The 288,358-nt window shown below is 46.1% G+C and overlaps 1 protein-coding gene, 1 non-coding gene and 1 pseudogene across 2 annotated transcripts; 1 reads left to right on the top strand and 2 right to left on the bottom strand.

The window, feature by feature from the left end:
* Nucleotides 1–21,150: 21,150 nt before the first annotated feature.
* Nucleotides 21,151–21,257, bottom strand: LOC144684111 (U6 spliceosomal RNA). The gene has a single exon (XR_013577395.1). It is a non-coding gene; the product is annotated as a U6 spliceosomal RNA (small nuclear RNA).
* A 49,752-nt stretch (nucleotides 21,258–71,009) lies between these two features.
* LOC144683695 (sodium- and chloride-dependent neutral and basic amino acid transporter B(0+)-like) lies at nucleotides 71,010–196,461 on the top strand. Its single transcript, XM_078546971.1, has 14 exons — nucleotides 71,010–71,081; nucleotides 71,333–71,486; nucleotides 72,274–72,405; nucleotides 105,933–106,100; nucleotides 114,413–114,551; nucleotides 115,331–115,463; nucleotides 150,355–150,495; nucleotides 152,811–153,039; nucleotides 156,102–156,227; nucleotides 159,559–159,677; nucleotides 186,013–186,112; nucleotides 186,926–187,035; nucleotides 187,141–187,311; nucleotides 196,170–196,461. Exons 1-14 carry the CDS (start codon nucleotides 71,010–71,012, stop codon nucleotides 196,305–196,307), a joined length of 1,932 nt encoding a protein of 643 aa, XP_078403097.1. The 3' UTR covers nucleotides 196,308–196,461.
* A 10,210-nt stretch (nucleotides 196,462–206,671) lies between these two features.
* LOC144683197 (sodium- and chloride-dependent neutral and basic amino acid transporter B(0+)-like) lies at nucleotides 206,672–283,028 on the bottom strand (annotated as a pseudogene).
* Nucleotides 283,029–288,358: the final 5,330 nt, after the last annotated feature.

Here is a 288,358-nt window from a genome sequence, read left to right as displayed (position 1 = left end):
ATTGGCAATACTTCCAACTGCATAAAGTACTGACCTGATCCTTCTGTTTCTTTTTGTGCAAACCTGAAACTGTTTGATATCTGGAAAATCTCTTCCTCCAATTGTCCCAATGTTGAGCTGATTGCAAGCCTTCAGGAAGTCTGACAATAAGAGCATCATAGCAAGTAAATTGTAATGTATGTTATGCTACATGGAGCTGTGTTTAAGGTGCAAAGTCCTCTTAAGGTCATTAAACCTACAATATTTTCAGCACAATTCAGATGTTCTACATGAGTTCTGGAGATATTCTAGTAGGTAGTACCATGTCACTTAATCCCAAACAGAAACCAACCTATTTTGGAACTCTAAGTGATTTGACTTTTTTATTCTTTCAGGGGTATGGGTGTTGCAGGCTAGGCCATCATTTGTTGCCTGTCCCTAATTGCCTTTGAAAAGGTGGTGGTGAGCCACCTTCTTGAACATCTGCAGTCCATCTGGCGTAGGTACATGCACAGTGCTGTTAGGGAATTGTAGGACTTTGACACAGCAACAGTGAAGGAGCAGCGGTATCGGGTGGGATTTTCTAGCCCCCCCCTGCCACCAGGCCCCATCCGCCACGAAAGTCGGTGGACTTTATAGTCTGGCTGGTGTGTGGCTTGGAGAGTAGCTTGCACTATTATTTACTATTGCACTTCAAAATGTACATGTATGAGCTATCATTGAATGTTAAACAACAGATGAATTGATTAGGGAGTTGGGTTTTGGAAGGTAGATCTAATAGATGGAAGATGAAGGATGACACTATGATATCAAGCTTGCAACATCCTTTATTTCAGTATTTATTAGATGTGCAGTAAATACATTATCTACAAACAGCTTTACAGAAAACCTTCCACTGACTAGTTACACATCAGGAATGAGAAATGAATACATTGATACATGAAAACTTTGTTACCATTATTGATTTTTTAAATGTTTTTGTGAATTTCATGAACATTAAAGTAAATAATTTATATGATGTTGTTATTAGCAATTTTATCTGAATGCCATTTTTGAAAAGGTTTTTCATACATACATAATGCTTTATCACATTTCTCAGAAACATCTCTCATACAGTTAAACAATAAGGCTGCTTTTGAGTTGTTTCTTGGCATATTGGTAATTTTACATTTCCCTGCAAATAAGTACAATGTTCCCTGCCAAGGATCTGTTCATCTATCATTTGAATTGTCAAATTAAGTGGTGGGTGGGGGGGTTAATAAAGAAAAATAATAAATATGGACCCCAATCCAGGCAGAAATCAGAAAAGAATGAAGCTGAACTTCACTTGGAGCCATACAAAGTGAACAAAAACATATATTGGCCTGCAATGGGAAAAGAAAACTTTATTAACATTCTGTAAACTTCAAGAACATATGAATATATTTGTATATTATTTATGGTTTTAACAGATGTGTCCCAGGCAAAAAATTGGAAGGGAAAAAGGAACAATTCAGCACATCTTGTTCAATAAGTATAAATGAAGTGTGGAAAATATCATCCCTCAGCTCTAATTTACTAGCAATGGAAAACCCTCACACTTTGTATTGATGTTTCCACTTTATCTTGTCTCTTCTGGTTTTAGAAAAGCTTTGGTTTTCAGACTGTTTATCCCATTTCTCCTCTGAGGCCCTTGTGCAACTGGGTAGCTTGGCACCTAGCTTGCTTCCTTATGGTTGTACTTATACGAGTTGTTGTGTAATTATATAGCGTTGGCAATAGCCTAGAATTGTGGCTTGAATTCTGGAAGTCTTATTCTGGTTCTTGTTATAAATCCATCTGGATTGGACATTTTTCCACAGTGCCTTTATCCACTTTAGGAAGATTGGAGACTCAGTGGGACAGCTGCATTGTAGTGAACAAATTGTCAGGTCTTTGTTATTATGAGGTTATGATGCAAGGAGTTTTAGAAAGCAGGAACGACTCTCTTTCATAACTTTACTGATTCATATTTAAGGTACTTTTAGTGGTACAGTGCCATGCTACAAATCGCCTCCCTTAATTTGGTTCCCAAAGGACTGTCTTTCACTAATGATACCTTTCTCAATGCTTCAGTGATCCCTTCGTTTTCACACCAAATGAATTTTATTTTGAAAAAATATCAAAGAACATTGATGTATGTTGTCCTGGAGTCTGAACCCAGCACATTCCTGACAATACGCTTGCAAAAGCCAGAGTCTCTGGAAGAGGTGGTTTGCAAGACTAATGTGCCTTGAGAGGTGAGGTATTTCTGCCCTCTGGGGGAATGCCAAAGGGTTGTTGATAGCTGTTTTCCGTCAGGAATCTCCCAGGCAATCTGCACTTGATCCCGATACCATAGTAATTGAGCCAGAGCAATGCTCCAACAGCCCCTGTCAGGCTAGATGGAGGACCATTGGTGATGCGTGACTTGTAGAATGCAATGATTACCGGGACTGACCATCTCATTCACTGCACTACATGTGTAGGTACCCCTATCTTGGATATTAAACGGTATGAATGGAAAGAGTGCCATTGGCCATTAATGAGGTCTGTTCAGAAGTCTGAGAGCTATTAAATATGACCCCATTAGGTAAGCTTCATAAGACCTGTGGTTTGGGCAATCCCTGTATCAGGCAATGCAGAAATGGATTGTCTTCATGCAGACTGCTCACTAATCCTGAAGAGGAAGACTGGATCTTAGGTTTGGCACCTTCAACCAGTGTAGAGATTTTTTCAGCATATCCAGCAACATTCTTCATCATGCATCTATACCTTGCAGTCTCAGAGAATGTACGGTTAAATACATACAACGTTCCATTGGGCTTATGGTAAAATTTGGACAGTTTCTTTTCAAAGTGCAGGTGTGTACCACTGGGATGTATCCAGGTTATTTCTGGGGTTGGAATTCCCTGCACAGAGCAACGCAGACCAGTACTGGTTCCTGGTTTAATAACACTCGTCTCATTCTGTGGAGGTGGAAAGATTAGTTTAACTGGAATATTAATTACTTCCAACTAGAACGTGAGCCTCATTTCTCATACATCATTGTGTGCAGTGCATATCAGTGTCCCAGAATCAGGTTTTCTTAATGCTCGCAACTCTAAGGTCCCATTGAGATGCACAATAATCTTTCTCCCATAGCATGGGGCTCGTGATGCCAAACCATAGGGTGTAATCCATGTGACTGTTGGTTCAGGAATGCCATCAGCCTTGCAGGAAATAAATTTCTCCTGGAAGGAGAGGATGGAATCTTTTAGCATTGAATCCTCTCGGCATCTATTGATCTGAGGTGCTTTAGAAACTATTTCCAATTTGATTTTCCTCATATTATCCTCACGTCTGTCGTGCATAACTATAATGCAAATATAGTTACCACTGTCCCATTGCGTTACTCTCTTTATGATAAGTCATATACCTCTCGTATGGAACTTTTCTGCTTGATTCTTTGAGGCCCAATGATCACCTCAACGTTTACATCCTTTCAACGTCCACTTTGTCAAGGCCATTCAGGATCTTGTATACTTCAATCAAATCACCCATCACTCTGCTAAACTCCAGAGGAAACAAGCCCAGTCTGTCCAACCTTCCCTCATAAGACAATCCACTCATTCCAGGTAATAATCTAGTAAACCTCCTTTGAACCACCTCCAATACATTTATCCTTCCTTAAATAAGGAGACCAAAACTGCACACAGTATTCGAGGTGCAGTCTCACAAATGCCCTGTATAACTGAAGCATAACATCCTTACTTTTGCGTTCAATCTTTCTCATAATAAAGGAGAGCATTCCATTCACCTTTTTAATTACTTGCTGGGAGGCTGGCAGGCTGCTGGGAGAATAATTTTCTCCTGATCAGCTTGGAGGAGAATTCAGTGGAAGGTTGGAAATGGTTTCCTAACCTGCCCTTTCAGCAGAAGTCAATGCATTCCAGGAAAAGTTAAGCAAAAAAATTAACACTTTCATTTACAAAGCATCTTAGATTTGTAATATATCTCAAAGCAATTTGCAGTTTGTGTTGCATTTGTGACTGCAAGCAAAGCAGCCATTGCATACAACAGGAGTGAAATGAATTAATAATTAACCTTTTTCTGGTGGTAATTGTGGTATATGGGTCTGGTACATATAGAGTTAATGTGAGACTGAGTATAGTACCAAGGAGTTGGTATGGTGTTGGCCAGAGCTGCATGCAGACCTAAGCATGGAAGCAGTTCCTACCTTGTGCCCTTTACTGTATATTTGCAAATAGTTCTAGTATTTAATAAAGACTTACAGATAATCTATTTCAGACTACAAACACTTCATTAAAACCTGCTGAGATGTAACCAACACCTCACAACATTAATGGCCAGGGAAAATATTGGCCACAACATGGGAACTCCTTTGTACAGTGATATCCATCTGAACCACCTAAACATACAGATGGAGTTCCTGTCATTTGCCTCATTCACAAGATGATACCGCTCACAATGTACTATTCCCTCAGTACTGCTCTTTAGCAAGATATAAACCCATAACCTTCTGCTCTAGAGATGAGAGTGACAATAAGCAGTCAGAGAAAAAGGAGAGAAAATAACTTTTAAATATAGATCATAATTTAAAAACCTGTAGCAGTCAGTAATTATTTGTTGTGTTTGCAGCATTACCTGGATTGAATTTAATTCACTGAATGCTCCACCAGCTATTCTCTGAATAACATTACTATGAAGCATCAGAATTTGCAGTGTGTAAAGTCCTGGGAATGCCTGGTGAGGGATAGTGTGTATGTCATTATACCTGCAAGAGAGACAGACATGTTAGCTGTACTCAGTACAAAGGCAAATGAGAGCATATGCAATGTCTGCAGCTCATTTCAGCATCATTCCAGCACTGGTAGAGAGGGGCCCTGTTTGTTTCGTCATCATTTTGTCTCGACAATATGAGATGCTATCTGCGCTCAAAGACATAGAGCAGAAGTTTATGTTCCGCGGGTGGGTGTGTGCCCGACCCGAATGGGTGTAAAACCATGTGAGATGACGTCAGGCGAGTGTCCCGACGTCATTGCGCATTCGCGTGATACTTAGCTTGGCGGGCGCATGCGGCAGTTGGAAGACCGGTCGCTGACAATTAAGCTCATTAATAGCGCAATTGTAAGTGACTTTTCATGGCCCGTCCAACCTTACGGTCGGCGGATGGGCCAATCGGCCAGGCGGCCTTTACATTTTGATGAAACCTCATCCGAGGGTGGAATGAAATCTCCGTTAGGAAATAAAATAAAAAGAAATATCTGGGGACAGCATTTTTATGAGCTATGTTTTCAGGTGCTCGATTGGACATTTTTTGCAGCATTTTTGTGCTTTTTTTTTATTATTTGGAGGTCTGCAGCTCCCTGAGGCATCTGTCTGCCTTCAGGGAGCTCAGAGCAAGCATTCACTGGCACTCACTGTGATGTTGGCAACCGCCCTCTTCCCACTACACCAGCAGTGCTGAGCCTTTCTCAGGGAGCATGAAATAGCAGTTGGGGGATCGTTTCCCATCTGCTCCTGGGCCATTGGTATTCGCAATCCACTACTTTAATCACCTCTTCAAAACATTCAATCAGGTTCAACATACAAAACCCTGCTCTTTATAAATCCATGCTGACTCTCTCTAATCAGCTGAAAATGTTCAATCACTCTATCCTTAATTATAGACTATAGTAATTCTCTGTCAACAGATGTCTATAATTCTCTGGTTTCCCTCTCTCACTTTTGCCAAACAGCGGAGTGATATGCACAATTTTTTAATCTAAATGATTCGTTCCTGAATTGGGAGAACACTGGAAGATTATAGTTAGGACATTTGCATGTTCTCACCTACTTCCTTTACAACTCTGCAACAAGAAACATTAGTCCTGGAGATTTATCACTCTTTAGTGTCAGTAATTTCTTCATTTCATTTAATTTTCTTATGTTAATTTTAATGAGACTCCATCCCTGTTACAATATTAGTTTCTTTGGGATGTCCAGCATGTTATCCTTTTCCTCTACTGTAAATACTGACGCAAACTAATTATTGAACATGTCCACCATTTACTTATTTTTATTGACAATATCACCATTTTCAGTTTTCCAGAGTCTCAAACGGCCACTAACCAATCTCTTTTTCCTAATATAATTATCAAACTATATTGTGAAGGCTTTGATATACCTTGCAAGTTTCTTTTCATACTCCTTTTTTGTAGCTATTACTTTTTTTTGTAGCTATTCTTGCTCTTTACTGTTCATTATATCATTCCCATTCGTCAAGATTTGTGTTTTTTCACATTTTTGTATGCTTTTTTCTTCTCCTGATGGGCAATTCCCTCAGTGCCATTCTCCCTCCTTCTCCCTGTAACCCTGCACATTCTTCATTTTCGGATAATGGTCTAATTCTCTTTTGAATGCTTTGACTGAACCTGCCTCTACCGCACCCTCGGGGAGTAAAATTTTTAGCTCGGCAGGCGAGTGCGAGCCCAACCTGACCGAGCGTAAAATGACGCGTGATGACTCGGGCGTGTGTCCTGACGTCATCGTGTACCCGTGCGATGCTTCAGTCAGTGGGCGCACGCAGGAGTCGGGTGTGCACCCGGCGGCAATTAAAAGGCCTATTAAGGCCATTGAAAAATTAATTAAAAGACATTTTTCGCTGCCCACCCAACCTTACGGTTAAAAGTGTGTTCTAAACATTACAAAATCAGAATCCAATGCTTGTTCCTTTTCAAGGACTTTATTACTCATGGAATGCTTTCCTGCAGAGAAGGTTTGATGCGGGATCAATGTGTCTTTAAGGCAAAATTTGATGAATATTTCAAATAGAAGAAAATACGAGGCTATGGAGAGAGCACATGGGAGTGTGGCTAAACTCAAATTGTTCTATTAAAGTGCTAACATTGAACACTGAATGAATGTGCTGTACATATCTAAAGTTTCATGGTATCACTCTTATTCCCAATCCAACTGAAGAAAATTAAGAGGTGCTACTTTATGACATAACTGCAAGGAGGATTCTTCTCTATGCCTTTTCAAAGTACTTGCCTGTTTACTTTTCAATGGTCTCCTTTGACTTCCAAGCATCTTAGATAGTGGGATAATCCTAGCTGCCAGTAATGGTCCTGGAGTGCAGTGCAAAAAGATGAAAACATTTGTCATAAATATTCATGAGCACCTGAGTGCTAGCAGAAGAAAAATAATGGGGAAATAGATTAGAAGTGGCCTGCAAACTATTGAACAAATTGCTTGCTAAACTTTCTTCCATGTACAACCAGCATCTAGAAACACTGTGGCCTGCTCAGGTTATACAAGTGGCATTTAGAAGTGTCATGTGATAAAACCAGGGAATGGCGACAGCATCTTCCAAACCACTGATCATTAGGACCACCGGAACAAGGGCAGCAGACACAGTGGAACACCACGACTGCAAGTTCTCCTCCATGCCACACACCATCCTGACTTGGAAATATATCACCATTCCTGCTGGGTCAATATCCTGGAACTTCCTTCCTAACAGCACTGTGGGTGTACATACACCACATGGACTGCAGCAGTTCAAAAAGGTGTCCACCACCAGCACCAATATTTAGGTTGGCATGGTTTTCAGTATGCTCTGTTTGGTTGGGTAAGTTCGAATAAATTTTTAAAAATGCCCCTTTGGTGTTTTAGAGAAAAAATACCGACAGTATAAAATATTCACTAGAGTTGGTCCTGTTAGTGCAGATTGATACGCATTTGTCATCAGAACAATCAGTAATGGAGTCCATCCAGCTCCACATACTCATTTTGAGGTCATTATTCAGATCTTGTTTTAATATGGCATTTCTACAATAATAAAACAAACTCAAATTGAAGTGTAGCTTAAATATGTTAATGGCACAATGTGGTGGTAATAGGATGCAGCCTCAATGTGCTGAGGTTTTGTTGTAACATATTGCTCTGTGATTCGGCTGCCTTAGCACTACAGCTGCAGCATTGGTGTAGAGTGGTTTTCCCTCTCACTGCTGTGGTTTGTGTAAATGCACTTTGAATCTTGCACTCAAACCAAACATGACAGCAGGATGAAGAGGGCATATTGCTCATCATCATACTTGATGAATATTTCCAAATTCAGCTTTGGTGCGAAGTGGTTCTGACCTTGTACTAACAGCAAATTTGTGACGTGTGAATTCACTAAAAATACTTCAGTCATTTCAATGTCTAAAGTCAAAGAGTTAATTCTGAGAAATGGCTAACTTAACCTCATCCTGTGAACAATTAAAAAACTTTGTGCAGGGATATTAAGTGCACCATTTCACTGTGGGGACATTTTCCCAGAAACAGCACAGAAACAGGCAGATGGTGTATGTGCATGGTGACGTAATTAATACATTGTTATGACACAGCAGTTGTTAAAGGCTGAGTTATTTAAAATCCCAAAGGGAAAATTTAAACAACTATCATAACCTATATTATCAATTGGTATGTTTGAGATGCAACTCTGAATTCACGAATGAACCCACGAAGTCCCCAGAGGTTTTTTATATCAAACTAAATGAAACATTTAATAATTTGCAACAAATTAAACACCTATACATGGCTACAAATTACTACTATCATAACTTTTTAACAAATTCCCAAATTAATTTCCACTAAGGCAACAATAACCAATAGACTTAAACAGACACCAGGCAAAGTACGAGTTCAAAATGAGGTTCCTTTCAATTTGGTGCCTTTGCAGATAGTTGTAGGCTTACAGGCTTAGATCTTACAGGCCTCTGACTTGCACTCACAAAGCTCCTTTCTGTTATACCCAGACTTTCCCTTTGAATGTAAATTTTCATTGTATCACCAGGCCCTTTGAACCCCTTTCATAGTACCAATTTTATTAGTAATATAAACATTGCTTGGTGTCTCCTAGCTAGGTGCAAGATTTCACTCCCACTCTTGAATGCTCTACCTACTGTTTACATCTCAAAACTACTATACATCAGAGCACTAAGACTAGCTGGCTTTAATCCAATTAACATACACACAGACTAAACCTCTATTAAAAAATAATTTACAATAACATTATATACATTAATATCTTTTCCTGACATGCACGCATAGAGGGTACTGGCAGGCTGGGTGCAGCGGAGTGATGTAGTTAGATTTCTGCGCATGCATGGACCAGTGCACATGCGTTGATGGGTATGGGTGGACTTTTGGATAGCCATCTTGCATTGTCAAGAGACACAGTGAAGTGTAAAATACTCACGCCTGAAACAAAGGCAGGAGCAGCTGTGCTGACTGTGGATAGACTTTCAGTCTCCAGGTTTTTGGGCAGATAAGAGAAAGAGAGGCCTCATAGAGAGACAAAGGACTGCAGCTAGTGTGGTCAGCAGAGAGGAAAGTGTGTCCCTTCTGTGAGATACCAAGCAGAAATACAGGAGGAAAGACAATCTCTGGTAAAAGAGATGCATCCTGTGGCAATCTAAGGAGTCCAGAAGATTCATCCTGGCGTAGCCTGGTGGCGGGGGAAAGAATCGCTGGAGTGGGCCTTACTGCTGGTATTCCATTAGGGACTTCTCAGAAAACTGAAAGAAGTACCTTTTGATGGTTGCTTGACATTATGGGTGGAATTGACCCAGATTTGCACTAAGTGCGGTAGCGGGTAGGAAAAAGAATGTCTTACCCGGCGGCTGCAATGGCAGATTTTCATGCCATATCATCCCAATCCCTCCTTATTAATCATGCAATCCTGGGAAACATGCACTTTTGCTAGTGCGCCATCTCCGATTCGCCCACCAAGCCATCACCTTGCCACTTCCTTACAGCGGGCGCCATATTTAAAGTCAGCCATGTTCACACCTCTCAGTGCTCCCAGCCCAGGACTGCTGCACAGAAGACATGGCTCAAAAAGTGCAGCCTCCCCCCACCACCGATTCAGTTACGTGTACTTGGAACATCTTTTGGAGATCGTGGAGGCCCTCTGTGATGTCCTCTACCCCAGCTCTGGAAGAAGGCCAGAAAGCAAGGTGACAATTCCAGAATGGGAGGTGGTGGCAGTGGTGGTCAGCGCCGATGCCCTGCAAAAGAGGACAGTCACCCAGTGCCGAAAGGGGATGAATGGTCTCCATTCCTCCAGGGCAAGTCACTTTCCTCATCCCTCTCAACTCAAAAACCCATCATGCACCCACAGGGATCTCACAGCTTGGGACGATGGGGGAGCAGCAGCTGGACACTCCTGGGTCATGCACTCAGGAATCTCAGAGGTTGTTCTTTCCCTCTGAGTCCCCTTTACCTGTGAGCCCCTCAACCTCATCCTCTGTCACTGCAGAGGGAGCAGCTGGACCACAGGAGGACAGCCAAAGCAAATCGGGGTCCTCAAGGCCTCGGCTCTCTAAAGAACACATGCTGAAGTCATCAGAGGCAACAGGGCCAACCATTGCACAGGCTGTCTCCACCCCTGCTGCGGATGTCAGGGCAGCACCTAGAAGTGTTAGACCTAGAAAAGTTAAGAAGTTTTGATCACAATTGGTTGCACGAATTAATACATTTTGTCACTTTATAATCTGAAAATATATTCTCTTTCACTGAGTAATATGTAATGAGGCCTTTCAGCTTTACTGACGGGCTTTGCGGGTCCTCCCCACCCCTCGCCACCATCAGCAGCTCAGCTGCGCTCAGCCAGACCACATGTGATTCTGAAGGGAGGTGTGTGTGTGGCCTTTTGGAGCCTCGTGCATCACTTTCCTATGCACGTGGATTCTTCCTTCATCGCACTCATCTTAATATCCTGAGCATTTTCAATGCTGCCTGCTGGGTTTCTCTTTCAGTCGTCTACCTGAGCTGATCTGCATCTCCGCCCACCCACCAATCATACTCCCATGCAGCACCTTGTTCCTGCCCAACATGAATCTTCTTTCACTTTCAGTTTTAGAAGCGTGGTCTGTGTAACATTTGTCTTCAGCTCCCCCGTCCTTGTTCCTCCTCCAGTCAACCATGTCTTTCCCCACACTGTCGACCCCCCTGGCATCACCTTCTGCCTCTCCACTGTCACCTACCAGCCAGAACTCTTTTCTTTTGGAGATGTCCAGATAACCGTGCACACTTCCTATCTCCCTGAAAATCACCCCCCCCACCCCCGCCATCCACATTAACCTCCCCGACCTCCTCCCTCGAATTCCCAGGGTCCGTGTCTGCTTTTGAATTCCTACCATCCACCCTCACCGTCCCACCCTACTGGCTCACTCTGGCCTCTCTCATTCTCACCATCCCCTCATATCACGCCCACCCTCATTTCGCTCCATAGGAGGCAGTTATCAACTCCACAGACCGCTCCCTTGCACGTTCGCCTAGACATCCACCCCTACTCCTTCCTCCTCATGGACTCGTTCATCCACCTTGACTCTTTCCTCCTTCTTCCTTCCCTGAACTCCTTCCTCCCCTGGACTCCTTCCTCCATCCTTACTCCTTCCCCCCATCTTACTCCTTCCTCCGCCCTCACTCCTTCCCCCCTCCTTACTTCTTCTTCCCCATGGACTCCTATCCCCCTCCAGAGTCCTTTCCCCCTCCTTACTCCTTCCTCCCCACGGACTTCTTCTTCCCCCTGCACTCCTTGCCCCCTTGGAACTCCTTCCTCCCCCCAAATTCCTGCCCTCCTCGGAACTCCTTCCTCCCCTGAAGTATTGCCCCCTTCGAACTCCTTCCTCCACCTGAAGTCCTTCCTGGCTCCAAATTCCTCCCCCCGTCTGAACTCCTTCCCTTACACCCCCCAGTTTCCATATTTTCCCCATTACACCCTCCTCCCCCGTACTCCCTACCAACCTCACCCCCCCCGACACATTCATTCTCTCTCCTAAACCCATCCCCCAGACACACCTTCCTCCCCCTGTCAAACCTTCACCTTCCTCTCTACTCCCTCGATGATCATCCATAGCAGACCATGGTCAAGACACTGAAGCCCTGAAGCAGACCCTCAACAGTGACCTTCTGCCTTCTGTGAGCTACTTCGTGGCGGAGCCATGTTCATGAGAATGCACCCGACATGCGCTGAACATTCCTCCAGGGTTCCTTTGCTGTCAGGTTCCAGCATTTTCTGCTCCTCAGATGTCTGGGATGTGAGCAAGGCACTGGTGATAAGCTTCGACTTCTGCACATCACACTTGTCAAGACGTGTTTTGCACTGGTGTGTTTTCCCACTGATGCGGGCAATAGATTTGACGTGGGGGGGATGATTTTGGTGAGCTGGACTTATAATGATATGCAGATGTGTTACAATGAAGTTCCCGATGTGTGGCGGTGGGAAATGCGGCCTGCCATTGAAGGGCAGAGCGGACGATTGCAAGCTGGCTTCACGATGTTGTGAAACCGACTTTTGGCCTTCCCGCCATATTGTCTGCTCATGGCCGCAATGATGCCAGGTGTCAGCGGGCACGGAATATTCCACCATATGATTCGATGAGAAGCGAACCCCTTGGAAGCTGGAAGTGAAGTTCTTGTAAAAACTGCAATTCTGCGGGTACTGGGCAGTGAAATTTATATGTGGCGTGGGGGTTTCAGTCATGTTAAAATGTTAACGTGAGGATAGCTTTTCTGTAGTTCAGAATATTAGCTGCTTATTAAATAATGTTTAGTCGATTTTGCTTTTAGTTTTGTGTCACAGTATAAGTCTTAAAACTTGAAATCTTGTCATGTGATGCCTTCAGTTTTCACTAGGGATGAAAATATCTTTTTAAAATTTATCGGTCTCCACTGGGATCCTAACATTTTGGAGGAATATTCCTACAGAAACAAACCCAGTCAAAGTTTGCAGGACAGTGGAACTATATGGATAGCTCTTTCAAAGAGCAAGCACAGACATGATGAGCCAAAAGGTCTCCTTCTGTGCTATATCATTCTAAGATTATTTGCATGAAATTAATGAGTGGGAAATTAAAGATTATGATGACAACATCCAAGTTCCCACACCACTGTTTACTAATAATATAATTCAATATTACTAGGCTCAGTAATATATCCTTACATCAATGTCTCCAAAAATCCCACTGTTACCATGTTATAATTCCCATTAGTATTTATAACCCTGAAGTACTGGATCTGAGAACCTGATGCCTGAAAATTATCTGCAAAGCCTCTCCAGGAAGCTTTATGCTTACCAAATATCAATTGGAAATACTGACACTGATTATGAATATTCCTCAGAACTTAATAAAAAGAACTACAAACTGATTTTTAAAATATTTTCGAAATTCCTCTGTGATCACAGTCAATGTGTGAACAGTGATGTGGATTCTTGGTCTCAGATGATCTTTTGACAACCACTTTCATACTCACTGTCTCAAGCTCCTATTCCCCCATCATTCATGTGTGTAAAAAACAGGAGAAAGCTGGAAATATACAGAAGGCCCATCGACATTTTGTGGATTAAAATGTTGGGTTCAGACTCTCTATTCTACACCAATTCTAATGAAGTGCCTTCACTCATTATTTCACTTTTTCACTGCATATAGGCTGACAGACCTGCATTTTGAGCTTCTATTTCAGATCTAGAGCATGCAGTTGTCATCATAATCTTTAATTTACCTATTCAGTTTGTGCTTTAAGTTATTTGATAAATCCTGGCCTTAAAACAAGCTCAGTTCAGAAATATACTCTGCGTTCTTTAAGTCAGGAGCCTTGCCGATTGACTGCATATATTGCAAATACGAGTTTGCACAGTAATTCTTTCAAATAATGGTTGGAGAGTTGTGGTCAGCATGTGTGCAAATTTCAAATATGTGTTGTTAGGGGGTAAGACTCACTGCCAATACAATATTGGAAAAAGTTCCTGACATTTAAGAAGTTTTAAAACAACTTTTAACAAAACAACTTTAAAACAACAATTTGTCGGATTAAAGATTGGACTCGTGCCTACAGGTGGTGCCTTTGTTCACTTTTACCTGCAGGTATTAACTGGACAGCGAACACTGCATTTAAAATAAATGAACATTCTCATATGCCTGAAGATTCTGGAAACTCACGCCTGGGAACCTATTATTTCAGATATAACCCACCCAAACTGCTCGGATGGCATCCAATCTGTAACCCAGACCAGTGTGAGGAACTCCATAAACATACACAAATTGCCTTATTGAATTCTAGCTTGCAATTTACTCTTGGGTAATCAATTATTCTACATACAAACTATCCAAACCCCTTCACTACTACCCATTCTATTACTCAATGTTTCCTATCCATTCTGCTAAACATAAATCATTTGCCACACTCAATTAGATCCCAGTCCACACTCCCGCTAATTATTCTTTTCATAAATCATCTGAACGTTTTGAATCAATTGTAACCTATCCCCAATAATCTATATAAAATCATCCATCCTCCTGGATTCCAGCCTTGCAATTGGCCTCAGGGTAAATATTATTTTATGGACTGAATGCTGATTAGATATTTCAGAGAGTTAATCCTCTTGTTAAGAATTTCTCACCCTGATTTCTAATTGTATTCATGAGCTCTACTCTCGTTACACACAGACACATATTTTACAGTGTAAATGCATAAGGTGAAAAATAACAATGTTATTAAGTGTGTAATTATACAGTTTGGACAGATATTTAGCAGTAATATTATTAATGTATCTTAAATAATTTGAAATGACAATATGATTATTGTCTAAAAATTACTTTTTGTGATGTTAATGTAAAAGATTCCTTCATCTGTTTTTACTGGAGGCTTTCTGACCAGCTAAAGGTAAAGTTAATGTTAAAATAATAGATAAAGGATTGTTGTATGAATATGTGAAACATCGGGACACCAACAATGCAAACAGTAACTTCAAGGCTTGTGTATCTTTATACAATGATGATTCTGCTGCTGTTCCCTTACCTGAAGGTGTTGAGGCTGAAATCGTGCAACTATTGTGCTGGTCATCAATTCACTGAGAGACTAATGCCAGTCTTTAGAAACGTTTCTGCACCTTTAAATATCTTCAACCCATTCTTCGTGTATCAATACTTTAACCTGTTCAAATCTTGCAAACTGGCAAAATAGATTAATTCTATTTTTTTTACATGCTTTACCATGGAATAATGAATAATTCACAAAGGTTGAAATGATGGAGCTCTTTTCTCCCTCCTATTTCTTCAAAGGAATCACCTAGAATTTGGCCTTTGGCTGCTGTTCAAGCAGATTTTTATCCTGAACAGTCAAACCGTTGGATTGCTTGCTTTCATTGTACAAATTCTTGTTAGCTGACAAGGAGCTGTTAGTCATGACTCAGCCTCCCCTGCCCCTCTGGCTCCAATTCGAAGCCCCGAGTTTGAGCTGTATTTGCCAGGAGAGGGCACAGGCAGCCTATAAAGACAAACACTTCGGGGAACTTCTTCAATGATGGAAATGCAATATCTTGACAGCTTTGCCTGAGAGGAAGAAATATGATTTTTTGTATTTTGATGTGAGTTACGTAAATAAAACTATGAGCCAGAATGGGCAAGAAGATTAGACATCAACAATTTTATATGCAAGTTGAAATTCTTTAGGAGCTGATCCAAACATAATGGTCTTGATTATGTGTCATACAGCACTAACTCCCAGGGCCTGGATTTTCACCAAGTTGGGTTGACTTGGAGCCCTTTAAAAATGGTAGGTCGGTCCAATTCTCAGTCCTTTCGTGGGCTGTCTACTTATCAGGAGTGCCTTTAAAGGATGCGGGCTGCTTCCTGTCACAAGCCCGGAGTAGTCACTCCTGACCTGGCCAGCTCCATTGCTCCCCATGCCAAGCTCTGGCGTTTCCATGCCCATTGACTCACCGTACACTTTCTAGAACCAATGAACACTGCAGCGTAAAGTGGGAAGTGTTTAAAAGAGCTTGAAAAAATGTTATTGAAATATCACTTTCCCTTATTCTTGAAAAATAGTCTGTACTATCTAATAAAAGTATCAATCACCCAGGCCCTTTGAAGGTTCAAAAATCATAAACCAAAAAGACTTGAAACCAGGTGAAACATTGAACAAGCATTGTGAAATTGACAACAGAGATCAGACAGCCTGAGCTGTCAATCAAACAATGTTTCCTCTGGGGAGCAGGTTTTCTCTCATTCTACTAGATGCCTGGGGTTGGGCAGGAAACTCAAGAAGGAGAAGAAGAATGTAACCAAGTAAGGGCAGTCTGAAATCTGGACAAGTGAAGGAGAGGCATCACAAGACGATGGTGTGATTAACCATGTTATAGGCTGCAGAGAGCTGAAGAAGAACAAGGAGCAATGATACACCTTGTCACTGCCACAGAAAAGGCCATTCATGATTTTGGATAGGGCCATCATCAGCATCATAGGAGTGGAAACCTGATTGATGGATTCAAACAAGGAATTGCAGGAGAGATGGACACAAGTTTGAGAGGTAACCATGTTTTTAAGGATCTTAGAGAAGAAAGGGAGCATGGTGTTTTGTTTTGAAGATTGAGGTTGATGGTAATGGTTTTTAAATGAACTGGGGCTGTGCATGAGAAGAGGTGTTCATGTCAGTTAACATAGGGTACAGGAAAAGAAGTTGAACAATCTGGTGTTTATTGGAAATGATGTTGAAGGAGAAGGAGGTAGCCTTCAGGGATGAGATGAGATAAACTACTTACAAAATAAGATACAAATTGGAGTATGCTATTATTAGGTTAATGCACAGGGTGGAGTACGCCATATACATAACATTGACTACACTTCAAAAATAATTTATTGCCTGTGAAACATTTTGGGATGAATATGAGGTCTTATAGCGCAGTGGGGAGAGTCCCTACCTCTGAGCCAGAAGTTCCAGGTTTGAAACCCACCCCAGGACTTAATTGCCATGGAAGATCTGTTCATAACCTGGCCAAACAAGTTGATTATCAACCTGTAAATCCTTCCAATATGCCTATGGCAGGCGGTAAGAGCGGGAGAGTTTCCTGGTCAGCCAGAACTGTGTGGTAACTGCACTGAAACAGCCTCCCCACATTAAAAGATTGCATGTGCAAGCTCTTGCCATGGGCTGTGCTCAGTGGCAATCATCCTCCTTGTTTTGAAGGACTGCTAGAGAGGGGGATTTTGGGATGACTTTAGGTGTCAATAAATGCAAGTTGTCTTCTTAGGTCTCATTGAAACCCTTGTGGATCTTATCTAAAAGTTCTGGTATGGTAAAATTTGAGCTAACTCCTCCATTTGTGTTCTTGCAACTTGAAGTCTCCTAGAGTAATACAAGTAATATTGAGCTAAGGAAGAAGAAGCAGCAGTGAATGTCCCACACCTGCTTGGACTCTTATTGCTGCAGCCTGTTCCCCTCAATTGGAGGAACATGGTACTTAGTAAGAGCATTAGAAGTTCCCTGCCAGTGAATGAAAGGAGGAGATAAAAAAATGATCTGGTTTATAAACTGCACGGTTCATAACTTCAAAGTTATTTCAATTTTTGTTATCACAAGTGATGGCAAGTCTTATACCTTCAGTTATGCCTTTTTAAAATGATAAAGCTTTCAAGATTAGTCTAGCCAAAGAATCATACACTGCTGAGAGTGTGGGCCATCTACGACCTTGTTTATCTTGCATATGCATGAAGTAGGACAGCGATTTAACACATTACAGGCCATAGTTTCATGTTTTCAGTTACCTGTTCAGTGAATTCTTCATCTCAGCCAGACTGTTGGAGAGAGGGGTTGATATAGTCCTTTCACGGGAAGGTGAGCAGGTTGTAATGAAATCAAACACATTGCATAGTCTTCTACTCAAACATATGCCAACAATAGTACTGAAGACTTATGCTCCAGAACTTGCCGCGCCCCTAGCTAAGCTGTTTCATTATAGCTAAAACACAGGCACCAACCCGGCTATGTAGAAAATTGTCCTGTATTCAAAGACCAGGACAAATCTAACCCAGCCAATTACCGCACCATCAATCTACTCTCGATCATCAGTGAAGTGATGTAAGGGGTCATCAACAGTGCTATCAAGCGGCATTTCCTTATCAATAACCTGCTCACTGACTCTCAGTTTGGGTTCTGCAAGAATCACTGAGCTCCTGACATCATTACAGCCTTGGTTCAAACATGGATGAAAGAGCTGAACTCCAGAGGTGAGTTGAGAGTGACTGCCCTTGACATCAAGGCAGCATTTGACTGAGTGTGGCATCAAGGAGCCCCTAGCAATGGGAATCAGGGGGAAAACTCTCTGCTGGTTGGAGTCATACCTAGCACAAAGCAAGATGGTTGTGGTTGTTGGAGGTCAATCATCTCAGTTCCAGGATATCACTGCAGGAGTTCCTCAGGGTAGTGTCCTCAGCCCAACCATCTTCAGCTGCTTCATCAATGACCTCCCTTCCATCATAACTTCAGAAGTGGGGATGTTCACTGATGCTTGCACAATGTTCAGCACCTTTTGTGAGTCCTCAGATACTGAAGTGGTCCATGCCCAAACGCAGCCAGACCTGGACAATATCCAGGTTTGGGCTGACAAGGGGCAAGTAACATTTGTGCCGCACAAGTGCCGGCAATGACCATCTCCAACAAGGGAGGATCCAACCATCGCCCCTTGACAATCAATGGAATTACCATTGCTGAATCCCCCACTATCAACATCCTTGGGGTTACCATTGACCAGAACCTGAACTGGATTAGCTATATAAATACTGTGGCGACAAGTGCAGGTTAGAGGCTAGGGCTCCTGCCATGAGTAACTCACCTCCTGACTCCCCAAAGCCTGTCCTCTATCTACAAGGAGTATGATGGAATACTGTCCACTTGCCTGGATGAGTGCAGCTCCAACAACCCTCAAGAAGCTCGACATCATCCAGGACAAAGCAATGGCTTGATTTGCACCCCATCCACAAACATTCACACCCTTCACCACCGATGTACAGTGGCAGCAGTGTGTACCATCTACAAAATTCACTGCAGGAACTTAACAAGCCTCCTTAGACAGCACCTTCCAAATCCACGACACGACCACCTAGAAGGACAAGGGCAGTAGGCATGTGGGAACACCACCACTTGGAAATTCCCCTCCAAGTCACTCAGCAGCCTGACTTGGAAAAATATCACTGTTACTTCACTGTCACTGGGTGAAGACCCTGGAACTCCCTTCCTAACATCACTTTGGGTGTACCTACACCATCTGGACTGCAGCTCACCACCAGCTTCTCAAGGGCAATTAGGGATGGACAAAAAAATCCTGGCCTTGCAATTGATGCCCACATCCCATGACTGAATAAAAGAATATTCTCTCCCAGGCCTAAGGAAGTGAAATCCCTTAACCTTTCAAACATTCCTTATTCATACAATCTGTAGTTTTTGAAAACTAAAGTTTGGTGCCATCTAATCACTAATTTCTGATTTACTTCATCTTTACTTTTGTTTTTTTCAACCTTGACCTTGGCCCTTTACTTTTACTTTTGAGACCGGCTTGTAGTGAACCAGACGTTTGATGAAAGGTCGTTGACCTGCAATATTAACTCTGTTTCTCTACCCACAGATGCTGCCAGACCTTTTGAGTATTTCCAGCATCTTATGTTTTTATAGCAGAAATACGCAGGCTTGTGTCAGATATTTCTTCCTGCATTCCAGAGTTTGACTTGTAATCACAGAATCACAGAATCACAGTGCGTAAGAGGCCCTTTGGCCCATCGAGTCTGCACTGACACGTGAGAAACACCTGACCTACCTACCTAATCACATTTACCAGCACTTGGCCCATAGCCTTGAATGTTACGATGTGCCAAGTGCTTATCCAGCTACTTTTTAAAGGATGTGAGGCAACCCGCCTCCACCACCCTCCCAGGCAGTGCATTCCAGACTGTCACCACCCTCTGGGTAAAAAAGTTTTTCTCACATCCCCACTAAACCTCCTGCCCCTCACCTAGAACTTATGTTCCCTCGTGACTGAGCCTTCAACTAAGGGGAACAGCTGCTCCCTATCCACCCTGTCCATGCCCCTCATAATCTTGTACACCTCGATCAGGTCGCCCCTCAGTCTTCTCTGCTCTAACAAAAACAGCCCAAGTCTATCCAACCTCTCTTCATAACTTAAATGTTTCATCCTAGGCAACATCCTGGTGAATCTCCTCTGCACCCAGTGCAATCACATCCTTCCTATAATATGGCGACCAGAACTGCACACAGTACTCCAGCTGTGGCCTCACCAAGGTTCTATACAACTCCAACATGATCTCCCTACTTTTGTAATCTATGCCTCGATTCATAAAGGCAAGTGTCCCATATGCCTTTTTCACCACCCCACTAACATGCCCCTCCGCCTTCAGAGATCTATAGACACACATGCCAAGGTCCCTTTGTTCCTCAGAACTTCCTAGTGCCATGCCGTTCATTGAATACTCCTCCCAAAGTGTATCACCTCACAGTTTTCAGGGTTAAATTCCATCTGCCACTTATCTGCCCATTTGACCATCCCGTCTATATCTTCCTGTAGCCCAAGACACTCAACCTCACTGTTAACCACCCGGCCAATCTTTGTGTCATCCGCAAACTTACTGATCCTACCTCCCACATAGTCATCTATGTCGTTTATATGTCATAATGGGCAGCTTTAATCATTGAGCTTCAAGTTCAAATCCCTGTAATAAGGAAGTTTTGGGTTAGTGCAGTCATGTCCTTCTCAGCTTCATCTCCAGATAACTAGGGTTGCAATGTTTCACTAAATACAGACTGCAGTAGTATTGATTAGGGAAGTGATAAAGTCACAGAAATGGATTCCTGAAGATGAATTGTGCTATGCACATGATCAGTTTGTTGGGACATGTTATAAACTGTAGAGTAAAACAGCCAGTTTGGCAAAGTATTCCCCCATGGCCCAATTAAACTTTCAATCAGTAGTTCGATTTACACAAGATAAGAATACTTAACAGAAATATGAAATAATCTCTGTGCGAAACTTGGAAGAGCTTGATTATCCTGTGTGAATGCTATGTATTAAAAGCAATGAAAGATAGGGAATGTTTTATGTTTGGATCAAGAATTTTATAAAATAGGGTGATTTGAAATTCTGTACAAGAAGAGTGAATGAGATGTGCTTGGTTAAAGCCAGTAAGCTTATGAGTAGAAATAAAAACAGAAACTGCTGGAGATACTTAGCAGATCAAGCTGTGGAGAGAGTAAAACAAAGTTAACGGGCTCAATTAAATGAGGTGCTGGGTTATCCGCCCCCCTGTCCAAAAAATCAGTGGGGGAGCTCACTGAAATGTTTTGAAAGTCTGAAATATGGAACGCTTCACGAATTTGCATGTCATCCTTGCGTAGGGGCCATGCTAATCTTCTCTGTATCGTTCCAAATTTAGTATATGTGCTGCCGAAGCGAGCACGGAGCTCACTGAGGGGAACACTGGCTGCCCTGCAGCCGATTGGTCATTAATAGGCTGGGGGAGGGATTTCCACCTTTCTGGGTCAGGAAGTCCTGCCTCAGAAGCTAGCAGCTCTCCAGCAGTTTGGGATAGAGGCATGCAGCGCTTTATCAGGATTTGGCTCAGTGTTTGAGGGTCTTGCCGTGTGTCAAGCAGCAGATACCGGTGAGGAGGGGGAATGAGGGGTTTAGGAGGGCTGGAGTTGTGGAGTGACTTGCCAGGGAAGGCCAGTGTTGTGGACAATATATAAGGGGGCTTGGGGCAATTGGTTGTGTTTCTGGAGAAGAATTAGATTGAGGGCTCTCATGAGACGATAACGGAGGTGAAAATGCACACAGGACTTCAGTTTAATATTTCATCTAAAGGGCAGCACTGCTGACAACGGAACATTTCTATCTTTTATGATCAAAACTTGAAATAGGGATTGAAGACATGGCTATTTGTTCTGGAGCAAAGAGTATTACAAATGATCCAAGATTGCTCACCTTTAACTGTATATCCTGTTCCTCTATTCCAAAAATAACCTTTCTTAGAACACTTCCTGCAGTAATAGCTCCAAAACTGCTTCTCGAATAGAATGGTTCTAATGCATGCACTTTTTGCAGACATTTCTCTGCTTATTCAGTTAACAGGATATTACTAAGGGTAGCCAGAAGCCCTACAAAAGCTGGCCATTCTGGATAAAAAGCTCCATGTCAATGTCTTCCATAATTTAGAAAATCTTGATTAAGTAATTAAAGGAAATCATTCAAATTCCCTTAGACTTTCCTTATAACTTAAATTCCTGACATCTAGAATTGCTTTTATTGATATATTCCTATTCCGTCTAAGAAGGATGTCATTTGCTACGCACTGGGAGTGCTGTGTTATTCTAATGAACTCACCAGACCTTATAACAGATGGAGAGCACTCTGTGCTGTAGATGGAGCAATACACAACACACGAGGAGCAGTAGAATTTAGCAGCTATGAAGTGAATATATGTGGTTGTAGCTGGTGGTAAATTAAACTAGATGCTTCACACTGACCAGGTGCAATAGCTCGAATTTTTACAAAAGACAGCAGAATCCTGAGCATTATTGAACCTAGAGGTAATACCAGATCCATAGGAGGACAAAAAAGAAATATGAAGCCTTCTGTGTCAGTGAGAGCCATATAAATTCCATTGGAGAAGGATCAGAAGATTAAAAGCATCTAGAGAATGTGATTGATTTGCATGATGTTCTGTGCAAAGCAAATATAAGACAGAGGGGTGAAGAACCAAAGAGTGAGAACGAGAGTTAGGGCTGAGCTGGGGAGGATCTAAAAAATTACTTGAATTACTGGGCCAGTCAGAGGTCAATATTGGGTGTGGTGAAAGTTGATCAGTGTATATTGTAGATGTTATGGATTCTGGGAATGGTAGGTCAGGGTGAGGCGGCTATTGGTCGAATTGTATGTTGGATGAGTGAATGGCAGACTGATTGAGGGGCGAGAATCTATTGTACTCTTTTATGAATAATTGGGATTATATTTTTCAACCTGAGGCATGCATTGCAGTAAAGTGGTTTTGTTCAATTTAATAGTATAAGAGGCGGTTAAAACATTAAAATGTTTGACCAGGGCTGTCTATTAATATTGCAGGCTTTTGTATGAACCTCTACTTGTGGGGATGCAATTTGCCTACATCTGGGTACATGTGTGAGGGGAATGTTTTTATCCAACCCCAACAATGAACTTCTTCAAACTTCTGTTTGCATAATGGGATGTTCATTGAGATATATTGCAAAGCGTGACATACAGTTGCCTGCAGGAGCCTTTCAACTTGATGTGCTACAATAAAATATTGAAGCATGGACATGGAATCCTTTAACTAAGCTTCCAGCTGCCAGTTTATAAAGCACTGCAACTGAAATAGAACAAGTTTAAACAAGAAAATAGAAACACTCTACTCTGGGAAATCTGGAATCTCCAGACTCAAATTTCTCTCATGATTGAGGAGATAATGAGAGAGGGAGTGATTGCTGAACTACTTTAAGCTGCCCCTATATACCTTCTATTGGACAACTCTGGAATAGTACTGGCTTTATCTCTCACAATCAATCATGGGGCAGGATTTTCGCCCGACATGCCTGAACATGAAATAGCGCGTGGCGACGTTGGGTGACGTCCCGATGTCATCGCACACTCATGCAATATTTTGGTTGGCGGGTGCGTGCCCGCTGACAATTCAGAGGCAAATTAAGGCCATTAATCAATTAATTAACATGTATTTTTCGCTGCCTGTCCAACCTTATGGTTGGCGGGCAGGCGAATCGGCCAGGCGGCCTTTTGGATTTTTGAGGAAACCTCATCCATGGGTGGGATGAGGATTCCGTAATTAAGCTAAAAAGAACAAAATGTTTTGGGCAGAATTTTTCAAATATACATGTTAAGATGAGTGAATCCGCGGTGTGGATATTTTTTCTGGGATTTTAAAAACTTTATCCATTGCTCTGCCTTCAGGGAGCTGTAATTGTGCACTCCCCCACACCTGCGCTGACTTTGGCACTCGCCCTCCTCCTGCCCCTTCCTGCTTCTCAGTGTGCCTTTCATGCTGCCTGGGTGTTAATTGGCCAGCCGGCATGAAATTGTGGTTGGAGGCCGATCGCGGGCGGCAGGCTGATTCCCGGCCACTCCCTGCCCCTCCTGCGGCGCCTGCCCGACAACACGAAAATCCTGCCTACGGAATTTAGCAATATTTTGCAATTTGTGCCATATTTTGATGCAGGTTTGTTCTACACTCTTGAGTTATTTTAAATTCCCCCAGATTGCTCGTATTCCGTCTAGAAGACAGTGATTCTTTGGACATTGAAGCTGTGGTATGTAAACCTGTTTGTCCCTTTTTATGAATGTGACAAGGCAATGACAGGTTATAAGGCTATTTGACTATATGACAAACAATCATTGAGTCCAGTCATCTCTTTGCTCAAATGAGAACAAACAGCAGAATGACCAATTTTACCCATTGCTTTGGTTTGGCCAGGCCAAATAGAGCCTGGCAGAGCAAAACAGAGCCAAACAGAGCCAGACAGGGCCAAACAGTGCATGGCAGAGCCAAACAGCTTGGTAGAGCCAAACAGAGCCAAGCGTAGCCTGGCAGACCCAAACAGAGCCTAGTGGAGCCAGGCAGAGGTAAACAGAGCCAAACAGAGTCTGCCAGAAGCAAACAGAGCCAGGCAGAGCCAAACAGAGCCAGGCAGAGCCAAACAGGGTCTGGCAGAGCCAAACAGAACCTGGCAGAGCCAAATAGATACTGGCAGAGCCAAACAAAGCCTGGCAGTGCCTGGCAGAGCCAAGCAGAGCCAAACAGAGGGAAACACAGTCAGTCAGAGACAAGCAGAGCCAAACAGAGCATACCAGAGCCAAACACAGAGAAGCAGAGCGAAACAGAGCCAACCAGAGCCTGGCAGAGCCATATAGAGACTGTCAGAGCCAAACAGTACCAAACAGTGCCTGGCAGAGCCAGATAGATACTGGCAGAGTCAAACAGAGCCGGGCAGTGCCTGGCAGAGCCAAGCAGAGCCAAATAGAGGGAAACAGAGCCATTCAGAAACAAGCTGAGGCAAACAGAGCCTACCAGAGCCAAACAGAGCCAAGCAGAGTGAAACAGAGCCAAACAGAGCCTGGCAGAGCCAGACAGAGCCTGGGATAGCCTGGCAGAGACAAACAGATACTGCCAGAGCCAATCACAGCCCTGCAGTGCCAAAGAGAACCAAGAAGAGGCAAACAGAGCCTGGCAGAGCCTAATCGAGCCTAACTGAGCCAAACAGAGCCTGGCAGAGCCAAACAGAGAAGCAGAGCGAAACAGAACCAAACAGAGCCTGGCAGAGCCTGGCAGAGCCAAACAAAGCCATATAGAGACTGTCAGAGACAAACAGTGCCAAACAGAGCCTGACAGATCCATAAAGAGCCAAACATAACCTGGCAGAGCCAAACAGAACTTGGCATAGCCAAACAGAGCCTGGCAGAGTCAAACAGAGCCGGGCTGAGCCAAAGAGAGCCAGACCGAGCCTGGCAGAGCCAAACAGAGCCTGGTAGAACCAAATAGATATTGGCAAAGTCAAACAGAGCCTGGCAGTGCCTGGCAGAGCCAATCAGAGCCAAACAGAGGGAAACAGAGCGAGTCAGAAACAAGCTGAGCCAAACAGAGCCAAGCAGAGTAAATGAGAGCCAAACAGAGCCTGGCAGAGCCAAACAGATACTGGCAGAGCCAATCACAGCCCTGCAGAGCCAAAGAGAGGCATAAAGAGGCAAACGGAGCCTGGCAGAGCCTAACCGAGCGTAACTGAGCCAAAGCGAGCCTGGCAGAGCCAAAGAGAGGCTGGCAGAGCCAAACAGAGCCAAAAAGAGCCTGGCAGTGCCGAACAGAGCCAGGCAGAGCAAAACAGAGCCTGGCAGAGCCTGGAAGAGCCAAATGGAGCCGAAAAGAGCCAAACAGAGTCAAACAGAGCCTGGCAGAGCCTAACAGAGCCAAACAAAGCCTGGCAGAGAGAAACAGAGCCTGGCAGAGCCAAACAAGCCGAACGGAGCCAAGAGGGAAACAGAGCCAAACAGAGCCAGGCAGAGCCAAAGAGAGCCGGGCAGAGCCAAAGTGACATGGGCAGAGCCAAAGAGAACCAAACATAGCCTGGCAGAGCCAAACATAGCAAATCAGAGCCTGGCAGAGTCAAACAGAGCCTGGCAGAGCCAAGTAAATACTGGCAGAGCAAAGCAGAGCAAAACAGAGGGAAAGAGAACCAGTCTGAGACAAGCAGAGGGAAGGAGAGCCAGACAGAGCCAAACAGAGCTAAACAGAGTATGGCAGAGCCAAACAGACTGTGGCAGAGGAAAACAGAGCCAGGCAAAGTGAAACAGAGCCTTGCAGAGCCAAACCCAGAGTCTGGCAGAGACAAACTGAGCCAGGCAGAGCCAAACAGGGTCTGGCAGAGCCAAACAGAGTCTGGCAGAGTGAGACAGAGCATGGCAGAGCCAAACAGAGCCAGACTGGGACTGGGAGAGCTAAACAGAGTATGGCAGAGGCAGACAGAGCATGGCAGAGCCAAACAGAGCTGGCAGAGCCAAACACAGCTGGCAGAGCCAAACAGAGCCAAAGAGTGCCTGGCAGAGCCAAACAGAGCCTGGCAGAGACAAGTAGATACTGGAAGAGTCAAACAGAGCCTGGTAGAGCCAAGCATAGCCAAACAGAGGGTAACAGAACCAGTCAGAGACAAGCAGAGCCAAATAGAGCCTATTGGAGCCTAACAGAGCCACGCAGAGTGAAACAGAGCCAAACAGAGCCTGGCAGAGCCAAACAGAGCCTGGCAGAGCCGAAAATAGCCCGGCAGAGCCAAGCATAGCCTGGCAGAGGTAAACAGCGCCTGCCAGAGACAAAAAGAGCCTGGCAGAGCCAAACAAAGCCTGGCAGTGCCTGGTAGAGCCAATCAGAGCCAAACAGAGGGAAACAGACTCAGTCAGAGGCAAGCAGAGCCAAACAGAGCCTACCAGAGCCAAACAGAGAGAAGCAGAGCGAAACAGAGCCAGACAGAGCCTGGCAGAGACAAGTAGATATTGGAAGAGTCAAACAGAGCCTGGCAGAGCCAAGTATAGCCAAACAGAGGGACACAGAACCAGTCAGAGACAAGCAGAACCAAACAGAGCCTAGCGGAGCCTAACAGAGCCACGCAGAGTGAAACAGCACCAAACAGAGCCTGGCAGAGCCAAACAGAGCCAAACAGAGCATGGCAGAGCCAAAAATAGCCCGGCAGAGCCAAGCATAGCCTGGCAGAGGCCAACAGTGCCTGCCAGAGACAAAAAGAGCCTGGCAGAGCCAAACAAAGCTTGGCAGTGCCTGGTAGAGCCAATCAGAGCCAAACAGTGGGAAACAGACTCAGTCAGAGACAAGCAGAGCCAAACAGAGCCTACCAGAGCCAAACAGAGAGAAGCAGAGCCAAACAGAGCCAGACAGAGCCTGGCAGAGCCTGGCAGATCCAAATAGACACTGGCAGAGCCACAAAAGCCTGGCAGTGCCTGGCAGAGCCACGCAGAGCCAAACAGAGGGAAACACAGTCAGTCAGAGACAAGCAGAGCCAAACAGAGCATACCAGAGCCAAACAGAGAGAAGCAGAGCGAAACAGAGCCAGACAGAGCCTGGCAGAGCCAGGCAGAGTCAAACAGAGCCATTTAGAGACTGTCAGAGCCAAACAGTGCCAAACAGAGCCTGGCAGAGCCATACAGAGCCAAATGTAACCTGGCAGAGCCAAACAGAACCTGGCAGAGCCAAACAGAGCCTGGCAGAGCCAAACAGAGCCGGGTAGAGCCAAAGAGAGCCAAACCAAGCCTGGCAGGGCCAAACAGAATCTGGCAGATCCAAGTAGATCTTGGCAGAGTCAAACAGAACCTGGCAGTGGCTGGCAGAGCTAAGCAGAGCCAAACAGAGGGAAAGAGAGCCAGTCAGAAAAAAGCTGAGCCAAATAGAGCCTACCAGAGCCAAACAGAGCCAAGCAGAATGAAACAGAGCCAAACAGAGCCTGGCAGAGCCAGACAGAGCCTGGCAGTGAGAAACAGAGCCAGGCAGAGCTAAACAAGTCTAATGGAGTCAAGAGGGAAACAGAGACAAACAGAGCCAGGCAGAGCGGAAGAAAGTGTGGAAGAGCCAGGCAGAGCCAAACAGATCCTGGCAGAGCCAAAGAGAGCCAGAAAGAGCCAAACAGAGCCTGGCAGAGCCAAGGAAGTACTGGCAGAGCAAAGCAGAGCCAAACAGAGGGAAACAAAACCAGTCAGAGACAAGCAGAGTGAAACAGAGGGAAGGAGAGCCAGACAGAGCCAAACAGAGCTAAACAGAGCATGGCAGAGCCAAACAGAGTCTGGCAGAGGCAAACAGAGCCAGGCAAAGCGAAACAGAGCCATGCAGAGCCAGACCCAGAGTCTGGCAGAGACAAACTGAGCCAGGCAGAGCCAAACAGGGTCTGGCAGAGTGAGACAGAGCATGGCAGAGCCAAACAGAGATGGCAGATCCAAACAGAGCCAGACTGGGACTGGGAGAGCTAAACAGAGCCTGGCAGAGCCAAGCATAGCCTGACAGAGCCAAACAGAGCCTGGCAGAGACAAGTAGATGCTGGAAGAGTCAAACAGAGCCTGGCAGAGCCAAGCATAGCCAAACAGAGGGACACAGAACCAGTCAGAGACAAGCAGAGCCAAACAGAGCCTACCGGAGCCTAACAGAGGCACGCAGTGTGAAACAGAGCCAAACAGAGCCTGGCAGAGCCTGGCAGAGCCTGGCAGAGCCAGACAGAGCCAAACAGAGCCTGGCAGAGCCGACAATAGCCCGGCAGAGCCAAGCATAGTCTGGCAGAGGCAAACAGCGCCTGCCGGAGACAAAAAGAGCCTGGCAGAGCCAAACAAAGCCTGGCAATGCCTGGTAGAGCCAATCAGAGCCAAACAGGGGGAAACAGACTCAGTCACAGACAAGCAGAGCCAAACACAGAGAAGCAGAGCGAAACAGAGGCAGACAGAGCCTGGGAGAGCCTGGCAGAGCCAAACAGTGCCTGGCAGAGCCAAATAGATACTGGCAGAGACAAACAAAGCCTGGCAGTGCCTGGCAGAGCCAAGCAGAGCCAAACAGAGGGAAACAGAGTCAGTCAGAGACAAGCAGAGCCAAACAGAGCATACCAGAGAAAAACAGAGAGAAGCAGAGCGAAACAGAGCCAGACAGAGCCTGGCAGAGCCAAATAGATACTGGCAGGGTCAAACAGAGCCTGACAGTGCCTGGCAGAGCCTAGCAGAGCCAAGTAGAGGGAAACAGAGCCAGACAGAAACAAGCTGACCCAAACAGAGCCTAACAGAGCCAAACAGAGCCAAGCAGCATGAAACAGAGCCAAACAGAGCCTGGCAGAGTCAAGCAGAGCCTGGAATAGCCTGGCAGAGACAAACAGCTACTGGCAGAGCCAATCACAGCCCTGCAGAGCCAAAGAGAGCCAAAAAGAGGCAAACAGAGCCTGGCAGAGCCTAACCGAGCCTAACTGAGCCAAACAGAGCCTGGCAGAGCTAAAGACCCAAACAAGACAAATGGAGCCAAACAGAGCCTGGCAGAACCAAATATAGCCAAAAAGAGCCTGGCAGTGCTGAACAGTGCCAAACAGAGCCTGGCAGAAATAAACAGAGCCAGGCAAAGGCAAACAGAGCCATGCAGAGCTAAACCCAGAGTCTGGCAGAGACAAAATGAGCCAGGCAGAGCCAAACAGAATCTGGCAGAGTGAGGCAGAGCATGGCAGAGCTAAACAGAGACTGGCAGAGCCAAACAGAGCCAGACTGGGACTGGGAGAGCTAAACAGACTATGGCAGAGGCAAACTGAGCATGGCAGAGCCAAACAGAGCTGGCAGAGCCAAAGAGAGCCAAACAGAGCCTGGCAGAGCCAAACAGAGCCTGGCAGAGAAATTTAGATTCTGGAGAGTCAAACAAAGCCTGGCAGAGCCAAGCATGGCCAAACAGAGGGACACGGTACCAGTCAGAGATAAGCAGAGCCAAACAGAGCCAAGTAGAGTGGAACAGAGCAAAACAGAGCCTGGCAGAGCCAAACAGAGCCTGGCAGAGGCAAACAGTGCCTGCCAGAGACAAAAAGAGCCTGGCAGAGCCACATAGATACTGGTAGAGCCAAACAAAGCCTGGCAGTGCCTGGTAGAGTCAATTAGAGCCAAACAGAGTCAGTCAGAGACAGGCAGAGATAAGTAGATACTGGAAGTGTCAAACAGATCCTGGCAGAGCCAAGCATAGCCAAACAGAGGGACACAGACCAGTCAGAGACAAGCAGAGCCAAACAGAGCCTACCAGAGCCAAGTAGAGTGAAACAGAGCCAAACAGAGCCTGGCAGAGCCAAAAATAGCATGGCAGAGCCAAACATAGCCTGGCAGAGCCTGGCAGAGCCAAGCAGAGCCAGAGGGAAACAGAGTCAGTCAGAGACAAGCAGAGCCAAACAGAGACTACCAGAGCCAAACAGAGAGAAGCAGAGCCAGACAGTGCCTGGCAGAGCCATACAGAGCCAAATATAACCTGGCAGAGCCAAATAGAACCTTGCAGAGCCAAACAGAGCCTGGCAGAGCCAATCACAGCCCTGCAGAGCCAAAGAGAGCCAAAAAGAGGCAAACAGAGCCTGGCAGAGCCTAATCGAGCCTAACTGAGCCAAACAGAGCCTGGCAGAGCCAAACAGAGAGAAGCAGAGTGAAACAGAGCCAAACAGAGCCTGGCAGAGCCAGGCAGAGCCAACCAAAGCCATATAGAGACTGTCAGAGACACACAGTGCCAAACAGAGCCTGACAGATCCATAAAGAGCCAAACATAACCTGGCAGAGCCAAACAGAACCTGGCATAGCCAAACAGAGCCTGGCAGAGCCAAACAGAGCAGGACTGAGCCAAAGAGAGCCAGACCGAGCCTGGCAGAGCCAAACAGAGCCTGGCAGAGCCAAATAGATATTGGCACAGTCAAACAGAGCCTGGCAGTGCCTGGCAGAGCCAATCAGAGCCAAACAGAGGGAAACAGAGCGAGTCAGAAACAAGCTGAGCCAAAGAGAGCCTACCAGAGCCAAACAGAGCCAAGCAGAGTGAAAGAGAGCCAAACGGAGCCTGGCAGAGCCAAACAGAGCCTGGAATAGCCTGGCATAGAGAAACAAATATTGGCAGAGCCAATCACAGCCCTGCAGAGCCAAAGAGAGCCATAAAGAGGCAAACAGAGCCTGGCAGAGCCTAACCGAGCCTCACTGAGCCAAAAACAGGCTGGCAGAGCCAAAGAGAGGCTGGCAGACCCAAACAAGACAAATGGAGCCAAACAGAGCCTGGCAGAGCCAGACAGAGCCAAAAAGAGCCTGGCAGTGCCGAACAGTGCCAAACAGAGCCTGGCAGAGCAAAACAGAGCCTCGCAGAGCTTGGAAGAGCCAAATGGAGCCAAAAAGAGTCTGGCAGAGCCTAACAGAGCCAAACAAAGCCTGGCAGAGAGAAACAGAGCCTGGCAGAGCCAAACAAGCCAAACGGAGCCAAGAGGGAAACAGAGCCAAACAGAGCCAGGCAGAGCCAAAGAGAGCCGGGCAGAGCCAAAGAGAGCTGAGCAGAGCCAAAGAGAACCAAACAGAGCCTGGCAGAGCCAAACATAGCAAATCAGAGCCTGGCAGAGACAAACAGAGCCTGGCAGAGCCAAACAGAGCCTGGCAGAGCCAGGGAAATACTGGCAGAGCAAAGCAGAGCCAAACAGAGGGAAACAGAACCAGTCAGAGACAAGCAGAGCAAAACAGAGGGAAGGAGAGCCAGACAGAGCCAAACAGAGCTAAACAGAGCATGGCAGAGCCAGACAGAGTCTGGCAGAGGCAAACAGAGCCAGGCAAAGTGAAACAGCCATGCAGAGCCAAACCCAGAGTCTGCAGAGACAAACTGAGCCAGGCAGAGCCAAACAAGGTCTGGCAGAGCCCAGCAGAGTCTGGCAGAGTAAGACAGAGCATGGCAGAGCCAAACAGAGCCAGACTGGGACTGGGAGAGCTAAACAGAGTATGGCAGAGGCAAACAGAGCATGGCAGAGCCAAACAGAGCTGGCAGAGCCAAACAGAGCCAAACAGAGCCTGGCAGAGCCAAACAGAGCCTGGCAGAGACAAGTAGATATTGGAAGAGTCAAACAGAGCCTGGCAGAGCCAAGCATAGCCAAACAGAGGGACACAGAACCAGTCAGAAACAAGCAGAACCAAACAGAGCCTACCGGAGCCGAACAGAGCCACGCAGAGTGAAACAGCGCCAAACAGAGCCTCGCAGAGCCAAACAGAGCATGGCAGAGCCATAAATAGCCCGGCGGAGCCAAATATAGCCTGGCAGAGGCAGACATTGCCTGCCAGAGACAAAAAGAGCCTGGCAGAGCCAAACAAAGCCTGGCACTGCCTGGCACAGCCAATCAGAGCCAAACAGAGGGAGACAGAGTCAGTGAGAGACAAGCAGAGCCAAACAGAGCCTACCAGAGCCAAACAGAGAGAAGCAGAGCCAAACAGAGCCAGATAGAGCCTGGCAGAGCCAAACAGAGCCTGGCAGAGCCAAATAGATACTGGCAGAGCCAAAGAAAGCCTGGCAGTGCCTGGCAGAGCCAAGCAGAGCCAAACAGAGGGAGACAGAGTCAGTCAGAGACAAGCATAGCCAAACAGAGCATACCAGAGCCAAACAGAGAGAAGCAGAGCAAAACAGAGCCAGACAGAGCCTGGCAGAGAAAAATAGATACTGGCAGAGCCAGAAAAGCCTGGCAGTGCCTGGCAGAGCCACACAGAGCCAAACAGAGGGAAACACAGTCAGTCAGATACAAGCAGAGCCAAACAGTGCATACCAGAGCCAAACAGAGAGAAGCAGAGCCAAACGGAGCCTGGCAGAGCCTGCCAGAGCCAAATATAACCTGGCAGAGCCAAACAGAACCTGGCAGAGCCAAACAGAGCCTGGCAGATCCAAATAGATCCTGGCAGAGTCAAACAGAACCTGGCAGTGTCTGGCAGAGTTAAGCAGAGCCAAACAGAGGGAAAGAGAGCCAGTCAGAAACAAGCTGAGCCAAATAGAGCCTACCAGAGCCAAACAGAGCCAAGCAGAGTGAAACAGAGCTAAACAGAGCCTGGCAGAGCCTGGCAGAGCCACACAGAGCCTGGGATAGCCTGGCAGAGACAAACAGATACTGGCAGAGCCAATCACAGCCCTGCAGAGCCAAAGAGAGCCAAAAAGAAGCAAAAAGAGCCTGGCTGAGCCTAACCGAGCCGGGCAGGGCCAAAGACAGCCAAAAAGAGGCAAACAGAGCCTGGCAGAGCCTAACCGAGCCTAACTGAGCCAAACAGAGCCTGGCAGAGCCAAAAAGAGCCTGGCAGCGCTGGACAGTGCCAACCAGAGCCTGGCAGAGACAAACAGAGCATGGTGGAGCAAAACACAACCTGGCAGAGCCAAATGGAGCCATAAAGAGCCAAACAGAGCCTGGCAGAGCCTAACAGAGCCAAACAAAGCCTGGCAGAGAGAAACAGAGCCTGGCAGAGCCAAACAAGCCAAACGGAGCCAAGGGGAAACAGAGTCAAAGAGAGCCAAGCAGAGCGGAAGAAAGTGTGGAAGAGGCAGGCAGAGCCAAATAGATCGTGGCAGCGCCAAAGAGAGCTGGGCAGAGCCAAAGAGAGCCTGGCAGAGCCAAGTAAATTTTGGCAGAGCACAGCAGAGCCAAACAGAGGGAAACAGAACCAGTCAGAGACAAGCAGAGCGAAACAGAGGGAAAGAGAGCCAAACAGAGCCAAAAAGAGCCTGGCAGCGCCGAACAGTGCAAAACAGAGCCTGGCAGAGACACACAGAGCATGGCAGAGCAAAACAGAGATGACAGAGCCTGGAAGAGCCAAATGGAGCCAAAAAGAGCTAAACAGAGTGAAACAGAGCCTGGCAGAGCCTAACAGAGCCAAACAAAGCCTGGCAGAGAGAAACAGAGCCTGGCAGAGCCAAACAAGCCAAACAGAGCCAAGGGGAAACAGAGCCAAACAGAGCCTGGCAGAGCCTGGCAGAGCCAAACAGAGCCTGGCAGAATCAGAAATAGCCCGGCAGAGGCAAACAGTGCCTGCCAGAGACAAACAGAGCCAAGCAGGGTGAAACAGAGCCAAACAGATCCTGGCAGAGCCAAACAGAGCCTGGAATAGCCTGGCAGAGACAAACAGATACTGGCAGAGCCAATCACAGCCCTGCAGAGCCAAAGAGAGCCAAAAAGAGGCAAAAAGAGCCTGGCTGAGCCTAACCGAGCCTGGCAGAGCCAAAGAGAGACAAACAAAGTCTAGCAGAGCCAAACAGAGCCTCACAGAGTATGGCAGAGTCAAACCGAGTCTGGCAGAGGCAACAGAGCCAGGCAAAGCCAAACAGTGCCAAACAGAGCCTGGCAGAGCCATACAGAGCGAAATATAACCTAGCAGAGCCAAGCAGAACCTGGCAGAGCCAAACAGAGCCTGGCAGAGCCAAACAGAGCCGGGTAGAGCCAAATAGATACTGGCAGAGTCAAGCAGAGCCTGGCAGTGTCTGGAAGAGCTAAGCAGAGCCAAACAGAGGGAAACGGAGCCAGTCAGAAACAAGCTGAGCCAAACAGAGCCTACCAGAGCCAAACAGAGCCTGGTATAGCCTGGCAGAGACAAACAGATACTGGCAGAGCCAATCACAGCCCTGCAGAGCCAAAGAGAGGCAAGAAGAGGCAAAAAGAGCCTGGCTGAGTCTAACCGAGCCGGGCAGAGCCAAAGAGAGCCAAACAGAGCCTACCAGAGCCAAGCAGAGTGAAACAGTGCAAAAAAGAGCCTGGCAGAGCCAAACAGAGCCTGGAATAGCCTGGCAGAGACAAACAGATACTGGCAGAGCCAATCACAGCCCTGCAGAGCCAAAGAGAGCCAAAAAGAGGCAAAAAGAGACTGGCAGAGCCAAACAGAGCCGGGCAGAGCCTGGAAGAGCCAAACGGAGCCATAAAGAGCCAAACAGAATCAAACAGAGCCTGGCAGAGCCTAACAGAGCCAAACAAAGCCTGGCAGAGAGAGACAGAGCCTGGCAGAGCCAAACAAGCCAAACAGAGCCAAGGGGGACACAGAGCCAAACAGAGCCAGGCAGAGCGGAAGAAAGTGTGGAAGAGCCAGGCAAAGCCAAACAGATCCTGTCAGAGCCAAAGAGAGCCGGCCAGAGCCAAAGGGAGCCAAACAGAGCCTGGCAGGGCCAAACAGAGCAAAACAGAGCCTGGCAGAGCCAAACAGAGCCTGGCAGAGTCAAGTAAATACTGGAAGAGCAACGCAGCGCCAAACAGAGGGAAACAGAACCAGTCAGAGACAAGCAGAACGAAATAGAGGGAAGGTGAGCCAGACAGAGCCAAACAGAGCTAAACAGAGCACAGCAGAGCCAAACAGAGTCTGGCAGAGGCAAACAGAGCCAGGCAAAGCGAAACAGCAATGCATAGCCAAACCCAGAGTCTGACAGAGACAAACCGAGCCAGGCAGAGCCAAACAGGGTCTGGCAGAGCCAAAAAGAGTCTGGCAGAGTAAGACAGAGCATGGCAGAGCCGAACAGAGACTGGCAGAGCCAAACAGAGCCTGGAATAGCCTGGCAGAGACAAACAGATACAGGCAGAGCCAAACAGAGCCTGGAATAGCCTGGCAGAGACAAACAGATACAGGCAGAGCCAATCACAGCCCTGCAGAGCCAAAGAGAGCCAAAAAGAGGCAAAAAGAGCCTGGCTGAGCCTAACCAAGCCTGGCAGAGGCAAAGAGAGCCAAACAGAGCCTAGCAGAGCCAAACAGAGCCTCACAGAGTATGGCAGAGTCAAACCGAGTCTGGCAGAGGCAACAGAGCCAGGCAAAGCCAAAAAGTGCCAAACAGAGCCTGGCAGAGCCATACAGAGCGAAATATAACCTGGCAGAGCCAAACAGAACCTGGCAGAGCCAAACAGAGCCTGGCAGAGCCAAACAGAGCCGGGTAGAGCCAAATAGATACTGGCTGAGTCAAGCAGAGCCTGGCAGTGTCTGGAAGAGCTAAGCAGAGCCAAACAGAGGGAAATGGAGCCAGTCAGAAACAAGCTGAGCCAAACAGAGCCTACCAGAGCCAAACAGAGCCTGGAATAGCCTGGCAGAGACAAACAGATACTGGCAGAGCCAAAGAGAGGCAAAAAGAGCCTGGCTGAGCCTAACTGAGCCGGGCAGAGCCAAAGAGAGCCAAACAGAGCCTACCAGAGCCAAACAGAGCCAAGCAGAGTGAAACAGTGCCAAAAAGAGCCTGGCAGAGCCAAACAGAGCCTGGAATAGCCTGGCAGAGACAATCAGATACTGGCAGAGCCAATCACAGCCCTGCAGAGCCAAAGAGAGCCAAAAAGAGGCAAACAGAGCCTGGCAGAGCCAAACAGAGCCATAAAGAGCCTGGCAGTGCCGAATAGTGCCGAACAGAGCCTGTCAGAGCAAAACAGAGCCTAGCAGAGCCTGGAAGAGCCAAGCGGAGCCATAAAGAGCCAAACAGAGCCTGGCAGAGCCTAACAGAGCCAAACAAAGCCTGGCAGAGAGAGACAGAGCCTGGCAGAGCCAAACAAGCCAAACAGAGCCAAGGGGGAAACAGAGCCAAACAGAGCCAGGCAGAGTGGAAGAAAGTGTGGAAGAGCCAGGCAGAGCCAAACAGATCCTGGCAGAGCCAAAGAGAGCCGGCCAGAGCCAAAGGGAGCCAAACAGAGCCTGGCAGAGCCAAGCAGAGCAAAACAGAGCCTGGCAGAGCCAAGTAAATACTGGAAGAGCAACGCAGCGCCAAACAGAGGGAAACAGAACCAGTCAGAGACAAGCAGAACGAAACAGGGAAGGAGAGCCAGACAGAGCCAAACAGAGCTAAACAGAGCATGGCAGAGCCAAACAGAGTCTGGCAGATGCAAACAGAGCCAGGCAAAGCGAAACAGCCATGCAGAGCCAAACCCAGAGTCTGACAGAGACAAACTGAGCCAGGCAGAGCCAAACAGGGTCTGGCAGAGCCAAACAGAGTCTGGCAGAGTAAGACAGAGCATGGCAGAGCCAAACAGAGCCAGACTGGGACTGGGAGAGCTAAACAGAGTATGGCAGAGGCAAACAGAGCATGGCAGAGCCAAACAGAGCTGGCAGAGCCAAACAGAGCCTGGCAGTACCACACAGAGCCTGGCAGAGACAAGTAGATACTGGAAGAGTCAAACAGAGCCTGGCAGAGCCAAGCATAGCCAAACAGAGGGACACAGAACCAGTCAGAGACAAGCAGAGCCACAGAGAGCCTACCGGAGACTAACAGAGCCAAGCAGAGTGAAACAGAGCCAAACAGAGCCTGGCAGAGCCTGGCAGAGCCGAACAGAGCCAAACAGAGTCTGGCAGAGTCAAAAATAGCCCGGCAGAGGCGAACAGCACCTGCCAGAGACAAACAGAGCCAAGCAGGGTGAAACAGAGCCAAACAGATCCTGGCAGAGCCAAACAGAGCCTGGAATAGCCTGGCAGAGACAAACAGATACTGGCAGAGCCAATCACAGCCCTGCAGAGCCAAAGAGAGCCAAAAAGAGGCAAAAAGAGCCTGGCTGAGCCTAACCGAGCCTGGCAGAGCCAAAGAGAGCCAAACAGAGCCTAGCAGAGCCAAACAGAGCCTCACAGAGTATGGCAGAGTCAAACCGAGTCTGGCAGAAGCAACAGAGCCAGGCAAAGCCAAACAGTGCCAAACAGAGCCTGGCAAAGCCATACAGAGCCAAATATAACCTGGCAGAGCCAAACAGATCCTGGCAGAGCCAAACAGAGCCGGGTAGAGCCAAATAGATACTGGCAGAGTCAAGCAGAGCCTGGCAGTGTCTGGCAGAGCTAAGCAGAGCCGAACAGAGGGAAACAGAGCCAGTCAGAAACAAGCTGAGCCAAACAGAGCCTACCAGAGCTAAACAGAGCCTGGAATAGCCTGGCAGAGACAAACAGATACTGGCAGAGCCAATCACAGCCCTGCAGAGCCAAAGAGAGCCAAAAAGAGGCAAACAGAGACTGGCAGAGCCTAATTGAGCCTAACTGAGCCAAACAGCGCCTCGCAGAGCCAAACAGAGCCTGGCAGAGCCAAGCAGAGCCTGGCATAGCCTGGAAGAGCCAAACGGAGCCATAAAGAGCCAAACAGAGCTTGGCAGAGCCTAACAGAGCCAAACAAAGCCTGGCAGAGAGAAACAAAGCCTGGCAGAGCCAAACAAGCCAAACAGAGCCAAGGGGGAAACAGAGCCAAACAGAGCCAGGCAAAGCGGAAGAAAGTGTGGAAGAGCCAGGCAGAGCCAAACAGATCCTGGCAGAGCCATAGAGAGTCGGACAGAGCCAAAGGGAGCCAAACAGAGCCTGGCAGAGCCAAACAGAGCAAAACAGAGCCTGGCAGAGCCAAACAGAGCCTGGCAGAGCCAAGTAAATACTGACAGAGCAAAGCAGAGCCAAACAGAGGGAATCAGAACCAGTCAGAGACAAGCAGATCGAAACAGAGGGAAGGTGAGCCAGACAGAGCCAAACAGAGCTAAACAGAGTATGGCAGAACCAAACAGCTTCTGGCAGAGGCAAACGAGCATGGCAAAGTGAAACAGAGCCATGCAGAGCCAAACCCAGAGTCTGACAGAGACAAACCGAGCCAGGCAGAGCCAAACAGGGTCTGGCAGAGCCAAACAGAGTCTGGCAGAGTAAGACAGAGCATGGCAGAGCCAAACAGAGACTGGCAGAGCCAAACACAGCCAGACTGGGACTGAGAGAGCTAAACAGAGCATGACAGAGCCAAACAGAGCTGGCAGAGCCAAACAGAGCCAAAAAGAGGCTGGCAGAGCCACACAGAGCCTGGCAGAATCAAGTAGATACTGGAAGAGTCAAACAGAGCCTGGCAGAGCCAAGCATAGCCAAACGGAGGGACACAGAACCAGTCAGAGACAAGCAGAGCCACACAGTGCCTACCGGAGCCTAACAGAGCCAGGCAGAGTGAAACAGAGCCAAACAGAGCCTGGCAGAGTCAAAAATAGCCCGGCAGAGGCAAACAGCGCCTGCCAGAGACAAAAAGAGCCTGGCAGAGCCAAACAAAGCCTGGCACTGCCTGGCAGAGCCAATCAGAGCCAAATAGAGGGAGACAGAGTCAGTCAGAGCCTGGCAGAGCCAAACAGAGCCTACCAGAGCCAAACAGAGAGAAGCAGAGCGAAACAGAGCCAGACAGAGCCAAACAGAGCCTGGCAGAGCCAAATAGATACTGGCAGAGCCAAAGAAAGCCTGGCAGTACCTGGCAAAACCAATCAGAGCCAAACAGAGGGAGACAGAGTCAGTCAGATACAAGCACAGCCAAACAGAGCCTACCAGAGCCAATCAGATAGAAGCAGAGCCAAATAGAGCCAGACAGAGCCTGGCAGAGCCAAACAGAGCCAGACAGGGCCAAACAGTGCATGGCAGAGCCAAACAGCTTGGTAGAGCCAAACAGAGCCAAGCGTAGCCTGGCAGACCCAAACAGAGCCTAGTGGAGCCAGGCAGAGGTAAACAGAGCCAAACAGAGTCTGCCAGAAGCAAACAGAGCCAGGCAGAGCCAAACAGAGCCAGGCAGAGCCAAACAGGGTCTGGCAGAGCCAAACAGAACCTGGCAGAGCCAAATAGATACCGGCAGAGCCAAACAAAGCCTTGCAGTGCCTGACAGAGCCACGCAGAGCCAAACAGAGGGAAACACAGTCAGTCAGAGACAAGCAGAGAAAAACAGAGCATACCAGTGTCAAACAGAGAGAAGCAGAGCGAAACAGAGCCAAACAGAGCCTGACAGAGCCAGGCAGAGCCACACAGAGCCATTTAGAGACTGTCAGAGCCAAACAGTGCCAAACAGACCCTGGCAGAGCCATACATAGCCAAATATAACCTGGCAGAGCCAAACAGACACTGGCAGAGCCAAACAGAGCCTGGCAGAGCCAAACAGAGCCGGGTAGAGCCAAATAGATACTGGCAGAGTCAAGCAGAGCCTGGCAGTGTCTGGCAGCTTTAAGCAGAGCCAAACAGAGGGAAGCGGAGCCAGTCAGAAACAAGCTGAGCCAAACAGAGCCTACCAGAGCCAAACAGAGCCAGGCAGAGTGAAACAGAGCCAAATAGAGCCTGGCAGAGCCAAACAGAGCCTGGAATAGCCTGGCAGAGACAAACAGATACTCGCAGAGCCAATCACAGCCCTGCAGAGCCAAAGAGAGACATAAAGAGGCAAACAGAGCCTGGCTGAGACTAACTGAGCCGTGCAGAGCCAAAGAGAGCCAAACAGAGCCGAGCAGAGCCGAACAGAGCCAAACAGAGTATGGCAGAGTCAAACCTAATCTGGCAGAGGCAACAGAGCCAGGCAAAGCCAAATAGAGCCATTCAGAGCCAAACCCAGTGTCTGGCAGAGACAAACTGAGCCAGGCAGAGCCAAACAGAGTCTGGCAGAGTGAGAAAGAGCATGGCAGAGCCAAACATAGACTGGCAGGGCCAAACAGAGCCAGACTGGTTGTCGCGGAAAAACGGAGTGAACACTCAGAACCCGGAGGTTTGTCTCAGAAGTCTTTATTAAAGTCGTGATATCACGGAGAGCCTAGTCGTGTACAACGGAGCGAACCAGTCTCTGCCTAACACCTCTTTACACACATAGATATAGCAAAAGGTTCGTGACAGAAACTTGGGCAATTACAATAGTTTCAAATGGTTTCAAAAGATAGCGATCAGTGTTAATGGTTTAACGATTAGACAGGACAATGTCAATGGTTTAGCAAATAGACAGTGATAATTGGTTACATATCCTGGGCAATGCACACACACAATAGTTTTTTTCCCCTAGATTTTGCCACCGTATCTGACATCCGGAGCCCCTTAGTCTGGGAAGGTAGCACTGGCCCTTTGATTTGCTAATTTATGTGCTGGCTGCGTGACTGTTTGGGGACAGTCTACAGTAAATTACATTATACATGTATTTTAAGTTTATTTCTCTCACAAATATAGGTGTATTTTATTTATTTCACAATTGTACGTGTCTTTTATTTCATTCACAATTATACGTGTATTTTATTTCATTCACAATTACACACGTATTTTATTCCTCCACAGCCAGTCTCTCTTTTGCTCCGTTGGGCTCTGCTGAGCTCTGTTTGGTTCTGTTTGGCTCTGCTTGTCTCTGCCAGTCTCTGTTTGGCTGTGCCAGGCTCTGTTTGGCTCTGTTTGGTCTGTTTGGCTCTGCCAGGGTCTTCCAGGATTTTGTTGGCTTGGCGAGGCTCTGTTTGGCTCTGTCAGGCTCTGTTTGGCTCTGCTTGGCTCTGCCAGGCTCTGTTTGGCCCGGTTTGGCATTGTTTGGTTGTGCCAGGCACTGTTTGGATTGGCCTGGCTCTGCTTGGCTCTCCTTAGCTCTGGCATGCTGTGTTTGGCTCTGACAGGTTCTTTTTGGCTCTAACAGACTCTCCTTGTTTCTACCAGGCTTTGTTTTGCGCTGTTTGGCTCTGTTTGGCACTGCTTGGCTCTGTTTGGCTGTTTGACTCTGATTGGCTCTTTTGGCTCTGCTTGGCTCTGCCAGTCTCTGTTTGGCTGTGCCAGGCCCTCTTTGGCTCTGTTTGGTTCTGTGTGGCTCTGCCAGGGTCTTCCAGGATTTTGTTGGCTCGGCGAGGCTCTGTTTGGCTCTGTCAGGCTCTGTTTGGCTCTGCTTGGCTCTGCCAGGCTCTGTTTGGCCCGGTTTGGCATTGTTTGGTTGTGCCAGGCACTGTTTGGATTGGCCTGGCTCTGCTTGGCTCTCCTTAGCTCTGGCATGCTGTGTTTGGCTCTGACAGGCTCTTTTTGGCTCTAACAGACTCTCCTTGTTTCTACCAGGCTTTGTTTTGCGCTGTTTGGCTCTGTTTGGCACTGCTTGGCTCTGTTTGGCTCTGTTTGACTCTGATTGGCTCTTTTGGCTCTGCTTGGCTCTGCCAGTCTCTGTTTGGCTGTGCCAGGCCCTCTTTGGCTCTGTTTGATTCTGTGTGGCTCTGCCAGGCTTTTGTTGCCTCTGCGTGGCTCTGTTAGGCTCTTGAAGGCTCTGTTTGGCTCTGCTTGGCACTGGCAGGCTTTATTTGGCCCTCTTTGGCTTTGTTTGGCTCTGCCAGGCTCTGCCATGCTCTGTTTCGCTCAGCCAGGCTCTGTTTGGCTGTGCCAGGCTCTGTTTGGATCGGCAAGGCTATTATTGGCTCTCCTTAGATCTATCATGCTCTGTTTGACTCTGACAGGGTCCGTTTGGCTCTGTTTGGATCTGTTTAGTTCTGTTTGGCTCAGTTTGGTTCTGCGAGTCTCTGTTTGGTTCTGTTTGGCTCTTTTTGGCTCTATTTGGCACTGCCTGTATCTGTTTGGTTCGGCTAGGCTCTGTTTGGCTCTGTTTCCATTGGTTTGTTTCTGTTTGGCTCTGTTTGGCTCTGCGAGTCTCTGTTTCACGCTGTGTAGATCGGTTTGGCTCTTCCAGGCTCTGTTTGGCTCTGTTCGGCTCGGCCAGGCTCTTTTTGGAACTAACAGGCTCTCTTTGTTTCTGCCAGGCTCTGTTTTGCTCCGTTGGACTCTGCTTGATTCTGTTTGGCACTGTGTGGTTCTGAGTGCCTCTGTCTGGCTCTGCTTGGCACTGCCAGCCTCTGTTTGGCTGTTTCAGGCTCTGTTTGGCTCTGTTTGATCTGTTTGGCTCTGTCAGGCTCTGCCAGGCTTTCGTTGGCTCTATCACACAGAATCACAATGACAGAATCACAGTGCAGAAGAGGCCCTTCGGCCCATCGAGTCTGCACCGACTGTCAGGCTCTGTGTGGCTCTGCCAGGCTCTGTTTGGCCCTGTTTGGCTTTGTTTGGCTCTGCCAGGTTCTGTTTGGCTCGGCCAGGCTCTGTTTGTCTGTGGCAGGCTCTGTTAGGCTCAGCCAGCCTCTGTTTTGCTCTCCTTAGCTTGGTCATGCACTGTTTGGCTCTGCCAGGCTCTTTTTGGCTCTAGCAGGCTCTGTTGTTTTCTGCCAGGCTCTGCTCAGCTCCATTTGCCTCTGTTTGTCCCTGCCAGGCTCTGCTTTGCTCTGGTTTATCTGTTTGGCTCTGTTTAGCTCTGCCATGCTCTGTTTGGCACTGTTTGGCTCTGTTTGGATCTGTTTGGCTCTGTTTGGCTTGGTTTGGCTCTGCGAGGCTCTGTTTGCCTCTGTCTGGCACTGTTTGAATCTGTTTGTTTGACTCTGCCAGGCTCTGTTTGGCACTGTTTGTCTCTGTCTATACTAGGCCCTGTGTGGCTCTCTTTTGATCGGTTTGGTTCAGTTTGCCACTGCGAGGCTCTGTTTGGCTCTGTTTGACGCTGTTTCGATCTGTTTGGCTCTTCCAGGCTTTGTTTGGCTTCTGTTTGTCTCTCTTTGGATCTGTTTGGCTCTGTTTGTCTCAGTTTGGTTCTGCGAGGCTCTGTTTGGCTCTAGCAGGCTCTGTTTGTTTCTGCCAGGCTCTGTTTGTTTCTGCCAGTCTCTGTTTGGCTTTGCCAGGCTCTGTTTGACCTGTTTGTTTTGTTTGTCTTGTTTGGTTCTGCCAGACTCTGTTTGGCTCTGCCAGGCTCTGCTGGCTGAGTTTGGATCTGTTTGGCTCTGGCAGGCTCTGTTTGGCTCTGTTTGTATCTGTTTGGCTCTGGCAGGCTATGTTTGGCTCTCTAGCCTCTGTTTGGCTCTGCCAGGCTCTGATTGGCTATGCCAGGGTGTGTTAGGCTCTGTTTTGCTCTGTCAGGCTTGGTTTGGTTCTGTCAGTCTCTGCTTGGCTCTGTTTGGCATTGTTTGGATCTGTTTGACTCTGGCAGGCTCTGTTTGGTTCTGCTTGCCTCTCTTTGGTTCTGCCAGGCTCTATTTGGCTTGAACAGGCTCTATTTGTTTCTGCCAGTCTCTCTTTTGCTCCGTTGGGCTCTGCTGAGCTCTGTTTGGCTCTGATTGGTTCTGTTTGGCTCTGCTTGTCTCTGCCAGTCTCTGTTTGGCTGTGCCAGGCTCTTTTTGGCTCTAGCAGGCTCTGTTGGATTCTGCCAGGCTCTGCTCAGCTCCATTTGCCTCTGTTTGTCCCTGCCAGGCTCTGTTTTGCTCTGGTTTATCTGTTTGGCTCTGTTTAGCTCTGCCATGCTCTGTTTGGCACTGTTTGACTCTGTTTGGATCTGTTTGGCTCTGTTTGGCTTGGTTTGGCTCTGCGAGGCTCTGTTTGCCTCTGTCTGGCAGTGTTTGAATCTGTTTGTTTGGCTCTGCCAGGCTTTGTTTGGCACTGTTTGTCTCTGTCTACACTAGGCCCTGTGTGGCTCTCTTTTGATTGGTTTGGTTCAGTTTGCCTCTGTGAGGCTCTGTTTGGCTCTGTTTGACGCTGTTTCGACCTGTTTGGCTCTTCCAGGCTTTGTTTGGCTTCTGTTTGTCTCTCTTTGGATCTGTTTGGCTCTGTTTGTCTCAGTTTGGTTCTGCGAGGCTCTGTTTGGCTCTATCAGGCTCTGTTTGTTTCTGCCAGGCTCTGTTTTGCTCTGGTTTATCTGTCTTTCTCTGTTTGGCTCTGCCAGGCTCTGTTTGGCTCTGCCAGGCTCTGCTGGCTGTGTTTGGATCTGTTTGGCTCTGCCAGGCTCTGTTTGGCTGTGTTTGGATCTGCTTGTCTCTGGTAGGCTCTGTTAGGCTCTCTAGCCTCTGTTTCACTCTGCCGGGCTCTGATTGGTTATGCCAGGGTCTGTTAGGCTCTGTTTTGCTCTGTCAGGCTTTGTTTGGTTCTGTCAGGCTCTGCTTGGCTCTGTTTGGCATTGTTTGGACCTGTTTGGCTCTGCCAGGCTCTGTTTGGCTTGAACAGGCTCTATTTGTTTCTGCCAGTCTCTCATTTGCTCCGTTGGGCTCTGCTGAGCTCTGTTTGGCTCTGATTGGTTCTGTTTGGCTCTGCTTGTCTCTGCCAGTCTCTGTTTGGCTGTGCCAGGCTCTTCTTGGCTCTAGCAGGCTCTGTTGGTTTCTGCCAGGCTCTGCTCAGCTCCATTTGCCTCTATGTGTCCCTGCCAGGCTCTGTTTTGCTCTGGTTTACCTGTTTGGCTCTGTTTAGCTCTGCCATGCTCTGTTTGGTGCTGTTTGGCTCTGTTTGGATCTGTTTGACTCTGTTTGGCTTGGTTTGGCTCTGCGAGGCTCTGTTTGCCTCTGTTTGGCACTGTTTGAATCTGTTTGTTTGGCTCTGCCAGGCTCTGTTTGGCACTGATTGTATCTGTTTGTCTATACTAGGCCCTGTGTGGCTCTCTTTTGATTGGTTTGGTTCTGCTTTGTTCAGTTTGTCTCTTTGAGGCTCTGTTTGGCTCTGTTTGACGCTGTTTCGATCTGTTTGGCTCTTCCAGGCTCTGTTTGGCTTCTGTTTGGCTCTCTTTGGATCTGTTTGGCTCTGTTTGTCTCAGTTTGGTTCTGCGAGGCTCTGTTTGGCTCTAGCAGGCTCTGTTTGTTTCTGCCAGGCTCTGTTTTGCTCTGGTTTATCTGTCTTTCTCTGTTTGGCTCTGCCAGTCTCTGTTTGTCTTTGCCAGGCTCTGTTTGACCCGTTTGATTTGTTTGTCTTGTTTGGTTCTGCCAGACTCTGTTTGGCTCTGTCAGGCTCTGCTGGCTGTGTTTGGATCTGTTTGGCTCTGCCAGGCTCTGTTTGGCTCTGTTTGTATCTGTTTGGCTCTGGCAGGCTCTGTTTGGCTCTGGCAGGCTCTGTTTGGCTCTCTAGCCTCTGTTTTGCTCTGCCAGACTCTGCCAGGCTCTTGCTTGCTCTGCGAGGCTCTGTTTGGCTCTGTCACACAGAATCACAATCACAGAATCACAGTGCAGAAGAGGCCCTTCGGCCCATCGAGTCTCTACCGACTATCAGGCTCTGTTTGGCTCTGCCAGGCTCTGTTTGGCCCTGTTTGGCTTTGTTTGACTCTGCCAGGCTCTGTTTGGCTTGGCCAGGCTCTGGCTGTCTGTGGCAAGTTCTGTTAGGCTCAGCCAGCCTCTGTTTCGCTCTGCTTAGCTTGGTCATGCACTGTTTGGCTCTGACAGGCTCCGTTTGGTGCTGTTTGGCTCTGTTTGGATCTGTTTGCCAGGGTTTGGTTCTGCAAGGCTCTTTTTGGCTCTAGCAGGCTCTGTTTGCTTCTGCCAGGCTCTGCTCAGCTCTATTTGCCTCTGTTTGTCCCTGCCGGGCTCTGATTTGCTCTGGTTTATCTGTTTGGCTCTGCACGTCTGTGTTTGGCTCTGGCAGGCTCTGTTTGGCTTCTTTGGCCCTGTTTGTTTTTGTTTGGTTCTGCCAGCCTCTGTTTGGCTCTCTTTGGATCTGTTTGGCTCTGTTTGTCTCAGTTTGGTTCTGCGAGGCACTGTTTGGCTCTAGCAGGCTCTGTTTGTTTCTGCCAGTCTCGGTTTTGCTCTGGTTTATCTATCTTTCTCTGTTAGGCTCTGCCAGTCTCTGTCTGGCTTTGCCAGGCTCTGTTGGCTGTTTTTGGATCTGTTTGCCTCTGCCAGGCTCTGTTTGGCTCTGTTTGTATCTGTTTGGCTCTGGCAGGCTCTGTTTGGCTCTGTTTGTATCTGTTTGGCTCTGGCAGGCTCTGTTTGGCTCTCTAGCCTCTGTTTCGCTCTGCCAGGCTCTGATTGGCTATGCCAGGGTCTGTTAGGCTCTGTTTTGCTCTGTCAGGCTTTGTTTGGTTCTGTCAGGCTCTGTTTGTTCTGTTTGTCTTGTTTGGTTCTGCCAGGCTCTGTTTGGCTCTGCCAGGCTCTGCTGGCTGTGTTTGGATCTGTTTGGCTCTGCCAAGCTCTGTTTGGCTCTGTTTATATATGTTTGGCTCTGGCAGGCTCTGTTTGGCTCTCTAGCCTCTGTTTCGCTCTGCCAGGCTCTGCTTGGCTATGCCAGGGTCTGTAAGGCTTTGTTTTGCTCTGTCAAGCTTTGTTTGGGCTGTCAGGCTCTGCTTGGCTCTGTTTGGCATTGTTTGGACCTCTTTGGCTCTGCCAGGCTCTGTTTGGTTCTGCTTACCTCTCTTTGGTTCTGCCGGGCTCTATTTGGCTTGAACAGGTTCTATTTGTTTCTGCCAGTCTCTCTTTTGCTCCGTTGGGCTCTGCTGAGCTCTGTTTTGCTCTGTTTGGCTCTGATTGGTTCTGTTTGGCTCTGCTTGTCTCTGCCAGTTTCTGTTTGGCTGTCCCAGGCTCTTCTTGGCTCTCGTAGGCTCTGTTGGTTTCTGTCAGGCTCTGCTCAGCTCCATTTGCCTCTGTTTGTCCCTGCCAGGCTCTGTTTTGCTCTGGTTTATCTGTTTGGCTCTGTTTAGCTCTGCCATGCTCTGTTTGGCGCTGTTTGACTCTGTTTGGATCTGTTTGACTTTTTTTGACTTGGTTTGGCTCTGCGAGGCTCTGTTTGCCTCTGTTTGGCACTGTTTGAATCTGTTTGTTTGGCTCTGCCAGGCTCTGTTTGGCACTGTTTGTCTCTGTCTATACTAGGCCCTCTTTTGATCGGTTTGGTTTTGTTTGGTTCAGTTTGTCTCTGCGAGGCTCTGTTTGGCTCTGTTTGACGCTGTTTCGATCTGTCTGGCTCTTCCAGGCTCTGTTTGGCTTCTGTTTGTCTCTCTTTGGATCTGTTTGGCTCTGTTTGTCTCAGTTTGGTTCTGCGAGGCTCTGTTTGGCTCTAGCAGGCTCTGTTTGTTTCTGCCAGGCTCTGTTTTGCTCTGGCTTATCTGTCTTTCTCTGTTTGGCTCTGCCAGTCTCTGTTTGTCTTTGCCAGGCTCTGTTTGGCCCTGTTTGGCTTTGTTTGGCTCTGCTAGGCTCTGTTTGGCTCGGCCAGGCTCTGATTGTCTGTGGCAAGCTCTGTTAGGCTCAGCCAGCCTCTGTTTCGCTCTCCTTAGCTTGGTCATGCACTGTTTAGCTCTGACAGGCTCCGTTTGGCGCTGTTTGGCTCTGTTTGGATCTGTTTGCCAGGGTTTGGTTCTGCAAGGCTCTTTTTGGCTCTAGCAGGCTCTGTTTGCTTCTGCCAGGCTCTGCTCAGCTCTATTTGCCTCTGTTTGTCCCTGCCGGGCTCTGATTTGCTCTGGTTTATCTGTTTGGCTCTGCATGTTTGTGTTTGGCTCTGGCAGGCTCTGTTTGGCTTCTTTGGCCCTGTTTGTTTTTGTTTGGTTCTGCCAGCCTCTGTTTGGCTCTCTTTGGATCTGTTTGGCTCTGTTTGTCTCAGTTTGGTTCTGCGAGGCACTGTTTGGCTCTAGCAGGCTCTGTTTGTTTCTGCCAGTCTCTGTTTTGCTCTGGTTTATCTGTCTTTCTCTGTTTGGCTTTGCCAGGCTCTATTTGGTTTTGCCAGGCTCTGTTTGACCCGTTTGTTTTGTTTGTCTTGTTTGGTTCTGCCAGGCTCTGTTTGGCTCTGCCAGGCTCTGCTGGCTGTGTTTGGATCTGTTTGCCTCTGCCAGGCTCTGTTTGGCTCTGTTTGTATCTGTTTGACTCTGGCAGGCTCTGTTTGGCTCTGTTTGTATCTGTTTGGCTCTGGCAGGCTCTGTTTGGCTCTCTAGCCTCTGTTTCGCTCTGCCAGGCTCTGATTGACTATGCCAGGGTCTGTTAGGCTCTGTTTTGCTCTGTCAGGCTTTGTTTGGTTCTGTCAGGCTCTTTTTGTTCTGTTTGTCTTGTTTGGTTCTGCCAGGCTCTGTTTGGCTCTGCCAGGCTCTGCTGGCTGTGTTTGGATCTGTTTGGCTCTGCCAGACTCTGTCTGGCTCTGTTTATATATGTTTGGCTCTGCCAGGCTCTGTTTGGCTCTGTTTATATCTGTTTTGTTCTGCTTGCCTCTCTTTGGTTCTGCCGGGCTCTATTTGGCTTGAACAGGCTCTATTTGTTTCTGCCAGTCTCTCTTTTGCTACGTTGGGCTCTGCTGAGCTCTGTTTGGCTCTGTTTGGCTCTGATTGGTTCTGTTTGGCTTTGCTTGTCTCTGCCAGTCTCTGTTTGGCTGTCCCAGGCTCTTCTTGGCTCTCGCAGGCTCTGTTGGTTTCTGCCAGGCTCTGCTCAGCTCCATTTGCCTCTTTTTATCCCTGCCAGGCTCTGTTTTGCTCTGGTTTATCTGTTTGGCTCTGTTTAGCTCTGCCATGCTCTGTTTGGCGCTGTTTGACTCTGTTTGGATCTGTTTGACTCTTTTTGGCTTGGTTTGGCTCTGCGAGGCTCTGTTTGCCTCTGTTTGACGCTGTTTCGATCTGTTTGGCTCTTCCAGGCTCTGTTTGGCTTCTGTTTGTCTCTCTTTGGATCTGTTTGGCTCTGTTTGTCTCAGTTTGGTTCTGCGAGGCTCTGTTTGGCTCTATCAGGCTCTGTTTGTTTCTGCCAGGCTCTGTTTTGCTCTGGTTTATCTGTCTTTCTCTGTTTGGCTCTGCCAGTCTCCGTTTCACTTTGCCAGGCTCTGTTTGACCTGTTTGTTCTGTTTGTCTTGTTTGGTTCTGCCAGGCTCTGTTTGGCTCTGCCAGGCTCTGTTTGGCTGTGCTAGTCTCTGTGTGGCTCTGCCAGGCTTTTGTTGCCTCTGTGTGGCTCTGTCACGCTTTTTAAGGCTCTGTTTGGCTCTGCTTGGCACTGGCAGGCTTTATTTGGCCCTCTTTGGCTTTGTTTGGTTCTGCCAGGCTCCGCCATACTCTGTTTCGCTCAGCCAGGCTCTGTTTAACTGTGCCAGGCTCTGTTTGGATCGGCAAGGCTCTTTTTGGCTCTCCTTAGATCTATCATGCTCTGTTTGGCTCTGACAGGCTGTGTTTGGCTCTATTTGGTTCTGTTTGGATTTGTTTGGTTCTGTTTGGCTCAGTTTGGCACTGCGAGTCTCTCTTTGGTCCTGTTTGGCTCCTTTTGGCTCTATTTGGCACTGCTTGTATCTGTTTGGTTCTACAAGGATCTGTTTGGCTCTGTTTCCATTGGTTTGTTTCTGTTTGGCTCAGTTTGGCTTTGTTTGGCTCTGCGAGTCTCTGTTTGGCGCTGTGTAGATCTGTTTGGCTCTTCCAGGCTCGGTTTGGCTCTGTTTGGCTCTGTTCGGCTCGGCCAGGCTCTTTTTGGAACTAACAGGCTCTCTTTGTTTCTGCCAGGCTCTGTTTTGCTCCGTTGGGCTCTGCTTGGCTTTGTTTGGCTCTGAGTGCCTCTGTCTGGCTCTGCTTGGCACTGCCAGCCTCTGTTTGGCTGTTTCAGGCTCTGTTCAGCTCTGTTTGATCTGTTTGGCTCTGCCAGGCTCTGCCAGGCTTTCGTTGGCTCTGCGAGGCTCTGTTTGGCTCTGCCAGGCTCTGTTTGGCTTTGTTTGGCTCGGCCAGGCTCTGTTTCGCTCTCCTTAGCTTGGTCATGCACTGTTTGGCTCTGACAGGCTCCATTTGGCTCTGTTTGGCTCAGTTTGGTTCTGCGAGCCTCTTTTTGGCTCTAGCAGGCTCTGTTTGCTTCTGCCAGGCTCTGCTCGGCTCTATTTGCCTCTGTTTGTCCCTGCCAGGCTCTGTTTTGCTCTGGTTTATCTGGTTAGCTCTGCCAGTCTGTGTTTGGCTCTGGCAGGCTCTGTTTGGCTTCTTTGGCCCTGTTTGTTTTTGTTTGGTTCTGCCAGCCTCTGTTTGGCTCTGCCAGGTTCTGCAGGCTGTGTTTGGATCTATTTGGCTCTGCCAAGCTCTGTTTGGCTCTGGCAGGATCTGTTTGGCTCTGCCAGGATCTGTCTGTCTGTGGCAGGCTCTGTTAGGCTCAGCCAGCCTCAGTTTCGCTCTCCTTAGCTTGGTCATGCACTGTTTGGTTCTGACAGGCTCGGTTTGGCGCTGTTTGGCTCTGTTTGGATCTGTTTGGCTCTGTTTGGCTCAGTTTGGTTCTGCGAGCCTCTTTTTGGCTCTAGCAGGCTTTGTTTGCTTCTGCCAGGCTCTGCTCGGCTCTATTTGCCTCTGTTTGTCCCTGCCAGGCTCTGTTTTGCTCTGGTTTATCTGGTTGGCTCTGCCAGTCTGTGTTTGGCTCTGGTAGGCTCTGTTTGGCTTCTTTGGCCCTGTTTGGATCTGTTTGGCTCTGCCAAGCTCTGTTTGGCTCTGCCAGGATCTGTTTGGCTCTGCCAGGATCTGTTTGGCTCTGCCAGGATCTGTCTGTCTGTGGCAGGCTCTGTTAGGCTCAGCCAGCCTCAGTTTCGCTCTCATTAGCTTGGTCATGCACTGTTTGGCTGTGACAGGCTCCATTTGTTTCTGCCAGGCTCTGTTTTGCTCTGGTTTATCTGTCTTTCTCTGTTTGGCTGTGCCAGTCTCTGTTTGGCTTTGCCAGGCTTTGTTTGACCCATTTGTTTTGTTTGTCTTGTTTGGTTCTGCCAGGCTCTGTTTGGCTCTGCCAGGCTCTGCTGGCTGTGTTTGGATCTGTTTGGCTCTGCCAGGCTCTGTTTGGCTCTGTTTGTATCTGTTTGGCTCTGGCAGGCTCTGTTTGGCTCTCTAGCCTCTGTTTCGCTCTGCCAGGCTCTGCTTGGCTATGCCAGGTCTGTTAGGCTTTATTTTGCTCTGTCAGGCTTTGTTTGGTTCTGTTAGGCTCTGCTTGGCTCTGTTTGGCATTGTTTGGACCTTTTTGGCTCTGTCAGGCTTTGTTTGGTTCTGTCAGACTCTGCTTGGCTCTGCCAGTCTCTGTTTGGCTGTGCCAGGCTCTGTTTGGCTCTGTTTGGTCTGTTTGGCTCTGCCAGGCTCTGTTTGGTTCTGCTTTCCTCTCTTTGGTTCTTCCAGGCTCTATTTGGCTTGAACAGGCGCTATTTGTTTCTGCCAGTCTCTCTTTTGCTCCGTTGGGCTCTGCTGAGCTCTGTTTGGCTCTGTTTGGCTCTGATTGGTTCTGTTTGGCTCTGCTTGTCTCTGCCAGTCTCTGTTTGGTTGTGCCAGGCTCTGTTTGGCTCTGTTTGGTCTGTTTGGCTCTGCCAGGGTCTTCCAGGATTTTGTTAGCTCGGCGACGCTCTGTTTGGCTCTGTCAGGCTCTGTTTGGCTCTGCTTGGCTCTCCCAGGCTCTGTTTGGCCTGGTTTGGCATTGTTTGGTTGTGCCAGGCACTGTTTGGATCGGGCTGGCTCTGCTTGGCTCTCCTTAGCTCTGGCATGCTGTGTTCGGCTCTGACAGGCTCTTTTTGGCTCTAACAGACTGGCTCTGCTTGGCACTGGCAGGCTTTATTTGGCCCTCTTTGGCTTTGTTTGGCTCTGCCAGCCTCTGTTTGGCTCTGCCAGTCTCTGCTGGCTCTGTTTGGATCTGTTTGGCTCTGTTTGGCTCAGTTTGGTTATGTGAGGCTCTGTTTGGCTCTTTTTGGCTCTGTTTGGCTCTGCCAGGCTCTTTTTGGCTCTGTTGGTTTCTGCCCGGCTCTGCACAGCTCCACTTGCCTTTGTTTGTCCCTGCCAGGCTCTGTTTTGCTCTGGTTTATCTGTTTGGCTCTGTTTAGCTCTGCCATGCTTTGTTTGGCTCTGTTTGGATCTGTTTGACTCTGTTTGGCTTGGTTTGGCTCTGCGAGGCTCTGTTTACCTCTGTTTGGCACTGTTTGAATCTGTTTGTTTGGCTCTGCCAGGCTCTGTTTGGCACTGTTTGTATCTGTTTGTCTATACTAGGTCCTGTGTGGCTCTCTTTTGATCGGTTTGGTTCTGTTTGGTTCAGTTTGCCTCTGCGAGGCTCTGTTTGGCTTTGTTTGACGTTGTTTCGATCTGTTTGGCTCTTCCAGGCTCTGTTTGGCTTCTGTTTGTCTCTCTTTGGGTCTGTTTGGCTCTGTTTGTCTCAGTTTGGTTCTGCGAGGCTCTGTTTGGCTCTATCAGGCTCTGTTTGTTTCTGCCAGGCTCTGTTTTGCTCTGGTTTATCTGTCTTTCTCTGTTTGGCTCTCCCAGTCTCTGTTTGGCTTTGCCAGGCTCTGTTTGTCCTGTTTGTTCTGTTTGCCTTGTTTGGTTCTGCCAGGCTCTGTTTGGCTCTGCCAGGCTCTGCTGGCTGTGTTTGGATCTGTTTGGCTCTGCCAGGCTCTGTTTGGCTCTGTTTGTATCTGTTTGGCTCTGGTAGGCTCTGTTAGGCTCTCTAGCCTCTGTTTCGCTCTGCCAGGCTCTGATTGGCTATGCCAGGGTCTGTTAGGCTCTGTTTTGCTCTGTCAGGCTTTGTTTGGTTCTGTCAGGCTCTGCTTGGCTCTGTTTGGCATTGTTTGGACCTGTTTGGCTCTGCCAGGCTCTGTTTGGCTTGAACAGGCTCAATTTGTTGCTGCCAGTCTCTCTTTTGCTCCGTTGGGCTCTGCTGAGTTCTGTTTGGCTCTATTTGGCTCTGATTGATTCTGTTCGTCTCTGATTGTCTCTGCCAGTCTCTGTTTGGCTGTGCCAGGCTCTTCTTGGCTCTAGCAGGCTCTGTTGGTTTCTGTCAGGCTCTGCTCAGCTCCATTTGCCTCTATGTGTCCCTGCCAGGCTCTGTTTTGCTCTGGTTTATGTGTTTGGCTCTGTTCAGCTCTGCCATTCTCTGTTTGGCGCTGTTTGGCTCTGTTTGGATCTCTTTGACTCTGTTTGGCTTGGTTTGGCTCTGCGAGGCTCTGTTTGCCTCTGTTTGGCACTGTTTGAATCTGTTTGTTTGGTTCTGCCAGGCTCTGTTTGGCACTGTTTGTCTCTGTCTATACTAGGCCCTGAGTGGCTCTCTTTTGATCGGTTTGGTTCTGTTTGGTTCAGTTTGTCTCTGCGAGGCTCTCTTTGGCATTGTTTGACGCTGTTTCGATCTGTCTGGCTCTTCCAGGCTCTGTTTGGCTTCTGTTTGTCTCTCTTTGGATCTGTTTGGCTCTGTTTGTCTCAGTTTGGTTCTGCGAGGCTCTGTTTGGCTCTAGCAGGCTCTGTTTGTTTCTGCCAGGCTCTGTTTTGCTCTGGTTTATCTGTCTTTCTCTGTTTGGCTCTGCCCGTCTCTGTTTGTCTTTGCCAGGCTCTGTTTGTCCTGTTTGTTCTGTTTGCCTTGTTTGGTTCTGCCAGGCTCTGTTTGGCTCTGCCAGGCTCTGCTGGCTGTGTTTGGCTCTGTTTGTATCTGTTTCTCTCTGCCAGGCTCTGATTGGCTATGCCAGGGTCTGTTAGGCTCTGTTTTGTTCTGTCAGGCTTTGTTTGGTTCTGTCAGGCTCTGCTTGGCTCTGTTTGGCATTGTTTGGCTCTGTTTGCTTCTGCTTGCCTCTCTCTGGTTTTGCCAGGCTCTATTTGGCTTGAACGGGCTCTATTTGTTTCTGCCAATCTCTCTGTTGCTACGTTGGGCTCTGCTGAGCTCTGTTTGTCTCTGTTTGGCTCCGTTTGGCTCTGATTGGTTCTGTTCGTCTCTGCTTGTCTCTGCCAGTGTCTGTTTGGCTGTGCCAGGCTCTGTTTGTCTCTGTTTGGCTCTGTTTGGCTCTGATTGGTTCTGTTCGTCTCTGCTTGTCTCTGCCAGTGTCTGTTTGGCTCTGCCAGGCTCTATTTGGCTTGAACCGGCTCTATTTGTTTCTGCCAGTCTCTCATTTGCTCTGTTGGGCTCTGCTGAGCTCTGTTTGGCTCTGTTTGGTTCTGTTTGGCTCTGCTTGTCTCTGCCAGTCTCTGTTTGGCTGTGCCAGGCTCTGTTTGGCTCTGTTTGGTCTGTTTGGCTCTGCCAGGCTCTTCCAGGATTTTGTTGGCTTGTTGAGGCTCTGCTTGGCTCTGTGAGGCTTTGTTTCACTCTGCTTGGCTCTGCAGGGCTCTGTTTGGCCCAGTTTGGCATTGTTTGGTTGTGCCAGGCACTGTTTGGATTGGCCTGGCTCTTCTTGGCTCTCCTTAGCTCTGGCATGCTGTGTTTGTCTCTGCCAGTCTCTGTTTGGCTGTGCCAGGCTCTGTTTGACTGGGTTTGTTCTTTTTGGCTCTGCCAGTCTTTCGTTGGCTGTTTAGCTCTGCCAGGATCTGTTTGGCTCGGCCAGGCTCTGTTTGTCTATGGCAGGCTCTGTTAGGCTTAGCCATCCTCTGTTTCACTCTCCTTAGCTTGGTCATGCACTGTTTGGCTCTGAGAGACTCTGTTTGGCTCTGTTTGGCTCTTTTTGGCTCTGTTTGTCTGTGCCAGGCCCTTTTTGGCTCTAGCAGGCTCTGTTGGCCTCTGCCAGACTCTGCTCGGCTCCGTTTGCCTCTGTTTGTCCGTACCAGGCTCTGTTTTGCTCTGGTTTATCTGTTTGGCTCTGTTTGGCTCTGCCAGTCACTGTTTGGTTCTGCCAGGCTCTGTTTGGCTTCTTTGGCTCTGTTTGTTTTTGTTTGGATCTCTTTGGCTCTGTTTGTCTCAGCTTGGTTCTGCGAGGCTCTGTTTGGCCCTTTTTGTCTCTGTTTGGCTCTGCCAGGATCTTTTTGGCTCTAGCAGGTTGTGTTTGTTTCTGCCAGGCTCTGCTCGGCTCTGTTTGCCTCTGTTTGGCCCTGCCAGGCTCTGTTTTGCTCTGGTTTATCTGTTTGGATCTGGTTGGCTCTGCCATTCTCTGTATGGATCTTCCAGGCTCTGTTTAGCTCTAGTAAACTCTGTTTGGCTTCGTTTGGCTCTGCCAGGCTCCTTTTGGCTTGGCCAGGCTCTGTTTGTCTGTGGCAGGCTCTGTTAGGCCCAGCCAGCCTCTGTTTCGCTCTCCTTAGCTTGGTCATGCACTGTTTGGCTCTGACAGGCCCTGTTTAGCTCTGTACGGCTCTGTGTGGATCTGTTTGTCTCTGTTTTGCTCAGTTTGGTTCTGCGAGGCTCTGTTTGGCTCATTTTGGCTCCATTTGTCTGTGCCAGGCTCTTTCTGGCTCTAGCAGGCTCTGTTGGTTTCTGCCAGACTCTGCTCGGCTCCGTTTGCCTCTGTTTGTCCCTACCAAGCTCTATTTTGCTCTGGTTTATCTGTTTGGCTCTGTTTGGCTCCGCCAGTCACTGTTTGGCTCTGTCAGGCTCTGTTTGGCTTCTTTGGCTCTGTTTGTTTTTGTTAGGTTCTGCCAGGCTCTGTTTGGCTCGGCCAGGCTCTGCTGGCTGTGTTTGGATCTGTTTGGCACTGTTTGGCTCTGCCAGGCTCTGTTTGGCTCTCCAGCCTATGTTTCACTCTGCCAGGCTCTGATTGGCTCTGTCAGTGTCTGTTAGGCTCTGTTTTGCTCTGTCAGGCTTTGTTTGGTTCTGTTTTGTTCTGTTAGGCTCTCTTTGGCTCTGCCAAGCTCTGTTTGGCTCTGTTTGTCTCTACAAGGCTCTGTTTGGCTCTGTTTGGCACTGTTTGAATCTCTTTGGCTCTGCGATGCTCTGTTTGGCTCTGCCAGGCTCTGTTTGGCTCAGCCAGGCCGTCTTTGGCTCTAACAGGCTTTGTTTGTTTCTGCAAGGCCTGTGTTTTGCTCCGTTGGGCTCTGTTTAACTCTGTTCAGCTATGATTGGCTCTGTTTGGCTCTGCTTGTCCCTGCCAGTCTCTGTTTCGCTGTGCCAGGCTCTTTTCGGCTGTGTTTGTTCTTTTTGGCTCTGCCAGTCTTTCGTTGGTTCTGTAAGGCTCTGTTTGTCTCTGCCAGGCTCTGTTTGGCTTGTTTGGCTCTGTTTCATTCTGCTTGGCTCTGCCCGGCCCTGTTTGGCTCTGCCGGGCTCTGCTGGCAGTGTTTGGATCTGTTTGGCTCTGCCAGTCTCTGTTTGGCTTGTTTGGCATTTTTTTATTCTGCTTGGCTCTGCCAGGCTCTGTTTGGCTCTAGCAGGCTCTGTTTGTTTTTGTTTGGTTCTGCCAGGCTCTGTTTGACAATGCCAGGCTCTGCTGGCTGTGTTTGGATCTGTATGGCTCTGTTTCACTCTGCCAGGCTCTGATTGGCTATAAAAACAAAAAACTACTGCGGATCTGGAAATTCAAAACAAAAACAGAATTACCTGGAAAAACTCAGCAGGTCTGGCAACATCGGCGGAGAAGAAAAGAGTTGACGTTTCGAGTCCTCATGACCCTTCAGCAGAACTGAGTATAGTTAGGAGAGGGGTGAAATATAAGCTGGTTTAAGGTGGGGGGTGGGGGGGAAGAGAAGTTGAGGGGGGGGTGGTGGTTGTAGGGACAAGCAAGCGGTGATAGGAGCAGATAATCAAAAGATGTCACAGGCAAAAGGAACAAAGAGGTGTTGAAGGTGGTGATATTATCTAAGAAAAGTGCTAATTAAGAATGGATGGCAGGACACTCAAGGTACAGCTCTAGTGGGGGTGGGGTGGAAAGACTGACAAGGTATTAGTTGTAGATTTAAAAATAATGGAAATAGGTGGGAAAAGAAAAATCTATATAAATTATTGAAAAAAACAAAAGGGAGGGGCAAGAAACGGGGTGGGGATGGGGGGAGGGAGTTTAAGATCTAAAGTTGTTGAATTCAATATTCAGCCTGGAAGGCTGTAAAGTGCCTAGTTGGAAGATGAGGTGCTGTTCCTCCCTGTCGCTTGCCATTTTAATACGCCACCCTGGTCTCTTGCCCACATGTCTGTCCTTGGCTTGCTGCATTGTTCCAGTGAAGCCCAACGCAAACTGGAGGAACAGCACCTCATCTTCCGACTAGGCACTTTACAGCCTTCCGGGCTGAATATTGAATTCAACAACTTTAGATCTTAAACTCCCTCCCCCCATCCCCACCCCGTTTCTTCCCCCACCCTTTTGTTTTTTTCAATAATTTATATAGATTTTTCTTTTCCCACCTATTTCCATTATTTTTAAATCTAAAACTAATACCTTGTCAGTCTTTCCACCCCACCCCCACTAGAGCTGTACCTTGAGTGTCCTGCCATCCATTCTTACTTAGCACATTTTCTTAGATAATATCACCACCTTCAACACCTCTTTGATCCTTTTGTCTTTGACACCTTTTGATTATCTGCTCCTATCACTGCTTGCTTGTCCCTACAACCACCGCCCCCTCTCAACTTCTCTCCCCCCACCACCCCACCTTAAACCAGCTTATATTTCACCCCTCTCCTAACTATACTCAGTCTGCTGAAGGGTCATGAGGACTGGAAACGTCAACTCTGATTGGCTATGTCAGGGCCTGTTAGGCTCTGTTTTGCTGTGTCAGGCTTTGTTTGGTTCTGTTTTGTTCTGTTAGGCTCTGTTTGGATCTGTTTGACTCTGCTTGGCTCAGTTTGCCTCTGTGAGGCTCTGTTTGGCTCTGTTTGGCACTTTTTGAATCTGTTTGGCTCTGCCAGGCTCTGTTTGGCTCAGCCGGGCTGTTTTTGGCTCTAACAGTCTTTGTTTGTTTCTGCCAGGCCTCTGTTTTGCTCCGTTGGGCTCTGATTAACTCTGTTTGGCTCTGATAGGCTCTGTTTGGCTCTGCTTGTCTCTGCCAGTTCGGCCCTGTGCCAGGCTCAGTTCGGCCCTGTTTCATCTGTTTGGCTCTGCCAGGCTCTGCCGGGCTTTCGTTGGCTCTCCGAGGCCCTGTTTGGCTCTGTCACACAGAATCACGATCACAGAATCACATTGCAGAAGAGGCCCTTCGGCCCATCAAGGCTGCACCGACAGTCAGGCTCTGTTTGGCCCTGTTTGGCTTTGTTTGGCTCTGCCAGGCTCTGTTTGGCTCAGACAGGTTCTGTTGGCTGTGTTTGGATCTGTTTGGCTTTGTTTGGCTCTGCGAGGCTCTGATTGGCTATGTCAGGTCTGTTAGGCTCTGTTTTGTTCTGTCAGGCTTTGTTTGGTTCTGTTTTGTTCTGTTAGGCTCTGTTTGGCTCTGCCAAGCTATGTTTGGCTCTGTTTGGCTCTGTTTGGATCTGTTTGATTCTGTTTGGCTCAGTTTGGCTCTGCGAATCTCTGTTTGGCTCTGTTTGGCACTGTTTGAATCTGTTTGGCTCTGCCAGGCTCTGTGTGGCTGAGCCAGGCTGTTTTTGGCTCTAACAGGCTTAGTTTGTTTCTGCCAGGCCTCTGTTTTGCTCCTTTGGGCTCTGTTTGGCTGTGTTTAACTCTGTTTGGCTCTGATTGGCTCTGATGAGCTATGCTTGTCTCTGCCAGTCTCTGCTTGGCTGTACCAGGATCTGCTTCGGCTCTGTAAGACTCTGTTTGGCTCTGCCAGGTTCTGTTTGGCTTGTTTCGCTGTGTTGCATTGTGTTTAGCTCTGCCAGGCTCTGTTTGGCGCTGCCGGGCTCTGTTTGCCCCTATTTGTATCTGTTCGGCTCAGTTTGGCTCTGCGAGGCTCTGTTTGGCTTTTTTTGGCTCTGTTTGTCTGTGCCAGGCTCTTCTTGGCTCTAGCAGGCTCTGTTGGCTTCTGCCAGACTCTGCTCGGCTCCGTTTGCCTCTGTTTGTCCCTGCCAGGCTCTATTTGCTCTGGTTTATCTGTTTGGCTCTGCCAGTCACTGTTTGGCTCTGCCAGGCTCTGTTTGGCTTCTTTGGCTCTGTTTGTTTTTGTTTGGTTCTGCCAGGCTCTGTTTGGCTCTGTCAGGCTCGGCTGGCTGTGTTTGGATCTGTTTGGATCTGTTTAGCTCTGTTTGGCTCTGCTAGGCTCTGTTTGGCTCTCCAGCCTCTGTTTCGCTCTGCCAGGCTCTGATTGGCTATGTCAGGGTCTGTTAGGCTCTGTTTTGCTCTGTCAGGCTTTGTTTGGTTCTGTTTTGTTCTGTTAGGCTCTGCCGAGCTCTGTTTGGCTCTGTTTGGATCTGTTTGACTCTGTTTGGCTCAGTTTGTCTCTGTTTGGCTCTGTTTGGCACTGTTTGAATCTATTTGGCTCTGCCAGGCTCTGTTTGGCTCAGCCAGGCTGTTTTCAGCTCTAACAGTCTTTGTTTGTTTCTGCCAGGCTTCTGTTTTGCTCCTTTGGGCTCTGTTTGGCTCTGTTTAACTCTGTTTGGCTCTGAGTGGCTCTGATTTGCTCTGCTTGTCTCTGCCAGACTCTGTTTGGCTGTGCCAGGCTCTATTCGTCTCTGTTTGTTCTGCTTGTCCCTGCCAGGCTCTGTTTGGCTTGTTTGGCTCTGTTTCATTCTGTTTGGCTCTGCCAGGCTCTGTTTGGCTCTGCTGGGCTCTGCTGGCTGTGTTTGGATCTGTTTGGCTCTGCCAGGCTCTGTTTGGCCCTGTTTGGATCTGTTTTGCTCTGCCAAGCTCTGTTTGGCTTTGCCAGGCTCTGTTTGCCCCTGTTTGGATCTGTTTGGCTCTTTTTGGCTCAGTTTGGCTCTGCTGGTTCTGTTTGGCACTGCTTGGATCTTTTGGGCTCTGCGAGGCTCTGTTTGGCTCTTTTTAGCTCAGCCAGGCTCTATTTGGCTCTAACAGGAACTGTTTGTTTCTGCCAGGCTCTGTTTTGCTTCGTTGGGCTCTGTTTGGCTCTGATTGGCTCTGTTTGTCTCTGCTTGGCTCTGCCAGTCTCCGTTTGGCTGTGTCAGGCTCTGTTTGTTCTGTTTGGATCTGCCAGGCTTTTGTTGGTCCTGTAAGGCTCTGTTTGGCTCTGCCAGGCTCTGTTTGGCTTGTTTGGCTCTGTTTCATTTTGTTTGACTCTGTGAGGCTCTGTTTGGCTCTGCCGGGCTCTGTTTGGTTGTGCCAGGCTCTGTTCGGCCCTGTTTCATCTCTTTGGCTCTGCCAGGCTCTGTCGGGCTTTCACTGGCTCTGCAAGGCTCTGTTTGGCTCAGTTTGGTTCTGCGAGGCTCTGTTTGGCTCTTTTTGTCTTTGTTTGGCTCTGCCAGGATCTTTTTGGCTCTAGCAGGTTCTGTTTGTTTCTGCCAGTCTCTGCTCTGATCCGTTTCCCTCTGTTTGGCCCCGCCAGGCTCTGTTTGGCTCTAGCAGGCTCTGTTTGTTTTTGTTTGGCTCTGCTAGGCTCTGCTTGGCTCTGTTTGGATCTGTTTGGCTCTGTTTGGATCTGCCAGACTTTTGTTGGCTCTAACAGGCTTTGTTTGATTCTGCCAGGCCTCTGTTTTGCTCCGTTGGCCTCTGTTTCTCTCTGTTTAACTCTGTTTGGCTCTGATTGACTCTGTTTGGTTGTGCCAGTCTCTGTTTGGCTGTGTTTGTTCTGTTTGGCTCTGCCAGGCTTTCCTTGGCTCTGTAAGGCTCTGTTTGGCTCTGTCATGCTCTGTTTGGCTTGTTTGGCTCTGTTTCATTCTGCTTGGCTCTGCCAGGCTCTGTTTGGCTCTGACGGGCCCTGCTGGCTGAGTTTGGATCTGTTTGCCTCTGCCAGGCTCTGTTTACCCCTGTTTGGATCTGTCTGGCTCTGTTTGGCTCAGTTTGGGTCTGAGAGGCTCTGTTTGGCTCTGTTTGGTTCTGCTTGGCACTGTTTAGATCTGTTGCGCTCTGCCAGGCTCTGTTTGGCTCTTTTTGGCTCAGGCAGGCTCTTTTTGGCACTAACAGGCACTGTTTGTTTCTGCCAGGCTCTGTTTTGCTTCGTTGGGCTCTGTTTGTCTCTGCTTGGCTCTGCCAGACTCTGTTTGGCTGTGCCAGGCTCTGTTTGTTCTGTTTGGTTCTGCCAGGCTTTTGTTGGCTCTGTAAGGCCCTTTTTGGATCTGCCAGGCTCTGTTTGGCTTGTTTGGCTCTGTTTCTTTCTGGTTGGCTCTGCCAGGCTCTGTTTGGCTCTCCCGGGCTCTGTTTGGCTGTGCCAGGCTTTGTCCGGCCCTGTTTCATCTGTTTGGCTCAGCAAGGCTCTGCCGGGCTTTTGTTGGCTCTGAGAGGCTCTGTTTGGCTCTGTCACACAGAATCACAATCACAGAATCACAGTGCAGAAGAGGCCCTTCGGCCCATCGAGGCTGCTCTGTTTGTCTCTGTTTGGATCTGTTTGGCTATGTTTGGCTCAGTTTGATTCTGCGAGGCTCTGTTTGGCTCTTTTTGGCTCTGTTTGGCTCTGCCAGGCTATTTTTGGCTCTAGCAGGCTATGTTTGTTTCTGCCAGGCTCTGCTCGGCTCCGTTTGCCTCTGTTTGTCCCTGCCAGGCTCTGTTTTGCTCTGGTTTATCTGTTTGGCTCCGCCAGTAAGGTTGGAAGGGTAGCATAAATTTGAACTTAATGACTTTTTAATGGCCTTAATATACCTTTTAATTGTTTGTGGGTGCGCTACTGACTCCGGCGGGCCCTGCCGTATGAAATATCGCGGGACTACGTGATGATGTTGGGACGCTTGCCCGACATCATCACGCATCATTTTACGCTTGGCCGGGTCAGGTGCATGCCTGCCCATCGAGCTCATATTCTGCCCTATGTTTTTGTACAAAAGGCAATCATTGACAAGACCTTCAATTAAGCCGAAGAATGTACAATCCTCTTCACATTTGCCAAAACTTATTGCTGAGTGTTTCCCAATGGTGGCAGCATAAGACTAATTTTTCTTCCTCCTCACCTCTGAGCACATATGTCATTGTCCCTGAAGAACCACACATGTGGGCAAGTTCAGTTCATTGCCATAGCTCCAATATTACCCCAGCAGTGGGATATACCTTGGAAGAGTCTTACATCCAAAGTGTTAAGTAAGTAATGGTGGATGACTTCCAAGCCTTCTGCCTGGTGGTCAGAAATAATAGCTAGATTTGGATCTGGCAAACAATTTAGGGATCTAGAACTGTTTGGAAGTGGGAGGAGAGTGCTAAGAGCCTTTTCTTTGATTATAGAATCATAGAACAGAAGGAAACTATTTGGCTCATCATACCTGTGCCCTATGAATCCCTGAAAATTGAATGCAACTCTGTATACTTCCCTCATTTTTGTTGTGTTTGTTGTGCTCTGTTGACTATTTTTGAATGTATTTCAAATTGGTAGTCATCTGAAAAATTAATCTTTAACTTAGGTCAAATGCCTGTTCCAAAATAACTTACACCAACAAAACTATGAACTAAGTGAAGAATGTTCAGTGATTCCCTTCTCTGGAGATCAAATGGCGTTGCATTCATTTTTCAGGTGTAACATGGGTGCCTAACCATCCAATATGGCATGTGTTCAGTATGATCTGAAGGTGTGCCACCCTTCAGAGTTGTTCAGGCTGCTCCATAGGCATCCAGGATGCACATCCAAGCTATTAAATTGGCTGAATGAGACACTTAAATAAGGGTCCTATGCATGCAGCAAAAAAAGTGGTTGGAGGAGGTGTATGAAGAGCAGACATGATATTAATCAGAAGCTCATCAAAAGTGCTCTGCCTGAACGCTTCTTCCGATCCCAATACATCAACACTCCCACAATCATTTTCACCACCATCCTTACTACCACCATTCAATGGCCTTCCTGGCATCTATAGCATTCTATCTCCATACCCCAGCCCTCGTGCACCTGTGAGTCACGAGGTGACAATCTGCCCTCTAGCCTAGCCTCCAATGTACTCATGATGCCCGTCTCTGAACTAAAGCTTGTGTGGGTCAGATCGAACATTGTGCATCTTCAGAAAGGCTGTATTCTTCCAGGGTTGCCAATCATCACGTTCATAACTCTAGCCCTGCCTGTGATGGTCAGCATACTTCGATGGGCAAGAGGATATGCAGGCAAGCACAGTCTCTTCTGATGGCAGCCTCCTGTTTGTCGGTGTTAGAGAGCTCCTTTTGCAAGTAAGGAAAGAGTGTTAGTGACACCCTTATGAGGTGTTAGTGAATGACCCTGTCATGGTAGAGTAACTCATTTATGTTGTGTAAGATGTGGGGAAGCGTGGGTCGCAATAATGGTGAGGGAGAGAAGAAGGAGGTGGAGTAAAGTATTGTACGTTGATTGAGGCAGGGTGAAAGGAATGGGGGTGGGAATATTTTGGCTAGTTAGGCTAGATATGATGGACATGTGAGCAGAGAGCAAGAAGACAGTATTCTTATTGTGACAACTCAGGTGAGGCCACTGAATTTCTTTGTTTCAGCTTTGCTGCTCTCCTGAGAGCTATGCTTCTCTGTAGCATCTTAGCATTTGTGGCAAAGGTGTTGCCTGGAAGATTTTGTCCCTGCCCAGTGAGGGACATGATGGGCTAGGAAGACTCTGTGGACCTTTAAAAATGGCAGCATGACTCAGATTCAGAAGTCCCAACTCCATTTCTGACAGATCATATTTTTGCCCTTAGGAGAAAGGAAGTGGCATGACCCACAGACGGGAAAGCTAATCGCAGCAGGGACATGTGAACTCAGCGTTGAGTTCAAACAGACCCCGGGCTGAATTTTCTGGCTGACGTGCAGTTGGCGGAGCCCACACGTCAGCGTTTAAAATGTCACGCGCTGACGTCGCGCAAGCGTCCCAACGTCAGCGCGCGGCATCGCGATATTTAGCTGGGCGGGCGCGCTATGAAGTGCGACGCGCGCCCGCCATTAGTTAAAGGCCTTGTTAAGGCCCTTAACTCGGCAATTGAAGCCGATTTTGAGGAGCCCGTGCAATCTTCGGCTCGGCGCACGGGCCCAACAGGCAGGCGGGTAAGTGATTATTTTAACAAACCTCGTCCACTGGCGGGATATGTGGGCTCAGGGGGGGTGAAGTATTTAATGCAGAAAGTGTTTTAAACTTACCTGTGTGATTGTTAACAGTTCAGATCGATTTCCAACAGCTTTCTCTGTACTTTGAAGCTTCAGCTCAGCAGTCTGCAGTCAGGAATCTTTATCGGGCCTGCAGCTTTCCGGAGGCCTCCATTTAGCCTGGGTATGGGTTCTGACATCTCCACTGGAGGCAGCTCCTCTGAGGAGGAAAGGAGGGATAGAATAAGGAGGAGGCCAGGAGTAGACCGTCAGCCTCCAGGGGAGCCACCTTTGGGAGACCAGGCACAGGCACAAGGGGAACAGGGCCAAGAGGTTTTCCAAGGTGGAAGGGGCCACAGAAGACGCCACCATCCTGCTGCCAGGGTATACAGGCAGCGAAGCAGCTACCTCAATATGACTGAGATGCAGTGCCAAAGGAGGCTCCATCTGTCAAGGGAAACAGTCAACTATATCTGTCAGATGATTGGCGCTGAGATCTCCCCTAACTGTGTGGGTGGACACCCCATGCCAGCGGCTCTCAAGGTCACAGTTGCCCTCAACTTCTATGCCTCTGGCTCCTTCCAGGGCTCGGTGGGTGATCTTTGTGGTGTCTCCCAATCAGCTGTACACAATTGTGTCAAGCAGGTTACAGACGCTCTGTTCAGACGGGCATTGACCTTCATCCACTTCCGCTGCGACCAAGCAAGTTAGGCACAGCAAGCCAGAGACTTCGCGGCGATTGCTGGCTTCCCCCGCGTCCAGGGTGCTATAGACTGCACACATGTGGCCATCAAGGTGCCAGCAGGTGAGCCCGGTGCCTTCGTCAACAGGAAGGGCTTCCACTCCATGAACGTGCAGATAGTGTGTGATCACAGGATGCTGATTCTGCAAGTTTGTGCAAGGTACCCAGGCAGCTCCCACGATGCCTACATCCTCAGACACTCCCAGGTACCGGCGCTCTTCAGTGCTCTGGCTCAGCTGGATGGGTGGCTGTTGGGTGACAAGGGCTATCCCCTGCGAAGGTGGCTCATGATGCCTCTCCGCCATCCAAGAGCAGAAGCTGAGGAGCGTTACAATAGGAGCCACGGCACCACAAGGGCTGTGGTGGAGAGAGTCATCAGTCTTCTCAAGATGCGCTTCTGTTGCCTGGACCACTCAGGGGGCGCACTCCAGCACCTCCAGATCGCATCTCTCTGATGGTGATAGCATGCTGCGCTCTGCACAATCTTGCGCTGGAAAGGGGGGGATGCAGTTGACGATGAAGACCTTGACGCAGTGGATGAGGCTGCACATCATGAATCCAGCAGTGGCTCAGAGGATGAGGAAGCACAGGGCGATGACGAGGGGCAGCACGCCGACCCGCATTTACACCAAGGAGGCAGGGACATCTGGGACACTTTAATCCAACGAACCTTCAGCTAGCTCCACACACATGGATCAGCAGGACAAGCATTGCCTGGCGCTTCCACACATGGCATTTAGGTGCCACATCTTCCACCTCATCAGCTGCAACTAAGGGCTTAGTACAGAAACATCAATGTCCACTCAAACACTCATGAGATGTCTGTGAAACATACAAATGCAGCACAAAGGAAACATCCTCAGCCATGGTCAGAAAAGTGGACTTTATTCCGTCTAAAATAAACCACAAACGTCGCTCAGACGTACATAATTATATTTTCCCTATTCTAAGGCCAACACAAAATCACCAGTGACATACCCGTGGAGTGCCTAACGTGCCTTATGCTTACGTTTGCGGGTGCTACATCTAGGTGCTGCCCCGTCGCTCGGAGTGGCTTGTGAGACAGCCTGCTGACTCTGCTGTCCTGTTGGTGTCGATGACCTTGGTGGGTGTCCTCTGGCCCGTGGAGCCTGTGATGGCCCCGCCTGGGGTGGAGTGTCCAGTTCCAGAACTGGCACCTCCCCAGTTGTCGCAGCCTCAAAGGATGCAAAGGTCACTGGAAAGGGGCAGAGGAGCTGCTGCCCTCATCCGGAGCGCCCTGAGAGGAGCTCGCAGCGACGACAGGCAGCTGCTGTGCCGACATGAGGTCACATTGGACCTTCCTGCTCACCGCAGATGGATGGGCACCGAGTGGCGACACTTGGTGCCCAGAATATCTCCCCCATTGCGAATGACCACCTGTGGCCATTAGCACTGTGAGGGCTTGCAGGTCAGAGCGTAGCCCAATCAGAAGATTCTCAATTCGATTGAAGCCCCTCTCCATGAGAGTCGCCAATCTCTCAATGGAGGAAGCCTGAAGCTCTGTCCTGAGGTTCATGCCTTCAATGACACCCTGCCTGGATTCCTCCACCACAGAGACCAACTGAAGCACACCCTCATGCAACCCTGCCAGATGCTCCCGCGCATCCTGCTGCTTGTCCTGCAGCTGCTGCATTGGTGACATCTCCAGAGGCACATCATCACTGCCGGACTCAGCATGTGCCTGGTCCCCTGCAGTCCTCCAGCTGCTGGCGCCATCGGCACTCTCTGTCCGTGTCATTTCCTCCAGCGATTGTGAAGTGCACTCTCCACTGTGCCCCGGGACACTAGCTGACGTTATATTCCTCACCGAGGTGTTTGTCGCTGTGCTGGTGCCTGGCTGGCTGAAATGATGAGCTGCAAGTTGCAAGTGTTGGCCCTCAGGTGTAGAGGGGGGGGCTCCGGACGTGTTGGGGGCGGCCATGCGGTGGTGATGCTGAAATTAACAACAAGGACAGTGCATCAGTTAGCGTTCAGTCAGTAACACCTTTCATTCCTTTCCCCCCCAGCCTCATAAGTCGCTCACCCTTCAAGCACCTAAGGAGATGAACATTGGTGGGGTGGTAAATAGTCAAGAGGAGGCCCAAACATTACACACGCATACAGACAGGCTGGTCAGATGGCCTAAGGAATGCCACATGGAATGTTATGTGGATAAGTGTGCGGTTAAGCACTTGGCCAATACCAGCAAGGTATGGGAATACATGAGTAATGGTAGGACCGTGGAAAGTCACGATGATTACAGGGACCTTGCTGGGCAGACCCGTTAAGGTAGCAGAACAGGAACATAAGATGTTTAACAAGGTCGAAGCCAGACGTGCCTTCATTAGCTGAGGAATAGAATGTAGGGAAAGGGAGGTCATGTTGCAAGTGCAGAAAATGCTGTCGAGGCCACATCTACACTTCTGCGTCCAGTTGTGACCTGCACTTCATGGGAGGGATGGCATTGGAGTAGGGAGAGTGCAGAGGTTCCTGACCTGGATGCATGCTGGCCTGGAGAGTTGGAGTGATGAGGAAACATTGCAAACACTTGCGACATTTGCCGTGGAGCACAGGAGATTGACAAGTCACATTATTGACATTCATAGCGTTATGAGGGGCATAGAACGGGTGGACAGAAGGCAACATCTCCCTTTGGCGCAGGGATGACTAACGTGGTGGCATTTATTTAAGTTGAGTGCCATGAGGTTGACAGGTGAGGTGCTGAGCACCTTTTGGACAGAGTAATATGGGACGCACTGGCTGAAAGGGTGGTGAAGGTACAAACCCTTCTAAGATGCAAAACATCTTTGAACGTGCAGCAGCGATGCCATGGCATGTTAGGCCATGGGGATAGTGGACACAAATGGGATAAGATGACTTAGGAATGTGCTGGAGACCTCAAGGGCCGAGGGACCTTTGTGTATGACCCACACGTCTGACTGTATCAGTCTGTGAATGAGCAGTGTTACAGCATTAACGATTGCAGCAAACATCAGTGCTTTGGTTGGTGGGGAGACAGAGTGGATGGGATTGTGGACCTCAAATACCTGGCCGCTGCACCCCAGCCTCGCCGACACCTGCCGCCCTGGCCGCCTGCCTCCTCCCCAGCTCCATGGCCTGCTCCTCCTAGGTGGTTACGTACTGTAGCACGGCGTGCCCACCTCTAGTCTGCAGCCGCTCCCTCAAATTGCTCTCTGTTTTTGCCTGCAGAACATAGGAGAGCATTTATTGGGGCTGATCGCTCATGTACTCTGCACGCGCACGCTGCACCTCAACCACAGTGGCCCATCTGAGGCCCCCAGCGGCTCCTGTCCACACTACTGGTGATCAGTCCCCAGAAGATAGTACGGCTGCTCCCAACCCCCTTCCCCAACGGAGACCTTGGACACATTTGGCGTCCATCACTTTGAATAACACATGGGTCTTAGCGCCCATGGCAAGGAGGCGCAACTAGGTGTGGCGCCGAGACCGGCAGATGGCTCTTGGCCACGACACCTTGAGGCTCCCCTTCCACCATCTCATCACCATCAATATGACATGTGTTGGAGTTCTGAGTATGTGTCTAGCTGCCTCTCCTGCAGGTTGCCCCCAGACTACTCAAATGCGACAAACACCAACATATGCTGCAGGGAGAACCCACCTTCTCCTCAACCACTAAGGCTGATGTAAGCATGGTCACTATCTGTTTGCCCACCCAGCGTGCACCAAATGCCCAATGCAGTAACGACACTAAGACGTTTGGGGGGTGGGGGGGTGGTGGGGGGCCTCAAAGGCTAAGGCTCCCTGCTGGGTCAAATGGCCAAGGCGACATGGTACTCACCTATCCAGAGCGCAGCAATTCATTGAAGCAGGCATCTGAGACCCAAGGGGCACAGTGGCCCTCCGCTGGCCTATCCTGCAGCCTGCTCCCCTCCTCCTCCTCTGCCCTCAAACCACCATGTCCTTCCCTATGAGTGGCCATGATGAACTGCCTCAAGGAGGCTGCCTGGCCACTCCTTATACAGACTGCCAGTTCCCCATTGGAACCAGCGGTCTGAACACGCCCACCGCCGATTCAATTTTCCCATTGTACACAGGAGTCACAAACCCACTGGGCGGGCCTTAATTGGCCCGCCCGTGCAAAATGGCGACGTGGCCCGTTTTGGCGGTGGCGATCGGCTGCCCACCCGCCCGTCAAGGGCAAAGTTCAGCCCTATATTCCCACTTCAGAGCCTATTAGTGTGTTTGAAGGCAGCCAACCAATCTATCACACAGGCCCAAGGACAACTGAGTAAGCAAACTCTGCATTTCAGAATCTATTAGTGTTTGTGAAGGCAGCAAAAAGCCCATGTGTCTATCAATGCTTTTGAACAGCCAAACAGATGGCTGGGCTGATAGGCAAAGAATGAATGAAAGCAAAGAGAAGGTTTAAATAATTAGTTCTGAATCCCGCAATGGCCTAACCTTACAATATTGCACAATAGCACTTTGTGCAATGGATAATCTATTCCAATACATCTGAAGAGTTTTTCTGCTGTTACAATTCTGTTCTTCCATTTGACAGCTTGCCAGTTGTCAGATATAATGACCTAGCAACCAGATTATTTAGTGGTTACAGCAAAGTCCCGCCATTCATGGTGGGTTACGTTCCTGTGAAATCTCGCAAATGGCAAAATCATGAATGGGGAACGTGCTTTTGAATGGGACTGAATTAGTTGGGTTCCAGCCACATGAGGGCAGCATTGGTTTGGGCAGTGACTCTCCAGCAAAATTGTGGTCCAGTACCTGTATAGGACAGATGGGGGAGCCTCTCCGCAATGCATCGGTGAAGGTTTCAAATTGAACAAAGCCGTTGTTGCAGCTCTGGACCCAGCAATTTGTACATTTCTGGGTTAATCCCTTCATTCGAGCTCCAGTTCAGCTGAAACCATTCCAGTCTTTGCTCCAATATGGCTGCCGCCTTCCTGGAGAAAGAAGTCGGAGGGAGGAGAAACAGTGGATAAGTAAACATTGCTCACACGATGGGCATTGCTGTGTACAAAGTACGAAGCGTAGGCAAGTGAAAACGCGAATGAGGAAGTTGCAAATGGCCGGACTTTACTGTACTTACATTTTCCAATCACAGCCCTGTCATCAATCACTTTAGAAAACATGGATATAACTCAGGCTATAACATTCCCTGATGAACTTTAAAGGAGGCAACACCATTTACACTTACCTTTTATACTGTTCCAATCCATGGCTCACGCCTTCACTCTGCAGGTGTGGTTTAGGTTCAGGTTGTGGCCACCTCCGTTAGAGCTCCAGAAGTTTTTAAAAGCCTGCTTCTATAATGGTGCCTGCAACTTCTAAAGAGGAGGGTTTTGGATTCATGACTCAGCCTTTCCCATGTCAGTAAAAATGGCTGGAGATGGAAATGGAGTGGGGGCTTCTAAATCAGCAGTTCAGTGGTCATGTTTCCCCAAACCCAATTCCTTTTTGTTCCTTTTAGGGACCGCAAAATCCTAGCCATGGTCTCTGTCTAACTACATTGTAAAATATTGTAAGGGTAGGCCAGTGTGGGATTCAGAAAGACAAAGGCAGTAGATAGATGGGAACACCATCATCTGGAAGTTCTCCCCCAAGCCACTCAACATCCTGACTTGGAAATATATCGCCGTTCCTTCACTGTCGCTGGGCTAAAATCCTGAAACTCCCTCCCTAACAGCACTGTGGGTGTACCTACACCACATGGACTGCAGCTGTTCAAAAAGGCAGCTCACCATCACCTTCTCAAGGGCAACTAGGGATCGGCAATAAATGGTGGCCTAGCCAGGGACGCCCACATTCTGCAAATGACTTAAAAAAACTTCAGCAAAACTAAATGCTTCAAATTTCAAACTGTAAAATGAGCAAGGGCAGCAGTGGACTGCCGTTTATGTTTCTGGCATTCTGGCATGACAGGCTGCTTCATTTTAAGTAAACACATTCAGATTTCTTCTTTATCTGAACTACTTACTGGTTCAGGTTCACTTGGTGCTGCCCCATTGAGAACTACCACTGCACCCAAACCTGTAGATGCAGAATAAGTGCACTTTGATCCTGAATATTCTGAAAATTATGCAATTGGAATGTGGGAATTAAATAATTAACAGCAGAAATACTGAAGAACCTTAAATAATACCAGACCTTGAGAAAACAGAGTTACACCCCTTTTAAACAGGACTGTGGTGGAGTCATTCCCTGGTGAGAAGCTGAATCATCCTTAACCAGAGTCCTGGAGCCAGGAAAGTCGAGGACTTTTGGATAAAAGTGTCCTCCTTAAGATTTACATACAGCCCCCGAGCATGTGAAAGCACCCTTCATTGTCCAAAAATGAACCAGAGAGAATTGGCTTTATCTGACTTTTCACAGAATGATCATCAAACATACCCTCCAGACTACACGGTGAGTATTTTATCAAAGCCTGACAGTAAACTCATGTAAAACTCTGAGAGGTGCTGATGATTTGCAGGTTTTGGTTGTTGTGAATTGCAGAGTCTCTCTGTGCAGTCCAGGGTATTGCCAAGTTACCAACCGATCGCTGTTAAATGGAGAACAACAGTGTTTCTGTAGTGGGTGAAAACTGTACTTTTTGTTTGAGTTCTAGTCTGAGAAAGTCTAATTCTGGAGTTGGCCATTTCCTCTCTCTCCCCCAGGCTGTCACCAATGAACATGTGGGTGAGAGCGACGAGAATGTGGAGCGAGGCAACTGGTCCTCGAAGACTGAGTACTTGCTCTCAATGATTGGTTATGCAGTGGGTTTCGGCAATGTCTGGAGATTCCCTTACCTGGCTTACAGAAATGGAGGAGGTACTGTAGACAAATCTGAATTTGAATGATGAATTCAATCCCACAACTTTAAACTATTTATACAATTTTGTCTTGGGAAATGGGTGATGTGTCAACATGACGGTTTAGAATCATAAGTAAGAGTGAGATACATCAAATAGAAGCATAAAAAGCAAAAATGAATGGTTGATTTATTCATTTTGAATTTATTTTAAAGTGTTATTGTTTAAAATTCATGAATCGTCCACATCAGGTATGTTTACTGCACAATATCTGAAATCCTCAGTTTTTGGTCAGGCCCTGGGATCAGCTTTGTAAATCTGTTCATATCAGGTGCTCTTCACAACCCCACAAAACTGGATCGATGGAAACCAAGAACAAACATGTAAAAATGTCACAAAATGATTGCATAAAGAGACAGAAAATATTTTGTTTCAGTTGGAGAGTGAATTTTACAAAATGGGAATTTCTCTGCTATTTCATTAATTTACTGAATATCGAAAACTGCACCTAACATCTCCAAAATATTAAAGTACAATCAAATCATAAAATCTTATTGGAATCATGACATGGCCAATGCAATAGGAAAGAATTAAGACAAATTAATTTTCTATATAGGGATAATTGGAAGGAAAGATATTGCTGCACACATAATAGATCTATAGATAGGGAGGGAGGAAGGAAGGAAGGAAATGCTTTCATGGAGGTTTCAGGGGTATTTTAACCCGAACCCTTTGATAGAAACAAGGAAGTTCAGCTTGAACTTGTGATTTTACCCTCCGTTAAACTCCTGTACTATATTTTCCAGGTGCATTTCTTATTCCCTACACACTCATGCTGGCACTCGCTGGAATTCCGATGTTTTTCTTGGAATGTTCCTTTGGTCAGTTTGCCAGCCTTGGACCTGTTGCAGTGTGGAAAGCCGTGCCAATGTTACAAGGTTACTATTTATTTAGCAACACAGTCCAGCTACAACTTAAATGAGTAAAAGTGTATTAAAATATTGCTGAAATTTTCCTTACCACATAGTGAACTTTGTGGAGTGTAGTGTTTGCACTCTGGTCTGTTGCATAATTTATAAAACCAGATACAGAAAGTGAAGAGACTGGGTGAGATTATTTGGCCCCTCCTGCCAGTGGGATCTTGTGGTCCCGCCAAAGTCACTGGAGATTTGAATGGCCCACAGCAGCTTCCTTGCTGCGGTGGGGCTGGAATATCCCGGCCAGTGAATGAAATGTTTTCTTTTCCTCATTCTAAATTTAATTAGATATCAGACCCAATACCCGGGACAAGTCTTTTTCTCCTATTCAGTCATTAACACTAATATTGATTATAAGTTACGATTTGCCACTCTCCTGTTTCATGCTGGTAGCTGAGCCCCACCAGGCTTTTTAAACTGCAGAATGCATTACGCATCCTGTTTGGAGAAATAAAAGTTCTACCATAGTAAAAATTTTCTTTATAACGCTTTCAAAGTATAGCAAGTTCTTGACTTCATAAACATCTTAACAAATAGCTTATTGCTAACCATGCAGATAATATTTTTATCATATTCCACAATTATACATATTGTATTTAAAAAATTATAAGATTTGAACCAATAACAAAGACAAATAAATGTGACAGTTAGGATTCAGAGACCAGTTGCTTGCATTCTCCGAGTTCCACTTTTGCTGCTGGTTGATGCACTTTCTTTTTAGTCTTCTTACAAGATCCTCCTTTTCAATTGCAGAGTCTTTATGGTTCTTTCTTGTTCTTTGAGATGGTTGTACTTCAGTTTTGTGGTCAGGCTGCGTATATATTTTCTCCAGCTTTTTCCTGAACTCCTGACTTTCCTGTTAACATTTCTGTGCTTGTTGCCTGCACTATTCCTCATATTGGTGGTCTTCATGTCTAATGTTTTCCTTTTCAGAAATCAGGCTGTATATGGTTTCTCTTTGATGTGTAAAGTTATTCAGCTTAAGCTAAAAATGGTCCCATTCTTGTTTGAGCTGATGTTCAGACAATTCAAATTTCCTAAACCACTTCCGTTTCAGTTTTATGTTCCCTCGTGTTGCTTTTCAGATTATTTTAATGCATTCTCAGACAATTTCAGCTGGATATCATCATTTAGCACTGCTCGTCCACTTTGTGGCTACTCTCAAAAACTTCTACATAGTACGATCTGGACACAGGCACAGCATTTGTGTGGGGTACACATGTCTTGCAATTTATTTGGTCTGGTTAATCTTGTCAAGAACATGATTCTGGCAGTTCATATGGGCTCTGGGTTCTGGCTGCAATGAACTGGAGCCCATGGAGAAATTCCCACTCTGGATTCAGCAATCTCCATTGGTCTTTAGAGCCGGACACCAGGCCATCATAAGGACGTTCTTTGTTGCTGGCCTCAGTGCTGTAATTTTCAAGAACAGACTCTGAACTTATGTTCAAGCTCTAGCCCCCAGTTCCTATTTCCTTCCACATCTGCATGCTTTCCTTAAATGTCCAAATCTTTATCCAGACTTGCACCTGGAACTGGCCAATCTCACTCAAATTCAGTAACAATATCAACTGTAATTCCTTCTTCATGAGCTGACCATTCATTTTGCTTCTCCAGCAGACACAGTTTTAATTCTGCCTCCTTTTCAAAAACACAGAACACAGGAGATAGGAGGGGGAGTGGACCATATGGTCAGTCAAACTTGCTCCGTCATTCAATATGACGATGACTGACTTTGGACTGCAACTCACTTTCTCTGCTGCTCCTAAGGTACCAAAAAAATATCAATCCCAGCCTTAAATATATTGACGGAGCATCTACAACCCTCTGGGGCAGAGAATTTCAAAGATTCACAAGTCTTTAGGTAAAGGACTTTCTCCTCATCTCAGTCCTAAATGATCATCTCCTTTCCCTTAAATTTCACCCCCCATGAATTCTAGATTCTCCAACCAGGGAAAGCAACCTCTCAGTGTGTTAAACCCCGTATGTTTCACGGAGATCACCTCTCATTTTCTAAACTCTAGAGAATATAGGCCCAATTTACTCATCCCCTCATCCCAAGGACCAATCTAGTGAACCTTTGCAGTACCTCTTCCATTGCATGTATTTCCATCCTAAAATAGAGACCAAAGCTGCACATGGTATTGCAGCTGTGGTATCACCAAAGCCCTGTATAAATGTAGCAAGACTTCTTTATTCCTGTACTCAAATCCACTTGCAATAAAGGCCAACATGCTATTTGCCTTCCTAATTGCTTGCTGTACTTGCATGCTAACTTCCTGTGTTCCTTATATGAGTGCACTCAAGTTCTTCCAAACATCAACATTTACAAGTTTCACACCTTTAAAAAAATTCTGTTTTTCTATTGTTACAACCAAATTGAATGATTTTGCACTTCCCCACATTACACTTCCTCTGCCATTTTGTTGCCCACTCACTTAACCTGTTTATATCTCTTTCCACACTCTCCCCCCGTCGTTTTTAAATGAAGTATCCATACTCTCCCCCTCATTTTTAAATGAAGTCTCCACACTCTCCCTGCTCTTTCTGGTTACCATTACCCATTTTTCACTATTGCCTTGTCCTTGTCTCTTACCTTCTTTGCCCTTTGCCAATTTGCTTGTGGCTCAGGTAGTAATCCAGTGATTATTATTTTTGTGGTTCTGCTTTTTAATTTAGCCCCATAGCTGCTCAGATTTCCTCAGCAGAACCTCTTCCTTAGTCCGACCATATCACTGGTACCCCCGTGCATCATGACAACTGAATCCTTCTCCTCCCACTCCAGGTTCCTCCAGCCCTGAGGAGATGTCCTTAACGCTGGCACTGGGCAGGCAATTCAGTCTTCAGGACCCACTCTCTCAGCTACAGAGAACAGTATTCATCCCTGTAACTGTACTGTCCCCTACTACAACTACATTACTTTGTACTCCCCCCAACTTGAATGGCTCCCTGCACCATGGTGCTCTGGTCAGTTTGTTCTTCCACTCTGAAGTCCCTGCTCTCATGCACACAAGCTGTAAGAACCTCGAACCTGCTGGACAATTGAAGTGACTGAGGCTCCTCCTTTGCTACCTTCTGCGTCCTCATATCTGCCTCACTCACAGTCACACCAAACTGTCCCTGACCATGGACCAAATCGCAAGTTTATTTTCTAAGGGTCATGGCTGTCTCCTGGAACAAAGTGTACATGTAACTTTCACACTCTGATGCATTGTGGTGTCCAAAGCTCAGACTCCAGCTCATCAAGTCTGAGCCAAAGTTCCTAGAACTGTAGACACTTCCTGCAGATGCTTTTGATGTGGATCAACTGATGTGCACCAGAACCCACATGCTACAGCTGCAACACATCTCCAGCCCTGCCATTTTATTGTGCTTTAGTTAACTAATTAGGTTCCAAATTCAGAAATATCCCTCAGCTATTATCAGTAGTTATATTAAATAGTTTAGCCAGTTAAGCTGTAAATTTAATGCAATATTTATATCTCCACAGTGCTGGTTTAAACTACTGCCCACCTATTCAGAGGGAAGAAATCTTAAAACTCATCAACCAATCATCCAACTGCTCATCTAATTAATGCCTGTTAACACTCAACAGCTATTGGAGGCTGAACAAAATGGTATAAAAAGCAACAAACTCCCAACCTGTCTGCACCAAATTCCCAAGTTAGCACTCATTCCTTGTCACACTCAGGCCTCATTGTCTCTACTCTGTGCTCACACTCTTTGTTGTCACAAAACCTCTTCGCTTCTTTATAGGGCTGGGGTGACCCACCCTAATGTTGCAACTTGTTTAAATTCTAGGTCAGAGTCAGACTGTTAATCTAAATTATAGCTTGAGGAAAACTCACCAGCGATATTGGTGAAGAAGCTGGGGTGAAATGATAATGTCACTGGACTAGTGATTCATAGTCCCAGTCCAATGCTTTGGGGATAAGTGTTCAAATTTCACCACAGCAGCTGGGGGAATGTAAATTCAATTAATAACTATGGAATTAAAAGCTAGTCTTAGTCATTGTGACCATGAAATCATAGTCGATCGTCATCAAAGCACATGAACATGTGGTTCATTAATATCCTTTAGGGAAGACGATCTGCTGTCCTTACCTGGTCTGGCCCACATGTAACTCCAGACCCACAGCAATACGGTTGATTCTTAACTGCTCTCTGAAATGGCCTAGCAAGCCACTCAATTGTATCAAACTGCGACAAAGTCTAAAAGGAACAAAACTGGATGAATCACCCAGCATTGACCTAGGCACCGGAAAGGACAATGGCAAACAGAGCCCTGCAAAGTCCTCCTTACTAACACCTGGGGGGCTTGTGCCAAAATTGGGAGAGCCATCGCACGGTCTAGTCAAGCAACATTCTGACATATTTGTACTCACTTGGCGGAATTTTCAATTCCCAGTGGCATTGGGCATTGTGACCGGCATTAGCGGACAATATGGCAGGAAGGCCAAAATCGGTTTCACGACGTCGTGAAACCAGTTTGCAATTGTCCACTCTGCCTATCAATGGCAGGCCACGCTTCCAGCAGCTGCATGTCGGGAACTTCATTGTAACACATGTGCACATCATTATAAGCCCAGCTCACTGGAATCATACCCCCCGGAATGGATCATCCGGACACTTCAGCGTGATTGCACAATTGTGTTTCACAACTGTACATAAGCAACGTGCACCTGGTGGGCTGCACTTCACTCGGGACTTCAAGGTTTGTTTGCCTACCTTGCTTTGCGCAGCACTCGCAGTCATCAGCGCCAAGCTTCACAGGCAGCACCACATCACTTTTAGGGGGCCTCAGGGGCAGGTCTCTACCTACCAGATCAGCTATAAGGTGGGAGCGGTTTTTCAATGGCTGCAGGGCTAGGGCTTGTTTGGGGAAGGGGGAGAAGCAGCCTCAGGTAAGGGAAGAGGCTGCAGGGTGAGGGCTGTATTGGGGATGGGCAGGGTTGGGGGGGGGGGGTATTCTAGGTTGTGTGTGGGGACACCTGTTGATCTATGTAAGTGGCCTCAACAGGGTGAGGGCTGAGGAGGCAGTCTCCAGAGGAGATGAGGCCACGTGGAGATCTGAGGGTGTGTGAGAGAGTCAGTGGTGATGTCCCTTGATCTGGCAGTGAGTGAGATGCCAGTGAATGTGTGGTGGCCTTGTGAGGGTGTGAGTTTAGAGTGATGAGATGGTTGCCTTACCCTGGCAGCACCAACGAGGTCATTCATCCTCTATCTGCACTGGATAGCGAACCTCTTCTGTGCAGCGTTGGCATTGACCACCTCTGCCACAGCCTCCCATACAGGAGTGGTGATGCTGATGGGCCTCCCATGGCCAGAGCAGGGATAAAGGACATAACAGCAGGCTCCAACAGTGTCCTGAAGTCGTCCCAGGGATGCGTCACTGAATCAGGAGGCTGCAGTCTTCTTGTCTTTTGGGGCCATGTCTTCTGTTCAGCAGTCCTGGGCTGAGAGCACTGAGAGGTGTGCACGTGGATGCACTTTAAATGTGCAATTGTACTCAAAGACAATCTGTAACCTCATGGCCCAGCACATGCCTGACTCTACCATTACAACCAAGCTGGGGGTCAACCCTGGTTCAATGAAGAGTGCAGGAGGGCATGCCAGGAGCAGTACCAGGTATACATAAAAATGAGCTGTCAACCTGGTGAAGCTACGACACGTGACTACTTTAATGCCAAACAGAGAAAGCAGTGTGTGAGAGACAGAGCTAAGCGATCCCACAACCAATGGATCAGATCTAAGCTCTGCAGTCCTGCAAGTCATGAATAATGTTGGAAAATTAAACAACTAATAGCAGGTGGAGGACCCACAAATGTCCCCATCCTCAATAATGGAGGAGCCCAATAACATCTGCGCAAAAGACAAGGATGAAGTATTTGCAACCATTTTCAGCCAGAAGTGCAGAGAAGATGACCCATCTCGGCCTCTTCCTGATGTCCCTAGTGTCACAGATGCCAATTTTTAGCCAATTCAATTCACTGCACATGATGTAAAGAAATGGCTGGAGTCACTCAATATGGGCTATGGGCCCTGACAACATTTCAGCAATTGTACTGAAGACTTGTGCTCCAGAAATAGCCACGCCCCTAGCCAAGCTGTTCAAATACAGCTACAAACTATTTTCTACTCAGCAATGTGGAAAATTGCCCAGGTATGTTCTGTCCACAAAAAGCAGGACAAATTCAACCCAGCCAATAACCTTCCCATCAATCCACTCTTGCTTATCAGCAAAGCGATAGAAGGTGTCATTGACACTCTATCAAGCAGCACTTACTCAGCAATAATCTGCTCACTGATGCTCAGTTTGGCTTCCGCCAGGCTCACTCAGCTCCTGACCTCATTACAACCTTGGTGCAAATATGGACAAAACAGCTGAGCTGGAGAGGTGAGGTGGGAGTGACTGCCCTGGACAGCAAAGCAGCATTTGACCGAGTGTGGCATCAAGGAGCCCGAGCAAAACTGGAGTCAATGGGAATCAGGAGGAAAACTCTCCATTGGCTGGAGTCAGATCTGGCACAAAGGGAGATAGTTGTGGCTGTTGGTGGTAAATCATCTCTGTTCCAGAACATCACTACAGGAGATCCTTAGGGTAGTATTCTAGGCTCAACCATCTTCAGCTGCTTCATCAATGACCTTGCTTCCTTCATAATGTCAGAGGTAGGGATGTTCACTGATGATTGCACAGTGGTCAGCACTATTCACAGCTCCTCAGATACTGAAGCAGTCCCTGTCCATAATCCATATGCAGCAAGACCCGGGCAACATTCAGGCTTGGGCTGACAAATGGTAAGTAACATTTGCACCACACAAATGCCAGGCAATGACCATCTCCAACAAGAGAGAATCTAACCATCCTTCCTTGACATTACCATTGCTGAATCCCCCACTATCAGCATCCTGGGGGCTTACCATTGACCAGAAACTGAACTTCACTAGCCGTATAAATACTATAGCTACAAGAGCAGGTCAGAGGCTGGGAATTCTGCACTGAATACCTCATGTCCTGACTCCCCAAAGCCTGTCCACCATCTACAAGACACAAGTAAAGGATGTAATGGAATACTCCCCACTTGGCTGTATGAGGGCAGCTCCAAAAACACTCAAGAAACTTGACACCATCCAGGACAAAGCAGCGCTCTTGATTGGCACCCCATCCACTACCTTAAACATTCACTCCATCCACCATCGATGCACAGTAGCAGCAGTGTGTACCACCTACAAGATGCACTGCAGAAACTCACCAAGGCTCTTTCAACCGCAGCTTCCAAACTTGCAACCACTACCATCTAGAAGGACAAGGGCAGCAGATAGATGGGAACACCACCACCTGGAAATTTCCCTCCAAATCATTCACCATCCTGACTTGGAAATATATTGCTGTTCCTTCACTGTCGCTGGGTCAAAAACCTGGAACTCCTTCCCTAACAGCACTCTGGGTGTACCTACACCACATGGACTGTAGAGGCACACCACCACCTTCTCAAGGGCAACTAGGGATGGGAAATAAATGCTAACCTAGCCAGCTATGCCGACATCCTGTGATCAAATATAAAAAACACACCTGCACCAAATTCCTAATTTCTTCATGTTCCTCATTGAACTTAGACCTGTTAGTCTCCACTCTGTGCTCCCACTCTCTTTTGCAAGCAGCTGATTTGCTGCGAAATAAAGTCTTCTTTTGCTGCTTTAGGAATTTAGTTGAGTTTATTCTGATGCTCAGCTAAGAAGGCTTGATAATCCTTTTTATTTCGTTCATTAACTCTGTTGATCTCCTTTTGTTTTTCTTTAATCCACTGAGCTTGAACTTTTGTAATTCAGCTTTAAGAGCTTTTTTCTGAAGTTCTATTCAAGGACCAATATATTTCCCTGTAGCTTTTCAGTTTTAATATTGGATCCAACTTTCTCAACTTCTCTCAAGGCCTGTTTATTCCATTGTTCCTCGTTGACTGAGTCTTCTTGTTATCTGCTTTGCCACATCTTGTTCATGCTATCTCTCCCATTTCTTCTCCTCAATCTGTAAATTGGCTCTGTATTCAGGCAAGCTAGTCAATTGTTCCAATCGATGACCATACACTTCCATTAATGCCATTTCAACAAATTTGGCTCCACTATCTTTATTTTTTTTTCTGCAGTTCTAGTTCATTTTTTTAAGGCCTCTCTAGCCATCATTATCTTTTCCTCCATATGCTCCGATATAATTTTTAAACAATCAAGCCCGATTATCAAGCCTTCTTAGTTGAGCATCGAAATAAACTCAATTAAATTCCTCGAGCAGCAAAGCGGAGGAGCTGCTTGCACAAGAGATTGGGAGCACAGAATGGAAATGAAAAGGCTTAAGTTCAATGAGTAACAAGTGCTAGCTTAGAAATTTGGTGGCAGGTGGTATTTTTTTATATTCGTTCATGGGATGTGGGCATTGCTCCCAATTCTTTGAGCACATCTTTTGGAAGAACATCAATCTTCGCAGATTTATAAAGCAGTCAGTCAGCTTTTCCTTCTGCAGTCTCAGTTAGCTTTCCTGGAACCATTGGAGATGCCAATTCCTTACCCCTTCCAAGTCATTCCCTCGCAAAAAGTTCACAGCTTCAATAGGAAAACTCGGAATCGCACCAACATTGACAGGACCGCTGACTGAGTCACATTTGAAATTAACCCTATACGAGGGAAAGGGCAAATAATTTCCATCAATGCTCCAAATGAATATTTCTGCATTCAGCAAACTACCTGGAGGGAAATTCATATCACCTGCCAAAATCAGTGACTGTATTGTTCCTGCATCTGGGGATAACAATTGACTTGTCTGCCTCTCCTGGGGACATTTACCCTCAAACAGAAAAATTCTATAACGAAAACAAAAAATGCTGGAAAAACTCAGCAGGTCTGACAGCATCTGTGGAGAGAGAGAGACAGAGATAATGTTTCGAGTCTGTATGACTCGAAATGAAGAGTCATACGGACTCGAAACATTATCCCTGTCTATCTCTCCACAGATGCTGTCAGACCTGCTGTATTTTTCCAGCATTTTTTGTTTTTGTTTCAGATTTCCAGCATACGCAGTATCTTGCCTTTATTTTAGAATAATTCTATAGTTTGCTGAGCCCTGACTAACTGAATCAGTAAACATTGGAGAAGCCACATTGTTGTTGTGAGCCCTATCTGTGACAACAATATTTTCTGGGAGACAATGTGATTGTATAAATGCTACAGGCGTGTTTTCCATTTCCAACACTAAACCTTTCACATGTCCTTTTTTTTGACAAAAATAGCATGTCGGTCCCCTCGAACCAAACTTGTCCCCCAGGCTTTCTTTTTTACTAACCTGAAGAGTACCTGTGTTTTTATCTTTTCCATCTTCGCCAATAGAGGCAGGTTTCTTTTCATTCTTTTCATCAAACCCCAAACTCTCCAATATCTCTGGAAGTCTCCAAATTGCGGCCTGTTATGAATATGCTGGTGAGTCAGCTCATAATTTTCTGCTGGACAATTTCTTTCACTCTAGTAAATTCCACATAGGTCTGGCCCTGTTTCCTTTCCTAATTTCCTGTATCTCTCTTTGTCGGCCTCTGGTACCAACTTGTAGGGATTGAGAACAGCAGGCTTTATGCAATCATAGTCACATGAATGCTGTTCTGAAAGGGATGAGGACACCTCCAACTTTTTCCTTAAGAAAGCACTTTTGAAGCATAGCCTAAGATTGTTTAGGCCACAGAGTACATGTCTACTCACTCCTCATTAAGTTTAGGTATCAAAAAAAATAGTCTTGGCCGAATGAAACCTATGAGGAGTTTGCTCTCAATAATCCTCACCTTTCCTCACCAATGCATGTACTTTTAACTTTTCCGGGGGAGGGCCCGGCACGCCGACACATAAAATGACGCGCGGTGATCTTGGGCCTGTGCCCTGACGTCACCGCGCGTCATTCAGATCTTTTGTTCAGCAGGCGCGCGCCGAAGGTAGCTGCACGCCCGCCGAACAATCAAAGGCCTGTTAAGGCCATTAAGAAACCAATTACAGTAATTATCAACGCTGCCCGTCCAACCTTAATGTTGGCGCACAGGCGAAGAGCCCAAGTGGCCTTCGCGTTTTTTAGGAAACCTCATCCATGGTCAGGATGAGGCTTCCTGAAGGTTTTATTAAACAAATAATTATTTCCCCAAAATTCATCACCATGTCCCAGCTCATGTGACACTGTCCCATGAGGGGACACGTTTAAATAATTTTTATCTTTCTTTATTTGAAACCTTCAATCTGAACTTAATCTCCCTGAGGCACAGACTGCGTTCTTTCGTGTGCGTGCGCGCACGAGCGCAGGCTCTGACTGTCCCTCCTCCCCCCACCTGCACAAGTAGCGCTCAGCGCCACGAGCCATGCATCATACGTCACGTAAAATGGCGGCATGAAGCCAATCGCGGGTGGCGATTGGCTCCGAGTCTGCCCGCGCCTGCTCCCAACCGGCCCACCCGACGGGGAGAAAATTCTGCCCCGCGTTTTTCTTTTTTTCTTTCAAATTCTAACTGCTTTTTTCTCTTTTAAGCTCAGATATTTCTCTTTCTATTTGAAGTCTAGCTAGTTCAGCTTGAGTGCTAGCAGAAACATGCTTTTTTCCTTGAGCGTCAAATGCTGAGCCAATTCGTCCATGATCTCTTCCTTCTTGGCTCCTGGTTTTAAGCTGACATCCATTTCTCTCTGCTGCAACCTTCAAATGATCTTTTCTCAACTATTCCAAGGCGCTAAGGGAAAAATTCCTTTCTCTCCACAAAGGCCTGAGCGTCAAAACTACTCATGTTGATTCCTCAATGAATACAGCGAAAGTAATTGTGAAATCTTGTTTGTTGAAATTCTGGAAAGTTCCAGTGAATCCATTTCACAACCTAATTCAGATTGATCCTAAATGAGCTCCCAATTTTACCATGATCCACATGGGGCAGAATTTTCTGGGTGACGTGCAGGGGGTGGGCCCTGTCAGCACATAAAATGACGCACGGTGACATCGGGCGAGAGTCCTGATGTCACTGCGCACCCATTGCGATATTTCGTTGGGGAGGCGCATGATGAAGTTCGACGCGCGCCCGCCGTTAATTAAAGGGCTAGTTAAGGCCCTTAAATCGGCAATCGACACCGATTTTCAGGCGCCCGTGCGATCTTAGGCTCAGCGCACGGGCGCAATGGGCAGGCGGGTAAGAGACTTTTTAATGAACCTCATCCACGGACTGGATAAGAGGACTCAGTGGGGTTGTCAATCTGGTCTGTGAAGTATTTATTAGAGAAAGTTTTTTAAACTTGCCTGTGTGATCTGTAACAGTTCAGAACAAATTCCAGCAGTTTTCTCTGCGCTTTGAACCTTCAGGTTGGCACTCTGCAGTCAGTAATATTTATTGGGTCTGCAGCTTTCCGGAGGCCTCCCCTCAGCATGGGTATGGGTTCTGACATGTCCACTGGAGGCTGCTACTCTGAGGAGGAAGGGAGGGATAGAATAAGGAGGAGGCCAGGACTGGACAATCAGCCTCCAGGGGAGCCACCTTTGGGAGGACAGGCGCAGGCACAAGGGGCGCAGGGCCAAGAGGTTGTCCAAGGCGGAAGGGACCACAGAAGACACCACTATCCTGCTGCCAGGGTATACAGGTGGCGAAGCAGCTACCTCAATATGACTGAGGTGCAGTGCCGAAGGAGGTTCCAACTCTCAAGGGAGACAGTCAACTATATCTGTCAGATGATTGGCCCTGAGATCTCTCCTAACTGTGTGGGTGGACACCCCATGCCAGCGGCTCTGAAGTTGCCCTCAACTTCTATGCCTCTGGCTCCTTCCAGGGCTCGGTGGGTGATCTTTGCGGTGTCTCCCAATCAGCTGTCCACACTTGTGTCAGGCAGGTCACAGACACTCTGTTAAGGCATGCATTGACCTTCATCCACTTCTGCTGGGACCAGGCAAGCCAGGCACAGCGAGCCAGAGGCTTTGCGGCCATTGCTGGCTTCCCCCGCGTCCAGGGTGCTAAAGACTGCACACATGTGGCCATCAAGGCGCCAGCAGGTGAGCCCGGTGCCTTCGACAACAGGAAGGGCTTCCACTCCATGAACGTACAGATAGTGTGTGATCACAGGATGCTGATTTTACAAGTCTGTGCAAGGTACCCAGGCAGCTCCCACGATGCCTACATCCTCAGACACTCCCAGGTGCCGGGGCTCTTCAGTGCTCTGGCTCGTTTGGCTGGTGGGTGACAAGGGCTATCCCCTCAGAAGGTGGCTCATGACGCCTCTCCGCCGTCCAAGAACAGAAGCTGAGCAGCGCTACAATAGGAGCCACGGCACCACAAAGGTTGTGGTGGAGAGAACCATCGGTCTTCTCAAGATGCGCTTTAATCCAATGAACCTTCAGCTAGCTCCACACAAATGGATCAGCAGGACCAGCCTTGCCTGGCACTTCCATACTCGACACCTAAGTGCTAAATCTGCCACTTCATCAGCTGCAACTAAGGGCTTTGCACATAAACCTCAATATCCACTCACTCATGACATGCATATAAAACATACAAATGCAGTACAAAAGAGCCACCCTCAGCCATGATAATGCATCTGGATTTAATTTTATCCATCATATGGTCCAACAAAATGAAAGCAAAACGTTTTTGCAACAGCAAGAGATGGTAATTCCCTAATCTGGGGCCAACACAAAAGCACCATTCAGAAACCCATGGTGTGCCTAGGGTGCCTTAAGCTTACGTTTGCGGGTGCTACGTCTTGGTGCAGACCCATCGCTCAGAGTGGATTCTGAGACAGCCTGCTGACTCTGCTGTCCTGTTGGTCTCTATGACCTTGGCAGCCGTCCTCTGGCCCGTGGAGCCTGTGCTGGGCCCGCCTGGGAGGAATCTGCCAGGTCCACAGCTGGCATCGTCCCAGTCGTCACAGCCTCACCTGATGAAGTGGTCACTGGGAGAGGGGCGAAGCAGCTGTTGCCCTCATCTGGAGCACCGTGAGAGGAGCCCACAGATATGACAGGCAGCTGCTCCGCTGACATGAGGTCGCCCCGGACCTCCTGCTCACCGTCGATGGATGGGCAACGGGCTGGGAAGCTTGAAACCCACACCATCTCCCACATTGGTAATGACCAGCTGTGGCCACTGGCGCTGTGAGGGCTTGCGGGTCCGAGCGTAACCGCAGGAGAGGCTGTTTGTTCTCTTGGAAGCCCCTCTCCATGAGAGTCGCCACTCTCTCCATGGAGGAAGCATGATGCTCTGCGATGAGACTCATTGCATCACTCATGCTCCATGTGGACTCCTCCACCACGGACACCAAGCGAAGCATCGTCTCATGTAACACTCCCAGATGCTCCCGCACACCCGGCTGCATTTCCTGCAGCTGCTGTGTCATGGACGACTCCAGAGGCACATCATCACGACCCGACTCAGCATGTGCCTAGTCCCCTGAAGTCCACCGGCTGCTGGTGCCATTGGCACTCTCTGTCTCTGCGATCTCCTCCAGCGATTGTGAAGTGCCCTCACCACTGTGCCCCGGGACACTAGCCAACATTGCAATCCCCACCAATGTGCTAGGACCTGCGCTGGTGCCTGCCTCGCAGAAATGGTGTGACGCAGGTGACAGTTCACGGCCCTTAGGTGTGAGAGGGGGCATCTGTAATGGAGCCTCGTCGCCAGTCTCTGATGAAGCTGAAAATAACAACAAGGACAGTGGATCAGTTAGCATCCATACAATGACTTCATCCCTTTCCCCCAGGCTCATTATGCGCTCAACCTTCCAGAACCTCAGGAGACGAATATTGGTGGGGTGGCAAATAGTCAGGAGGAGGCCCAAACATCACAGGTGGATACAGACAGGCTGGTCAGATGGCCTAAGGAATGCCAAATGGAATGTTATGTGGATAAGTGTGAGGTGATGCAGTTGGGCAGAACAAACAAAGTACGGGAATACACGAGGGATGGTAGGACCGTGGAAAGTAAGGAGGATCAGAGGGACCTTGCTGTGCATGTCGACAGGCCCATTAAGTAGCAGGACAGATACATAAGGTAAAGTTTAAGAAGGTAAATGCCATACTTGCCTTTATTAGCCGAGGAATAGAATGTAGGAACAGGGAGGTCATGTTGCAAGTGCAGAAAGTGCTGCCGAGGCCACAGCTATACTTTTGCGTGCAGTTGTGAAATGTGCTTCACGGGAGGGATGTGATTGGAGTGGAGAGAGTGCAGAGGTCGCTGACCAGGATGCATGCTGGGCTGGAGAGTTGGAGCTATGAGGACACATAGCATAGACTGGGGTTATTTCCCCTGGAGCAGAATAGATTGAGGGGTGACATTATTGAGCTTTATAACATTATGAAGGGCATAGATAGGGTCGACAGAAATGAACTTTTCCCCTTGGCGGAGGGATGAGTAACCTGGTGGCATTGATTTAAGGTAAGGGGCATGAGGTTGACAGGTGAGATGATGAGGAACTTTTACACACAGTAATGTGGGACGCACTGCCTGAAAGGGTGGTGGACGCAGAAACCTTCCTAACATGTAATACGTATTTGGATATGCAGTTACAATGCCATGCATACAAGGCCGTGGGGATAGTGGTCAGAAATGGGATAAGGCGACTTTGGGAGGTGCTGGACACGCGCATCTTCGAAGGGTCGAGGGACCTTTGTGTATGACCCACACCTCTGACTCTATCAGTCTGTGAATGAGCAATGTTGCTATAATAACGATTCCAACAATCATCAGTGCTTTGGATGGTGGGAAGACAGAACAGATGTGACTGTGGGCCTCAAATACCTGGCCGCTCCTCCCCAGCCTCACCGACACCTGTGGACCTGGGCGCATGGCGCCTTTCAAGCTCCAGGGCCTCCTGCTCGAAATGGCTCAAAATCAGTAACTGGGCCTGGCCGCCTCCATTGCGCAAACGCTCAGAGGCATTGTGAGCATTTTTCTCCTGAAAAACAGAGAAGACCATTCATTGGGGCTAATCGCACATGGACTCTGCATGCACACGCTGCACCCCAACCACAGTGGCCCATCTCAGGCCTCCAGTGCCTCCTGTCCACACAACTGCTGATCAGTCACAAAAATATAGTACGACTGCTCCCAACACCCCCCTCCCCCAATGGCCTCCTTGGACACATTCTGCGTCCATCACTTTCAGAAACACACAATCTTAGTTCCCATGGCAAGGAGGCTCAACTAGGTGAGTTGCCCAGGGCAGCAGATGGCTCTTGGCCACGAGACCTTGAGGCTCCCCTTCCACAATCTCATCACCATGAATAGGACATGTGTTGGAGTTCTGAGTATGTGCCTAGCTGCATCTCCTGCAGGTTGCCCCCAGACTAGTCATGTGCGACTAAGAGCAACACATGGTGTAGGGGAGAACTCATCTCCTCATGAACCACTCAGGCTGATCTAAGCATGGGCACTGTCTGCTTGCCCACCCGGCATACGAGAAATGCCCAACATGATTCAATGCAGTCACGACAGTAAGACATGTTGGGTGGGGTGGCCTCCTGCTGGGTTAAATGCCCAACACCAACGTGGCAAGCGCAACAAATCGCTGAAGCGCTTACGGCACTGGATCCAGGTGCGCTGCACCACATCACGGGAGCTCACCACCTCCGCCACCTCCTCCCAGGCACGTTTGGTGATGTGGGGAGGCCTCCTCCTCCTATCCTGGGGAACCAGCACCTCTTGCCATGCTGCCACGTCCTCGAGGAGAGCAGCAAGGCAATCATCAGAAAAACGAGGGGCGCATTGGTCCCCCCGCTGGCCTACCCAGCCTGGCCCTGCTCCTGTACCAGACCCTGCAGCCTGCCCTGCTCCTGGGGCAGACCCTGCAGCCTGGCCTGCTCCTGTGGCAGACCCTGCAGCCTGCCCTGCTCCTGTACCAGACCCTGCAGCCTGCCCTGCTCCTGTACCAGACCCTGCAGCCTGGCCCTGCTCCTGTACCAGACCCTGCAGCCTGGCCTGCTCCTGTGACAGACCCTGCAGCCTGGCCTGCTCCTGTGACAGACCCTGCAGCCTGGCCTGCTCCTCTGCCCTTCCCTCCACATTGACCTGCTGAGCAGGCCCCCTGTGGTAGGACCTGCAGCTGGCCATGGCGAACAGCCTACAGGAGGCTGCCAGGCCTTCTTTTAAACAGACTGCCGGGTTGCCATTTGACCCGGCGGTCTGTACATGCCCGCTGCGAACTTCACACTCCCGCTCTCCACAGGAGTCGAAAATGCGCTGGGCGGGCCTTAATTGGCCTGCCCGCGCAAAATGGTGGCACAGTCCTGATCACGGGAGGCGATTGGGTCCGCGCCCGCCCGCGTCAGCACCTGCTCGGCTCACCTGCCAAACGGAAAATTTTGGCCATGGAGACCAGCAAACCAAGCAAAAAGCACATTTACTGAACCCCGATGAGAAAACCAATGAACACCGTTTCATTTTTTTCACTTCTACTTTAACCATTGAATCAAAATCATCATAAATTAAGCATGATTTACAAGCAAATTGCAAATACAGCAAAGATAGATTTCATGGATTTACTGGGCAATCCACTTAGCACATATAACAATAATTTCATCCACAAAGTCTTTTTAACCTCTAAACTTTATCAGGTGGAATTCCAGCTCCTTTCCTTTGAGATTTAGCGACCAATCCTCATTCGACAGCAGCTCCAAACCTCTCCAGGTTCCACAGGCATTGTCATCACCAAAATGGTGCACTTGTGCAGAACCTCGTCAGCTCTGCACTCAAAAATCTTGATGTGTGGATCCACCAGAATCACCTTCTTATGAATGCTCAGTAACAACCCTGTGTACTCTATGGCCAGTTGGAACCATAGAACCATAGAAAGGTTAGAGCACAGGAGGAGGCCATTCGGCCCATCTTGTCCATGCCAGCCCAAGGATACCCAGGTGCCCTTTCTAATCCCACCTTCCTGCACCCGGCCCATAGCCCTGCAGCTTACAGCACTTTAGGTGCAGATCCAGGTAATTTTTAAAAGAGTTTAAAGTTTCTGCCTCTACCACCAACTTGGGCAGCGAATTCCAGACACCCACTACCCTCTGCCTAAAAATGTTCTTCCTCATGTCCCCCCTACACCTTCTGCCACTTATCTTGAATCTATGTCCCCTGGTTCTAGAATTCTCCACCAAAGGAAACAATTTTATCCTGTCCACTCTATCTATTCCCCTTATAATTTTGTACACCTCAATCAAGTCACCTCTCAGTCTTGGAAAAACTCAGCAGGTCTGGCAGCATCTGCGGAGAGGGACACAGTTAACGTTTTGAGTCCAAATGACCCTTCAACAGAACTAAGTAAAAATAGAAGAGAGGTGAAATATAAGCTGGTTTAAGGGGAGGGTGGGACAAGTAGAGCCTTGCATGTGATATCACTGTGATGACTCTTTTGGCTTTTCACCATCCCCAAACAAATAAAAGTTCATGAAGAAAGTGTCTTTTTAACTCAGAGCTTTGAACAGTGTAGATTTGAATTGGATTATTCCCAGGCAGCTCGGACTTGTCCCACCCTCCCCTTAAACCAGCTTATATTTCATCTCTCTTCTATTTTTACTTAGTTCTGTTGAAGGGTCATTCGTACTCGAAACGTTAACTGTGTCCTTCTCCGTATATGCTGCCAGACCTGCTGAGTTTTTCCAGGTATTTTTGTTTTTGTTTTGGATTTCCAGCATCCGCAGTTTTTTGCTTTTATTTTTGCTTTCACCTCTCAGTCTTCGTTGTTCTAAGGAAAATAACCCCAACCTATTCAATCTCTCCTCGTAGCTACACTTTTCTAACCCTGGCAACATTCTTGTAAACCTCCTCTGCACTCTCTCCAGAGCTATTACGTCCTTCCTGTAATGTGGTGACCAGAACTGCACACAATATTCCAGCTGTGGCCTCACCAGTGTTTTATACAATTCCAACATTACATCCTTACTTTTATATTCTATACCTCTGCCAATGAAGGAGAGCATTCCATATGCCTTCTTTACAACCTTGTCTACTTGAACTGCTGCCTTCAGGGACCTGTGTACTTGTACGCCAAGATCTCTCACTTCATCTACCCATCTTAGTATATTCCCATTTATTGTGTAGTCCCTGTAACTGTTTGACCTCCCAAAATGGATGACCTCACACTTCTCTATGTTAAAGTCTATCTGCCACTTTACCGCCCACTCCACCAACTCATCTATATCGTTTTGGAGATTATGGCTATCCTCTTCACTATCCACTACTTGGCCAATCTTTGTGTCATCTCCAAATTTCCCAATCGTGCCCCCCATGTTCATGTCCAAATCGTTAATATATAACACAAACAGCAAGGGTCCCAACACCGATCCCTGTGGAACACCACTTGAGACAACTTTCCATTCGTAAGGGCATCCATCGACCATTACCCTTTGTTTCCTGTTACAAAGCCAACCTTTTATCCAGTATGCCACATTACCCTGAATCCCATGGGCTTCTGGTCAATCAGTTCCTTTAACATGATTGAAGCAGTGACAGGAACCTTATTTCCCATTATCTTTGCCTCCAGATCCAGCCTTTGTGTTCACCTTTTTTCAACAGAACCACAACACTTTCTTCCTCCAGCGAACCTGATCACGCGCGTTGGTTTTCGGATCAGCTGGGGTCATGTGGGCCTGTTTTGCATCCTACCCTCCTCCTCCACCCGGCATTTGCTTTGTCTGATTTTTCTTTACCCTGCTCCTTGGACTGGCAGAGTCACTCTGCCAAACTCTCGGTGCTGTGGCTACCACTCTCTGAGTTGGGCATCAGTCACCAAGCCTCTACAAAGGGCAGAGTTCATCACAATCTCTCTTTCAAAAAAACGACATCTCCATTTGTGGAGCATTCCCTCAGCACTGCACTGAAGTGTCACCCTGGATTATGTGCTCACATCTCTAGAATGGGGCTTGAATAAACTATGTTGTGACTCAGAGAACTCAAAATTCTTACAGGGCTCGACAGGGTCGATGCAGCAAGGATGTTTCCCCTGGCTGGGGGACTAGAACCAGGGGGCACAGCCTCAGTATAAGGTAAGGCCATTTAGGACTGAGATGAGGAGGAATTTCTTCACTCAGAGGGTGGTGAATCTTTGGAATTCTCTGCTCCCGAGGCCTGTGGAGGCTCAATCATTGAATATGTTCAAGACTGAGATTGACAGATTTCTACATATTAAAAGCATCAAGAGGTACGGGGATAGTGCAGGAAAATGAAATAGAAGATCAGCCATTGAATGGTGGAGCAGACTTGAAGTGCTGAATGGCCTAATCTGCTTCCGTTCCTTATGTTCTTGTGTTCTCAGGGACAAGAGAATTGTCACTGAGCATTATTACATTTGTTTACATGCAGTAATTGGGGTGCAATTAGGTTAGTGAATGGGATTTGGATAAATATTGTCCATTGACATAAAGTGGAGGAGGGAATTCAATCTCTTGCAGTGTGCCTCTGGAAAATGAAGTATGATGAAAAATAAACACAGATTAAGAGAGATTTGTGAGAAAGAATGGGAGCTGATATGTTGCTTTAGAGTTAAATAAAAATTAAATCAGCCTGCAGGTCATCAAAAGTGAGAGCTCTAGAGCGGAACCCTTTGACTGAGGAGAAAAATATCAACCAAGGATCCTGTTATTGATTTCCAATTCCTGTTAAAAAGAACACTTGTAGCTTATGGACTTTGGGTGAGGGCAAGACTGGACGCGGCTGGGATGCCCCTCCTGTTAATAGTTAATGATGTTCACTATTTCACTGATTGGGTTCTCGAGTGAAGAAGCTCAGGAGACCAGAATATATACAGCAGCAGTCAGACCAAATCACAAAACGTGTTAGACCTCGAGGACAGCCAGGGAGAAGCTAATAGCCATCACATGTAACTGAGCTACTTCAGTTCATAATTTAATTCCAGAATTGAAAATGATAACCTTAATTTTATGCTTTAAATATTTAATTATTCTCACTAGCCTATCCCCCATGGAATTGCTCACAGTGAGTCAGATGATCAGCAATTTATAATTTATATTATACCACTCAACACACGATAAATTATTCTGCTGCTAAGGTAGCACTGTGTTAACTTGATCTTTGATACAATAATGTCCATTTCCTGAGCCGCTTGGAGAATAACTTTTTTCTGTGTGAATTGCCAAATAGATGTAAATGCCTGGTTTCTCTGAGGTCAGGTTCTTCCTGGTTTTTTATACGTTATATTTATTGAGGCTTTGCATATGTAACAAAAGTGTGACGTCTGGGGTCGGTGGTCTCAAAGCTCTTACATTTATAGATTTAAAACTGTTTGCAGTAAATTGCTTATCATTAAAGTGCAGCTTGTTTTAATCTAGGAAATAATTCAATTCAATTCAAATTTTATAGTTCATTCATAAATTCATGGTGGGTGCACTGCCCATTCATTAAAAATCACACACAAACAAATAACTAACGATGAAAAAGAAAAAGTACATCACAAATGATGAGCAATGTAAAATCCCATGTCACCACAGTGTAGTGTTATCTTCTCTCTAGGTACACAGACAACACACAAACAAATTCTTCCTCTTGGTGAGAGGACCGGGAGAGTAGGGTAGGAAGGTGAATGTTTCCAGGGAGACCGCCCCGGAGATGTGAGGGAACAATAGATGCACAGAACCACTCAGTCCCTAGAAAAACAGCAGCGAAAGCACCACCTACTTGAGTTTCTTCCCTCCTTCCACAATCTTCGCCTTGTTCAGTGGAGCTGCCTTTTCCATCGGTGGAGAGGATACAGGCGAGCTGTTGCTCATGCTGGCAAAGAAGGAATGCTGTAAAGGGATTCTCCAGTTGCCTCCAGCGCTAACCTTCCCACGATGATCATTGGCCTCTCCTGGCCCGGCCTGTTGATGATGTCCCATCTGCCCTTGAGGTGGACGCTGCTGATGTTCTACGAGGCTGAGCCCAGGGACTCTGACAATGAGGACCGCTGGACCTTGGAAGAGAATTTCTGCCTGGGGTCTGAGCACTTCCTGCCCTGCTGGTGTCCCTCAAAGGTGATGGCAGGAGGAGGCCCAGAATGAAAAACCAGTAAAAACTGAGAAATAAGAATGCTGGTCGGAACTGGTTTTATATACCTTAAAATGGAACACCAGTAAAAACTGGGAAATAAGAGTGCTGGTCTGAACTGTTTTTTCCCTTGTGGGGGGCTGGGGAGGGGATTCAGTCATCCCCCCAAGTGAGGAGGTAATCAGGGAGACATATGGGGGACCTGGACACAGTCCTGTCCCTGGCCCAGCTCAATGGCTTCCACTATGGCTCCACGACTTGAGGGAACACTGCACTGCTGGAGGGCCAACACTAGAGAACATGGACACAGAAATCAGATAGGAACATTGGAAGAAAGGCATTTAAGTTCCTGATAGTCCAGTTGGTGTGTGATAACCAATAGCACATTATGGATCACCAGTTTCCTTGGCAACTGCTATGATGGCTTAAACCTACAGTAATCCTCAAGCCACCCTTTCTTTCCTATGAAATAGAAACAACAATAGATTGTTCAGTCTCTGTTTCACCATTCAATTAGATCATGGCTGATCTAGATGTCAGCTCTGACTTTGTTCCATATCCATTGTTATCCGTAACTAATCAAAATATCAATCCAAGTCTCCAAAATGTAATTTACTTGATGTTTGCATTCTTTTTGGGGAGAGAATTCAAGATTTTCAGTGTACTTTGTGAGAACAATTATTCCCTAATTTCACTCGGGATTGGCCAAGCTCTAATTTTAATGTTCTGCTTTTTGTTATGAATTCCCATAAAGCAGAAGAAATAGGTTATAAAACAGAACGTTCTGCAAATACACAGCAGGCCAGGCAGTGTCTGTGGAGAGAGAAACAGTGTGAACCTTTCTGGTTTGGAACTGGGAAAAGTTAGAAATGTAATAGGTCTTGAGTAGGTGAAAGCGAGAGAATAAAAAGAACAAATGGAAGGTTTTTGATAGGGGGGAAGAAAGGAGAAACTAATTGACAGAGGAGCTGGTGGTGCAAGGTCATAGTGAGTGGTAATGGAACAAGTAAAAAAACAACCCATGTGTCTAGAGGAGGAGCGAATAGCAGAATTCCGAACAGCTGGCACCCGAAAGCAAAAGCAGGAGTAAAACTAAACTTTTTTGTGGGATATGTGGAATATTTCATGTTCTAGTCCTACTCAGGCCCCCTCCCTCACCTCTTTTTTTTGGTACATTGATGACAATTTGCTCTCTGCTCTCGCCCTGAACTGGAAAATCAACAATGCTTCCATTTTGCACTCTTCTCTTGCCTTCATGTGGTCATTTCTAATTCTTCCCATTTCTTCCTTGACTTCTCTGTCTCCATTTCTGGGGATAGGCTATCAACAAAATTTCACTATAAGTCTGCTGACTCCCATAGCTGGTTTGACTACATTTCCTCACACCTTCACCGGGATTTTCTGGCTTCATCACCGCCGGAGATTCAGCGGCCCAGCCAAAGATCCAATGACTTTCAGCAGGACCAGGCAATCCTGACAGTGGGCAGGGCCAGAAAATCCCACCCTTTGTTTATTGTAGGTGCTCTGCTGCATTCTCCCAGTTTCCCTGTCTCTGCCGCATATGCATTCAAGATGCAAACTTTCACAACAGAACTTCTGATATGTCTTCCTTTTTCTCAAACAAGGATTCCTCCTATCATGGTTGACAGGGCCCTCAACTGTGTGTGTTAGACCATAAGACCATAAGACATAGGAGCAGAAATTAGGCCATTTGGCCCATCGAGTCTGCTTCGCCATTCAATCATGGCCGATAAGTTTCTCAACCCCATTCTCCCACCTTCTCCCTGTAACCTTTGATCCCCTTACCAATCAAGAACCTATCTATCTCGGTCTTAAATACACTCAATGACCTGGCCTCCACAGCCTTCTGTGGCAATGAATTCCATAGATTCACCACTCTCTGGCTAAAGAAGTTTCTCCTCATCTCTGTTCTAAAAGGTTTTCCCTTTACTCTGAGGCTGTGCCCTCGGGTCCTAGTCTCTCCTGCTAATGGAAACATCTTCCCCACGTTCACTCTATCCAGGCCTTTCAGTATTCTGTAAGTTTCACTCAGATCCCCCCTCATCCTTCTAAACTCCATCGAGTATAGACCCAGAGTCCTCAAACGTTCCTCATATGTTAAGCCTTTCATTCCTGGGATCATTCTCGTGAACCTCCTCTGGACCCTCTCCAGGGCCAACACATCCTTCCTGAGATACGGGGCCCAAAATTGCTCACAATATTCTAAATTTGGTCTGACCAGAGCCTTATAAAACCTCAGCAGCACATCCCTGCTTTTATATTCTAGTCCTCTTGAAATAAATGCCAACATTGCATTTGCCTTCCTAACTACCGACTCAACCTGCAAGTTAACCTTAAGAGAATCCTGGACTAGGACTCCCAAGTCCCTTTGCACTCCAGATTTCTGAATTCTCTCCCCATTTAGAAAATAGTCTATGCCTCTATTCTTCCTACCAAAGTGCATGACCTCACGCTTCCCCACGTTGTATTCTTTGCTTCTTTACCCATTCTCCTAACCTGTCCAAATCCTTCTGCAGCCTCCCCGCCTCCTCAATACTACCTGTCCCTCCACCTATCTTTGTATCATCTGCAAACTTAGCCAGGATGCCCTCAGTTCCTTCATCTAGATCATTAATGTATAAAGTGAAAAGTTGTGGTCCCAACACTGACCCCTGCGGAACTCCACTAGTCACCGGCTGCCATCCTGAGAAGGACCTCCTTATCTCCACTCTCTGCCTCCTGCCAGACAGCCAATCTTCTATCCATGCTAGTACCTTGCCTCGAACACCATGGGCTCTTATCTTACTTATCTTCCATTTCCTGCACTTCTGCCCTCACCCCTTCCCCTCGCTACTTGAATTACGATGAGTTCCCATACTCTTCACCTTCCACCCGACCAGCTGCCATATTTAACAAATCACCCTCCGCCATTTCCATCACCTCCAGCTTGATATCATCAACAAACACATCTTCTCTTCCCCTCCCCTTTCCGTATTCCAAAGGGACTGTTCCTGCTGCGACATCCTAGTCCACTCCTCAGTCACTCCCAACAACATCTCCTTTTCCCAGGGCTTCTTTCCAAGCAATCAGAAGATGCAACCTGCCCATTCACCTCCTCTCTCCTCACCATCCAAGGACACAAGCACTTCTCCCAGGTAAAATAGCAATTTATATGTGCTTTCTTCAATTTAGTAGACTGCATTTGCTGCTCAAAATGCAGCCTGCTCTACGCTAGGGAGATCAAAAGCAGATTGGATGACTACTTGATGGAACACCTCCGTTCAGTTCAGTAGTGTGACCCCCAAGCTTCAGAACACCTCTTATTTTAATTCCCTACCTTTTTCTCACACTGGGTTCTCTGTCCTCGGCCTCCTGCAGTGTACCAATCAAGCCCAACTTAAGCTCGAGGAACAGTGCCTCATCTTTCAATTAGCCACTTTTCAGTCATCAGGTATCAACACTGAGTTAACAATTTCAGACTGTAACCTCTGCCCCCATTATGCTTCCTTTTTATTTTCATTTGCATTTTACTCTTGATTTTTTTCTTGCCCTGATGGAAGGCCATCAACCTGAAATATTTCTCTCTCCACAGATGCTGCCAGACCTGCTGAGTATTTCCAGCATTTTCTGTTTTGATTTCAGATTTCCAGCATCTGCTACATTTTACTATGCACTTGAGGAAATAGGTTCCCTGCATTGACATTATTGAATCGCTTTATCATGTAAAAGACCTCTGTTATATCACTCTTCAAGCTTCTAACCTCAAGGGGATTCAAACCAACATTATATAATCAGGGCTCAGGATTTATTCCTTATTCCAGTCAATATCTGTTATACAACCCATAGGGCCAACATATCCTTCCTGAGGATCTGCGTCCAAGCTGAATGTACCAATCCAGATGGGATCTGACCAAGGCTCTGTACAAATGAAACATAATTCCTCTCATTGTTTTGCAGCCCTTGTTTTTTCCTACTCTGAAAATCTCACAAATTTATTTTTTTTTGGATCCAAAATGGCTGACTTCATCCTTCCACACATGGAACTCCATTAGTCACAGTTTTGTCCCCTCACTCAATCTGTCCACATCTCTTTGTAATTTCCTGCTCCCACCTACACGACGTACTGTTACTCCTAACTTAGTGCCAGCTGTGAACTTGGATATCCTATTCCCTGTCCCTTCATCAGAGTCTTTGATATATTTGGTGAAAAGCTGAAGCAACAGTACAGATCCAGGTCCTTAGAAAACACCACGTGTTACAACCAGCAATCGGAAGTTATTCTCTCTCCTGCTCTGTCTCCTGTCTCTCAACCAATTTCATATCAAAATCACAAGGTCACCTCCAATCCTGTACACTTTTAGTTTTGTGAAAATCTTTTATCAGGGACTTTAGCAGTGATGTCACACGAGGAGAGAATAGGGTATGGTTGCTAATTGGGGATGGGAGTCCTGATCTGAGGTTAACCCACACCTGATCAGAGTGATGCAGAGAGCACACAAACCTCATGCCCTCTGCTAATTTAAATGACAGTAGCAAGCAGCCCAGTGCTAAGCATGCTGCTGAGCGGCTGCACATATCAGCAAGTTTGTGTGAAGCTAACTCTGCTGAAAGCCAGTCTGCCCTATTAAAGGTGAGGTACATTCTGGATGCAGCACGTGTCAAAAGTGGCTGGAGGAGAGTCTCTGAGCAGAAAGAAAGTGGCACAACAGGCCAGAGAGTCGGCTCCAACATTCTCCAATGCAGGAGGTGGAGAGCTGGCGGTCCCCCAGTTGGACACTAAGAAGGCAGTGGGAGCAAGTAGCCACTTATCCTTACGTTCATATAAACTTTCCTTTTAGCTTGATACTTTCTCTTCCCTCATTTGTTGACCATGGTTGTTTCACTGCACGAGTGTAATTCTTGGGGGGAGTTTTCCATTTTTGAAACTAAGTGCGGTGGTGGGGGGTTCCACGGCACGTATCCTGCTGCTTGGATGGGGGGTAATTTGTGCCCGAATCCGCGCTTTAAGCTCATTAATTATGCACAGGTGAGTATTTCTCCGAATCACCTGGCAGGTCGGGAGCTGATTCGTCCACCCCACCATTGCCTGGCAGGTCCAAAGGTCCGGGCATCACATTTAAACACCACTGGAGCACACACATCTTACCCTCTGCAGCCCAGCTGTCTCCAGGACACCTACAGAGATGTCTGCAAGCCACAAGAAGGAAGCAGCACATCGCTTCAGCCACTGCATGGCCACACACCCTGGTGGGCACCATCAAGACGTAGGCGAAAGGGGGATGAGGCACCTTGACCTTCTTCCAGGTGCACTTTCTCCTCGAGGAAACATGGCAAGTCCCTCAGGCACCCACAGGGAGGATGAGCATCAGCCTGACATCCCGGGAGCCTTGTCTCAGGACACTCCAAGGGTGTCCAGCCACTCAGAGTCCTCTCGGCCCGTGAGCTTATCCACTCCAGCAGCTCAGGCCATGGAGGGTGCATCTGTCCCTGAGCAAGAGACCTTTATAAGGCCAGGGCTCTCCAGGCCTCGAACCACCAGAGGGCGTCTGCCAAGACATCAGGACATAGCAGTCAGGAGGCTGCCTCCAACTCTGCTGAGGATGCTGGGGCTGCACCCAGGCATAGTGGTAGGGTTAGGAAAATTAAGGAATGTTCAAATCACTTTTAGGTACAGGTGCTACCATTGTAAAATATTGCACTTTTGTAAATACATTTGATTTTTATATGAATGGCTTTGCAAACTGAAGACCTTGTGATGATGTACATGTGAATCCTCTTATTTCGAGGTTTATCCATCCTCTCACTCAGTGACAGTCTCACTTTGTGAGATTCACATTCATATGATGCCACCCTCAGTGAAGATAGTCTCCGGACCCTTGTGTGACGTCAGGGAGATGTGTTAAAATCTTTATTAGAAGTGTGTGATTTATGTGCTTCTAATCCTTCCTTCTCACTGAAGACCATTGTGTGAGGGCAGCACATCAGTCTTGATTGATTGGCAGCACTTGTGTGTCCTCGGTGGTGGTGGGAAAGTTTCACCTCTCACTTCCCAGAGTGAGTGCATATAGAGGCACCGCGGACCATTGTGGAAATCAAGGGCTGGTGAATCAAGAGGCTAGAAGGTGCAAGTGTGAATGCTGGACTCATGCTCAAATCAATTGGCTGGAATTCCCTTGAGATGAAAGGGAATGGCATTGAGGGTCAGGAGGACTATGGCCCTCTCCACATGTCTTCAATTTACTCCTTCTGGAATCTGGTAGCAATTAAAGTGTCACATGCATGTCTCCTATGTCTTGCTTCCTCTACAGCATCGTCACATTCAAAGTGACCCTCAGCTCCTCTTGAGGCTCCTGGGCCTCCTGATCTTCACCCTCTAAAGATCTCTCATCCACCTCCATTTCACCCCCTGGCAAGGGATCACCTCTTTGCATTGCCTGGTTGTGAAGGGCACAACACACAACGATGATGCATGAAACCCTATCTGGAGTGTATTGTAGTGCGCCACCTGAGTGGTCCATACATCTCAAATGCATTTTCAGAATGCCAGTGGTCTGCTCGATTAGGGACTGCGTGGAACTGTGAGCTGCGTTGTATCCCTCCTCCGAAGCACTCTGAGGATGACGCATGGGTGTCATGAGACAGCATTTCCCCAAGTTCCCCACTTATCCCCAAACAGCCATCCCTGTAGACACGCAGACCCTTTGAATATCTGAGGCACTTGGGAGTGACTCAGGATGTAGGAGTCATGGCAACTCCCAGGACACCTGGCACAAACATGCAGCATGTGCTCTGGTGATCACACACCGGTTGTACATTGATGGAATGAAAGCCTTTGCGGTTTATAAACATTAGGGGCTGCAGCCATGGAGCACTTAAAGTCACATGGATACAGTCGATTGCACCCTGCCCTCCTGGGGAGCCAGAGATAGCAGCGAAACTGGTGAAACTCACAGCCTGGGTATCTTTGTCCAGAGTAAACCTCACATAGTGATGTGCCCTGTTATAAAGGGCACCTGTGACGACCTTTAAGAGTCTATGTGTTGCGGACTGTGAGATGCCACACAGGTCCCCTGTGGCTCCCTGGAATGACCCACAGGCAAAGAAATTGAGCGCGGCAGTCACCTTCAAAGCCACTGGCAAGGGATAGCCTCCTACTCCGTGGGGCATCAGGTCTTCACAAAGAATGTGGCATATGTGACCTACCATAGCTCGGGACAAGTGCAGATGTACCCGACATTGTCTCTCACCTTTTGTAATTAGGAGAGGCTGCATCAGTAGGCCCTTGGTCTGGTGATTCACCTCCATTGTCTGGGTCTGTCCTCTTGACCATCTTCTTACTGTTCTGGTTCCCTTGAGCCTGGACATCAGGTGGGCCCTCCTGGTGGAGCTGCACTCTCCATTCCCTCTCCCTCCTTCACCTCCTCCATTGCATTAGGACCCTCAATAAAAGCATTAAGCCCTGGATGCATTTCTGCTTTTACCTCCTCTCTCTGAAATGAAGCATTGAAGACATCAGTAAGTAACAGGTCCAGATATTGAAGCTCACAATCTGTAACAACTGGAATGGTCTATACTGGTTTACACACAAACATATGAAATAAGAGCAGAAGTAGGCCATTCGGCCCCTCGAGCCTTCTCCGTCATTCAATACGTTCATGGTTGATCTGTTTATGCTTCAAGCTCTACATTCCCATCTACCACCCGATAACTTTTGATTCCCTTGCCTAACAAGAATCTATCTACCTCTGCCTTAAAAATATTCAATGACCCTGCCTCCACCACCTTCTGAGGCAGAAAGTTCCAAAGTCTCACAACCCTCTGAGAGAAAATAATTCTCCTCATCTCTGTCCTAAAAGGGTGACCTCTAATTTTAAAACAGTGCCCCCTAGTCCTGGACTCACCCACTAGAGGAAACATCCTTTCCACGTCTGCCTTGTCAAGACCATTCAGGTTCTTATATTCTTCAATCAAGTCACCACTCACTCTTCTAAGCTCCAGTGGAACAAGCCCAGTCTGTACAATCTTTCCTCATAAGACAACCCGCTCATTCCAGGTATCAGTCTAGTAAACCTCCTCTGAGCCACTTCCAACGCCTTTACATTCTTCCTTAAATAAGGAGACCAAAACTGCACACAGTATTCGAGATGTGATCTCACCAATTCCCTGTATAACTGAAGCATATTACCCTTACTTTTATGTTCAATTCCTCTTGTAATAAAGGATTGCATTCCATTAGCCTTCTTTATTATGTGCTGTACCTGCATAATAACTTTTTGTTACTCATGCGCAAGAACGCCTAGACCCCTCTGCGCCTCTGAATTCTGTAGTGTTCTCTTTATAAGTAACACTCTGCTTTTTTATTCTTCCTGCCAAAGTGAACAACTTCACATTTTCTCACATTATACTCCATCTGCCAGATTTTTGCCCACTCACTCAACCTATCTATATCCATCGGCAAACACCTCATGTTCTCTTCACAACATACTTTCCTACCTATCTTTGTATTGTCTGCAAATTTAGCTGCCGTGCCTCTGCGCCCCTCATCTAAGTCATTGATGTAAATCATAAAAAGTTGAGGCCCCAGCACAGCCCCCTGTGGGACCCAACTAGTCACATCCTGCCAATCAGAAAAAAAACCATTTTTGCATACTCTCTGTTTTCTGCTATCCAGCCAATTCTCAGTCCAGGTAAATATGTTACCCCCTACACAATGAACTTTTATTTCCCACAATAACCTTTGATGTGGCATCTTCCCAAATGCCTTCTGGAAATCTAAGTACAGAATGTCTACAGGTTCCCCTTTATCCACAGTGCACGTTGTTCCTTCAAAGAACTCTAATAAATTGGTTAAACATGATTCCCCTTTCACAAAACTATGCTGATTCTTCCTGATTACCTTGTGTTTTACTAACTGCCCAGCTATAACCTTTTTAATGATCGATTCTAACACCTTCCCCATGACAGATGTCAAGCTAACTGGCCTATAGGTTCCTATTTGCTGCCTCCCCCACTTCTTGAATAGAGAGGTTATATTTGCTACTTTCCAGCCTGGTGGAAACTTTGCAGAATCTAGGGAATTTTGGAAAATTAGCACCAACGCATCAACTACCTCATGAGCCACCTCTTTTAAGACTCTCGGAAGAAGTCCATCTGGACCCAAAGACTTGTCAGCCCATAGCTCCATAAATTTACTCAATGCTGCTTCCCTAGTGATTCTAATTTCACCAAGTGCCCCTCTCCTTCCACCTACTGATTTACAGCTATCACTGGAATGTTTTTATATCCTCTATAGTGAAGACAGAAGCAAAATATTTGTTTATTTCATCTATCATACCCTTATTATCTACTATTAACTCCCCATTCTCACTCTCTAGAAGACCAACACTCACTTTACTTACTCTTTTTCTTTTTAAATGCCTGTAGAAACACTCGCTATCCATCCGTTTTTACATTTCTAGCTAGCTTCCTGTCATACTCTAATTTCTTTCTACTGATTAACCTTTTAGTCATATTCTACTGTTCATTATATTCTGATTTCTGCCCCACTTGCATTGTCACTGATGCTGCCTTGTCTTTGAGTCACTACCGCCCGCATTGAGGTGACAAAGATGCCATCCCAGAAACATTACATCCGAATCGCTCATTGCTATGAGAAAGTTTGAATGACGAGCGCTACCTAACCTGGCTCATGCTCCAATCTCTGATCTGGCATCCTAGTGAACAATATGTTGCTGATGCTTAATGAATGGATGACCTTTTCCTGTCAGGAATGCTAATTCCGGAGAGCAATTGCCTGGCCTCTATTAATGCAATGCCATACATGCCGCAGCTGTGCCTTCTTACCGATTGCCTGCATTCCCAAATTTCACATTCCGATGTGTTAATGCTCATATGCTGGGAATGTGATATTAAGCCATTGACTTCTGAGTATCCCTATTACAGCGCTGAGAAAGGCTTTGGCTCCTAATGGCGTTCTTCACAAGGAGGTCTTCCTCAGTTCTCTCTAATCAGACTCCAGCTCACTCTTGCAACACCAATCAGTTCGAGGGTGTCCCCAGAAAAATCCCATTCATCCAGCAATGCACACCTCCCACACAGCCTCAGACACCTCCCAGTCAGGACTGCTTCTATTTTCAATCTTTAACTGCACCATAACTCCAGTAGAGCAAGATGGTGGCTCTACACTAATATTTCAAAACAAGATTCAACACTTCCCCCTCACTGTCCATGTACCAGAAACCTACCTGGAACCTTGCCTCAAGGCTGTGTCCACTGTCACCTACTGAGGTGAATCCCCCCCAAGAGAACTTCACACACTGCCACCCCAGCCACCACCCCCCCCACCCCCCCAACCAACTTTACTATGTGTTCCCCAAATTCAGGCTGCAGAGGCCTCCCATTACCATCGCCATACCATCTGCAGGCCAGAGGCAGAGATAGACAAGCCTATGGACAGCAACTGTGAAAACTCCCTGCACACCAAGCTGTGCATTATTCTGATTGAGCACATAGCCCTTGCCCCTCCTTGGAGTGGTGGTGGTACACTGTACTCCCAATGATTACTCCTGCAGCGAGCCCACTGCAGCCCATCATTGTCTTCATTCTCTGATTGTTGACTGTGAGGTCCACAGAGCCCCAGGACTGTCTCTGCTCTCTGACTCCTGACTGCAAACTCCAAACCAAGACTTTGCCTTTCACTGAGTTCCCAATTGCCCTCAGGACTGAAGATGACACTGTCCCCTTTCGAAACCACCCACCCCCCCGCCCCACTTATGAATCTGCGTTTAGCACACTAACGACCCCCCTCTCCTTTCCTATTCGAGAGTCTGTGTGTATCCTTTCCCATTCGTACGTGTAGTATCTCTTTCACCTCCTTGTTTCTCATCATTTTAGTTACCCTTTTTGGGCTCCAGCTTCTTACACTCGGTCTACCCTTTGCCTCCCAGCGTTCCCCCTCCTCCTCCACCTCCTTGCAAAGCCTTCCGGCCCCTCTACTTTTTGTTGTACCCCCATCCCCACCCAACCCCTTGCAAAGCCTTCCTTCACCATTGTTCCCCATGTTTCCACCCTTCCCCACCCCACGCCCAGCAACCCTCCCGAGCCTCTTCCCCAATTGAAATGCTGGTTTCAGAATACTCAGCCCTGTATGTGTACCGGTGCACAATGCTGTCCTTCTGGACAACAGTGGCACCCATCGGGAGAAGGCCACCTCTACAATCCCTCCCCGGTCACATTACTGGTCAGTGTTTGAAAGTTAAACCCTGCCTGAGCACCACTGCACAGAGCAGTCCTTTCGACTAGGGTGGCGACCACCAGGAGCCGTCAACCCTACGTCCCAGCAGCGCGGTGTTCCACTGGCATCACAACATGACTGGCGCAGCGGTATTGAAAGTAGTCTGTTTATGTCACACTCACCTCGAAGTCCCATGCAAAGTGAGGTCTGACCTGTGCATGCCACCCTTTCCCAAATGAGATTCAGACTGAAGTGATTTCCCGCTGGCGTGACGCGGGATTGGGAGGTGGTCCGCAATTCTGGCAAGAAACTAATTTAATGAGCATTCATGAGATGGTGATGAATGCAAATGACATTCACACCGTTACTCAGCAGGATGTCTGACCTGTCATTAACCCAACATTGGGGAATTGCAAACTATTTTTAAGCCGTTGGATTTCTGATTTTTTGGCTCCCGCTAGACTTTCTGTTCCCGCCCACCATGAAACCCACCCCCCCACCCCGTGGGCATGGTAATCTGAGGTGTAATACACCTTTAAGAGACTGTGAGCAGATTGACCACGTGACTGTATGACTCAATAGCTGTGTAGTGCGGGCTACAATGTTAATGTTAGTCCACAGTAGGGCCTGGTTGGAGAAATACACATCATGTCAGTGCTCTGTTGCCTGTGTCTACAGTATATTGTTATCAACTCACCTGCCGACAAATAAGTGTACAGCCAGTTTGCAAGCAAGCGATCCCCACTGTAGAATATAACTGTGGGTGGGTTGGGAAATTCCACCCCTTGTCTTTTAGGGAATATTCTGCTTTTGTACTGTACCTATAACTTCTTTCAAAATGTCCCACTGTTTGGCTGTGAGTTTACAGCCAGCCCAGTTTATTGCTGTCAATTTAGTTTGCATTTATTCAAAGTTCTTACTTACTTTTAGAACTCTGATTGTGATTCTTGGTCCTCCCACTCAATCCTATTATCGAATGTAATTATATCATAAATTTCACCCATTCCCTTATGTGTCAGAGTGTCTCTAACTCACGCTCCAGCTCAGCAACTCTGATCCGGAGTGAGTTGAGGCAGTGACATTTCCTACAGGTGTGGTCAGCCAGGACAGTCTCACTGGTCTCCATGGTGACCAATTGCAGCAAAACACAATTGATTTGTCTGACCAGCAGAATCCATGTCAAAGAATTTATTTCAATCAATAGTTCCCAATCTAATCTCTTGTCCCTTGTTTATTTTCAGGTGTGGGGATCGCTATGGTCCTTGTGATCACACTTGCCAACATTTCCTACAACTGCATCCTCGCCTACAGCCTGTACTACTTCTTTGCCTCCTTTCAATCCCTCCTGCCGTGGGCAGACTGCTTCAGTTGGTGGGGTGCAGATGAAACATGCAGCAGGACTCCCAAAGGTACTGTCTTCATTTCTATTGGGTAAAGTAAAGACACCCACTGTTCATTTTACATTCTGTCAGTTTGAATGAGAGAGAAAAATGAACAATAGTTTCAATGACCATCTTCATTATGATCAGACAGCAGAAGTACCAAAATAGAAATCAGCAGCAGGAACCATGCCATTGGGTCACTGGGACTGCAGGATAATCAGCTTGAACATGTACAAAGAAAATAGTGGACATGTACAAAGGAAATAGTTAATCTTCCAAAATGTTTCTATGAGAAAAATAAAAGAAAATGAGTCTCTTCCTTCGTTGCTGCTCAGCTGTTCACCTATTCTATAATTCTTTCTTGTGCTCTTTTTCTTACAGTCCATTGTTTTTTTTTCTCTCTCCGTATTTGTTTCTCTTGTCTGCGTATCTCTGTATTTGTGTCTCACATTGATTCTCTTGTCTGTGTTTCTCTGTATTTGTGTCCCACATCGATTCTCTTGTCTGTGTTTCTCTGCATTTGTGTCCCACATCGATTCTCTTGTCTGTGTTTCTCTGTATTTGTGTCCCACATCGATTCTCTTGTCTGTGTTTCTCTGCATTTGTGTCCCACATTGATTCTCTTGTCTGTGTTTCTCTGTATTTGTGTCCCACATCGATTCTCTGTCTGTGTTTCTCTGCATTTGTGTCCCACATTGATTCTCTTGTCTGTGTTTCTCTGCATTTGTGTCCCACATCAATTCTCTTGTCTGTGTTTCTCTGTATTTGTGTGTCACATTGATTCTCTTGTCTGTGTTTCTCTGTATTTGTGTCCCACATCGATTCTCTTGTCTGTGTTTCTCTGTAATTGTGTCCCACATCGATTCTCTTGTCTGTGTTTCTCTGTATTTGTGTCCCACATTGATTCTCTTGTCTGTGTTTCTCTGTATTTGTGTGTCACATTGATTCTCTTGTCTGTGTTTCTCTGTATTTGTGACCCACATCGATTCTCTTGTCTGTGTTTCTCTGTATTTGTGTCCCACATTGATTCTCTTGTCTGTGTTTCTCTGCATTTGTGTCCCACATCGATTCTCTTGTCTGTGTTTCTCTGTATTTGTGTCCCACATTGATTCTCTTGTCTGTGTTTCTCTGCATTTGTGTCCCACATCGATTCTCTTGTCTGTGTTTCTCTGTATTTGTGTCCCACATCGATTCTCTTGTCTGTGTTTCTCTGTAATTGTGTCTCACATCGATTCTCTTGTCTGTGTTTCTCTGTATTTGTGTCCCACATCGATTCTCTTGTCTGTGTTTCTCTGTAATTGTGTCTCACATCGATTCTCTTGTCTGTGTTTCTCTGTATTTGTGTCCCACATTGATTCTCTTGTCTGTGTTTCTCTGTATTTGTGTCCCACATCGATTCTCTTGTCTGTGTTTCTCTGTATTTGTGTCCCACATCGATTCTCTTGTCTGTGTTTCTCTGTATTTGTGTCTCACATCGATTCTCTTGTCTGTGTTTCTCTGTATTTGTGTCCCACATCGATTCTCTTGTCTGTGTTTCTCGGTAATTGTGTCCCACATCGATTCTCTTGTCTGTGTTTCTCTGTAATTGTGTCCCACATCGATTCTCTTGTCTGTGTATCTCTGTATTTGTATCTCACATCGATTCTCTTGTCTGTGTTTCTCTGTATATGGGCAGGAATGTTTTTCTCCCTTTTTCTCATCATGTGAGTTTTTCCCAAATATCTCCCATCCTCTGTATATTTCTTACTGTCGACCTCTCACAAACTCTCCCCCTTTGTGTTGAATTTACTACAGTCTCATCTCTTTCCCTCTCTTCTCACCTCCCACAGCGACCTGCTGTTCAACTCAGGATTACAAATATTTATCGCTAAATTATTGAAGTTGAATTCTGTTTGAATTGACAAAACTAAGCTGAAAATCTTCATTGTGATTGGTTATTTTAAAACTCCTGAAAGAGAGAAAACAATGGGTGGAATTGTCCCAGATTTGCATTCAGTGTGGTAGTGAGAGGGAAAAGGAACGTTTACCTGCCGGCTGCAATGGCGGCTTTTCACACCATATCATCCTAATCCCACCTCATTAATCATGCATTCCCTGGAAATGTGCCGTACCACTGGCAGGCGGCCTCTGATTCATCACCATGCTGCCTCCTCATAGCTTCCTCATGCAGGGCAACATATTTGAAGTGCCCCCGCGTGCACACCTCTCAGTGCTTCCAGCCCAGGGCTGCCGCACAGAAGACATGGCCCCAAAAGACAAGAAGGCTGCAGGCCCCCAGTTCAGCGACGCATCACTGGAATGCCTTTTGGATGCCATGGAGGCCTGCCCAGATGCCCTCTACCCCTGCTCTGGCCGCAGGATGGGCAGCAACATCACCAATCTAGCTTGGGAGGCAGTGGCAGTGGTGGTTAGCAGCAATGCCCTGCAAAAGAGGACAGCCACCCAGTGCCAAAAGAGGACAAATGACCTCCTTGGCTCCGCCAGGGTAAGTCACTCTTCTTGACACTCTCAATTCACACACTCACAAACCCATCACACATACACAGGGATCTCACTCACTGCCAGTTTAAGGGACATCACCATTCACTCTCACATATACCTTCATTGTCCTCATCCCATCCATGTCACTTCTCACCACCAACACAGGCCAGGCATATTTATCATCTGGCTTGGCAAGCACATTGCTTACACCCTCTCCATCGCTATTCATGCAGGACAAGCTGGCACACAACAAAAGGAGAGGTCACAGACTGGTGGAGAAATGCCTGAAATCAAGGTTCTCACGGACTTTGCAAACAGAGTCATCCAGCTGGCCAGCGATGACCGGGATCAGTCCTGTGCTGACGGTGAGATCGGCGCTGCTCTACCAAGTGAGAATCCAGCAGTGCAACATCCATCAGATAACCATGCCATGAGTGATGTGTCCTCTTTCACAGGTCACTGCCATGCACTAATTATCTCTCCTTGCTTTCACAGGTGCATCTGGGAAACAGCCGATGGAGTCCACAACCCAAGCCCCGAAGACATATCAGAAGTGAGATCTGTTGAAACCCTCTCTGAAGTCCCATCACAGCACTCATCCACACCCTCCACCAGCGCAGAGACACACACCTTGGTGGGACCTAGCTTTAGAGTAGCCTCGGGATCACAATCTGGTGAGCACATCACAATTTCTGATCCACAGCAGGGGGAGGCAGGGACTTCCCAGATGCCCGGTACCCGGAGGACTGCTGGAGGCCAGAAATCTGCTGAGTTCAAGTCCGACGAGGAGCTCCTGGACTCAGTTATATCTCAATTGCTGGAGCTGCAAAGGCAAGCTCGAGAATATCAGGAAGGGATGTCTACTGCGCTCCCCAGATTGCAAGGCATGATGGAGGAGTCCGTCCGTCTTTAGTCTGAGATGATAGTACCGGCATGCCAATGCATTGAGGTCAACACTGGCAGGATGGCGGCCGCCATTGGGACCTTGGTCCAGGACATTTTTCCTGCACTGCTGCGTGGGCTCAACTCCATTGCTGATGACATAGTTGGCCTCCAACAGTGTCAATGCAAGAGGGGTGTGGGCAGCTTGATCTTGCTCCAACTTCCCCTTCTCCCCAAGGAGTCATCTGGGGGCCCTTGGGCACCCATAGGGAGGAAGATCAGCAGGTGCACACCCCGGGGCCATCCACCCAGGTGGCTCCGAGAGTGTCCAGCCCACCCAACTCCCCTCTTTCTGTGACCCCAGCAGCTTCAGCTCCACAGGCCGAGGAGGGTGCCTCTGCCACACAGCAGGACCATGAATGTAGGCTGGGGCCCTCCAGGCCTCAGCTGTCTAGAAGACGCCTGTTAAGGTCATCACAGATAGGGCGTAGCAGTCAGAAGGCTGCCTCCACCTCTGCTGCGGATGCCCGGGGAGCACCAAGATGTAGCGGCAGGGTTAAGAAAGTTAAGAAGATGTACTTACATAGCCTGGGTACGGGTGTTAATCACTCATACATAATGGTCACTATTGTCAATAAAGTCCCAAAAATGGCTCCTTACCTATGGCTCCTTGTTCTGATGAGCAGTGTTTGTGTCACTCAGATGTGAAACCTTGGTCCCTGCACAAGATAAAGACAGGTGTCTCAGTCCAGGGCCTCTTCCCTGCGCTTTGTATAACCTCTCCAGCACACTGATGGTGCGCCTTCACAGTGACTGGTCACATCAGTCATGCCTGCACCTCAATAGGGCTTACCATTGCTGCCAGAATGTCCGGGGTTGGTGGCACAGAGTTCTGTCAATCTCTCCATGTGCTCTCAGCACCTTTAAGGTACAGGTGGCCCCCATCTCTTCAGCAGGGTGCAAGCAGGGTGCCATCAGCCAGACAGGAGTCAGACATTCACATAAGCCATGTGAGGATCTATGGAGTGACCCCAATGTTGATTGTCATCATCCTCCTGAATATTGGCACTATGTGCATCCGCTGCATCTCCATGACAGGAGTCTTATCACAGAGGGTATGTGCACTGCCATCAGTCAGACAGGAGTCAAACATTCACGGATAAAATGTGAGGATCTATGGGGTCACCTCAGTGTTTATCGTCATCATCCTTCATGAATCTAGCAGCTATGAGGGCCTCCTGAGTGCGCCTGCCTTCTCTGGCCCCCTCAACATCATCCTCGCCTTTGAGGACATCCTCACCCTCATCCCTGTCAACATCCTCGGAGGAGGAGATGTCCAGCTTCTCCATTCCTCCTCAGCCAGCTCCTCTCCTCATTGCAGTGCCAGAATGTAAAGGGCATAGCAGACGATGATGATGCGTGACAGCCTCTGCGGACAGTATTGCAGGGCTCCACCTGACCAGTCCAGGCACGGGAACCTCATCTTCAGCCTCCTGATGGTTCGCTGCACCAAGTTGCGAGCTGCAGCATGAGCCTCGTTATACCTTCGCTCTGCTGCAGTCTGAGGCCGCCGCATGGGTGCCATTAGCCATGTCCTCTGTGGATGGCCTTTGTCCCGGAGGAGCCAACCCTGCAGCCTCTGTGGACCCTGGAAGACGTCAGGGATCTGAGACTTACTGAGAATGTAGGAGTCATGGACACTCCCTGTAAACTGTGCGCAGCCCTGCAGGATGCATTTGTGGCGTTCACACACCAGCTGAACATTCAGCCAGTGGAATCCCTTGCAGTTGACATGGTTGACCTTGTTGCAATGGAGATCTGAGCGCCATGTGAATGCAGTCGATGGCACTCTGCACCTGTAGGAAACCCGAGATCTGGGCAAACCCCAGCGCTCTTGCATCCTGGCTTTCCTGATCCCGGGCGAAATGCACGCAGTTGTGTGCCCTCGCGAAGATGGTGTCTGTGACCTCTTGGATGTGTTTGTGCCTGGAGGCTTTCAATATCCCACAGAGGTCACCTGTGGAGCCCTGAAAGGAGCCACTGTCGTAGAAATTGAGCAATGCGTTCACTTTCACGGCCACTGGCGGTGGATGCCCTCCATGTCCCCTTGGTGCCAAATCCTACAGCAGGTGGAAGATGTGACTGACCAGCTATCAGCCAGCCCGAAAAATGCGACTTGCCTGTGCACTCACCCAAATGCGCAGCGCCTCAGCCTTGAGGTCCAACAGGCGACCCTCGTGAGCGCTGCGCAATGTTATTGTGCACTCGCCTCCTCAAAGTACAGCTCTCCAGGTGCACGGACAGTCCGGCATGGGGGGAGTGATTCTGGCAAGCTGGGTTATAATGATATGCAGATGTATTGCAATAAAGTTCCCGATGTGCAGCTGCGGCAAATGTGGCCAACCGTTGATGGGCAGAGTGGATGATTGCAATTGCTTTCATGATGCCGTGAAACCACTTTTTGGCCTTCCCGCCATATTATCTGCTCACGCCGCCAAGCATGCCCACTGCCAACGAGAGCGGCAATTCTGCCCCATGCTTTGATTTTAGAAAAATCTCTTATAATTCAGAATGGGACTGTGGGTGACGTCTGTCATTATTATACAGACCGAGGCTATGATCATCAGAGCACAAGAAGTAGGAGCAGGAGGAGTCAATTCGGCCCACTGAGCCTGACCTGCCATTTAATAAGATCATGGCCAACCTGGCTTTGGCCTTAACTCCACTTTCCTGCCTGCCCATAAGTCTTGATTTCCTTGTAGATCAAAACTCTGTCCAGCTCAGCCTTGAATATATTCAATGCCCCAGCCTCCACTGATCTCTGTGAAAGAGAATTCCAAAGGCCAATGACCCCCTAAGAAAAAATTCCTCCTCTTCTCGGTCTTCAGTGGGAGTCCCATTGGGCGGAATTTTAGGTCCCCCGTCGGTGTGTTTGACAATGGGGTGGTCTCGTGAAATGCAATGCATGGCCTGCCAACCATCTACCTGCCCATTCCCAATTGTCTCCCATTTTATGGGTGGGGGGTGTTGGTGAAAATGGTGGTAGCCACTTAACTGCCTCATTCCACCCCCCCCGCCCCCCACCCACCCCACGGAGGCCCATGCCAAGCAGGTAGCCCAGCGGCTTTAGCTGAGTGGACTGGTGTCGGGCAAGGGGGAGGTTGGGTTATATCCTTTTGGAGTCCCTTGTCCCCATTGGAGGCATACCCCTTTAACCCTCCCCTCCAGCCTTTCAAACCGAGTCCCCCCAACCCGCTCATTTCCCCAACTGAGGCCCGCCAGCCAGGCCCTGTCGATACCCAGAACTTAACTCAGTCCGGCCTCCATTAGCTCCTCTTCTTTGAGGACTGCCTGTAGTCTCTTCAGTGGCCATTGCTCGAACCTGGTGCTGCTGGAACTGTATCCGATTGGCTGGCAGCTCTCGAAAGTGGAACTTCCTCCACAGGTAAGTCTCTCCTTTGGGCAACTAACAACCTGCTGAACATTAAAAAGCTGCATAGAAGCCAGGCAGGAATGTGGCTCCTCAGGTGGCGGGGTGGGAAATCGCACTATCCATAAAACCCTCCCCATTGTTTTTAAACTCTTAGTGCCTCCTAGTTCTAGATTCCCCCATGACAGGAAATATTCTCTCAACATCGACCCTATCAAGTCCCCTCAGGACCTTAATTGTTTCTATAAGATCATCTCTCATTCTTCTAAACCCCAATGGGTATAGGCCCAACTTGCTTAACCTTCCCTCATAAGACAACCTCTTCATTCCAGGAATTAGCCAAGTGAACCTACTTTGAACTGCCTCCAATACAAGTATATCCCTCCTTAAGTAAGGAGAACAAAACTGTATGCAGTACTCTAGATGTGGTCTCACCAAAGCCCTGTACAGCTGTAACAAGACTTCCTTACTTTTATGTTCCATCCCCCTTGCAATAAATCCCAACATTCCATTGCCTTCTTAATTACTTGCCATACCTACAGGATAACATTTTGTGATTCATGTATAAGGACGCCCAGATCCCTCTGTCCCGCAGCATTCTACAGTCTCTCTGCGTTAAAATCGTTTTCTGTTTTTTTAATTCTCCATGCCAAAGCAGATAACCACACATTTTACCACATTATTTTCCATCTGCCAATGTTTTCCCCACTCACTTAACTGATCAGTATCTCTTTACAGGCTTGTTGCATCCTCCTCACAATTTGCTTTCCGACCTATTTTTGTGTAGTCAGCAATTTTGGCTACAATGGAATAAGGGGTGGAACATTAAAGTAAGGAAGTCTTGTTACAGCTGTACAGGGCTTTGGTGAGACCACATCTAGAGTACTGCATACAGTTTTGTTCTCCTTACTTAAGGAGGGATATACTTTGCTGTTCTTTATATTCTTTCCAATCTTCTGACCTGCACCCCCCACCATCTTTGCGTAATTTTATGTTTTTTCTTTAAGTTTGATATTTTCTTAAACTTTTTTAGCTAACCACGGATGGTGGGCCCTTCCCTTGGAATTTTTCTTTCTCATTGGAATGTATCTATTCTGTGTATTCTGTGTATTCTGAAATATCCCTTTAAACGTCTGCCACTGAACTTCTATCGACACATCCCTTAACCCTATTTGCCAGTTCACTAGCTAGCTCTGCTTTCATGCCCTCATATTGCCCTTATTTAGAAAGCTATTTTGTGGCCTTTGCAGCTTCCGCTTCAGAAGGTCGAGAGCAAGCCCTTCCAGAGTGCGGGGCTGTGGAAGTGACTCGATAGTATCATTGGATTGTTGGTTTTGGAGAGGGTGAGCACCAGAGCTGGGCTGTGCTGTGAGTGGACTGTACAGACTGTACCTCTGTGTTCTGACCCATCTGTAACCTCACCCATGTAATAAAAGGGATTGGACTGATTCAGTCACAGTGAAAGAGTGACCCTGATTATATCACTAGAAATGACAGCGTTGTTCCCAATGAAATGTCATTCTAAAACACATTTCACATTTTCTAGATCCGCTCTGCAATCTCACTCTGGATGGTGGCTATTTTGAAATCGTTAACACAACATGGCTGCATGTAAACAATGGAACTTGTCCAAATGGATCAGAAATTAACGTTCCTCACCAGGGCCCAAGTGAGCAATACTGGGAGTAAGTAAATTACTACAGATAGTGGCACCAATAACCTGCACAGCTGTACCAGTAGCTTCCTCTTGGGAAGGTTAGTTGGGCAAATGTGCTGTTTAATGAGTGAAAAGCTGTTTGATTTAGATAGAGGTACTATTTACAACCTACACTTGTTACAAAATAACATCACAACAGGGGTCCTTTCATTAGTTAACAGCTCCCTGGTTTCTAACACTGCAGGTTTACTTTAACAATATTTATGATACACTTATTGAACATGTTTCATTGTTCAAGAGATTCACCACTAGAATTCCTAAACGTTAAATGGTTCCAATTATCTGTGACTGATATTCCTTTCTCTGTGTTTTTATTGAATACAGTATTGTGTTTAACCCATAGACCTGGGAGCTGAATTGAGGGAAACTATCTGGGAGCAGGTACCATGTTTAACAATATGAAGGAGCTGAATTCATTGGGAGACACAGTAACTAACCCAGGGAGTTTTAACAGTGCAATGTAAGGCAGTCAATGAAGCACTGTCAGGAACTGCTTCAAATCAAATCAGCTCTCCAGAGAAATCTCATTAGCTCTCATTATTTAAACAAAGTTTCTATTGGAAAACATCAATAGAAATAGAGAGAGGAATCTTAAGGATATCAAATTTCATCTCAATTCTTGGTAACAATTCACTTCTAAAAACCAAAATATGAGTTTGGTCTTGTTGAAATCCCCATACATTTCATAGAATACTTTGATGCTTTGTGTCTAATAGTGTCTATGTGTTCTGTTGTCATTTTATTTAGTAAAGTGGTTTTACGACGTACCAGTTCAATGGATGAGACTGGGGAGATAGTTTGGTATTTAGCCCTCTGTCTGCTTCTGGCACGGATGATTGTTGGAGCAGCTTTATCGAAAGGAATCAAATCTTCAGGAAAGGTAAAACAATTGGTGATGAGTGGAGTTTCAACTAGTGACAAAGTACAGATTTCTGCAACAATGAAACTAGAATTTATAAATCACTTGTGCAGTGGGCTGGTTTATCTCACAGATGTTAACAGTGACTCTTTGGACAGTGGGAGATCCATAATTCATGACCACATCAGGCCTGAGTGAGATCTGAAGATCTTTCTCCTGAGTGAAAGAACAGCAGCAATTCCCCCAAACCCCTGAAATGTGTCCATCATTCTAAGGGTTTCAGTCACTGATACAGGGACTCAGGGTGAATTTCCAATTGCCCTGGAAGGCTAGGCAGGACTGGCTAAATGATTGAACAGATTAGGCTCATGGTTTTATTTGACTGAAATGACATTTATCTGGGTAATGAGAATAGCCAAGAAACCCGAGGAGTAAATGTGAGGTTGAAACACACACAAAAAAATCTGGAAATACTCAACAAGTTGGCCAGCATCTGTGAAGAGAAACCAAATTAACATTTCGAGTTGATGATCTTTCTTCAGGACTAAGAAAGATAGAAATGCAAGGTTTTGTAAGCCAGTAGAAGGTGTGACAGTGGGGAAAGGGGACAGGAAGAACAAAAGGGAAGGTCTGTGCGGTCTGTGATAGGGTGCAAGTCAAGAGAGATTAACTAACAAAGGCCTCAACTTCACCTGCTTACTTCAATGAATTCTGAGCTTGGCATGATGCCCAGCTCTTCTCCTGTCGCCCGCACCTCCATGCCTGCTTCTTTGACTAGGAGCCTTCCTCCTACTTAACTGATCCATTTGACCATCCCCAACATTCTCCTTCCACATGAGCCCCACTCTCTGGCCTCTTCCCCTCTCTAGATCTTTTCATTGAAAACTGCCAGCATGATATCGGTTAAATTTCTCTGCTCCTCTCACTCACTCTAACCTGTCTCCCGCTGAACTTGCTACACTCTGTTCTCTCAGGTCTAACCCTGACATCATAATTAAACCTGCTGACAAGGGTGGTGCTCTTGTTGTCTAGCGTACTGACCTGTAGCTAGAAGAGGCTGAATGCCAACTCAATGACACTTTCTCCTACCTCCCCCTGGACTATGACCTCCACCACTTAACATCAAGCCATTGTGTCCAGGGCCGTCACTGGCCTTAACTCCTCTAGAGATCTCCCTTCCACAGCTTCCAACCTCATAGACCCCAACCTTGTACAGCCTGCTTCTACCCCCTTCCCAAAAACCATAAACAAGACTACCATGCTTGACTCATTGTTTCAGTCTGTTCTTCCCCAACTAAAATTATTTCTTCCTCTCTTGACTCCATTTTTGCTGCTTTTGCACAGTGTCTTCCTATCTACATCCATGACTCTTCCCATGCCCTACATTACTTCATCATTTCAGTTTCCTGGCCCTATCCATTTCCTCTTCATGAATGTACAATCCCTCTACACCTCCATCCCCATCAGGATGATCCCAGAGCTCTCTACTTCTTTGTTGAATGGAGTCCCAACCAGTCGTGGGTTAGATGGATTTTTGATAGACAAGAGAATTAATGCTAATGGAGGTGAGACAGGAAGGAAGATTTGAGACCACAATCAGATCAGTCATGATCTTGTTGAATGGCGGAGCAGGCTCGAAGGGTCGAATGGCCTTCTTCAGAGCCATTACAGAGATATGGTTTCAAGGAGATCAAAGCTGGGAACTAAATATTCAAGGACAGGCAGGAAAGAAAGGGAGGTGGGGTAGCTTTGTTAGTATGAGATTGAAGAAGTATGATAGCAAGAAATGATGTTGGATCTGAAGATGTAGAATCCATATGGGTGGAGGTAAGAAATAACAAAGGGAAGAAGACACTGGTGTGAGTAGTCGATAGGCCCCCTGACAGTAGCTATGCTGTAGGACAGAGAATAAATCAGGAGGTAATGAGGGCATGTAAAAAAGGCAGTGCATTAATAATGGGTGACTTTAATCTTCATGTAGATTGGGAAAATTAAATTGGCAGAGGTAGCCATGAGCAAGAACTCATAGAGTGTGTTCGGGACAGTTTCCTAGAACAATATGTTGTGAATCCAACCAGGGATCGGGCTAATTTGGATCTGGTAATGTGCAATGAGGCAGGTTTAATAAACAATCTCAGAGTAAAAGATCCCCTAGGAAACAGTGACCATAACATGGTAGAATTTAGCATTCAGTTTGAGAGTGAGAAACTTGGGTTGGAAGCTACTGTACTAAACTTAACTAAGGGTAATCACAAAGGTAAGAGGGCAGAGTTGGCTGGAGTGGGCTGGGAAACAAGTTTAGCAGAAAAGACAGTTGATGGTCAATGGCAGATGTTTAAGAAAATAGTTCATGACTCACAACAAAGATATATCCCAGTGAGGAAGAAGGATTCTAGGAAGGGGATAGAGAAGCCATGGTTGACCAAGGAAGTTAAGGAGTGTCTCAAATTAAAGGAAAAATAACATACAATGTGGCAAAGATTAATGGTAAGCCAGAGGATTGGGAAAGTTTTAAAAACCAAGAAAAGATGACCAAAAAAAATAAAGAGTGAGAAAATAAACTTTAAGCGTAAACTAGCAAGTAATATAAAAATGGACAGTAAGAGCTTCTTTAAATATATAAGAAGGAAGAAAGAGGCCAAAGTGAACATAGGCTCCTTCGAGAATGAGGTTGGGGAAATAATAATGGGGAACCAGGAAATGGCAGAGGAGTTCAATAAATATTTTGCATTAGTCTTCATGCTAGAAGACACTAATAGAATTCCAATAATGCTAAATAATCAAGGGGGAAAAGGACGGGAGGAAATAAATACAATAACTGTCACTAGAGAAAAAGTACTAGGGAAACTAATGGGGCTAAAGGCTGATATGTCCCCTGGACCTGATGGGTTGCATCCTAGGATATTAAAGGAAGCAGCTACACAAATAGTGGATGCAGTGGTAGTAATCTTCCAAGAACCCTTAGATTCTGGAAAAGTCCCAGAAGATTTGAAAACTGCCAATGAAACACCCTCATTCCAAAAGGGAGGGAGACAAAAACAGGTAACTAAAGGCCAATTAGCTTAATATCCGTCATTGAGTAAATGTTAGAGTCTATTATAAAGGATGTAATAGCAGAGCATTTAGAAATGCATAAGCATCAAGCAGAGTTAGCGTGGCTTCATGAAGGGGGAATCATGCCTGACAAATTTATTAGAATTGTTTGAGGAGGTAATAAGCAGGATAGATAAAGGGAACCAGTAGATGTAATATACTTGGATTTCCAAAAGGCGTTCGATAATGTACCACACATAAGGCTACTTAATGAGGTAAGAGCCCATGGTGTTAGGGGTAGTGTATTAGCATAGACAGAGGATTGGCTAACCAATAGAAGACAGAGAGTTGGGATACCGGGGGCATTTTCGGGATGGCAACCTGTAAATAGTGGAGTGCCACAGGGATTAGTGCTGGGGCCACAATTATTTACAATATATATTAATGAGTTAGATGATGGAAGTGAATGTACTATTGCCAGCTTTGCGGCTGACACAAAAATAGGTGGAAAGGCGAGTGGTGAGGATGACACAAAGAGTCTACAGTGGGATATAGGCAGGTTAAGTGAGTGGGCAAAAACTTGGCAGATGGAATATAATGTGGGAAAATGTGAGGTTATGCATTTTGGCTTGAAGAATAGAGGAGCTGCATATTATTTAAATTGAGAAAGACTGCAGAAAGCTGCAGCACAGAGGGACTTGGGGGTCCTCGTGCATGAATCCCAAAAATCTAGAATACAAGTTCAACAGGTAATAGGGAAGTCAAATGGAATGTTGGTCTTTATTTAAAAGGGAATGGAGTGTAAAATTAGGGAAGTCTTGCTGAAACTATACAAGGCTCTAGTTAGACCACACCTAGCATACCGTGAACAGTTTTGGTCCCCTTATCTCAGGAAATATATATTGGCATTGGAGGCAGTCCAGAGAAGGTTCACTAGGTTGATTCTGGGTATGGAGGGAATTTTATTATGGGGAGAGGTTGAGTAGGTTGGGCCTGTACTCATTGGAGTTTAGAAGAATGAGAGGCGACCTTATTGAAACATAAGATTCTTAGGCTGCTTGACAGGGTAGATGCTGAAAGGTTGTTTCCCCTTGTGGGAGAGCCTAGGACCAGAGGGCATAATCTCAGAATAAGGGTCGCCCATTTAAAACAGAGATGAGGATGAATTTCTTCTCTCAGAGGGTAGTGAATCTGTGGAATTCTTTACCACAGAGGGATGTAGAGGCTGGGTTGTTAAGTTTATTCAAGGCTGAGGTAGACAGTTTCTTAATCAGTAAGGGTTATGGGGAAAAGGCAGGAAAGTGGATTTGAGGATTATCAGATCAGCCTTGATCTCATTGAATGACGGAGCAGGCTCTATGAGCCGAATGGCCTACTTCTACTCCTAAGTCCCATGCTCCTATGTTCATATGTTCCTATCCGCCACCACCCTCCTCTGCCAGGTTGAGCATGTTCTCAATCTGAACAACTTCTCCTTCAACTCCACTCACTTCCTCCAATAGAAGGTCTCATTATGGGGATGTACATGTGACCTAGCTATGCCTACCTTTTTGTTGGGTATGTGGAACATTCATTATTCCAGTCCTACTCTGCCCCCACCCCCTCCATTATCTCTTTTTCCAGTATATTGATGACTGCATCAGTGCCACCTCCTGTTCGCACCATAAACTGGAAAATTACATTGACTTTGTTTCCAATTTTCACTTTTCTCTCAACTTCACCTGGCCCATCTCTGACCTTTCCCTTCCTCAACTTCTCTCTCTCCATTTCTGGGTGTAGGCTATTGACTAATGCTCATTACAAATCCATGGACTCCCACAGCTACTTCGACTGCTCTTCCTTACAATCTGCTTCTGTAAGGACTATATTCCATTCTCCTAGTTTCTCCACCTCTGTTACACCTGTTCTGAGGATACAACCTTCTGCACCAAAGCTTCTGATATGTCTTCCTTTTTCCTCAATCGAAGAATCTCACCCAGCATGGGCAACACGGCCCTTCAGTGTACCCAATCCACTTCAAGCACCTCTGCTCTCATCTCTTTCCCTCCCTGCTAAAGCCATAATAGGCTTTCCCTCATCTTCACCTTACACCCATCAGCCTCCATTAAATGGATCACCCTATGCCATTATTGCCAGCTTAAGCGTGATGTCACCAACAAACACATCTTCCCCTTAGATCATGAACTCTCTCCTCTGTCTTCGCTCCTTTATAAACACTTATTTAAATTTATTTTTTATTTTACTTTTATCCACTTATTTTTATTTTTATTCATTTTTTCATTGTTTTGTCCCCTTTTCTTTCAGTTTTTAATCACTTTTTCTATCCTTTTCACCCAACTACCGCCCCTCCCCCCATCCTACCCCCAAAAGTGTCATCTGTCACTTGTTCCATGTTGTTCTTTCACAGAGTGCTTACCCTTGTTCTGCTATTATCACCTTCTGCTTTCTTACCTTTATGCCTCATTCAGCACCTTCTTCAGCCCTTACCACTACCATTAACACTTCCTTTGTCCTGTGTCCATGAAATCTTTGTCAATCTCTCCTTAGCCCTCATCTATCGCTGGTCTTCTATCTAGCTTCACCTGCTCCACCCTCCTTAAACAGTATACATTTCATCACATTTCTACTTCTCTGTGGCTCTGAAGAAGAGTCATAGGAACTCAAAATGTTAACTCCGTTTCTCTCACCACAGATGCTGCCAGGCCTGCTGAGTTTTTCCAGCATTTTCAGTTTTAATTTTACATCTTCCCCTCTCCTCCCCTTTCAGCACTCTGAAGGGACCTGGTCTACTCCATGTCTACTCCTCAGTCACCGTTAACATTCCGTGCCTTCACCTGCAGTGCCATTAGGAAGAGAGTTCCAGGATTTAGACCCAGCTACAATGAAAGAACGGTGATAAAGTCTGGGTTTTCATCCTCAAGGCAGGTAGCTGGGAAATGGGAAAATTCCTGGCTCAGCCCACCTGCCTCCAGAGATGGTGCTAGGAAAGATGGGATTTTCATTGTGGGGGGTAAGTGTAGGCTGCAGTTGGTCCAGCCAACCCAGGAAAGAGTTCAGAGACAACTACAGGGGCTGCAGGATGCCAAGGTAGGTTGGTTTTAAGGCCTGCCTTGGTGCTGTGGGACTTCTTCCCAGTCATAATGAGAAAGGAAAGGCCCTCTAGCCTCCACCTCAATAAACCCCTCACCACCACACTTGGCCCTTGCTATATCCATGCCACCTCATGACCCCCCCCCACACACCCTCTGTGGCCCCTCATGTAATGGTATGGCATTTCCATGCACATTCACCCACTATACACTGTAAACAAAAAACAATGAATGCTATAGGGACAATAAGTCGTGTAAAACAAATGCTTTAAATAATAGTCATTTGTTGATAACTTTCCACTTTCTTAAAAAAAGACACCTTTTTCCTACAGGCCAATAAATGTGTAAATTATCCAAACCCTTTAAAATATCAATAGCTGCAGCAGTTGAAGAAGGCAGCTCACCACCACCTTCTCAAGGGCAATTAGGGATGGGCAATAAATGCTGGCCTACCTAGCGGCGCGCATACCACATGAACAAAGTTTTTAAAAAGCTGAAACTGCAAGCACTTGAAACCTCTTTATGTTGTGTAAATAGACATTGAACAATTGACAGAAGAGATGAGAGAGCCATAACTATCAATTAAGCAATGTTTTCTCTGGGGCTCAGATGTTTCAACAGTATAATGGATTTCTTGGCACTTAGTCAAGCCTCAGTATGCATTCTGTGTTAATAAATATATTTTATTTTTCTGAAATTGAATTATAAATAAGTAAGAATAAATTTGTGTGATTTAAATTTAGTTACAATATGCAACTCAGAGTTAAGTACGACTGCAACTCTTCTGTAAAGTTACCTGGTGTAGCACAGAACTCAGGTCCATCATGGACACCAACATTTTTGAGTGCATATCTCATTTCAGAATGTATTTCAGTACATTGTTAAAGTAGAAATGGTTCACAAATGATTTAAAACCAGCCAATGAGATGGCAACCACAAGACTAATTAAGGCACCAGTTTCTCTTTATAAGTACCGGTCAAACTCACACTGATACCCCGACAATCATCAATGCAAAATCATATGTACTAAATCAAGAAAGAGAAAACCTTACACTGTCGCCGAGAAGCTGAACATCGTTGTTCAGATCAAGGAAGGCGAACACTTAGATGAACGCTTGTTTTGTGAAGAATGTCCGTTATCATCTGTTCTGGATCTTAGATGAAGTTGGGCTTAGCCTGTTTTGGCAAATACTGCTAGAAACCTGGCTATTGTTAAACTTTGCCTTTTATTGAACATTATATTATGTACAGTACAGGCTTAGCATGAGGCTCTCCATAGAACTATCTCTCTGCATATTCTGTTGCCATGCGATTTTTCATCATTGATGATGTAAGCTGTCTATTTACATACTTAGCATTAACCCTCTAACTACAGAGCGGGGTTAATTGAGTAAACACTTCAGGGTTGGCTTAAAAATGAAGAGATATTGTGAAGACTGTCGATGAAGATAGATGAAAATGGCTAAGCAAAAAGGAAAGCCTGAAGTGCCGACAACATACTTCTTGACACAGGCATATTCACCTGGTTCACCCAGAGAAAACAAGCTACCAAAGAAGACCATCTTGCTGCTTGGAAATTTTGTTGTACACCCACCTCAGGTAACCTGGTGACACAAGATGGGAATATCAAATGTATCTATCAACAGAAAATCACAACATCAAAAATTCAACTGCTTAACCAAAGCAACATATCAATCTTCCAGCATAACTACAGAAATGAACTGAACAAGAGAACAGTGACAATCAGGACAGTGTGACAACTTGCCTAATGAAACTCAACATGAAAGAGTGAAACTACTTATAAGGGCTTGCCTGGCAAGACATGTTAATCAACTGTAACCAAAATTCCTGGAGACATATCCTGGGTACTATGTGCAACACAGAAACCAACAATGGCAACATGGAAAATTTCAAGGCTTCACTGTGTGAAGATGGATGTAATTGCTTTTAATATTTTGGGAATATGGTAGGGGTGTGTGTGTGTATGTTCATGATTAATTAAACTGGGATGGTTCATAGAGACAGCTGGTTTGGATGTGTGATGGTGTGATATATGGCATGTGTGGAAAATATGGCTTCCCATAACCCACTTCACGGTGGTGTGAAGGCAGACCACGATCTTCCACTCAGTCCGCCTACAGCAGGCCGTGTTTCCCACCATCGGTTGACGGGGAGCTAATTGCAATACATTAGCATATAATTAAAAGGCCATCCCTCCAGGCTCATGGAACCCCACCTTATTGCCCGTCCACGTCGGCAGGAAAGCACGTTGATGTGTTTCACAACAGCACGCAGGCAACGTGCACTTCACTTTGGGGGAACTGAGGTGAGTGAGCAGCAGCGTTCTCCACAGCTCACCTGTTGTTTACAGGCCTCAGGGGCACCAGGGGGCTGGGGAAGCTGATGCCTGACCCCGCAGACGACTGCTGAGGGGCGGGGGGGTGGTGTCTGGAGGCAAGTGCTGGCCAGCCTCGGAGGTGACTGCTGAGGGGTGGGGGTGTCAAGTGCTGCCCTAGCGCTGCATCCCACGTACAGGCAATCGAGGTGGAGGGGGGCAGGGGAGTGGCCATGCATTTGGGACCCCTGAATAAACTGACCGTGCCTCTGCAACTGAGACAGTTCAGGTGCAGCCACAGTGATATGATTGGGATCAGGCTCCTGGCCTGCCTGCCCATGCAAATAATGCAGAGGCACCAAAGGGCCATGAAGTGCTCCATACCTTAGCCCCCACCCCGCCACCCCAGCACAGACTTTGATTTCCCCACCACTTTATTGGACCGTGGAGCAGTTGGGCTGCACATGTTGTACAATCTCCTCACCAACGCTGGCCATGTAGCAGTCACTGCTGGAGGTGCTCACAGCCCCTTGCAATCTCAGCATCCTGGTTTGGACCAGTGTCCCCCATGTCGCAGGTTGACAGGGCAGCCATTCAGCGCACTGATCTCTGGCCATCCGAGCACTCTCGGGGAAGCATTAAGGGGCGATCACACAGGGACAGGAAAGGTGCTAAGTACAGCCATGATAACCACGTCTCTCTCTCTCTTTTATGCTGCAGGAGGACCATGTTGGGATCATGGATCCTGGTGACCTAGCTGTCTGCCTGATGGCCTATAAAGACTATAGAATACGGGAGGAGAGAGCGACTCAGGCTCTTGGCCATGCAAAGGCAGGAGCAGCAACCTCACAAAGAAGGGGCAGCAGGGGCTCCAGCACACGCTGCCCAGGAACGACATGGCTGGTCGGCGCCTAGCGACACCCAGGGTCTATAGACGCCGCTTGCCATTCCTGCAGATGACTGAGAACCAGTGTCGCCGATGACTGCGCATGTCTAGGGACCTGGTGGCTCACATCTGCCACTTACTGCAGGACTTGGCGCCAAGGGGACATGGAGGGCATCCACTGCCAGTGGCTGTGAAAGTGACTGCGGTGCTCAATTTCTATGCCAGTGGCTCCTTTCAGGGCTTCACAGGTGACCTCTGTGGGATTTCACAATCCCCCACCCATAAATGCATCTATGAGGTCACAGATGCCATCTTCTCCATGGCACACAACTTTGTGCATTTCGCCTGGGACCGGGACAGCCAGGATGCAAGGGCCATTGGATTCGTCCTGATCTCGGGATTCCCACAGGTGCAGGGTGTGATCGACTGCACTCATGTGGCGCTCAGATCTCCATCGCTACACTCAGTGAACTTCATCAACGGCAAAGGCTTCCACTCACTGAACATGCAGCTGGTATGCGACTGCCAGAAATGCATCCTGCAGGTATGCGCACAGTTTCCAGGGAATGTGCACGATGCCTACATCCTGAGTTACTTGCAGGTCCCTGCAGTCTTCCAGGGTCCACAGAGGCTGCAGGGATGGCTCCTTGGGGACAAGCGCTACTCGCAGAGGCTGTGGCTGATGACTCCCATGCGGCAGCCTTAGACTGCAGCAAAGCGACGCTATAATGAGGCCCATGCAGCAGCTCGCAACCTGATGGAGCAGACCATCGGGATGCTGAAGATGCGGTTCCAGTCTGGTGGAGTCCTGCAATACAATCCACAGAGGGTGTCACGCATCGTTGTCATCTGCTACGCCCTTTACAACCTGGCGCTGCAACGGGATGAGGAGCTTGCTAAGGAGGAGATGAGGTGGACGCTGACGGGGATGAAGGTGAGGGTGTACTCGGTGGTGACGATGATGGGGATGAGGCCCTCGCACTGGCTAGACAAGGCAGGCGCATTCGGGAGACCCTCATAGCTGCCAGATTTGTGGAGGATAATGACGACATGCAGTGAGGTGTCCCCGTAGATCCTCACATCACAGTTGTGAATGTTTGACTCCAGTCTGGCTTATGGCAGAGCCAATACCCTCTGTGAGAATGCTCCTGTCATGGGGATGCAGTGGAAGCCCTAACAGTCAATCGCAGGAGGATGATGACAACATGCAGTGAGGACACGCCATAAATCTTCACATAGCCCCTGAGAATGTCTGACTCCTGTCTGTCTGAGGGCAGCTCGCTTGCGCTCTGTGATCAGGGCCATCTCAGAGATGCAGCCATGAAAAGTTAGACGCATCTGATGCTGTGTCCGCCTTCAGGAGCTGGTTCAGAGCATCACTGGTCGCAGATGCTGGTGTGATGGGGGCCAGCCTCACCTTAAAGGTGCTTAGAGCACACAGAGAGTATGAGAGAACTCTGTGGTACCTGCCCACTACATTCTGGCAACAATGACCAGCTCTGCCGAGGTGCAGGCATCAGTAAAGTTTCTAGGGAGTGTGAGGCTGGACCATCACTGGTCTGAAGGCGGCACAGAGCACAGGGAAGAGGCCCTGGACTGAGACACCTGCCTTTTATCTTGTGCAGAAAGGTTTCACATCTGAGTGACAAGAACACTGCTCATCAGAACAAGGAGCCACAGGCAGGGAGACATTCTTGGGAGTTTATTGATGATAGTGAACATTATGTACAAGTGATCAACACCCATGGCCCGGGCTGTGCAACTAATTCTCCTTAACTGTCCTAACCCTGCCGCTAGATCTTGGTGCTCCCCGGACATCCACAGCAGAGGTGGAGGCAGCCTGCTGACTGTGACACCCTGTCAGTGATGACTTTGGCGGGTGTCTTCCGGAGGGCCGAGACCTGCAGGGCTCTGGCCTGCTTTTGGGGTCCTGCTGTGTGGCAGTGACACTCTCCTCGGCCTGTGAAGCTGGATCTGCGGAGGTCACAGGAAGAAGGGAGTCAGATGGGCCGGTCACTCCCAGAGTCACCTGGGTGGATGGTCCCAGAGCATGTACCTGCTGATCCTCCTCACAATGGGTGCCTGAGGGTCCCTGGCTGACTTCGTGAGCGGAAGGGGTAGTTGGAGTGAGATCGAGCTACCCAGCACCCCTCTCACGTACACACTGTTGGAGGCCAACTATGGCATCGGCGATGGAGTTATGCCCGCGCAGCAGTGCAGGAGTGACATCCTGGACCAAGGTCTTCATGGCAGCTGCCATCCTGCCAATGTTGACCTCAGTGCATTGCAATGCCAGCGCTATCACCTCAGCCTGAAGATGGACGGACTCCTCCATTGTGTCTTGCAATCTGAGGAATACAGCAACCACCCCTTCCTGATGTTCCCGAGCTTGCCTTTGCAGCTCCAGCAACTGTGCCATGACCGGGTCCAGAGGCTCGTCATCTGACTGGGGCTCAGCAGCATTCTGGCCTCCAGCAGTCCTCCGAGTGCCAGGGACCTGGGAAGTCCCTGCCTCTGCCAGCTGTGGATCAGAAAGCGTGATGTGCTCACACGATTGTGATCCCGAGGCTACTCTAAAGCTAGGTCCCACCAAGGTGTGTGTCTCTGCACTGGTGGAGGGTGTGGGTGAGCACTGTGATGGGACTTCAAAGAAGGGTGCCCTCAGGTTCCTCTTCAGAGGTTTCTTCGGAGCTGGTTTGGAGGCTCTGCATCGTGGACTTCATCTGCTGCTTCTCAGATGTGCCTGTGAAAGCAAGGGGAGATAATTAGTGCGTGGCAGTGGCCTGTGAAAGAGGACACATCACTCACAGCATGGTTATCTGATAGATGTTGCACTGCTGGACCCTCACTTGGTAGAGCAGCGCCAACCTCACTGTTAGCACAGGACCGGTCCCTGTCATCGCCGGCCAGCTGGATGGCTCTGTTTTTAAATTCTGTGAGAGCTTTGATCTCCGGCATCCCTCCACCTGTTTGCGACCTTTCCCTCCTGTTGTGAGCCAGTTTGTCCTACATGGATTGTAATGCGTAGAATGTATCAGGACACCTGCTGGGCCAGATGATAAGTATGGCCTGTGTGGGTGGTGAGTGGTCCCATGGATGGTATGAGGACAATGAGGTGTGTGTGAAAGAGTGAATGCTGATGTCCCTTGCACTGGCTGTGAGTGAGGGCCCTGTGGATGTGTGATGGGTTTGTGAGTGTGTGAGTTGGGACTGATGAAAAAAGTGACTTACCCTGGCGGAATGGAGGAGACCATTTATCCTTTTGTGGCAATGGGTGGCTGTCCTCCTCTGCAGGGCGTTGGCGCTGACCACCACTGCCACCGCCTCCCAAGCCGGGTTGGTGATATTATTACCAATCCTGCGGCCAAAGCGGGGGTAGAGCACATCCCGGCGGGCTTCCACGGCATCCAGCAGTTGCTTGAGGGACCCATCATCGAAGGGGGGGCTGCAGTCTTTTTGCCTATGCTGGCAATGTCTCCCAGGCAGCGGTGATGAGCTGGCGGTGATGAGCGCTTTGCTGCCAGCTGCCTTTTAAAGATGGCGGCCAGTGTGATGCAACAGCGGGGTGATGGTGAGCAGGCGAATGACAGCCTGCTCGCCATGGAAACAGCGTTTTCCCCGGGAGTGAATATATAATGAGGCGGGGCCAGGAAGATATGATGTGAAAACACAGCACTTTCATCGGTGGGTAGGACTCCATTTTACCCGCCCGCTACGCACTTAGTGCAATTCTGGGAAAATTCTGCTGTTTGTCTGTGGGAGTTGAAAGATAAAAGGATAAAGGTTCTAGATGCATGCATTTGTAATGAGAGGCTCTGGTGAAGTGGATTTACAAGTAAATAGATGGTTTTTAAAATTTGCATTAGGTAGGGACTTGACTTTTCAACTGTTAAAGGGGAGTTTAGAAGTGACAAGTATCTTTTACAACTTACAAAGTGTTTGTAGGTAAACAAGGGACGGTTATTAAATTTTATTTGACCCAAAAGTGGAGACAATAGGAAAGCATGAAACATTTTTATATTTGGAAAAGTTGAGTTAAAAGAGGTGTTTGAGAACAATGGAATCTAAGATGAAAGGGAAAAAAGATATCTAAGGAAAGATGTTCAGTTGAGCTGAGTTTGCTGTGGGGGAGATATCCTGAGACAAGGTCTGTGCTGAGAAAAGGTGTGAAATCTGAAACAGCCATCCGGTGGACCAGAAAAAGTCTTTGGGTGGCATCATCCCAGTTTTGCACGTTTTTTAAAATATTTGTTCATGGGATGTGGGCATCACTGGTTAGGCCAGCATTTATTACCCATCCCTAATTGCCCTTGTTCAGTGGGAATTTATAAGAGTCAACCACATTGTTGTGGGCCTGGAGTCACATGTAGGCAAGACCAAGTAAGGATGGCAGAATTCCTTCCCTAAAGGACATTAGTGAACCAGATGGGATTTTACAACAATAAACAATGGTTTTGTGATCATCATCAGACTTTTAGTTCCAGATTTTTCTATTGAATTCAAATTTCACCATCTGCCATGGTGGGATTTGAACCCAGGTCCACAGAGCATTGCTCTGTGTCTCTAGAATACTTGTTGAGGCCCACCACAATGTCCTCCACCTCTTCTCTGGCCACAGGACATCCAGCGATCTCACCACTCCAGCTTGGGAGGCGGTGGCAGTGGTGGTCAGTGCCAACAACCAGAAGAGGTTGACCATCCAGTACAGAAAGAGGGTGAATGATCCCATCTGTGCTGCCAGGGTAAGGCAACCATCTCATCACTCTAAACTCACACACTCACAAGGCCATCACACATTCACTGGCATCTCACTCACTGCCAACTCAAGGGACATCACCACTCATTCTTTCACACACACTCTTGCATCACCATCTGGCTTTATCTCCTCTGAAGACTGCATCCTCAGCCATTAACAGCTTGACACTACTTGCACAGATCAACATGTGACATCATACACACTCTGGGATACCCTGCCACCTTACCCAGTACAGCCCTCATCCTGCAGCCTCTTCCCTTGCCTGAGGCCACTTCTCCCCCTTTCCCAAGCAAGCCCTAGCCCTGCAACTGTTGAAAGATGCCCCCGCCTTAAGCTTGGTGTGGTGGGTAGGGACCTGCCTGTGAGTCCCCCTAAACCTGGTGTGGTGCTACCTGTGAAGCCTGGCACTGATGACTGCGAGTGTTGCCCAAAGCAAGGTAGGCAAACAAACCACGAGTGAAGTGCAGCTCACCAGATAGATATAGTTTATGTACAGTTGTGAAACATGAGCAATCACGCTGACCTGCCTGGATGATCTAGCATGAGGGGATGATTCTGCCAAGTAGGGCTTATAATGAGATGCTATGTTATTGAAATTAGGTTCCTGACGTGCAGCAGTGGAAAATATGGCCCACCATTGACAGGTGGAGCGAATAATCGCAAACTGGTTTCACATTGGTGTGAAATCGATTTTTGGCCTTCTTGCCATATTGTCTGCTCATGCCCGCCATGATACCTACCACCAACAGGACTGGACAATTCCACCCTTTGTCTCAGGAAGCATCTTGTTTTCTGAACTTACTTGGATTTCCCAGCAGAGTGGAAGAGAGTGAAAAGTCATGTGGTATACCTTTACCAAAGTGACAGCAGTTTTTTTGCCTTGGGTGATATTACTGGATTTTTATGGTTTGTTATGAGCCAACATTGGTAAAGCTATGTTATTTAAAAATCCTAGAGGGAAACTTTAAACAGCTGTCATAATCTATATTTTATTTTTGTATGTTTGAGATGCAGCTCTAAATTCAGGAATCAGACCACCAATTCTCAAGAGGTTTTTTTATTAAACTAACTGAAACATTTTATAAAGTTACAACACTTTAAACACATACACATGAGGCAGAATTTTCCCCCTGTCGGGGGGGAGGAAGTTCAGGAGCGGGCACGTGAGGGCGTGCTTCCGATCAGCGCCGCCCAATCGGGGGCGTGCCACCATTTTACATGGGCGGGCCAATTAAAGCCCGCCAGTCACGACTTCCGCCAGGGATAGCGCTCCCTGTGCGGGCGGTGGGGGGATTTCCCTAAGCCGAGAGTGCGCTCTTTGTTGCCAAATTCAAAAATGGTAAATATAGAAAAATAAAATTTCACTGACATGTCCCCTCATGTGACACTGTCACATGAGTTGGTTCATGTCTATCACTTTTAATTAAACTTTTATTAAATTTACCTTAAGGTTGGACAGGCAGATCCTTAAACGAGTTCAATTACTTTTTAAATGGCCGGAATTGGCCGTTAACAGGTCAGTGGGCGCACAGCTGATTTGGCTGCAGGCTGCAGATTCCGACCTGAAAATTGAAATGATGCGGGGTGACGTCGGGAGTTCCGCCTGACATCATCCTGCGTCACGTTATGCGTCGGCGAGCGCCTCCCCCCCCCCGCCCCCAGCTCGCCGACCTCAATATCCTGCCCATGGCTACAAATTACTACTATCATAACTTTTAACAAATTCCCGGACTAATCTCCACTAAGGCAACAACAACCCATAGACTTTGAGCAGATACCAGGCAAAGTGTTTTCGCATTACAAATTCAAAATGAGGTGCTTTTCACTTTGCAGACACAATGGTAGGCTTACAGGCTTTGATCTTACATTGCCTCTGCCCTGCCCACATAAAACTGCTATCGGTTATACCCAGCACATCTCACTGAATGTAAATTCTCATTGTATCACCAGCCCCTTTGAACTCCATCTTTTCTAACAATAAAACTCCTTTCATAGTATCAATTTTTTTAGTAATATAAACATTGCTTGGTCTCTGCTAGCTAGGTACCAGATTTCACTCCCCTTCTTGAATGCTCTAACAACAAAAATGAAATACACTCTACCTCTCTTACATCTCAAAATAGTATATATCAAAGCACCCAGACTAGCTGGCTTTAATCTAATTAAGACACACCCACAGACTAATCCTCTATTTATAAAAAAATAATTTCTAATAACGTTATATACATTAATAGCTTCATGACATAGTTAAGTATCTATAAGGGAGTTGTTGCCAAGTAGTTTCCTTGTGTGTTCTAACCAAATAGGTTTTTTGGGGAATATTATGTGAGGCTGTTTTAACTCTGTAACTTTAAATTTGTATGCTTAAGTTTTTTTTATACTTGTTAATAAATCTTTTAACTTTAAAATGCCGAAAGTTACTGGGATTCTATGCTTCTGGGATCAGTAGTTTTCCCCTTATTTTCAAAATACAAAATATGACCAGTAAGGCAAGTTTCCCTCCGGGGTTTGGCTTGCTCAGTAAATAATATCGGTTGTGGTCATAACAAATTTGGGGGCTCTTTGCAGGATTTAAAATTCTTTGACTGAATTGGGATTTGTGAATTTAAAGTATACAAATACGAGGAGAGTACTGAATTCAGAAGTTTTGTGTTAAGGGATTTTAAAGTGGTTGGACTGCAAAATGGCTTTGGCAGTTGCCAAAACCTTTCTGGGAGTTGAAGATGTAACTGTGAGGTACTTGAAGTCTCTGACTAAAACCCAGCTGAATGAATTAGTGGATGAAGTGCAGGTAGAACCAAAAGCAGAATTTTGCAAGGCTGGTAAAGTAAAGTACTTACTCAGTATTTAAGGTTAGAGGAGGAGACACTTGAAACAAGTATGTCACATCTAGAGGTAGTAAGACTTAAGCTGCAAATGAAGCAGCTTGATATGGAAAGAAACAGAGAAAGGCAGAAGTTTGAACTTGAAAAAGAAATGGGACTGAAAAGACTTCAATAAGAAGAAAAAGAAATGTGAAAACTTGAATTAGAAAGAAAGGAGAAAGAGAAGGAAAAGGACAGATTAAATAAATTGACGTAAAAGAGCTTCATTGGGAAAAGGGGGAGCAAGAAAAGGAAAAGAAAAGATTGCACGAAATAGAAATGCGAAAGCTTGAACTTTAACTTCAGAGAGAGAAGTTAGCAATTCAGGAAAGAGAGAAGGAAAGAGATGAAGAGCTTCAGAGAGAGAAAGAAGCCAGACAGCATCCATTGTCTAAAGTGAATCTTAGGATGGAAGAAAGGAGAGATAGTGATTCAGATGGTGACTTTGATTCCTTCAATGAATTTAATTTAACTAAAAACCTTTGGTTTGTGCCTAAATTTAGAGATGATGGAGTTGAAAGATATTTCACCTCTTTGACAAGATAGCTATGAAATTGATTTGGCCAGGAGGGGCTTGGACTATCATGTTACAAAGTGTTTTGCCAGGTACAGCAATGAGTGTGTATGCTCGCTTATCGGAGGAGCAGTCTGCAGATTACGAGGAGGTTAAAAAGGCCGATACTAAATGCTTATGAGCTTGTCCCTGAAGCTTATCAGTTGAAGTTTAGAATTGTAAGAAAGAGTCCTAATCAGACATTTGTGGAGTTTACAAGAGGAAAATAATTTCTCTTGGATCAGTGGTTAAGGGCATTGAAAATAGACAAGCCTTTTGAAAATGTTAGAGAGATTGGGCAGAATTTTCTCATTGGTGTGCAGGGGCGGGACCTGCACGCCAACATGTAAAATGACGCGCGGTGACGTCGGGTGAGTGTCCCGATATCACTGCGCGCCATCGTGATATTTCGTTGGGCGGGTGCGAGATGATAACCGATGCGCGCCCGCCATTAATTAACGGGCCACTTAAGGCCCTTGAGGCACCAATTGGTGGTGATTTTTCGGCGCCCTAGCGATCTTCGGTTCATCGCATGGGTGCAACGGGCAGGCAGTTCAGAGACATTTGTATAAACCTCATCCACAGGCGGGATAAGAGGGCTCGGTGAGGTTGCAAGTGTGCTCTGTGAAATACTCATGTTTCAAAGCTACTGATACTTGCCTGTGTGATCTGCAATACTTCAAAACGCTTACCAGCTGCTTGGACTGAACTCACAACCTTCAGGTCAGCACTTTGTAATGAAGAATCTTTTTTGGGCCTGCAGGTTTCAGGAAGCCTTCCCTTAGCCTGGGAATGGGAGTTGGACTCTCCACTGGAGGCACCTCCTCTGAGGAGGAAGGGAGGGCTAGAAGGGGAGGAGGCCAGGTGTGCATATTAAGCCTCCAGGGGAGCCACCTTTGGGAGGACAGGCACAGGCACAAAGGGTGAGAGGTAGTCCCAGGCGGAAGGGGCCGCAGAAGACACCACCATCCTGCTGCCAGGGTTTACAGGCAGCGAAGCAGCTACCTCAATATGTCTGAGGTGCAGTGCTGAAGGAGGCTCGGAGCGTCTCTCAAGGGAGACAGTCAACTATATCTGTCAGATGATTGGGCCAGAGATCTCCACGAACTGTGTGGGCGGACACCCCATGCCAGTGGCTCTAAAGGTCACAGCTGCCCTCAACTTCTATGCCTCTGGCTCATTTCACGGGTCAGTGGGTGATCTTTGTGGTGTCTTCCAATCAGCTGTCCACACTTGTCAAGCAGGTCACAGACGGTCTGTTCAGACGGGCATTGACCTTCATCCACTTCCACTTGGACCAGGCAAGCCAGACACAGCGAGCCAGAGGCTTCGCGGTGATTGCTGGCTTCCCCCACATCCAGGGTGCTATAGACTGCACACATGTGGCCATCAAGGCGCCAGCGGGTGAGCCCAGTGCCTTCGTCAACAGGAAGGGCTTCCACTCCATGAACGTGCAGATAGTGCGTGATCACAGGATGCTGATTCTACAAGTCTGTGCAAGGTACCCAGGCAGCTCCCACGACGCTTACATCCTCAGACATTTCCAGGTGCTGGGGCTCTTCAGTGCTCTGGCTTGGCTGGATGGATGGCTGCTGGGTGACAAGGGCTATCCCCTCAGAAGGTGGCTCATGACGCCTCTCTGTCATCCAAGAACAGAAGCTGAGCAGTGGTACAATAGGTGCCACGCCTCCACAAAGGCTGTCGTGGAGAGAGCCATCGGCCTTCTTGAGATGCGCTTCCAATGCCTGGACTGCTCAGGGGGCGCACTCCAGTAGTCCCAGATCGTGTGTCACTGATAGTGGTTGCATGCTGCGCTCTGCACAATCTTGTGCTGGAAAGGGAGGACGCTGTGGACGATGAAGACGTAGACACATTGGCTGCGGCTGCACACGATGAGCGCAGCAGCGAGTCCGAGGATGAGCATGCACAGGGAAATGCTGAGGGGATAGATGCTGACTCGGGCATACTCCAGGGAGGCACGGACACCTGGGAGGCTTTAATCCAACGAACCTTCAGCTAACACACCACATATGGACCCCCAGGACAAGCCTGGGCTGCAGGCTCCAGACTCGATACCTGAGTGAAAAATCTGCCTGGATAGGGACATTAACTAAGGGTCTTGTTAATAAAGCTGTATGTCCCACTTACACTCAACATTATTGGTAACCATCCACCTGCAGAAGAAAAGAGACACCCTCAGCCATGGTGACATGTCTGAATTTAATATTATAACAAAAGAAACTTAAGAAAACAAAATGACAAAGGTGTTAAAAATCACACCAACTCATAAAGACCTCAATGCAGGCCAACACAAAAGCACCAGTGATAAACCCGAGGTGTGCCTAAGGTGCCTTATGTTTACGTTTTTGGGTGTTACGCCTTGGTGCTGACCTCTTGCTGGGAGTGGTATCTGAGACAGCCTGCTCACTCTGCTGTCATGTTGACCTCGATGATCTGGGCGGTCGTCCTCTGGCCCAGGGAGCTTGTGCTGGCCCTGCCTGGGAGGGAGCGGCCATTTCCACAGCTGGCATCTCCCCAGTCATCGCAGCCTCACCGGATGATACGGTCACTGGGAGGGGGGCGGAGGAGCTGCCGCCCTCATCCGGAGCGTCCTGAGAGGAGCCCACAGATGCGACAGGCAGCTGCTGTGCCGACATGAGGTCGCTTCAGAAATCCCTGCTCACCGTGGATGGATGGGCATCGAGCTGGGAAACATGGTGCCCAGACCATCTCCCACACTGGCACTGAGCAGCTGAGGTCAATGCTGATGTGAGGGCATGCTGGTCCCAGCACATCCCCAGGAAACCCTGATTGTTCTCCTGGAGGAGCCTCTTCACGAGAGGTGCCACTCTCTCCATGGAGGATGCATGGTGCTCGGCCAAGAGGCTCATTGCATCAGTGATATTCTGCATAAACTCCTCCACCATGGACACCAAACCAAGCATAGCCTCATGTATCTCCACCAGATGCTCCCGCACACCCTGCCTCATTTCTTGTGTTTGCTGCATCGTGGACGACTCCAGAGGCACAGCTTCAGCCACCAGCTGAGCATGTGCCTGGTCCCCTGCAGTCTTCCGACTGCTGGCACCATGGGCACTCTCTGTCTCTGCCAGTTCCTCCAGCAACTGTGAAGTGCCGTCACCGCTGTGCCCCAGGACACTAGCCAATGTTCTAATTCCCACCGAGGTGCTTGTATCTGTGCTGGTGCCTACCTGGCAGAGATGGTGTGACACTGGTGAGACTTCAGGGCCCTCAGGTGTGAGAGGGGGCCTCTGCTGCTCCTCCCCCAGGCCCTGCTCCGCTGATGCTGAAAGGAAGAACAAGGACATTGGATCAGTTAACGTGGAGACAATGTCAATGTGCATCCCTGTCCCCCGGATCATTATGCACTCATCCTTCCATAAGTAATGGTCAAGTCATGTTGCAAACTTCCATCACTGAACATTCAGCACTGCCATGGCTGTTGGGAGAACAATACCCCCCTCACTGCTGGGCAAAAATACCTGCCCGTGGCATCCCAGCCTCACTGACACTAGTGGGCTTAGGCACATGGCACCTCTCCAGGTCTAGGGCCTTCTGCTCGAACCGGCTAAACATCGCCAACTGGGCCGGCCCTCTACCAGTTCTCACCCGCGCGGCGGCATTATGTGCATTCTTCTCCTGAAAAGGAGAGAAGAGCATTGATTAGTGCTACATGTACCTGGATTCTCTTCGCAGATGGCCTACCCCCAACCAGAGTGGGACATTGCAGGGCTCCAGTGCCTCCTCACCCCACCGCTGCCAAGCACTCACACAAAGATGCAAGGCCTATCCCCTCCCTTCCCATAGAATCATAGAATCATTGAGGTCTACAGCACAGAAAAAGGCCCTTCGGCCCATCGAGTCTGTGTGGGTCAAACAAGTACCTAACTATTCTAATCCCATTTTCCAACACTAGGCCCATAGCCTTGTGCGCCGTGGCATCGCAAGTGCACATCCAAATACTCCTTAAATGTTATGAGGGTACCTCCCTCTGTCACCATTTCAGGCAGTGAGTTCCAGATTCCCACAACCCTCTGGGTGAAAACATTTTTCCTCACATCCCCTCTAAATCTCCTGCCACCTTACCTTAAATCTATGCCCCCTGGTTATTGATCCCTCCACCAAGGGGAAAAGTCCCTCCCTGTCTACCCTATTTATGCCTCTCATTATTTTATACACCTCAATCATATCCCCCCTCAATCTCCTCTGCTCCTGGGGAAACAACCCCAGTCTATCCAATCTCTCCTCATAACTAAAACCCTCCAGCCCAGGCAACATCCTGGTAAATTTCCTCTGCACTCTCTCTAGTGCAATCACATCCTTCCTATAATGCCGTTTCCAGAACTGCACGCAATACTCTAGCTGTGGCCTAACCAGTGTTTTATACAGTTCCAGCAAAACCTCCCTGCTCTTATATTCAATGCCTCAGCTAATAAAGGCAAGTATCCATCTTATCTACCTGTCCCACTACCTTAAGGGACAGGTGGACATGCACACCAAGGTCCCTCTGATCCTTGGTACTTCCCAGCGTCCTACCATTCATTGTGTATTCCTGTGCCTTGTTTGTCCTGCCCAAGTGCATCACCTCATACTTATCTGGATTAAATTCCATTTGCCACTGATCAGCCCATCTGACTAGCCCGTCTATATGCTCCTGTAATCTCCTCACTATTTACCACCCCACCAATTTTTGTGTCATCCGCAAACTTACTGATCAACCCTCCTACATTCAAGTCTAAATCATTTATATATACCACAAATAGCAAGGCACCCAACACCGATCCCTGTGAAACCCCACTGGACACAGGCATCCAGTCACAAAAACACCCCTCGACCATCACCCTCTGCTTCCTGCCACTCAGCCAATTCTGGATCCAAATTGCCAAGTTGCCTTGGATCTCATGGGCTCTTACCTTCGTTATCAGTCTCCCATGTGGGACCTTATCAAAAGCTTTGCTGAAGTCCAAGTAGACTACATCAAATGCATTGCCCTCATCTACACAACTGGTCACTTCTTTGAAAAATTCAATCAAATTGGTCAGACATGACCACTCCTTAACAAAACCATGCTGACTGCTCTTGATTAATCCCTGCCCCTCCAAGTACAGATTAATTCTGTCCTTTAGAATTGCTTCCAATAGTTTCCCCACCACTGAGTTTAGACTGACTGGCCTGTAGTTCCCTCAATCTAACTATCTTGGACTAACTCAGCCTAACTCCCCCTTGGACAAATGCTGCCTACATCACATTTGGCACCACATGGTCTAACCTTCCATAGCAAGGAGGCGCAAGCACGTGGAGCACAGAGGAGAGCAGACCATCGGTGCCAATGCCACCTTGAAGCTCCCCTCCCAGCATGTCATCACCCTGACTTGGACATGTCCTGGAGTTCCAGCACTAAACCTAGGTTGCCCCCAAAACAGTAATGTGGGTCTCAGTGTACCACATGCTGCCGGTGCAGAACCCATCTCTTTACCACCCTCTCGGGGTGACCTCAGCATGGACAATAACTGCTGGCCCACCCAGCGAAGGACACATGCCGTCAATCATTCAATACAGTCACTATAGTCAGACAGGCCAGGGGGGAAAGTCTACCTGCTGCGTTAAGTGACCAATGCCAACATGGCACTCATCCTTCCCGAGCGCACCAGGTCGTTGAAGCGCTTGTGGCACTGGATCCAGATGCGCCGCACCATGTCGCGGGAACTCACCACCTCTGCCACCTCCTCCCAAGCACATTTCGTAATGTGGGGGGGCCTCCTCCTCCCGTCCTCGGGTGCGAGGACCTCCCGTCATGCTGCCACCTCCTTGAGGAGGGCAACAAGGCAATCATCCGATAAACGAGGGGCACAGTGCCCCCCGTGCCCACCCTCCTGCCCGGCCTGCTCACCAGCAGCGCTCTGGGGAGCCATTTCACTGGCCATGATTCACAGCCTTTGAAAGGCTGCAGGAGCTTCTTAAAACAGGCCGCCGGGTCGCCATTGGACCTGGCAGTCATTGCAGTCCCACAGCCGCCTGCCCACTCCCATTGTCCTCGGGAGCCACGATTCATGCTGGGCTGGTCTTAACTGGCACGCCCATGTGAAATGGTGGAATGGACCCGATCGCAGGCAGTGATTGGGTCCGCGCCTGCCCGTGCCCACTCCCACACGGCCCGCCTGACAAGCAGAACATTCTGTCCATTATGATTATGGAAGAATTTAGAAATAGTATTCGAGTAACTAGCAAGACATATTTAGATGAAAGACAAAATAAAAAGATCGAGAAAGTTGCTGTTTTAGCCAATACTTATGATATTTCACACAGACAGATGAGTGTAGGAAAAGGATCATGTGGGAGTAAGCAAGGGAATTGGATGTATAGAATGCCTAGTGATAGTAAAAGTGTTAGTAACAAGTAGCCAGTTGAAAAATGTCAGCCCATTAAAAATGGAAAGGTAGAAGACAAAGAAAAGGAAGAGAAGTAGAATATCACCATTGTAACAAGGCTGGACATACAAGATCAAATTGTTGGAGGTGAAATGGGAAATCGATTGCAGTGATAGGAACTCAGAAGAGTTCTGTAAATAAAAGTGCTGTGGGCTCTGAGACCCAAGTGCAAGACAGACCAGTAGGCTTTGTACAGGTGAAAAAGGAAGAGTCAGTATTAGCCAGAGAGGTGGGAATGTGTTTACAACCTACCCAAGGAAGTTCTGAAGGGTGAGTTGCAGAGATGTTTAAAGATTTTATATGTGAAGGGAAAGTATATCCATGTTTTCCAGGAAGAGCAGGAAAGACTGTTAAGATCTTAAGAGATACAGGGTCTAGCCAGTCATTAATGTTATGGGACAGTGTCATCTGCTATCCAGAAGAGTTGTGCAGGAGAAAATGTTAGCTAGTAGAATTGATGGAGGGTTTAAGCCTATTTTGTCATGTAAAATAAATTCAAAGAGTGATTTGAAAACAGAAGAGATGATTTTTCGAGTGGTGGACAAATTGCCAATTGCAAGGATGCAATTTATTCTAGGGAATGATATAGCTGGATTGCAAATATTAACTACGTCCAATGCAGTGGAAGAAGCTGTTGAGATACAATCAACAGATGTTTACAGAAGGAGTATCCTGATTGTTTCCAGATTGTGTGCTGGTGAGGTCACAGAGACACAAACTTAAACAGGAAGAGGAAGAACTTAAAAGATAGGGGGAGGATACTGAACCTCAGTTGGCTGCATCAATCTTTGAAAAGGTTACTCAGGAAGAGGAGATTAGAGAGAATGGGGCTGAGGTGTTTAGTTCCTTGAAGTTAGTCTTGCTGAAACTATACAAGGCACTCTTTAGACCACACCTAGAATACTGTGATCAATTTTGATCCCCTTATCTAAGGAAAGACATACTGGCATTAGAAGCAGCCCAGAGAAGATTCACTAGAATGATCCTGAGTATGGAGGGATTTTCTTATGAGGCGAGGCTGAGTAGTTTGGGCCTGTACTCATTGGAGTTTAGGAGGATGAGAGGTGACTTTATTGAAACATATAAGATTCTTAGGGGGCTTGTTAGGATAGATGCTGAGAGGTTGTTTCCCATTGTGGGAGAGTCTAGGGCCAGAGGGCAATCTCAGAGTAAGGGGTCATCCATTCAAGACAGAGATGGGGAGGAATTTCTTCTCTCAGAGTGTAGTGAATCTGTGGAATTCTTTACCATAGAGGGCTGTAGAGGCTGGGTCAATAAGTATATTCAAGGCTGAGATAGACAGATTTTTAATCAGTAAGGGAATCAAGGGTTATGGGGAAAAGGCAGGAAATTGGAGTTGAGGATTACCAGATCAGCCATGATCTCATTGAATGGCGGAGCAGACTCGATGGGCCAAATGGCCTACTTCTGCTCCTTTGCCTTATGTTTACAGCAGTAGGATCCAGGCTTTAAAAAGTTATACTTTGACAGAGAGGATAAACAGAAGGAGATACTGGTAGTGGTAAGTAAGAAGGAGGAAACAGAAATTAAAGATTCTGAAATTGACATTCCTCTGATTAAATTGGACAATGAGGAAGTATTTAAGAATCTAAATGTGATCTTAAATTACCTTCCAGAAAACTGTCGAAGTGATTTACAAGAGCTGTTCCAGTCACACAAAGCAATTTGTGGAATAGACCAGGGAAGAAAAACTTGGCTTTACAGGATGTTGATGTAGGGATTTCAGTTTCCATAAGGCAACACCCAGGTGGATTAAATTCAGTAAAATTGGCTCAAGTGCAGAAAGTAGTTTATTTATGCTTCAAAGTAGCATCATAGAGCCCACTCACTTTAATTGGAGTTCACCCATCGTAATGGTGCCAAAACTGGATGGATCACCAAGATTATGGCCAGAGTTTTACGTTCAGCGTGTGGGCTCGGTGGGAGCGGGTGGCAGCAGTCGGGAAGCCAACCACTGCCCGTGATCGGCTCCGCACCGATTTTACACCCGCGGGCCAGTTAAGGCCCACCCAGTGTAAGATGCAACACCGGCAACAGCGAGATGGGTTGGGCAGGTGGAGGGCCGCCCCACCTACTAATCCTAACTCGATATGAGCAGGAGGCCCTGGAGCTGGAGAAGCGCCATGCGCCTAGGACAGGAGCTGAGTGAGGTGTTCCTGGGGATGCGCTCGGACCTGCAAGCCCTCACAGCGGCAATGACCTCAGGTGGTCAGTTTCAGTGCAGGAGGTGGATTGGGCACACAGTATCCCAGCTTGGTGCCCGTTCATCAATGGTGAGCATAGAGGTCCAAAACGACCTCCCGTTGGCGCACAAGCTGCTTGTTGTCTCTGTGGGCTCCTCTCAGGGCACTCCGGATGATGGCAGCAGCTCCTCCGCCCCTCTGTCAGTGACCGTAGCATCCGATTGAGGCTGTGGTGACTGGGGAGATGCCAGCCGTGGCACTGGCCGCTCCCTCCCAGGCGGGGCCAACACAGGCTTCACGAGCCAGAGGACGGCCGCCAAGGTCATCGTGGCCAACAAGGACAGTAGAGTGAGCAGGCTGTCTGCAATGCAGGTGCCATCACAACATGGCCTGATGTCGGGTGATATTTGTTTCCCCCAATTTTATGTTAAATAATATTTGTTGTGATGGAGAACACCTTTCAATTTAATTTGTATTATGTATGCCAGGCACCACAGCATTAAATGTGTTTCTGTTCAACAAGCCTCTGGGTGCATCATTAGTTCTGCAGGTGCAGGGTAACCCATGATGTTATGAGTGACTTGTTTGTCATTGAGCTTTATTGAAGTGGCACATAGTGCATGTTGTTCACCAAGCAAATGTTTCTGTCAGGTATCGAGTATGGAGCCTGCAGCCCTGGCATGTGGTGGTGGTTCATCTTTGGCAGGCTAGCTGAAGGAGCATTGGATCAAAGCCTCCCGGGTGTCCCTGCCTCCCTGGAGGTTGCCCAGATCGGCGTCTATCCCCTCAGCAATTTCCTGACCATGCTCGTCCTCGGACTCACTACTGGATTCATCATGTGCAGCCAGAGCAGCTGCATCAACATCTTCTTCCTCCACTGCGTCCCCGCTTTCCAGCACCAGATTGTGGAGAGTGCAACATGCAACCACTATCAGTGACACATGATCTGGGGGGTACTGGAGTGCGCCCCCTGAATGGTCCAGGCATCGGAAGCACATCTTGAGATGACCTATGTCTCTCTCTACCACAGCCCTTGTGGAGATGTGGCACCTATTGTACAACTGCTCAGCCTCTGTTCTTGGATGGTGGAGAGGAGTCATGATCCACCTTTTGAGGAGATAGCCCTTGTCACCCAGCAGCCATCCATCCAGCCGGGTTGGAGCACTGAAGAGCCTCGGGACCTGGGAATGTCTCAGGATGTAAGCATCATGGGAGCTGCCAGGGTACCTTGCACAGGCTTGTAGAATCTGCATCCTGTGCTGATTCACACACTATCTGCACGTTCATGGAGTGGAATCCCTTCCTGTTGACGAAGGCACCCGGCTCACCCGCTGGCGCCTTGATGTCCATGTGTGCAGTCTATAGCACCCTGGATGTGGGAGAAGCCAGCAATCGCTGCAAAGCCTCTGGCTCACTCTGCCTGGCTGGCCCCGTCTATGCGGTGGTGAATGAAAGTCAATGCACGCCTGAACAGAGCATCTGTCACCTGCTTGACACAACTGTGGACAGCTGATTGGGACACTCCACAAGGATCCCCCACTGACCCCTGGAAAGAGCCAGAGGCATATGAAGGCCACCGTGACTTTCAGTGCCACTGGCATTGGGTGTCCACCCAGACAGTTGGAGCTGATTTCAGGACCGATTACATGACAGATGGAGGTCATTGTCTCCCTTGAGAGGTGGAACCTCCTTTGGCATTGCACCCCAGACATATTGAGGTAGCTGCATTGCTGCCTGTAAACCCTGGCAGCAGGATAGTGGCGGCTTCTGCGGCCCCTTACGCTTTGGAATTCCTGTTGGCCCTGCGCCCCTTGTGCCTGCGCCTCTCCTCTCACAGGTCACTCCCCTGGAGGCTGAATAGGGACACCTGGCCTCCTCCCCCTTCTGGCCCTCTCTTCCTCCTCAGAGGACGTGCCTCCAACGAAGACCACAATCCCCATTACTGGGGTAAGGGAAGACTGTCTGATACCTGGAAGGACCCAAGTGGGTATGAATCCTCCAGAGTCCTGAACTGAAGTTTCTTATTTCTGTCAAAGCAACTCTGAAATGAAATGAAGTTGTCCTGTTCACACAAGCAAGCAGCAGCAACTTTTAAACTAAAGTACAAACAACTCACATTAGCAAACCTGCACACCCCTCTTATCCCACCTGTGGATGAGGTTTTTGAAAATGTGGCCTGCCCACCTGCCCGTTGCGCCTGTGCGACTCACTGAATATCTTCCGGCCATGTAAACTCCGAGACAATTGGTTTCTCAAGGGCCTTAACTGGCCCATTAACTAATGGCGGGCGCACCTCCGTGTTCATCGTGTGACCACCTAGCGAAATATCGCATGGGTGCGTGGTGACATCAGGACACACACCCGATATCATCGCCTGTCATTTAATGCTCAGGCGTGTCGGGCACGTGCCCACACGCCCAACATAAAATTCTGGCCTATGTATTGATTACTGCAAAGTAATTGCAGTAGGAAAGGCGGATTCATATCCTATTCCAATTGGGCGATTGTATCGAGAGAGTGGGAGAGTCAGCATTTCCCACAAAAATTGCCTTACTGTGAGGATACTGGCAAGTACTCTTCTCGGAAAGAGCAAATATCAGCTTTTGTAACTCCAGATTGTTTACATCAATGCAAAGTAATGTCCTTTGGTATGAAAGATACACCAGCAACATTTCAGAGACTAACAAAGTGACTGAAAAACTAAGCAGTTGTGCAGTTTATATTGATGACGTAGTGGTATTCAGTCAAACCTAGGAGGAACATCTATGACATTTAAACAAGCTGTTTGACCAACTACAGGGAGCCAATTCAGTTATAAATTTGGCTAAAAGGGAACTTGCGAAAGCAAAAGTTACATATTTGGGCCACACTGTTGCACATGGTCAAGTGGCCCCATGAGATGCAAAAGTAAAAGCTATTGTAGAGTTCCCAGTGCCTACAACGAAAGGGGAAGTTTTGAGGTTTCTGGGCATGAGTGGGTGTTATTAGAAATTTGTGCTAAATTTCATTAGTGTAATTGCTCTGCTGGCTGGATTATTGAAAAAGAACAGAGTTTAGAAGTGACAAGGGGTGTTTACAACTTACCAAGTTTTCATAAGTAAACAAGGGAAAGTTACTGAATGGACACAGGAGTGTCAGACTGTATTTGACAACTTGAAAGCTGTACTAACTACTACATCTGTTCTAGCAGCACCTGATTATACAAAGCAGTTTAACTGGCTGTTGATGCCAGTGATGTGGGTGTTGGTGCTGTGTGGCTACAGGAAGATGAACTGGGACTTGAGAAACCAGTTGGATATTTCTCACAAAAGTTGAATGTGAACCATAAGAAATATTCAAGTATAGAGAAAGAGACTTTAAGTTTGGTTTTGGTTTTGCAGCATTTTGAAGTGTACATTGCAAACAACTCTTCAGAGACAGTTGTATATACTGACCACAATCCTTTGAAGTTTCTGGAAAAGTTTTGAGATAAAAACATCAAACTGTTCCGATGGTGTTTGTTATTGCAATTTCAATTTTAAAAATTATACACATGGCTAGGACAAGAGAATTTGATCACAGATGCATTGTCAAGTGCTTAAATTCAAAAGGACTTGGATGTCAGGAAATTGAGAATGGACTGGAATTAACTTTATTTGTACAGAAGAAGTATATATTTTCATGGTTGATGCATGCACACCATAGTGTAATAGTTTTTGTCCTTATGCATAGGTATGATAAATAAGACGCAGTGGGCTAAGAAAATAAAACGCCTTTTTGAAATATGTCGCTTCATTTTTTTTCCATTGAGGGAGGTGTGAAGATGGATGTGATTGCTATTAATATTTTTAGAATATGGGGTAAGAAGTGTGTGTGTGTGTGTGTGTCCGTGTCCATGTGTGTGTCCGTGATTTATTAAACTGGGGGGAAGGTTCATAGAGCCAGATTGTCTGTGAGAGTTGAGTTGAGAGATAAAAGAGTAAAGGAGCTGGATGCATGCATTTGTAATGAGAGGCTCTGGTGAAGTGGATTTAGAAGTATAGGTAGGGACTCGACTTTTCAGCTGTTAAATTTCAAAGGGGAGTTTAGAAGTGACAAGGGGTGTTTACAACTTACCAAGTTTTCATAAGTAAACAAGGGAAAGTTACTGAATTTTATTTGACCTGAAAGTGGAGACAATTGGAAAACATTAAATACTTTTACATTTGGAAAAGCTGAGTTAAAAGAGGTTTTTGAGAATAATGGCATCTAAGATGAAAGGGAAACAAAGGTATTTCAGGAAAGATGGTTAGTTGAGTTATGTTGGCTGTGTGGGGAGATATCCTGAGACAAGGTATTATGACACAGCCGATGGTAAATGTTGAGCTGCTCAAATCCCAGGGAGAAGCTTGAAACAACTGCCACAAGTTGTTTTGCAATTTATATACATTTGGGGATGCATGCCTTGAATTCAGTAGTTATAAGACCACCAAGTCTTATAGGTTTCTTGCAAAACTAAATTAACCTTTTATTAATAGAAGAAATAATTTTAAATACACACATAGACCTATAAATTACTACTATGGTAACTTCCAAATCCCTTAATCAATCTAACTCCCAGTTACACTTCCGTTAAGGGTCTTATAAGATTTTATAAGACCCAGGCAAAGAAACATGATAAAAACAGAATTACCTGGAAAAACTCAGCAGGTCTGGCAGCATCAGCGGAGAAGAAATCAGTTAACGTTTCGAGCCTTCATGGCCCTTCAAGGCTCGAAACGTTAACTGATTTCTTCTCCGCCGATGCTGCCAGACCTGCTGAGTTTTTCCAGGTAATTCTGTTTTTGTTTTGGATTTCCAGCATCCGCAGTAGCTTTTAGCTTTTTGTTTTTAAAGAAACATGATACCCTGAGCTATCTAATTCAAAGTGAGTTTTCTTAACTTCAGTTCATTGTAGACAGCAGCTTGAGGCTTAGACGCAGATGTTTCACACTTGTTAGATCTCAGAATGTCTCCCCTCACACACAACCTTCACTCATTTATACATATTTCCCCCTTTGAATACAAATTTCCATTGTTTCACTATGTCTTTGGACTTTACCTCTCTGATAATAAAACCCTCTAACAGTATTAATTTTGCCAGTAATCTTTGGAAGAATAAACACAGTGTGCAGAATTTTACGGCAGCAGGTTTTTAACGTTTCCACTGCAGTCAATGGCATTTTACGGCCCCATCCCTGCCAAAACAGGGCCGTAAAATTCTGCCCACTGTTTCTGAACATCACCTGGCTAGGTGACACATTTCACCCCTCCTTTGAAAACAATCTAGTCTGGTTTATTTAAAAATGCAGATGTTCCCTTTACCCCTATGCCTACCGACTTAACATTTCAAACGTAACTTATCTTCTAATACATCAGAGCCTTCAGACCAGCCTTTAATTCAATTTAGTCATACACAGACATAGACCCATTGGGCAGAATTTTGCCCTTGGTGGGGCTGCTCGACGGGAGCAGGCGTGGGTGTTCGGGAAGCTGATCGCCACCTGCAATCGGCACCAGACTGTGATTTCATGCTGGCGGGCAAATTAAGGCCTACCCAGCGTGAAACGCAAGTGGCAGCGCTGAGCACTGTCGGTGCAGGAGGCGGGAGGAGGATGAGTAGGCTGAGCGTGAACTTTGCGCATGCGCATGAGTGAACCCTTCATAATCCCCCTGAGGCACAGAGCTGCCTCAGGGAGATGAAGAGATGTGAAAACAAATAAAAATGTAATGAATCATGTCCCCACATGTGACTTTGTCACATGAGCAGGGAAATGTTATTTTTATTTGCTTTCGGAAACCTCATCCCACCCTTGGATGAGGTTTCCAAAAAAATGCTAAGGCCACTTGGACTTTTTGCCTGCCCACCAACCGTTAGGTTGGACAGGCAGTGAAAATTTTAATTTAATTGATAACTTAATGGCTTTAACAGGCCTTTTAACTGTCAGCGGGCGTGGTGCCGGCACCGGCATGTGCCTGCCAACTGAACTATCGCGCGACTGTGTGTTGATGTTGGCATGTTCGACCAATGTCAACGCGCGTCATTTCACGCCCGAGCGGTTCAGGCCTGCCGAGCAAAAATTTCTGCCCATAGACACAGACCCCACTCTTACTCTGCTTAATAATAAATTCCAATAGCATTATGACAATTATTATATCTTGCTGACACAAGGGGGGAGGATTTTTTCCTCATCGGGCGGGCTCGGCAGGAGCGGGCGGGAAGCCGACCGCCACCCACAATTGGGGCCGGACCACGATTTCACACTGGCATGCTAATTAAGCTCCGCCGTGCGTGGGTCATGTGTGGCAGCACTCAGCGCTGCCTGTGTGGTGGGGGGGGAGGAGGGCAAGTGCGAACTTCGCGCATGCGCACAGGTTGCACTGGAAAAGCTCCCTGAGGCACACAGCTGACTCAGGGAGATGAAGAGTTTTAAATATTAAAAATAAAGTTTTAAAAATGTTATAAAACATGTTCCCTCATGTGACTCTGCCACATGAGCAGGGACATGTCATAAACGAAATGTTAAAAGTTTGTTACATTATTTTTATTTGCTGTTGGAAACCTCATCCCAGCCGTGGAAGGGATTTTCTAAAAAATGCGAAGGCCGCTTGGCCTTTTCACCTGCCCGCCAACCGTAAGATTGGATGGGCAGCGACAAATTTATTTCAATTACCTTTTTCATGGCCTTAATAAGCCTTCTAATTGCCAGCGGGCTCACTGCTGACTCTGGTCTGCACCCGCCGATCAACATATCACGCGATAACATCGGGGCGCTCAACCAACGTCACTGCGCGTCATTTTATGCTCAGGCGGGCCGGACGCCTGCCTACCCGACGAGCTAAAAATTCTGGCCACGGCCTGTGCTGAGAAAAGAAAAGGTGGGAACTCTGAAGCAGCCGTCCAGTGGGACAAGAAATATCTTCGCTTCAGAAAGCAGTTTGTTATCTGAACTTCCTTGGATTTCGATAGCAGATTATAAGAGTGTGAGAAGTTGTGTGGTATACCTTTACTAAAGTGACAGCAGTTTTTGCCTTGGGTGATATTACTGATATTTATGGTTAAAAATCTATAAGGGAGTTGTGGCCAAGTAGTGTACTTGTGTGTTCTGACCAAGTGGGTTTTTTGCGGGATGTTTTGTAAGGCTGTTTTAACTATGAAACTTTAATCTTGTGTGCTTAATTTTTTTTTCTCTTCTTGTTAATAAACCTTTTCACTTTCAAATCCTTAAAGTGTTACTGGGATTCTATGCTTCTGGGATCAGTAGTTTTCCCTTCATTTTCAAAATACAACAAAAAGGTTATGATCAGTATGACTAGTTTCCCTCTGGGATTTGGCTTGCTCAGAAAATAACATCGGCTCTGGTCGTAACAACTGAAGAAGAAATATTTGAAAAGAGAGTGTTGTGAGCTACAATGGGTTCAATCTCTGTGATTTAAACAAGGGCAAGTACACACTGGAGCTGAGTTAGACAATGAAGACATCAACGCATGGCTGAATATCAATGCCCAAGAAGCTATTGATGAGGCAATAAGAGATGATCAAATATTAACCATTATAATAGACCCAGCCCTGAAGATGTCTGGCAAGGTGAAGATAATGATGATGATGACAAAGGCACCACTGAGCTGGCGCTTAATATCCCACACATTAATTAGAAGAATCACTGGGGTAGTTGGGAGTCAATGAAATACCAACTGCTGCAAGTGTGACACAACTTCAGGACATCCTTCATCTAGCAAAGGCAGGGGTGAGGAGTAAATGTGAACAATTCACAATTAATGACTTCTTTAACGTGTGCCTATCTGTACAATAATGACCGTTTGTAAGTGTATATTCACATTTCTGTTACCAGAAGAAATAAAATTTGATTCATTTTAATTGATTGCCTTTATTTTGTTAGTTCTATTACTATGGTTACTGGTTAATGATCATGTTATAATGATTTCTCATGATTTGAGCCCTGTGGACTACATGACATAGGGGTCCCTCTGTATATCCTCCATGTTATTGCTCCTCCCATTGTCTTCTGCTTCATTCTATGCAAACTACAAACCTATTAGTTTACCATTCACTTGGATAATTGTGCCTTTAGCAAGGGGGATGGTGTATAAAAGTAGGGAAGTCTTGCTACAACTGGATATGGCATTCTCGAGATGTCATTCACAGTACTGCATGCAGTTTTGGTCTCCTTATTTAAGGGATGTGTTTGCATTTGAGGCAGCTCAGAGAAGCATCCTGGGTTGATTAAAATGAAGGGGTTCTCTTATAAGAAAACCTTGAGCATGTTAAGCCTGTGCTAATTCAAATTTAGAAATGATCTTAATGAAACATATATGATTCTGAGGGGTCTTGACAGGGTAGACGTTGAGAGGATGTTTCTCATCATGGGGGATGCTAGAACTGGGTGCACAGTTTCAAAATAAGGTGTCCCCATTTAAGAAGATGATGAGGAGGAATCTTTTCTATCACAGCATTTTTAACTTTTGGAATTCTCTACCCAAGAAATCAGTGGAGACTGGGTCATTGAATATATTCAAGACTGACTTAGATTTTTGATCTACAAGGGAGTCAAAGGTTATGGGGGCTGGGGTCAGACAGGAAAACAGACTTGAGGCCACTCTCTTAGCCATAATCTTACTGAACAGTGAAGCAGGCTTGAGGGGCCAAATGGCCTACTCCTGCTCTCATCTTCTCCTATTGTACCAGCAATACAGGAAAATCTAACAAGTTACTCTCCATGTTCAGGTGGTTTATTTCACTGCGACATTCCCTTATGTGCTTCTGACCATACTCCTGATCCGAGGTGTTACTCTGGAGGGAGCCGATAAAGGAATTGATTTCTACATTGGAAGCCAGTCAGACTTCTCCAAACTGGCTGACGCTGAGGTAAATGCTACAATATAACTAATTTAACTTCAAGTATATTTTTAGTTGCATTGTTTAATGTTTGAATTAGTTGATTTTTTTTTGTCTGCTTAGGATAATCAATTTAAAATCAGAGTTCTGCTATTGAGTTCTTGTTCAAATGTGGGAAAGCTAATTTCAGGTATTGTCCTAAGTTTTAACTGAGACCTTGTGATGAATCCTAATGAGTTAGTTGATGGTTTTCATCACCTTGGTGTTGGCAGGAGGGAAGGGACGGTGAGGGCTGTGCTGGGAAGAGAAGAGACAGGATGGAACAGGATGGAACTAGAGTGACATGGAATGAGAGGCAGTGGAATTTCTTGTTGATCTCTAATTCTATCTGAGACCTTGCAACAGATTCAGTAATAAGATTTTCAGGTGAACTATCTGGTTAATCTATGGGATAATATTGGCTCAAAATTTTCTGGAGCAGGGCAATGAAATGTGTCCGCTTTAAGTTAGAATTGCCCTGGTGCATTTAATGACAATGATATTTGATGCTGCAAGTCACCTGGATGTGAAGGATGGAAATGACAAAACATCACCCACATTGGGAACTGACTGAACATGGAAAAGCAACTGAGTATCTCCTCAGCCAATCAGGTTGTAGTATTGTGAAATTAACAGCACAATGACTGAGACAGAGAAGGAAGAATAAGTTAGAGTGGGTGAATTCAGTGTCAAATCAGGAAAGAGATGAAGTGAGGAAAAGAAAGGGTGGATTAAGTGAGAGAGGAAAAAAAACAACAGAAAGAAGAAAATTAAAATAATTAACTTTAATATTTATCTAAATCTCCAAAACACAGCTATAACCTGACTCTGCACTTCCAATAGATACTTTTCAATGCCAGAGATAATGACTGACAGTAAATAACACTTAGCACATTGTTAAAAGGCTACTTAGATTTAAAATATACCATTTCCATGAAGCTAACAGTGGAGCAGTGCATACCAGGGAGAAACCTTTGGATTTTTGTGTTTAATCCAAAATTGCTTTGGCATTTGCATGTAAATAATAGTGAGCAATTTAGCATCACCATTATTCTGACAGAATTCAAATTTTGATTTCCATTTAAGTGATTTATCCTGTTTTTAAACAATCCAAATTGACCCCTTTGTGTGTAGTTTACGCTGTGGCTCTATAGTGGGTGATAAAAGAGGATAAAAGCCTATCACAGGGTGTTTATTGATATTGAGATTGTTTTAGTTTGCTGTGATTCTGTTACAGTTTAGATATTCAACTTTATTTAATGCTGAAAGGTTTTTCGTTGTTGCTGTTTTCAGTAAAAGAGTGGGGGTCACTGGGTGACAGTGTACAAGCTGCAGGCAAGGAGTTGAGTCACTCATTAGAAAACATGGCTGATGGATGGAAATGTCAAACAGCAAGTAATAGACAGGGAGGGAAAATGAAGACCCCATGTTTAAGGGAGATACGATCAACCAGAGGGAGCTCCATTCAGTCAGTTCAGCATGGATTAACCAACCGCATGGTTTTCATGGGGCAGAATTTTTGGGTCGGTGAGCGGAGGTGGGGCCAGCTCACCGACGCGTATACTGACCCGCGGTGATGTCGGGCATGTGTCCCGACATCACTGCGCGTCATTTAGATTGTCAGTTCAACGGGTGCGAAGCCACGTTGGCTGCTTGCCTGGCAAACTGTCAAAGGCCTGTTAAGGCCATTAAGAAAATAACTAAAGTTGTTAAGAATGCTGCCCGTCCAACCTTAAGGTTGGGGGGCAGGCGAAGAGACCAGGCGGCCTTTGTATTTTTCATGAAGCCTCATCCACGTGTGGGATGAGATCTGATGAAGAGTTTATTAATTAAATAAAACATTTTGAAAAAACTAATGGGCATGTCCCAGCTCATGTGACAGTTTCACATGAGGGGACATGCCCTTAAAATATTTTTTTCCTTTATTAAATTTTTCAGAACTTAAACTAACCTCCCTGAGGCAGCTCCATGCCTCAGGGAGATTTCTGCGCTCTTTCGCGTGCATGCACGAAAGAACGCAGGCCCAGACTCAGGGAATTCTGAGCTCAGCACTTCCGGGTGTGAGTCACACTGGATGGGCCTTAATTGGCCCGCCCATGTAAAATGGTGGCACGTCCCTGATTGGGGGCACCGATCGGGTTTGCTCTCACTCCTACCCGCCCCTGCACAACCCCACCACCCCACCCCCCCCTCCGCCCCCCGACCCGATGGGGGGAAAATTTATCCCATGGTCAATGTAGTCTTATCTGTCGAATATGTTTGTTAAACTTTCTTATTGTTAACTAATTCTACTTTCTATTCCCCAGGTCTGGAAAGATGCTGCGACACAAATTTTCTTTTCAATCTCAGTGGGTTGGGGCAGTTTAATAACACTGTCATCCTATAACAAATTCCACAACAACTGTTACACAGATACCATCATTGTCTGTGTTGTTAATTGTGCTACAAGTGTGTTTGCTGGATTTGTCATCTTCTCCATCCTTGGACACATGGCTCATGTACAAGACAAGCCTGTTTCAGAAGTTGCACAGTCAGGTAAATGCAGAACTGGTAGAAATATCAAACAGGGTCACACAGCTTTAACCATCTCTCTAAAATGAATCAATCTGAGATTTCAATTTTCCCAGTGTCCAGACACAATAATCAATACTTGGATCCACAGCAGTAATTCTGGTGGAAATTAATATTCAGGCTCTGATAACCACACAATGGAAATGGTGTTTGGATTATATGGTGTTTGGACAGGGATTGGAGCTGAATAATGAGCTGAAATATCTGGAGATTCACCAAGCAAACAATTAGCATTATAATACATGGGCCAGGATTTTTCCTATAGCAGGCGGGCTGGGCAGCAGCGGGCATGGAGCCAGTCGCCACCTACGATCGGCTCCGTGCTGCCATTGTACGTGGGCGGGCCATTTAAGGCCTGCCCAGCGTAATATGCGAGCGGTAGCACTCAGCGCTACCTGTGCGGGCGGGGGGGAGGAGGGAGAGTCGGAGCTGCCTCAGGGAGATTGAATGTATATTAAAATAGTGAAAGAAATGATTTAGAAATTTATTTAAACATGTACCCTTGTGTGACTGTGTCACATGAGTGGGAACATGTTTGGATATTTGTGTAAATTTATTTATTTATTTAATAAAAGCTTCAGGAAACCTCATCCCGCCCGGGGATGAGGTTTCCTGAAAACGCGAAGGCCGCCTGGGCTTTTTGCCTGCTCGCCAGCCGTAAGGTTGGACGGGCAGTGTTCGCAAGTGCCTCAATTAATTCCTTAATGGCCTCAATAGGCAGTTTACATTTCGGCGGGCACACCCATGATGCCACCGTGCGTCATTTTACACATTGGCATAAGGGCCCGCCCCTGACGCCGATGGAAAATTCCTGCCCAGGGCCAGGTATCATGAAGAAAAGTTTGAATGAATTCAACAGACCAACTTATCATATTTCTCACGTGAACCACTTTGCACACATTACATATCTCTAACTGAATCCGAGATAGTTTTATTTATTGGTAATATCAATTACAGGCACTGTGTTATGTATTCAAATTGTAAACTTGTGCATTTAAAAAAGTTTTGTTCTGAAATGTGAGATCCACATAAACAATCTGTGTGATGATAATTACATCTGTAAATGGTGCTGATGGGTGGAATTTTCTCAAATTTGCACTGAGTGCAATAGCAGGTGGGTAAAACAAGGTTTTACCTGCCGGCCGTGATAGTGGGTTTTCACCATGTATCATCCAGAAACATACCGTTTCCATGGCGGGCGGGATCTCATTTGCCCGCCCGCCATCACCTTGCCGCTGCATCACGCCGGGCGCCATGTTTAAAGTCCAGCCGCAAACTGACATATCAGTACTTCCAGCTCACCACTGCTGCACGTAAGACATAGCCCTGAAACTGAAGAAGCCTGCAGCCCCCAGGTTAGCGACGCATCCCTCGAGCGACTTTTGAATGATATGGAGGCCGACCGGCATGCCCTCTAATCCCACTCTGGCTGCAGGATGGGCAGCAACAGCACTAACCTGGCTTGGGAGGTGGTGGCAGCAATGGTCAGCGCCAGTGCCCTTCAAAAGAGCTCAGCCTCCCAGTGCTGCAAGAGGATGAATGATCTCTTCTGCTCCGTCAGTGTAAATCATTCTTCTCATCACTCTCAACTCACATATTCACAAACGCATCACACAGGACCCTCACTCACTGACAGTGGAAGGGTCATCACCATTCACTCTCTCACACACACCGTCACTGTCCTCATCCCATCCATGGGCCCACTCACTACCCACACAGGCCAGGCATACTTATCATCTGGCCTGGCAGGCGTCCTGCTTACACTTTCTCCATCTCTATTGATGCAGGACAAGCTGGCACACAATAACAGGGAGAGGTCGCAGGCTGGTGGCGGAATGCCTGAAATCAAGGTCCTCACGGACTTTGAAAACAGAGCCATCCACTTGGCTGGTGATGACTGGGAGCAGTCCTGTGCTGATGGTGAGGTCAGCGCTGCTCTACCAAGTGAGGATCCAGCAGTGCAATATCCATCAGACAGTCATGCTGTGAGCGATGTGTCCTCTTTCACAAGGGCACTGCCATGCACTAATTATCTCTCCTTGCTATCCCAGGTACATCTGCCAAACAGCCGACAGAGTCCATGACCCAGGGCTTCCAATCAAGTCCTGAAGAAACCTCTGAAGAGGAATCTGGAGGCACCCTCCCTGAAGTCCTGTCACAGTGCTCATCCACACTCTCAGAAGTCGCCTCAGAGGCAAGGCTGTGCTTGCCCCTGATCCCCTCCCCGCCACCAGTCAGGCAGGGTGGCACTTAACCCCAACCCATCCCCCCACAGCGTCCCTGAAGCTTGTAATGCAACAGGCGACCCTGGTGACTTGTGGAGAACGCTGCTGCTCACTCACCTCAGTTCCCCCAAAGTGCAGGCCGACAACTGCACGTCGCCTCTGTGCTGTTGTGAAACACGGCAACTTGCTTTCCTGCCAACATGGACGGATGGCCCAGCAGGGGTGCAAGAGCCTGCGGGAGGGCCTGATAATGGTATGCTGATGTATTACAACGAGGTCCCCAACGACCGATGGCAGGGAACGCAGTCTGCCGTCGGCGGGCTGAGCGGATAATCATGAACTGCCATCGTGAAACCAATTGTGCCACACTGTCCCCTCATGCCACCTATCATGCGTGCTGCCAGCGGGCACAGAAAATTCTGCCCGATAAGTGATTAGAATGGTGACCAGGTACCGGCAGAATAAAACACAGTTTATATATCCGGCCTGGCTATTCCAATATCCTGGGCACTGGGTCGTTCTGCAGCATGGATCTGAGCAGTAAATTCTCTGCTCAGGTGTTCCCCCCCCCCATCCCCCCTCCTGTTACACTCAGCTTTTAAATGCCAATGTCTCCAAACAGAACTGGAGATTTTTATCTTGCACGTAAACATCACTCAGAACTCACAATGAATCACTGCTTCTAATTATTATAAATACTTAATGAAGAGTGATTTATATTATAAAATATAATAGAGTTAGTGATTTATATCTCCCCTGAGCTCCACTAATTATATCATTTCAATTGTGCACACTGTTTAGGTTTCAGTTTGGTTTTCATCGCCTACCCAGAAGCTCTTACGCAGCTGTCCTGGGCACCTTTCTGGTCCATTTTATTTTTCCTCATGATGATCACTCTGGGGCTCGACACTCAGTTTGGAGGTTTAGGTAAGAATGACATTGCTTCATGTAAACAAGCTCTTTCTACTAAAGGAAGTTATTCTAAATTACTGTGGCCAGAATTTTTCACTTGTCGGGTGGACTCGGCAGGAGCGGGCAGGGGCTGTCGGGAAGGCGACCGCCGCCCGTGATTGGCTCCGCACCGCGATTTCATGTGGGCGGGCCAATTAAGGCCCACCCTGCGTGGATCGCGAATGGCAGCGCTGAGCGCTACCTGTGCAGGCGGAGGGAGGAGCGAGAGTGGGCCTGGTGTGCATGCGCGCGAATGAGCGCTTCAATCTCCCTGAGGCACGGAGCTGCCTCAGGGAGATTGGAGCACATTTTTAAAAAAATTATTGAAGACAGTAAAAATTAAAAAAAACTCTGTCACATGAGCTGGGACATGTTTTTAATTCAAAAATAAAGTCTTCAGTTAATGTTTATTTGCTTTAGGAAACCTCATCCAGCTCGTGGATGAAGTTTCCTAAAGAATGTAAAGGCTGCTTGGCCTTTTCGCCTGCCCGACAACCATTAGGTTGGACGGGCAGCGTTAATTGATTTTAATTAGCTTGTTATTGGCCTTAATAAGCCTTTTAACTATCGGAGGGCACGCAGCCAACTCCAGCGTGCGCTCTCTGATCGAAATGTGCGAGCGCGCGATGATGTCGGGACGCATCATATTACGTTCGAGCGTGTCAGGCGTGCACCCGCATGCCCAACGTAAAATTCTGGCCTATCTTTATCATATAAGGTGAGAAATTACTGCTGGTGATGTGAGTGGCTGAATGCATAATATTTCTTTCTGGCAATTCTTTGATCACTGTTTTAATGGAGCATCAATCCATTTGACTTAAATGGGTTAATAGCTACATTAAAGCAACAATCCAGGGAAATGTCATCCCAACATCTGGAAGAGTTCAGAGTATAATCTCTGTAAGATACTTCTTGCAGTGGTTTTGAATCTTAATGTCCAGGCTATATTTCCTTTCCCTGCTCTTTTTCCCAAACTCTATCCCCCCACATTTCCTTGTGACAGATATTGCTCCACCATGGAGGGATTTGTTTTTTCTATCTACCTGCCTCATTTGGAGCAAGCTGGTCATAAAACCTGCCTGCTTTGTAACGTTAAAACACTCTGGTAGTGCTCTGAAGATAATAGTTATACAGTTTCCCCTAAACCTTCCCACACATCAGAGTAACAGGAACGAGATTGAGTGAAATGCATGTTTCAGGGAGCTTTGGCAGGAAGAATAGAAAAGCAGCATATTATTTACATGGAGAGAGATTGCAGGACTCTGAGGTGCAGAGGGATCTGGGTGACCTGGTACATGAATCAAGAAAAGTTAGTATACAGGTACAGCAAGTGATTGGGAAGCCAAATGGAATGTTGTCATTTATTGCAAGGGGAATGGTTGGAGAAATACAAAGGAAGATGGTTGTGGTTGTTGGAGGTCAAACATCTCAGTTCCAGGGCATCACTGCAGTAGTTCCTCAGGGTAGCGTCCTCGGCCCAACCATCTTCAGCTGCTTCACCAATGACCTTCCTCCCATCATAAGGTCAGAAGTGGGGATGTTTGCTGATGATTGCACAATGTTCAGCACCATTCACGACTCCTCAGATACTGAAGCAGTCCATGTCCAAATGCAGCAAGACCCGGACAATATCCAGGCTTGGGCTGACAAGTAGCAAGTTACATTTGCACCACACAGGTGCCAGGCAATGACCATTTCCAACATGAGAAAATCCAACCATCGCCCCTTGACATTCAATGGCATTACCATCACTGAATGCCCCACTATCAACATCCTGGGGGTTACCATTGGCCAGAAGCTGAACTGGACTAGCCATATAAATACTGTGGCTTCAAGAGCAGGTCAGAGGCTAGGAATCCTGCAGCAAGTAACTCAGCACCTGACTCCCCAAAGTCTGTCCATAATCTACAAGGCACAGGTCAGGAGTGTGATGGAATACTCTCCACTTGCCTGGATGAGTGCAGCTCCTGCAACACTCAAGAGGCTTCACACCATCCAGGACAAAGCAGCCCACTTGATTGGCACCCCAACCACAACATTCACTCCCTCTACCACTGACGCATAGTGGCAGCAGTGTGTATCATCTCCAAGATGCACTGCAGGAACTCACCGAGGCTCCTTCGACAGCACCTTCCAAACCCACGACCACTACCACCTAGAAGGACAAGAGCAGCAAATGTACGGGAACACCACCACCTGGAAGTTCCCCTCCAAGCCACTCACCATCCTGACCTGGAAATATATCACCGTTCCTTTACTGCTGCTGAGTCGAAATCCTGGAACTCCCTTCCTAACATCACTGTGGGTGTACCTATGTCACTTGGACTGCAGCGGCTCAAGAAGGTAGCTATCCACCACCTTGTCAAGTGCAATTAGGGATGAACAATAAATGTTGGCCTAGCCAGTGACGCCCACATCCCATGAATGAATAAAAAAAATAGTAAAATAAAATTCAGAATGTTTTGCTACAGTTGTACAGGGTATTGGTGAGATCACATCTAGAGTGCTGTGTACAGTTTTCGTATCCTTATTTAAGGAAGGATATAAACGAGTTGAGCAGCAGTTCAGAGAAGGTTCAATTAACTGATAACTGGGATGGGGATGGTTATCTTATGAGGAATTTCAGAAGGCCAAACCAGTTCAAAATTTTCAAATCCCAGTAAAAAATCAGTAACACTAGCAGCAGTAATACTGGAGTTCCATTTTTAGGTATACAAGATCAGTTCGGACAACTTTTACTGGTACCTTTCATTCATAGGCTGGGCCTGTATCCATTGGAGTTTAAAAAATTGAGAGGTGATCTTATTGAAACACATGGGATCCTGAGGGAAATTGACAGGGTGGATACTGGAAGGATGTTTCCCCTTGCGGCAGAGGCAGATGTAGGGGACACACTTTAAAAATGCAGGGTTTTCCATTTAAGACGGAGGTGAGAAGATTTTTTTTTCCCTCAGAGGGTCGTGAATCATAGCAACTCTCTTCCCCAGAGATCAGTGGAGGTTGGGTCAATTAATATCTTTAAGGCAGAGGTAGATAGATTCTTAACTAACAAGGGAGTCAAAGGTTGTTGGGGGGGGGGTAGGTGGAATGTGGATTTGAGGCCACAATCAGATCAGCCATGGCCTTATTGAGTGGCAGAGCAGGCTTGAGGGGCTGAATAGCCTACTCCTGCTCCAAGTTTGCATGTTTGTATGTCCTCATCTGCTCCTCTAGTCTGCAGGGCTTTGGTTTCTTCAGTGGTGGATTCTCTGGGACTGTGTAAACTATTCATTAATTACTGATTTCATTTAACATTTTCTTTCATCAGAAACAATTTTAACAGCTCTGCTGGACCAGTTCCCTAAGTTTCTACGATCAAAGCGTCTTTATCTGATAATTGGTGTTTGTTTCTTATTTTATTTCCTTGGCCTTCTATTTGTGACACAGGTATGTTGTATTTCAGTAACTTAAGCTGTTTCCACATTTAGTGCCGGTTGTAACTCTAAAAGTTCATCCATTTTACAGGGTGAAGCAATAAAGAAGGACCCTGTCTTTTGGTACTTTCTTCTCATTTGTTTAAATTGGGCAGTGATGGTGTGGGACTGACTCATCTTTTCCCAGAAGGAGGTTATAGTGAAAGGGATGAGAGAGGCCATACAAGAGAGTGAAACAAGGATAAGCATTTCAAAATCAGAGTGTCGCTAAACCAGGAGCCAATGTTGGTCAGCAAGCATAGGGGTAATATGTGAATGGGACCTGCTGTAAGGACACAGGGAGCAGAGTTTTAGATGACTTCAAGTCTACAGAGGATAGAATATCAGGGACCAGTCAGAAGTGCATTAGGATAGTCAAGTCCAGTATGTAATTGACTGTATAGCAATTTGGGACATCGTGAAAGGTGCTGTATAAAAATAAATTTTGTCTTTCTTTCATTACACCTATATGGAATAGGCAGAGTGACTGTAGCGATGCTGAAATTGGAACCTCACTGTAAGGATAATTAATTATAGAGCAATCAACTGATGTTAGGAAAAAGGCTACAAAGAATTCACTACATTTACAAAACAGTTCTACTCTGTAGCTAATACAACCTTACCATTCGGTCTTCTCTGGCACCAACCCGCAATATAGCATAAATGGCATCTGCCCCTTTGATACTATTCCTAGGATTTGTGAACCAAACAGGCATCCACCCTCAGCTTAGGAGAAATATGGATTAAATTGCTGATCTGAATTTTTCAGCAAAGAATGACACATGGTACAAAAATTCACTATGTCCTTAACTCAAGAACTGGATTGTTTCCCCTTCTCTCAGAAGCTCTCATAAGAATTGTGTTGTACACTGTACAACAATTACAGCCTATCCACAGGCTCCATATGATGCTGCACTACATTCGTACTAAATAAGTGTGCAACAGTATTTTTTTAAAAACTAATTGTTGTTTGAAGTGTGAGAGAAACAGCAAATTAAGTGGAAAAAAGTTAATTAATAAATAAGAAATTCCAACAGCAAAAGAAGAGTGTGACAGCAATATCCTGAGAGAATTCATTTCTGGAAACGCTTACATCAGAGGATTGGGTTACAAAGGCTCTTATGGTAAAATCCCTTTATGCAGTTACTTTGGAATATTTTTTCCAAAGTTACAATGGATGATAGTGTATCCTCCCCCCAGATTTTAGTCCCACAATGTGACCAGTGCCAGATTTTAAAAAGGATGGTGCAGGGTGGGGTGAACATGGGATGGAGTGGAATTTGTAAAATGTTTCTTCAAGCAATCTCTTGGTGACGGATAGAGATTTCATTCTCAGACTTTGCCAGAGTAACAAAATGGGTGATAGTGACCCAACGCCCTGTTTTACATCACTCCCAGCTTTCAGCTTCTTACATTCATTTTGCTGAGGCCCAAGATTCTCAAACCTTGGGTACATTAACACAGCATCATCAGAATTGTGTCTACTTTAGGGAATAATTAAAGTTTAGACTGCTATTATATGCTGGTTTAACTTCAAAAGAGAATTTTGAGAAGTGTACAGTATTTAAATTTGTGGTACTAAATCTTAAAAGTCACACCCCCAACCTACCGCCCTTGCCTCCCATCTTCCCCCACCCACCAACCTCCTCCAGCCTCCCCCTAAAGACCCCCACCCCCTCCTTTTTCCCAACTCCAACCCCTCCATCCTCACCCTCCCCCCAACCCACCCCAACTTCCCACCTACTCCTTAACCTCTCCCACACCCCAAACACCAACACCTCACCACCAAACTCCTCCCTCTCGCAACCCCTACCCCCAACACCCCCTCCCCCCACACAGCATCCAATTGGCTCTAAAATCATTAGAGATTTTGCTTACCATTTTTCAACCAAGGACACTCTCAGTTGCTGTGCTGCTGCTGTTGACCTTGGGGCAGCTTTATGCTTTTCTGGCGGGCGTTTAAAAAATAATCCAAAACTCAGATCCGATTTTCTTTCAAGCTGGTCTTTCAATTGTGAGTGACAATGAGAAACTCCATTTACAAGACCAAGCCCAGGCAACCCTAGCCCCCAAGTCCTGTGTTTGGAAACTGTCTTCCCCCCCCCACCCCTCAGGGGCCACGCTGGAAAGCAGTGCCGTGTTTTTGGAAGGTGTCGCCAAGGGGCAATAAAGCAGATGAGAAATAGGAGGGGACAGGGTAGATATTTGGGGGAAACCAGAGGTAACTTTGCAATAAATAAATGTGAGTCTAAATTAACAAACATATTAATAGTTGAAGAAATAGAAGAATGGCTTGTACAAATTCTGCAGGCAGTAAGAAACAGGACTTAAGGCAATGAAAGCAAAATAATGCAGAAGCTCATGAAAAGATGGTGAGATGCAAAGATCAACCTAGTAAAATACATCCCAGTTGAGGGTAAACCTGAAGACAGTGTAACTCCTTCAGGACCACAACAGCAGGAAGGCAGCAGAGAGAATTGGAAAAGCATAAAAACACCTGCAGCTGGAATCTAAGGATCAGCCAAAAGTAGTAAGGTAATAATGGGGAGAATTTTCCAGTACCGCATGAGCTGGGACATGTCATTGAATTTTATTATAAATTTTTATTAAACTTTAAAAACCTTCATGAAACCTCATACCACCTGTGGATGAGGTTTTATGATAAATGCGAAGGCCGCCTGGGCTCTTCAGCCTGCCCACCAACCTTAAGGTTGGACGGGCAGCTCAGTTAATTAGTTTAATTACTATTTAAATGGCCCGCCGAACTCAAGGTCTGAATGACACTCGGTAATGTCAGGATGCACGCCTGATGTCACCGCGCATCATTTTACGCGTCGGCGAGCAGGCCCTGCCCCCGCTCACCGACCTGAAGGTTCTGTCCAATTAGTGTCTCAAAGTATTCACAAGAGAAAGCAAGAGCAACGAACCCTCTCCAAACAAAGATCACCTAAGTAAAAGCAATTACTTCTTCATAAGCTACATGGAAAACAAAGGCAGTCTAAATGGGCTTATAACATATCGATCCCCAATGCCGGCTGGTGTTTATACCAGCGCAGCGAGAGAGACTAGGGAGGAGAAGTGTAAAGTGCAGACAATCATTGTGACGGAGGCAATGAATTTTGTGAGGTTATTTGGTGTTAAGAGGCTTGTATGGTTGAACCCATACGCTTATTGATAACCCAGAACTATATAATTCTCCAAGGTACAACCCTGCATGGGTGCTGCTTCCATGCTGGCTCTTTTCAAATTGTACTGCACACAGTCTACTATCATGTGACTCTCTACATCATACCATGAGTGATACTGTTCTTCAGTCCCACATTAACCCTTGATCTGCCTGAATACCCTTATACTATACTTCCCCCAAGCCTTTACCCAAATATATTTACAATACAATCTTTACTTTACTTGCTACTCCTTCTCCCCCCTTCACCCCTAGTCTCATGACTTTATAAATTCATACAGTATAGCTCGATAATCCTTCCAGATCTTGTTTTGTCACGTTTGGAGGAATGGTAGTCTCAGCTGCTTTGAGTTCACTTGGTCGGTTTGGTGTTGAAATTGTAGTACTCTGTGTTTCGTGTACTTGGTAGTCTCCATTTGATTCAACTTTTGTGCCCCTTGAAGTTGCATTTCTCTTTATTTACAACCTATCTGCTTTGTTCAGACACTGGGTTTGTCTTGTTCCTTCCATAGGGAATGTTCACTCCGTTTATTCCTGGAGTGGACTCAGATTTATTTTCCATGGGGGCTGCCATGTTCTTCCTGGATGCTGAGATTTCAAAAATGGAACCTTCATTTCCACTTGCTTCACAATTTCAGCCAAATATTTGCTTAGTATCTTATTATCCAATCCTTGTTCAAGCCTATGCATCTTTTCATTCAGATCAGCAGCTGCTCTGGTGAGTTCATTTGTATTTGTTTCAGACTTATCTTCTTTTAAAGTCTGGATTTGCTCTTCCATGCTGCACATCTCATCTTTCATGTTCTTCTTCAAGTGTTCTATTCCCTGTAAGCGCCACTCCAGGCTTCTCCTCAGTTCTCGTTTTTCATCAGCAAACTCAACCTTCCAATGTGAAAGATGGTTCTCTACACTGAACAGATTTTCCTGAGCAGACCCTAGTTCTTGTGGGCAATCCTTCAAGCTTAGATTCTTTAATTTTTTTCTGCTAATTGGTTCTGAGACTCTTCATGCTCCTTTGTGAGAAGACTTACTTTCTCTTGCAAATGTTCAACTTTTTCTTGACATTCTTGGTTCTTAATTTTCATTTCAGCCATGTAATTTTTCAACAACTCAATGGCTTTCAGTAAGTTTGAGGCATCCAGTGCTTTTCCTTCTAGTTCCTTGAGCTTCAGCATTGGGTTTACATTTTCCAACCTTATTGGTGTCTTTTCTTTCTCTCGCTGCAGTAGAGCTTTTTCTTTATCCTTCATTATGGTTTTACTGTTGGCCAGGTCTGTCTCTGGCAAAGCCTTAACTTACTTCAGTTCTGTAATGGTGTTACTCATGACTTCATTATCCGCTCACAGCTTGAAAAGTTCTACAGCTTTTCCTTTCAAAGCCTCCTCTTTTCCATTCAGCCGGTTCTTCAGCTCTTTAGCCTCTTTCCTTTATTTCTTGGCTTCCTCCTGGAATATTGAACATTGCTGAGTCTTCTTTGCCAACTGGTTTGTCAGTTCGTTCAGAATGACATTAAATTAATTTTGCTGCTCTTCATAATTTTCCAGAGGAACAAACATTGACCTGAGGGATCCTTGGAGCAGTGAAGGCCCTTCAGCAGGTTTTCAATTCTTTCCCGAAGCTCAATTGCTTCATCTTGAGTTTCTTGCAATTCAACCATCTCCTCGGCTTTGTTCTGCTGTTCTTCCATTCTGCCGTTCAAGACAGTCTCATTTCTTCATGCTGCTGAAAGGTTATGTACTCCCTTTGCATTTGATCTTGAAAGACAAGCTTTTCTTTCAACTATTTATTTTCTTATTGACCTCTTGCCAACTCATGCCATTCTTCAATGCATTGCTTTATCACTACTGAGATGTCCAACGCAGTTTTTTCTGAAGTAGTACTCAACATCTTTTTTTGCTCCTCATGTTTTTTTTCAGAGCTATGTATTGATTCTTCAAAGAGTCTTTCAGAGCAGTGAGTTCTTTGAGTACATTTTCTACCTGCTGTTGTGCCTGGCTGTGCTTTTTGAGTTCTTCCAACTCAGATTTGATACGAACATTTTCCTGTGGAATAGCTTCATTTCCTTTTTGCAGGTTTTGTTTAATTTGGGTTACCTCAGATAGCTTTGCTTCATTCACAGCCTTCTGCTTGCTCCACATTGTCACCTGCTGTTGCATTTTGGATACTGTGTTGGCATTTTCAAAAAGCTCTATTCTAAAACCTTTTGAATGCTTCTCAGCATTTTCTGCACCACTCTCTTCAGCTTGTGCATTCCATTGCATTGACATGTCTGCAGCCATCTAGTGGCTCACTTAGGTATTGTCTCCCTCACCTGGAGTCTCTCATCTCCCTCACCTGGCATCTCCTGTTTCCCTCAGGCTGGAGTTTCCTGTTTCCCTCAGACTGGGGTCTCCCATCTCCCCTGCCCTAGGGTTTCCTTGCACTTTTTGTGCTTTGCCGGGAGTGTTCTAGACCTTTTTTTAAGGTATGTGCTTTCCATAACTTGATGTTTAAGATATTTATCAAAGGCTTTTAATATCTCATCAAATTTGGTTGAGGAATCATCTGCCTTGCTTTAGGATTACTCCATCCACAAATACACCAAACAAGTATAAAAACATATTAACTTGTACTTCTGATTTCTTGCTTAACTCTGAAGTACTTATGTAAACAAAAATTTTCTTCTCCAAGGCTCCCAATTTTGGGCCTGGTTTGGCCTTGCCTTAGCCTAATTTGGTCTGCTAGTTTTAAATTACAACCCATGGCTTTTTTTTTATAACAGGCAAGCACCTCTTTAATTTATTTTTATTCTTCACGATGGTTCCCCAGCTGCCATTTTTTTCTCTTTGTTCTTCCCACACTTCCTTGAGTTTCAGTGGGCTCCCATTGTGTTGATGGGGCCAACTTTTTCAACTTATTAACTCTGCAGGAAACCTTTAAAACAAAAGGTCTTGGTCAGCTATTTGCTTTTTTCAGCTTGGGAATCAAATGGAAAGCAATATTTCAACTCTGCCTGCCATTTTTAGAAACTTTATTTTTCTCTTCAGTCGTGCTTGGCCACCACATGTTATAAAGCTGGCTGTGGACCATTGCTGTTGTTTTCTTGCAGCTGAGCTCTGGATTTGCTGATGCTGATTGCTGCCTATTTTTAAAAATAATCTCAGACTTCTTGCTGTACTTTGCTCACCCTTCTTGTGATTTGGTTAGGTTCCTTGACTCTGCCTTCATTCAGGATCTTTTTTCACTCAAACAGCGGATTATTCTTCTGACTTACAGCCTTTTTCCATTTCAAAAAATTTTTTCTCAGCCTTTTGTGATCTGCCCAGGTCCTCTGACTCTGCCTCTGAGTCCAATCAGGTTTGACTTTCCAAGTGCACAGTGTATTCTTCTGCTGCCTTTCAGCCTTTGTTCCCCTTTGTCTTTCAATTTTGTTCAGCCTTTATGTGATCCAGCTAGGTCCTTGACTCTGCGTTTGATCAGGTCTGGCAATGGACCTGCACATGCCCTGGCAGACTCCTTCAGTTTCCATGTCTGCAAAGGAGCTTCTTTTTAGGTGACCTCCAATGGTGTCTTCAATTTAGGTGCACTTTTAACAGGTCACACTTTGGTTTCTTTAATTTTTCTTGCTTTTAGATTCTGGGTTCCTTCTTCAGCTCCTCTGGGATTTTAGGGTCCATCCTTCGCTGCCACCATGTTGTAAGGTTGTTTGGCAACTCACTTGTATGGTTGAACATTAACCATTTAATTGGTAACCAGTAACTATATAAATCCCCAAAGTACAGCCCTGCATTGGTGCTGTCACCAAGCTGGCTCTTTCCAGACTTTACTATACAACAGTCTATTATCATGTGACTCTCCACATCATGCCATGAGCGGAACTGTTCTCCAGACCCACATTAACACTTGCTCTGCCTGAACACCCTTATATGACAATGATCATATAACATACTTCATGAATGATGTTGAAACACCTGAGAAAGATGCATAACAAGGCTTTGGAATTATAGGAGACTGGATGCTAAACGTGTCCAACCAATGCATATCAACAGCAACAAAGTCAAAAAGGATGTTCAGCTATAGTATCTCAACATAAAGTTATAAGTTAGTGGAGGTGATCATCAAACTTTACAGTTCTCTGGTCAAACCCCACCTTGACCACTGCATCCAGTTCATCCAAACTGAGACAGACATTCAAACACTGGAGGCTGTGATGAGAAGAGCCACACGGTTGATCCCCAGTGTCAGGGCTTTGAGTTATGAGGAAAGACTGGAGAAATTGGATATCTCAGCCTGGAGATCGGGCACCTGAGAGGTGATCTTATAGAGGGACATAATTTTGCTGAAGAAATTAGAAATAGTTAAACTATGGAACTAGGGAGCATGGCTTCAAACTAGGAAAGGTAATTTTAGAGCTGGCATCAGAGGGAGAATTTTTAGCTCAGCGGGCGGGTGTGTGCCCATCCCGACCGAGCGTAAAATGACTCGCAATGATGTTGGGTGAGTGTCCGAACGTCATCCCACGATATTTTAGTCGGCGGGTATGCGCTGGAGTCGGCGGCGTGCCCGCCAACAATTATAAAGGCCTATTAAGGCCATTAATGAGGTCATTAAAACAAATTATTTGCTGCCTGTCCAACCTTACGGTTGGCGGGCAGGCGAAAAGGCCAAGTGGCCTTTACAGTTTTTAGGAAACTTCATCCACGGGCAGGATAAGGTTTCCAACAGCAAATAAAAATAAGATAAAAAATTTTAAATTTCATTTATAACATGTCCCTGCTCATGTGCCAGAGTCTTTATAACATTTTTAAACTCCTTGGGCAGAATTTTCTGCCAGTCGGGCGGGCCAGGCGGGAGTATCAGTCCGGCGCCCAGCCATTCGATGTGGGCCGGCCAATTAAGGCCCGCCCAGTGTGACGCACGCCCGGAAGCACTGAGCGCTCCCTATGCGGGCAGGCGGGTTCCCTGAGTCGGGAGTGCACTCTTTCGCACATGCGTGTGAAAGAGCGCACAGATCTCCCTGAGGCAAAGTGCTGCCTCAGGAAGATGAGTTTAAGTTTCCAAAACTTAAATAAAGGCATGAAAAAATTTTAAGGACATGTCCCCTCATGTGACACTGTGTCCATTAATTTGATTTAAAAATTTTCTGAAAATTTTAACTCATTCATGAAACCTCATCCTGCCCGTGGGTGAAGTTTCATGATAAATGCGAAGGCCGCCTGGGCTTTTCGCCTGCCCACCAACCTTAAGGTTGGATGGGCAGCTCCATTAACAAATTCAGTTAGTTCTTAACAGGCCTTTGACACTTTGGCCGAGTTTGGCGCATCTGCCAAACTAAAAATCTAAAAATGACATGTGGTGATGTCATGACGCACGCCCGACATCACCGCATGTCATTTCATGCCTTGGCGAGCTGAAAATTTCGCTCTTTATTTCTAATTTTTAAAACACTTCATCTCCCTGAGGTAGCTCTGTGACTCAGGGAAGTTTTCAAGTGTGCACCTGCCCCCATGCATGAAGTTCACGCTCGGCCCCACCCCCTCCCCTGCACAGGCCATGCTGAATGCTGCTGCTTCCATTTCAAGCTGGACGGGCCTTAATTGGCCTGTAAGTGTGAAATCGCAGCCCGGACCCGATCGTGGGCGGCAGTCAGCTCCCCAACCACCCCCGATGAGGAAAAATCCTTCCCCAGGAAATTCTTCAACACACAAAGGGCAGAATTTTTCAAGTCAGCGAGCGGGGGCGCAGCCCGCTGGCCAAAGCATAAAATGATGCGCGGTGACGTCGGGGGGAACTCCCGATGTCACCGCACCTGATTTAAATTTTCAGGAAGGCGGGAGCACAGCAAAATCAGCTGCGCACCCGCCGACTTGTCAATGGCCAATTGAGGCCATTGACAGGGTCAATTAAGCAATTAAAGGTTGGCGGGCAGGCCAGGAGCCCCGGCGGGAACTGGAAAAAACATGAAACCTCATCCACGGGCGGGATGATGTTTCATGTAGGCTTTAAAAATTTTTAATAAAGATTGTATAAAAATTATGGACATGTCCCAACTCATGTGACATTGTCACATGAGGGGACATGTAAGGGAAAATTTATTTTTCTATCTTTGTCTTTTTTACATTTACAGATGATCTTCCTGAGGCTGCACTTAGCCTCAGGGAGATGAGTGCACTCTTTCATGCTCATGTTTGAAAGAGCGCACTCTTGATTTTGGGATTTCCCCCCCCCGCCCGCACAGGGAGCGCATAGCACTTCTGTGCGGACGTCACGCTGGGCAGGCCTTAATTGGCCCACCCACGTAAAATGGCGCTGCGCCTCTGATCGGGGCCGCCGATCAAAAGCATGCCCGTACGTGCTCGCCCATCAACCACCCCCCCAACGGGGGGGAAAATTCAGCCCAAAGAGTGATCTACACATGGAACTAATTTCCTCATTGAGTAGTGGAGGTAAAAGTTTGGAATTGTTGAAGAAACAATCAGATTCCACAATGGCAGGATGTCCACAAGCCCTTAATGGTTGAATAAAGATGGATTGAATGACTTTCATCATCCATAATTATGGTGTGGTCTCTAAACGGGCTGCCGCATTTACCCACATAACCATGGTAACGGACAATGTAATTTGATTGGGTCAGGAATACCAGGTGCACTTTAATGAAGGGAAATGCAATATTGGGAGATTCAGCCGAGGGAAAGTTGGTGTGGAGTATGTGTTTGATGGCAATGTAGTTAAGCTATTGGAAGGGAAAGAGGTGTTGGGTATTCCAATGGACTTGTCACTAACACAGTTAGCACAATGTTCACAGGCAGTTAAAACAGGAAATAGAGTGTTGAGTTGTTGTTACGAAAGCTGGACTTACATTGGTCTTTAGAGTGGAGGTCAGTAATGATGGGTCTTGGAGATTTGCACAGGTGCAGAGCAGGAGCAGGCTGCACATGTGCAGATCATCAGTTTTACATTCTTTCAGCCATGCCTGTAAAACCGAATCAGGTGATCGCGAGCAAAGAACCATCGAAAAGGATAGTCCCAGGTAAGGGGCAGGAAGAGGGGAAAAGGAGAGGTCCCAAAGAGAGAGGGGACAGGGAGAAGTCCCAAAAGAAGGGCCCCAGAGTTTGATGAGGGCAATGCTGCTGTTGTGTGTATGGATTTTCAAAAGGCATTTGACACAGTGCCACACAACAGGCTTGTAAGCAAAATTTTAGCTCATGGAATAAAAGGGAGAGTAGGCATTTGGATAAGAAATTGATTGAGTAACAGGAAACAGAGAATAGTGATAAAAGGTTGTAGTTTAGATCGGAGGAATGTTTATAGTGGAGTTCCCCAGGGGTCAGTGTTGGGACCCTTGCTCTTCCTGGTATATATTAATGACCTGGACTGTGGCGTTCAGGGCATTATTTCAAAATTTGCAGATGATATGAAGATTGGAAACATTGTCAACTGTGATGGGGATAGTCTTGAACTTCAAAAGGACATAGACATGTTAGTGGATTGGGCAGACAAGTGGCAGATGAAGTTCAATGCGGGGAAGTGTGACGTGATTCATTTTGGCAAGAAGAATATGGAGAGACAGTATAAAATAAAGGGAGAAACTCTAATGGAGGTAGGAACAGAGGGACCTCACTGTATATGTACATAGATCATTGAAGATGGCAGGGCATGTTGAGAGAGCAGTTAATAAAGGATATCGTATCTTCAGTTTTATTAATAGGGGCATTGAGTGCAAGAGTAAGGAGGCCATGTTTAACTTGTATAAGGCACTAGTTAGTCCTCATCTGGAGTACTGCATCCAGTTCTGGGTGCTATACTTGAGGAAGGATATGAAGGCATTGGAGAGAGTACAGAGATGATTCACAAGAATGATTCCAGAAGTAAAGAACGATAGCTTTGAGGATAGATTGGATAGGTTGGGACTGTTTTCCTTAGAGAAATGAAGGCTAAGATGAGACTTGATGGAGGTGTTCGATATCCTGAGGGGTATGGACATGGTAAATAGTAAAAAACTGTTCCCACTCAAGAGACCATCAAGAATTAGGGGGCACAGATTCAAAATAATTGGCAAAGGTGGTAAAAGTGATGTGAGGAAAAATCTTTTCATCCAGAGGGTGTTTGGAGCCTGGAACAAACTTCCTGAGAGGGTGGAGGGGGCAGGTTCAATCGAAGTATCCAAAAGGGAATTGGATTGCTATCTGAAAAGAATGTGCAAGTTTACGGGGATAAGGCAGGGGAGTGGGGCTAGGTAGAATGCAGTTTCAGAAAGCCAGTGCAGACTCGATGGGCTGAATAGCCATCTTCTGCACTGCAAAGATTCTGTGATTCAGAGAGGGGACAGGGACAGGAAAAGGTCCCAGTTAGATGATAGGGAGAGGAGCAGGGAAACTGACTCCAAACAGGAAAACTTCAAGTGAAGAGGGATCAGGAGAACCCCTCAAGATCCAAGAAGACAGCTGAAGGTTGATGACTCGATGCTGCAGGCCGTTGAGGCAAAGTACTCCTTTGGAGCTGGAGTATTCTGCTCAGCACAGCCAAAGGGCTGAAGTTGTGTTTCTGAGTTGGTGTTTGAGTGAAATACTTGTGAATCCAGAGGAATGGAATCTCTGAGGATGAGATTGAAACCCTGTGAGCTGGGCTGTTGTTGATGCCGTCCGAGTTGAAGCGGCTTTTGCAGCGTGTTCCCAAATTAGATCTTTGAAACTGAAGACTGAATCCCTCCTGAGAGACACAGAATCCGGAATTTTCTGCTCCCGTCTGCGGTGGGTGTCATAGCTCGTGGGAGCAGAAAATATCAGGAGGTTGCAAAAATCGGTTACAAGTCGTCATAAAACCAGTTTGTGATCATCCGCTCCGCCCGTCAATGGTGGGCTGTGTTCCCAGCACCACACGTCAAGGAGTTAATTTCAATATATTAGAATCTCATTATAAGCTCTGCTTGCCAGAATCATCCCCCCACATTGGGTCATGAACTCATGTTGGCGTGATTGCAGGCCCCTGTGTTTTACAACTGTACATAAGGGATGTGCACCTGATGACCTGCACTTCATTCGGGACTCCGAGGTTTGTTTGCCTACCTTACTTCAGGCAGCACTCACGGTCATCAGTGCCAGGCTTCACAGACAGCACCACATCACTTTTAGGGGGGCTCACTGGCAAGTCTCTACCTACCAGACCAGCAGTAGGGTTGGGGTGGCTTTTCAATGGCTCTAGGGCTAGGGCTTGCTTGGGGAAGGGGGAGAAGTGGCCTCAGGCAAGGGAAGAGGCTGCAGGACGAGGGCTGTACCAGGGAAGTGGGGTATCCCAGAATGTCTGTGTGCATGAAAGAGCACACATCTCCCTGAGCCTATATGCTGCCTCAGGGAGATCGCCTGGACTTTGAAAAATATTAAAAATAGAGAAAAAAAAATCCATTACATGTCCCCCTCATGTGACAATGTGACACATGAGTTGGGACATGTTCATAATTTACAGAATAACTTTATTAAAATTTTTAAAACCCTGCATGAAACGTCACCTCTCCACTGGATGAGGTTTTATGTTTTTTCTATTTGCCGCCGGGGCTCCTGGCCTGCCCGCAAACCTTAAGCTTGGACGGGCAGGTCCTTTAATTGGTTAAATGATCCTGTCAATGGCCTCAATTGGCCATTGACAGGTCGGTGGGCCCGCTGCTGATTTTGCTGCGCCCCCGCCTTCCTAAAAATTTAAATGGGGCAGGATGACGTCAGGGGTTCTGCTCGACGTCATGCCGCATCATTTTATGCATCGGCGAGCAGGCCCCACCCCCTGCTCGCCAACGGCAAAATTCTGCCCACTGGGGCAGTTCTGGGCTGCAAGCATTGACAACTGTGTGGGCAGCTGCAGTTTAGATATGGCACCTGGATTGAGGAAATGTTGAGCTAATGGCGTGGCGGGTGATTCAGAGTCTGCTCACCAGTGGCACGGCGTGTTTCCTGTGGCTGCATAATTAATAAGGCGGGAAGGGGACGATTCAGTGCAAAAAACCAGCCCTTGTGGCTGGCAGGAAAAATGTCTTTTCTCATGCCCGCCACCGCAATTAGTGCAATTCTGAGAGTTTCAAGGAGATTGGTTGACTCACAGTGTTACTGACATCTGGGTGCATTGTTGAGAAATCTATGCCTTGGTCGCATCTGCCATTTATTGTGTAGTGTGGTGCGTTCGACCATAATCTGCTTGTTAATTCACAGGTACGTCATATTAACCCTGAATATTAGAGAGCAAGATATATATTGTAAATTGTTTTATCTTCCTGAGTTTGAATAATAACATTTATCTTTGTTGTTCAAAACCCATGGATTCTTGTGACTTTATTTACTGCATGAGTGCCTTAAATCTCAAACTTTGTCTGCTTTAAACAAAAAGCTATTGGTCCCTAAGTGAATCTTACCAAAAACCTGGGGGCCTGGTCAAGGATCATAACATAAATTGGGGGCTCTTGCTGGCAAATCCAGAGACAAATACGCGTGCTGGTACTTGCTGAGGTTAAGGTTAATAAGATTTGCGCAATGAATTTAACTATATTGATTGAAAAGCAGAATGACTTTGTCAATTGCTACGACTTTTCGAGAGAGGGGTTATTTGGCCCTGAGTGAGTTGCAGCAATTGACCAAGGCTAGGTTAATTGCATTAGCAGAATAGTTAGAGTTAAAAGCAGGGGCTAAGGAAGCAGACATCATTGAGGTAATAGCACAGCATTTGGGATTAGAAGAAGAGATGGCTGATACAGATAGAACACAGCTTGCATTAGCTAGAATTCAGTTGTAGATGAAGCAGCTTGAGTTAGAAAGAGATAGAGAAAAGCAGAAACATGAGCTTGAACTCCAGAGAGAGAAGTTAGCAAAAGAGGAAAAAGAAAAATAGAGCGAAAGAAATGGAAATGTGAAAGCTTGAGTTTCAAAGAAAGAAAGAAATCAAACAGCTTGAATTGGCTAGAGAAAAACTTAGGTTATGGCATGGTAGGAAGTCTAGCAGTTCAGATGAGGAATCAAATCCCTCCCTGAGCTTTGATATAGCAAAGAGTCTTTGCCTATTGCCTAAATTCGCTAAAGACAGAGTTGAGAGACATTTTATCTCATTTGAAATGGTGGCTACAAATCTAAAGTAGCCAAAGGACAGATTGGGCAGGATTTTTAGGTTGGCAGGCAGGTACGAACTGCGGGTCCGGGATCAGCTGGGGAACAGCCGACTATGATCAGCCCCCAGCTGCGATTTCAAGCCGGCTGGCCAATTAACAGCCAGCATGAAGCAAGCACCGAGAGGCTCAGTGCTGCTGGGGTGGGGGTGGGGGGAGGGCGGGCGATGGTATCAGTGCGGGCATAGTTGAGCGCTGACAGAAAGCTCCCTGAAGGCACAGAGCTGCTCAGGGAGCTGAAGACCTGAAAAGCATTAAATAAAGTTTTTAAAATCAAGGAAAACAATGTCCAAGCATCACAGCCTGAACATATATATGATAAAAATGCTGTCCATAGATTTATATTTTTCCTTCATTTAATGACGGAAACCCCAGCCCACCCTTGGATGAGGTTTCATGAGGAATGCAAAGTCTGCCTGGCCGATTCGCTCATCTGCTAACCGTAAGGTTGGCCAGACTACAAGAAATTGGATACAATTGCACCTTTAATAGCCTTAATTGACCTCTTAATTGTCAGCGGGCACGCTTCCGACTTTTGCGCTCGACTGCCAACTGAAATATCGCGCGAGCACGGGATGACATCAGGACCCTCACCTGACGTCATCTCACACAATTTCGCGTCCGATTAGATCGGGCGCGTGCCTGCCCGATCAGCATAAAATTCTGCCCATTGATTCTTTTTGCAAAGTGATTTGTCTGGAAAGGCTATGGGTGTGTATTCTAGCCTTTTGGAAGGACAACCAATTTTTTTTAATTCATTTGCGGCATGTGGGCTCCGCTGGCTGGGCCAGCATTTATTACCCATCCCTAGCCACCCTTGAGAAGGTGGTGGTGAGCTGTCTTCTTGAACCACTGCAGTCCATGTGGTGTAGGTACACCCACAGTGCTGTTAGGGAGGGAGTTCCAGGATTTTGACCCAGCAACAGTGAAAGAACGGCGATATGTTTCCAAGTCAGGATGGTGAGTGACTTGGAGGGGAACTTCCAGGTGGTGGTGTTCCCATCTGTCTGCTGCCCTTGTCCTTCTAGATGGCAGTGGTCATGCATGTGGAAGGTGCTATCAAAGGAGCTTTGGTGAATTCCTGCAGTGCATCTTGTAGATGGTACACATTGCTGCTACTGTGCGTCGGTGGTGGAGGGAGTGAATGTTTATGGATGTGGTGTCAATCAAGCGGGCTACTTTCTCTTGGATTGTGCCAAGCTTCTTGAGTGGTAGTTATGAGGCAGTTAAAACTGAGGTCTTAATATTTTTGAGCTTTTCCCTGAAGCATATTGGTTGAAATTTTGGACATTAAATAAAAGACCAAATGAAATGTTTGTAGAATTTGCTAGTGAGAAAGAAATGTTATGGGACTGGTGGTTTTGATCCCTGAAGTTGGAACAAAATTTTAAGAATGTGAGGGAGTTAATGATACTTGAAGAACTTTGAAATAGTATTCGAACAGCTATTAGGTCACACCTGCAAGACTGTAAAGCTTCTAAGGTATGGGAAGCAGTGGTTCCAGCAGATAGGTACGATATATCACATAGGCAGTTAGAGGGGCGTAGATCTCCACTTATAAACTCACAGGGAAACTGGAGGAATAAAAAAGAGTCATGTTTTGGGCAGAAGCTGTACCAGTCAAGGGAAATGATAATATAGAGGATAAAAGTGACATTAATAAACCAGTATGCTTTTATTGCCATAAGATAGGGCATCTCAAAGCCCATTATTGGAAGCTGAACAGTAAACCGGTGACAGTAATAGGAACACTTAGGGAGTCTTCAGAAAGGACAGGGGTGTTAAAACAGTGGCACTGATGCAAGTGACAGGGGTTTCTACAGAGAAAGCTGCACCAGGAAGTGAAAGTTGTGAGAACCCCATTGCTACTCATGTTTATATCTTGGGAATAGATAGAACTAGAAAAGATTATAAGCTTATATTTGAAGGGGAAGCCACTACATTTTTGCCCAGGAAAGAGCCTAGCAAAGTTGTTACTCTGAGAGATACGGGTTCAGCTCAGAGCTTATTGTTCGCAAAGGATTTGGACCTCTCTTCAGAAAGTTAACTAAATCAGAATGTATTAAAAAGGCTGTTCGTGGGAAGGGTGTTCCTTAGCCATTACATAAAGTAAATTTAAATCATGCTCTGATGAAGGAGCATTGTGTGGTTGGAGTTGTTCCACAATTCCCTATTAGAAATGTTGACTTTATATCAGGCAATGATCTAGCAAACAGTATAGTTTTTCCACAATCTGGGATGGGGTGTCACAGTTCCGAAGTTGTTTCTGTGAATAAAAACTCCTTGCTCAGTTGTGATCCAGTTGAGCAAAGAACTGATCCAAGTAACAATACTGATGTATCCAACTCGATAATGGTCAGTTCGGAAGCAACAGAAGTGCCTGCAGAATTGAAGATTAAGAATTTTCAACAGAAAGGACTGAAACTATCATATGATCTGGAAGGGCCAATGACCATGGACACTGAATTGTAAGTGCTTACCAATGCTGAGACATAGAGCAAAATCGTCCCGGATTTGCACCAAGTGCGGTATCGGGTGGGTAAAATGACATTTTACTCGCTGGCTGCAATTGCAGCTTCTCACATCACATCATCCCAAACCCACTACATTAATAATGCATTCCCAGAAACATGCCGTTTCGATGGTGGATGGGCTCCGATTCACCCATCGCGCCATCACCTCGTCACTACATCACGCTGGGTGCCATATTTAAAGTACAGCCATGCACACACCTCTCAGTGCTTCCAGCCTAGGACTGCTGCAAATAAGACATGGCCTCGAAAGTCAAGAAGGCTGAAGTCCCCAGGTTTAGAGATGCATCCCTCGAGTGCCTTTTAGATGCTGTGGAGGCCCGCCGTGACGTCATCTACTCCTGCGATGGCCATACGAAGGACAGCAACATTATCACCCCAGCTTGGTAGACAATGGCAGTGGTGCTCAGTGCCAATGCTGCACAGTAGAGGTTGGCCATCCAATGCAGATAGAGGATGAATGATCTCATCTGTGCTGCCAGGGTAAGGCAACCATTTTATCAGTCCAAACTCACACACTCAAGCCCAGCACACATTCACTGACATCTCACTCAGTGCCAGCTCAAGGGACATCCCCACTCACTCTCTCACACATCCCCTCACATCGCCAGCTGGCCTTACTTCCTCTGGAGACTGCCTCCTCAGCCCTCAACATCTTGAGGCCACTTGTACAGATCAACTTGTGTCCCCAAACACACCCTGGGATTCCCCCCTTCCCCAGTGCAGCACTCTCCCTGCAGCCTCTTTCCTTACCTAAAGCCACTTCTTCCCCTCCCCAAAACAAGCCCTAGCCTGCAGCCGTACAAAGCCACCCCCGCCTTATGGCTGGTCTGGTAGGTAGAGACCTGCCCATGAGCCCCCCTAAAAGTGATGTTGTGCTGTCTGTGAAGCCTAGTGCTGATGACTGTGAGTGCTGACCGAAGCAAGGTAGGCAAACAAACCTTGGAACCCTCAGCGAAATGCAACCTGCCAGGTGCATGTCACTTATATGCAGTTGTGAAACACTTCGGCGGGCAATCATGCCGACGTGGGCGGACGATCCTATGTTAAAGGGAGGAGTTCGTCGGGCTAGCCTTATAATGATATGCTGAAGTATTACACTGAGGTTCCTAATGTCCGATGGCGGGAAATACGGCTCACCATCGACAGGTTGCGCTGACAATCGCAAACTGGTTTCACACCGTCGGGAAATTGATTGTTGGCCTTCTCGCCATATTGTCCACTCATGCCACCAAGCACACCCGGCACCAATGGACACGGAAAATTCTGCTCAAAGAGTACAGCAGCAAGAATCCAGTCAAGTGGACAGCTCACTAAAGATCATTTAAAACTCACAGAGGATTGGAATAATATGGCTGTTGAATTGCATGGAAGACTTGGAATGTTAAAAGGAAAGATAAAAATCTAGAGTTTTCCTTTATTCATTCATGGGATGTGGGCATTGTTGGAGAGCCCAGCATTGATTGCTCATCTCTGTGGGTGCTGGTGAGCTGCCTTCTTGAACCGCTGCAGTCCATGTGGTGTAGGTACACCCACAGTGCTGTCAGGGAGGGAGTTCCAGGATTTTGACCCAGTGACAGTGAAGGAACGTCGATATATTTCCAAGTCAGGATGGTGTGTGACTTGGAGGGGAACTTCAGGTGGTGGTGTTCCCACAAGTCTGCTGCCCTTGTCCTTCTAGATGGTAATGGTTTTGGAAGGTGCTGCCTAAGGAGCCTTGGTGAATTCCTGCTGTGCATCCTGTAGGTGGTACTCACTACTTCCACTGTGCATCAGTGGTGAAGGGAGTGGATGCTTAGGGTGATGGATGCGGGGGCAAATCAAGTGGGTGGCTTTGTCCTGGATGGCGTCAAACATCTTGAGTGTTGATGGAGATGCATTCATCCACCCAAGAGGAGAGTATTCCATCAGACTTCTGACTTGTGCCTTGTAGATGGTGGACAGGCCTTGGGGAGTCTGGAAGTGGGGTATTCAGCAGAGAATTGTCATCTCCGATCTGCTCTTGTAGCCACAGTATTTATATGGCTGGTCCAGTTCACTTTGGAGTGCTGTTAAGGGGGGAGTTCCAGGATTTTGACCCAGTGACAGTGAAGGAATGGCAATATATTTCCAAGTCAGGATGGAATGTGACTTGGAGGGGAACTTCCAGGCGGTGATGTTCCCATGTGTCTGTTGCCTTTGTCCTTCTAGATGGTAGCGGTCGTGGGTTTGGAATGTGCTGTAAAAGGAGCCTTGGAGAGTTTTTACAGTGCATCTCGTAGATGGTACACACTGCTGCCACTATGCATCAGTGGTGGAGGGAGTGAATGTTTGTGGATAGGGTGTCAATCAAGTGGGCTGCTTTGTCCTGGATGGTGTCCTTGGAGTGTTGTTGGAGCTGCACTCATCCAGGCTAGAGGAGAGTATTCCATCACACTCCTGACTTGCGCCTTGTAGATGATGGACAGGCTTTGGGGAGTCAGGAGGTGAGTTACTCTCTGCAGGATCCTGTGGCCTGCTTGTGTAGCCACAGTATTTATATGGCTAGTCCAGTTCAGTTTCTGGTCAATGGTAACTCCCAGGATGTTGATGGTGAGGCATTCACCGATGGTAATGCCATTGAATGTCATGGAGCAATGGTTAGATTCTAAAACAAAACAAAAACAGAATTACCTGGAAAAACTCAGCAAGTCTGGCAGCATCGGCGGAGAAGAAATCAGTCAACGTTTCGAGCCTTCATGGCCCTTCGGCAGAACTGCAGCATAGTTTCAACAAGGGAGAAATATAAATTGGTTTAAGGTGGGTGGGGGGGGGGGGGGGGGGGGGGTGGGGGTGGGGTGGGGAAGAGACACATTGAGGGTGTGGTGTGAGCAGATAATAATCAAAAGATGTCACAGACAAAAGGGTCAAAGAGGTGTTGAAGGTGGTGGTCTTTGTCTGAGAAAAGTGCTAATTAAGAATGGAAAACAGGATATTCAAAGTACAGCTCTAGTGGGGGTGGGGTGGAAAGACTAAAGGTTTTAGTTTTAGATTTAAAAATAATGGAAATAGGTGGGGAAAGAAGAATCTATATAAATTATTGAAAAAAAAGCGGGGGGGGAGGGGGGGGGAAAGAAACGGGGTGGGGATGGGGGGAGGGGGAGTTTAAGATCTAAAGTTGTTGAATTCAATATTCAGCCCAGAGGGCTGTAAAGTGCCTAGTCGGAAGATGAGGTGCTGTTCCTCCAGTTTGCGTTGGGCTTCACTGGAACAATGCAGCAAGCCAAGGACAGACATGTTGGCAAGAGAACAGGGTGGAGTGTTAAAATGGCAAGCGACAGGGAGGTTTGGGTCTTTCTTGCGGACAGACCGCAGGTGTTCCGCAAAACGGTCGCCCAGTTTGCGTTTGGTCTCTCCAATGTAGAGGAGACCGCATTGGGAGCAACGAATGCAGTAGACTAAGTTAGGGGAAATGCAAGTGAAATGCTGTTTCACTTGAAAGGAGTGTTTGGGCCCATGGACGGTGAGGAGAGAGGAAGTGAAGGGGCAGGTGTTGCATCTTCTGCGTGGGCATGGGGAGGTGCCATAAGTGGGGGTTGAGGAGTAGGGGGTGATGGAGGAGTGGACCAGGGTGTCCCGGAGGGAATGATCCCTACGGAATGCCGTCAAGGGGGGTGAAGGGAAGATGTGTTTGGTGGTGGCATCATGCTGGAGTTGGCGGAAATGGCGGAGGATGATCCTTTGAATGCGGAGGCTGGTGGGGTGATAAGTGAGGACAAGGGGGACCCTATCATGTTTCTGGGAAGGAGGAGAAGGCGTGAGGGAGGATGCGCGGGATATGGGCCGGACACGGTTGAGGGCCCTGTCAACGACCGTGGATGGAAAACCTCGGTTAAGGAAGAAGGAGGACATGTCAGAGGAGCTGTTTTTGAAGGTAGCGTCATCAGAACAGATGCGACGGAGGCGAAGGAACTGAGAGAATGGGATGGAGTCTTTACAGGAAGCGGGGTGTGAGGAGCTGTAGTCGAGGTAGCTGTGGGAGTCGGTCGGCTTGTAATGGATATTGGTGGACAGTCTATCATCAGAAATTGAGACAGAGAGGTCAAGGAAGGGAAGAGAAGTGTCAGAGATGGACCATGTGAAGATGATGGAGGGGTGGAAATTGGAAGCAAAATTAATAAATTTTTCCAGGTCCCGACGAGAGCATGAAGCAGCACCGAAGTAATCATCGATGTACCGGAGAAAGAGTTGTGGGAGGGGGCCGGAGTAGGACTGGAACAAGGAATGTTCCACATACCCCATAAAGAGACAGGCATAGCTGGGGCCCATGCGGGTACCCATAGCCACACCTTTTATTTGGAGGAAGTGAGAGGAGTTAAAGGAGAAATTGTTCAGTGTGAGAACAAGTTCAGCCAGACGGAGGAGAGTAGTGGTGGATGGGGATTGTTGGGGCCTCTGTTCAAGGAAGAAGCTAAGGGCCCCTCAGACCATCCTGGTGGGGGATGGAGGTGTAGAGGGATTGGACATCCATGGTGAAGAGGAAGCGGTTGGGGCCAGGGAACTGGAAATTGTTGATGTGACGTAAGGTGTCAGAGGAATCACGGATGTAGGTGGGAAGGGACTGGACAAGGGGAGAGAGAAGGGAGTCAAGATAACGAGAAATGAGTTCCGTGGGGCAGGAACAGGCTGACACGATCGGTCTGCCAGGACAGTTCTGTTTGTGGATTTTGGGTAGGAGGTAGAAGCGGGCCGTCCGAGGTTGGGCGACTATCAAGTTGGAAGCTGTGGGAGGAAGATCTCCAGAGGAGATGAGGTCAGTGACAGTCCTGGAAACAATGGCTTGATGTTCTGTGGTGGGGTCATGGTCCAGGGAGAGGTAGGAGGAAACGTCTGCAAGTTGACGCTCAGCCTCCGCGAGGTAGAGGTCAATGCGCCAGACAACAGTACCACCCTTGTCAGCGGGTTTGATGACAATGTTGGGGTTGGACCTGAGAGAACGGAGTGCAGTGAGTTCAGAGAGAGACAGATTAGAATGGGTGAGAGGAGCAGAGAAATTGAGAGGGCTAATGTCACGCCGACAGTTCTCAATGAAAAGATCAAGAGAAGGTAAGAAACCAGAGGGAGGAGTCCAGGTGGAGGGAGAATATTGGAGGTGGGTAAAAGGATCCGTTGAACGGGGAGAGGACTCCTGCCCAAAGAAGTGAGCACGGAGACGAAGACGGCGGAAGAAGAGTTCAGCATCATGCCGAGCCCGAAATTCATTGAGATGAGGGCGTAAGGGTATGAAACTAAGTCCTTTGCTGAGCACTGAACGTTCAGCATCGGAGAGGGGAAGGTCAGGGGGTATAGTGAATACGCGGCTGGGGCTGGGATTGGAAGATGGGGTGAGGACGGAGGGACAAGCAGGGGTGGAGGGTCCCAGATGGGTGTTGGAGTCGATGAGTTGTTGGAGCTTGCGTTCCTTAGCACTTGAGAGAAAGAGAAAAAGTTTCTTGTTGAGGCGACGGATGAGGCGAAGAATAAAATGAAACTGAGGGCACGCGCAGCTTTGAAAAAGGGTGCGACGGTGCTGCTGGAGGGAGAGGTCGAGTGTGTTCATATGGCGGTGCATGGCACTGAGTGTGGATCTCAGAATGCGACGTTAGATTCTCTTTTGTTGGAGAATGTCATTGCCTGGCCCTTGTGTGGTGCGAATGTTACTTGCCACTTCACTGTCGCTGGGTCAAAATCCTGGAACTCCCTTCTGAACAGCACTGTGGGTTTACCTACACCACATGGACTGCAGCAGTTCAAGGAGGCAGCTCACCACCACCTTCTCAAGGGCGACTAGGGATGGGCAATAAATGCTGGCCCAGTCAGCGATGCCCACATCCCATGAATGAATATAAAAAAACTATTTTGTCCAAGTTTGAATCAGGTCTGAAATGAGGTCAGAAGCTGAGTGGCCATGGCGGAACCCAAACTGAGCATCAGTGAGCAGGTTATTGCTGAGCATGTGCCGCTTAGTAGCAATGTTGATGACCCCTTCCATTACTTTACTGATGATGGAGAGTAGACCGATGGGGTGGTAATTGGCCGGGTTGGATTTGTCCTTCCTTTTGTATACAGGACGTCTGGGCAATTTTCCAGCATCCAATGTGTCAAGCTGTTTTGTGATGTCACGTGGAGTGAATCGAATTGGCTGAATACTGGTATCTGTGATGCTGGGGACCTCTGGAGGAGGCTGAGATGGATCATTTGCTCGGCACTTCTGACTGAAGATTGTTGCAAATGTTTCAGCCTTATCTTTTGCACCGAAGTGGACCCTGCTCCTGCAGTGAGTTATTTAATTGTCCACCACCATTCACGACTGGATGTGGCAGGGCTGCAGAGCTTAGATCTGATCCGTTGGTTGTGGAATCGCTTAGCTCTGTCTAGAGCATGCTGCTTATGCTGTTTGGCACACAAGTAATCCTGAGTTGTAGCTTCACCAGGTTGCCACCTCATTTTTAGGTATGCCTGGTGCGGCTTCTGGCATACCCTCCTGCACTCTTCATTGAACCAAGTTTGATCCCTGGGCTTGGTGGGAATGGTAGAGTGGGGGATATGCTGGGCCATGAGGTTGCAGGTTGTGACTGTATAACATTCTGCTGCTGCTGATGGCCCATAGCGCCTCAAGGATAAACAGTTTTGAGTTGCTAGACCTGTTTAAAACCTATCCCACTTAATACGGTAGTAGCGCCACACAACATGATGGAGGTTATCCTCAATGTGAAGATGGGACTGCACCTCCAGAAGGATTGTGGAGTGGTCACTCCTACCGATACTGTCATGGAGGTAGATTGGTGAGACTGAGATCAAGTATGTTTTCCCCACTTGTTAGTTCCCTCAACACCTGCTGCAGACCCAGTCTAGCAGCTATGTCCTTTAGGCTTCAGCCAGCTCGGTCAGTAGTGGTGTTACTGAGAACACTCTTTCTGATGGACATTGAAGTCATTCACCCAGAGTACATTCTGTGCCCTTGCGACCCTCAGTGCTTCCTCCAAGTGCTGTTCAACATGGAGGAGCACTGATTCATTAGCTGAAGCGGGACAGTACGTGGTAATCAGCAGGAGGTTTCCTTGCCCGTGTTTAACCTGATGCCATGAGATTTCTTTGGGTCCAGGGTCAATGTTGCGGACTCCCAGGGCAATTCCTTCCCCACTCTATACCACTGTGCCACCACCTCTGCTGGGTCTGTCTTGCCAGTGAGACAGGACATAGCCAGGGATGGTGATGGTGGCATCTGGGACATTGCCTGTAAGGTATGATTCTGTGAGGATGACCATGTCAGGCTGTTGCTTGACTAGTCTGTGAGACAGCTCTCCCAATTTTGGCAGAAGCCCCCCAATGTTAGTAAGGAGGAATTTGCAGGTGAGTTTGCTGTTGCATTTTCCAGTGCCTAAGTTGATGCCGAGTGGCCCGTCCGGTTTCATTCCCTATAGATTTCACAGCGGTTTGGTACAACTGAGTGAGTTGCTCGGCCATTTCAGAGTGAGGAAGCGGTTGCCATTACTTGAAATGAATTAAATAAAACCTATTTGGAATGGGATCAGGAGAAACTGTAAGATCTTAAAATGTTCACAGATCAAATCAAGCAGGGATAGCAAAACCTTTTGTGTGAACATAACAAGTATCTCAATAACATCCTTGAAACAGTTAAAAGAGGTTTCAGTTAGTGGAGAAATTAATTGTTGGTGCACTTTTTGGCCTTATTGTCTCGAAATGAGATTTCACCATGTTCGAGTACAGATGGGGTTACACCTGCAGCTGACAAAATGGATGGCAATTGGGCTGTGGAATTCAATGAAACATTCTTTGCTGAGTTAAAGAGTGGGCATAAGATAAAAAGCACAAGCCCTGAGTTGTGATTATTCTTTAATGTTTAAATCCTGCTAATCCTACTGATCACATGTACTGGCTTTTGTTTTGGTTCAGACTTAGTACCTTTATAATACAAGATGTGTAATTGTATAACCAAATGAAAAGGTTATCTGTAAAGCATATAATGAGCTGTTTATTAGAAGTTTATGATGTTAAGTACTTGTAAAGAAATTGTAAAGGCATTATAAAGAAACCTTCACTGTGGTGAAGCTTTCTTTCTTCCTAGAGAACAGGTGTTATTAAAACTGAACTTTAGAGTGGAGGTCAAGCACTTCAACTCCTGATGGACTTACTAGCATTTGCACATGCATAGACTGGGAGTGGGCTGCACATACACAAATTGGCATTTTTACGTTCTTTGGGTCCATCAAAACCTGGATCAAGTGACCGAGAGCGCAGTGCCATAGAGAAGAAGAGTTCCAGGCAGGGTATAGAGCATGTGGACAGGGAGATGTCCCAAAAGGAGAGGGAATAGGGAGAGGTCCCAAAAGAAGACACCCAGGGAGGGGCCAGGAGCACAGAAAGGTCCCAGTTCAGTTAAAAAGAAAGGAACAGACAAACAGGTTCCAAACAGGAAAAGGGCTGTGGGGTGCAGATTTTGAGTGAAGAGAGCTCAGGAGAAGCTCTGAAGATCCAAGAAGGCAGTCGAAGATTGATGAGTCCATGCTGAAGGCCACTGGGGCAAAGTTACACCTTTGGAGCAGTAGTATTCTGCTCAGCATGGCTAAAGAGCTGAAGTTGTGCTTGTGAGTTGGAGTTTGAGTGATTACTCAGGATTCCAGGGGAACAGAATCTTGGGAGATGAGATTGAAACCCTGCGAGGTGGGCCATTGTTGATGCTATCCAAGTTGGAGTGACTTTCAGAGAGAATTCCCAAATTAAACCTTTGAAGGCTTAGACTGGAATTATTCGTGAGAGAGACAGTTTCAGTGAGAATGGTTGACTCAGTGTTACTGACATCTGTGTGGGTTGCTGGGTTATCCCTGGACTCTGTCTTGGTCACATCTGTCATTTATTGTGTGGTGTAATATGTTCGACCAAAGTTTGCTTGTTAATTCACATGTACCTCATACTTACTCTAAATGTTAGTGTATAAGGTAGATCTGATAAATTATTTTATCTTTCTGACTTTGTATATTAAAGTTTATTTTTGTTTTTTTTCAAATCCTAGGGAATCTTGTGGTTTTATTCACAGAGCAAGTGTCTTAAATCTCAAACTTTGTCTACTTTAAATAAAACATTATTGGTCCTAATTGAATCTTACCAAAAACTTGAGGGTCTGGTCAAGGATCATAACAATGTACAGGACTGGTCATAATGTCTAAATCCATAGATGTATTTGGCCCTAGTGAGATGACATCTGGAGTACTGAAGGCAATTTTGGTCGTCTTATTTCAAAAAGGTCATTCCATTAGTGAATGGGTCTGGAGAAGAGCTACACAGTTGATTCCAAAACTTGAAAGAATAAGGAAAAATCAAGCAGACAAGTTAGAATTGGGTATTTTGTAAATGAGTACCAGTGTAATTTTCTCAAATCCCTTTAATCCCTTATTTTGAATGTTAGAGTGTTATGATTTTCCCATGTAACATTTTCTAATTTTCCATTTAATTTAAGGCTGGGATTTACTGGTTAAATGTAGTGGATCATTTCTGTGCTGGATGGGTTCTCATTATAATAGCTCTGTTGGAGCTCATCGGCCTAAACTGGATCTATGGTAAGTAAAACAGGAAAAAAGCTGAAACAAAATAAAGGAATTATGTTTAAAGATATTTTGGTGGACCTTCAGGTTTCTTTCAAAAATCAAGTTAATTGAATTGGGTGATGTGGTGTAGATAGTTCTTCAAATCTGAGAATGATGAGAATTCAAATCCTCCCCTTAATTATCAAAGACATTTCCCCATTTGGTTCCAAAAGCCAATATGAGACAGACAGTGCCTTCAGCATCCTTCACTCATGATTCCCTTGTTCTTGCTGGGTTACAGCTGTTTATCGTTGGGGTAAATTTTGCTGCAGCCATTTTCCTGCTAATTGCTGATGGGGATGTTGTTCAAACATCTTCACCCTGAGTTGTGTAACTGTTAACCATCTCGACTCAGTCAATTACCAGTTTCTACCAACTCTCAAGGCAGATGGAACAACAGGACTGGTCCAGCCTCAGTGTGTTCATGATGTTTCTTCCTGACCTCCTGGGATCCATTTGCTATTCTTCAACTCCTGACAAGAGACTCCCTTGGATTGTCCATCCTCCCCATTCTGATAACAGGGGCCTATTCACCTTGGCAGAGAGCTGAAACATAAGCCTTCCCTTAGAGTGAGTTCTTTGGGATTTGTACAAACATTTTACTTTCACAGGTTATCAGGTTGGTGATGGGGAACAATTCACTCATCCTGTGTGAAATTCTGAGTGATCCCTTCACTGATTTAATGATAGTGACACCCAGTACGAGATGAACTTATACAGTAAACAAGCTGCCCTGAAGACTGGACAAACCAAATGATTGTGTCTCTGCTTTCTTGTTGTTCACAGGGGTAAACAGATTCATCAAGGACATTGAGATGATGATTGGGGAAAGGAATTGGCTCTTCTGGCTGTGGTGGAGAGCGTGTTGGATTTTTATCTCTCCGTGTTTGCTGGCAGTAAGGAGATGTTGCATCTTTTAGTGACTTTAACTGAAAATAATCAAACTGCAGACAATCTCTCGTTTAGCATTTGACCTGGCTTTATGCACTTATTTCATTCAGGCAGTCTTAATATGGTCATTAGCAACATTCACCCCACCAACATATGGACCTGTTGAATACCCTGTCTGGGCAACAGCACTTGGCTGGTGTATGATAATCTTCTGTATTATGTGGATCCCCATTATTGCCATTGTGAGAGTTGTCAAAGCTGAGGGCTCCACCTTGTGCCAGGTAAGGAAACACCTTGATATCTTTTAAAGAGTAAGAAACAGAGGAGACAAAATTGGGCTCTGGAACAGCAGTAGTTTAAGCACAAGCAATGTCACTTTAAAGCCAGAATGTCCTTATTGTGCTACTTCTGCTCACTTTCAGTTTGACCCGCAATGAATGTCATCTTGGTAAAGGCAGTAATGCAGGCGTGATGCATATGTACTGGAAGTTGCACGTGGGGAGATTCCAGTGAGGATTAATTTAGAATGTTAAATAGAATGAACCATTCATGCTGTTTGGTGATATGGACAAGGCTCACAAACATAATTTAGGGTCAGAGTAGGGAAAATGGTAACAGGAAGAAATTAAAGGCTCTTTATCTGAATGCTCATAGCATTCATAACAAGATAGATGAATTGATGGCGTAAATAGAAATAAATAGTTAGATAGATAGCTGATTGGTTTATTGAAATATCTTCATGGCGGCAGGTGCTGAATTGTGATGATGATATGAATACAACAAGCCACCATAATTCATAACATAGTTACAATCATTAAAACAAAGATAAATTAAAATTAAAATAAAGTATAAAATAATAATAGGATTGCACAATTATGAACATTTCAGTATACAAATAATTGCAAAATATTGCAAAATGCATATCTCCTTAATTTACAGAATAAAAGTGAAAGGTCTACTGCATTCTGCATTTGTAATGAAGTCCAGGGATCGTATATTATCAGGTTGAATTTGTTAAATTCTCATTAATCTATATACTATTTATGAATTTACTAAGTAGGGGATTGGGCTATATCATAATCAATCCATCCTATATCTTATTTGTGGTGTCTTTTCTCCTTAATTCTATTGCACATTCACTTTGTGTGGTTGTGGCAAGAGTTAGTGGCAATGGGATGCGGGATTCAAGAATTTTCAAGCAAAGCCCAGGCAAAGCATTTGCTGCCTGTCAGCAAGGAACACATTTTCAGTTGCTTGATTGTGCCAAAGTAGCTTTGGTTCACGTTAGGTAGGATCAATTTCAGTACTCATTTCCAAACACTTTTGAGCTTGTTCACATTCCCTTTGCTAAGTCCAGCATTCAAAACCAGTCCTGTGTATTCATCAGTGGATCTTATGTAACTATTAAACACAGTGAATAAGTCAGTTTGAGATACATTGTGATGCTTGAGAAGATGTAGATGTGAAGTCTTCCATTCACTCTCTTAAGCATTTCATGCACTTGTTAATCCGATTTTGGATCACATGGAATGCACATTCACAACAGTTTAATAGCTGCTTGTTGCACAATCTCAGCATCATCTAAATTGATGAGACAGATCAGAAGGGTTGTACATGAAATACTGATCTGGTAGTCATTACAGATATGACAATGCAAGGTGATCCAGGCTAAAACCTACTTGAAATTTCAGAGAAACAGGTAGAAAGCACCAGGAAGTGGGGTAGCTCTGTTAACAAAGGATGAGCTCAGTACAGTAGTTAGAAATAAACTTGACTCACAAGATCAAGATGCAGAATTAGTTTGTCTGGAGGTGAAAAATAGCAAGGGAAATCAGTCACTAGTGGGAGTAGACTATAGGCCCCCTAATAGTAGACATACTGCTGGACAGATTATAAATCAAGAAACATTGGAGGCTTGCAAGAAAGGTATTGCAATAATTGTGGACAACTTTAATCTTCATATAGATTAAACAAAACAAATTGGTAAAGGTAGCTTTGAGGATAAGTTTATAGAGTGCACTTGGGACAGTTTCTCAGAACAAGTTGTGGAACCAACTAGTGTACAGGCTATTTAGATCTGGCAATGGCTTGCATCCTGGGGTCTTAAAATAAGTGGGTGCAGAGATAGTGGATGCATTGGTTGTAATCTTCCAAAATTCCCTTGAAAGGTTCCAGCAGATTGGATAACCACAGTTATAACCCTGTTCAAGAAAGGAGGAAACAGAAAACAGGAAACTATAGGCCAGTTAACCTAACATCTGTCATTGGGAAATGTTGGATTCCAATATTATAGAAGTTGCAGCAGGACCTTTTAAAAAATTATAATGTAACCAAAGAGAGTCAATATGGTTTTATGAAAGGGAAAATTCATACGACAAATTTGCTAGAATTTTCCAAGGATGCAACAAGCAAGGTGTAAAAGGGAAATCAGTCGATGCATTGTATTTGGATTTCCAAAAGACATTCAAAAAGGTACCACATAGAAGGTTACTGTACAAGATAAGAGCCCATGGGGCTAATATATTAGCATGAATAAAGAGCTGGCTAACAGAAAACAGAGAGCCAGGATAAATGGATCATTTTCAGTTTGGCAAACTGTGACTGGTGGAGTGCCACATGTGCTGGATCCTCAACTATTTACAATCTATATTAATGGCTTGGGTGAAAGGGCTGATTGTAGTGTAGCCAAATTTGCTAATAATACAAAGATAGGTGGAAAGGCATGTTGTGAGGAGAACACAAAGGGTGGAATCTAATCAAGCCCTGTGGGGCAGGCCCGGAAAATCATGTGGGAGGTTGTCTGTCCGTCTCCCAGCAGGAAAACTTACCTGCATTTAGTTGGCGGAGGAAGGGCCGACACAGGCAACTCACCTACTAGTGATGGAATGATAATTAGGCTCATTAGTGAGCCTCTAAAATGTAATTATTTTTGAGCTCACCATGATTTAATTGTGGTTCAGCAATTTAACATTTAATCGTGTAGGTCTCCCTTGCCTCCAGAAAGCCACCCAGTGAAAGCTGGTAGTTTTTAAGTGGCTTGCCTGACCTTTTGTGATTGTGGAGCTAACTTTCAATAGAGGGTGTTCCAGGGCAGACCTTGTATTGAGGGAACAATATGGTGTGTCTAAGTGTCCTTGTGTGTTTGTGGGTACTATGGTAAGGTGCAATCCCAGCATCCACACATGATTTGGGGCAGACTGCTGATCTGCATGCACTGTGGCCTTTGATAATTGTGGTGGGTGTCCTCTGGCATAGCCAGGCCAGGGCAACTAAGGGCACCAGTGCAGGAGCCTCCTCTTTGTCTACAGTAATTGGAGGAACTCACAGAGGGATATGCTTGCTTTGGAAACAGTTCAGAAAAGGCTCACTTGACCTGGAGTGAAGGGCTTGTCTTATGAGGAAAGGTTGAGCAGGCTGGGTCTATAGTCATTGGAATTTAGAAGAATGAGAGGTGATCCGATTGAAACAAAGGTCATGCCCTTTGAAGGCATGTCCCATTCAAACTTCAAACATGGAGTCAGATCATATATAATTTTTCAGAACTTTGTCATTTAAAAATGGATACTGACAAAACTGTTTAAGGTGGCTGCCGAGGTCAGGTGACTTTGCAATTTCAGCCTCAAACTTTCCAGAAATTTCCTTCTAGAATAATCAAGGGTGGGGGCTCACCTTTGAATGGACACACCCAGATTAATACTATCTGAGGAATTTACACTTGCTATTGTTTGGGGATATACCTAAAATACAAGTCCAGCCTCCATGGCCTGAATTTTTGTGCAGGCGGAGAGGCTCTCCACCTTAGTGAAAATGGCAGAAGATCATGAGTCTGGAAGTTCTTACCCTGAACCCGGCCCACACCATTTTTGCATGGGGGGTGGAACGGCGGTGTGTTCTAAATTGCATATCCGTGGTTCATGGAGGCAATTTCACATGTTAAAGCATAGTTGCCTCAGTTAGATCTGATTTTGGCCTCTGTGATGTCTAAAACATGACTTGTGCACTTTAGACTTGGTAGGAGAATGTCTAACACTTCCAGAGTTCGCTGGAGAGGTAGGTGTCCTGGGACACCTTTGAGAGAGGTCAGGTGCCTTTTAGGAGAGGTAGGTGCCCTTTTGGATTGTGTAAAGTAGACATGAATATGCATAAAATGAGCTTAGATTCACTCAAACTGCCAAGATCATTGGAACTATCAAGAAAGCTATCAAGATAGCTGTCGAGAGAGCCGTCTAGCTGTCAAGGGATTTAAATCTCCTTTCCTTTAAATATTTGAAAAAAAAACTATCTGCAGTGTTAAAAAAATCAGTGTTTGCTATGTTACACAGTATGTTGATTTAAGCCTTAGGGCTACAATTATAGGATTAGTGCTACATGACAGATTTTACAACCTATCATTATCACAGTGGTGTACTTGTCAGTTCACAGTTTGTTTGATATTTCCAAGTGGTTTTAAATTCTTTGAAGGGTGACTATGAATACAAATAATTGTTTTTAAAAGGGAATAGAGCAAGCTAAATGTAGTGAATGAGTTTTTATCAATGACAGTGTTTTATTTGAAATTGTGAATTGATCAATAGACACTTAAGAATCGTATTTAATCTTAGCACTGTTCCTTTGGTCTGCCCATGGTGGATACTGGGTGAGTTGGCATGGTATGTGCAAGGGCAAAGCATGGTGGATGGGATCATGAGTTATCAGGAATTAGCACTAATTTTTCATAGTGGCGATAAAGAGCCGTGGGAGGGTGGGGGGGGGAAGGTGGGAGGGCAGATGTTGCCATCGAGGTATGAGGGACAAGGGTGGAGGATCATGGGGGAAATAGTTTGGCAGGGTATGAGGGACCATCAATTGTGGGAGCAGTAATAGTTTGGCAAGGAATTTATGAGGGGCCATGGGGTAGTGGGTGAGGGAGATCAGGTGGCGTGGGTAGGCATGGATGGGGTACAGGGAGTATGTGAGGGTGTGAGGGGTGAGGGCTGCTTTTGTTTTAATCATTCTTTCATATCTTTGGCAAAGTGCCAGAGCACCAGACCACCTCTACCCCCAGCAGCCTGTGATTTCTTTCCAGGGTAAACCTCCATGATTCCCATTTTCACTTTCCACCCACTCCAGCACCCCCAGGTCAAAAATCCAAACTTTCGGAGCACTTTTCTCTAGGTCCGGTTTGCGGAGCTGGGAATTGTCCTGACTGTGTGCTCCCGACCCAGGATTGAAAACTAAGGCCCATGTCTTTGAGTTGAAACCTGAACAGTGAGAGCTGGGCAAAAACCAATTCATCCTGAGCAAGTGTGAAGAACGTATCCATTATCTTCATTGCAAAGTAATAGCTTTCAGTGAAGCTATCCATGGTGGAAAATACCAGTTTTGGTCGTGTGCGTGAAAACAGCTGGAAATAATGAGCCTTTATTAGAAGACCCAGAAAGGCCTGGCCAGTCTGCAGCAAACACCAAAAGTGACAGGAGCTTCAGGCTGTGTCCTTTTTACCTGGAGGCTGTAGATCTTAAAAGAGCCACCCAGCCTGATTCCAAAACTCCAAGTGCATCTGTAAAGAAATTGGACCTCCTGGTATGAAAACCACAAGAGCCTAACTTGGTGACCTGCTGAACATTCATCTCTTCAAAGGAATCCTGCAATAATCCTGACTTCTGACTTCAGCTATTTGAAATCATCTGAACTACAATTCAACAGTAGAAAAAGACTTCATTCTTTATTGGGCCTGTAGCAACAGTTCTTCTACCATGAGCCCAACACATGAACTATTCTTTTGGTTTCCATCTTGTAAAAGTGTACTATTTTCTTTAACTTGTTATGACTGGTCCCCGATTGAGGTCCCCCAATTTGATATGATCCCGGACAAGATACCCCAAAATGCCAATTTCCCGAATGGGACCCCAATTTTGTTATGCTCCCTGGTGACGAGGAATGAGCTAGCTTCCCTCCTTTATTCAATCCTCTCGTCTGGTCGCAACAAGGTTAATTTACAAGGGATCCCTTCCCCCATGGATACCTTTTCCCAGTCCAAATGTATTTAGGTTTTAGAAGGAGCCAATGTAATCAGGCTTTCTTGAGTCAAAGAAAGAGCAAGTTTATTAGTTCCTAACAACCCGAGAACAAATATTAAAAACACAACACACAAACACAGATCAGAAATGAGAATTGAGCCCAGAAATAAAGGTAAAAAAAATACAAATCAGTCCTTTGGTTGATTAGGTCTCATTTATGTCACATTCTGAGATAAAACTCAACAGATGGTGGTTTTGTATGTTTTGCTGAGATGTGGCAATCAGTCTCCATTGTTTCCAAAAATGCAGGAGATTAAAGTTCAGTTATTTGCATTTCATCTCTTCCTTTTACCTTTTCAGGTGCAACATTCCAAGTTTTCTCTGGACTAGTCAGTCAAGTATAGTCCACATAAGAATTTTCCAGAAAGTGCTTACTTTATATTCTCAGCCATCTTTTGCTTGTATGTATTTAAAAAAAAACACATCTTCCTTAAAAGTGCAATATGCCTATAAGTAATTTGGTGCTGTAACCCACTGTCATGACAAACTGTACCTTTCTGTACCAACTGTACCTCGTGAGAATGATTGACATCGTGTTTAGACTTTCGTGTTGAATGCATGCATAAATAATCATCTTTATTTAAATTTACAAAAGTTTTTTGCTGCTTCTTTTAATTTACTACGTGCTAAAGAGGCTTAGAAACACACATCTATCTTTAAATTGGGGGTTTCAGTTTCACATGGTCCATCTCCAACACTTCCCTTCCTTGACCTCTCTGTCTCAATTTCTGGTGATAGACTGCCCACGAATATTCATTACAAGCCCACCGACTCCCACAGCTACCTCGACTACAGCTCCTCACACCCTGCTTCCTGTAAGGACTCCATCCCATTCTCCCAGTTCCTTTGCCTCCGTTGTATCTGTTCCGGTGATACCACTTTCCAAAACAGTTCTTCTGACATGTTCTTCTTCCTTAACCGAGGTTTCCCACCCATGGTGATTGACAGGGCCGTTATCCGACCCATCTCCTGCGCCTCTGCCCTCACACTTTCCTCTCCCTCCCAGAACCATGATAGAGTCTCCCTTGTCCTCACTTTTCACCCCACCAGCCTCCGCATTCAAAGAATCATCCTCCGCCATTTCTGCCAACACCAGCATGATGCCACCACCAAACACCTTCCCTTCACCCCCCCGTCGGCATTCCATAGGGACTGTTTCCTCCGGGACACCCTGATCCACTCCTCCATCACCCCCAACACCTCATCCCCCTCCCACGGCACCTTCCCATGCAATCACAGAAGGTGCAACACCTGACCTTTACTTTCTCCCTCCTCACTGTCCAAGGGCCCAAACACTCCTTTAAATTCCCCCAATTTAGTCTACTGCATTCACTGCTCCCAATGCGGTCTCTTCTACATTGGAGAGACCAAACGCAGACTAGGTGACCGCTTTGCGGAACATCTTCAGTCTGTCCGCAAGCATAACCCAGACCTTCCTGTCGCTTGCCATTTCAACACACCATCCTGTTCTCATGCCCACATGTCTGTCCTTGGCCTGCTGTAATGTTCCAGTGAAGCTCAACGTGAACTGGAGGAACAGCACCTCATCTTCTGATTAAGCACTTTACAGCCTTCCGGACTTAGCATTGAGTTCAACAACTTCAGACCATGAACTCTGTCCTCCATCCCCACCCCTTTTCAATGCCCCTTTATTCCATATTCATTTTTAATTTTTATTAATTTTATTTATTTGTTCCCACTTATTTTCATTGTCATTTTTAAAATTTATTTCCATCGTCATCCACTGTTTTATCCCCAACTTTTAGCCTATTTCCGATCTTTTTTCCCACCACCGTCCCCTCCCCCCCATTAGGGCCGTCTGTCACTTTCCAGAGTGCTTACCCTGGTCCAGCCATTATCACATTCTGCTTTCTTAATATCACCATTAGCATCTCATTTAGCCAAAACCACCACCATTACAACTCTTTGACCTTTTCTTTATGACATCTTTTGCAAGCTCTCCTTTGGCTCCACCTATCACTGGTCTTCTATCCAGCTTCCCTAGTTCCACCCCCCTTAATCAGTATATATTTCACGACATTCCTACCTCCCTTTAATTCTGAAGAGACATACGAAGTCAAAACGTTAACTCTGTCTCTCTCTCCACTGATGCTGTCAGACTTGCTGAGTTTTTCCATTTTTTGTTTTTGTTTCAAATTTCCAGCATCCGCAGTATTTTGCCTTTATTTTAATAGCCAATCAAATTGGCTGGCAGCTAAATTGGGACCTCCACCCAAGTGAGGGGCAGAAATCCCATCTCCAACCAATTAACGCTCCATGGAACATTAAATGGCTCTGGGCAGCCGTGAACTGTGGGGATGCATTCCCACTGACCCTTCGGCTGATGAGTTGGGAAACTCTGTGATTTGAAAAATTCAGCCCAATATCTTTGTAAACTCTAGACAGTGCATTACTGGGGCTGGTCCCTATCTTTCACCTGACTTATTCCTGTGCTTATCCAAAACTCTGCTGCCCATGGCTTCAATCGCACCAAGTCTTGGTCAACCATCATCTCTGTCCTCACTGACAAACCTGGGTTCCCAATTGAGCAACATCTCATTTTTAAAATCTTCATTCTTGTATCAAATCCTTCTATGGATCCACCCCTCCCTATCTCTGTAACCTCCTCCAACTGTGTAAACCATCAAGATATCTGCACTCCTTCAGTTTATGCAGCCCTAATTGTAATCGCTCCTCAATTGGTGGCTGTGCTTTCAGCTGGCCTGGGCTTTCCTTTATTTATTCCTTCCTGGGATTCCTTCTTAAACCCCTTTACCTCACTATCTCTCTCACATTTAAGATGTAATGAGCAGCAGTAAAGTATTTCCACTAATGGTTATTTAGATGTAATACACATTTTTCAGTGTATCTCATTGCCAGTATACTGCCTGAGAAATTAGGGGTGAGCATAATCTCTGTGATAAACATACAGGTGAAATACTTTTCAGTATAATATGAATTATGTGTTGGAACAATCTGCAGGATAACCTGAATAGGAATAGGGTTTTATTCCAGTTGGAAGTTAATGGTGAGTAAAAATCCATCAGAAATGATTAAACATTTTGTCTTTATTTTCACAGAAAATTTCTGCCGCTTGCACATCAGCTCCTGATTGGGGTCCGTACTTGGAACAACACAGAGGGAAAAGATATGGAAAGAGGCCTGATTCTACACAAGCCTCCAACCAAGTGAAACTTCTGGCCATTCCTGAGGTGTGAAGATTTAAGACAAAATTTTTGTTCAATTTCTAAACAGTGGCCCTGAAAATCCACTGCTGTTCTGGTATACTCTCACTATAACTTCCATGAGAGATCTCCAGAACAGTCAACAACTCCACTGGAGGCGTGCCTGCCCACTCCTGTTCCTGCACTCCCCCCAACAGGGGGAAAATTTTTCCCAAGAATCCCTCATTCTAATTTAGAAGAATTTTTTCATAATCTGTCGAAATCTGTGCCATAATCTGTAACACTGCACTGTGCACGGTAAGTTGTGTGCTTTAATTAAATTAGAACAAGCTCAAACAGGTCTCAAGAGCATCAGTGTTGAACTATGAAACTTAAATTGTCTTATTAATATTTTCCATCTAACAGTGTGCCATATAATGGTAACTGCCAGTGTAAACATGGCACCTGCATGTTGGTGAAGAGCTACCCAAATTCAGTTCTCAGGTCTATGGGTTAAACACAAAACTGTATTCAATTAAAAACACAGGGATATCAGTCACAGATAATGTTTAGGAATTCCAATGAATTTCTTCCTGGATAAACAGGAAAATAAGGAAAACATGTTCAAAAGTTTTCACTGTTAAAGTAAAGCTACAGTGTTAGAAAACATGGAGCTAATAGAACAGCTGCTGTTGTGATCTTATCTTGTAACAGGCGTATGATGCAAATCATTAAACAGGACATTCCCCCAACTAACCTTCCCAAGAGGAAGCCACTGGTACATCTGTGCAGGTTATAACTCTTTCGGCGTCAACTAATTAAACTAAATTAACGAAATGAGGGACAAAATAAACACAGCCACTAAATTAGGGAACTGCAAAACCAAAGACAAAATTTAAAGGAAACTTACAAACATCATCTCTGCTGCTGCTGATGGCCCTCAGTACCTCATGGATGCCCAGTCTTGAGTTGTTGGATCTGTTCGAAATCTATCCCATTTAGCACAGTGGTAGTGCCACACAACATGATGGAAGGTATACTTAATGTGAAGACGGGACTTCGTCCCCACAAAGACTATGTGGTGGTCACTCCTATCGATACTGCCTGTGGCAGGCAGGTTGGTGACGATGAGGTCAAGTTAATTTTTCCCTCATTGGTTCTCTCACCACCTGCCGCAGACCCAGTCTAGCAGCTATGTCATCACTCTTGGTGATGAACATTGAAGTCCCCCACCCAGACTGCATTCTGCACCCTTGCCATTGTCAGTGATTCCTCCAAGTGATGTTCAATATGGAGGAGCACTGATTCATCAGCTGAGGGAGGGCAGTACGTGGTAATCGGCAGAAATTTTCCTTGCCTATGTTTGACCTGGTGACATGAGACTTCATGGGGTCCAGAGTCGATTTTGAGGACTCCGAGGACAACTCTGTCCCGACTGTATACCATTGTGCCACCACCTTATGACAATCATTTCATGGTCATTTATTGAATTCAAAATTTCACCACCTGCCATGGTGGGATTTGAACCCAGGTCCCCAGAGCATTAGCCGGGGTCTCTGGATTATTAGTCCAGTGACAATACCACTAACCACTGCCTAGGTGCAATTATCTGTAGTAATTTACTTACTCCCAGTATTGCTCACTTGGACCCTGGTGAGGAACATCAATTTCTGATCCATTTGGACAAGTTCCATTGTTTACATGCAGCCATGTTATGTTCACGATTTCAAAATATCCACCATCCAGAGTGAGATTGCAGAGCGGATCTAGAAAATGTGGAATGTGTTTTAGAATTACATTTCATTGGGAACGATGTTGTCATTTCTAGTGATATAATCAGGGTCACTGTTTCACTCTGACTGAATCAGTCCAATCCATGGGTGAGGTTACAGATGGGTCAGAACACAGAGGTACAGTCTGTACACTACACTCTCAGCACAGCCCAGCTCCCGTTCTCACTCTCTGTGTAATGGTAAATTGTAATAAACCCTGCATTTACACAGAGCTACTGAAGCAGCAGAATAATACATTTTGTGTTCTTTGGAATAAGGTATTATAAAACCGGTTCACCGTGCACTCTCTCTCCCAAGATGTTAGGTGAGCACAGTCTGTTTCTAGTTCCACTTCTCCACGGATGGCAAAGTATATTTAAATGATTTTTCCAGCTAGATAAATGGTCAATTATGTTCCTTACCTATTAATCTCAGAGTGACCACTCAGTGCCCAGGTTTCTTCAATAAACAACAAAAATGGTTAATTATAAAACCAGACTTGTCAAGTAGAAAGGCAAAGTTTGTGAAAGTTTATTGTGACAGACAGGAGGGGGGTGGGTAAGTTAAACAACCCTGATTTCACCTCTCACTACCCATCCGTAAACGGAAAGGCTTTTTTGATTTTTGACTTCCCCTTTATAAGTGTTTTCTCCAAACCCTCAGTTTTGGAGTTATCCAATCCTCTATTAATAACCCCACAGCAAACTCGAGATAAGGTAAAATAAGAGGGTTGGTTTATTTTACATGCACACACAAAATGCAGGAAAGGGTTTCGCAATGTCTGCCCCTTTTGCATTCATACAATGGAAGAGGGATAAGGGAAAGAAAGAGGTTCAGGGCAAAGATCGCGATAAAAATAAGAATTACGGTTTCACATGAGTCCAGAGTCCAGAATCAATGTCCAAGCAAGGTTCTTTTCAGTGGCTTTGTCTGACAGAATTCCTGGTCTTGGCCCGAGGGAATCGGTTGCAGGTTGAGTCCGTTGAAGATGCAGCAAAGTGTTCTTGTGTTCCGGGTATTAGCTTACTTTATAGGACTTTTTCTAGAAATCAGACTTGGAGAGAGATGGAGGTTAAAGTCAGGTTGCTAGCCCGGAGTCCGGTTCTCTTCGGAGCTTAAACCGCAACTGAAGATAAAATTTAAAAGCTGTATAATTAAAGGAATTCAAACAGTTCAAGTCTCAGTTATTTGACAAGGTGGTGTCGTGTCGAGCTATTCAGCTAACAAGGCCCATTGTTGCAACCATTTATGTTTTGAGCAGGTAACTATAGAACCATTATCATAATGTGGGAGAGGAGGATCCCAATAGCTCTGCCTTTGTCCAGGACTGGCTGGTGCAGACTCCTCGTCTACTAACTCTTTGTGCTGTCTTGGCTGGAATGTTTATACAATGCAAAAGCTGTTACATTCCACGAGTTTGTCCATGTTTAAACTGCTCAGAAGCTTCCAGTACTACCATCATGTGGTCAGCTGTGCCATTTTATCAATCCAGCCATTTGTCCATTTTTTAAAAGGTAATAAGTTTATAAAGCAGCCAGGATGATATGGATATATATTTTTTCCTTCCTGTCTTCTGATCATGACATTACTAACATGCAATATGAAATATGAAAGTATGATAATAACTCTTTCTTAATACCCTAACTCTCACACATACACACACACCAAAAAAAGGGGAATTCTGCCAAATGGTTAAAAGTCAAAGTTTCAATGGAAAAGGGTAAATGGTGGAGACCTACAAATGGCGTCCGGGTAATACAGTTGGTTTCTCAGCACTGGTCTGAGAAACAACCGATAACTCTTGCACTACTTTTCAGGTGGGCTTCGAGGAACACTTGCAGTCAGTCGATTTCAGAGCTTAGGGCAGAATTTTTAGGTCGGCGTGTGGGCACACGCTCAACCCAATCTGTCCCAACATCATCCCACGCTTATGTAATATTTCAGTTGGCAGAAGCGTTCAAGTGTCGGAATCGCGCCTGCCGACAATTAAGGTGATAATTAAAGTTTTTAAAAGTTCCAATTGCCCCCGATTTTTCGTGGTCCGTCCAACCTTACAGTTCGCAGATGGGCAAATCTGCAGATGGACTTTGCATTTTTGATGAAACTTCATCTACAGGGAGAATATTCCTCATGTATATGTTCAGGTGACCGATTGCAATGTGTGCACATTTTTGTTTGTGATTTCAAAATCTTTATTTAATTGTTTTGAAGTTTTCAGCTTCCTGAGGCAGCTCTCAGCCTACAGGGAGCTTTCATTCAGTGCTCGCCCGCGCCTGCCCTCCTTGCACCCTCACCCCGGCAGCGCTGAGCATTTCAGCGTGCGCTTCATGCTGGCTGCCTGTTAATTGGCCAGCCAGCATGAAACCATGTTCAGGGGGCAATCGCGAGTGACGGTCCGTTCCCTGGTCGCTCCCCTCCCGGGCCTGCCGATCATGCCAGCACGCCGACCGAAAGATCCTTCCCATAGAGCCACTTCAGAGCCACTTCCATTCACACTCTGCTTTTGAGGGTCTGGAGCTTCAGGAGCTGCTCTCTTCCATTCCCAAGCAGGTGATTCCTCTTGTTTCCTCCAAAGCAAAAGAGCCTACCAGCTTTTTAAACACAGTTTTCAAGGCATTGTCTTTTGCAAAGCCATAAACCACAATGTGACCCTCTTGTAAACATTCCACCAGGTTCCAGCTTCTTTAAAACCGCTTAATTACCTTTTCCTTGCAAAATGCTGGGCGGAATTTTCCCAGATTTACACTGTGCGGTAGTGGGTGGGTAAAACGAGACGCCAGCCACGATGGCGGGTTTGCATGGCGTATCATCCCAAACCAGCCTCATTATTTATGCTGTCCCAGGAAACACGCTGCTTCTATGGTGAGCGTGCTCACATTCACCCGCCCGCCATCACCCCGCCGCTGCACCGCGCCGGGCGCCATATTTAACATTCAGCCGCAAGCTCACATCTCAGAGCTTCCAGGCCACCACTGCTGCACGAGAGACATGGCCCTGGAACTGGAGAAGACTGCAGCCCCCAGGTTCAGCGACACATCCCTCGAATGCCTTTTGGATGCTGCGGGGGTCTGCCGGGATGTCCTCTACCCCACTCTGGCCGCAGGACGGGCAGCAACAGCACTAACCCGGCTTGGGAGGTGTGGCAGCGGTGGTCAGTGCCAGTGCCCTTCAAAAGAGGACAGCCTCCCAGTGCAGCAAGAATATGAATAATCTCCTCCGTTCCACCAGGGTAAGTCACTCTTCTCATCACTCAACTCTCACGCTCACAAACCCATCACACATCCACAGGGCCCTCACTCACTGTCGGTTCGAGGGACATCACCATTCAATCTTTCACACACATCTTCATTGTCCTCATCCCATCCATGGGACTACACACCCCCCACACAGGCCAGGGATACTTATCTGGCCCGGCAGGCGTCCTGCTTACACTTCCTCCATTTCTATTCACGCAGGACAAGCCGGCTCACAATAACAGGGAGAGGTAGCAGACCGGTGGTGGAATGCCTGAAATCAAGGTCCTCACTGACTTTGAAAACAGAGCCATCCAGCTGGCTGGCGATGACCGGGACCAGTCCTGTGCTGACGGTGAAGTCGGCGGTGCTCTACCAAGTGAGGATCCAGCAGTGCAACATCCATCAGATAACCATGCTGTGAGTGATGTGTCTTGTTTCACAGGCCACTGCTATGCACTAGTTATCTCTTCTTGCTTTCGTGGGCACACCTGCCAACAGAGTCCATGACCCAGGGCCTCCAATCATGCCCCGAAGAAACCTCTGAAGAGAAATCTGAAGACACCCTCCCCGAAGTCTCGACACAGTGCTCACCCACACCCTCCACCAGCGCAGAGACACACACCTTGGTGGGATCTAGCTTTAGAGTAGCCTCAAGATCACAATCTGGTAAGCACATCACGCTTTCTGATCCACAGCAGGCGGAGGCAGGTTTCTGGCATTCAGAGGACTGCTGGAAACCAGAAATTTGCTAAGTCTGAGTCAGGTGACAATCCTCTGGAATTGGTCATGTCACAGTTGCTGGAGCTGTAAAGGAAAGCTTGGGAACATCAGGAAGGGATGGCCGCTGCACTCCTCAGATTCTAAGGCACGATGGAGGAGTCTGTCCATCTTCAGGCTGAGGTGATAGTGCTGGCATTGCAATGCACTGAGATCAACACAGGTAGGATGGCGGCCGCCATGGAGACCTTGGTCCAGAACACCTCTCCTCCACTGCTGCGCGGGCTCAACTCCAAAGCTGATGCCATAGTTGGCCTCCAACAGTGTGTGTGCAAGAGGGGTGCCGGGCAGCTCGATCTCACTCCAGCTACCCCTGATCCACAAGGAGTCAGTCTGGGGCCCCAGGGCACCCATAGGGAGGAGGATTAGCAGGTGCACACTCCGGGTCCATCCATCTAGGTGACTCCGAGAGTGACCAGCCCATTTGACTTCCCTCTTCCTGTTATCTCAGCAACTCCAGCTCCACAGGCTGAGGAGGGTGCCACACAGCAGGAGCCCGAAAGCAGGCCGGGGACCTCCAACCCTCGGCCCTTGGCCAAAACCATCACAGACAGAGCGTTGCAATCAGCAGGCTGCCTCCAGCTCTGCTGTGGATGTCCAGGGAGCACCAAGAGGTAGCAGCAGGGTTAGGACAGTTAACTCGTTTGGAGTCAAACAATTAAACTAAATTAAGAAAATGAGGGACAAAATAAACGCAGCCCCTAAATTAGGGAACTGCGAAACCAAAGACAAAATTTAAAGGAAACTTACAAACATCAAACCAAAACGTGAGTAAAGGGGTCAATAAAACACCCTAGACCCAGCGGTGCCCACCGAGCATGGAAGGCCTCGACGATGCCGGCATACATTGTGTGCTCCCTTTCTACGGACACCCGGCCGCGAACGTAGCTACAGAAGAGGGGCAGACAGACAGGTCGGACGACCCCCTTGATCGTCCACTGCCTGGATCTGTTAATGGCCAACTTGGCCAGGCCCAGGAGCAAGTTCACGAGGAGGTCCTCCTCCCTCCTGGCCCCCCTCCGCACTGGGTGCCTGTAGATCTGTATTGTGGGGCTGAAGTACAAACAAAACATCAGTAAAATGTTTTTTAAATAACTAAAAAGGGAGTGCAGCCGACAACACCCTATATTGACATGGTCCACGGACTCCACAAGGCCACAAAAGGGCAGGTATCTTGGGAGTCTGTGAACTGGCACAACCTACAGTTGTAGGGGACTGCCGTGTGCAACACCCTCCACCCCAGGTCCCTGATGGAAAGTGGGAGGACACCCCTGTAGAGGGCCCGCCAATGAGGACCTCCGCTGTCGGACGGCAACAAGGCACGCCAGGGCGTGTCTGGGCGGCAGGCAAGGGCAAGCAAGTGAAGGGTGTGCAGCAGCAGCCTGCACAGGAAACCCCTTCGCACTGTGCTAAAGGGCACGGAGGGCATTTCCGTGAGGCGACTCAGGTTGCCGAGCACCGGCTCCTGAGGGAGGGTTCGGGGCTTGGGCCTAATGTGGAATTTTGTCTGAACAGGGGTACGCTCAGACAGGAGACCACGGCGAACCTGGGCCACCTCGAGACCCAGTGTAATGTCAGGGCTGAGCACGACCGTCCTAAGGTCTTGAAAGGCATTGGCCACGAGCCGGTCATTCACGGACGCGCAATGCACCAACTCCTGCGGAATCATCCAGCCCATTCCTTCGCCACCCAGCACGTCCCCGATCCTGGTCACCCCGGCAGCCACAGCCCTCCTCTCCGCCAGCCACTGAAAAGGATGGAGGGGCGGATTCCTGAGCAGCGGCTCTCTGACAAAAGCCGCTACTCCTGACGGTGGAGAGCTGCATCGCGAGGCGACCATCTTCCAGACTTTGATCAGGTCCTGGTAAAAGACAGGCAATGACGTGGCAAGGAGCCATGAAGGCCGCTCAGCTCTATAAACTGGAGCTGCACATCATAATTCAGGCCATGCACCTGGCGGAAGAAATACGTCGCCAGGGCAACCATCTCGGAGGGGACTCTATGTAAATGTGTCGCTGCAGGGCCTGCAGGCAGAAAGTTGCCATCTGGGTGCATAGGCAAAGCAGCACCTGACCGCCCTCCCTAAGCGGGAGACTCAGAACCTCAGCAGCGACCCAGTGCAGCCTTTTGTCCCAGAAGAAGTTGACGAGCATTCTCTGTTTTTTTTGTGACAAAGTCCAGGGGAGGGGTCAAAGTGAACAGCCGGTACCACAACAAGGCGGCAATCAGCTGGTTTATGACCAGAACTTGACCTCGGTAAGACAGCACTCTGAGCAGTCCTGTCCAGCGTTGCAGGTGAACAGTGACTTTCGTCTCCAGTTCCTGCCAAATCGCCGGCCAGGATTCCTCAGCAGGGCAGAGATGGACCCCCAGGTAGAGGGGGCTGGTCCTGCACTCGCCTGCGTCGATGGAGCCGAGATGAGTGGACACTTCCTCAAAGAAGCTCGCTTGCTGCTGCGCACCCAGGGGAGCGTACACATTCACAAAGTGAAGCGCTGTCTGCCCCAGGCGCACAGTAAGGTGCAGCAACCGGCCTGACACCGGCTCCTTGACCCCCAAGATCTCCGGCTGGAAATGCGGGGCCAACAAGATAGCCACCCCGCCAGAATTGGAGGTTAGGTGACTCATGTAAACCCCCCCTCGCCACTCCAGGAGTAACGTAGCTTTGTCTCCCGGAACGGTCTGGGTTTCCTGCAGGAAGCACACCGCATACTTCCCATCCTGGAGGACCGAGAAGTTCTGGAACCTGCGCTGTGCGTCCCTGCTGCCGTGGATGATGAGGCTGGCTACGGTAGTCTTCATTGTCAGAAGTATGTGCTACCATGACCTGAAATAAAAGGAGAGGATTTTTTTAAACCTTCATCTCCTTCAGGAGCCCAGCGAGAAACGTTTGGACCCTCCGCCGGGCGTTCCTGTCTAGCTCGGGGGCCTTGAGGGCCTGGCGGGTGGACCAGAACACCAGCGGAAAAGAATGCCACCGGTCCAAGGCCAACTGGACCCTGTCTCAGCGACCACGATTACTCGCTAAAAAATCCTGGAGTTCCCGTGGGGGGATGAGGGGAGAGTCAGTGGAGGGCACCAGGGGATCCACCACCTCACCCGATAACGACTCTACGTCGTCCCCAGTGCTCACTACCGAAACTCTGTCCTCCTCCAGGTTGTCGCCTTCAGCTTCCAACCCCCCCCCCCTGTATTGAGTATGGTGGCTGGTTCGGAGCTGCCAGTCGGCTCCACCTTCACCTCAATCCCACCCCCAGGATCAAGGCCAGAGGGATCCCCTCTGGTCTCCTCTTGGGGATTGGGGTCAGAGGGCAGCGGCAGCTGAGATCCCCGCTCCCTCCCAGGCACCGGGTCATCAGGCGAGCTCAGGAGGAGCTCCAGGCCTAAAACAGTGACACCCGGCGCTAAAGGTTGTGAGGGAGCAGGGAGGCCTTCTTTGCCACCGCCAACCAATGACCCAGTTATAGGGGCCAAAAGAGGAGTGCCGCAACTCCGTGGTACAAGGTGGGTCAAGATGGGGCACCAACCCAAGTGTGGTACCCTCAGCAGCCCCGAAGGGGCCCTGCTCAGGGGACTGCAGCAAGGTAATGGGGGTAACAGGGATAACAGGGGTAACGGGGTCTTGGGCTCCTCCCAGAGAGCAGAACGAGGACTTGCAGGGTAGGGATACCACCACCTCTTCACTGGGGGAGGGGACATATCTGAACCTCATCAGTTGGAACGCCCCCCCCCCCTCCGAGTGGTGACGTCTCTTCCGGGGTAGGCTGGGGATTGGGGAGACCTCCATCTGAGAGGCACCCTCCACCTTGTCCAGCCTTACCGGATGCTCCACCCTCTGGGGTTTGGGCATTTCCACCCTTTTTAAAAGGACCACCGGCTCGGGGTCGCGCGCCTCACCCCCGCTGACCCTAGGAACCCGCGCAGGGATGACGCCGGGGCCAGATGTTCTTGTTTCCTCTGAGCCAATGTCTTCAGGGGTCTGGTAGTCCAGTGATCTTGGGGGTTTTGGGGGACCTGGGGAGCCTCGGGAGCTCCCCCAGGTGGCGGGTCTTCCTCTGAGCCTTCTTACAGTGCGGGGGCTCTCCCCCCACCTCACCAGCAGCCGGGAAGATGGTGGCTGCCGGCGGCACCTCCCCTTGCAGGGAGGGAGTTGGAGTGGTGGTGGGGGGAGGAGCGGCCGTGCCAGCTGCGGCCGCCTGGATGTTACTGGTGGCCTTGGAGGCAGGGCAGTTCTTACATAAATGCCCCACCTCCTTACAGGCATAACACCACACGCCATCCACAGTCCAGAATACTCTGTAGTCAGCCCCCTCGAATTCCAGGTTGAAGGCCCCTTCCACACACTCTCCCCGGGGCCAGGCGGACGAAAACCTGGTGCCGGAAGGAGTGCAAGTGGCGGAGGGCCGCGTCCTTGAGGCCGAGCAGGATCGGCTCAACCCCGGACCTGACCTCCCCCAGTTGATGGAGGTGGGGGAGGAGGAGCCCACTGGAGACAAAGGGCGGGACGTTGGAAATTATAAGTCTCTGAACGATGGCCTCAAGTGGGTCCACTGCCAGAAAGGTCCTGCCCACAGTGAGCCCCTTTTCTAGGGCCAGGTGCACCACCCACTCAGACCTCAAGAAAACGACGGCTTTACCGTGCATTTGAGGCGGCAACTATGTCTGAGGGGCCGACGACCCCAGCCATAGCCCTGACGCACGCCTCGATGGACATGTCGGGGTGAGCGTAGCTTTTTACCCCGAGTTGTTTTGTCAGCAGCCGGAAGGGTGAAGGGGCCGCAGGAGCTGAGGAGGACACTGCCCCTGCATAGGTGGCCTTGGAAGGCCCCACCACCGGTGACAAAGGTGCTGCCATGGGGCAGTTAGGCTACACACAACCCGAGAAAAGGTTTTGTCGAATGGCAAAGTTGGAGGAGATAAAGGGATGGAAAAAATCTCCCCCAAGCGCCCAAGAAAGAGAAAGAGAGGGGCAGAGAAAGAGGAGGGCACAGGAGGAAGTCAAAAAGGCAGAAGATGGAGGTGTGCCAGAAGTGGGGGTTTGCAGGGGCGGGGCTGTGGTTTGCGAGGGGTCAGGTCGTTCTTCCGATAGGGGAGGGCGACATCTTCACCAGGCAGCCGGGACTGCCTGGCAAACAGAAGCTGGAATAATTGCTCTTCACCAGGTAGCCCAGCGAGCCTGGGCTCCGACAAATGGGAAGAGGAGGGGTGGGGTGGACAGCGGATGATGAAGTCTAAAACACAGTCCAAATACACCCACACCCCTCAGTCGCTGTTCCTCCACTTCTCCCTCCTCTATCGGAATACAGTCCAATTCCAAACAAGAACCCCCCCTACTCAAGTCCAAAACACACACCTCCGGAAGATGGAAAGTTCTCCCTCCTGGTTTGCTCCTCTCTCTTCAGTGTAGGCCCAAAAGGCCTCAGGCCTCGAACTGCAGGCCTCGAACTGCAGGCCTCTCCTCTCGCAGGTGTCAAGCAGCAGCAGCAGCACCACAACAGGCAGCCCTAGTCTTGAATGGACCTCAGGCCTCAGTTACAGGCACACTCGAGCTTCTTGGGCAGCAGCAAAACTGAAGGTCACACTGGAAATGCAGCAAGAGCCAATGCAGGAACAACACACAGCAGCAGCCAACACCCAACTCTCCCTGCTCCCACATTGCAGCAGCAGCAGCAAACAAGCCACAGCTGTGAGCAATCTAGGAGAATTAACTCATTTTGGAGTAAACCAATTAAACTAAACTAACAAAATGAGGGATAAAATAAACGTAGCCCCTAAATTAGGGAAACTGAAAAAAACAAAGACAAAATTTAGAGGAATCTTACAAACATCAAATCAAAAATGTGATTAAGGGGGTCAATAAAGCACCCCAGACCCCACGGTGCCCACCGATCACGGAAGGCCTCGACGGTGCCGGCAGAAACCGTGTGCTCCCTCTCCAGGGACACCCAGCCGCAAACGGAGCCACGGAAGAGGGGCAGACAGTTGGGTTAGATGATCCCCTCGATCACCAGCTGCCTGGACCTGTAAATGGCCAACTTGGCCAGGCCCAGGAGCAGGTTCACGAGAAGGTCCTCCTCCCTCCCGGCCCTCCTCCGCACCGGGTGCCCGTAGATCAGGAGCGTGGGGCTGAAGTGCAAACAAAACATAAATAAAATGTTTTTTTAAATAACTGAAAAGGGGGTGCAGCCTACAACACTCTATGTATATGTGGTCCACGGACTCCACAAGGCCACAAAAGGGCAGGTATCTTGGGAGTCTGTGAACCAACACATCCTGCAGTTTAACGGGACTGTTGCATGCAACACCCTCCACCCCAGGCCCCCGAAGGAAAGCGGGAGGACACCTCCGTAGAGGGCCCCCCAGTGAGGACCTCCACCACTGGCCAGCAACAAGGCACACCAGGGCGTGTCTGGGCGGCGGGTGAGGGCAAGGAAGTGAAGGGCGTGCAGCAGCAGTCCGTACAGGAAACCCCTCCATGCTGTGCTAAAGGACATGGAGGGCATTTCCGCGAGGCAACTCAGGTTGCTGAGCACCGGCTCCCAAGGGAGTGTTTGGGGCTTGGGGCCAATGTGGAATTCTGTCTGAACAGGGGAACGCTCAGACGGAAGACCACCGCGCACCTGGGCCACCTTGAGGCCCAGTGTGACCTCGGGGCCGAGCACGACCGTCCTAAGGTCTTGAATGGCATTGGTTGGGAGCCGGACGGGCGATGCGCCAACTCCTGCGGAAGCATCCAGCCCATTCCTCTGCCAACCAGCACGTCCCTGATCCTGGTCACCCCGGCAGCCACAGCCCTCCTCTCAGCCAGCCACTGAAAAGGACGGAGGGGCGGATTCCTGAGCAGTGGCTCTCTGATGATAGCCGCTACTCCTGATGGGGGAGAGCTGCGTCGCGAGGCAACCATGTTCCAGACTTTGATCAGGTCCTGGTAAAAGATGGGCAATGCCTGCAAGGAGCCACAAAGGCCCCTCTGCTCTATAAACAGGAGCTGCACATCATAATTCAGGCCGTGCATCTGGCGGAAGAAATACTTCGCCAGGGCACACCGTTTCTAGATGGGTATTTTTTTTACAAAACAGTCAACAGTGGTTTCATGGTTGTCATTTGATTTTTACTGAATTCAATCCACCATCTGCTGTGGCAGGATTTGAACACAGGTCCCCAAGGCATTACCCTGGGTCTCTGGATTATTAATCCAGCAACAATACCAGTACACCATCACCTCCCCAGCCTGGGCATGGCTGTTGATCACTTGTATACACTGTTCACTATTGTCAATAAACTCCCAAGAATGTCTCCCTGCCGATGGCTCCTTGTTCTGATGAGCAGTGTTCTTGTCACTCAGATGTGAAACCTTTCTGCACAAGATAAAGGCAGGTGTCTCAGTCCAGGGCCTCTTCCCTGTGCTCTTTGCAGCCTTCAGACCACAGTGATGGTTCAGCCTCACACTCCCTGGAAACATTACTAATGCCTGCACCTCGGCAGTGCTGGTCATTGCTGCCAGAATGTAGTGGGCACGCACCGCAGAGTTCCATCATTCTCTCTGCACATTCTCAGCACCTTTAAGGTGGGGCTGGCCCCCATCACACCAACATCTGCGACCAGTGACGCTGTGCTCCTGAAGGGCTCAGGTGCTGAAGGCCGATAAATGATCAGGTGTTTTTAAAGTTTCATGGCTATGTCTCCATGATATGAAACTCGGTTTCTCTCTCCACAGATGCTGTCAGACCTGCTGAGTTTTTTCCCAGCGTTTTCTGTTTTAATTTCAGATTTCCAGCATCTGCAGTATTTTGCTTTTATCTCCATGATATGACTCTGACTGTGGAGCACAAGTGAGCTCCCCTCTGCCAGTCAGGAGTCAGACATTCTCAGAGGCGATGTGAAGATCTATGGAGTGTCCTCATTCCCTGTCGTCATCATCCTCCTGTGATCGAGGACTATTAGGACCTCCACTGCGTCTCCATGACAGAAGCATCCTCACAGAGGATGTTCGCGCTGCCATAAGCCAGACCGGAGTCAAATGTTTACAGATGCAATGTGAGGATCTTATGGTGTCTACTCACTGCATCATCCTCCACAAATCTAGCAGCTGTGAGGGCTTCCCAAGAGCAGCTGCCTCGTCTAGACAGTGCGAGGGCCTCATCCCCGTCATCGTCACCTTCGAGGACTTCCTCACCCTTATCACTGTCGACATCCTCTTCATCGGAGGAGACCTCCAGCATCTCCATCTCCTCCTCAGCCAGCTCCTCACCCCATTGCAGCGCCAGGTTATAAAGGGCATAGCTGGTGATGACGATGCGTGACACCCTCTGTGGACTGTATTGCAGGGCTCCACCAGACCAGTCCAGGCACCACCCAATGGTCTGCTCCACCAAGTTGTGAACTGCTGCATGAGCCTCATTATAGCGTCGCTCTGCTGCAGTCTGAGGCCGCTGCACGGGTGTCATCAGCCACGGCCTCCCTTGACCCCGAGGAGCCAACTCTGCAGCCTCTGTGGGCCCTGGAAGACGTCAGGGATCTATGACTGACTGAGAATGTAGAAGTCATGCACACGCCCTGGAAAGTGTGCGCAGACCTGCAGGATACAATTCTGGTGGTCGCACACCAGCTGCACATTCAGCGAATGGAATCCCTTGCGGTTGGTATAGTCGATCGCTTGTTGTGATAGAGATCTGAGCGCCAGGTGAGTGCAGTCGATGGCACCCTGCACCTGTGGGAAACCAGAGACCTGGGTGAATCCAACTGTTCTGGCATCCTGGCTCTCCTGGTCCCAGGTGAAATGCACAAAGTTGTGTGCCCTCGCGAAGATGGCGTCTGTGACCTCATGGATGCATTTGTGGATGGAGGCTTGTGATATCTCACAGAGGTCACCTTTGGAGCCCTGAAAGGAGCCACTGGTGTAAAGATTGAGTGCCGCTGTCACTTTCATGGCCACTGGCAGTGGATGCTCTCCAAATCCTGCAGCAGGTGGAAGATGTGACTGACCAACTCCCCAGATAAGTGCAGTCTTCGGTGACACTGGTTCTTGATCATCTGTAGGAATGAAAGGCAGTGTCTATAGACCCTGAGTGTCACTAGGCACCGACCAGTGACAGCCCACTGTGGCTCTTCGGTGGCGTGAGCAGGTGACACAGCCATCCATTCTTCCTGAGGGGGGTGCTCCTCCTTCTGCGCAGCCGGGCGCCTCCATTGCTCAGTTGTCTTCATCTTCACTCTCTGCACACCACGGGGCATACAGCTAGGTCACCAGGTTCCAAGCTCCTGATGTATTCCTCCTGCAGGATGAAAGAGAGAGATGAGTGGGTTAGCATGGGTGTACTAAGAACCTCTTTTGGTTAAGTCCGAAAGCCCCTTAACATATCCTGAAGAGTGCTGGCCAGCACTTGGATGGCCAGGGATTAGTGCGCTCCGTGGCTGCCCGAAACCCCACCCACCTCTGCCTCACTCCACCTGACCGATTGGTGGCAGCTTTGCCCATTGGACTGCAAGCTGTGCTCTCAGCTCAGGCACAGGCATTCTCCTAACCCACACTGCAAGGCTGCATTGTGTAATATTTTGTTCTTTGCCTCTGTTGCACAAACTTTGTTTCTAACATAGTAAAGCCAATTTGTATTTTTACAAAGGTATATGGTGCCTTGGAGTTTTGACCCTGAGCGGAGTATGAGCCTTTTTCACAAGCTGGGTATTTCTCAACCTGTGTCCTTGTGTTTCCAGCTGCCTATTGTTTATTCACAGAGACAAGATTCAATTTCCCTTCCCCCGACAATTGCTGTAACATTCAAAATCAAGGAAAAGGAGATGGGATAGATTTACAATTTACATCATCTTAAATCATTCTGACACTTGATTAGACCACACTTGGATGACTGTGCAAAGATCTGGTTTGCAATGTTATGACCAGGTTAGCAGGGGTGAACTGCTTCCTCTCCTTGTCCCACTCCTGAGTTGGTTATAACAGAGCTTGAATTTATAAGGGAGCTGATATTTCCAATTTAATATATGTCAAACTGTGTATAGCTCAGTGCAAGAGATAAACCAGCCTGGTTCCTTAGGTTAACAAGTAAAGAATTAGTTTTATTGCTAAAACTCACTCAGGGAAAGACGCAGAAATTATTAATAAAAGGTTAAAACATACAAAAATGTCCAACTACCCACTAATGTAAAAAATAACACACACACAATTCCCCCTACTCCAGCAAAAAAAAGGTAAGAAAGAAGTAAAGCTAGGCGGAGTATCAGATATTAAAAAATTGGCCAAGTAACAAGTAAAGTTAGAAAAAAAACCGATTGTCCAGAGGCTTGTTTACAGTGAAAGGGTCCCTTTCTACAGCAGCTGCTGGCTCTTGAGGTTTCTCACTGGAGACAGTGGTATTGATTTGGAATTTTCCTTTAAGGACCCTTGGCTTGCAGCAATGACATCTTCTGGTGGGTTTTCCAAATCACGAACAGCTCAGCTTTGATGAAAGAGGTTTCAGAAGAGAGAGAGATAGGGTAAGGCTATTTCCCCTGTGACAGTCTCTATCTTACTATTATAAATCCTGTATCTTTTTTACACTCAAGAGTTGGATCATGTGACCTCTCTCTGCGAGCCCCATAGACTCTGTGCCTCCATAAAACTGTTTATGTCCTTCACAAATACAACATGGTAGCTGCTGTAAGCCAGTGGCCTTTGCTTAGGAAAAGTGTTACTTTCAAAAAATGTTCAAAACACATCTATGTCCAGCTAATGACATTATAAATTAATATTTTATATAACACATCTTCATAACACCATTATTATAGAAAAGATAGAGGGGTCCTGGAGAAGATGTAGAAAAGATTTACATGGATGGCACCAGAACTGCCGGGTGAAAATCATCAGGAAAGATTGCACATAAAAGAGAAGGTTGAGGGGGAAACCTGATAGAGGCCTTTGAGATTATGGAAGACTTTGACAGGTCAGATGTTCTATTTGTGATGGACACTAAAACTAGTGGGCATAAATATAAGATAGTCACTTATAAATTCAATAAAGAATTCAGGCAAAACCTCTTTACCCAGAAAGAGATTAGACTGTTGAACTTGCTGCTACAGAGAGCAGCTGAGGTGAAAAAAAAACCCAGAAATACGTTTAAGGTGAAGTTAGATGAGAGCATTGGGGGAAACGAATAGAAGGTTATGCTGATAGAGTAGATGAAGAGCAATGAAAGTAGACTCATGTGAAGCTTAAACACCGTCTGTTGGGCCGAATGGTCTGTTTTTATGTCAGACATTCTATTTAATTGTAACCTTTTAATGATTGAAACAGAATATAATCAAATTGGAGATAATCGATTTCATTCTGTTTCTGATCTTGTTTTATACAATCATTTTAAACAGGCAATCTTGTTCTGGTCATTAGTGACTTTTGCTCCATCAACTTATGGATCTGTTGAGTATCCTGTCTGGGCAACTGCACTTGGCTGGTGTATGATAATCTTCTATACTATGTGGATCCCCATTGTTGCCATTGTGAGAGTTGTCCAAGATGAGGGCTCCACCTTGTGCCAGGTAAGGAAATCTGCAGAGATTAGGGAATAAAATTCCTGAGAGTCTCCCAATTTTCACCATACCTTCAGGTCATCAGAATATTGGAGAAGTGGTATAAACAACCATTTTAGATTTTATGTTGAGTATTCTAACAAACATTTAATACTGGTGTTAATTTATTCTGAATTGTTTAATGTCTTTATTGGAAAAATATCAATCAGAAGCACTCCATAATACCTCTGGTGCAGGCATTAAGGAAACCCCAAAGACCCAAAATGACGCCGGCATGTGTTGGTCACTTCCGGTGTGGCTGGATGGCACCCCACGCTGGGAAGGGTGTGCCATGTGCACCAGAGCATCAGAAGATTCCCTAACATGATGTCAAACAGTCACTCCTACAATGTGATTCTCATTTCACTAACTTGCTCTGCTCATGTGAACTCACTGAACGCCAGTGTTAATCACTCACCACTGAACAGACGTTCAACAACATGAGGCTCCCCCACTGGTGTTGTTTAAAGATCCAGATACCAACTTGCAGGTGAGGTGCTTTCGATTCATTTCTGTTCAGGCAAAGTTTGTAGAAGTTCTGTGGGTTCTTGTTGGGGGTGTCTTGGTGAGCTGCTGCATACATTCAGGGAGGCACCAGGATTTAGTGGCCCAGCTCTGCATCAGGCATGGGGCTGTGGTTTCTGTGTTTCTGGCTCAGCAACATGAACAGCAAATGGAGTGAAGATTACAGAGAGGGGAAGCTGTCTAAAGAGGGAGGAGGGGGCTCTGTACAGAAGGCACTGCAGACCACAGGTTTTTCAAGAGCACTTGATCCAGCAGCAATGTTTGAGATAATTCAGGTTCAATAAGGAGGTGACGGCAGAACTGTGCCACCTCCTGCAACCTGACTCGGAGCCTCACACCAGGGTGAGGATGGCCACTGTCAGTGGCCTCTAATAGGTATCACAACTTGGATGTTGTTCCACTAAATGTGATACACCTTAATTAATACCACTAAAAAATAGCACATAGTCGCAATTCAGCAACTGAACAAAATCACTCTAACCCACTGTTTTTGGCTCTGGCCTTGTGCTATGTAAGACAATACTTGGTTTTAACCCATTTAATTGGTTTTCAATTCCATCAGTGTCTTTTCCCTAATCTTCACATCCTGGGCCTCTCACAAAGCCATGCTTGAAGGAATAGAGCCAGCCTGACTCTGTTTTGTTATCTCTTACACTGTTACCAATCCCCAGGATGGTACAAACAGACACCTTTATTACATCTAACAAGCACAAAAGGGAGTTTATGGGCAGAATTTTATGACAGCAGGAATTTACTTTCCCACTGTCGTCAATGGGGTTTAGAATGTCTCGCCGCATTTTATGGCCCTGTCCCTGCTGAAACGGACCCGTAAAGTTCTGCCCTATCTTTCTCCCAGTTCAATGCCAGTTCTCCTGCACAGTTTAATTCATTTTGCAGACATTGCTAATTCTGACAAGGCTGTGTCTTGGCTAAATTGACCATCCTGCCTTGTGTCCACAGGCCCACAATGCAGTTCTTCATGTGTCTTTAGTCAGGGTGCTGCTTCTCTTCAATGTTCCATATTAGCACCATGAGAAAAACTCTGCACACAGAGCCGTCAAGCAACCTGCCTACATTCATTAACATAAAAGGAATAAAGAATCAGTTACATGGTTAAAAAGTCATTAATTCATTAAAAGAAAGTAAATATTACATTGGCTTTCACATCCATGTCCATCTCTGGTCAGTGATGGAGACCAATCCATGCCAAGGGAGATAAATAGATTGTTTCCTCCCTCAGCAAACAGAAGAAGGAATAGAGCACCTGTGGCTTTGCCAGGACACCAGGACTTGAGATGGTGCAGAGTGTCATCAGATGCAAGCACCACCGCTCCCCCACATATCAATGAGAAGAAGCAGAGCAACAAAAAGGGCTATCACAATGCAGATAGTGTGCTAACATGCACAGACAATCATATTGGTGAATTCCCCCTATCCTGGCAGCGGTCATGATGCCTTCATTCTGAGGCAGAACCAGTGGGTGGATTCTCAGGGATAAAAGCTAACCCCTGGCCAAATGCCTCATGGCCCCCAGCCAGTGGCATGAGGACAGTGTGCTTATAATGAGAGCCATGGTGCCACCAGAAACACCACGGAGCTGACCGTCGGCGTGCTGAAGCATCACGGGGCTGAACACTTCCTGCACCTAGACCACACTTGGGGAAGCCTGGAGCAGTTTTCTGAGCTCATGCTGGTCTGCTGCACTTAACATGGCATCATCATCATGAGGGCACAGTCATTACCACCAGAAATCCAGAGGCTACCACAGGAGGAATTAGGAGATGGAAGAGCAGGAGACAGAGATGCTGCATCCTGTTCCCCTTCACTCCAATCGGGCAGCCCAAGAGAACCCGCTTAGACTCTAATTTCCATAAAATGGCTTCTCTTTACCACCATGGGTCAACCATTCTCATTGTTACTGAGGCCACTTCCCTCCCCCCTCCCCGTATCCCTTGGTTACCATCTGACAATAAAAACCATCCAATATTGACATTTCATTGATACCTTTAACCAAAAACAAGCCCAATTATATAAGCAGAAATGAACTAATCACCTTTGTGCATTCCCTTAGTGTGTGTCTTGTGGGTGTCTTTGCCTGGCCTAGTGCTCCTACCCAGTGTTACCTGAGTGGCTGCAGTCTGGCTGGTGGGGGGGCTGCTGACTTTCTGTAGGGAGACTGCAGATGGTCTTGGATGGTGACTAGCAGCTCTCGGCCTTGAGGGCCCAGCTTTGGACAGTGCCACATTGGCATGGGTGGCAGCAGCCTGAGCTGCCTGAGTATTGTGCAATATATTTGGATGATGTGGCTGTCATGGTTGTGCACACAAGCTGTGAGGTGTGGGTGTGAGGCTCGTAGTGCTGCGAAGTGTGTGAGGGAGAGGTGATTACTGTGAGGCATGAGTTCTGATTGATAGAGATTGTTGTTGGTGGGTGAGTGATGGGGGTGTGGTACACTGAGCAGTGGCTGAGGCTGCCGATGTAATTGGCCGCTATTTGAAGATACGTTCACTGACCTTGACCATTCATGTGAGGTCATTCAAATTCTTACAGCACCACATCCAGAGCCTTGTTGGATCAAACTTCAGGATAATCTGATTAATGTCAGGGTTATTTTATTAGTTGAATGTTAATGGCTGGTTAAAATCCAGCAGAAATGATTAAACATTTCACTTTTTCTTTCACAGAAAATTTCTGCCGCTTGCACATCAGCTCCTGATTGGAACAACACAAAGGGGCAAGATACAGAAACAGGCCTGGTTCTACACAAGCTCCTAACCATATGCAACTTCTTACTATCCCTGAGATGTAAAAATTTAAAGGAAAATTTGTTGTTCTCTTTATAACGATGATCCACCACTGCTCTGGTATATTCACGCTGTAATTTCAGTGGGAGTTCTCTGGAACAGTCAGCAATTCGGTTAGGATGCAAATATGCTGGCTCACAGTTTCTCCCTCTTAAACTCTTTGATCTAATTCTTGGCATTTTCAATTTAAATCAGTTTAGGTTCTATCCAGTGTCTGTGTTTAAATTCTTAGTTCCTCACTGTTGCACTGTTCACTCATTAAGTTCAGCCCGAGTTCCTCACTGTCATTCTTGGTTTAGAGAAGTTCCTACATGTTAAACTTCCACATTTGTTTCTGTTCACTGTGATTGAAGCTCCTGCAGAGATTAACTGTTCAGGCTCAACTGCTGTGTGGACTCCAATCCTTTCCAAGTTCACTGTTTCTAGCTCTCTCTGTACTGGTTATTGTTTGAAGTCTTCTTAATGAAGGCTTTACTTGTGTGCAAGGAAAAACATTAACGCAACAAGAGACAATCTTTGGTTATTTTTGATTGTTCTGTCTGTCCACTTTCTGACTTCTTGCACTATCATTTTTAACAACAGCCTGTGTTGTATGTTGGTTGTGACTGGCTAAGGAATGGGTGTGGAGGCATAAATATATCAGGACAATAACTGTTTATTGTAAGAACTATTTAGCTGCACACGACTACAGGTATTACATAGTCTAAGTTATGAGCTTTCTCCTGCAAGACTCCTGGTCATGTGACTGTCTCTTACATCATCATGTGGGAGGCATTGTTTCTCCAGTCCCATGCATTAACCCTTTCAGCCCTGAACACCCTAGTGCAACAGCATGTAACCACAAACATGTCAGGGGACAATCGGTGGGATCTCCTGGTCACACCCACCAGTAGAATTTACCAGTGCCGCTGAAGTCAATGGACTTTTGGCTGGCTTGCCCCATCCATCACAGTGGAGCCGGAAAGTCCCGACTAACATCTCCCCCGCAGCATGAATAATGGTTTAAAACTGACTGAGCCAGGACAGCCACTTGGAACAGGATAGATATAGAGATGTCATCACAGTATAGATTAGTTATGGTTAAGGATAAGGATTAATCTAGAACGAAAATACTTAACTGGAGGAGGATTAATTTCAGCACGTTGAGGAGAGATCAGGTAAATTAGAGTTAAAGACTGGCAAGCAGAAATATAATGGAGTAGTGGGCAGCCTTTAAAATGATGGTTCAGGTAAGTTTAGGTACTTACTACACAGGGGAAAGGCAGGACAAGTCAGAGCTCCCTGGCTGATGAAGGAGTTAGAGAGTAGGAAGCAGCATGAAAAGGGGATGTATTTTCTAATGTCAACTTGATTATATTAGGGAAAAGTGGAATGGATATAAAAAATTCAAAGGATAAATCAAAAAGGAAATAAGGGGGATAATAAGACTTGGCAAGAAAAGATTTCTAAGCTAACATAAAAGGGAATCTAAAGGCTTTTTATCGGCCTATCAAGAGTAAAAGGTTTGTGAGAGGAGTGGTAGGGCCAATTAGAGACCAAAATGAAGATCTATTAGTGGAGATAGAAGGCATGGCTGAGGTGTTAAAATATTACTTTGTTATTTTGGTACGGACCAAGAAAAAAGACTTTGCCAAAGCAATGGTAAATCAGGGCGTTTCTGCCCTTCTGGATGTGATAAAAAGAGACAAAGTGGAGGTGCCAAAAAACTGGCAGTACTTAAAGTAGGTAAGTCACTCGGTCCAGATGAGATGCATCCCAGGTCACTGAGCTAAGTAAGGATAGAATTTCAGGAGGTGCCAACCACAATCTTCCATTGCTCCTTAAGTACAGAGGTGGTGCTCGAGGGCTGAAGGATCTCAAATATTGTTCAAAAAATGGGAGAATAAATCTGGAAAGTACAGGTCAGTCAGTTTAGTGTCTGCAGCGGAGATGCTTTTAAAAGTAACAATCTAGTAGAAAATTAACTGCCAATTGAACAAATGCAGACCAAGAAAGGAGAGACAGCACAGATTTGTTTAGGGTAAGTTGTGTTTCACTAGCGTGATTGGATTTTTTGATGAGGTAACATAGAGTGTGGATGAGGGCAGTGCAGTTGATGATATATAGATGGACATACAGAAGATCTCTGATGAAGTACCATATATTAGGCTCGTTAACTAAATTAAAGCCTGTGCGATAAAAGGAGCAGTAGCAACATTGATTCAAATTTGGCTAGAAGATAGAAAACAGTGAGTACAGTAGTGGAGGAATAACACCTCATCTTCCTGTGAGGCACTTGATAGCCTCTGGACTTAACATTGAGTTCAACAACTTCAGACCATGAACTCTGTCCTCCATCTTGATTTTTTTCCACCCCACCCCCACTCCCCAAGTTCCAGTCTGTTTCTTGCCCAATATTTTACTTTGAGAAAGCACTGACCCTTGTTCTGCTATTAACACATTCTGCTATCTTGCTTTCAGACAGCATTTACCTTTATGCTGGCATTAAAACCTACTTTAGTCTTTAATGCTATCATTACCACTTCCTTTGTCTTGTGTCCATGACAGCTTTGTTGCTTAATCTCGCCTGACCTCCAATCTATCCCTCACCCTCTATTTTGCTCCACCCCACCCCACCCCCTACCTTTTGAACAGCATGAAACCCATCACATTTCTACCTCTTCAGAGCTCTGAAGAAGAGTCATACATTCTTTCTCCACAGATGCTGCCAGACCTGTTGAATTTTTCCAGCATTTTTTGTTTTATTTCAGATTTCCAGCATCTGCAGTATTTGCTCTCATTTTCGTACTGTAGTGGTTAATGGTTATTTTTCAGGCTGAAGGAAGCTACACACTGGATCTTCCCAGGGATCAGTACTGGGACCACTGCTTTTCTTGACATATATGAATCATTTGGAATTGGGCGGACAGGGCACAGTTTTGAAATTTGGAGATTATACGAAACTTGGAGGGATGACGAACTGTGAGGATCGACATCAAGAGGACACAGAAAGGCTGGTGGAATGGAAGGACGCATACCAGATGAAATATACAGATATGTGACATCTTTATGACCTCTAAGTGCTCTTTATTGAATTTGTATCTCGTCTAAATCAGTTTCTAACACATGTCTGGTTTGTCCAACAAGCCAAAATTGCTGAGAAACCTTTCTGGTTTAATTAGGTGTGAGCATTGTGTGAGTGAACAGTCTCAGCAACATGGTAACAGGGGGTGGATATGGGTTGTTGCTGTAATATCTGTGGCCCAGAAACATTAAACACAACCTATCTGAGCAGCTCAGGGTACTTGTGACAGGGAATTAACACAGCTTGCACATCAGTATCAGACTGGGTCAAACCTAATCCTGCACAGAGGGAAAAGATGCAAACATCAGCAGCACATTGAACAGAGATTTAACAATGTGCAACTTCCTGTTCAGAACATAGCAACAGGAGTAGGCCATTCAGCTGCTCATTGTCTGTCCTGTCATTCCATAAGATTGTGGCTGTTCTTAACTCCATCCACCTGCCTTGGCTCAATATCCATTTATATTTCCTTGTCATGGAATCATAAAGTTATTTATGGGACATAAAGATGCCATTTGGCTCATCAAATCCATGCCAGCTCTCTGTGGAGCAATGCAATTAGCCCCACATCCCTGCTCAAACCCCAGAGCCCTGCATATTTATTTCCTTCAACTGCCCATCCAATTTTCTTTTGAACTCATTGATTGTTTCTGCTTCCTCCGCCCTCGTGGGTAGCGAGTTCCAGGTCATTCCCCCTCACTTTGTAAGAATGTTCTTCCTCAGTGCTGCACTCTCTCAATCCTATATTGAGGTGTCAGACTGGATCATGCCTTCAAGTTCTGGAAAGGGCCTTGAAGCTATTGGTGTGAATATTCCAGTCAGTGGCAAAGTGGAGGTGTACGCTGATGAGCATGTTTAGAAGTGCGCTGCTACCTTTTTACATTGGAGCGGCCAGGCCTTTCTCTCCAGGCTGCAGCTCAGAGCAATGGTCGAAGGAAATCAGGAGGGCCAGTGGTGAGGCACAGATACGGAGAAGGCATGCCCCATTTGAGGTCATTGGAGGAAGGCATACCCCTTGTGGTCCAGCAGTGTAATAGTGTTCTGGTGGTTGCTGTATTTAAGTGCTTACAGGTATTTTGATTGTTTTAAGTGTTTACAAACATTTACAAGGGTTCTTGAATTCAAATTTTAATTCTAGCCCCCTCCCACTACCAGCACTGCTGACGCCACCATCCCTGAAACTCCTTCCTCCAAGCCCTGTTCCTCCCCCTCACATCTTCTCTGCTCACACCCCTTCTCATACCTTCTCCCCTACTCCCTACTCTGCTCAACCACCCCTCTCCCCCAAACCCCCGCTCTGCTAACCCCTTCCCCAACCACCCCTGCTCACATCACTTCTTCACTCACACTTCCTCCCCTGGTGGCCGTACGAACACCTCCCCACTTCCCCCCACCAGCTCTGTTCACCCTGCCCCCTTCCCGCACCAGCTCTATCCTCTAAAGGATCTCAATGGATCTCGTGGGAACACTGGAGGGATCAACATGACCACCCCTGTTTATTTTGTAGGTGTTGAAATGCAATCTCCTGAGGCGATTCACTAAGGAGCAGAAGGTGAAGCAGTGAAGCTCTTCACCGGTGTGAGGATCCCAAAGGAGATCTGAACAGACCAGGGAACTCCCTTTGTTTCCAAACTAATGAAAAATCTTTGTATCCTGCACATTTAGAATGTAAGAACCTCCATGTATCATCCTAAATCTGATAGCCTTGCAGGGAGATTTAACAGAAACCTCAAGTGCTCGGAACAAAGAGTGTTGGTGCCTTTATATCATTATAAAAACACAACAGCGGGTTGTGCATAAGGATGGAAAAACAGGGATTCTCCTGCCAAATCTAATTTTTTATTCACTATTTGAGCTGCTGGATGGGTGGCTGCCACAGGGACTCCTTGACATCGCAAATAAGTATTGGGGAAAATGGAGTGAAGATGGGGAAGTTGGTTGGGATGGTTATGCCGTTAAAGGCTCTCAGAGAAATCACTGGAAAACCTGACAGTCCAGCATAATAGAGCCTGTGAGGTTTGACTGGGAGACCGTATTACGGTCTCTGTCTCCACACCTAAAAGCAGGCCCTTTGCATTGCACCATTGACGGCTGTGGTCATGGTGAACAATAAGATCAGGCTCATTCAGGGAAAGGGCCCTGTGGATAATACTAGAAAAACCTGCTGAAGCCAGGGAGGGGGAGAGAGAGAGAGAAAGAGAGAGAGAGGGAATGGCGGGGTGGCGGTGAGTGGGGAGGGAGAGAGAGAGAGAGAGAGACCCTTGCAGTGATGGAGGAAACCTGACACCTAGGTACAGAGGATAGCTCACCTCTAGTGAGCTGACTGGTGATCATTATAGGTGGCTCAAGACCTGGTAAACCAGAACCACAGTGCATTCACATCTCAACCCGGGAGGGTTAGAATAATTTGGCATGGCCTGGAGGTGACATTAAAGGAGGTGAATCAACTTCTTGAACTGCTGCAGTCCATGTGGTATAGGTACACCGACAGCGCTGTTTGGGAGAGAGTTCCAGGGTTTTTTCCCAGTGACAGTGAAGGAACGGCGATATAGTTTCAAGTCAGGATGGTGTGTTACTTGGAAGGCAGCTTGTAGGTGAAAATGCCCCAACACATGGAATCACACATACATCTGCTGCCCTTGTTCTAGGTAGTAGAAGTCATGGTTTAGAAGGTGCTGCCAAAGAGTGTTTGGTGTGCTCCTGCAGTGTAGCGTGTAGGTGGTACACGCTGTTGCCATTGTACACTGGTAGTGGAGGGAGTGAATGTATAAGGTGATGGCAATCAAGCAGGATGGTTTGCCTTGGATGGTGTCAAACTGCTTGAGTGTTCTTGGAGTTTCACTCTTCTAGGCAAGTGGAGAGTATTCCATCACTCTTGTAGATGATGAACAGGCTTTGGGGGGTCAGGAGGTGAGTTACTCACTGCAGAATCCTCTGCCTCTGACCTTTTCATGCAGGCACAGAATTTATATGACTGGTCCAGTTATATTTTTGGTCAATAGTGACCCGTTGATAGTGCGGGGTGGGGTGGGGGCTGGGTTGTGCGGTTCAATGATGGTAATGCCATTGAATGTCAGGGGAGACAGTTAGATTCTCTCTTGTTGGGGATGGTCAGTGCCTGGCACTTGTGTGGTGTGAATGTTACTTGCAACTTATCAGCCCAAGCCTGAATGTTGTCCAGGTCTTGCTGCATGAGGCATGGACTGCTTCAGTATCTGAGGAGTTGTTAATGGTATTGATCATTGTGCAAACATCAATGAATGTCCCCGCTTCTAACCTTATAAACTACCCTGAGGAGCTTCTGCAATAATGTCCTGGAGCTGAGATGATTGGCCTTCAACAATCACCATCCTTCATGACTGGATGTGGCAGGATTGCAAAGCTTTGATTCAATCCATTAGACCACTTGGCTCCATATATAGCATGCTTCTTCCACTGCTTAGCATGCATGGAGTGCTGTGTTATAACTTCACCAGGTTTGCATCTGTAGGTTTTTATGACAATGTGGTTGTTTCATGCTCATCAATACCATGACTAGATTTTTATTCCGGATTTATTTAATTGAATTTAACTTCAATGGGTTTTGAACTCATGTTTTTGGAGTAATGGTCCAGGTCTCTACATTACTCATCCAGTACTCTAATCACCTGTGCTATAGGTCTCAATAACTAAATCAGTTATAATGTGTGAATGTATAATTAATTAAGTAATACATAATTAATTAAGTAATTAATATTAGTGAAGAAAACCTGTGACTAATGTTGGTAAAGAAAAGGTACTGGAGAAATTAATGGGACTGAAAGCCAACAAAACCCCTGAATCTAATGTCTTCCATACTTCGCTTCCAACAAAGGTGGCTGCAGAGATAGTTAATGCTTTGGTTGTGATCTTCCAAAACTCACTAGAATCTGAAATGGTCCTAGTGGGTTGAGAAACCACAAAATAAATGCCCCTATTCAAGAAAGGAGGGAGTCAGAAAATAGGCTGGTTAACCTGACCTCAATCATTGAGAAAATGCTGGAATCTATTATTAATGAGAATGGTAGCAGGGCATTGAGAAAATCATAATATGATTAGTATTGCTGGACAATTTGCAAGAATACCAAATGTAAAGGGAACAACAATTTATACTGCATGAGAAGAGAGTGCTGATTGGTTGGCAAGTGGACTCAGGTTGGTAGAGGCGTTGCCATGGAGAACTCATTACATTTGGTATTCTTACAAATTGTTCTGATGGGTGCAAGACAAAAAACTTCAACATGTCTCTTTTTTCAGCAATACTCAAGTTCTGTACTATCAAAGGGCTATTAATACGATTAGTGTAAGATTTCGGTCCATGAGTCACAGGTTACCCAGAAAGGGGATCAAACACTTTAGTGATTTTAAAGCAGTTTATTAAAATTAAAAGTTTATTCAGATATGATACATGAGTTAAATAGACATAAAAACATATAGTTCATTGTTCCTGGATCGGATGAACTGAGGGGGAAAGCAGGGGAATGCTGGTCGGAGTGACTGACAACGGCAGCCTCAGAATGGTTTACTTGTCCTGGATTGGATGAACAGATGGACCAAGCTGATCTCTGTAGCTGGAGGTGGTAGTCGTTTCTGTCCTCAGTCTTCTTGAGCTAGCCAAAATCTTAGGCTGAAGCCAGCATGGATCACTACATCTGTCCGATGTCTTCTTAAGCTAACCGAAGCATTAGTCCAGAGCCAACATTGGTCCATCTTGAGCAGGTCTTTCCTGTCCAAAGTGATTTTTCCCTCTCGAAAGTCCATTTATATATGTTATTTCTGGGACTCTTATGTCAATCACTTATTCCATTGTCCATTAGCAAGGGACAGATATTCAAGGTAATCAGTTGTACGAACGTAGGAATTAGGAGGAGTAGGCCACTCGACCCCTTGAGCCTGCTCCGCCATTCAATAAGATCATGGCTGATCTGAAAGAAAACTCAATCCCACATTCCTGCCTACTCCCGATAATCTTTCACCCCCTTGTTAATCAAGAATCCATGTAGCTCTGCCATAAAAATGTTCAAAGACTGAGTCCACTGCCTTTTGAGGAAGAGAGTTCCAAAGACTGACAACCCTCTTGAGCGAATAAATTTCTCCTCAACTCTGTCTTAAATGAGTGACCCCTTACTTTTAAACAGTGCCCCCTAGTTCTAAATTCTCCCACAAGAGGAAACATCCTTTCCACATCCACCCTGTCAAGGGCCCTCAGGATCTTAAAGGTTTCAATTAAGTCACCTCTTAATCGTCCAAATTCCAGTGGATACAAGCCTAACCTGTCCAGTCCTTTCCCATATGACAACCCTCCCATTTTTGGTATCAGTTTGGTAAACCTTCTCTGAACCTGTTTCTAACGCATTTACGTCTTTCTTTAAATAAGAAGACAAGTGCTGTTCACAATACTCCAGGTGTGGTCTCACCAATGTCCTGCACAATTGAAGCATAATCTCCCTACTTTTTTAATCAATTTCCCTCACAATAAATGATAACATTCTATTAGCTTTCTTAATTACCTGCTGTACATGTATACTAACCTTTTGTGATTCATGCACTAGGACACCCAGATCTCTTTGAACCTCAGAGCTCCTCAATCTCTCACCACTTATATAATAAGCTTATTTGCTATTCTTCCTGCCAAAATGAACAATTTCACATTTGCCCACATTGTACTCCATTTGCCAGAACTTTGCCCACTCATTTAACCCGTCTATGGGCAGAATTTTCAGCTTGATGAGTGAGGGCGGGGCCCCCGGCTGAGGCAAACCGCCCCCCCCCCCCACCGCCCCCCGAGTGCTCAGGGAGCGCACAGCGCTTCCGAGTGTGCATCAAGCTGGGTGGGACCTAACTGGTCCGTCCATGTAAAATGGCAGTGTGCACCCAATTGTGGGGCGCCTATCGGGTCTGCACCCACCCCCACACAACCCCCCCAAAGGGGGGAAAATTTTGCCCTATGTTACTTTGTAGCCTTCTTACGTCCTCATCATTATTTACTTTTCTACCTGTCTTTGTGTTGTCAGCAAATTTAGCCACCATTCCTTCGGTCCTTTCATCCAAGTCATTTATATAAATAGTAAAAAGTTGAGGCCCCAGCACTGATCCCTGTGGCACACCACTCGTCACATCCTGCCAACCAGGAAAAGACCCATTTATGTCAACTCTCAGCCTCCTGTTAGCTAGCTAATCTTCTATCCGTGTCAATATGTTACCCCCTACACCATGAGCTTTTATTTTCTGCAATAACCTTTGATGTGGGACTTGATCAAATGCCTTCTGTAAATCTAAGTACAGTACATTCACCGGTTCCCCTTTATGCACTGCACATGTGATTCCTTCAAAGAACTCCAATACATTGGTTAAACATGATTTCCCATTTACAAAACCATGTTGATTCTGCCTGATTGTTTGAATTTTTCTAGATACTCTGCTATAACATCTTTAATAAAATCTTCTAACATTCTCCCTATGACAGATGTTCGGCAAAGTGGCCTATAGCTTCCTGCTTTCTCTTTCCCTCCCTTTTTGAATAAAGGAGTTGTATATGCTATTTTCCAATCTAATGGAACCTTACCCGAATCTAGGGAATTTTGAAAAATTGGAACCAGTGCATCAACTATCTCACTAGCCATTTCTTTCAAGACCTTAGGGTGAAGTCCATCCGGACCTGGGGATTTGTCAGCCCGCAGCCCCAACAATTTGCTCAATACCACTCCCCTGGTGATTGTAATTTTCCCAAGTTCCTCACTCCCTTCCATTTCCTGATTTACAGCTATTTCTGGGATGTTATTTGTGTCCTCTACAGTGAAGACTGAAACAAAGTACCTGTTTAATTCATCCACCATCTCCCTACTCTCCATTATCAATTCCCTAGATGCACTTTCTATAGGACCAATTTTCACTTTGTTAACTCTTTACTTATTTAAATATCTATAGAAACTCTCACTTTCTGTCCTTACATTACTAGCTAGCTTTCTTTCATATGCTAATTTTTCATTGCTTATTAATATTTTTGTCATTCTTTGTTGTTATTTATATTCTTTCCAATCTCCTGACCCACCACAAGTCTTTGCATAATTATATGCTTTTTCTTTAAGTTTGATACTGTCTTTAACTTTTTTAGTTAACCACGGCTGGTGGGCCGTTACCTTGGGATTTTTCTTTCTCATTGGAATGTGTATGTTGTGTGTATTCTGAAATATGCCTTTAACTGTCTGCCACTGAACTTCTATTGACATATCCCTTAATCTCATTTGCCAGTCCACTTTAGCTAGCTCTGCTTTCATGCCCTTATTTAAGTTTAAAATACTAGTCTTGGACGCAATCATTTCTCCCTCAAAACAAATGTAAAATTCAATCATATTATGATCGCTGCTACCTAGGGAGGCCTTCAATAGGAGGTTATTAATTAATCTTATCTCATTGCTCAATACCCAGTTTAGTATAACTTGCTCTCTGGTTTTCTCCAGAATGTGCTCTCCTAAGGAACTATCTTGAAAACATTCTATGAACTCCTCATCTATGCTACTTTTGCCCATCTGATTTTTCCAGTCTATATGTAAATTAAAATCCCTCATGATTATTGCTGTACCTTTCTGGCAAGCTCCCATTATCTCTTCTTTTATACTCTGTCCTACTGTGTAGTTACAATTAGGGGACCTGTACACCACTCCCACAAGTGACTTCTTGCCTTTATTATTCCTCATCTCAACCCAACTAAATATTGGTTTCCTGAACTTAGGCCATCCATTTCTAATGTGCTAATACCATCATTAATTAACAGAGCCACCCTTCCATCTTTTCCTAACTTGTTGTTCTTTCTAAATGTCACATACCCTTCAATATTCAGGTCCCAATCTATGTCATCTTGTAGCCATGTCTCTGTAATGGTTATCAGATCATACTTATTTATTTCTATCCGCGCTATCAGTTCATCTGTTTCTTTTTTTCAAATGTTACATGCGTTTAGATACAGAACATTTAGTTTTGTCCTTTTATTACTTTTGTTGCATATAGCCTTATCTCTCATTTACTCTTGGGTTTGTACTCTCTGTTCCTTCCTGTCACAGTCTGTTTATCATTTCCCATATTAATACCTGTCTTTGCTGCCTTGTCTTTACTCTTTGGTTTACCACATTGTCCCAAATTTTATCCCTTGCCCCCACTATTCAGTTTATTTCTCTATTTCCCTAGTTAGGCAGCTCACAAGGACACCAGCCCTAGTCAGTTCAGGTGTAGACCATTCCAATGGTATAGATCCCACTTTCCCCAACACTGGTGGCGGTGCCCCACAAACTGGAACCCACTTCTCCCACACCAGTCTTTGAGCTATGCATTAATTTCTCTGATCTTATTTGTCCTATGCCAATTTGCAAGTGGCTCAGGTAATAATCTAGAAATTATTACCTTGGGGTTTTGTTTCTTAATTTGGTGCCTAGTGCATCATACTGACTATGCAGAGCCTCCTTCCTCATCCTATCTATGTCGTTGGTACCTAATTGGACCATAACCACTGGATCCTCCCCCTCCCACTGCAAGTTCCTCTCCAGCCCTGAGCCGATGTCCCAAACACTGGCACAGGGCAGGCAACAAAGCCATCAATCTGGACTCTCACTCTTTGCTACAGAGATCAGTGTCAATCCCCCTTACTATACTGTCCCCTACTACCACTTCATCCCCTTTTGCTCCCCGCACTTGGATGGCTTCCTGTACCATGGTGCCATGGTCAGTTTGCTTATCCACCCGGCAGTCCCCACTCTCGTTCAAACAAGCTGAGAGAACCTCAAAACTATTAAGCAATTGCAGAGGCTCACATTCCTGCCGTCTGGGTCCCCTTACCTGCCTCACTCGCAGTCACACCGTCCTCTCCCTGGCCACTGACCAATTAGAAGACCCTATCCTAAGTGGTGTGACTGCCTCCTGGTATAAAGCATCCAGGTAACTTTCCCCCTCCCTGATGTGTTGCAGAGTCTGCATTCGGCCTCCAACTCAATGACTCTGAGCTGAAGTTCCTCGAGCCACAAACATTTACTACAGACGTGTTTGCCCCGGATCACAATGTTATGCAGGAGTTCCCACATGCTGCAGCCTTGACACATCACCTTAATGTGTTTTAAATAATTATTTAGTTATATTACTCACTTATTTAAAGTTGCTTTCTTATATATTTTATTAACTTTACCACCAAATTGTGCACTATTTTAAACCTTAGGGATAGAATAGAACTTACCTACTTACCAGATACTCACCAAACATCTAGTTCCTCTCCCTGTAGTAGGGCAAGAACTAATTTCTATGGGTGAGAAAGAAAGAAAGAGGAAATGAACAACTCCTTCCCCAAACTCCCACTCTCACCAAACTCTAAGTATTCACTCAGTTAGTCGACTGCACTCCATTTGTCAAGGCTGCACTAAAGAGCCCTGAATTTATACTCTTTCGAATTATCAACAGTCACAGATTGCAACTCTTTGAGTACAATCACAGTTCTTGGTTTTCCGGGAGTGGGACATGAACCCACAACCCTCTGATTCAAAAGCGAGGGTGCTATGAACTGAACTGGGGTTACAGTAACCAGATTCAAACAGTTAGTTAATTAACCGCTCAGCTCCTACAGCTGAGAGTGTGCTTACCTTGTCTGAAATGCAAGAAAGAAAGAACTTAAAAACAAAAAGCTAAAAGCTACTGCGGATGCTGGAAATCCAAAACAAAAACAGAATTACCTGGAAAAACTCAGCAGGTCTGGCAGCATCGGCGGAGAAGAAATCAGTTAATGTTTCGAGCCTTCATGGCCCTTCGGCAGAACAGAAGCATAGTTAGAAGAAGGGAGATATATAAACTGGTTTAAGGTGGGTTGGGGGGGGTGGGGGGGGTGGGTGGTGGGAGAGAGACATTGAGGGTGTGGTGATTGTGGAGATGAGCAGCTAATCAAAAGATGTCACAGACAAAAGGGTCAAAGAGGTGTTGAAGGTGGTGATATTTGTCTAAGAAAAGTGCTAATTAAGAATGGAAGACCGGATATTCAAAGTACAGCTCTAGTGGGGGTGGGGTGGAAAGACTAACAAGGTTTTAGTTTTAGATTTAAAAATAATGGAAATAGGTGGGGAAAGAAGAATCTATATAAATTATTGAAAAAAAAGGCGGGGGGGTGGGGGGGAGAAACTGGGTGGGGATGGGGGGAGGGGGAGTTTAAGATCTAAAGTTGTTGAATTCAATATTCAGCCCGGAAGGCTGTAAAGTGCCTAGTTGGAAGATGAGGTGCTGTTCCTCCAGTTTGCGTTGGGCTTCACTGGAACAATGCAGCAAGCCAAGGACAGACATGTGGGCAAGAGAACAGGGTGGAGTGTTAAAATGGCAAGCGGCAGGGAGGTTTGGGTCTTTCTTGCGGACAGACCGCAGGTGTTCTGCAAAACGGTCGCCCAGTTTGCGTTTGGTCTCTCCAATGTAGAGGAGACAGCCGGCCCCCTCCCACAACTCTTTCTCCGGTACATCGATGATTACTTCGGTGCTGCTTCATGCTCTCGTCGGGACCTGGAAAAATTTATTAATTTTGCTTCCAATCTCCACCCCTCCATCATCTTCACATGGTCCATCTCTGACACTTCTCTTCCCTTCCTTGACCTCTCTGTCTCAATTTCTGATGATAGACTGTCCACCAATATCCATTACAAGCCTACCGACTCCCACAGCTACCTCGACTACAGCTCCTCACACCCCGCTTCTTGTAAAGACTCCATCCCATTCTCTCAGTTCCTTCGCCTCCGTCGCATCTGTTCTGATGACGCTACCTTCAAAAACAGCTCCTCTGACATGTCCTCCTTCTTCCTTAACCGAGGTTTTCCATCCACGGTCGTTGACAGGGCCCTCAACCGTGTCCGGCCCATATCCCGCGCATCCTCCCTCACGCCTTCTCCTCCTTTCCAGAAACATGATAGGGTCCCCCTTGTCCTCACTTATCACCCCACCAGCCTCCGCATTCAAAGGATCATCCTCCGCCATTTCCGCCAACTCCAGCATGATGCCACCACCAAACACATCTTCCCTGAACCCCCCCTGACGGCATTCCGTAGGGATCGTTCCCTCCGGGACACCCTGGTCCACTCCTCCATCACCCCCTACTCCTCAAACCCCACTTATGGCACCTCCCCATGCCCACGCAGAAGATGCAACACCTGCCCCTTCACTTCCTCTCTCCTCACCGTCCAAGGGCCCAAACACTCCTTTCAAGTGAAGCAGCATTTCACTTGCATTTCCCCTAACTTAGTCTACTGCAGTCGTTGCTCCCAATGCGGTCTCCTCTACATTGGAGAGACCAAACGCAAACTAGGTGACCGTTTTGCGGAACACCTGCGGTCTGTCCGCAAGAAAGACCCAAACCTCCCTGTCGCTTGCCATTTTAACACTCCACCCTGTTCTCTTGCCCACATGTCTGTCCTTGGCTTGCTGCATTGTTCCAGTGAAGCCCAACGCAAACTGGAGGAACAGCACCTCATCTTCCAACTAGGCACTTTACAGCCTTCCGGGCTGAATATTGAATTCAACAACTTTAGATCTTAAACTCCCCCTCCCCCCATCCCCACCCAGTTTCTTCCCCCCACACCCCCGCCTTTTTTTTCAATAATTTATATAGATTCTTCTTTCCCCACCTATTTCCATTATTTTTAAATCTAAAACTAAAACCTCGTTAGTCTTTCCACCCCACCCCCACTAGAGCTGTACATAAGAAAGAACTTAGCCTACTTACACAGTACTTTCCAGTTACTGCTAATTACAGACTAGGTTAGATTTTAAGAGCAAAATTTAAGAACAAAATTAGCACTTAAAACTCACCTCTCACCAAACTCAAACAAGTCTTCACTCAGTTAGTCGGCTGCACTCCTTTTGCCTATGAAGTCACCTTAGAGCTCATCGCTGCCAGGACATCCTGTTTAACCTTTACTCAGATAGCCGGTTTGTGTATCAATCATGAGATCCCCTCCCAACCACTCATCAGGTTCTGCAGTGCAGAATCCTGGAGCAACTCTACGGCCTTTGCAGCTTCAGCTGGGGGAGCAGGTGGGCGAGTAAGTGGGTCTCCTCAGGCTCTTTAGTTAAAGAATGTACGGCATCTACAATTGCATCATCTATCAGTTCTGTCATACAGCGTCGTCCACCTCTGTGTAAGTTTCCATGGTTGTCAGAGCAGTGACATGTTCCACGCTCCACTTCCCACCATTACAAGTTCATGTCAAAGGGCATTCTGGCAAGAGACGGTAAAACAGTTCAGTTTCGTTTGCGTTAAAATTATCTTGTGGTGCATACTTGTTCAAGATGTGCACAAGATCATTTTGGAGTCAATCACCTGCCATTGCTAGTGCAACCCCCTTGCACCCTTACCATTTACTGCGCCATGTCTTGTGTTGAATCGGTCCAGCCATCCATCGCTGCAGGTGAACTCCTTGTAGCCCAGCTTCTTCACCAGGGTGACTGCCCTTTCCTGCAGGATTGGTCCAGAGATGGGAACATTGTCTGCTCGGGCTGCCTTGAACCACATTAACAGAGCTTTTTCAATGTTGGGAAAGTTGCCGTTTTCATTGTCTTCCTTGCTGAGAGAAGACCTGCTTGTGTGAACTGTTCCAAGGTGTTCGCCTTATGTTTCATAATGGTGGAAAAACTCGATGGTGGAATCTCCCACTCCTTTGCGATACCCGTTTTCCATTTCATGCTGCTGTTTTCCATTTGCTGTATCAACTTCACCTTCTCTCCAATGGACAACATGTTTAACTTTTTCAGAGGTTTAGCCACACTTGCAGGTTTTACATGTCCTTTCACAGGGAGATCTCAATGTCCAATGTTGATACTCCCAGTGCTCCATGATTTCATGCTCTTCACAGAATCACAGAATCACAGAATCTCACAGTGCAGAAGAGGCCCTTCGGCCCATCGAGTCTGCACCGACACGTGAGAAACACCTGACCTACCTACCTAATCCCATTTATCAGCACTTGGCCCATAGCCTTGAATGTTATGATGTGACGAGTGCTCATTCAGGTACTTTTTAAAGGATGTGAGGCAACCTGCCTCCACTACCCTCCCAGGCAGTGCATTCCAGACTGTCACCACCCTCTGGGTAAAAAGGTTTTTCCTCACATACCCCCTAAACCTCCTGCCCCTCACCTTGAACTTATGTCCCCTTGTGACTGACACTTCAACTAAGGGGAACAGCTGCTCCCTATCCACCCTGTCCATGCCCCTCATAATCTTGTACACCTCGATCAGGTTGCCCCTCAGCCTTCTCTGCTCCAACGAAAACAACCCAAGTCTATCTAACCTCTCTTCATAACTTAAATGTTTCATCCCAGGCAACATCCTGGTGAATCTCCTCTGCAAACCCTCCAGTGCAATCACATCCTTTCTATAATGTGGCGACCAGAACTGCACACAGTACTCCAGCTGTGGACTCACCAAGGTTCTATACAACTCCAACACGATCTCCCTACTTTTGTAATCTATGCCTCGATTGATAAAGGCAAGAATCCCATATGCTTTTTTCACCACCCCACTAACATGCCCCACTGCCTTCAGAGATCTATGGACACACACATCAAGGTCCCTTTGTTCCTCAGAACTTCCTGGTGTCATGCCATTCATTGAATACTTCCTTGTCAAATTACTCCTTCCAAAGTGTATCACCTCACAGTTTTCAGGGTTAAATTCTATCTGCCACTTATCTGCCCATTTGACCATCCCGTCTATATCTTCCTGTAGCCCAGGACACTCAACCTCACTGTTAACCACCCGGCCAATCTTTGTGTCATCCACAAACTTACTAATCCTACCCCCCCACATAGTCATCTATGTCATTTATATAAATGATAAATTAAAGGGGACCGAGCACAGATCCCTGTGGTATGCCACTGGACACTGACTTCAAGTCACTAAAGCATCCTTCTGTCATCACCCTCTGTCTCCTATAACTAAGCCAATTTTGAATCCACCTTATCAAATTACCCTGTATCCCATGTGCATTTGCCTTCTTTATAAGTCTCCCAGGTGGGGCCTTGTCAAAGGCTTTGCTAAAATCCATATAAATTACGTCAACTGCACTACCCTCATCTACACACCTGGTCACCTCCTCAAAAAATTCAATCAAATTTGTTAGGCATGACCTTCCTCTGACAAAGCCATGCTGACTATTCCTGATCAAACCTTGCCTCTCCAAGTGGAGATAGATTCTCTCCTTCAGAATTTTCTCCAATAGTTTCCCTACCACTGACGTGAGACTCACTGGCCTGTCGTTCCCTGGCTTATCTCTACAACCCTTCTTAAATAGCGGAACCACATTAGCTGTTCTCCAGTCCTCTGGCACCTCCCCCGTGGCCAGAGAGGAATTAAAAATTTGGGTCAGAGCCCCTGTGATCTGCTCCCTTGCCTCCCTCAGCAGTCTGGGACACAAATCATCCGGACCTGGAGATTTGTCCACTTTTAAGCCTGCCAATACCTTGTCACTCCCTATATCAATTTGCTTAAGAACCTCGCAGTCTCTCTCCCCGAGTTCGATACCTTCATCCTCATTCCCTTAGGTGAAGACGGATGTGAAGTATTCATTCAACACTCTAGCGATGTCCTCTGGCTCCACCCATAGATTGCCCCCTTGCTTCCTAATGGGCCCTACTCTTTCCCTGATTATCCTCTTCCCATTGATATACTTATAGAATATCTTGGGATTTTCCCTACTTTTACCAGCCAGAGCTTTCTCACATCCCCCTTTGTGTGATCTAACTCCATTCTGATTGGTCAGCATGGTCATATGATGAGCGTAGACTAGTTTGGATAATCCGGAGTTACCAGTGTGGAATTTCAACTCAGCACAGGCATTATTCTATAGGATTTGCTATTCTGCCAGCAGGAACAGTTGACAACTTCAACATAACTGGAATTTCATGTCATCCGAGTTTGACTCATTGCGATTTTACTGCATTAACTTCTTTTGGAGACTCCTTTCTGAGTATTAATACAATTTTTAATTGGTTGGTGATTAAAAATCTTGGCAATATTTTTCAAGTCAATGGAAAATATAAAACTGGCACAGTAAAAAATTGGCTACCGATTCACTTTGAGGCTGGTTCGCACTACTGGAGTTGAAAAAAATTCACCTCCATAATGTTCTAAGGGGGCTTGACTAGTTAGATACCAAGAGGTTGTATCCCCTGGTTGAGGATACCAGGGCTAGGGGTAATAGATTCTGGATAAGCGGTCAGCAATTTAGGACTGAGGTAAGAAGAAATTTCTTCAACAACAAGAATAGCAATTGGTATTTCTCTAGCACCTTAATGTAATAAAACATCCCAAGATTCTTCACAGGAACTTTATAAAGCAAAATTTGACACTGAATCACATAAGGTGATTGAAGGACTGATGGCCAAAAGCTTAATTAAAGAGATAAGTTTTTAAGGAACATTTTAAAGGAAGAAAGAGGGGTAAAGAAGCTTGGGGGAGGGAATTTTGGAGCCTCGTGTTGGAATTTAGGGCAACAGAATCCTCTTTTCCCAAACTCTGAAATGATTTGAGTTGATAACCCTCATTTGTGACTCATTACATTTGGTATTCTTGAGAATTTTCCTGATGAGTGCAAGATGAGAAGCTTTGACAACATGTCTCTTTTATCAGCAACACTCAAGTTTTGTCCTACCAAGCGACTATTAATATGATTAGTGTAAGATTTTGATCCATGAGTCACAGATTACCTAAAAAGGGGATCAACATCATAGGTGATTTTATAGCAGTTTAGTAAGATTAAAGCAGTTTATTTAGATATGATACATGAGCTAAATAGACAGAAAAACATACGGTTCACTAGTCCTGGATTGGATGAACCGATTTATTCAGTGTCAGTAAGACTTGATGCAATGTAATGGCTGAACAGCAATATCAAAGCATGGCAGCATTCGCATTACACTCTGGATAGTAGCGTGATCTCCACATAAATATTCCCTGATCCCATGAGTCAATGTGGCATGTATACCTAAGGCCCTCTGCTAACCTGTTCTAGGGTCCATGCACAGGATATTCTCAAACCTCCTTTGACTGGAATATCTCGCTCTCCTCACCCAGGGATCCTATTTTCATATTTTATGTTAACATCAATGTCTATGGAGACCACTTTAACCCAATTATTATCCCACAATTATTTGAACAGCCCTAATATAAAAGCCACCATTGAACCATTGAGCCAGATCAAGCTCTCAAAATCTTTGGCTTCCCATGCTCTGACACCCATCAGCTCATAAACATTCCAATGTTAGTGCATGGACAAATGATGGCCTTGGCAACCAGTTATTTTGTCTCAGCTCTAACTATATCTGAGCCCCTGGGAGATGTTTTATCCTTAGGTTCCCCCATAACAAGCTGTTTCCACACTCTACTGGATTTCTGCTGGAGTTTGCCTGATGAGTCGGGCAATGTTAATGAGGTGGAGATAGAAGGTCTTAATGGTCCGGATATTTGGCTGGAAGCCAATCTCAGGGTCAAATATGATACCAAGGCTTATAACAATCTGGTTCAGCATCAGACAGCTGTAAGGGAGAGGGATTGAGATGGTTGCTGGGACTGTCCCATGGACTGGTTTGATTGTGTCACAGATCATTTCAATCATGACCATTGTAATTGGGATTGGATGGGTTTACTGCCGATATGAAAATATTTTTGGTGATGGCCAATGTACAGGTGCCAGATTTATTATTGACTGTTATCATTATATGGTTGACACTGTAAAATTGTCCTGTTAATGTTTTCCACTATAAGTTTTATAGCTGAATGCTGCTGCTCTTGAGGCCAGTTTGAGCTTGTTCTAAAGTGATTAAAGCACATTAAATCTATGTACAGTGCAGTTTTACAGATTATAACACAGTAAACTATCTATGAAATGAGCATGAAGAATGCTAGTTGCAACCTGAAAAGTAGAGCAGGAAGTAATTCATCAAATGACATTTAATGGTCCGGTCATTCAGTTCCTTGGGGAGAGTTAGGACCAGTCAACAAGCTATGATTGAACTGTGTCAGCAGATACACTGACCATCAGTATTACACATGGACAGCCAGTGTTTTGTGTCAGTGTGTCAGCACTGGGTGACAAAAATCAAAGTGGATCAGATCCCTCTGTGTCAATGAGAGAGAACCCAGCCACTGCATACTGTAGGTGGGAGCTGTTAGGAGAGCAGGAGCTCTTGTGCACAATGTACAGTGACTGGAATTGTCTCAGGTAGGAGCACGACTGAAGGTTCATGACACAGGAACTCCGACGCTCAGGAATTCTACCCCACCACATTCTGCCTCAAATTGATGTCCATGTATGAAGTGGGCAGAGGAAACTTCAGACAAAGTTGTATCTGGGTCCTGGTAGAATGATTGACTGCTCCAGGGAATATGCATTGCAGCTAGAGTGGAGTATGTCAGAATGGTGGTGGAGTTACAGGAAAATTGTTTACCAAGCAGAAATTTTCCCTCAAAATTTTACATCTCAGGAGTGGCCAGAAGTTGCACACAGTTAGAGGCTTCTGTAGAATCAGGCCTGTGTCTGTACCTTTTCCCTTTGTGTTGTTCCAAGTACGGATCCCAATCAGGAGCTGATGTGCAAGCGGCAGAAATTTTCTGTGAAAATAAAAATGAAAGTTTAATTATTTCTGCTGGATTTTAACCAACCATTATCATTCAACTAGAAAAAAATCCGTGATCCTAATCAGATTAAGCTGTAGTTAGATCCAACACATAGTAATTTATATTATACCTAAAAATATTTAGTCTGTATGTTTATCAAACAGATTATACTCCCATGTCTGAACTCTAATCTCTAAGGCAGTGTACTGGCCGTGAGACACACTGAAAAATGTTTATTACATCAAAATAATCACTGTTGAAAACATTTTGCTCCAGGCACTGCCAAATCAATTTAAGCAGTTGTTGAATGAAATAGCTTCCACATCTAAAAGACCCCTATTTGACAGAGGACACATCACTAATCTATTATAATTAGCTTTTACGTACCCTCAGATTGTTCATTCTGGAGACGCATTGTGCACTGTTGGCACTGTGGGAGCACAATCCCAATACAGGCTAAAGTGGTTCAAGAACAAAGCCCCACAAAAACCTACTTAGGACCAAATAGGGATGGGCAATAAAATGCCAAACAGTCCAGCGACACCCACTTTTCCTGAATTTTAAAAAAATCTTTAACTGCTCTGAGCCGTAATCATGTGTCTCTAATCAGCAAAGAACCTATTGCAAACAACAAGTTGCATTAACAAGCTTCATTAATGTAGTAAAACGATCGAAGATTCTAAACAAGAGTGTTATCAATAAATATTTTTGACATGAAGGGCAGAATTTTGCCCTTGGTGGGCAGCCTTGGTGGGGGTGGTTGGGAAGCTGACAGCAGCCCGCGATCGGCACCACACCGCGATTTCACGTTGGCGGGCCAATTAAGGCCTGCCCAGCATGAAACGCAAGTGGCAGCACTGAGCGCTGTCTGTGTGTGGGGTGGGGGCGCGGGGAGGGCGAGCAGGCCAAGTGCAAACTTCGCGCTTCATAATCTCCCTGAGTGTCATGAAACTATTAATGTAAATAATATTATTGGAAATTATTTTATTTAAAATAGAGGGTTAGTCTATGGGTGTGTCTTAATTGGATTAAAGCCAGCTAGTCTGGGTGCTTTGATGTGTACTAGTTTTGAGATGTAAGAGAGGTAGAGTGTATTTGCATTTTTTGAATAGAGCATTCAAGAAGTGGGGTGAAATCTGGCACCTAGCTATCGGAGGCCAAGCAATGTTTATATTACTAATAAAAATGGTACTATGAAAAGGGTTTTATTGTTAGAAGAAGTGGAGTTCAAAGAGGCTGGTGATACAATGAGAGTTTATATCCAACAAGATGTGCTGGATATAACCGATAGCAATTTTCTTGTGTGTAGGGCAGAGATAATGTAAGATCAAAGCAGCTTTAAGCCTCCAACTCTCTCCACAGGAACCAAAGTGAAAAGAACCTCATTTTGAATTTGTAAGGTGAAAATGCTTTGCCTGGTGTCTGCTTAAGTTTATGGGCTGTTGTTGCTTTAGTGGAGATTAGTTTGGGAAATTGTTAACACTTATGATCGTAGTAATTTGTAGCCATGTGTATATATTTAACTTGTGTAAATTAATAAAATGTTTCATTTAGCTTAATATAACACCTCTCGAGAACTGATGGTCTGATTCCTGAATTTAGAGCTGCATCACAAACATACCACTTAAAAATATAGGTTATGACAGTTGTTTAAAGTTTCCCTCTGGAATTTTTAAATAACTCAGCTTTACCAACTCCTGGGTAGTATCACTGAGGCACAGAGATGAAGAGATATGAAAAAAAAATAAAGAAAATAAAAATGTAATAAAACATGTCCCCTCATGTGACCCTGCCATATGAGCAGGGACATATTATTAACTCAGTTGTAAAACTTTTATTTTATTTTTATTTGTCTTTGGAACTCTCATCCCACTGCCCACAGATGAAGTTTCCAAAATAATGCGTCTGCCCACCAACCGTTAGGTTGGATGGGCAGTGAAAAATGTAGCTTAATTGATTATTTAAAGGCCTTAACAGAACTTTTAATTGTCGGCGGGTGCGCTGCCAACACCGGCGCACGCCCGCCAACTGAATTATCGTGCGACTGTGCGTTGACATTGGCAAGCTCGGCCGACGTCAATGTGCGTTATTTCACGCTCGAGCGGGTCGGGCATGCGCCCACCCGCTGAGCGAAAATTTCTGCCCTAAGACACAGAAGCAGATAATAAGGCAGACGACCAAAATCTTTATCAGCTATGGGTTTTAAGGAGCATCTTGAAAGGAGGAAAGTGAGGTAGAGAGGCAAAGGCGTTTAGGGAGGGAATTCCAGAGCTTAGGGTTTAGGTAGTCGAAAGCACATCTGCCAATTGTAGTATAAGGGTCTGGTATATACATAGGGTTAATGTGGGACTGGGTACAGCACTGCATAGTGATGTAAGAAGGCACATGACCCAGACCTCGGGTCAGGGTGGTGTTGGCCAGAGATGTGTTAAGGCTTAGACATGGACACAGCTCTTTGCAGGTACCCTTCACTGTACATATGTATATAGTTACAAGTAGTTAATAAAAACTTGCTATTAACATGCAGAGAACTACAAGGACTTCCTTAACAGATATGTTCTGTAATTAACACCATTACAAAATCAATGATGGAACAATTAAAATTAGGTATGTGCAGGATGCCAGATTTGGAGGCGCTCTGAGACCTGAGAAGCTTGTATATCTGGAGGGGGTTACAGATGTAGGGGATAGCAGGAGCTTGGGGAGATTTGAAACAGGAATGAGAATTTAAAACTGAAGCATTGCCAAAGGTCAATGTAGGTCCACGAGACCAGGTATGATGAGTGAACACAACTTAGTGGCAGTTCAAGTACTTGAAGCAGAGTTTTGGATTGACTCAAGTTGATGGAGGGTGGAAGATAGGAGGCCAGCCAAGAGAGCAATGGCATTGTCCAGTCTAGGGGTGGCACATTATCCATCAGTTTTCACATGTACATTGATGATACCCAGCTCCAATCACTCATAAGGGATTGGGTAAACATTTTGTGGGTTCACTTATTGAGACTAGGTACATGGGAACATTTATACAGAGACATAAAGCTTGAAGACATCAGAGCTTTGTGCATGTGTGTGTGTGTGTTTGTGTGTGCATGCATGCTCCGTTGAAAAGCAAAAGTGAAACTAAAACCGATTCGCATGACACATTTCCTTTATAGTGAATGGCATTTTAGGCATATTGCAACAATCATTCAAAGATTTCCTTACCTGGTACAAGGTGGAGCCCTCAGCTTGGACAACTCTCACAATAGCGACAATGGGGATCCATATAATACAGAACATTATCATACACCAGCCAAGTGCTATTGCCCAGACAGGGTACTCAACAGGTCCATATGTTGGTGGAACGAATGTTGCTAAGGACCAGATTAAGATTACCTAAAATGAATGCACAAACCCAGGTCAAATAAAGAATGAGAGGTTATCTGCGGTGATTATTTTCAGTTTAATCACCAAAAGATGTAACATCTCCTTACTGTCAGCAGACATGGAGAGGTAAAAATCCAACACACTCTCCACCAGAGCCAGAAGAGCCAATTCCTTTCCCCAATCATCATCTCAATGTCCTTGATGAATCTGTTTACCCCTGTGAACAACAAGAAAGCAGAGACACAGTCACTTGGTTTGTCCAGTCTTCAGGGCAGCTTGTTTACTGTAGAAGTTCATTTCGTGCTGGGTATCACTAATGAACAGGTTAAATCAGAGAAAGGATCATGCAGGATTTCACAGTGAATCGTTCCCCATCATCAACCTGATAATCTGTGAAAGTAAAATGTTTGTACAAATCCCAACCCAGAAGTGAAAAAAAACCCAGTAAAAACTAGGAATTAAGAATACTGGTCTGAACTGGTCTTGTATATCTTAAAATGGAACACCAGTAAAAACTGGAAAATAAGAGTACTGGTCTGAACTGGTCTTGTATGCCTTAAAATGGAACACCAGTAAAAACTGGGAAATAAGAATACTGGTCTGAGCTGTTTCTCCTTCTGGGGAAGAACTCACTCGAGGGAAGACTTATGTTTCAGATCTGTGTTGAGATGGACAGGCCCCTGTTATCAAAATGGGGAGGATGGACAATCCAAGTGAGTCTTTTGTCAGGAGTTGAAGAAGAGCAAATGGATCCCAGGAGGTCAGAAGAAACATCATGAACACACTGAGGCTAGACCTGTCCTGTTGTTATATCTGCCTTGAGAGTTGGGAGAAACTGGTAACTGACTGAGTCAAGTGGTAAACTGTTAAACCCAGGTTGAAAATGTTTGAACAACATCCCCATCAACAATTGAGGAAAATGCTGCAGCCAAAGTGACCCCAACAACAAGCAACTGTCACCTCATATGCAGGTATCACTGGTGAAAGATGCAAAGGTTTTTTTTCTGTCCTTCTGCCACCAAATGGGAAAAGATTTTGACAATTAAGGACAGAACTTGAATTCTCATCACCTTCAGATGTGAAGGACTATCTACATCATATCAGCTGATTCATTTGTCATTTATTATCCGAAGAGACAGGGAGATCCACACGAGAAAATTTTAACGTAATTATTTGATTTTGTTTATGTTTTTTCCTGTTTTACTTACCATAGATCCAGCTTAGACCGATGAGTTCTAGCAGAGCAGTTATAATGAGGATCAATCCTGCACAGAAATGATCCAGTAAATTTATCCAGTAAATCCCAGCCTAAAATTAAATAAAAAGTTAGAAAATGTTACATGGGAAAACCTTAACACCCTAACATTCAAAATAAGGGTTTAATGGGATTTGAAAAAATTGCTTTTACTCAATTACCAAAAACACAATTCTAACTTGTCTGCTCAATTTTTCATCATTCCCTTAAGTCCTGGCATCAACTGCATTGCAGTTCTCTGCACTCCCACAATAACTAAACATTATTTTTAAATATGGAGATCAAAATTGCATGCTGTACTCCAGATGTGATCTCACTAGGACCAAATACCTCTCCGGATTTATATGTTAAGCTCTTTGATGTACCTTGTATTCTGTTTTAACTGCTTGGGAACATTGTGGTAATGATATTTGTGACATGTCCATGAAAATCTCCAAGATCTCTCTCCCTTCCCAATACCTCAACCACATTCCTATTTAGCACATACTCCACATCAGCTTTCCCTCTGCTGAATTTTACATTACATTTCCCTTTATTAAATTGCATCTGCCGTTTCTGGTTCAATTGACATATATTGCTCCATTATGATGATTATGTGGGTGAATGCAGTAGCCAGTTTAGAGACCATAGCATAAGAATTGGAAGGCCATTCAGTCCATCTATATTCAGCCATTACTGAGATTCTAACATCCTGTTATTGTAGAATGTGAATGATGTCAAAACATTATCCTCCACTTCTCGATGAGGAAATTAGTTCCACATGTGGGTCATTCTTTGTGTGTTGAAGAATTTCCTGATATCAGCTCTAAAATTACCTTTCCTACTTTGAAGACATGCTCCCTAGCTCCATAGATTAGCTATTTCTAAAATCTTTAGCAAACTTACATTCAGCTCTCAGGTGCCCGATCTCCAGGCTGACATATCCAATTTTTCCAGTCTTTCCTCATAACTCAAAATCCTGACACTGGGGATCAGCCATGTAGCTCTTCTCATCACAGCCTCCAGTGTTTGAATATCTGCCTCTCTTTGGAAGAACTGGATGCAGTGGTCAAGGTGGGGTCTGACCAGAGCACTGTAAAGTTTGATGATCACCTCCTCTGATTTATATCCTACTGTTGTGGTGATGTAGGTGAACAGCCTTTTTGGCTTTGTTACTGCTGACCTCAAGAAGCTCAATACGATCAGACAAAGCAGCCTACTTTTTAGGCACCCCATGCGGCACCTTAAACATTCACCCCCTCCACATCAACTCGCCAAGGCGCATTCAACAGTAACAGTACTTTCTATCTCTGCTTTCCCTACCACTTAGAAGAACACAGGACTACGCACATGCAAACACCGCCACCTGCAAGTTCCTCTCCAATTCATACACCATCCTGACTTGAAAATATATCATCATTTGTTCACTGGTACTGGGTTAAAAATCTGGAATTCCCTTCCTATCAGCTACATTAATGGACTGCAGCAGATGATGAAGGTGGCTCACCACCAACTTCTCAAGAGCAATTAGGGGTGGGGAATAAATGCTGGGGTGCACATACTCCATGAATGAAAAAAAACTGAAATCTACATTGGTTGCACATGTTTAGCGTTGGGTCTAATACAATTCCTAAGCCTGGTTCAGTTTCTTCCTCAGCTCTTTCTACAACATTCATGAAGTATGTGTTGGCTCTGATGTTTTTCCATTTGGCTAATACTCTACAATGCTGATGTGGGACTGACTGACCCTTCTCCAGAGCTGGGCTAAAGAGGTGAAACTCACCTTCATTATCAGCCTGTGAATCAGATTTACACTGTGCATTTTAAAGCAGCAGGATATCGTTTGAAATTTTCTCTTGCTGTGCAATAATGGAAACTTTGGTAAATTTCTGTCTCAAACATAATTGAATCTGAGGATGAGCAGAAATTGTGCAAATTATGAAATGATGACTGTCCCCAAGTATCCACTTTTAACTCCAGTGTTCTCTGTCTCCATCACAATGATTGTCACTGCTCCACAGTTCTCCTCCTTTTTCTCTCTCAGTGCGCTGGCCCACACACCATGCAGCTTGAGGACCTACATGCTTTAAGCCTATTTAGACTGTCTTTGACTTCTTCATAAATTACATGAAAGTCATTGATTTTACTTGGGATATGTTTGTCTGGAGAGGGTTTGTTGCTCTTGTGAATACTTGGAGGCAGTCATTATTCACAATGTTCACACTTGCTGCTCATCCTCAGATCCAAGTTGTTTGTGTCCTTTGTGGTTTCTTACAACCTCCCGACTACCTTCCTGCTGATCAGTCTGTGCGTGTCAGTTTTGGGAATACATTTCCACATTCGGAATGCTTTTGATATTCCCACTACATTGTAACTACCGAATGCCAGAACAGTCTCCAGCTCTGACAATGCAGCACCCCCTCAGTAATACAGTGAATTGTTCACCAGGGCTGTGTGTTTCAATCCTGGCTTTACAAGCACAGCATCCTGGTCAGAGGTGAGAGTGTTTTTAAACTGAAACAAGCTGTCATTACTTTATTACTTCATCCAGTAGCATTTCTCTCTGTTAGTTGTAACCAGGACTACATATGGAATTGTAACAAATTACGAAAAGACAACTTACCTGTGTTACACAAACAAGGCCAAGGAAATGAAGTAACAAACATAAAATTGTTGTCAGATAAAAGTGCTTTGATTGTAGAAACTGAGGGAACTGGTCCAGCAGGGTGGTTATAATTGTTTCTGTTGAAAAAAAATGATTAAATGTGGTTAGTAATTAATTAATAATTTACACAGTCCCAGAGAAACCCACCACTGGAGAGACCGAACCATGCAGACCAGATGAGCAGATGAGGACAGATTCCTCTGCCCACGGGTGGATCTTACTAGCAGTGGATAAACTCCATGCTCTGGACAAGCAGAAGAGTATGAGAAATAGGAGCAGGAGTAGACCATTTGGCCCTCAGGCTTGATGATCTATTCAATAAGTTCACGGATAATCTAATTGTGGCCTTAACTACACTATTCTGACTGCCTCCCATAGCCCTTGAGCTCTTGTAAATAAAAAATCTGGCTAACTTAATCTTGGGTATATTCAATGACTCAGCAAGCACCACTCTCTGGGGAAGAGAATTCCAGAAATGAACGACCCTCAGAGAAAAAAATCCCTCTCGTCTCCATTTTAGATGTGCATCTAGTTCTGGAGCACAAGTCTCAGCACTACATTTCTCAGCATTACAGCCAGGATGCTATCAGGTTCCATATCCTTTATTATATTCACTGCATCAGCCATTGATATCAAGTGTGTTGTAATATGCCTTTAAGGGATAGCAGCATGTCATCACTAGAAGGGAAGTGTGTCATGTGATCAGGTCTCAGTTTCACTTTAGCCTGTGGTTAGATTATTAATTAATTACTAACCACAGCTTTCTATCCATGTATAGATGTTCTTATGTGCCTAGTTTAAATAATGAAGCAACTTCGTGTTTACATAATCCCTTATAAGTGATTGGTGCCTTTATATCATTATAAAAACATGACAAAGTGAATAATTTGTAGCAAATTGAATTGTTAGAAGCCTGGTATCTGTCATGCAGGGGATCTCAGGTGGATTCCAAGATGGATCATTCCTTTTGAGAACGTGCTGCTTCCACCATTTAGCATGCATGCAGTCATATGTTGTAGCTTCACTAGGTTGGCACCACAATTTTAGGTATGCCTGGTGCTGCTGCTGGCACACTTTTCTATATTCCTCACTGAATCAGGTTTATCCGCTGGCTTGATGGTCTTGGTAGAGTGGGCATATGTGGGGCCAAGAGGTTACAAATCGTGGTGTTGATGAGTTGTTAGATCTGTCCTGAATCTATCCTATTTAGCACAGTGATAGTGCCACACAAAATGGAGGGTGTCCTCAGTGTGAGGATGGAACTTAATCTCCAGACAGACTATGCAGCAGTCACTGTTCCCAATAATGTCATCGACAAATGCATGTGCAACAGGTTGATTGGTGAGGACGAGGTCAAGTGGGGTTTTTGCTCACCACCTGCCGCGTGCCCAATCTGGCACTATGTCCTTCAGGACACAGCCAGCAAGACTTAATTGGTGCTTCAAGCCACATTTTATGTTAAACATTGAAGGTCCCAAGCAGAGAACATTCTGTGCCCTTCCTATCCTTGGTGCATCTTGCAAGTAGTGTTCAATGGGGAGAAGTACTGATTCATCAACTGAGACAGGGCGGTGGGTTGTAATTGGCAAGTGGTTTCCTTGTCCATATTTGACCTGATGCTAGGAGACTTCATGGAGTCCAAAGTCAATGTTGAGGGCTCTCAGTGCCAATGTCTCCCAACTGCATACCACTGTGCCACCATCTCAGGGATGGTGATGGATGAGTCTGGGACATTATCTATAAGCTGTGATTCGGTGAGTATGATCATGTCAGACTGTTGCTGCACTAGTCTGTGGGACAGCTCTCCCAGATAATAGTGTGGCAGAATTTGCAGAGTTGAATGGGCAGGGTGTGTCTTTGTTATTCATGGTGCCTTGGATCTTGCCAGGCAGTCTGGCCAGTTTTATTTTTATCTTCTTCTTTTGCTGCAATTGACTGGCTTGTTAGGTCATTTCAGAGCACAGTTCAGAGTCAACTTCATTGCTCTGGGTCTGGAGTTTCGTGTAGGCCTCACCTACATGGTGACAGATTTCCTTCCCTAAAAGGGTGTTAGATGCCGGATGGATTTTCCCGACAAGTCATTAGTTTTACGGTCACCATTACTGAGAGCAGCTTTTTGTTCCAGCTTTCTTTAATTGACTGAATTTAAATTCCTCGGCTGCTGAGGTGAGATTTGAATTCATGTCTCTGGATCACCTATCAAGGTCTCTGGACTAGTCAAGTAACATAATCACGATGTCACCGTTCCTCAATGCATCTGAGCTAATCCTGCTCCTGTTCCTCTGCTGTGTGGGAAACAGCTCAAGATGTACTTCAAACTGTATAATGATTATCGTCAGACACCTGGAGCTGCAACACCTGAGCACAAACTGAGAAAAATGAGGACGTACCATGCGGGAAAAGGAACTCTTCTTCTTTTGGCTTCTCCTATTTTGCTTGGGGTCACCACAATGCTGGATGATCACCCTTCTCCATCTCCTCCTGTCAGTCACTCATTTCTCTGCCAATCCCGCTGCGTTTAAGTTTCTCACCACTGCACCATTCCATTTGCACTCAGGCCTTCCATTTCCTCTTCTTCTTCTTCCTGGCAGTCCTATCTCCATCACTCACCTCACCACATTTTCTCTCTCTCCTTCACAATAGATGACCATAACGTTTCATTCGCTTCTTTGCTACTTTCTTCAATTCTCCCACAATCTTCATTGACCCTTTGATGTGCTGGTTCCTGATTTTATCCTTTCTCATTCCTCCACACATCCATCTCAGTACCTGTACCTCATTAGTTTCCAGTCGCTGTTGCTCTCTTCGTGATGTCGTCCAGGTTCCTGCACTATATAACAAGGCCAGTCTCACGACTAACTGTCTTGTAGGTTCTTCCTTTCACTTTCAGTGGTACTTTTCTATCATTTCATACTCTACCCCACTTCTCCCGATTACTCCATCCAGGGCTAATCCATTGCTTAATTTGTATTTCCATACTTTCATCTTCTGCCGCCACTGAACCCACGTACTTAAAGCTTTTCACCTTCTCCAAGTCTTCACGCATAATCTTTACACCTTTATTCTGATCCTCGTCCCTAGGCTCAAAATGACAGTCCGTATATTGGCTCCTTGGTCTGCTGATCTGCATATCCCTGTCTTCCAGTGCATTTCTCCAGTTCTCCAGATGCTCGATTATGTTCTCATCATTCCTACCTAATAGCTCAATATCACCTGCAATCATCATTGACCATGACACTTCCTTTCTCACTTGCTTAGTTATAATATCTTTGACAATCAGGAAGAAGAAGGGGCACAGTTCCACTCCTCAGCATAATCCAACTTTGCCTTCAAAACTCTAATTCTCAGGCACACTGCTTCTGACTCTTGTCTTGCACCCCTTGTACATGTCCTGTAATAATCATAAACACTTCTCAGGGGCTCCACGAATTCTAGCGCATCTCCTGGTCATAAGCCTTTTCTAGATTAGTGAACACAATCTTCATGTTGCAGTGGACTTTCTGATAATTCCGCATCACCTGTCTCAAAATTAAAATGACATCAGTAGTGCTTCTTCCAGGCATGAATCCAAACTGACCTCCCTGGGTTTCCACTAATTTTTTCAGTCTCTGGTCCATGGCTCCCTCCCATGTCCTTAAGGTATGAGGTAGGAGCTTGATTCCTCAATATTTCTTGTAATTTTGAAATTCTTCCTTTTTCTTTGAATATTGGTACCAAAATGCTTTGCCTCCATACCCTTGGGATTTTCTCTCTTATCATAACACAGTAGAGGAGCTGGTGACTGAAATGATACTTAACATGAATAAATGTGAGTGGGAGAAAGAGCAATGAAAGGAAATATATTCTGAACAGTGAGATTGGAAATCACTGCAATAAAAATCAAATAGAAATTCCAAATGCTGAGATAACATATACCTGAATATTCCTTTAATGCAGCTATTAACACATTGAATTCAAACAGGTTGACGCTCCATTAGACAGCGAGTAGAGAATTGCCACAAAGAAACATTATTCATTCATGCAATAAAATCAACAACAGTAATTCCTGGCCCTACATTATAAACATAATAATTTAGATAGCTTCCTGTTATAAATATAGAAAGTAATTAGTTAAATTAAGTAAATTCACTCTTACCTAATGCTGCAAATTGACTGCCGATTCCCAGAGTGAGCAACATGAAAAAAAAAATAAAAAGGACCATAAAGCTGCCCACGGCAACTGGGCAAGGGCTTCTGGGTAGACAATGAAGGCCAAACCAAAACCTAAACAGTGAGTACAATTGATATGGCTAAATTAATCGTCTTGCCGATAAGACACAAAAAGAAATAGAAACTATGTACTACAAAACTTTATTTTCTTTGCTATTTTTAAATGGATATTTGCTGAACCAAAAGATGGCTACTACAGATCACATGACTCACAAGATTGGCCATCTGTTCTTGAAGCTTCCAACAGAGATTACAAGAACAAAAGAGCTCCACTCTCATCCTTGTGGAATCTCACACCCCATTGCAAAGCCACATTATAATCACAAAACTAGAAGGCTATCAGATGAATTGACTCCCCAGCTGGGGTGATGACAATGACAAAGACAGCAAAATTCGATATACATGAAGAGGTGTTAACAGCACTCCTAAGGGAAAATATGGATTTTGGCCAGAGGCACAGAAACTACTGGCGGACCTGTAATTAACTCATTAATGGGCCAAGTCACATGACCCCATGCTTCTAGCCTCTTGGACAGTTTTAATATTACCTTCCAAGCCTCACAAATCAGTCTCTTGATTTAACACCAACTTGAAAGAATACCATCAGATCTCCTGGCTGACCAAGCAGCCGGCCATCGTCTGTTTTATTTTAAAAGCATCTGACCATCACCTGCCAAGCAGTCTAGGAACAGAAACCGCATGGTGCTGCATCCTCATTTGCTTTCAAAGAATTTTGTGCTGCTGTCTCCAACCAGGAACTCATCTGAACTGAACTCAGCCAAGTAGGAAACACCTTCTGGACTTTAACTTTCTGGACTCTAGAAATCACATGAACTAACGTTCATTTCTGAGGTTCTTTTGCCATTGTTATCCAGAGTTGTAAAAACTCTCTCTTTTCTACCCCCCTAAGTGTAACTGTATGTCTCTGTGTCTGTCTGTGTATCTCTATGTCTGTCTGCCTGTGCATGTGAATGCGAACAGCACCCTAACCAACCACCCACACCCCCCCACCGCTGCCCACCCACCCACCCACCACAATGCCATGCAGCCACACAAACTGAAGGTTTGGTGAAAGAAGCCACAGCCTACTTTAAAAATAATTCAAAAACACCTCCGCCTACGGACAGATAATGAAAGAATAAAGAAGCCCAGTTGGCCTCACTCTCCTGTCCGTAACATAATGGTGTTTACCATAGACACAGGCTGCAAAGTTTGGCTCCATAATGCTGCTAGACCTGGTGGAAGAACAAAACTCAAAAATTGTCAGCCGGAATGCTTCCAGCCACTTCCTGCACAGCCCGTGTGACTCGCCGTGAACATAGGGGTGCTAATGTGGACATGTACCCAATTGATTCAGAATGGGCAGATTGCAACATTAGATACAAGATCTGCTATTTAAGGCCTTGCAGGTCCAGGTAATGCCCTCTCTTAAGCATTCTGAGCAGAACATATATTCAACTGGACAAACCTCACTTCCCAACTCCCATCACCAATGTTATTTATAGAGCTAACAATAGGCCCTTCAAGTAAGGTGCTTTTGACTTTCTTTTGAGGGTGCAGAGTTAGTGGAAGCAAGAAGGATAGTGTTGAGTGTTATTGGAGGAGTTTCCCAAACTCTGGATTTCCAAGGATTGGCTCTGGATTTTGACAAGGGGCTCAGAGGAGTTGGAAGGCCTGTCAGGAATGGGGCTATAGTTGCAGTACCTGTTAGGCTGCAGTGTGACTTGGAGATGAAGCACAGGCAGCACAGAGGGGGATCTGTGCAGAGAGGGAAGAGGAGAGCAGTTAATAGAAGGCCGCACCCACCAACGGTCTTCAGGGGGTTCGTCTCCTACCTCCACCTCAGCTGGGAACAGTGAGGCACATACGTTTCACCAAGAAGGTGTGACTGAACCACCTCCTACAATGTGAGCTGCAGCTGCACAGCAGAGTGAGGAGAGAGCTGCCATTGGCTGTGAAGGTCACTGTATCTCTAAGTTTCTACAACAACTGATCCTTCCAGGTTGGAGCAGGAGACATTAGTAACATTTCACAGTTCACCATCCATCACTGCATTAGGGAGATGACACAGACTCTGTACACAGGAGATGGATATTTATCATATTCTCACTTACCAGAGGGAAACAGGAGGAGAGGGCACACGGCTTCCCCAGCGATGTGAGATTCCTATGGTTCAGGGTGTGATCAACTCCATACACATGGCTCTGCGGGTTCTCCATGTTAGCGGAGAGATGTACCGAAACCACAAGGACTATCATCTCAATGAAAGTGCAGCTGGGGTGTGAACAATGCCCAGAAGATTCCTCTGTGAATGTCCTGGCAGCAGCAAACCTTCCCTTTCTGGCCCACCATGAGGAACCAGAGCCTGGCTGCTGGGTGGCAGGATTACCCCCATTACACCTAGCTCATGACTCCCCTGGCACTTGACCATACGATGACACCATGCCTACAATTAGAGCCATGCAGTCACCAGGAACATTGTGAAGCAAACCATCAGTATCCTAAAACAACAGTTCCACTGACTGGACCACTCTGGGGGGACCCAACAATATGCACTGGAGTGTATCTCCAAATCCATGGTGGTCTTCTGTGTCCTTCACAACTTGCTACCAGGACTTCAGAGGCCACCTTGGGAGAAGGAGCAGGAGAAGGAGAAGAGGAGGAAGAAAAGGAGGATGGGTGGGGATATCTGATCCCCTTCACTCTGGATGGGCTATCCCCGAGCAGATACTCAGACCCTGGTTCTCCTGAATCTAATCCCTGCCTCACAGTTACTGCACCATCCCCCACAATTTAATAAATTTTTAATGTATAACCACTTTGTCCTCTTATCCAAATCCAGAGATAAGAGACAGAAACAAAAAAAGTTCTTAACAATTTTATCCAGCAACAATTCCAATAATGTATAAAAAGCTGAACTTTCCTTCGGTGCATTCCCTGGGTGCCCTTTGCCTATAGATACCCTCCTTCTCCATCATTCTCTGTTCTCAATCCTAAAATCTCATTGACTATGTTTACTGTTGGTCCCACCATTCGTGAAGGTCCCAGGGTCCCAGCCCTCTTGCCCTCATTATCAGCTCGCAATTCTAGTGAGCTTCAGAACAAACATTATGAACTGAAGGCTGCATAAAGAAGTCTAACTAATAAGACATGTCATGTGATGCCTTGCTCCAGCAACTTCCAAACTCTGCATTTACCTGACTGTGCAACTTCTGAAACAGGCTTGTCTTGTACATGAGCCATGTGTCCAAGGATGGAGAAGATGGCAAATCCAGCAAACACACTTGTAGCACAATTAACAACACAGACAATGATGGTATCTTGGTAACAGTTATTGTGGAATTTGTTGTAGGATGACAGTGTTATTAAACTGCCAGAACCCAATGCAAGAGAAGAAAATTTGTGTTGCAGCATCTTTCCAGACCTGGTAAATAGAAGGGAGAATCAATCAGCACTGGGAGATTTCACTTGAACTTATTTAACAGATAAAACTACATTGACCTTGTGGAACATAAGGCAGAATATCATGCGGGTGCAGAAGGTTAACCCCCATCCCCACCCAAAGTTGGCATGGAGCTGACCGGCTCCATAGCAGCCTGCCCCCTCACTGGGGAGGAAGTCCAGCTTTCTGGAACTGACGGGAATCCAATCGACCAGCAACTCAATCAGTCCTGGCTGTGCCAAGAGCGCATTAGTGGGCATTGCTGGGACTGCAACAAGGATGAAGAAGAAGGATGAATGGATCCCTGAACCAGGTGAGTCCAGGGTCTTGGGGGTGAGGCGGCATGTTTAATGGAGCAAGCGGGGAAGGGGCTTCTATCTTAGGGGGCTGCACCTTGATCCTCAAAGGGCAGCCCCCGAAGACAGATAACCCCCTTCCTTCCCACCCTTTGATAAAAGTTTTCAAAGAAGTGGGCTGCCAATTTTACCCAGCTGCCTACTCCAACTGTGTTATGGCATGTACAGTGTATCATCGAGGTCAATTGGTTTGGTAACAAGCTGAATTGAGCATTGATTATTTATTTATTTAAATATGGTGGGCGGGCTGCACCCGCCTTATTTCATGTGTCCCTACTGCCGAAAACACACCCGGGGTTGGTGAGGAGTGCGGGGGGCATGTAAAATGCAGTATTGGGAGTGGGAAACCCGCTTTTATGAAAAAAACTTTTCAAAGGGTGGGAAGCAAGAGGAGGGCACTGTCTTCAGTTCTAGGATGCATTGGAACCTCTCCTTCTTCCTCACTGGAGTCCTGGCAGTGCCCACTAATGTACTCCTGGCGTTGCCAGGACTGATGGAGCTGCTAGCCAATCAGATTGGCTGGCAGCTCCTGAGGATCAATTGTGATTGTGTAGAGGTAAATAATTTAACTCGGAATTAAAATTGGAGGGGATGTAAAACAGGGTGCCGATTCGATATTAACCATTCTACACTGTCATTCAAAGTCAAACGCCCAAAACATGCCCATCAGGGGCACATTAAATGCAGCCCATGCAATGGATTAATCCCACAGCTCAGTGGTGAGCTAACTGAACAAGGTCCCCTCTGGTCAACAGTATCTCCATTAAATAGCCGGGCCATCATTCCGTCTCCTTGTCTACTCCTTGCTACCAAATTCCCTCATGGAGCCTCGATGCTTTCCACTGCCAGCCATGTTTTCTAGTGAGTGATTCAATTTTTTACTTGCTGTTTGTACACTGAAACCCAGTGACCTCCATTCTTTTACTGAAAACAGCAACAAAGGAAAGATTTTCACCACAAAATAAACACTTGTATCCAATGCAACAAAATCCCACCAAATTCAAAATTCGGATCTCAGTGTCAATAAAGACCTTATCATTGTTTTTGTCCACTGTAAAGCGCAGTGTAAACAACATACACAGGGAATGACTGTGACTGTGTGAACAGAGGGTGAATAATTTTTATAGGAATCAAAATTGGAAGGGATATAAAACAGGATTCCAATTTGATATTGACCATTTTATACTGTCACAAAAAGTCAAAGGCCTGTTATCTGCTGTGGGAATCATGGTGAGGCTAACAGCGCTCACTGTTATTTGTACAGAAATTTCATGGCAACTTCAGATTTAACTCGGAAATCCAAACATTCTTGTCCAATATTCGCCAATCCACCATTAACCTCAGGAAACCAGAATCTGTCTGTCAGCCTCACATTTACATATACTGACCAGTGTGAAGTTTCTGTACTTCAATAAAGTAAAAGTTTTTTAAAGTCTAATTAACCTTTTAATGATGTGCTAAGTGCTAATTACTGGCAATCTCTCTGGCACTGAATTCGCTATTACAATTGTGAAGTCAGGTTATAATTGCTGGAGATTTAGAAAATGTTTTAATTATGTTCATTTTTCTTTGTGACTTTCTTTTCCTTCTCTTCCTCTCTTCTTCATTGACCCTTTATTTCTCTTTCTGTACCTGAATGGACATTGAATTCATCCACTTTATCACTTCCTTCTCTGTCTCCATCATTGTGTTGTAAATGTAATAATACTACAATCTGATTAGTTAAGGTTGCTTTCCATGTTCACTCCAATCCCAGATGCAGATGATGTTGTGTTGGTTCCATATCCACTTCCACCTACTTGCAGCATTAAATATCTTTGTCATTATACAGATAAGGACAAGTCTAATGAGAAGCAGGTAACATTTATTGACCTGCTACAGCCGAATTTGGGCCAATATTTACCCATAGATTAATAAAAATCTTAGGTGAAACTTGTTATTACTGAATCTTTTCCAAAGTTTCAGAAAAACGAGGCTTCAAGGAGAAATCCCACCATATCCCATTCTCTATCACTCTATCGCATCCAGTTCCATCTTATCTCTTCTCTTCCCATCATGCCCTTGCCATCCCTTCCCTCCGGCTAACATCAAGGTGATAAAAGCCATAAGCTAACTCATTAGAATTCATTACAAATTCTCAGTTAAAATTTGGTAAAGCTTGAAATGGGGTTCTTGATTAAAAGTGGAAAAAAACAAACAACACTCAGATTTTAAATTGACAATCCCAAGCAGACAAAAAAATGAAGTGAAACATTAAGCAACTCAACTAAAAATCACACATGAAATTCAGTAAAATATATTGTTGTGTTTACCTCAGCATCAGCCAGTTTGGAGAAGTTCAACTGGCTTCCAATGTAGAATTCAATTCCTTTTTCAGCTCCCTCCAGGGTAACACCTCGGATCAGGAGTATGGTCAGAACCACATAAGGGAATGTCGCAGTGAAATAAGCCACCTGACCATGGAGAGTAACTTGTTAGATTTTCCTGTATTACTGGTACAACATTTATAGTATTGAATCTAATTGAATGGTAAACACCTCGGATTGTGATCAAAGCAGAGAATGAAGCAGAAAATAATTGGAGGAGTAATAATGACATGAATTCCAATAATTACATATTTAAACCTGAGCTAGAAAATGTAACTGTATTTAAAGAATACAATATTACTCTAATTTTAATACAGTCCATAATCAATGAAATAACACATTTAAACAGGAAAATTGAACAAGAGTGTGATGAACATATTTAACTCCTCCTTTTGTTCCTCGGGTTTCTTTGTCATTCTCATTGTCCTGACAAATCTCATTTCACTCAAATAAAACCATGATGACCAGCTCAGACACTGGAAAGAGAGCCTCCTTCACTGTCAATGTGAATGGAGGAGTCTGGCTCTAATGTGGCAGAGGGCATCGCACAGAGTTTAACCTCTCTCCATCTCCCTGTCATGTTGCAGACCCAGAGGCACTGTCACTGCAGCCCATAACTGTGGCAGCCTGTGTGTGGACAGGTCACCTACTCCTGTGTCCTGCTGTGAGGATACAGGAACACTCCTTGCTAAATCCAGAAACTCACCACAACACCTCCAAATACACACCACTGTACATCTACAAACTTTGCAATAGTAGATGTTAATCTAAATCATCTTGCCTGCAAGTTGGGTGGCTGATCATGCAAAGAAATTTACTGGTGAGTCCCTCATGAAACCGTATACATGTTCATTTGGTGAGTAACAAGAGAATATGTTGAATGGACCCGTGGGCTCCAAGTTTGTAATTCATACATCACCAATAGTTTTACCTTTCCTGAAGATTTGACTCCTCTCAATAACGCTGCCCCAACAATCAGCCAGACCAGAAGCAGACAGAGGGCTAAATACCAGACTATCTCCCCAGTCTCATCCATTGAACTGGTACGGCGTAAAACCACTTTACTGAAAAAATGACAACAGAAAACATCATACAAGAATAGAGTTGATTAAATACAATTAGGTACTAGCTGTGTAGCTAGTCAAATGTTCATGGATTTGAACAATATTCAATTTAAATAGAATCAGCTCTACTTTTGGAAGTGAATTGTTGCCAAGAATTGAGATGAAATTTGATATCTGTTATAATTTCTCTCTATTTCAATTGATGTTTTCAAATAGAAAGCTCTGTTTAAACACTGAGAGTTGATGAGATTCCCTGGAGAGCTGATTTGATTTGAAGCAGTTCCTGATAGTGCTTCACTGACTGCCTTACATTGCACTGTTACAACTCCCTGGGTTAGTCACTGTGTCTCCCAATGAATTCAGCTCCTTCATATTGTTAAACATGGTACCTGCTCATAGACAGTTTCTCTCAATTCAGCTCTCAGGTCTATGGGTTAAACACAATACTATATTCAATTAGAACACAGAGAAAGGGATAGCAGTCACAGATAATTGGAACTATTTAGTGTTTATGAATTCTAGTGGTGAATCTCTTCCTGTCCAATAATGAAATGTTCAATGAATGTTTCACTGTATAAATATTGTTAAAGTAAGCCTGCAGTGTGAGAAACCAGGGAGCTGTTAACTAATGAAAGGGCCCCTGCTGTGGTATTATTTTGTAACAGGTGTATGATGTAAATAGCACCGCTATCTAAATCAAACAGCTTTTCACTCATTAAACAGGATGTTCACCTGACTCACATTCCCGTGAGGAAGCTACTGGTACAGCTGTGCAGGTTATAGGGTTTTTTTATTCATTTAAGTCGCTGACTAGGCCAGCATTTATTGCCCATCCCAAATTGTCCTTGAAATGGTGGTGAGTTGCCTTCTTGAATCGCTGCAGTCCATGTGGTGTAGGTACACCCCCAATGCTGTTAGGGAGGGAGTTCCAGGGTTTTGACCCAGTGACAGTGAAGGAATGGCTATATACTTCCAAATCAGGGTGGTGAGTGGCTTGGAGGAGAACTTCCAGGTGGTGGTGTCCCCATCTACCTGCTCTCCACGTCCTTCTAGATGGTATTGGTCATGGGTTTGGAAGGTGCTGTCTAAGGAGCCTTGGTGAATTCCTGCAGTGCACCTTATAGATGGTACAAACTGCTGCCACTGTGTGTCAGTGGTGGAGGGAGTGAATGTTTATGGATATGGAGCCAATCAAGCAGGCTGCTTTGTTCTGGATGCTGTCAAGCTTCTTGAGTATTTTTGGAGCTGCACTCATCCAGGTAAGTGGACTGTATTCCATCGCACTCCTGACTTGTGCCATGTAGATGGTGGACAGGATTTGGGGTGTCAGGAGGTGAGTTACTCACCACAGGATTCCTAGCATCTGACCTGCTCTTGTAGCCACAGCATTTATATGGCTAGTCCAGTTGAGTTCCTAGTCAATGGTAACCCCCAGGATGTTGATAGTGGGGGATTCATTGATAGTAATGCCATTGAATGTCGAGGGGCAATGTTTAAATTCACTCTTGTTGGAGATGGTCATTGCCTGGCACTTGCCTGGTGCGAATGTTACTTGCCACTTGTCAGCCCAAGCCTGGATATTGCCCAGGTCTTGCTGCATTTGGACATGGACTGCTTCAGTATCTGAGGAGCTGTGAATGGTGCTGAACATTGTGCAGTGATCAGTGAACATCCCACTTCTGACCTTATAATGGAAGGAAGGTCATTGATGAAGCAGCTGAAGATGTTTGGGCTGAGGACACTATGCTGAGGAACTCCTGCACTGATGTTCTGGAGCTGAGATGATTGGCCTCCAACATTCCTTTTTGCTAGGTAAGACTCCAACCAGCGGAGAGTTTTCCCATTGATTCCTTGATGCTGCATTCGGTCAAATGCGGCCTTGATGTCAAAGGCAGTCACTCTCAACTCACCTCTGGAGTTCAGCTCTTTTTGTCCATGTTTGAACCAAGGCTGTAATGAGGTCATGAGCTCAGTGGCCCTGGCGGAACCCAAACTGGGCTTCAGTGAGCAGGTTATTGCTAAGCAAGTGCCATTTGATAGCACTGTTGATGACCCCTTCCATCACTTTACTGATGATCAAGAGTAGGCTGATGGGGCAATAATTGGCTGGGTTGGATTTTTCCTGTTTTTTGTGTACAGGACATACCTAGGTAATTTTCCACATTGCCGGGTAGATGCCAGTGTAGAAGCTGTACTGGAACAGCTTGGCTAGGGGCACGGCAAGTTCTGGAGCAGAAGTCTTCAGTACTATTACCGGAATATTGTCAGGGCCCAATGCTTTTGCAGTATCCAGTGCCTTCAGCCATTTATTGATGCCACATGGAGTGAATTTGTTGCAAGGAAAATGCTAGAAGTTATTATTATATAAGTTGTAGCAGGGCACCTGGATAAGCTCAAGGTCAACAGGTCAGCATGGTTTTGTGAAAGGGAAATCATGTTTAACCAACTTAATGGAGTTCTTCGAGGAAGTAGCATATGCTTTGGAGAAAGGGGTACTGGCGGATGTACTGTACTTCGATTTCCAGAAGGCATTTGATAAAGTGCCACATCAAAGGTTATAGCGGAAAATAAAAGCTCATGGTGTAGGTGGTAACATATTGGCATGGATATAAGGTTGGCTGGCTAACAGGAAGCAGAGAGTTGGCATAAATGGTTCTTTTTCAGGTTGATAAGATGTAATGAGAAGTGTGCCACAGGGTTCAGTGCTGGGACCTTAACTGTTTACAATTTATATAAATGATTTGAATGAAGGGATTGAAGAGATGTTGCCAAGTTTGCTGATGGCACAAAGATACGTAGGAGAGTAAGTTGTGAAGAGGGCATAAGGAGGCTACAAAGAGATATAAATAGGTTAAGTGAGTGGGCAAAGATCTGGCAAATGGAGTATAATGTGGGAAAATGTGAAATTGTCCATTTTGGCAGGAAGAATAAAAGAGAAGCATATTTTCTAAATGATGAGAGATTGCAGAGCTCTGAGGTGCAGAGGGATCTGGGTGTCCGAGTGCATGGATCACAAAAGGTTAGTATGCAAGTACAGCAAGTAACTAGGAATGCTAAAAGAATGTTATCATTTATTGTGAGGGGAATTTAATACAAAAGCAGGGAGGTTATGCGTCAGTTGTACAGGGCACTAGTGAGACCACATCTGCAGTACTGTGTTGGTCACCTTATTTAAGGAAGGATGCAAATGTGTTGGAAGCAGTTCAGATATGGTTTACCAGACTAATACCTGGAATGGGTGGGTTGTCTTATGAGGAAAGGTTGGCCAGGCTAGGCTTGTATCCACTAGAGTTTAGAAAAGTAAGAGGTGACTTGATTGAAACATATAAGATCTTGAGGGGTCTTGACAGGATGGATGTGGAGAGGATGTTTCCTCTTGTGGAAGAATCTCAAACTAGTAGTCACTGTTAAAAGTAAGGGGTCGCCCATTTAAAACAGAGATGATGCCTGGTGCTGCTCCTGGCATGCCCTCCTGCACTCTTCATTGAACCAGGGTTGATCCTCTGGCTTGGCAGTATTGGTAGATTGGGGGATATGCCAGGCCATGAGGTTACAGATTGTGTTTGAGTACAATTCTGCTGCTGCTGATGGCCCACAGCGCCTCATGGATGCCCAGTCTTGAGTTGTTAGATCTGTTCGAAATCTATCCCATTTAGCACAGTGGTAGTGCCACACAACATGATGGAAGGTATACTCAATGTAAAGATGGGACTTCATCCCCACAAAGACTGTGCGATGGTCAATCCTATTGATACTGTCATGGACAGATGCATCTGTGGTAGGCAGGTTGGTGAGGATGAGGTCAAGTGAGTTTTTCCTTCTTTTTGGTTCCCTCACCACCTGCCGGAGACCCAGTCTAGCAGCTATGTCATTTAGGACTCGGCCAGCTCGGTCAGTAGTGGTACTACTGAGCCACTCTTGGTGATGGACATTTAAGCCCCCACCCAGACCACATTCTGCACCCTTGCCATCCTCAGTGTTTCCTCCAAGTGATGTTCAACATGGAGGAGCGCTGATTCATCAGCTGAGGGAGGGCAGCACATGGTAATCAGCAGGAATTTTCCTTGCCTATGTTTGACCTGGTGACATGAGACTTCATGGGGTCCAGAGTCAATATTGAGGACTCCGAGGACAACTCCGTCCCAACTGTATACCACTGTGCCGTCACCTTACAACAATCGACAATGGTCATAATTAGACTTTTATTGAATTCAAAATTTCACCAGCTGCCATGGTGGGATTTGAACCCAGATCCCCAGAGCATTAAGATAAAAGCAAAATACTGCGGATGCTGGAAATCTGAAACAATAACAAAAATTGCTGGAAAAACTCATGACAGCACCTGTGGAGAGGAAGACAGAGTTAACGTTTCGAGTCCGTATGACTCTTCTTCAGAACTGGTTCTGAAGAAGAGTCATATGGACTCGAAACATTAACTCTGTCTTCCTCTCCACAGGTGCTGTCAGACCTGCTGAGTTTTTCCAGCAATTTTCGTTTTAGTTCCCCAGAGCATTTCCCTGGGTCTCTGGATTACTAGTCCAGTGACAATACCACTATGCCACAGCCTAGATGCAATTATCTGCAGTAATTTACTTACTCCCAGTATTGCTCAATTGGGCCCTGGTGAGGAACATTAATTTCTGATCCATTTGGACAAGTTCCATTGTTTACATGCAGCCATGTTGTGTTCACGATTTCAAAATATCCACCATCCAGAGTGAGATTGCAGAGCGGATCTAGAAAATGTGGAATGTGTTTTAGAATTACATTTCACAATGTTAACAGTCTCACAGATTGACCTTTACATTTCTTGGCCTGAAATTTCTTCCACTTATGGGCCCATAGATGCGTAATCTCATGTAACCTCATGGCCCAGCATTCCCCCACTTTACCATTACCACAAAGCCGGGGATAGACGATGGCTCAATGAAGAGTGCAGAAAGGCATACCAGGAGCAGCACCAGAACTACCTAAAAATGAGGTGTCAACCTGGTGAAGCTATAACGCAGGACCACTAGCGTGCCAGACAGCATAAGCAGCATGCGAAAGATAGAACTAAGGAATCCAACAACCAACGGATCAGATCTAAGCTCTGCAGTCCTGCCACATCCAGTCGTGAATGGTGGTGGACAATTAAACAACTCACTGGAGGAGGAGGTTCCACAAATATCTCCATCCTCAATGATGGAGGAGCCCAGCACATCAGTGCAAAAGATAAGGCTGAAGCATTTGCTACAATCTTCAGCCAGAAGTGCCGAGTGGATGATCCATCTCGGCCTCCTCTGGAGGTCCCCAGCATCACAGATGCCAGGCTTCAGCCAATTCGATTCACTCCACATGATATCAAGAAATGGCTGAAGGTACTGGATAATACAAAGGCTATGGGCCCTGACAATATTCCAGCAATGGCACTTGTGCTCCAGAGCTTGCCATTCCCCTAGTCAAGCTGTTCCAGTACAGCTACAACACTGGCATCCACCTGGCTATGTGGGAAATTATCCAGGTATGTCCTGTACACAAAAAGGACAAATCCAACCCAGCCAATTACCGCCCCATCAGTCTACTCTCCATCATCAGTAAAATATTTGAAGGGGTCATCAACAGTGCTATAAAGTGGCACTTGTTTAGCAATAACTTGCTCACTGATGCCCAGTTTGGGTTCTGCCAGGGCCACTCAGCTCCTGCCTGCATTACAGCCCTGGTCCAAACATGGACAAAAGAGCTGAACTCCGGAGGTGAGGTGAGAGTGACTGACCTTGACATCCAGGCAGCATTTGACTGAGTGTGACATCAAGGGGTCCTAGCAAAACTGGAGTCAATGGGAATCGGGCGGGGGTTGGGGGGCAGGAGGGGTGGTGGGGGGTAAAGCTCTTCACTGGTTGGAACCGTACTTAGCACAAAGGAAGATGGTTGTGGTTGTTAGAGGTCAATCACCTCAGTTTCAGGACATCAGTGCAGGAGTTCCTCAGGGTAGTGTCCTTGGCCCAACCATCTTCAGCTGCTTCATCAATGACCTTCCTTCCATCATAAGGTCAGAAGTGGGGATGTTCGCTGATGATTGCACAATGCTCAGCACCGTTCGCGACTCTTCAGATACTGAAGCAATTCATGTTCAAATACAGCCAAACCTGGACAATATCCAGGCTTGGGCTGATAAGTGCCAGGCAATGACCATCTCCAACAATAGAGAATCTAACCATCACCCCATGATGTTCAATGGCATTACCATCACTGATTCTCACACTATCAACATCCTGGGGGTTACCATTGACCAGAAACTGAACTGGATGAACCAAAAAAATGCTTTGGCTACAAGAGCTGGTCAGAGGCTAGGAATCCTGTGGCGAGTATCTCACCTCCTGACTCTCCAAAGCCTGTCCACCACCTACAAAGCACAAGTTAGGAATGTGATGGAATACTCCCCACTTGCCTGGATGAGTGCAGCTCCATCAGCACTCAAGAAGCTTGACATCATCCAGGACAAAGCAGCTTCTTGATTGGCACCACATCCACAAACATTCACTCCCTCTATCATCAACGCACAGTAGCATGAGTATGTACCACTAACAAGATACACTGCAGCAACTCACCAAAGCTCCTTGGACAGCACCTTCCAAACCCACAGCCACTGTCATAGGACAAGGACAGCAGATACTTGGGAACACCACCATCTGGAAGTTCCCCTCCAAGCCACTCAACATCCTGACTTGGAAATATATTGCTGTTCCTTCGCTGTTGCTGGGTCAAAATCTTGGGACTCCCTTCCTAGCAGCACTGTGGGTGTACCCGCAGCACACGGACCGCACTGTGGGTGTACCCGCAGCACACGGACCGCACTGTGGGTGTACCCGCAGCACACGGACCGCACTGTGGGTGTACCCGCAGCACACGGACCGCACTGTGGGTGTACCCGCAGCACACGGACCGCACTGTGGGTGTACCCGCAGCACACGGACCGCACTGTGGGTGTACCCGCAGCACACGGACCGCACTGTGGGTGTACCCGCAGCACACGGACCGCACTGTGGGTGTACCCGCAGCACACGGACCGTACTGTGGGTGCTGTTACAAACTCCGGAGCTTGTTGCATTCTCAGCACAACAGCTGTTCTGCCATGTCTGTCTAACCTATGTATTTATTTGATTACTCAAATAATTAGTAACTAGTAATAACTGTAGCTGAAGTAATAGCAAGTGACCGCCCCCTTGCTTGGATACAGAAGGAGAAAACTCACCAGCTGCTGGAGAAAATCAAAAAAGATAAAAAGCAGCAGCTCCTCCCCCTCCCCGCACCAAATTCCCGACTTGCACTCGGGTCATGTTACACTCAGTGCCATGGCAGACATTACTTATTTATATGGAGAGCTTATGGCTTGTGCCCAAGTTAGAATTAAGACAGTTCCTACCCCAGAAACTAACACTTATTCAGGCAACCACTTTCATTTGATTGACAGGTAACTGCTGTGACCCCCAAAATGGCGGGTAGGATGCATGTGCACGCTTCCAGCTGGATGTGCACCTCCCCCTGCACTGGATAAGAACAGACAAGAGACGTCTTTACCCATACCCTGAAACAGGCTTAAGGCCATTTGTAAATGTAAATAAGGATCCTAACACCTGCTGCATGTTCCACAACAGTTTGTCATTTCTGGCTGCCTCAGAGAAAACTAACTCTTAATCTCTGGTATAAAAAAAGAGACATAGTAACCCACAATCATCATTGTTCCCATTCCTGAGATCTCCGACCTTTGACATCTAGGCCTGGCCTCTGAACGTCCTCTCGGAGCCCAAACCCTGCCTCCAGCCCTATGGCCCTTGACCACCCCCCTCCTGACTTTTCGGTCCTCGTTGCACACTTCAGGCCCCCTACATGTCTGACAACCTGCTGGGTGTAAATACTTACCTGTGAGTCACTGCACCAGCTTCATGATGGTGAGGCCCAAGGCCCAGTATTTCTATGTGCTGCGTTAACACAGGGTAAGGTGCATGAAAATGAGCTCTAGAGAATTTAAATTCTGGAGACTGAATGAATGGAATAAAAGAAAAACAGAAGCATAGGCAGCAAAAGAGAGATAATTTGAGAATATACTGCCAGCAGAGAGACAATTATAGGAAGGAAGAGCCAGGCTTCTCTTTATCATTTTTTCAATGAATAACCCGAGAGGAGATTAATTAGTTACCTTAAAGAATTTCTCTTGTTCACAAACCATTATCCTGAAATCCCAATGACTCAGTGACATGGGGCTGAATTCTCCTGTTGGTGAGCAGGGGTGGGGCCTGCTCGCCAACATGTAAAATGACACGTGATGACATCTGACAGGCGTCCTGATGTCACCGCGAGTCATTTAGATTTCCAGTTCGGCGGGCGTACAGCCGAACTGTCAAAGGCCTATCAAGGCCTGTTAAAAACTAATTTAAGTAATTAACTGAGCTGCCCATCCAACCTTAAGGTTGGTGGGCAGGCGAAGAGCCCAGGCAGCCTTTGCATTTATCATGAAACCTCATCCACGGGCGGGATGAGGTTTTATGAAGCGTTCTAAAATTCAATAAAAATTTTAAAAATAATTCTTTGACATGTCCCAGCTCATGTGACAATGGCACAAGAGGGGACATGCTTTAATTACTTTATTTCAGTTTTTAAATATCAAACTGATCTCCCTGAGGCACAGGTTTCTGCGCTCTTTCGCGCGCATGCGTCACACTGGGTGGGCCTTAATTGGCCTGTCCATGTAAAATAGCAGTGTGGCCCCGATTGGGGGCGTCAATTGGATTCATGCCCACCCCCACCCGCCCCCGCACAACCCCACCAACGGGGGGATAATTTTTTCCATGGTTTCTGCTGTTGATTTCTATCCCAGTATTTCTGCCATCTGATCACAATGAAGGTGGTCACTGAAACTATTGTCCATTTTTCTCTTTCATGCAGACTGTTAGGAATAGACATTAGTGTATATAATATTATTGGAAATTATTTTTTTAAATAAAGGTTTAGTCTGTGGGTGTGAGTGTGTGTCTTAATTGGATTAAAGCCAGTTAGCCTGGATGCTTTGATGTATAGTAGTTTTGAGATGTAAACAGAGGTAGAGGGGTACATTTGCATTTTGTTCAGTAGAGCATTCAAGAGTGGGAGTGAAATCTTGCACCTAGCTAGGAGACACCAAGCAATATTTATATTACTAATAAAATTGGTACTATGAAAGGGGTTCAAATAACCTGGTGATACAATGAGAATTTACATTCAAAGGGGAAGGCTGGGTATAACAGAAGGGCGTTTGTGTTATAGAGCAGAGGAATGTAAGATGAGAGCCTGTAAGCCTATAACTGTTTGCAAAAGAACCAAATTGAAAGGAACCTCATTTTTAATTAATAAGGTGAAAATGCTTTGCCTGATGTCTGGTTAAGTCTATTGGTTATTGTTACCTTAGTGGAGATTAATTTGGGAATTTGTTAAAAAGTTATGACAGTAGTAATTTGTAGCCACGTGTATGTGTTTAATTTGCTGTAACTTAATAAATGTTTCACTTAGTTTGTTATAAAAACCTCTTGAGAACTGGTGGTCTAATTCCTGAATTTGGAGCTGCAACTCAAAACATATCAATTGAAAATATAGGTTATGACAGTTGTTTAAAGTTTCCCTCTGGGATTTTAAATAACTCAGCCTTTACCAACTGCTGTGTCATAACAGCTGACAGAATGTAAAATGAACAGTGGGTGTCTATACTTTACCCAATAGAAGTGAAGACAGTACCTTTGGGAGTCCTGCTGCATGTTTCATCTGCACCCCACCAACTGAAGCAGTCTGCCCACGGCAGGGGGGATTGGAAGGAAGCGAACAGGTAATACAGGCTGTAGGTGATGATACAGGTGTAGGAAATGTTAACAATTGCAACCACAAGGATCATAGTGATCCCCACACCTGAAAATAGAACAAGGAACAGGAACTGAGATTTTTAAAAAACTGTTTATTTGAAACAAATGTGTTCTCTTGAATTCAGTAATTTATTCCCAACCAGTTTAATGGAAATTGTTAGATATATAATTCAAATGTGTATATATAAATATATATATATAAAGATACATATATATTATATATAGAACCTGTTGAAATAAGGCACTTATGTATGATTGACCTTCTCTCCCTCCAGTCTAAACTCATCAAGCTGACAATGACTAATCTCCCCTGACCTTGAATATAATTATAGGTGATTGTAAGAAGTCAGTTGTCAAAGTAAATCTATAGAGGAGAAGAGAATACTGGTCAGGTTAGGACTCCAGTCAAGAATGGAAAAGAGGAATATTGTTGTGTTCATATTAAGTTGAATATTGTCATTGTCCTATTGTGTGCTTGGTTTGATCAGTTTAATAAAGAATTTCTTCACTGCCCATAAGGTGTCAATGTCTGATTTATAACAGGTGTTAACTTCTCACCACCTCCTCACTGCCACACCCCAGTCCCACCAGGAATTTTTCTGAAGGTTTAACTCATTCTGGGGGTTGTTCCCATTGGTGCTGCTCGTCCACTGGTCTCCTGTTGAAGTGGAGATTCTCAAGAAGCTAAACAGTGAAACATTGAACATCATTAACTGTTAACCAGGAGGGACCAAGTCCAGTCCTCACCCAAAGTTCAGAATCTAAACATTTACTATTTCACAGGAGTGGTAATCACTGATAGGATCCTCGTCTAATTTTTTCTAAGGACACAGGGTCAGTTCTCGAGCCCTCACTGCTGCTCAGGTCTAGCTGTATTGTTAAACCACATGTCGTGATTTAGCTTTTATTTAATTCAAAGTAGAACACCAGCTCCCATTTTTCTCTCAGAAATCTCTTACTTTGGATGGATTTTTCATAAGGTTTCACATTCCAGAGGCACAATATTGCACAACAAGAGACTGAATTTTCTCCTCCACTTTATATCATTGGAAAAACTTTATTCAAATCCTTAAATTCTTTTCAATTATCTCATCACTAGTTGCTGCATCTAAATGAAAAGAGTGAAACTAACACAATCTCAATCAACAACACATTTAGTAAAATGAAGCATGAAACTAACATCAACATTAATAACTGAACAACGGTCATTGTGAAAGGTAGAACAGGTCAAATTGCAAAGAGATTTGCAAAGAGATTTGGTTTAAACTTCCATCTAATAGGACAATTATAACCAGTGCATTAATAAGATATAAACATTATTATTCATTTAAATTGTTGCTGAGCTTGTCTTGTTCACTAAACATTCACCTTGTAACACCGGCACGGCTTTCCACACTGCAGCAGGTCCAAGGCTGGCAAACTGCCCAAAGGAAGATTCCAAGAAAAAGATTGACATCCCAGCGAGTGCCAGCATGAATGTGTAGGGAATAAGAAACACACCTGGAAAATATGGTAAAGGAAAATGAAATAGGTTCCCTGGATGTGAGAATGACCAGGTTTATTCAAGCAGATTTGGAGTGGATGTTAAACTACTAAATAGACCGTTTCATATTAGGACAGGAACTAAATGTTATAATCGACAGAACGTTGTGATGCAGATTGTAAATTTACTCAGTACCAAATCAGCCACAATAAACATTCAGGCTCTTATCCTATTGCATTATTCCCAGCACCTCAATACCTGGCACTTGAGGATCTCAAATGACACCTGACACAAAGTGAATGCTCTATTTCAGCAGAGTCAATTAGTTTGCACAGAACTCATTATAGGGTCAGTGCTGGGAGTGAAACCACAATCTTTGCTCCCAGCAGAAACTTGCATTCATTTTTTCACCAGGAAACGTAGGATCTGTCATTGCAGTGAAAACCACAGAATGCCATCGTGCACAAAAATACAATTATGACACCAATAACATCCAAGCCCTGAATTTCTTCACTACTTGGAGCTGGGTAAGTAAGGCTGGATGGACTCCCCCTCTTTTGCCCATTCCTCGGTTAATCACAACATGGTTTTGAAACTTAAAAAGATGAATGTGGAAATTCAGTTTATGTATTTAACTATTTACATGCTGATTGCAACAAACTCAGGCAGGCTTTCTTGAATTTAAACCAGTAAGGTGTTAGTTTTTGTGGTAAAAACCCAGCCAGGTAAAGGTATTAACAACATCTAAAAAAGATATACACATGTCCCAACTTTTGCAACACACACACAGACACAAATGCAAGTTACAAAGTAAAGGAGGTTAACTTTTGGCCAAATCAAGATTCAACAAGAAAAGGCAAATAAATCGAGAGTTCAATGGTTGTCAGCAGCTGACTGGTCTGGGGTGTAGCAATTCAAATGCTTTAAATTTGAAGCTGCAACTGTTGTTTTTTCTTTCCTGATGTAGAAATCAAATTCTTCTTTGGTATTTCTCTGTTTACAGCCCACAGTCTGATATAAGCAAACATGGCCCAACTTAGTTGAGAAGGAAAGAGAGAGAGAGACAAGGGGCTGATAGTTTTCTGTTGTTCTTCCTGTTTCTGATGTTATTTCTACAGACTGCTGCAAAGCAAGCAGAGTCTTTTAATGAAAGGAATTTCAAAAAGGTAGTTTTTACAGTGACCTGTATCTCCATGGCAATGGTGTAATGTCATGTCTCAACAGATCTTGGCCATTATGGTATGGCCTTGGCGAATAATTCTTTAATGTCCAAGTCATCACTTCTGAATGGCTCATTCCTCCACTTGATGAACAAGGAAGAAGATATCAACACCTCCAGGGTAACTAATGTCTCTGTAGACTCTCCACCTCCATCCTGATTAAATGGAATGTAGCTTTATGTGATGCAAACTGTGGCAGCTATTTAAGGTTTCAGTCCGTCTTTGAAGTAATCATTGACATTGGCAGTAATCATTGACATTAGCAGGTGTGAAATTCCACAGAAGGGTTGACTAGGCATGTCCATTTGTAATTCATGTTGGAAGCTTCCAGAAACTTGACCAGCTTGCAGTTGCAGGTAGGTCAGGTGACCTCTGACAGCCATATTAAGTCAGTGTCTTTGTTTCAATGGTTGAAACTGCCTTTTAAAAAAGCTCCATATGTAAGTCCAGCAAATAAAATTAAAATTTAACTTTTGACAACAAAACACCTCCACAACAGTAGATCAAGCCCCAATGTCTGTGTTGGACCTTTCCTGGAATTGATTTCAGGGTGGGACACATTCGCATCAGTTTTCTGTCCTTTTTGCCCCCAGTGAAATTGCTGGTGAAAGTCCAGGCTAGTTTTTCCTGCACCTGTCCCTTTTACAGGGTTCAGAATAAAACTGAACGGTAACAACAGGGTGAGGGCATGAGTCCAAATTCCCATTATTCCCACTCCTATCTAACAATCAGCCATTATCAGTATAAATTAAACAAGGATTGGGCAGTTAACTGTTCCCTGTTGCATTCTCCATGGCAACACCTCTACCAAGCAGAGTCCACTTGCCAACCAATCAACACACTCTTCTCAAGCAGTATAAATTGTTGTTTTCTTTACAATTTGGAATTCTTGCATTTCAAATCAGTATCTGAGGGCCAGAGAGGCAGCCTATTGTTCAACTACAGTTTTTCCTGCCAACCTTGGCTCCAGTTTATCTGGTTGTAGTAATTACGGTTTTATTTAATGTGTAATGTACCTTTAAGAATAATACGTGTTAAGGAAGATCACATGATCTATAGTAATCAATAGGAGAGCAGCGCATGCTATCCCTATCAGTCAGTGTAGAGATAGTGTTAGAGTTCAAAGCACACATGTAATTGTTGCTGAGTATATTGTAAATAAACTTAACATTTCCACTGCAGTTCAACTCTATCATCAATAGTAGCAACCCTTACAACAATGTGGTGACAAGGATAAAACAGGATTGAACAGAAGAAATCAAGTTAGAAAGAAATCGACATTGTACCTCACCCAGTGATTGTAAGTAGCAAGCTCCATTAGAATTGAAGAAGTTATCCCCTCTCAAAATGCCACAACTTGGGACTATTGGTCCTTTTGAACCAGCCACAGATGATTGGTCTCATTACAAAGAATGCCTCACGCTCTTTTTTCAAGTGAATGAGATTATGGGAGAGGAGTACTTGTGGGAGTAAAACCTACAGTCTGATTCGAAGTTTGATGACACCCAGTGCCTCAGATTCAAAGAATTTCGGTGAATTTGTGGACCTCGTGAAGGGTCATTTTCAACCAAAGCCCTCACTCATGATACAGGTGTTCAGGTTTAATTTGCAAAATAGAGCCCCGGGTGAGACGGTTGCATGCCACGTGGCAAATTTGAAGCAGCTAACGGAACATTGTGAGTTCGGTACAATCTGAACAACACGCTCAGGGATCGTTTAGCGTGTGGTGTGAAAGAGGACACTATTCAGAAAAGATTATTGTCCGAAGTGAATCTGGATTTCAAGAAGGCTTTAGAGATAGCGCTGGCCATGGAAATCCCAGTAAGAGATTCAAAAGAAATACAGGGTGCGCAAAATGGCACCATCCTCCACATCGGGCGGGAAACCTCAGCCGAAAAGAGCACGAAAATGCAAGTCTTTGCTGAGAAGCAGCTCACCGAAGAATGAGGAAAAATAACTTGGCAGTGAAATCGAAGAATAATTTTAATAGTGATGGAAATAAGAAATCTTTTAGCGATTGGCAGTTTAAAAAATCAAATGCTATTATTGTCACAGAAATGGACACATAGGAAAGAATTTTCTGGTCGGCGAGCGGGGGGGGGATGGGGGGTGGTGGGGGGCACATGCCGACACATAAAATGATGCACAATGACGTCGGGTGGGCATCCCGACATTACCATGCATCATTTAGATTTCTACATTTAGCCATTTTTACTCGGCTGCGCGACTGCAGAACTATCAAAGGCCTATTAAGGCCTGTTAAAAACTGATTGAAATAGTTAAATGAGCTGCCCGTCCAACCTTATGGTTGGCGGGCAGGCGAAGAGCCCAGGCGGCTTTCGCATTTTTCATGAAAGCACATCCACGAGCGGGATGAGGTTTCATAAAGTTTTTATAAATTAAATAAAGTTTTCCATTAATGCTCCTGTCACATGGGGGGACATGTCTTAGAATATTTTCTTTTCTGTATTTAGCTTTTAAAAACTTTAACTAATCTCCCTGAGGCACGGAGGTGCCTCAGGGAGATTTCCACACTTTTTTGCGCACATGCGTGAAAGAGCGCAAGTCCTGACTCAGGGAATCCACCCCCCCCCACCCCCCCGCCCGCACAGGGAGTGCACAGAGCTTCCAAGTAAGCGTCATGCTGGGCGGGCCTTAATTAGCCTGCCCAAGTAAAATGGCAGCGCGCACGAGATCGGAGGCGCTGATCGGGTTCGCGCTCGCTCCCTCCCAGCCCCGCACAATCCCCCCCAACGGGGGAAAATTGAGCCCATAAGGATGCAGTGCAAAAAAAGATTCAAGCAGGCATGTAAACAAAAGAAGAAGCCCAATGAAATCTACAATGTAGAAGAGCCTGAAATAACAAATTCTGACATTTACGCGTTGTTTAATCTGAAAGTTGGAAAGACAGAACCAATATTTGTTTGTCACAGTGAAAGTAAATGGCAAACCTGTTAGAATGTAAGTGGACATGGGAGCTTCCACTACAGTAATTGGGGCACATACCTTCAGATATTTGAATAATGGTGAACATCAATTAAGTTTAGAAGAAACAGCCGCCAAGTTAAAAATATATATGGGCGAAGACATTCAAGCCAGAGGCATAAGCAGAGTAACTGTCTATCATGGAAGCCAATCGGCAAAGCTACCAATGTTGGTATTGAGAGGCAGAGGACCAAACCTTCTAGAGCAAAATTGGGAAATCAACCTTGATTGGCCACTGAGATTCCAAAAGGAAGCTGGAAGTGTTCCTGTTTTGAAAAAGGATTGTGTAAGGACTCAACAACCTGAAGAAATACTGGCTGTCTTAGTCAAAACCTAGAAGAACAGCAGAAGAAACTTGAAGAGACCCTGCTTGATGACAGAGTTCAAGGCGAGGTGAGGAACCTTCGCAGGAAAAAAGAAAACCTGTTGAAAGAGCTTCACACACTACAAGATTCCCTTAGGTCTGAGTTTGTACCTCTGGAAAAGTATGAAGAGAAACAGAAAGAATTCAACATTTCTCTGAACAGACTGAAGAATGAGTTGGCAGAGAAGTCACAGGAATATTCAATTTTCCAGGAGGCAGCAAACAAATACAAAAAAGAGACAGGAGAGCTAAATGAGGCCAAAGAGGCTTTGGAAGCAAAAGTCGCAGAATTTTTCAAGAAGCAGACAGATAATGACATTTTGGGAGACTCAACTACTGAGCTCAGACAAGATGAGCCGGCATCTGAGAGAAGTCTGGCCAATAGTGAAGTCAAAAAGAAGGCCGAGATTAAAGTCTGCGCTAGAAAGAAGAAATCACATAGAAAGAAGATACAGAAATTCTAATAGGGCTTTAATTCTGGCAGCATACGGATACACTTTCGGACATAGGCCTGGCAATCAAATCACAAACACCGATGCCCTTAGTTGTTTGCATTTACAAGAAAATGATGAGCACTTCCCAGTTCCACAGGAACTTGTTTTACTGTTAAATTTCTTAGATTCCTCACCGGCATGTGCTCAACAGATCAGAGACTAGACAGTTGGGACCCAGTCCAAGCTCAAGTACAAGAACAAGTGCTACATGGTTGGTCACAGGAGCCCGTATCTGATGAAATGAAACCGTACTTCAACAGGAGACATGAAATAATCAACCAGGATGGCATCTTATTGTGCAGAGCACAAGCAATAGTTCCTCCAAGGGGAAGGGAGCCACTTTTAATTGAACTACACAGTGCCCATCCAGGAATTTCCCGAATGAAGACCATAGCATGCAACAATTTATGGTGGCCTGGGATGGATGGTGAAATAAAGAGTTTAGTAAAGCACTGTGTGCAATGTCAGCAACTGCAAAAGTTGCCAGTGACAGCTCCATTACACCCATGGGAGTGTCCAGGTAGACCCTGGGTGCGGTTACACATTGACTACGTTGGACCTTTCCTGCTAACAATGTTTCTGCTCATTGTCGATGCCCATTCAAAATGGTTCGACGTATATGAGGTGAAGTCACCAACATTGGCTGCTACAATTGAGAAACTACATCAGAGTTTTGCCATTCACGGACTACCAGAAGTAGTTGTTTCAGATAACGGCACGACATTTATGAGTGCTGAGTTTCAACGGTTTATCAGCCTCAACGGTATCACTCATGTGAAAACTGCACCATACAACCCTTCCTCAAATGGACTGGCTGAAAGGGAAGTTCAAACATTCAAGACAGGCATGAATAAGTTAATTTGCGATTCCTTGGCAACCAAGCTAGCACACTTTCTTTTTCATTACAGGACTACCCCTCACACAATAACAGGTGTCACACCTGCTGAGATATTGTTGAAATACTGTCTCAGGACGGGAGTGAGCTTAAAAATGCCAAATTTAAAAGGAAAGGTGGAAAGGCAGGGAAACCAGAAAACTAGACATGACTGGCATAGTTGTGAGAGGGAATTTACCGTGCGAGAGTTGGTATATGTGAAGAACTTCGGACAAGGACCAAAGTGATTATCGGGTGAAATAAAGGTGGTGACTGGACCTCTATTATTCACGTGGAGGTCGAAGGCTGGATCTTCTGTAAACATGTGGACCATTTAAGGAAGAGAGAGACAAATGACCACCAGTGATCATGACTGGCTCTGAGTTTCCTGTTGAGGATACTCAACCCAGGACTGATGTTCCTGTAAGAGTTGAGGATACAGAACTGCAAGTGCCCATCCAAGCACCTGATATTCAGGCAACTCCGGAAAAGGAGGTTTCTGACAAAGAATCTGAAGTTGTGGAGCTGCGACGTTCCACATGTACCAGGAAACCATCGGAAAGACTGAACTTGTAAATTCCTTACCCAGTGTAAATATTATGTTGTCTTGAAAAATGTGTACTCGTAAATGTAACATGTATAGCTGAGTTAAAGGGGCAGGAATGTAGTAATTATGGTTTTATTTAATGTGGAATGTACTTTTCAAAATACTACTTGTTAAGGAAGATCACATAATCTGTGGTAACAAATAGGAGAGTAGCATGGGCTACCTCTAGCAGTCAGTGTAGAGATAGAGTTGGATTTGAAAGCACACGTGCAGGTGCTGCTGAATATATTGTAAACAAACTTAATGTTTCCACTCAAGAAGTGTCTGCTGTTGAACTCTATCATCAATAGTAGCAACTCGGCCCCCTTGACAACACCAGCCCAGCTCCGGTCTTGCCCCATTGAAGTCTGCTCTTCCCAGTTAATTATTTTTACTCTGGATTGCACATTGTCCTTTTCCATCGTCATCCTAAACCTTGCAATACAATGATCATTGTCTCCTAAATGCCCTCCCACTGACACTTAATCTACTTGGCCCACCTCATTTCCAAGAACCAAGTCTGTTGAAGAGTCATATGGACTCGAAACGTTAGCTGTGTTTCTCTCCGCAGATGCTGTCAGACCTGTTGAGTTTTTCCAGGTATTTTTATTTTTGTTTTGGATTTCCAACATCTGCAGTTTTTTGCTTTTATCTTTTCTTGTTGGATTGGACACATACTACTGTAGAAAATTCTCCTGAACACAATCTCGGAACTTTTTCCCTCTCCACCCTTTACACCTACTGTCCCAGTCTGCATTTGGGTGATTAAAATCCCCCATTATAACTACTCAATAATTTCCCTGCAGATTTATTCCTCTATACCCTTCCCACTAGCTGGCAGCCTATAGACTACACCGAGCAATGTAATTGCACCTTTTTGTTCCTTAGCTCTAGCCAAATTGATTCTGCCCTTGAACCCTCTGGGACATCTTCTTTCTCCAGCACTGCAATGCTCTCCTTAACCAATACCACCACCCCTCCTCCTTTTCTCTCTTTCCGATCTTTCCTGAACACTTAGTATCCAGGGATATTTAATGCCCAGTCCTGTCCTTCTTTGAGCCAGATCTCTGTTATCACCACAACATCTAATTTCCACATGGCAACCTGTGCCTGTAACTCCCCCCAATCTTATTTACTATACTCCGTGCATTCACATGCATGCACAGTAACCCTGACTTAGACTTCATGATTTTCTCCTTTACTCCGACTTTACCTAGTAACTCACTATTCTCTATTCTAGTGCTATCCATCTCTCCCAGTATTTTGTGCACCCAGGTATTCCTCTCTAATATTCTCTCCTGGTTCCTGCACCCCCTGCCGAGTTAGTTTAAAACCCCACCAACAGCACTAGTAAGGAATTCAGTCCCGGCTCTGTTCAGATGCAACCCGCCCAGTTTGTACAGGTGCCATCTTCCCCAGAGCCAGTCCTAGTGCACCAGGAATCTCCCTCCTGCACCATCTTTCCAGCCACACATTCATCTGCCTTATCCTCCTATTTCTGTTCTCACCCGCACGTGACACTGGGACTAAACTGGAGATCACTACATTTGAAGTCCTTCTTGCTAATTTTCTACCTAGCTCCCTAAATTCTGATCGCAGGACCACTTCCCCCTTCCCACCTAAGTCATTGGTACCAATGTGGACCACCACCTCTGGCTGTTCACCCTCCCAAAAAGAGTGTCCTGCAGCCGCACGGTGACACCCTTGACCCTGGCACCATGGAGGCAACACACCATTCTGGAGTGAGGTCTACAGCCACAGAAACATCTGTCTGTTCCCCTAACTAGCGAATCCCCTATCACTATTGCTCTTCCTTTATTCTTCCTCCCCTCCTGTACAGCCGAGCAGCTCGTGGTGACACAAACTGGGCTCTGACTGCACTCCCCTGAGGAAGCAGCGCCCTCACCAGCTTCCACAACAGAAAACCAATTTATGAGTGGGACTCCAGGAGACTCCTGCACCACCTGCCTAATTCTCTTGGACTACCTGGTGGTCACTCATTCCCTTTCTGCCTCCAGGCTCCCAGGCTGTGGTGTGACCACCTCTCTGTACGTGCTATCCACGTAGCTCTCAGCCTCGTGGATGTGCTACAGTGACTCCAGCTGCCCCTGGAGCTCTGCAACCCGGAGCTCTAGGTTCTGCAGCTGGCAGCACTTTCTGCACATGTGGTCACCTGGGACACCGGTAGTGTCCATGAATTCCTGCATATTGCAGGCCACACATTCCACTCGACCGAGCAGCCCTGCCACGACTTAACTTTATTTTACTTTGGTTTACTCATATTATTTTATTATACTGGCCCTGACTTTCCCTTATTTCCAGTGTTTTCTCACTTAAATAAAAGTATAGCTACTTCTTTAAAAATAATGCGCTTTTTGAATTTGCAGCAATTTAATGACAGTCCATAACAGCAGTTTCTTGCCAACCAATGAAATTATGGTTTTCCTGTGATGTTACTGTTTGCTTTTTCTCACTCTCCTTTCAAACTCAGTGCAGGCTGGTTCCGAGCAGCCTCTCCAACTCCCAAGGTAAGTGTAGACTTCAAGCCTCATCCCCAATTTATATTCTTCTGCTTTGGGATGCTCCCCCATAGGTCCGCCATCTCTCAGACTTCCAAGGTAAGTGTAGGCCTCAAGCCTCGGTCCTGATTTATAGTCTCCCACTACAGGATGCTCCCCTGCAGGTCCACCACCTCTCCGACTCCCAAGGTAAGTGTAGGCCTCAAGCCTCCATCCTGATTTATACTCTCCCGCTCCGCGATGCTCCTTTGCAGGTCCACTGCCTTTCCAACTCCCAAGTTAAGAGTAGGCCTCAAACCTCTGTCCCGATTAATATTCTCCCCCTCTGCGATGCTCTGGGGACTTTTCAGGGCCGAAAGCATAGGCCTTGGGCCCATTGATGAGTTTGCGCGATATACAGTACGAAATGATCTGATCAGGGTAGCCATTATCCTGTAGGATATCTTTGATGCACCCTATTTCAGCATCAAACTTGCATGGTGAGCAAATGGCTTGGGTCCTATTTACAAGGTTGCCAATAAAGCCAATCTTATAATGCATGGAATAGTAAGAGTCCGACAAAAGGTAAATTGACCAGTGAAGGTAAGCTTGCGGTAGACTGTGGTAGAGAACCCCCTGGCAGATTTCTCAACTAGAACGTTAAGGAAAGGGAGTGTATTTGACTGCTCCATTTCAAAATTGAATCTGATCACAGGATGGAGCCCATTAAGAGATTTAAGGAAATTAAATGCAGCTGCGGATTTACATACAGCAAACGTATCATCCACATATTGGAAGTACGCAAGGGGTAGGAGGATGTTAGGTGACATTCCATCGAAGAAACGTTTCTCATGGAACCCAACAAAGATGTTTGCGAGAGCTGGGCCTAGACGGGGTCCCATGGCAGCATCATCTATTTGGGCATACATGGTGTCATTAAAACTGAACTCAACTGCGAGAGTTGCCGAGTTCATGAGCTCAATGAATATTGATTCACGCAATGGTGGTGGGTCTAGGCCATCATGATATCGTGCTGAAGTACAAATATCCATGGCTTCCTTAAGTGGAACATTGGTGAATAGGCTAGCAATGTCAAATGAACACGTGGACATGGACACAGCATTGTCATCGATATGCAAGTCCTGTATGGTCTTTGCAAATGTGACGGAGTCCTTTACCATGTAGGCGGAGAACTTGTTCAAAATAGGTTGTAACAATTTTCCCAACCACTTGGCCAATTCATGTTGTGTAGAACTGGTCGTAGATAACATAGGGCATAAAGAGACATCACTTTTGTGTGTTTTGGGTTGTCCCAATACATACACAGACACAGCGAGCCATGAGGACGAAGCCTGTCATATATCATGTGGCAGTTCATCACTCTTACACAGTCCAGCAGGCATTTTCTTAGCTTACTTGAGTAAGGCTGTTTGGTCATGGTGAATAGCAAGTCGAATGGATATGAATTTGGACCTGTCATTAAGCTGATCCAGTGCACGCATATTGTGTGATTGCAAATGACCTGTCTGATTTTCACATGCAACATGTCTTACAGCATTGTGAGACCTTAAGACCAATCCAGACTGACATATCAGTAAAGCTGACAAAGGGATGGGAATAGTCATCCTTAACAAGCATGACTATATCAACAAAATGCATGCCATTCTTAATGACGGGTCCAAATTTGGATGTGAAAATCAAATCAAAGGCATACTGCAAGATAACGGCTACCCTGACCAGATCATTTCACGCTGTATATCGTGCAAACTCATGGACGGGCCTAAGGCTGTCACCTTCGGCCCTGAAAAGTGCCCAGTTTACCCCAGATTATCCTGGAAAGACAAGGTATTTCAAAAATGTGAGCAACAGGTGAAGCTAGCTGTTTCCCGCTGCTACAATGCAGTAGCAACACAAGTGGTATTCGTCACTAACAGGATGCTGCCGTCAAGCCAAAAAGATGTTGTGCCTATCACACAAATGAATAATGTGGTATATGAATTTCAATGCCAGTGTGATGTTAGGGATGTAGACCATACATCCCAAAGACTGGTGGATCATATCATACATCATATCTCTTCTGCTGTTCACAAAGGGCAAGATGCTGACCGTACCCAACCAGCCCATGCTTGCAAAGCACAAAACACAGAATCCAACATTAGATGTGATTTCAGAATTGGACAACATTTGCTAAATAATCCTGAGTGTGCCAAGAATTACGCTGATAACCAATTTAAGATTGTAAGTCGGGCTTGCAATGTGACCAATTTGTGTGTACTGGAAGCTACATATATCAATATACAGGGCCCTGTCCTTTGCAGACAGAAGGAACATGTACACGCATTGCGCCTGCTTTAGTTAAACAAAATAAGTGACAGCCATTCGCTGGTTCATTCCCCAGGGCAGTGTCTTGACCAATCAGAATCAAGCTGCCTAGTCATATAAAGCTGCCAGGAAAAGTAGCAAGCCGGAGGATTGGGAACAGTTTAGAATCCAGCAAAGGGGCACCAAGAAATTGATTAAGCAGGGAAAAATAGAGTATGAGAGTAAACTTGCAAAGAGCATAACAGAGGACTGTAAAAGTTTCTATAAGTATGTAAAAAGATTAATGAAGGCAAATGTAGGTCCTTTACAGTCTAAAACATGAGAATTTATAATGGAGAACAATGAAATGGCAGAACAATTAAAAAACTACTTTAGTTTTGTCTTTAGAGAAGAAGACACAAATAACTTCCCAGAAATACTAAGGAACCATGCGTCTAGTGAGAAGGAGGAATTGAAATATGTTTGCATTAGTTATAAAATAGTGCTGGAGAAATTAATGGGACTGAAAGCTGATAAATCCCTATGGCCTGACAATCTACATCCCAGAATACTAAAGGAAGTGGCGATGGAAATAGTGGACGCGTTGGTTGTCATCTTCCAAAATTCTGAAGACTCTGGAACAGTCCCGGCAGATTGGAGGGTGGCAAATGTAACCCCACTATTTAAAAAAGGAGGGAGGGAGAAAACACCAAATTACAGACCAGTTAGCCTAACATCAGTAGTGGGGAAAATGCTAGAGTCTATTATAAAGGATGTGATAACATAACACTTACAAAACATCAACAGGATTAGACAAAGTCAGCATGGATTTGTGAAAGAGAAATCACATTTGAAAAAACCTGCTGGAGTTTTTTTGAGGATGTAACTAGTAGGATAGATAAGGGACAGCCAGTAGGTGTAGTGTATTTGGATTTTCAAAAGCCTTTTGATAAAGTCCCACATATGAGGTTAGTGTGTAAAATGAAAGCACATGGGATTGGGGGTAATATAATGGCATAGATTGAGAATTGGTTGACAGGCAGGAGACAGAGAATAGGGATAAATGGGTCGCTTTTGGTGTGGCAGGCAGTGACAAGCAGGGTACTGCAGGGATCAGTGCTTGGGCCCCAGCTCTTCAGGATATATATCAATGATTTAGGTGAGGGGGCCAAATGTAATATTTCCAAGTTTTCGGATAACACAAAACTAAGTGGGAATGTGAGTATATCACAGATATGTGTGAAGTTATCCTCTTTGGTAGGAAAAACAGAATGGCAGAGTATTATTTAAATGGTGATAGATTGGGAAATGATGATGTCCAAAGGGACCTGGTTGTCCTTGCCCACCAGTCACTGAAAGCAAGCATGCAGGTGCAGCAAGCAGTTAGGAAGGTAAATGGTATGTTGGCCTTCATTGCAAGAGGATTTGAGTACAGGAGCAAGGATGTCTTACTGCAGCTGTACAGGACCTTGGTGAGACCAGACCTGGAGTATTGTGTGCAGTTTTGGTCTCTTTACCTAAGAAAGGATATACTTGCCATAGAGGGAGTGCAACAAATGTTCATCAGGCTGATTCCTGGATGGCAAATTGTTGTATGAGATTGAGTCGACTAAGCCTGTATCCACTGGAGTGTAGAAGAATGAGAGGGGATCTCATTGAAACGTATAAACTTCTGACAGGCATGCAGGGAGAATGTTTCCCCTGGCTGGAGGTCTAGAACAAGGGGTCACAGTGTCAGGATATGGGGTAGGCCATTCAGGACTGAGATGAGGAGAAATTTCTTCACTCAGAGGGTGGTGAACCTTGGAATTCTCTACCACGGAAGGCTGTGGAGGCCACGTCACTGAGTATACATGGATAGATTTCTAGACACTAAAGGCATCATGCAGTATGGGGAGAGAGCGGGAGTATGGCATTGAGATATATAATCAGTCATGATCATGTTGAATGACTAGGCAGGCTTGAGGGGCCAAATGACCTATTCTTGCTCCTATTTTCTATGTTCTATGCCTGTTTTAAATTTCAGATAATGCTTGGTAGTTAACTGTCAGTCATCATTAACTAGTACATTTTCCATTGCAAAGCCTCTACCAATCAGATTCCACTTGCCAATCAATCAGCCCTCTCATCTCATACAGTATAAATATCTTGTTTTCCTTGACATTAGTATTTTCTTGCAAATTGTCCTGATGAGTGCAAGGTGAAAAGCTTCAACAAAAAATCTTTTTTCAGCAATACTTAAGTTCTGTACTATCAGAGAGCTTTTTTGTTATGTCTGAACAGCAATAATAGAATAAAAGTGAAAATTCTCATTTAGCTCAGTGATTTTTAAAGATTGTTCTCTGCAGAAACTTCAACAGCGCAACCTATGGAGGTGCAGGGAATCATTGACAGTAACTTCTGGATTTCAGCGTTAAACTGTGCCATATGCTATGATGTTGCTTTGATTTTCACAGTTGTAATGAAGGCAAACACTGGCAACTGCAAAAACCAACCTACGACTCTTTATAAATGAATGAATACTTCCATTTATTTCTGCCTTTCTCTCTCTCCTGTATGTTGGATTTTTATACAGTACCTCCCCCATTTCTATAAGGCAGGTAAGGGAATCTCCAGACATTGCTTAGACCCACAGCACAGCCGATCATTGAGAGCAAGTAATCAGTCTTCGACAACCAGTTGCCTCGTTCTGTGTTCTTGCCATTTTTGCCCACATATTCACTGGGGGAAGCCTGGGGAAAGAGACAAAATCGTCAACTCAGAAATTAGACTTTCTCAGACTAGAACTCAAACAAAAAGTACTGTTTCCACCCCCTACAAAAACATTGTGCTGTTATCCATTTAGCAGCAATCAGTTGGGAGTTTAGGAACACCCTTGACCCCAAAGACAGACTCTGCAATTTACAACAACCAAAATCCCCAAATCATCAGCACTGACATTGCAGATAATGTGTGCCAGGCAGACCAAATCCACGAGGGAAACTTGGTTGCGCTATCACAATGGTTTTGCAATTTATTTTTATTATGAAATATATGCACTGAACTCAGAAATAATAAGTCCACCAAGACCTTTAGAGATTTTAAAAATTAAATTAAAATATTTATTAACAAATAAAAGATGTCAAGCACATACATAAGACGACAAGTACCAGTATAATAACTCCTAAAATTCCTAATTAACTTGACCCCCAGTTATACTTCCTTTAAAGCAACGGTCCACAATAGATTTTAGAATTTTAAAAAACTCAGCAAGTTAACACAATGCCCTGGACAGTGGAATTCCAAATGGTTTTTCTGCAGCCTCAGTTTAGTTAGACAGCAGACTTCTGCACAAATGCTAGAGGTTTCATTAAGGCTATTTCACGCACCTCTGTTAGATCTTACATGGCCTTCTGACACATAACCTTTCATTCTCCTTTATATGTGTTTCTCTTTTTAATATGTAAATTCTATTTTTCCATATGTCTTTGAAACTGTATCTTCCTCATAATATAAAAACTTTCCACGATATATTGTCAGTAACCTTTAGGAAAAATAATCCCATTCTTTAGCCTCGCTTATCTGACTAGATATAAACAGACCAAGATCCCTTTGAAATCGAAATATCCCTTCATTTATCTAAAAATGCAAAATCCCTTTGCACCTTAACTGCTAAGCTAGCATCCATGTTTACTAGCATGCAAAGCACCTAGCTTCTTTTGATGATGTAAAGCTTGCAGTGTGCTTGACTACAAAATGTAATTAAATCACACCCAACTATACTTACCCCTTTAAACCCACTTCACAATAAACCAGAAAAAAATTATGAAAAAAAATGCTAGTTTCATGACAATCACCTCTCAGAGTTTTACATGAGTTTACTGTCATGCTTTGATAAAATACTCACTGTGTCCTCTGGACAGTGTGTTTGATGGTCATTCTCTGAGAACCCAGAAAAAGCAAAATCCTTTTGGTTCATTTTTGGACAAGGATGAACAATTCTTCCAGTTGTTCAGGAGGTTGGATGTAAATCCTGTGGAGGACACTTCTGACCAAAGATCTTCAAACGTTGTCCTACTCTGGGACTCTGGTTAGAGATGATTCAGCATCTCACCAGCTAATGACTCTTCCACAGTCAGAAGCCAGTCCCTTCCATTGTTTGAAAAGAGTGGAGCTCTGCTTACTCAGGTTCAGGTGGTGTCAATGGTCGCAGATAATTTTGCTGCTAATGAGCCCATTTCCAGACAAATGCCAGGGATGTTTCAATTTCCGTTGGTCAATTCCCCTGTGCTGGGAAACCTCTGAAACTCTGAGTCAAAGTCAGAGACTTCGGATGGTTCTGACTCACTGACTAGAATACTTACTCAGGAAAAGTTAGGAGGTTAAAAGCTAGTTTTAACTCCTGTGTAACTATTGTATTGACCCCCAACCCCCACTAGACCACCCTGACTATCCCTCCTGGCCACCCGACCAGCCCCCGAACCCCAACCCCTAACCACTCATTCTCAAACCCCAACTACTCCCTACGGTCTGACTACTTTCCCCACCCCGACTAACCCGCAACCCCTAACCAGCCACCCAAACCCCCTGCCGACTATTCCCCACCCCAACTACTTTTCCCTCCAAATACACACCCCAACCCCCGACTACACCCCTGACCCAGGACTACTCCCCATCCCCCAGCTAATCCCCCCAACTCCCTGACTAAACACCACAACCCCTGACTGCACCTGAACCCCTGATTAATCCCCCCACACATCTGACTACCTACCTGACCCCATGACTACAGCCTCACTCCCAACTACATCCCCACCCCCAGGCTATCTCCCTGATATCCGACTATCCACCTGGTCATCTAAATATATCCCCAACCCCAAAACCAGCAACAGCCACCCCCCACCCCATAAATCCCCCTTACCCCCAACCTACAAATACAACCTCAACCACCTGACTTTCCTACACTCAACCATCCGGCTCACCCCAATCCCCTAACTACTTCTGATCCCCGACTACTAGACTCCCAAACCCCTGACTAGCCAGAAAACACCACTTCCAACTGACACCCCCAACCCCAAGTTTCCTAATCCTCCTAATTATACCCCCCATCCCACCCAAATAACCTCACAGCCCAACTACCTCCGGATCCCACTGCTACCCTGGATACTCCAATGCATGACAACAACCTAGCCCCCAACTAGTCCCTCACACCTTAACCTCAAATAGTCTTACCAGTCCCCACACCGTGATTACCCCCTTGACCCATGCCAACCAAACTCCAACCAGCGGGTCCCCCTCGACTACCCCATCGAACACCCCAAGTACCCACTACATTCAATTACCACCATGACCACCAGACTACCCCCTCCAAACCCCAGGTACACAACTGACCCAACAACTATACCCTCCACCCCCAACCAACCAACTAACTAACAGCGCCCACTACCCACCATAAAAAGACGCTTGGCTTGCTTTCTCCCGATATTCCTACACCAAGATGGAAGGACTCCAGGAGCAGGCATGCTTCACATTTCTCAGGAGTCACGGGTGGATGACCAGCTGAGAAATGTAGACCTCCAGCGCGAGGTAAGTAAATGATAATTGACACTCATCATTGGATTCTTGGCCCTATCTGTTACAGCTTCATTGAGAAGGCAGGTCGCTACCAACTTCTCAAGAGCAATTAGGGATGGGCAATAAATGCTGGCCTAGCCAGTGACACCCACACGCAATGGATGAATAAAAAAAAAGACAATTTGTCCCCATTATACTGAGACTAACTGTTCCAGTTACACTGATGCTATCTGTTCCAGTTACACTGAGACTACCTGCTCCAGTTACACTGAGACTACCTGTTCCAGTTACACTGAGACTACCTGTTCCAGTTACACTGAGACTATCTGTTCCAGTTACACTGAGACTATCTGTTCCAGTTACACTGAGACTACCTGTTCCAGTTACACTGAGACTACCTGTTCCAGTTACACTGAGACTACCTGTTCCAGTTACACTGAGACTACCTGTTCCAGTTACACTGAGACTATCTGTTCCAGTTACACTGAGACTACCTGTTCAGGTTACACTGAGATTACCTGTTCCAGTTACACTGAGACTATCTGTTCCAGTTACACTGAGACTATCTGTTCTAGTTACACTGAGACTACCTGCTGCCTAAGAAGGCTTGGTGAGTTCCTGCAGTACATCTTGTAGATGGTACACACTCCTGCCACTGTATGTTGATGGTGGAGGGAATGAATGTTTGTGGATGTGGTGCCAATCAAGCAGGCTGCTTTGTCCTGGATGGTGTCAAACTTCTTGAGTGCTTTTGGAGCTGCACCCATCCAAGCAAGTGGGGATTATTCCGTCACACTCCTGACTTGCACCTTGTAGATGGTGGACAGGCTTTGGGGAGTTAGGAGTTGAGTTACTCTTCGCAAGATACCTAGCCTCTGACCTGCTTTTGTAGCCACAGTATTTATATGGCTAGTCCAGTTCAGTTTGTGGTCAATGGTAACCCCTAGGATGTTGATAGTGGGGGATTCAGTGATGGTAATGCCATTGAAAGTAAAGAGGTGATGGTTAGATTCTCTCTTGTTGGAGATAGTCATTGCCTGACACTTGGTGTGGTGCGAATGCCACTTGTCAGCCCAAGCCTGGATATTGTCCAAGTCTTGCTGCATTTGGACATGGACTGCTCCAGTGTCTGAGGAGCCATGAATGATTCTGAACATTGTGCAATCATCAGTAAACATGCAAATTCTGACATTATGATGGAAGGAAGGTCATTGATGAAGCAGCTGAAGATGGTTGGGGCATGGACATGACCCTGAGGAACTCCTGCAGTGATGTCCTGGAACTGAGATGATTGACCTCCAACAGCAACAACCGTCTTCCTTTGTGCAAGGCATGACACCAACCAGTGGAGAGTTTTCTCCTGATTCCCATTGACTCCAGTTTTGCTCCTTGATGCCACACTCAGTCAAAAGCTGCCTTGATGTCAAGGGCAGTTACTCTCACCTCACCTCTGGAGTTCAGCTCTTTTGTCCATGTTTGACCCAAGGCTGTAATGAGGTCAGGAGCTGACTGACCCTGGTAGAGCCCAAACTGAGTGCCAGTGAGCAACTTATTGCTAGGCAAGTGCCGCTTCAGAGCACTGTTGAATATCCCTTCCATCACTTCACTGATGATCGGAGTAGACTGATGGGGCCATAATTTGCTGGGTTGGATTTGTCTTGCTTTTTGCATTCAGGACATACCTGGGCAATTTTCCACATTGCTGGGTAGATGCCATTATTGTAACTACTGGGATAACTTGGCTCGGAGCGAGGCAAGTTTTGGAACACAGTTCTTCAGTATTATTGCTGGTATGTTGTCAGGGATCCTAGCCTTTGCAGTATCCAGTGCATTCAGCCATTTCTTGATATCACATGGAGGGAATGGAATTGGCTGGAGATTGGCATCTGTGATGCTGGGGACCTCCGGAGGATCATGAAATCGGCACTTCTGGCTGAAGGTTTTTGCAAATGTTTCAGCCTTATCTTTTGCACTGATGTGCTGGGCTCCCCCATCATTAAGGATGGGGATATTTGTTGAGCCTCCTCCTCCAGTGAGTTGTTTAATTGGCCGCCACATTCACAACTGGGTGTGGCAGGACAACAGAGTTTAGATCTGATTCGTTGGTTGTGGAAATGCTTAACTCTGCTTATCACTTGCTGCTTATACTGTTTGACACTCAAGCAGTCCTGTAGCTTCACCGGGTTTACCCCTCATTTTTAGTTATGCCTGGTGCTGCTCCTGGCATGACCTCCTGCAGTCTTCATCGAACCAGGGTTGACCCCTGGCTTGGTGGTAATGGTAGAGTTGGGGATATGCCGGGCCATGAGGTTACAGATTGTGGTTAAGTACAACTCTGTTACTGCTGAAGGCCCATCTCATGGTTGCCCAGATTTGAGCTACTAGATTTGTTCAAAATTTATCCCATTTAGCACAGTGGTAGTGCCACACAACACGATGGAGGGTATCCTCAATGTGGAAATAGGACTTTGCCTCCACAACGACTGTGCGGTGGTCACTCCTACCAATACTGTCATGGACAGATGCACCTGCGGCAGGCAGGTTAGTGAGGATGAGGTCAAGTATGTTTTTCTTTCTTGTTGCTCCTTCACCACCTGCTGCAGACCCAGTCTCGCAACTATGTCATTTAGGACTCAGCCATCTCGGTCAGTAGTGGTGCTACCAAGCCACTCTTGGTGACGGACATTGAAGTCCCCAACCCAAAGTACATTCTGCGCTCTTGCCACCCTCAGTGTTTCCTCCAAGTGATGTTCAACATGGACCAGCACTGATTCATCAGCTGAGGGAGGGCGGTATGTAGTAATCAGCAAGAAGTTTCCTTGCCCATGTTTGACCTGATGCCATGAGACTTCATGGAGCCTGGATTTGATGTTGAGGATTCCCAAGGCAACTCCCTCCCGACTGTATATCACTGTGCTGCCACCTTTGCTGGGTCAGTCCTGCCTGTGGGACTGGACACGCGCAGGGATGGTGATGGTGGAGTCTGGGACATTATCTGTAAGTTATGATCCTGTGAGGATGACTATGTGGCTGTTGCTTGACTAGTCTGTGAGACAGCTCTCCCAATTTTGGCACAAGCCCCCAGGTGTAAGTTTGGAGGACTTTGCAGGGCTGACAGGGCTGAATTTGCTGTTGTCATTTCCAGTGCCTAAGTCGATGCCGGGTGGTCTGTCCAGTTCCATTCTTTATTGAATTTGTAGTGGTTTGATACAGCTGAGTGGCTTGCTAGGCCATTTCAGAGGGCATTTGAGAGTCAACCACATTGCTGTGAATCTGGAATCACGTGTAGGCCAGACTGGGTAAAAACGACAGATTTCCTTTCCTAAAGGACATCAGTGTAACTGCAGCACAACCAAACATTTAAAATATAATTTAAAAGCATAGAATGAATTCCGCCACCAGTGGATCACCTTTAGGTTTCTGGATTTTGAATAGACTTTCCCAAACATGTGGAGAATTCTGCTTTGTCTGAGCTGCTGATGCTGCAGGTTGCCTTGATGCTGTCAATTCAGCTGCTCTCCAACATGTAAATGCAAAATGACTTCAATTTGATGCTGAAACTAAAGTAACTAACCTGGAATAGGAACATTTAGTCTGGAAATTGGCCAAATAACAGCAGAAATACTCAGGGAGCTTGAGTATCACCTGAACTGGAGTAAGCTACACCTCCTTCAAACAGCAGAAGGGGCTGGCTTACAGACTCATAGACGTTTACAGCACAGAAGGAGGCCATTTGGCCCATTGTGTCCATGCCGGTCAACAAAGATCTGACTACACTAATCCCATTTCCCAGCGCTTGGCC

This window comes from Cetorhinus maximus, chromosome 8, assembly GCF_964194155.1.
Source record: "Cetorhinus maximus chromosome 8, sCetMax3.hap1.1, whole genome shotgun sequence".
Lineage (NCBI taxonomy): Eukaryota > Metazoa > Chordata > Chondrichthyes > Lamniformes > Cetorhinidae > Cetorhinus > Cetorhinus maximus.
The sequence above is the reverse complement of the archived record's forward strand: the minus strand, read 5'-3'. Positions and strand labels throughout refer to the sequence as shown.

Coding starts and splice junctions, on each gene's coding strand:
- LOC144683695 (XM_078546971.1), top strand. CDS start 71,010: ATGAACCAGAGAGAATTGGCTTTATCTGACTTTTCACAGAATGATCAT. Junction 186,113..186,925: donor CGGCCTAAACTGGATCTATG/GTAAGTAAAACA, acceptor TGTTGTTCACAG/GGGTAAACAGATTCATCAAG. Junction 187,312..196,169: donor AGGGCTCCACCTTGTGCCAG/GTAAGGAAACAC, acceptor TTATTTTCACAG/AAAATTTCTGCCGCTTGCAC.